The 288358-nt window shown below is 46.2% G+C and overlaps 2 pseudogenes; one reads left to right on the forward strand and one right to left on the reverse strand.

Annotated features, from left to right (window-relative positions):
- Positions 1–41558: 41558 nt before the first annotated feature.
- Positions 41559–42092, forward strand: LOC120840223 (annotated as a pseudogene).
- Positions 42093–42830: 738 nt separating this feature from the next.
- Positions 42831–219933, reverse strand: LOC120840224 (annotated as a pseudogene).
- Between the last annotated feature and the right edge of the window lie 68425 nt (positions 219934–288358).

The raw sequence follows: 288358 nt of genomic DNA on the forward strand, positions 1-288358 counted from the left end.
AGCAACAACGGAGGTCACGCCTTCGTCCCTGCCTCCTGGTCCCTCCCCTCAGGCAACGGAGCGAGTGTCTCGCTCCTCCTCCCCGGGGAGAACTTCTCCGTCTAGGAGGCAGCACGTGCCACGTGCAACCGACGATACCGGCGGGACTGCGAGCCGACCTAGCACGTCGACCGCTGCCCCATCAGGTCAATGCAGGGGCCGTGGGTTGCCCTTACGATCCGTAGACAACTCCAAGGCCTCCGGTAAGCCTGCCAAGAAGTCCCTAGAAGCAGAAAAAACTGTAGAGGCAGGCGACCTTTCTGCCCCAGAGCCAGAACCAGAGGATATGGAGTGGCAGACCCAGAAACCAAAATATAAAGGGAAAACACCAGTTTTCCCTCCTAAATGAAACATCACATACATCACCCCTTTTTTCTATCACTCCTCTGATAGTTAAATTTCTATAAAGAATGACGGCGATCATCCAATGGAATTGCCGAGGTCTACTGAGGAACTTCGATGATATTGAGTTCCTCCTGGAGCAACACCGCCCACAGGCTTTATGTTTACAAGAAACACATCTCAGTTCAAAGCATACTAACTTTCTTAGACGCTACCATATTTTTAGAAAAGACCGAGAGGATGCGTGTATTTCTGCAGGAGGAGTTGCAGTGGTTGTCCCAAAGCACCTTCCCATTTCCGAAATCGCTCTTAATACTGCGCTAGAGGCAGTAGCGGTGCGTCTCCTCCTTCACAAAGTAGTGACTGTTTGTTCCTTATACATTCCTCCTTCTTTTACTTTTTCGACAAACGATTTTAATGATCTTTTACTCCAACTCCCAGAGCCCTTTCTTTTACTTGGAGATTTTAATGCCCACAACTCTCTATGGGGTAGCGACCACGTTGACGCCCGTGGTCGAATGATTGAGTCAATTTTAATGTCGCATGCACTTTGCCTTTTTAACACTGGAGAACCGACCTATTTTAGCCCATCATCATTATCGTCCTCATGTATTGATCTTTCCATCGGTAGTGCATCCAGTTTTACTTCTTTTACGTGGGCAGCAGGCACTAACCCATATGGAAGCGATCACTTTCCTATTTTCTTAAAGAACACCGTTCCTCCAAAATGCATGCCAACGCGAACTGTCCGTTGGAAGTTTGAGAAAGCGAATTGGTCTCTTTTCACTGAAGCGACACAACTTGCATGCACGTCACTTGATGAACTTTCTGTCGACCAAGTTACAGAGTTGCTGAGTAATTTTATTCTTCAAGCTGCAGAGTTTGCTATTCCTAGGACTTCTACGCATCTCCCGCGGCGGCCCAAGCCGTGGTGGAATGAAGAGTGTACTGAGTCACGGAAAAAACAAAACAGAGCCTGGGGTATCTTTCGACGTTACCCCACGCAAAGCAACCTCCGCTGCTTTAAGCAAATGAAAGCTCGGGCAAGGTACATCCGACAACAATCAAAGCGTAAAAACTTCCAGGAGTATGCCTCTTCCATTAATAGTAGTGCAACAGCCAAAGAAGTCTGGGACAAAGTTCATCGCATGGAAGGGAGATATCATGCCTTCTCAGTCCCACTCCTCTCCTACAATGGCATCTGTCCGGAAAGTCTAAAGGAGCAAGCGGATCTTCTCGGTGAGCATTTTGCTCTTGTATCGAGCTCCGAACATTATTCATCTACATTTCTCGCATACAAAGCACGTACAGAATCACATGCTGCGAAGACTGCAGGTGCCGCCCATGAAGACTACAATCTACCTCTTACGATGCGTGAACTCGGAATGGTCCTTCACTTAACTAAGCCTTCGGCTGCAGGACCTGATGGCATACACTACCAGATGTTAACACACCTTCATCCTTCTACATTATTGCTTATTCTGTACCTTTTTAATCGCATATGGCACGAGGGCAAATTTCCCTCGGCATGGAAAGTAGCCACGGTTGTTCCTATTTTAAAACCTGGTAAGGATCCTTCCTCTGCATCAAGCTATCGCCCTATCGCCCATACTAGTTGTTTGAGCAAGACTTTTGAGCGTATTGTGAACAAAAGACTTATGCACTATTTAGAAAAAAAGAACATATTGGATAGGAATCAATGTGGGTTTCGTTCCTATCGTTCTACAGTTGACCATTTGGTTCGTCTTGAGACCGTAATTCGTGAAGCTTACGTGAACAGACAGTTGTGCGTGTCAGTGTTTTTTGATATGGAGAAGGCGTATGACACAGCATGGCGCCATGGAATCCTCCGTGATTTGCATGAAGTTGGGATACGAGGTAGGATGCTTGCTACCATCAATAGCTACCTTTCTAATCGAACCTTTTTGGTGAAGCTAGGAGCATCTTTCTCTAAAGAATTCGTCCAGGAGACTGGGGTCCCTCAAGGGGGAGTCCTCAGCGTCACTCTCTTTTTGGTAAAGATGAACTCAATAGCCCGTTCCCTACCTTCCTCTGTGCAATACTCACTCTATGTTGATGACCTTCAAATCTCTGTTTCATCGTGCAATCTTTCTATTTGTGAACGGAGGCTTCAAGTTGCCATCAACAATCTCCTAAAGTGGGCGGATGAACACGGCTTTAGTTTCTCTCCGGAAAAGACGGTTACTGTCTGTTACTCCCGTATACGGGGAGTCCCTGCGGTTCCTTCTCTATATATGCGACAGACCCCTATCCCGGTGAAAGTAGATCACAAGTTTCTGGGCCTCACTTTCGACCGTAAGCTTTCGTTTGTGCCTCATATAAAAAGTCTGAAGTTAAAATGCCAGAAATCACTGAACCTTCTTAAAGTCTTGTCCCACAAAACATGGGGCTCTGACCGTCTATGTCTTTTGCGAATCTATCGCTCGGTAATCCGCTCACGCCTGGACTATGGCAGCTTTGTGTACGGATCTGCTAGGCCATCAGCTCTTAAGGCACTTGATCCCATCCATCATCAGGGACTTCGCTTGGCAATAGGTGCCTTCAGAACGTCGCCTGTGCTCAGTCTCTACGCTGAGGGAAATGAGATGTCCCTTGACAGACGCCGATTCTTCTTAGGATTTATGTATTCATTAAGAATACGATCAGTCGCTCAGCATCCAGCCCGGGAGGCAGTGGAGGGCACGAAATATCAAAGGACATTCGAAAACAAGCCTAGCATTATCCCTCCATTCGCGATGAGAAATAGGAATGTGGCAGAGTCAGTTGGGATAGACAGTAAGCTTTCAGTTGCCGCAGTTCCAAAAACGGTGGCACCATGGGATTTCAGCTGCATACGTTGCGATTTGTCACTAACAAAGTTTAATAAAAAGGATACCCCATCCGAGGTCATGCGACAAGAATTTTACGAACTCCAGAAGCAGCATGATTCTCATTCACAGTATTACACAGACGGCACAAAAACGGAATCATTTGTTGGCTGTGCCATGATCGGCCCATCAGTAAGAAGTGCTCGTAGGCTAAATTCGTTCGCGACAGTTTTCACTGCTGAACTGTGCGGCCTTCTGCTTGCAATAGATCACATCATCCAAACACGTAACTCCCGGTCAGTTGTATATACAGATTCGTTGAGTGCGTTACGGGCTCTGATTTCACTTGAAACCCCAAAGAATGCACTCATTGTTTTATTACAAAGCAAAATAGTAGCAGCTACCAGGAAGGGATGTGATGTTCTATTCTGCTGGGTGCCGAGCCATGTCGGAATCCCAGGGAATGAAGAGGTAGATTGTGCTGCGGGCACTTGTGGCACTCGTACTGTGGACATTAGTGGTATCCCATTTAGAGATTACTGTGCCCTAGTCAAATGTCATCTTAAAGCTCAATGGCAAACAGAATGGAGCCTACAGGCGTCCAACAAGCTGCACATGGTTAAGCCTTTTCTTGGTGAATGGGAGAGTGCTAGGCACAGAGACTGGTTCTATGAGGTAGTCCTCTGTCGCCTACGCATTGGGCACACGCGGCTGACGCATGGACACCTTTTGCGTGGGGAGGACCCTACGGAATGTGAGCATTGCCAACAACCTTTAAGTGTTTTGCATATCCTTCTCGAATGCCCTGCGCATGATGATAAACGCCGCCATTACTTCTCCCAGCTCTACAAAGAGCATGTTCCTCTACACCTATGTGTGCCGCTTGGAAATGAGCCACTACTCCCACCCACCCAGGTTTTTAAGTTTTTAAAAAGTATTGATATTTTACACAAATTGTAGCATTATATATAATATAAGGTCCTAGTCCTATTTTATACATTTTTGAAATTACCAGCTACTAAAGCTCTTTTTTCTTCAAAACCCTCTTCTGCAATAGTATCATTTCTTGGCGCATCATAGCCTTAGTTGCTTTTGCGCCACAAAACCCCAATCTACTACTACTACTACTCCGCCCCCCATCCCACGCAGACCCGTCACCACCAGATGCTGCGGAGATCGCGATAAACATTGATGACGACGAGCAACTCTGAGAACAGTTCCTAACGCCGCAGGCTGCGGGGCGGGAGGGGGGGAAGTGTGTGGCAAGCGACATGCGGAGTGTGCAGTAGCGCGGCAGTGGCCGATACAAACCGTGGGCACGGGGCGCGAGCTCGAGCGTCTTGTGCGTGGCTCATGAGGGGCTCGCCAGTGGCGGACTCGAAGGGACCGGAACGAAGTAAAGGTGTGTTTTTGCTATGTCCTGACTTGCGTGTCTTTCTTGCGGGCGAGCAGTGGCACCGGACCCTACAACCGCTAACCGAAGAAATTCTCTTTCATGTGATTACATCGCGTGCCGATGAAACGATCTGCCCATGACACGTCGCTCGATGAACTGATTTGATTACCAATGAGTGACGACTGCCATTCGAATTTCGGGCAAATAATTCTGCCGGCTGCCGGGAGACTCGATCCTACCCAAGAATTACCCCGGTTCTTGTTTGTTTTCCAACATTCTGAATTGTATACCAGCTTATTAGTACGTCTTCGGATATTACAGAAAAAAACGATGGCAGGCGCAAAAACTCTGACAGCCCGGCTCACAGTCATATGGGAGACTGACAGGTGCTCGTCAGTGGCCACCATGCCTTGAAAGCTACCGGTTCCGAAGAACCGGAGCGCGCAGACAACTTGTGGTTCCACGGTCATGGTAGACGTGATTGTCCGCCGCCTCGACGACCGGGCGCCGAACGAAGCTCGTCGCAGAGTCAACGCACAACGGCTTTCGATAGCCGGTACTGTCGCCGAAAGTCGGCGTCGGGGAGTTGAAAGGCGTCCCCGGTGGTCATAGTAGCGACGCCGACGGTGGCGGAAGATAAGCTCGGCCGCAGCGGACGGCACCGCCATGTTACAAAGTTTAACTTTGCATCGATCCGAAGCGAAGATCTCGACCTCAAACCACGGCTCTTGCAAAGTTCGGAAACGTCACTTTGACGTCAGCGACAACTTCGACAAACGAGGTTTCTTTTTAACACGAACTTTGGAGGGATTTGGAGCGTCAGCCGGTCGCCTAGGGACAATCTGGAAAGCATTAATTTTAGCTTGGCGTAGGGATGTAAGGACAAACGGGCGCTACGTCATCGGCGAACCCGTTCAATCAGCGGGCACATCGCGCCACCCACGCGCTGCGCGCGCGCCTCGATGAACTTCGCTACGTTTTGCCTCTCTCAAAGAAATGAGCGTTAGAATGATTGACACCTTGCTCGGCGCGATGTCAGCGTCGCGACAGTCCAATTAGCGCGTTCCGCTAACTTTTGGCACAAAGTTGTGCTTGACGAGTTTAGCGACCCAGGCTAACAGTCTTACTGCACTGGCTAAATTGCTTATCTACAGTGGGTAACAATGTCGCCGTGTCCAGGAGGACTAACCTGTTGCTGTATAAACTAACGACAAATTTGACTTGTTGACATTGTTTGACTGGGTTAGTGCAATTTCTCTTGTGCTGCACGATAAAAAAATGTTCCTCTGGGGGTTAAATTTTCGGTGAAGTAAGAAGCAAAAAAGAAAAAAAGAGAATATTTCCCTCAAGTTTGGTTCGTAGAAGAAGAGGAGGAAAAAGAAAATAAGTTGTTAGTCCCACGGTGTGTATGGTCTTTTCTTTAAGTGTATGTTTATTCTAATTCAACTCGCCTTACCTGAAGCATCGTACCGGCGTGCAGTCGTGCATCACTACTGCGTGGTGCACGTTAAAGACCCCAGGCTAGCGGTTGTACTGCACTGGCTAAATTGCTCATCTACAGCGCGTGACTCGTCGCAACTTTAATGAATGACCAACTACCCGCTGTATAAATATCCCAAGAACCCCCCCCCCCCCCCCCACTGAATTAGTTGCTTTAAAATAAAGTATATATCTCTCTTTCCCTACCTGGAGTATGAGCCAACTAGCTCAACTTCGGCCTGTTACCTTTGCCTGGTTGGCTTCTCGCTCAGCCAAATCGCTTGTTAAGGAAGAGATCCCGGGCACGTCCGTTTCGATGGTGTCGGTTTATGGTTTCTCCCTCGTGCCGTTCATAATCTCGTGGTTCTGCGCTCCTCTACATCCTTTTCCTCTCGTTACCTGCTACCAGGTGCCATAATCTACAACAACTTCCCGCGCCGGCCTGGAGATGAGACCATGCATTCCCATACCGCGAGATGAGGAAGTTTAAGACGGTACAGAGCAGCGTAGAAAACACGAACTCATGAAAGGTTAATGGGGATACAAAAATACAAAAAAAAAGACAAGTTGAATAAACACCCTGCCGAATCCCCACACAGTTTGAGTGAAGTCATGGTAACGCAATGCATGTAGCAAACAAGGGGTTTGATGTTCGTTCTGTGCCAATTCTTAGTTTGATATGTTGCCTTCAAGGAGAAGACCTTGCATAGGGCGCCAAATTTCTTGTCCGCTTGCAAGGCGAACAGCGCACACTCTTGGTTTGCCGTTTCTTCCAGGAAATGTTGCTGTTATTCTTCCAAGTTCCCATAGGAGCGGTGGCGTGTCGTTATTGACGATAACAATGTCTCCCGGTTGAATACGCGGAGACGTCGTTGTCTGACTCGTATGTGCGGAGTGGAGAACTCATGGGTAATCGTTTCTCCAGCATTGCCTTGTTTGTTTCCAGCTGCTGAGAGCCGGTCCACGTACGACTGGTAGTGAGAGGACATCTGCCGCTTTTCTGCCGCAGTCTGCTCCATCGCATCTTTGAAGTTGTTGACTTTCTTCTTCATACCCAACTTCTCTTAGTGGAGCTCCTCCAACTGGCGGTGAAAATCCTCAGAGGCCTGGGCATCTTCGAGCTGCTGAGCATTAAGCTGCGCGAAGAACAGCTCCTTCTTGACGTCGCCAAGCTCCTGTTGCAGGGCTTCATTGTCCTTCGTCTTCTTGCCAAGCTTGTTGCTGAACTCAGAAAGTTCTTGCTTCAGTTCTTCGATTGATTTGCTTGATTTGTACTTTTCCGTCTTGAGCCTTTCGATTTCCCTGAAGTACTCTTGGAAACTCTTCTCCTGAACCTGGCTCTGGTTGCTGACCGAGTTCAGCTTTCGCTCGAAGTCTGTGTTTCTCTCTCTAGCCGCCTTCAGTCTTCCTTGCAGCTCTTCCGTCTCCAGGGCCTTCTGCTTGGCGGTTTGCTGGCTCTGAGAGAGCGCCGACTGAAGCTCCGCCTTCTCGGCCACCAGGATACCCATGGTATGGATGTGCACCTGGAGCTGGTCGTTGATGGCTTGAGAGTAGGTTCCTTGGACCATCCAGCCAAATATGGTTTCTACGGCGGTGAGGTCTTCATTCATGCGCTCGATCCGTCCCGTGACGACTTGCCAGTAGAAGCCTGAGCCTATGAGAACGCCGACGTCGTTGTCCACTCTGCCTTGAGCCCCAGCAGGGATGATATCGGCGGCTTGAAGTCCGCAGGAATGAAGTTGCCTCAGTAGATTGTCATCTAGCTGCTGGTGTAATACTGTACACAGGTCTGGGACCTCCAGTGCTGCAAGTGATATCTTCTGGTTGCTTTGATTGCTATGGAGGGTGACAACCACTCGTCGACAGGACCGTTTGGTGGCTGTGTTTCCAAATGTGTATATAGTAAGCTCCTCGTGGCCAACGACTTCACAGACCAGTTTTTCAAAAATGTCCTGCCGGATAAACGTGCGCTGACTCCCACTGTCCAGTAACAGCCTAAGTAGGAGGTGTCTCGCTGTCCCTAGGGCCCACGTTCTAGCAGTTTGCAGCAATACAGCAGAAGAGTGGAAATTGGTGGTTGGGGCGCTCACGACTGTTGCGCTACCATCATGAAGTCCTCCTGGGTCTGGGTTTTCTGACGCGGCGGATGTAAAACGTGATAGATCGCAGAGTATAGTCACGTGGTGACCTCTACAAGTTGCGCATGTAAAGTTCCTGCACGAACGGCAAACACGAGCGATGTGCTTTCGCTTGCCGCATTTGTAGCAGCAGCGTGCTCGCGCAAGCTTGGTTCTTTTTTCTTGTGTTGAAAGTCTAGCCTGGCAGTTTTGCAACGTGTGCTGTGTGGTACCACATAAAGGGCACGTCGCCGCTCTGTAGCCAATAGCCTCAGTCGAGAGGGCGAGTGCGGAAGGGCGGCTCGCCTGTACGGCACTAATAGAGTAACGTCTTCAGCCAAGCCCATCTTGTTATGAAGCGTTACCTATTCCCTTGTTGGGCTCGGCGGTGGGCGGTGCACCACAGTTTCCGAACACCATTCCCCTCTTATGGGTTCCAAGCTGAAACAACCTGATCGGCCTCCGAAAAGAGGCCGGACCGAAGCACTTTCAACATTTCTAAAACAGGACAACTCAGAAGACCACTTTACAAGATTTTTCGTCTTACACTCCGACGACACTTCTAAGCCGCTGTCAAAACTATCTCCATTCCTTGTCGCCAAAACTCTCCAAAACACGCTCGGGGCAAAATATGAAGCAAAGAAGCTTTTTTCCGGTGACCTTCTTGTTGAGATTCATGAAAGATATCAGGCAACTGCTTTGCTTAATCTGAAAATGATCCATGACCTCAAAGTCACTGCATCTGCACACCGTACGTTGAACACCATTCGCGGTGTGATATCAGAGGATGATATATTAACAAGTTCTGAAGAGGAAATCGTGGAGGGTCTAAGCACTCAAGGTGTCGTGGCCGCAAAACGAATTAAAATTCGTAAGGATGATGAGGAACGACCCACCAAACACGTGATACTAACACTCGAGAAAAACTCGCTGCCCCCTACTCTAAAGGCGGGTTACATCAACTGCAAAGTGCGGCCATATGTCCCGAACCCGCTGCGCTGCTTTCGCTGCCAGCGGTACGGTCATGGTTCACGAGCGTGCCGTGGTCGTGAGACCTGTGCCAGGTGCAGCGGAACTGACCATACCGCTGATGACTGCAACCTTGACTATAAATGTGCAAACTGTAACGCCGACCATCCTGCCTACTCTCGATCATGTAACTACTTTAAAAAGGAAAAAGAAATACTTGCTCTCAAGGTGAAAGAAAACATTTCCTACCAGGATGCAAAGCGCCGCCTCTCTGCTTTCCAGAGAGGCTCTTTTGCCGAGGCGGTGTCCAGCAGAGGACCTGCACCGTCTAAGGTATCGGTGGCGACCCAGGTGTCTTTTTTAGACCACGGGAAGCCGCTGCAGTCCTCTACGCCCAGGCTGAAGCTTGCGCTTCCTGGGCATTCTATCTCAGCTGCGAAGGCAGCAGATCCAACTAGTCGCACCAAGGACATAGGTGCCGCAGCAACAACGGAGGTCACGCCTTCGTCCCTGCCTCCTGGTCCCTCCCCTCAGGCAACGGAGCGAGTGTCTCGCTCCTCCTCCCCGGGGAGAACTTCTCCGTCTAGGAGGCAGCACGTGCCACGTGCAACCGACGATACCGGCGGGACTGCGAGCCGACCTAGCACGTCGACCGCTGCCCCATCAGGTCAATGCAGGGGCCGTGGGTTGCCCTTACGATCCGTAGACAACTCCAAGGCCTCCGGTAAGCCTGCCAAGAAGTCCCTAGAAGCAGAAAAAACTGTAGAGGCAGGCGACCTTTCTGCCCCAGAGCCAGAACCAGAGGATATGGAGTGGCAGACCCAGAAACCAAAATATAAAGGGAAAACACCAGTTTTCCCTCCTAAATGAAACATCACATACATCACCCCTTTTTTCTATCACTCCTCTGATAGTTAAATTTCTATAAAGAATGACGGCGATCATCCAATGGAATTGCCGAGGTCTACTGAGGAACTTCGATGATATTGAGTTCCTCCTTAAGCAACACCGCCCACAGGCTTTATGTTTACAAGAAACACATCTCAGTTCAAAGCATACTAACTTTCTTAGACGCTACCATATTTTTAGAAAAGACCGAGAGGATGCGTGTATTTCTGCAGGAGGAGTTGCAGTGGTTGTCCCAAAGCACCTTCCCATTTCCGAAATCGCTCTTAATACTGCGCTAGAGGCAGTAGCGGTGCGTCTCCTCCTTCACAAAGTAGTGACTGTTTGTTCCTTATACATTCCTCCTTCTTTTACTTTTTCGACAAACGATTTTAATGATATTTTACTCCAACTCCCAGAGCCCTTTCTTTTACTTGGAGATTTTAATGCCCACAACTCTCTATGGGGTAGCGACCACGTTGACGCCCGTGGTCGAATGATTGAGTCAATTTTAATGTCGCATGCACTTTGCCTTTTAACACTGGAGAACCGACCTATTTTAGCCCATCATCATTATCGTCCTCATGTATTGATCTTTCCATCGGTAGTGCATCCAGTTTTACTTCTTTTACGTGGGCAGCAGGCACTAACCCATATGGAAGCGATCACTTTCCTATTTTCTTAAAGAACACCGTTCCTCCAAAATGCATGCCAACGCGAACTGTCCGTTGGAAGTTTGAGAAAGCGAATTGGTCTCTTTTCACTGAAGCGACACAACTTGCATGCACGTCACTTGATGAACTTTCTGTCGACCAAGTTACAGAGTTGCTGAGTAATTTTATTCTTCAAGCTGCAGAGTTTGCTATTTCTAGGACTTCTACGCATCTCCCGCGGCGGCCCAAGCCGTGGTGGAATGAAGAGTGTACTGAGTCACGGAAAAAACAAAACAGAGCCTGGGGTATCTTTCGACGTTACCCCACGCAAAGCAACCTCCGCTGCTTTAAGCAAATGAAAGCTCGGGCAAGGTACATCCGACAACAATCAAAGCGTAAAAACTTCCAGGAGTATGCCTCTTCCATTAATAGTAGTGCAACAGCCAAAGAAGTCTGGGACAAAGTTCATCGCATGGAAGGGAGATATCATGCCTTCTCAGTCCCACTCCTCTCCTACAATGGCATCTGTCCGGAAAGTCTAAAGGAGCAAGCGGATCTTCTCGGTGAGCATTTTGCTCTTGTATCGAGCTCCGAACATTATTCATCTACATTTCTCGCATACAAAGCACGTACAGAATCACATGCTGTGAAGACTGCAGGTGCCGCCCATGAAGACTACAATCTACCTCTTACGATGCGTGAACTCGGAATGGTCCTTCACTTAACTAAGCCTTCGGCTGCAGGACCTGATGGCATACACTACCAGATGTTAACACACCTTCATCCTTCTACATTATTGCTTATTCTGTACCTTTTTAATCGCATATGGCACGAGGGCAAATTTCCCTCGGCATGGAAAGTAGCCACGGTTGTTCCTATTTTAAAACCTGGTAAGGATCCTTCCTCTGCATCAAGCTATCGCCCATACTAGTTGTTTGAGCAAGACTTTTGAGCGTATTGTGAACAAAAGACTTATGCACTATTTAGAAAAAAAGAACATATTGGATAGGAATCAATGTGGGTTTCGTTCCTATCGTTCTACAGTTGACCATTTGGTTCGTCTTGAGACCGTAATTCGTGAAGCTTACGTGAACAGACAGTTGTGCGTGTCAGTGTTTTTTGATATGGAGAAGGCGTATGACACAGCATGGCGCCATGGAATCCTCCGTGATTTGCATGAAGTTGGGATACGAGGTAGGATGCTTGCTACCATCAATAGCTACCTTTCTAATCGAACCTTTTTGGTGAAGCTAGGAGCATCTTTCTCTAAAGAATTCGTCCAGGAGACTGGGGTCCCTCAAGGGGGAGTCCTCAGCGTCACTCTCTTTTTGGTAAAGATGAACTCAATAGCCCGTTCCCTACCTTCCTCTGTGCAATACTCACTCTATGTTGATGACCTTCAAATCTCTGTTTCATCGTGCAATCTTTCTATTTGTGAACGGAGGCTTCAAGTTGCCATCAACAATCTCCTAAAGTGGGCGGATGAACACGGCTTTAGTTTCTCTCCGGAAAAGACGGTTACTGTCTGTTACTCCCGTATACGGGGAGTCCCTGCGGTTCCTTCTCTATATATGCGACAGACCCCTATCCCGGTGAAAGTAGATCACAAGTTTCTGGGCCTCACTTTCGACCGTAAGCTTTCGTTTGTGCCTCATATAAAAAGTCTGAAGTTAAAATGCCAGAAATCACTGAATCTCCTTAAAGTCTTGTCCCACAAAACATGGGGCTCTGACCGTCTATGTCTTTTGCGAATCTATCGCTCGGTAATCCGCTCACGCCTGGACTATGGCAGCTTTGTGTACGGATCTGCTAGGCCATCAGCTCTGAAGGCACTTGATCCCATCCATCATCAGGGACTTCGCTTGGCAATAGGTGCCTTCAGAACGTCGCCTGTGCTCAGTCTCTACGCTGAGGGAAATGAGATGTCCCTTGACAGACGCCGATTCTTCTTAGGATTTATGTATTCATTAAGAATACGATCAGTCGCTCAGCATCCAGCCCGGGAGGCAGTGGAGGGCACGAAATATCAAAGGACATTCGAAAACAAGCCTAGCATTATCCCTCCATTCGCGATGAGAAATAGGAATGTGGCAGAGTCAGTTGGGATAGACAGTAAGCTTTCAGTTGCCGCAGTTCCAAAAACGGTGGCACCATGGGATTTCAGCTGCATACGTTGCGATTTGTCACTAACAAAGTTTAATAAAAAGGATACCCCATCCGAGGTCATGCGACAAGAATTTTACGAACTCCAGAAGCAGCATGATTCTCATTCACAGTATTACACAGACGGCACAAAAACGGAATCATTTGTTGGCTGTGCCATGATCGGCCCATCAGTAAGAAGTGCTCGTAGGCTAAATTCGTTCGCGACAGTTTTCACTGCTGAACTGTGCGGCCTTCTGCTTGCAATAGATCACATCATCCAAACACGTAACTCCCGGTCAGTTGTATATACAGATTCGTTGAGTGCGTTACGGGCTCTGATTTCACTTGAAACCCCAAAGAATGCACTCATTGTTTTATTACAAAGCAAAATAGTAGCAGCTACCAGGAAGGGATGTGATGTTCTATTCGGCTGGGTGCCGAGCCATGTCGGAATCCCAGGGAATGAAGAGGTAGATTGTGCTGCGGGCACTTGTGGCACTCGTACTGTGGACATTAGTGGTATCCCATTTAGAGATTACTGTGCCCTAGTCAAATGTCATCTTAAAGCTCAATGGCAAACAGAATGGAGCCTACAGGTGTCCAACAAGCTGCACATGGTTAAGCCTTTTCTTGGTGAATGGGAGAGTGCTAGGCACAGAGACAGGTTCTATGAGGTAGTCCTCTGTCGCCTACGCATTGGGCACACGCGGTTGACGCATGGACACCTTTTGCGTGGGGAGGACCCTACGGAATGTGAGCATTGCCAACAACCTTTAAGTGTTTTGCATATCCTTTTCGAATGCCCTGCGCATGATGATAAACGCCGCCATTACTTCTCCCAGCTCTACAAAGAGCATGTTCCTCTACACCTATGTGTGCTGCTTGGAAATGAGCCACTACTCCCACCCACCCAGGTTTTTAAGTTTTTAAAAAGTATTGATATTTTACACAAATTGTAGCATTATATATAATATAAGGTCCTAGTCCTATTTTATACATTTTTGAAATTACCAGCTACTAAAGCTCTTTTTTCTTCAAAACCCTCTTCTGCAATAGTATCATTTCTTGGCGCATCATAGCCTTAGTTGCTTTTGCGCCACAAAACCCCAATCTACTACTACTACTACTCCGCCCCCCATCCCACGCAGACCCGTCACCACCAGATGCTGCGGAGATCGCGATAAACATTGATGACGACGAGCAACTCTGAGAACAGTTCCTAACGCCGCAGGCTGCGGGGCGGGAGGGGGGGAAGTGTGTGGCAAGCGACATGCGGAGTGTGCAGTAGCGCGGCAGTGGCCGATACAAACCGTGGGCACGGGGCGCGAGCTCGAGCGTCTTGTGCGTGGCTCACGAGGGGCTCGCCAGTGGCGGACTCGAAGGGCCCGGAACGAAGTAAAGGTGTGTTTTTGCTATGTCCTGACTTGCGTGTCTTTCTTGCGGGCGAGCAGTGGCACCGGACCCTACAACCTCTAACCGAAGAAAATCTCTTTCATGTGATTACATCGCGTGCCGATGAAACGATCTGCCCATGACACGTCGTTCGATGAACTGATTTGATTACCAATGAGTGACGACTGCCAGTCGAATTTCGGGCAAATAATTCTGCCGGCTGCCGGGAGACTCGATCCTACCCAAGAATTACCCCGGTTCTTATTTGTTTTCCAACATTCTGAATTGTATACCAGCTTATTAGTACGTCTTCGGATATTACAGAAAAAAACGATGGCAGGCGCAAAAACTCTGACAGCCCGGCTCACAGTCATATGGGAGACTGACAGGTGCTCGTCAGTCGCCACCATGCCTTGAAAGCTACCGGTTCCGAAGAACCGGAGCGCGCAGACAACTTGTGGTTCCACGGTCATGGTAGACGTGATTGTCTGCCGCCTCGACGACCGGGCGCCGAACGAAGGTTGTCGCAGAGTCAACGCACAACGGCTTTCGATAGCCGGTACTGTCGCCGAAAGTCGGCGTCGGGGAGTTGAAAGGCGTCCCCGGTGGTCATAGTAGCGACGCCGACGGTGGCGGAAGATAAGCTCGGCCGCAGCGGACGGCACCTCCATGTTACAAAGTTTAACTTTGCATCGATCCGAAGCGAAGATCTCGACCACAAACCACGGCTCTTGCAAAGTTCGGAAACGTCACTTTGACGTCAGTGACAACTTCGACAAACGAGGTTTCTTTTTAACACGAACTTTGGAGGGATTTGGAGCGTCAGCCGGTCGCCTAGGGACAATCTGGAAAGCATTAATTTTAGCTTGGCGTAGGGATGTAAGGACAAACGGGCGCTACGTCATCGGCGAACCCGTTCAATCAGCGGGCACATCGCGCCACCCACGCGCTGCGCGCGCGCCTCGATGAACTTCGCTACATTTTGCCTCTCTCAAAGAAATGAGCGTTAGAATGATTGACACCTTGCTCGGCGCGATGTCAGCGTCGCGACAGTCCAATTAGCGCGTTCCGCTAACTTTGGGCACAAAGTTGTGCTTGACGAGTTTAGCGACCCAGGCTAGCAGTCTTACTGCACTGGCTAAATTGCTTATCTACAGTGGGTAACAATGTCGCCGTGTCCAGGCAGACTAACCTGTTGCTGTATAAACTAACGACAAATTTGACTTGTTGACATTGTTTGACTGCGTTAGTGCAATTTCTCTTGTGCTGCACGAGAAAAAAAATGTTCCTCCGGGGGTTAAATTTTCGGTGAAGTAAGAAGCAAAAAAGAAAAAAAGAGAATATTTCCCTCAAGTTTGGTTCGTAGAAGAAGAGGAGGAAAAAGAAAATAAGTTGTTAGTCCCACGGTGTGTATGGTCTTTTCTTTAAGTGTATGTTTATTCTAATTCAACTCGCCTTACCTGAAGCATCGTACCGGCGTGCAGTCGTGCATCACTACTGCGTGGTGCACGTTAAAGACCCCAGGCTAGCGGTTGTACTGCACTGGCTAAATTGCTCATCTACAGCGCGTGACTCGTCGCAACTTTAATGAATGACCAACTACCCGCTGTATAAATATCCCAAGAACCCCCCCCCTCCCCCCACTGAATTAGTTGCTTTAAAATAAAGTATATATCTCTCTTTCCCTACCTGGAGTATGAGCCAACTAGCTCAACTTCGGCCTGTTACCTTTGCTTGGTTGGCTTTTCGCTCAGCCAAATCGCTTGTTAAGGAAAAGATCCCGGGCACGTCCGTTTCGATGGTGTCGGTTTATGGTTTCTCCCTCGTGCCGTTCATAATCTCGTGGTTCTGCGCTCCTCTACCTCCATTTCCTCTCGTTACCTACTACCAGGTGGCATAATCTACAACAACTTCCCGCGCCGGCCTGGAGATGAGACCATGCATTCCCATACCGCGAGATGAGGAAGTTTAAGACGGTACAGAGCAGCGTAGAAGACACGAACTCATGAAAGGTTAATGGGGATACAAAAATACAAAAAAAAAGAAAAGTTGAATAAACACCCTGCCGAATCCCCACACAGTTTGAGTGAAGTCATGGTAACGCAATGCATGTAGCAAACAAGGGGTTTGATGTTCGTTCTGTGCCAATTCTTAGTTTGATATGTTGCCTTCAAGGAGAAGACCTTGCATAGGGCGCCGAATTTATTGTCCGCTTGCAAGGCGAACAGCGCACACTCTTGGTTTGCCGTTTCTTCCAGGAAATGTTGCTGTTATTCTTCCAAGTTCCCATAGGAGCGGTGGCGTGTCGTTATTGACGATAACAATGTCTCCCGGTTGAATACGCGGAGACGTCGTTGTCTGACTCGTATGTGCGGAGTGGAGAACTCATGGGTAATCGTTTCTCCAGCATTGCCTTGTTTGTTTCCAGCTGCTGAGAGCCGGTCCACGTACGACTGGTAGTGAGAGGACATCTGCCGCTTTTCTGCCGCAGTCTGCTCCATCGCATCTTTGAAGTTGTTGACTTTCTTCTTCATACCCAACTTCTCTTAGTGAAGCTCCTCCAACTGGCGGTGCACATCCTCAGAGGCCTGGGCATCTTCGAGCTGCTGAGCATTAAGCTGCGCGAAGAACAGCTCCTTCTTGACGTCGCCAAGCTCCTGTTGCAGGGCTTCATTGTCCTTCGTCTTCTTGCCAAGCTTGTTGCTGAACTCAGAAAGTTCTTGCTTCAGTTCTTCGATTGATTTGCTTGATTTGTACTTTTCCGTCTTCAGCCTCTCGATTTCCCTGAAGTACTCTTGGAAACTCTTCTCCTGAACCTGGCTCTGGTTGCTGACCGAGTTCAGCTTTCGCTCGAAATCTGTGTTTCTCTCTCTAGCCGCCTTCAGTCTTCCTTGCAGCTCTTCCGTCTCCAGGGCCTTCTGCTTGGCGGTTTGCTGGCTCTGAGAGAGCGCCGACTGAAGCTCCGCCTTCTCGGCCACCAGGATACCCATGGTATGGATGTGCACCTGGAGCTGGTCGTTGATGGCTTGAGAGTAGGTTCCTTGGACCATCCAGCCAAATATGGTTTCTACGGCGGTGAGGTCTTCATTCATGCGCTCGATCCGTCCCGTGACGACTTGCCAGTAGAAGCCTGAGCCTATGAGAACGCCGACGTCGTTGTCCACTCTGCCTTGAGCCCCAGCAGGGATGATATCGGCGGCTTGAAGTCCGCTGGAATGAAGTTGCCTCAGTAGATTGTCATCTAGCTGCTGGTGTAATGCTGTACACAGGTCTGGGACCTCCAGTGCTGCAAGTGATATCTTCTGGTTGCTTTGATTGCTATGGAGGGTGACAACCACTCGTCGACAGGACCGTTTGGTGGCTGTGTTTCCAAATGTGTATATAGTAAGCTCCTCGTGGCCAACGACTTCACAGACCAGTTTTTCAAAAATGTCCTGCCGGATAAACGTGCGCTGACTCCCACTGTCCAGTAACAGCCTAAGTAGGAGGTGTCTCGCTGTCCCTAGGGCCCACGTTCTAGCAGCTTGCAGCAATACAGCAGAAGAGTGGAAATTGGTGGTTGGGGCGCTCACGACTGTTGCGCTACCATCATGAAGTCCTCCTGGGTCTGGGTTTTCTGACGCGGCGGATGTAAAACGTGATAGATCGCAGAGTATAGTCACGTGGTGACCTCTACAAGTTGCGCATGTAAAGTTCCTGCACGAACGGCAAACACGAGCGATGTGCTTTCGCTTGCCGCATTTGTAGCAGCAGCGTGCTCGCGCAAGCTTGGTTCTTTTTTCTTGTGTTGAAAGTCTAGCCTGGCAGTTTTGCAACGTGTGCTGTGTGGTACCACATAAAGGGCACGTCGCCGCTCGGTAGCCAATAGCCTCAGTCGAGAGGGCGAGTGCGGAAGGGCGGCTCGCCTGTACGGATTCTTGACGTGGTATCGGCGATGACCCATACCGGGGAGAGTGACTTGGGTGTTCCATTTGGACATCTTCTCGAATCTCCACTTGAGTCTGTAGAAATAACATGATGACGCGGACCTGCTCTTCCGGGCGCATGTAAGGTTTGTCGGCTGATGGTGTCAGTGCTGCTTCCCTTAACTTCTGTCGGTATAGTAGAGCCAGGTCAGCAGGAAGGCACCACATGAGAACACGATGTAGGACGACAGCGTAGTTGCTAGGTGGGACATCCAGCCCTTGAAGAGATGTTGTTCGGAAGCGTATCACATCATAGAGTTTACGAAGCTGTACTGCGTTGGTTGAACTGTTGACCGCAGGCAAGCTCAGAAGCCGATCAATGTGATCATCAATTAGAATGTCCCGTCGTCCAAATCGGTCTTGTAGCGTCTGTACCGCAAGGTCATAATTTTGTTCTGAGAGTCGGATTCCTTCCACGGCTCGCTTCGCGTCATCTGTGAGATACGTGAGAAGGTAATTGAACTTCTCGATTGGCGGGAGTTCGGAATTGGTGTGTATCGTACAATTGAAATGATCCCAAAACCCCTGCCAGTCGCGATGGCTCCCGGCAAAAGTCGGTACCTGCAGTTTCGATAGGGCGACCGTCTTGTGGCTCCTTGAGGTCAGAGTTGGAGGAAGACCGCCGGACTGGGTTCTGTCGAGAGGGACGTTGGGCGTGATATTCGTGGGTTGTGGCGCAGAGACTTGAGAGTCGAGGACCTGTCGGACGCGCGTGAGGCTATGACTGATGCGAAGACGATACTCCTCTGCTCCCTCAAGCTCGCCCTCAAGATCGTCATCTGAGGTGGACGTCTGGATGTCACGGTCAAGGCGGATTAGGTCGCTTTCTTTCTGAAGCAGGTAGTCCAGTTGTATTCGGAGGTCAAGCTCTGTCGTGTTCTCGTCTTGCAGAAGATTGTCTATTTGTGTCAGTGTTCGGGTGACGGCTGAGCGGACGATGCCGCGGGTTCTTCGGTTGCGGTCCATCTCGTTTCCCGGGTTTCGGCACCAGTGTTAAGGAAGAGATCCCGGGCACGTCCGTTTCGATGGTGTCGGTTTATGGTTTCTCCCTCGTGCCGTTCATAATCTCGTGGTTCTGCGCCCCTCTACCTCCTTTTCCTCTCGTTACCTGCTACCAGGTGGCGTAATCTACACCATCACTTATAAGGGGTGCACTCAAATGAAAACACAATAGTGTTGAATCGTGTAAGAGTATTTAGAATATTTATAGATCACGCCGCTGAACTGGCTTCGCTCGAAGAACTTCCTTTTTGTGAGCGCCTTCTCTGCTTGAGTCTGCTGGAAACACAGTCACTTTGATTCGAGTCAATCGATGATAGCGTTGGTGACATCACCAAGTACGCGACCCAGATAGCACTGGTGAACACCAATGTTTTCGTCGCTCCCGCCGGTTCCCTGGAAGCCGCCAGCGGCGTAGAAGCGGAGAGCTGCGAGGACTTGTTCGACCGTCAGCACACGGGGCCCTTCGCAGCGCCGCTGGAGCTTTCCGCGTAGCTGGTCTCACAGCCGCGAGTCGCCACTTTGGTCAGCCGGTATTCGCCCACAAACCTCGCATCGCTCGTCTCGAAAGCATACCGGTGATCTTTGAAGACTCGGTCCGCTGGCAAAACCAACAGTAGAGATGCATATGTTAGGGTCGCCATTTCTTACGATGCATAACGGTCTCCGGTTTCGTCTCGATCACTCAGTTAACTGCATCGTCAAAGTGCATCGTGACGACATTTTGACGTCACCGCCAACTGCATCATTTTACGAGCATAGCTCGAACTGCATAGGGAAAAACTACATTTCAACGTCATGTTACGTGACCCGAGAAAGTAGCCAATCAGTGCCCGATGGAGTTTTCTACATCATTTAGTTTGCCTTCCAGCATAGATAGACTATGGAGGAGACGTGCGCACATCAGTCTCGCGGAGCTCTTGCTCGATGATAGCAGTTTCTGTAACGTCGAACAGGTATCACGGTGCATACTAATCTTGGCGTGTGTACCGACGTAGGAGTCCAACAATCCGGCGCAGTCTGCGTTTGTAAGGCCTGGTCCAGGCGCTGCAAAATATTCAGCCAACCTTTTACCTCGAGAAATAAAGAGACACGCAAAATAATATCAAATGGAGCGAGCAGAATAAAATTTTATTTCTATTTAATTAAGTTGGAAACCATCCGCGTACATCCAATACTTCATTAGCCGAACTCCAAGGCAGTAAGCCCAGTCTGGCACGTGTTTTCCGACTTCGGCCCGTGGCTGCCAGATGACAGCCGACCTAGCAGCCAGGGAGCCTAAATCTCACGCTCGTTTGGTCATTTTGGCCCAAAAAGGACTGATAACAGCCGAACTAGCAGGAAGTGAAGCGCACTTCTTTGCCGAATGAGGGCCAAAATACACTGACTCTTGCTAAAGAAGGTCGAATGTGGCTGCACTTTAGTTTTTTTTGGTATTCCAAGGCCCAAAACTCCCAGACATTTGCCTAATTTTGGCTCAGAGCTCTCTTCTACCTGGAAGTGCATTACTTTCAAATGAAGTATGAGGGTTTTTTTCGTCCCAAACCAACGAAGCTCGTCTGGAATGCCTCATAAAAGGACTAAGGAATGTTATCTACCACATGAGGATCGTTTGAGGTGTAACCGAAATCTCGGTTACACTTTGCTCCTACGCAATAAACATCCGTCAGAATGAAGGCAACCCGGCAGGGATTCGAACCCGCACCTCGGCATCCGTACGCCGGTGTTTCGCCACGGAGCCACCAATGCGGCCTTATTTACGTTAGCACACCGAGCTATGCTAAATGGGACTCACACTATTTTTAGGTCAAGTACTTTAATTTTGATCGAATATTCCATTGAAAAGTTTGATTCTTTACGCATACCGAAGTAGGCTAACGAAGAAAATATTGTGAACATGAAGTTCAAGTGTTAAAGGTACCATGAAATGACCTTTTTACTTTTGCCAAATAACTTTTACATTAAACCTTGCATGTTCACTGAATACCGAACAGGCATCCGTTTTCGTTTGAATTTATTAACTTCTACACAAACAAATTAATGAAATATCGACTTTTTTTCTCTCTCCGACTGACCGCAAAACAAGCTGCTGCGTAGTTTTGACGGTCGTGACGTACTCTGGCTAAGGAACCGGAAGTTCTCCCGGCAGTAGGAGAAGGGGAGCGTTAGCGGCGGCGAGTTGGGGGTGTGCCGGTAGGTTTTACTACGCTGATGGCGCTAATGTCACGGACGTATTTTCGGAATCGGCGTCTCTCATCGCCGCGATCGCCATGGATACATCGCAGTTGAGCGAAATTCAATTAGATATGTTGCGTGTGTGGGTGACGCGGGCACGTTGTGACGCTGGTCGAAACAAGGAAGTCTGTGTGTGCTTGGATGCTCCGTGCTATACTCGTGAGCACCACACTCATCCACGAGCACACACACTTGGGGGTCTGCAGAGCCGCTCCGAGCTCTTCCCGCGTTCCGCCTTCCGCCGCACCCGCTGTCTCTTCCAACTTTGGCGTCGCGTCCACATACCGGTCCAGTCTCGGCATACACTGACTTGACTCGGCTCGTAACCAAGGTGAGGTCCTCACTTTCCCATTTCTTACCTTGTCAAAAGAAGAACAGCAAAAAAAGAAGAAACCGCCCGAGTTGGGGACAAAGCATTCCGCCGCACCCTCCTCGGGAGAGGACCTTTCCCGCGCTTCCCAATTAGCGGGGGCCGCGAAACAGCACAAGCCGATGGTCCCAGCTCTCCCGCTCAACCCTTGAAGCAAGGGGCGACCGACAACCGGATCCGCTCCTTCACGAAAACTCTCAAAACTTGAGAAAAATAGTCGAATTCTGTGACAACGTGGCTCATCGAGTGGCAAGCGGTGAACCTGCAACTGTTTCTTTTTAACCTCCGGACTGCAGAAACTGTCATTCGGGCACTTCAATACACTGCAGCCTTTCGGCATAGCCATCGAGCGATCGATCACAAACAACGTAAACACTACTCGAGCATCCCCCAACTCCCGGCTGCCCGGTATTCGACACAACTAAAATACTCCCCCTCGCGCTCCTTCCGACATGACCCACCCCCTCCCCTCCTATAAAATTATTTCTATCTCCCCCATCTACCCCCACTTTTCTCCCCACAGCCCCCAACCCCCGAGAGCCAGTGACAAACATGCCCGGTGCGCATCCACTATTGGCCCTCTCTTCCCCCCCACCCCCCTCTTCCCCATCTTCACAACGCTTAGTAGTAGTATGGTGCCTGGAACGCGTCTCCGACTGGTGTGTTTCGCGCCCTACGCTGCGCCTACATCAAAAGTGGTCCCCAAGTGGCAACAAATGAAGTCACAGAAGCCGGAGTGTCATGCTGTTGACTGTCGCAATCCTGGCGGTTGGCCGAAGAAATGCTGGCGAAAAGCGCGAGCGAACGTGAGTGTCGCTGTCGTCACGGCGTCTCAGGCGCCCCAACTTTCGACTGCTGTAGCTTCTGCAGACTGTCACAGCGGGGAGCGACCTGCAGCAGAACAGGCGTCTGCCACGGCCACCACAGCTGCTGAGACACCACCAGGGTCGCGACCGGCGACAGCATGACACTTCTATCAAATACGATATAGCTGCGCCACTACTGGAAACTCCTCCGAAAACACATAGGAGCGGCGGCGAACGTGACAGTGGCGCCTCTAGCGGACTCGGAGTCTACGGAAGCAGTCGACGCAATGGAAAAGTATAGGCTCCGCGACGTCCTCGAGCTTTACGAACCCCGTTTCGTCACCCTGACAGCAGAAACAATTTATTACGGTCAGTCTGCTTGCAAAGCGGAATCCACTGATCGCAACTGCAACGACAATCGAATAACAACGTGCGCATAAACAAAGATAGAGCAGTTTATTTAGCGGTCACAAACGCCTCTCAGGGGATCACACGCGTTTGAAACGCGTCTGGGAAGCGGAAGAAAGGCGTTTAGCTACTCGAACTACGTCATAATCATTAAAACATGCAAAGACGATAAGTTAATATTACCAGAGCAAGCGCACGAGCTGCTGGAGCGTAAAAACAAAACAAAAAGTAAGAATAAAAATGACCGTGCAAACACTTACGGAACTTTGCAGAAAAAATGGTGTCGCCATTCCCGATGAAAATAAGAAACGGGAAAGAGAAGCCAACAACGGTGAATAAAACAAAGAAGCTAGCAAAAAAACTATTTCAACGACGACGATCGTTGCGGCGCTTATAGAAAAAAAGAAAGAAAAATGGAAAGCAGCAAATGAATAGCTAATGATTGCCACCGGTCTTGAGTTCACGACAAACAAAGCGGAGGCAACAGACGAAACTAATGAAAAAAGAAGAAAGCGGCCCTTTTTTTCAGCTCCTTGTTGTACATTTCTTTATTTGCTTTCGCGGCGTAGGTACGAACTAAAAACAAAACAAGGGAAATAAATAACGTAGTGCAGCTCACACTGCCCGATAAAAAAGAGTCGCAGAAATGTTTTGGTCGCAGGCAGCAATCTTCTATATGTGCTAGCAGTGACTAACCTTTGTTTTGCTTTCGAATTTCTTTTTCCAGTGACTTTGGCGGGTTGTTCGTTCGGTCGCTTGACGAAGCAGTTTAAAAGTGCATTCAAGTACTTTTTGACGTAGGAAGCAGAAGAAAGATTTTCCACCACATCGCAGAAACTTGTGCTTGCAAAGGTAGGCAGCACATAGCATGCCTGCCTGCCATCTCTAAGTATGCTCTGGCGTATGCTCGAATGCGGCCGGTTGATCAACAAACGACGGCCGGAGTACACAAATAAAATTCGAATAAAAATGTATAACGAGCTTACACTTCTTAATATATTTAATAAATATCAAAAAGCACGTATGACGATTTTGGATTAGAAACTCAATCGAACGCGAAAATAGGAGGTTATCGCAGACGACAGTGGAAGAAAACAACAACAACAGCAAAGTTGCAGACGGCCCTCAAAATGCCCGGGCCTAGCGCAGACGAACCGGGGGTAGTAAGCGCCGAAACGAAGGAAAGAGAGTAAAAACTAAGACTAACAAAGCAAGGATACGCGATAGTTTACACGTCGGGCAAAAAAAAAAAAAAAGCAAAAAGAAAACAAAAATATACACAGCAACATATAAGCAGGAGGAAGAAATAACGCGGCAGAGTGGCGTCGCCTCAAAAATATAAAAGAAAGAAGACTCAAAAATGGAAAGAGTGGAGACGGTTCAACGGGTGTCGGCCTTTATCGTAGAAGTAAAGAAGCAGCGAAGCAGAAGATGTTGGTCGTCCCCGCGCTAACAATCGGAATTTGTGCACTGTAAATAACGTGACTGAAATCACCTTTTTTTCGCAGGGCTACGACGCTCTCCCCTTCTTTCCTTGCAAGCGCGAGAAGTCTGCTTTTGTTAATCTATAATCGCGTCAGATTTGCATATGCACAACGACTTCTTTCGCAGCATACTGACATCGCCGTAACGAATGTGGTTCGAAATTGGCTTCTGCTTCTTCATCCGGAGACGATCTTAACGGGATTAGCAATCTCGCCTGTTCGACGAAACGGTTATAAGCAAGACATTCATGAGAAATGGGAATTGCAACGACAAAACGAATTGACTGATAAGAACAATAAAGTTGAAACGAAGCTATGTTCTGTAATGTTTGTACATTTCCCTTTTTCACGAAACAGCGCGAAGGCATACATCCGTGTTTTGCTTGGCTTACATAAGTTGTGACGGAATGTTTTCTTCGGGAGAACTCCGAAATTGCACCCAGAAAGCTGTAACATCTTTCCCACGCGAAGGGAATGTCCTTCACTCATGAGCCGGCGCCCATTTTTTAACTTTTAAAGCAGGGAATGTCCGTCACAATTTTTTTTCGTTGGTCACCTCGCACGGAGATAGGCAAAACCAATGCATTTTGGAGAATTTGTCTGCTAGCGGAGACTCCGAGCTCGCCAGGGGCGCTCCAATCACTTTTCGCTCGTTTTCCGCGGGAGTTGCCGGTATTGGCTTCCACGGTATTTGCTTCTATGACGTCATCAGGCGGAAATTTAGGGACCACTTAGTATGATGCATCGCTGTGAGAAAGCAGAGAGCTTTCGAAGGAAAGAAGGTTCAAATGAGTCCGCTTTTCTTACGTTCTATAGCGGAGAATGCTTTTTGGCTTCCTATTTTTGTGTTTTTGTGTTTCTTTTCACACCTTTTACGACGTGCGGTGGATGAAATTCGATTTCAAAATCGTTTCATGGTCCCTTAAAGAATGGGTAGCATCAAGAGAAGATTTATTTTTTTGTGAGCCTTTCCACATGATGAGACAACGTTCGTGGTGTGTATAATGTGATTTCCATAGAACGAACACAGCAGCATACAGGTAAGCGTTAAAATAGTTGAATGCGTCTTAATTTCGACATGCGATCATTTTGGTGCACGCTCGCACTGTTTAAGACGCAAGAAAATCCAGTTTTGGTGACATTTATTTTCAAATATTGGCACCAAAATTTTCATATTTCACCTGGCCAACAAACAGAAAATATTTCTCATATCTCACCGCGGGTATGATATAATCTAGCACACCTGGGCTGCATCTGACATGCTGCGCCGAACACCGAACCCCGAACACCGAAATCTCAGCCATCTCCAGAATAACGTATTTCTTCGAAGGTGATTTCATAAAATAAATATTTCTTTGAATACAATAAAACACTTTCTGGTAATAACAATTATGTAAAAAAAATTGGGTTGTGTGTGTGTTTATACAGCCTAGAACTTGGTCTGCCTCACAGGGGCGACGAGTCTCCCAGCTGTAGATGAGAAATTTAGCCAGTGCGGTACAGCCGCTAGCCTGGGGTCTTTAACGTGCATCACGCAGTAGTGATACACGACCGCACCCCGGTACGATGCTCATCCAGATCGAAACGGGCAGGGGTGGGGCTCGAACCCAGGATCCCTGGGTTCTGCAGCGCGAGCTTTCGCTCCACGTGCTCCGAGCTGGTGTGCGCTAGACCACTCGGCCACCGATCCCTTTTTTTTCTTTTCTTTATTACATGGAAATTTGTTCAAAATTCAGGTTACATGGTTACAAGGTGAAATGATGATTATGTACACAGCGATGGATATGAGGTGAAAAGTTGAGAGGAATGTATGCGTAAGCCGCACTCCTATAGCACTATTTCACTCCCGGCACATCATGAACACAAACAAACACAACGTTTTTAAGCAGGCTACAATCTCGATCACTTCCAGATATTAAAAATCTGGAAGTCTCAAACACGCATCAAAAAGGTGAAACCATTCAGGCACTGGTGGGTGAGCTTCGTAAACACTTCTTACTTTCGAAATTTCTTCTAGAAAAATGGATTTTGTGGTGCGTGGTGTGTCGGCGTTCCTGTCAATCATCCGGCATCTCCATAGGCTGTGGAGGCCTATCAGCGTAAATAAATCATAGGGAATGCTTGTCTCGCTAGGTATGTGTAAAAACCGAATACTATGATCGGTAAAGTCTATTTCTTGTTTAAGAGTTCGCTGGAGGACATCCCAGAAGAAAACGGCATCTGTACAGTAGATGAAGCAGTGTTCTATTGTTTCCGGTCGGTGGCATAATCGACAGTCAATTGACCACGGCACAAAAAACCCACGTTCTTGGAGCCACGATTTTACTGGAAGCGTTGATGTGTGTAACTTAAAGAAAAATATTTTAGCACTTGGAGATATGCACATTCGCTTTACACGTTTTAAAACATCTTGTCCATCACAGTCACTAAATCGTGTCCTATACAGTGGAATGGGAAAGAGACTTTCAATCAAGACCTGTGATAGTCGTTTTCGTGGTACTTCAAACAAATATTCTAATGAGAAGCGGACTTTTAGAAACATAAAGGTATCGACTACTTCTTTCCAAAAGCCCCATAGTTTGCCTTGGGTAGTATTCGTTGTTGATATGACCAAAAAGGGCAAGTGATGTGCCAACTTTCTTTGAACAATGGCAAGCAGAAAAGGATGGGATAAATTCCAAAAAAAAATTGTCGCGAAACGAGTTGCCGGACGAATAAATGTGCGAGACCTAAGCCGCCAGCTTCTAACGGAAGGAATAAGTTATCGCTTTCATCCGTTCCCAAGATGAGCTCCAAATAAAGGTCGCAAAGGTTTTGTGGAAGGCTTGTACCTTTGAACGGCCACAATGTAATATCTGTAAGACATACATTAGTTTAGATATTAAAAAAATGTTGCACACTGCTGCTTTTGCGAAGATTGAAAGGTCTCGTGCCCTCCATGCTAATGATTTTTGCTTAATCTCGGTCACAACGGAATTCCAATATAGATTATTGGATCTTGTTTGATCTAGAGGAACGCCAAGATATTTGAAGGGACAGCAGTTCCACGACAGTCCAGCGAACTGTCCTGGCATGGTTGCCCACGCGCCTATCCAGAAGCCATTAGATTTTTCAGTGTTCAACCTCGCTCCCGTTAGGTCACAATACTTCTGTGTTATATCAAGGCCTTTTTCCACACTCTTCTTATTCGAACAGAACAGTGCCACGTCATCAGCATATGCTAGTAACTTTACCTCAGTGAAGCAAATAGTATAGCCTCGGATAATTTCATTGGTAATAATGCTAAGGCAGAGAGGTTCAAGGTATAAAGCAAAAAGAAGCGGTGACAGTGGACAACCTTGCCTTACTGAAGGTTTGATAAGAATGGATTCAGAAAGGGAATTGTTTACAATTAGTCTTGTGCTGCTGTTTTTGTAACAGAGCTGAATGCCCTCGAATAGCATGGTTCCTATGTTTACATGTGAAAGTATTTTGAATAAAAAAGAATGGCTTACTCTATCGAATGCTTTGGACAAATCAAGTTGAACAATAGCTACTTGATCTTGCTCATCGGATACAGAGTAAATCACAGATCTTGCTACGTGTATGTTCGTTTGAATGTTTCGTTCTCGTATACCACAAGTTTGGTGCTCTCCGATTAGATTATGTATTACGAGGTGTAAGCGTTCGTTTAAAACTTTGGCGAATATTTTATAGTCCACATTACAAAGTGATATAGGTCGATAAGCTTCAACCTTTTTTAGAGCTATTGTGTCTTCTGTTTTAGGAATTAGTACAGTATGACCGTAATAAAACGTTGGCGGTAGTGTTTGGTATTCGTAAGCGGCCTTTAGGACATCAAGTAGTAAGGGACTCAACAGATTAGAAAACTTTTTGTAGAATTCAGCACTTAGGCCATCAGGTCCAGGTGTCTTACTTGAAGGAAGTGCTTTTACGACATTTTGAATTTCCTGTAAGGTCAGAGGACCCTCGAATATTTCTTTTTCCTCATCTGATAAGGAAGGCAAGAGGTTTACAAGGTGTTCTGTATCTGAATTTCCTTCAATCGGAATGCCTTTCCCCAAAAGATTAGTGTAATAATCCACAAAGGCCTCTGAAATGTTTGCTGTAACTATCCTCGTACTGCCATCATGTTCGATTTCAACAATTTCCTTTGTTAAAGCATAGCTTCGCTCATCTTCCAAGGATCTCCGGCCGGGTGTCTCTCCAAGTAGAAATTTTTGTGAGCGCGATCGAATCACTGCTCCTCGATATTTGTCGGCATCGTATCGCTGGAGTTGTGTTTTAGTCATGTTTATTTCTTCTGTGTATTCACCAGGATTGTTACTCTCAAGTTCGTAAAGTGTTCATAGCGTATTTAGAAGATTGTTCAGTTCTCGCCTTTTTTCAAATGTGATAGTGCTGGCGCGTTCGATTGCCCAATTTTTAACCTCTTGTTTGAACATGTCCCATTTGCAAAATACGTGTACTGAGGGTATCTGCTGTACGTGCAAAAAAATTTCGGGGATATGATCGGCAAATATTTCGTCATCTAGAAGGGTTGTGTTCAGTTTCCATAGGCTCCATTCAGGACGCGATAAATGCCTTTTCTTTTCGCCAATGGTAATTGACACAAGACAGTGGTCTGAGAAAAAAACAGGTTTAACCGTGTAATCTGAAATAACCTTGTAGAGTTCTCCAGATACGTATATTCGATCGAGTCGTGCGTGAGAATAGCGTTGGAAATGTGTGTAATGTACTCCGCTTCCTTTGTGTTCTCCAATGTCTGCTAAGTTGTTTTCGGTAATGAAGGAATACAGTAATGCTGCACTAGAGTCAAATCTGGACGTAAATTGGGAACAATCTTTCATATTTAACACACAGTTGAAGTCGCCCAGTAGAAATAGTTTTCTATCGGTTCTAATATATGGTTCTATGAGTAAAAACAAGTCGTTACGTGCGTTCACAGCGTTGGGAGCGTACACACACATTATGCGCCATTCGTCAGTGCCATAAGTAAGATCGCATACAATGAAGCGCCCCTCTCGATCGGTGGTGAGAGCGTTAGCAGTCAGACCCGTTCTCCTTTTCAGTAGCAAAAAACACCCGGCCGATGTGCCCGTTGCATGGGTGACACAAACATCGAAATCATTTAGAAAAAGGTTTCAACGCGATTTCGGTTTATTCCTCGCCGGACAATTTTGTTTCTTGTACTGCCAATACATCTACTTGCTGTAGGGATATAAGCTGAAGGAGCTGGCACTGCTTTCGTTTAGATTTAAGACCTCTGACGTTTAACGTAGCTACATGGAGCTGAGGGGCGCTGAACATGCGATCGTTTATGGTTGAGCGTTATCGCTCAGTGTCTTGTCTTCGACAAGTTTAGGGCCAGAAGATGGCTTTAAATACGGCTTGTGCCGCGTTCCAGCCTGTCTTCTGCCAGACAGTTTTGATCTAGTTATGGTACCGTCGCTCAATGTCGCATTCGTAACTGCCTCGATTGCAAGAATATTCATCTGCATCGTCGATTCCTTGCGTTGAGTTACCTTTCTCCTCAACCTCGGTGGTTCCTTTGTTTTGTTGATCATCTGTAGAAGTCTGTCCGTATTCTGCGGCGTGGGAAGTTGTCAGTGCTCTTTCTGGGATTGTAGGGGGGCTGGCGGGTTGATCTGCACTCACATCAGGAGAGGGAAAGGTTCCTTCTGGGAGAGGGGATTCGGTCGGGGGTGGCTGAGATGTTGAACCTGGAGGCTCGGTCATCATGGGGATGTCCCCACTCGGTTCAACAACCTCGCTTGCATCCATCAGGTGTTCTGTGGTTGAGTCGTCTGCTGTTCTGATCCTAAGCCTGTCGGCGTAGGTGAGGACGCAGTCAGCAAGGCTGTGTCCGTACCTTTGGCACTTCGTGCACCTCGGAGTCCGGCAGTGGCGGCGGATGTGGCCCACGCGGTTGCATCACAGGCACAAAGGAGGTCGTCCGGGGATCAGTAGCAAGCTCTGGCACCCATAAATAGTCAGTAGGTGAGGAATCTTGCTCGCGTTTACGTCGTCTCGAAGTGTCAGTTGCACCTCTCTGTTGCGGGTATCCATATCTTCCATTCCCTCGCATTTCCACTTCTCTCGTACGATAGACCGCACGGTACCAAAGGGTTTCAGTGCTTCAACAACTCTCCGGTTTTCCATATGGGGGGGTAGCCACAGAAGCCTGAGTTTCACTTCTTTTGATTCTGGATCTACGACGAGGCATTTGCGCCCTTTCACCTTTAGCTCTTCGTAGGCGACGAGCTTGCTTTTCGCGAGGGAAGTCGCACATACGACCATCCAGACATGCGACATTTGATATTGTCCCATGGCGATGATGTCCTTTCGGTCAACTATGCCACTGAGAGCATCTCGAAAGTCCGGAGCTCGGTAGGGTCGAGCAGCGAGATCTCCATGCAGGAATACTGAATTAAGAACGAGGTTACCAGTAGGTAGACGTGGCATCAGCATTCGGTAGTCATCCATCGGGGAAACGGTAGCAGCAGCAGCAGTAGACGTAGTACCTCGGCCAGAGGCCGATTTGTTTTCTTGGGCGGAGAACATGAAAACGCAGCCGTTCGAAACGGCGTCTTCTTCTTTCTCCTCGGCCACCGATCTCCCTAACAATTATGTACTGATATTAATACACAGTGTATTGTTTGTATTATTCCATTTTTCATCCAGGGGTTGGGCGTCTTTATAGACTGGTATTAGCACTGTTTGACCGAGCGCGCTCAACGATAAATTCATTATTTTGCACAAAAACATTAACTTGAAACATTGAAACCTGGGTGTAAAATAAACTGTATTAAGGTGGCGATGCAAGCGAGTTGGTTCATGACTTCTGAAATTGGAAAACAGCGCGCAAAAAGACGAAGACGACGAGAGAAGAGCACAGGACAAGCGCTGCTGATATTCAGCGCTTGTCCTGTGCTCTTCTCTCGTCGTCTTCGTCTTTTTGCGCGCTGTTTTCCAATTTCAGAAGTAAAATAAACGTTATATTGGTTAAGAGCGTAATTTAAATCATCGTGATTTTGGCAACACTAAACTTACAATGATGTCGTGCATTTCCCCGTTAAAATTAGTAGATACATTTTCAAGCTAAAATTACCAGAAAAACGATTCCCGCGACGTCGCAAGGACACGTGACACAACTTTTTTGTTATATTTTACGCGAAGCGATTGAGCAGATCAAATCGTGAAAGCACGCACCTAAACCTCTGCGAAACCTACAAAATAAGATCTGTCACAAAAAAAAAAAAAAACGAGGTCGAACGAATATAATAATTTACTATATTTTTTATGTCGTGACTGAAATAAGCCACCGCTTTTTATCCTGATCTTACAGTCCAGCTGAATGAGGGTTGTCGCAGCTGCCGTAGTCGTCCCGTGTGTGCACAGCAGCCATCACTAAGAAAGGACGGTAAGAACGCTTGCACGGCCAAAGCTATCAACTGTCAGCGACATATTTCGAGCATTCGTTTGCAAACGCTTCAAAATTCAGGTACCGGTACTGCTGCTCGTGGTGGCCATTTAGAAAGCGAGAGGCACAACGTCATTGCATCAAGAAATAAGGTGGTGCATTCGACCCACCCTTGATTAAGTTCACGAAAGGCGTGACACCGTATTTGGTTTTGTTTATCCGCAAAAGATTAAGAAATATGCCTACTGCGTCACAATTATTGGCGACAAGGTACTACGGTTCCTGTTTGTGACGTCACGACCATGATTATGAATTACCAGCGACTATTTCGTTGGTGAGTATATTAAGCACTATGGAAGATTGTAGTTACCGCGTCCTTATAACAAAACCACCAACATCGTGAAAGTTGGCAGTCTGACATTCCTCTTATTTCCAGTAATGATGGTAAGAGTAGACATGCTCAAGAGGTCATAGTGAGCTTTTGCTTAATCGTAAAAGGTCGACCAGAGTGGCGCGTTTCGTCAAGCATATCACGATTACCCTTCTATGTAGTGACTAAGTCGGCAAGTTCAGCACGAGAACCTGTCTCCAACATTGGGACACCTGATAATACGTTTGCTTTCGCAGAGCACTTCCAGATAAATGGCTTAGGACTGGGGAGGTCAAACCTGCGCTTTTCGAGAGTCTAACGGCGAATACCACTGGTATTTTTGGAGCGCACCGGGATCAATACACCAGATTCTAGATTAAGTACGCGGTCCGAATGGAGTCGCTCCGCCTCCGGATCTCCATTTGAATATGACCGCTCCTCCTAGATTGGCGGATGCCTTGCCATGAATCATATCTCCCCGAAAATCCCCTTCCCGCGTTTCGCATCTCGAAGCATATTTTTTGCACTCATGGTGCTAACAACACGTGTTCAACGCAAGAGCGAAATTAATCATGATGTGAAAGATGCGTGTAAATAAGCGATGTGCGTCAGCTCAGTCCCCTTGCCTCTTCCTCGGAGTACTTGTGAACAGTGTCAAAGTACGTCTCAAGTTTCGGTTTCTTCTGCTCAGGTCCAAGAAGGCGGTTTAACTTATGCGGGGCATACACGCAATCCTCGTCATCACTGCTACTGGAGCCGCTGCTACTGGAGGAGCTGCTCGAGCAACTTGACGACGAACTGTAATTAAGCAGCAGCAAAGCGGGCGGCACTTCGCGAGTGGCCATTATGATTTCTTCTCAGGCGAGATGCCCGGCAGAAAAGGAAGTCACGTGCGCGCGCCGAGGGCCGGCCAGGCGGGCTTCGGTCGAATCCGCCGATGTCGCTGACCGACGTTTCTCGAATCCGGATTGAGATCTCGAGAGGGAGCTGACCTAGAACGGCGAGTGGAACACGTCCGCCTCACTACCGATCGCCAATGATATAGACGCACTCTAGAACAGTCAATCCCGTTTCACACCAGAATGACACGTCGAATTCGCCATAACTGTGACTCCAGGTTACTGTAAATGTCTTCCCTTCACCCCTTCCAAAAAAAAAAAATCCGGTAAATATTTTAATGAAAGCTATTGGCCCCGAGCGGGACCGATTGGAGCACCGCAATCGCTTGACCGTAACGTAGGACTATGGATCACGTGACGAAGCTAGGTATTCCGCCACGCTTTCCTTTGGTTGGTTTGATTCTTTAATTTAGCGCGTAGATGCAGTGAATCGTTCGCCCAGTATTGTTTTACCGTTCTTCGTGCTTGAAGGTTCGGCGTCAAGAACGCCTCAGCTGGCGGAGCGACGGTAGGGTCAGTTTCCACGTCTACCCCAAGTAGAAATAGCTGCGGGGTGACTGGCTTGTGAAGCTGAGAATGAGGAAATTAAACACGAAGAGGACAGTTTGCAGCAAGCACTTCTGAAAGGGTGTCCAAACAGGACACTACAAAACGCACGACTCCGACAAATCGTGAAAATTGAAGCGGACGCTTCTATTTTTACGATTTGTCGGAGTCGGAAAAATTTCCTCGATCACGACTTCTCTCCTCGCCTTCTCCACTTTTCTCTGACGTCACACGCCACCTGCGTCTGGCTCACCTTGCCAACGCCCTCGCGTACCGCCGTCGCCTCGGCTCGAAGGCCAAGGGGGTCCGACTTCGGGTGTATTTGGGACATTCCTGCGTCGAAGGGTGCGTTTCGCCCGATCAGATCTGCCCTCTTTGTCGAGATTCACTTTCGTCGTGATGGCGTCCGACGCGGTTCTGTATTGTGAGCGAAGGCCTTGAGCGATCGACCGGCAGCCACCAGAGCGTGTGAGTGGCTCTCCGGACCCACGTGATGAGCAGAGCAAGGCCGCCGTGGAGGAAGCGAGGGGGAGATTTGCCGGGGGGAAGTTCCCCCCGGGAGCTTTGACGGAGGGAATTTCCCTTCGACGGCCGGAAGCGGAGCGCAGCACGATTTGCCGGAGTCGTGAGTTTTGTAGCATCCTGTTTGGACAGGCCTTGAGAGGAAGACTGAGTATGCAGTTGGATGGCAGGTGTTTGGTAAGTGCTCGGAAGCTATCTTCGTCAACCTGTCCCCCCCCCCCCCCCCCCCCCCCCCGGTGTTCGTGCAAGATCGACGCTCGCTCGCATTTTGTTTGCACAGGTTAGCGAGATGCACAAAAAGTTACCGCAATGGACAATGTCGCAAATGGGTGTATCTTAACGTGAGTTTTTCACAAAACAAGACATATGAAAGCCGTGCTTTGTAAACACTATTTTTTTTGCTGCTGAGTTAGCCCTATGCTAGAACTCGACGAGGCTTATGTGTTTGTCACGATTGCTTTTCACAGGCTGGAAAAAACGAGACTCGACGCCGGAACCGTGCCGTCTCTGAATCTACCTGTACGGCCACTTGACAAGCCTCTAAAGCAGCGAGCAAGTTTAAATTGTTTGCTTGTTGTTTACGGTTTTAATGGCGCAAGAGCAACAATGGCCATACTGCGCCAAACAAGTTGGGTCAATAACAAGGGCGAGTTGAATTAAAGTATGGGGGATAGTTCTATAATTTGTTTAAAAATTCAATATTTTCAAGGAAATCAAAAAGACGTTTGAATGAGATCAGTGGCCGCTCACCAAGTGGCAAGGCAGGGTGAAATGGAATGTGATATTTGAAAAGATCAGGAAGAAAGAATTTGTGCTGCTGCCGAAGACCAGGACAAAGAAATAAAATATGAAGAACAGTCAAAGGTTCACCGCAGCGCTCACAGGATGAACGTTCTCCACCAGTAAGTAGGTAGCTATGTGTAAGATAGGTATGGCCAATTTTCAGGCGGCATAAGAGGACCTCGTGGAATCTATTTTTGTCAAAAGATGTTTCCCAAATACAAAGGTCTGGCTTGATGGTGTGAAGCTTAATGTTAACCTCTGCATCCCACTCGGACTGCCACGATCGCAAGACTGCAAGTCTTGTAGGCATTTTTAAGTCTTGGTGAGGGATACGTACATGTGACACCGGAAGATTTTGCGTAGAGGCGGCCAGTTTATCTGCAGCCTCGTTGCCAGCAATGCCGACGTGGCTAGGATACCAGCAAAACCTAATATCATGCCCATCCTGTAGGCCCTGCTGCACCTTAACATGCACAGTTAGGGTCAGCCGATTCTTTGTTGATAAAAGAGAACACACAGCCCTAACAACACTTTGGGAATATACAAAGATGATGGCTTTCTTTGTTTTACTCTGAACTATATAATCAAGCGCCATCATGACCCCGTATAGCTCGGCAGTAAAAATACTGGTAAGAGTGTTTAGACGAGCGACTTTGGAAAAACGAGAAGAGTATACAGCCGCACCAACAAACATTGACGACTTTGCGCCATCGGTTTAAAATGATTATAATCTTTGTACCTTTCTTACAATGCAAACAATTCCTGCTGTAAAATTAAAGGTGAGACTCTTTGCTTTCTGAATTTCGTGAAGCACCAGTCACAAAAATTGGTTTGACATTCCATGGGGCAGTACAGTGTGAACTATCCAAGAGGTTAAAATCATGAGTCAGATTGAGGGAGGAGCGAAGACTCTCGACACGAAGACTCAAAGGCCGCACAACACTTGGCTTATGGTTAAAGAGGCGAGAAAACCTCGAGTTTTGAAGACAACTATAAGTGGGGGAGCTGGGGTCCGACAAAATTTTGTAAGCATAGGTGAGGCTAAGCAGCTGTCGCCTTTTTTCAAGCGACATTTCATGACAGTCAACATACAAGATGAGCATAGGGGAGGTGCGAAAAGCACTAGATGCCAAACGTAGCCCACGGTGATGTACCGGATCGACCATTTTTAAAGCAGACAGTCTCGCAGAGGCATAGACAATTGAGCCATAATCAAGGTGGAATCGAATGAGAGAAGAATATAGACTAAGGAGACATTTCTTATCTGAGCCCCACGACTTGTGCGAAAGAACTTTGAGTGTGTTCGATGCCTGCAGAGTTTTTTGCTTGAGCTGTTTGAGATGCGAAACAAAGGTAAGTTTACGGTCAAAAGTAACTCCTAGAAATTTGTGCTCCATTTTAATAGTAAAGTTGTTTCCATTTAAAAAGGTGTAGGATATAGACAGAGGCCACGCCTTAAAGAAAAAGGAACACAAACAGTTTTCTCCGGAGAGAACCTAAAACCATTCTCTTCAGCCCATGTAGTCATTTTATTTATGGCCAGTTGTAGCTGCCGCTCACAGCTAGACATATAACATGACGCTACAGATATCTGAATGTCATTGACATATAGCGAGTAAGATACTGAAGGAGGAATGGCTTTACTAATAGAGTTAATTTTTATTGCAAAGAATGTGATACTTAGTACTCCACCCTGAGGAACACCGTTCTCTTGAATGAACCAGTCTGATAAAGTTGTTCCCAACCGAACTCGAGAAGTGCGTTTACACAAAAATCTCTTTATACACTGAAGCATTCTACCGCGTATTCCGTACATAAAAAGGTCGTGCAAGATGCCATACTTCCAAGTGGTGTCATAGGCCTTGTCCAGATCAAAGAAAACAGATACACAATGCTGCCAGTTGACGAATGCCTCGCGCACAAAGGTCTCCAGCCGCACTAACTGGTCTGTTGTAGAGCGTTCAGGCCAACAGCCACACTGATTGATATCCAAGATATTATGCTGCTGAGAAAATAAATAAGACGCCTGTTAATTAATCTTTCAAAGGTTTCCCTAGACAACTTGACAATGCTATTGGTCTGTAACTAGCAGGGAAGGAAGGGTTCTTGCCAGGTTTCAACAGCGGTATAACTTCAGCCCGCTTCCATTCAACAGGCAAGTAGGCATCACACCACAGGCCATTGAAGTACGTGAGAAGAGCACTGAGTGACTCCCTAGATAAGTGTCGGATCATGTCGTAGTGAATTCCATCAGGACCGGGCGCAGAATTCTTGCGGAAGTTCGAAGCCACTTCAAGCTCAACCATTGTAAATGGCTGATTGTATGGTGCAGACGCTCCCCCTGTGAAGCAGAGCCTCGTCTTTTCCATGCTTGCTTTACGCTTCAGGAATGCTGGAGACTAATGTGCGGAGCTTGAAACAGCAGCGAAGTGAGTGCCCAACACATTAGCCTGGTCCAACAATGAGGCTCCAGAAGAAGGAAAAAGGGAGATAAAAAAAGAAAGGTATTTACCCTCGACCTTGTGAAGTCGGTCCCACACTTCCTTTGCTGGAACATAGCTGCTGATGGACGACACGTAACCTCTCCAAGACTTTCCTTTAGCCTGCTTTCGAGTCCAACGGGCACAAGCTCTACGTCTCTTGACTTCAATCAAGTTCAAAAATGTCGGGTATCTACGAAAGATACCCCAAGCCTTATCTTGGTTATTCTTTGTGGTGGAACGATCCTCATTCCACCATGGTTACATTTCTTGGGGACCTTCGAGAAGTTTGAGGGATAGAGCAAAGTGCAGCACCAATTATAGGCTCTATGATGTAGGCTGTGGCATCTTCATGACTTAATGAAGAGAACATAGAAGGAACAAGCTTGGATTTTTGGCTAAAAAGAGCCCAGTCAGCTCTTTCTAGCTTCCATCGCGGAGTCCGTTTCATGAGACTGGGAATAGATTTCACGCTCTCCAAAGCAACCGTAAAGTTGTCGCTTCCAAAAGGATTATTTAAAATGCTCCATGTGAAACAAGACACCAAGGATGGAGATGAAATGGAAAGATTAATGGATGTAAATGAGTTGTGCGCTGCGCTAAAAAAAAGGTAGGCTCTCTGCTGTTCAAGAGACAGAGATTAGATGACAGTAAAAAACGTTCAATGACCCCACCACGCGAGTCCTGGCGTCTACCACCCACAAGGGATGGTGGACATTAAAATCTCCTAAAAGTAAAAAGAGGTGAGGGAGCTAAGTAACTAAATAATGAAGATCATGAGCATGCAGTGGAACATTTGGTGGAATATAGATGGAAACAACGGTGATAAAGCGGTCCAAGAGGAGGCGTACCGCTACGGCCTCAAGGGGTGTAGAAAGAGGAATCTGGGAAGAAGCAACTCCACTTCGGACGATCACCGCTACCCTACCAGATGAGTTTGATGTGAAACGATCCTTTCTAAAAACTTGATGACGACGTAAAACAGACACATGATCATTAATGTGTGTCTCTTGTAAAGGCAGGGCTATAGGACGGAGGTCACCCATAAAAAAGTTGATGTCGTCAATATTCCGTAGAAGGCCGCGGCAATTCCACTGCATAAAAACAATTTTTATCATTTTGTAAATATATTAAAATCTTAGATAAAAAAGGAGGGAAAAGAAAGAAACAAGTAGATTCAATCTCAAACAGGCAGCCACATCAGGCACATCATTTAAGTGCAATTACAGGTTTTTGCTTCTGTGCTTGGTCTTCGAAAGCCGTCACTCCATGTCATCCTGATCGGATGCAGGAGTGGACAACTCTGTGCACTGCTCCATCGCCTCTATTTCTAAAGGTGGGGCGCTGCCTGTAGACTTGGGAAGGCTGGAGGTACGAGGTGGCAAACCCTGACCCCGACCAGACCCAGCTGAAGAGGCGGACGAGGTACAGGGTGAGCTGTCACCTAGGGTGCACCCGTTCCTGCCCCTTGGGTCCCGGGAGAGCAGCACAAGGGTTGTGCCGCTCCTTGGTGAAGGGGGCCCTCTCCAGTGAGTTGGGGCGAGAGTGTCGCTCCTTTCCACCGGGGGAAAGCGTCGCGGTCAGGATGGGCATTGGCATTGCCTGCCTGTCCTGAGGCTTGGGGGCTGCTGATGTGCTCCCTCCAGAAGGTGGGGGAAGCTGCTGCCCCAGCGCGGGGGATGGGGCCAGAAGGGCCACTGCCAGGGCTTTAGGTCAGCCCTGGGTGGCCTTCGATTCCGTTCGCGGTGGAGGGCACCTGCGCACCGCGTCGGAGTATGTGCCTTTCGAAAGAAAGTAGAACCTTTGCTTTGCCTCTGGATAAGATAAGTTTCTTTTGCTATTAAGGTGAGGATTTCTTTTTCTTGTCGCCACGAGGGGCAAGAACGAGAGTACGCAGGGTGAGGACCCTAGCAGTTGGCACAGAAAGCTGCCGCTTCACAGATGTCCGCAAGATGGTCGTGGCTGCCCCACTTTGCACACGTCTTTTTCCCTCGACAGCTACGTGATCCGTGGCCAAAACGCCGGCAACAGAAGCACCGCTGTTGGTTGGGGACATAAGGGTGAATGCGGCAGTTAAGGTAACCTGCCTTGATGGTTTCTGGCAGCGTGTTTCTTTAAAAGTAAGGATTACGTGTTTGCAAGGAATTTCCTCACCCTTTTTACGCAATATGATGAGCTTAACGGCAACAACGCCAACACCTTGGAGTCTCTCGAGAAGTTCTTCCTCACTAGTGTGAAAGAAGTCGACCTCGGAGAGGACCCCACGGATGGTGTTGAGCGCGCGGTGAGCGCTAACCGACACGTTAACATCAAGAAAACTAGTCAGATTCAGGATTGCTTCACTTTGTTTCTTGGTTGTTACCTCCACTAGGTGGTCTCCGGAGTGCTGCTTTTTAGCCTTGTAGGAGAATCCGACAATGTTTTCTAGTACTTTCGCAACAACAAAAGGCGACAGCTTTGCAACAGGTTTTTGTTCATCAAATGAATGAACAAAACAAAACTTCGTAAATGTTTCTCCTTCAGAATCTTTGTCGATAGACTTGGGTTCAAGACAACGCGTTTTAAAGGCTTGCCCTGAACGGGGTTTGGAAGAGAGGGGCGCCATATGAAGGGCAAAAAGTTTCGGCGTCCGTAGCACACCACCCACCACGGAGTCCAACAAGGGGATAGGTAACATCTCATAACAGGTCTGGCTTGTCTGAGTATGTTACTCTATCAGTGCTACCAGGATGCTATAACCAAGGGTGGGTCAAGAAAGAGTTCTGTCGCCACCCAAGGTTAGCCCTTGCCGCCAAAGAAGGTGAAAGCGAAGAATAGGAGAAAGGAGGAAAGAGAAAGAAAAGAGGAGATAGTAGAATATAAGGCGACTGACTGAATCCTCCTGGTCAGGTCAAGCCCGCACTTCCCGTCTACTGGAAGTGGGGGCCGAAGTGGTGTATTGCCTCACCCGGGGGGCACCGAAGGGTCCAAACCTACCCCCGGCTCGGCTCAACCACCAGGATGCCCTTTTCCCCGGACACGGGAAAGCCACGTACAGCCAGACGTGGGCGGGCGAACCCGCATGGCTCGGGGTCCATGGAGACGCCACTCTCCAAACACCTGCTTTCACAGGTGCCCCCTGCGGGGAGCAAGTTTGAATGGATGCAAACGTTGAAGTGAGTGCTCGCGTTTGTAGGGCACATATTAAATCGTAATCATTGGATGCTGTGTTAAGCAGACACTAATCTTTTGCCTCCAGCATACATGTTTACCTTTTCAGCAGAGTGGCATCACAAATTAGAACATAACGATGTGTCTCAGATGAGTTGATCTGCAGTTCTGTAACACTAGAAGTTTTTCTCCTGATGGTTCGAACAGAAGATGATGACCTGCTTGCAGCAATCGCCTTATCAGAGCTGAACCCACCAAGCAGCTCCGAACAAGCCAGCAGCAACCAGAGCACACTTGAATCAGGCATGCTTGACGAGAGTGCAGATGCTGCGGACAGGGAAGGCGAAGAGGGTGAATATTGCCTGCCTACATTGTAGGAATTGTGTCAGCATAATTTCAGTCCACACCGAAGTTGTTTTGAACGTTTTATATCTTTTAGCTGAACTACTGAGCAGCCTGAGGAAAGAAATTGGTTGTCAAGCCGACACCCTGCAACTTGAAAGAGATCAAGTGTTGGGAATGGCGAAGGTCAGGGACGAGAAGGCCCTCACGTTACTTACCCGTGTACCCTGTTTCCAAATGTTTTAAAACCTTACTGACATCTATCGGGAGTCCCGAATGTTCGGCAAAGGCAAAGACTTCTACATCAGCAATGAGGATGCCGTGTTGCTTACTAAGATGAAGCTGTACCATAACATGACGTTCTAACTCCTTGGCGTCCTGTTTGGTAACCATCCCACGACTGCTTCGAACATATTAAAAGCGTCAGTGCCAATTCTGGATGTAGTACTGAGACATGCCATTTTCTGGCCGGAGACGGAAGCTGTTTTGCAGTCCCTGACCACGTTCTTCAACGAGTACAGAGACTGCCGCATGGTGCTTGATTGCACGAAGGTTCCTTTTCAAAAGCCAAAAAACATGGAGTCGCAGCTTCTGACATCCAGCCGTTTCAAAGGCACTCACACTGCAAAGGTGCTTGTGTGCTAGACACCAGGTGGCCTGATTATCTATGTTAGCCCGGCCGATTGCGATAGATCATCATACACTCACATCACGAAGGAAAGTGGGCATTTGGAAATATGCCTGCCTTTCATTGACAGTGTGATGGTTTACAAGGGGATTTTAATTGATGAGCTGTGTTGTGAACACAAGGTGAATCTGATTTGCCAACCATTCCTTTGTAAAAAGCAGCAGCTCAGCAAGCAGGGCGCCAAGAGCAACCAGAACATAGCAGCCACACGTGTCTATGTTGAACGTGCTATTCACCGCATGAAGTTGTTCAGAATCCTCCGCGACAATTTCAGTGCAGACCTGCTCCCGCAAATTGACGACATTGTCGCAATTATTGCAGGTCTTGTCAACCTCTCGAAGCCCCTGTTCAACGACAGGAGATATCTAAGCACTTAAGGGAACTTCAAACAGGGTAACATAACTTCTCGAACTGCATTTGAATGCGTCCTCTCTAGATTAAGGACTTTTAGTAAGCTTTTCTAGCGTCATGTGTTTTTGCACCATATGCTTTGGCATTCAGCATTCTTCTAAGCTACGTCAGCTCAGTTGTGCATTTAAGAATGTTTCAGATGAAATAAATACAAATATTGTGTCACCAACTAGTACAGGTAGTTTCTGCACTTCTTTATTCACCAGCTTCTAGGCAAGCAGTGCCCAGAACTGCAAAAACATCTAGGCCTTCTATCTTTCACGTGAAAATCAATTACTTTTTCAACCACAAAAATACAATTGCATTGCACTTGCCATTCAGTAGCCCACTACCACGAGCACTATTCTGAGAAACCCTTCAGGGTTGCAAAGAAATATCTCTTTTGCACCTCATAAACAGCAGCTTAAAAGAGTCAAAGGGCACAGTAAGCGCCATCCTGTTCTCGCCACCCCCTAAAATAAAAAGTCGCAAACTGCAATCTGTACTTGAATGTGTGTGTAGAAGGGGACCGTTGGCTTGTCTTTTGAGAATGCACTCGCAACCTGACGAGGCGGCTTTATCTCAAGGACACGTTTCTTTCCCTCGCAGCATTCACAGGTGAATGTAACTATTCACCCGGGCTACAGCCCATTAGTGGAAACAGGTCGCATACTAACACGCCTCTGTTTGTGACAACGCACGTCTGGCCCGTAGGATTCAAGTATCTAAAAATACTTCATGATGGAACCTGACGGTTCCCTCATGATTTCGCGCCGCATGTCAGCCGACTGAAATCTGCTCGTGCGAAGCGCTTAGTTCAGTAGAGGCCCCAGGTTGTGTGGCATGGGCTCCTTGTTCAGCTTATCTGGTTTCGTTCTGAAGGAATAGCAAAATGTGCTGTTGGCACACCTATGCTGTGCATCAACCAGACGTCAGAACGTAATTGTTGTCTCGTCCTCTCCTCGACTGTCGCACAAACATCCGCAGGGAAAGTTGCCCTCATCTCCTCTACAAAGTTATCGAGATTAGGGAAAGGTGTATTTGCGATCAGCCGCGTGACTGTTGGCAGTTTGGGGGCGGAAGGATCCTCGCTTGCGGCTGGGGCAGCTGCAATTTCTGCGAAAAGACAAGCAAACAAGAAATGAATGGCTTCATGCACCAAACACTCTGAACTATTATGGTTACAGCATTTTGGCCTCGTATTTCTGAAATATCAAATACTTTGAATCCGTCTAATATTTGTTTAGAGTCAATATACACTCACAATGTGTACAAAAATGTGAGAGAGACAAAGTTTAGCACCCCTAGCGAGTATCTTGTTGGGTGAAAGCCAATAATATGTATAAAAACTTACCAAAATGCCTGAATCCAAAATTTTGTTAGTTTGTTCTGACGTTCAAGAAACTATTGAACATGAAAGCGAATGTCCTAGGTCAACTGGGGCAGGCGGGCAGTGCACGTCGCTCAACCACACACGCTAATTTAAGCGTAGATTGTACTGGGAGACATTCCTGCTTCGTTTATACATTTTGTTTCTTCTAAGTCAGCTGTCATTGCACCAGAAAATAACGATTGCACTACTATTGGCCTGTCGGACCATCACAATAAGTTCAAAATTTTACATCTGTAGGCGTACTCTCCTGTCAGCAATGCCACTGTTGTCAGTCATGCAAGCACACTAAAGCATGTAAACACATTAAAATCAAGTTTCTCCTACTGTTAAACCTACTGTTTGCTGCAGTACCAATGCCTCAAAATCGAACAACAAGGCGGACGTCACCGACAAACTTCACACGCAAAGTTGATATTCATCATAGCTTTTTTTTATATAAACATCCTGTACAGCACGTACTAAAGGTGTGGCCAGTATGTGCTATAAAAAAAAATAAGTGATTCAACACTGAAGAGCGATTCGTAGCAATTTTAGAGATAAAATATCAATTTTATGTAAATTTGGAGTACCTAAATATGATTATTTGAATGCACAGGCTTCACTGCATCACACTGGTGTGTGCGAAGAAGCTGCAGGCATGGCAGTGCATGTACAAGGTTATTTTATTCAACCCAAAGATGTGGCTAACTAGAGACGTTTCACTACATTACCCAAACATCAAGGTGCATGCAGGGACTGCAGATACGCATGCTGTGTGTGCTACTGTCGGCAGCGGTAGATTAAAAATATAGATTAAATGATATAGTGCACCTGCATTTCTTGGTGCTTTATTCTAGCGATTATTAAGCTTTGCCGCTTTTCTAGAGAACTGGTGACCACCAGCGGCATGGCTCGCAACAATCATTGCATGCACCTCAATGCTTCGGTAATTTAGTGAAACGTCTTTGATGAGCGAAATCTCTTGCCACCTTGATACTTTGCAATTTAGCAAAGGGTTTATTAGAGATCAATCCCCAATTAAATTTTTAAGCAGAAGCAATTACGAAAAGCAAGACTGCCCATGTTTGAATGGCAGGCAGTTGGTGGCACAACTGTTATCTGTCCGCTCAGCTGCAGGTGAGGCTCCTATCAGTGACGAAAGGCACCCCGTAATTCCGAATCATTGGTTTCGGAGCAATTTCATGGAACATCTTGAATTGTTTTACCAAAATAGCACAGGATATGTCACATGGTACGAAATAGTGCGTGGAGTTAAATTACTGAAAGGGAAATGTTTATGAACTAATCAAAAGGGCGCATTGCCTCAAAGTGCCTCTGAGCAGCTAATCGATAATGCAGTCCCTCGAGTAGCCGTCCTAGGAGATCCCCTTGGGAAGTGGAACCCGATGCCCTTTCTCCTGTAAAAATAAAGAAAAGTTTCTTATCCTGCAAGAGATCATAGCACTTACTGTAACTGCTATCTAGGTTAATGAATGTTAATTATTCTGTTTTGTAGCTGCTTGGCTTGGTTGCGTAAACAAGTTTAGGGAACTGTGTTTAGAGAAAACGATAACCTCCAATGCTTAGCTCATCGTATTTTAGCTTTGGGTCTCTATAATTTTCACATCTAAGGGAGCACGGAAGTCGAAAAAAACCACCAATTTCGTTACTGAAAGACGTCTAGGACATTGCCCTTGTCTGAGTGACATGATCCTTCATAACAAGGACCCTTTGCAGAGCCGCAATTGAGGAAAATAACAAACAAAGACCGCCAAGGAGGAGGTGGTGATGTTTCACAAAAGGGGCTCCTGTGAACAAAATTTGTGAGACCTCCTTCTTATGTACTACAAACAAGTTCCTCTTGGGGCATTTCTTTACAATACACAGTGACCGCTTACTATCCCTGAGGGCACCAACACGTCAGCCATGTGTCATGTATTGTTGTTCAGTTAAAAACGGTTCTGATGCCAAAACACATATACAAACAGAATAACCTCGTGAGAAATTTAGGAACAAGAATATGATGTTTCGGGCATATTTCTCGGTACTAATTTGTGGTTTTGACAAGCACCACTGTTGCTTAAACAGTCTTGCAGATATTTTTCCTTGTTGCTGCGTGCCGCTGGCATAAGCCTTCGGTCTTTCTGGTGTCACCAGCATCCCTACTTGAATTGGAATAAATATTATTATTATCAATGCACCATACACTTTGGTGTGCCATCTCCAGCTATCATTTTTTTTTTCAGAAAATAAGATTGAGAGGAATGGAAGGCTGTTTAGGTGCACAGGTGAGCAAGAATAACCTCACAATTTGGCTGCGGTGCAATTTCGGCAAGTCAGGAACACCAAGCATTATACTAACAACTCGCAGAGAAATGTCATAAAAATGCTGGGTTCTCAGGCACAAAATACAACGGGCATGCGAAAGAGATATTGAATTGAATGACATGCCAATAGGTGATAAATAACACCGGGGAACTAAATGCTTAATGGGGCGAACTTTTGCCGAAAGCAAAAGGGGAAAACTGGCGTTGATAGCGGCATAAGGGTAAAGTCGAGCGGGACTGACTTTTCGGCGGTAGTGAATGGCGTCTTTCATACACTCGTGTTGGTAACAAACAATCTGCGCTAGAACAATCGACAAACTTCTAAATAATTCTGGAACCTTCTCGTAAAGGCGCGCACGACAAAATGACAACTGATGCTGAGGGTCGATCCCCGCCGACGGCATAGGAGCCCTGCACGCTGCCGAATAGGTTACATTCATGACAATGTGATCAATGCAGGTGCCATTCGACACGACTTTAACATTGCAAATAATGCGCATTTGGATATGCCTGGTCCGCAAGCAACTGTCATGAGCTACATCTGCTCTTCTATTTGTGGCATCACTGTCGTAAGCATTATAAAACTTATTTAGAAATACAAGGAAAGCAATCCAACCTCCGAACCTTTATTTGCTTTTTTAACTTGGCTTTGTATCTATGTACTAGGCCTTTTGTAAAAGTCCTGAAAGGTCACATGAGGTATCCAGCAGTGCATGCAGTTGGGCTAGGCGGGGAGCATACACGAATGAAAACATCACTAAGACGGAGGACAAGAGCAACATTTCTGTGTGCTTCTTCGTTCCTGTCCTCTGTGTTTTAGCGCTGTGTTCACCAAAGTTTGTACATGAGGCATGCAAAAAATTGATGAAGGATCATGTATACTCTTGGTGCTCTCATCCCTTGCAACACTGTTGGTCGTGTTCTATTTAAGAATCTCATGGAGGGGGGGGGGGGGGAGGCTGGAATAATGCAGGACTTGCGGCTTTTTACCCTGATAGGGACATTCCTGGGGTTTCGTGAACGGCCTTATAAAATATTTGGACGTAGATCTAAATCTCAGAGCTAATCTTTTCAAGGCACGGGAGGTCCGCGATCCTCCTTGGCGCATTCTTGTCCCTGACCGCTTTTTTCTGCCCTTTGCCGCACTTCTGTCGCAGATCCGTGAAGGACATCACATTGAACGTCTTTTTCGCGTTTATATGAAGCAGTATGACCATAAGATGCTTGCACTTGTAGTTCCAGCAAAATGGTGATTCAATATGTGACAAAAAATGTTAAAGCTTCAAAAATATTTTAAAAACCCACAAAGCTGTACAAGTTGCCACCTCCCAGTAAGTTGAGCTTGCACCAAGCTCAACTTGCACTAAGCGCAACTAACTGACTTGACAGAAAAATAAACAGAAGAAAAACATGATTTTACAGAGTTTGCGCCGTAATCTTGTTTTAAAAAGCCTGCTTTTCTAACCATTCTTAGCATCGAATACCATTATAACAACACCTTTAAATCACTGAAGGCCCGGTCCACTAACAGCACTTCAAAAAAAGCCCGTGCATCCCCTTTCCCGCACAATACTTGGAGAGCCAAATCACGGCAACTTACGAAGGCAGCTCGGCGAATGACGATGGCGAAACATATGTTTAGACCAAAAACGCAGTCTGAATTGTGACATAAAGCAATGCAAGCGTGACGTTTTGCATTGCTTAATGTCACAACTCAGACTGTGGTTTTTGGTCAAAACATATGTGTCGGCATCGTCATTCGCTGATCTGCTTTCGTAAGTTGCCGTGATCGGCTCTCCGAGTGTTGTGCGGGAAAGCGGATGCACGGGCTTTTTTTAGAGTGAATTATTATTAGTCAAAATGCCCTCTGCTAGTAAGATCAAGTCGACACTTATTCATATGCAGCAATACGGATCATTATTTAACTCTGAAGAGCGGATATCGCAGAATAGTCGTAATCCTTGTGCTCCAAACTTTTCCAAAACAAACAGTAGCTAAAATTACACGCTTCGAAAGCGCGACTAGCTGTTCGGGATGCGTACACACTGCAACGACGCCGCAGCTCCCACGAAGGAAATTTGAGAAGCCGTTAGGCGTGCTCATTGATATCACTACCCTCAGTGAGATACTCCGACTCGTGCTGCGTAGCCCTCGGTTGATTTAGAGCACCCCGGCCGGTAGGTACACGCTACGCCAGCAATTAAACCATGCATAATAACTCACCCAGCTTTTCAGGGGCATGATGTGTCGCCGACGTTTCTTCCCTTCAGCGTGACCCGTGTGGGTCAGAACTCAACGCTGAGGTTTGCAGGACGAACCCTATGAGTGTGCAGCAATCCCCTGCCAGCGTTTTGATACTGCAGGAAAACACGTGTCTCGTCTCCAGGACTCGTTCTCCCTCAAGCAGCAACCGTGACGTTTCGTAGGCATGTCGACGAACGCGTTGATGCTGGTGACAGGCAGCACAACTGAAAAGGGGCATGCAGTTGCAAGAAGGCGCGCGGTCGAATCGATAATTGAAGATATTCGCGTACCTTCAATGGTAGCCCGCGGTTCGTCAGCTTCATCCACGCGGCCGAAACAAGCGATAACCGATGCCTAAAACAATAACAAACTGCGCCGCCGTGCGCCTTCGTGTAGAAACCTCCAAACTCCAGAAAAATAAATATATATATATATATATATATATATATATATATATATATATATATATATATATATATATATATATATATATACGGAACAGCGCCTGAGAACAAAAGACGGCACACGAGAGAAATATGCTCAAAGAAATATTTGCCCTTAAAGGAGTTGGTCGAGGAGGTTGCCAAAAAAGTGAGCTTCATGAAACGTTTCGGGCCTGGTAGGCTCTTCGTCAGTCAAAGTAAGAACACTTCGTTCTCCTTTTCTTTCAATCAAAGAAAAAACGGCCGGAAAAAAGAAGTTAATTTGAAAAATGCTTACCGTTTAGCGGGTATCTACTCAACAAAATTCTCGCTTAAAAATGTATTATGTCACGATACCAATGCAGCAAATACTATGGAAATAATTAAATATAATATTATTACTGCCATTCTTATCATAAAACCAGTTTTTGGGACATGTGGTTGGACATAAGCCAGCTATACCTGGTGTCACTTGAAGCCAATGAGAGGCCCAAAGTTAAGCGTTTGCTCGTGACGCATTAAACGGTAAAGCAAAAAAAAAAAAACAGTGCGGCACCGATTAGAAGATCTCAATTAAATGTCCATAAAAAAAGACGGCAATGATCCTTTCGAACTGTTAAGGCATTTCAGTTCTAAAGTATTAAATTTATAAAAAAATTCAGATTCTTTTTTTTTTCGATCTCTGGTGGTCCGAAAGCCCCCCTGGAGTATAATAAAATTAAAATCAGAAAGTCCGTTATGTCCTGCGGAGTTTAAGTGACGAGAAACTGGTCCGGCAACGTGTTTACGTATATGACTTTTATGTAGATTCATGCGTTTTCTTATGCTTGTTTTAGTTTCTCCTATGTATTGAATTTGGCATTTCTTACATTGAATCAAATAAATAACATTTTCCGAATTACAGTCAAAGGTACCATTTATTTTCCAGTTAAAGTTATTTGCTGTGCTACGAATACAGTTAGCTATTATTATGTCCCAACATAAACTGCATTGGTTATGATTGCACTTGATGCAACCAATAGGGACCAGGCTACGTCCGATGGAGTTTCGGGACTGTTTAAAGAAATCTAATAAATTACGTGGTCTCTTAAACGCTATACCAGGGGGTCGAGGGATAACTGCCTTTAAAGCTGTGTCCATGTGAAAAATATTCATGTGTCGTCTGAGAATATTGTTTATGTTTGGAAGTTTCGACTGGTAAGGTAAGATTAGTCGTAATTCATGGTTATTTCTTTTCGGCCGCTCTACTAAACACGCGTTGGGAGAGATCGCTCGACTTTTTGATATAGAATTATTTATTAGCGGTAAGGGGTATCCAGGGTTAATGAAATCCTCTCCTAGTGCTCTAGCTTTTATATCAAAATCCTTACCCTATTGGAAAAACGTACAAGAAACAAACCTGCTGCTTGTACAGTTCTGGTATGACAACATCATAATTTCTTGTTATTATGGATGCAGCTAGTTTGGTTTGGCGTTCTGCATAACTGGAGATACCGGCACCGCTATGGCTCCGGGTCTGTCTATACTGGCAGCCAGTTTGCTTGCCGATATGATTCGGTGTGGCTGGTATGATTTTGCGTCCGATGATGTAGGCGACCGCCATCTTTACTACAAAAACGCTTATACCACAGGACCACCGGTATAACTAAATCATACATGCAGAAAGACGACCGCCATCTTCCAAAAAAAACGTCCATCGTTCACCACCGGTATCGTTACATACACCATGTATGTCGAAAAAGAACATAAGCCGCGTGTACATGAATGCGACTTAGTCGCATTGAATCCAGTTGCCGCATTCAATATACGGACATGTAAACGGCATAATGCGCAAAGCGCATCGCATTTTGGAACGGGGAGGATAATCGCAAGGCGCTCGCTGCGGGAGCGAGTGAACAGCTGAGAACATGGCGGCGGCCAACCTCGTCGGCGGCGCGGAGAGCGGTCCCGCAATTTTTTTTCCCGAGAACAAACGCAAGCTTTTGTTGCGATCACAAGTAAGCGGAATATAGCGGAGCTGCTCGGTGAGGGCGGCCCCGTCCAAACCTTTGCGAAGTACGACTTGCGCGTCCGAAGGGGTCACGAAGGCTTCAGTGCAAGCACGAATGACACCGAGAGCTCCGAGCACTGTAGAGCACTGCATGGTAGCGCAGAACGAGCAGCTCCTACTTCGGTGACGTTCCTGGCTGCGCAAGAGCCTCTCGGACTCGGGGTCCGGTTGGTCCGGTCGCGATCGGCGAGGTCTGGCGCGGCGAAATGCGGAGGCTGCCTCAAAGCGTGCGCACACACGTCGCCTCTCGTTCAAGGTGAACCGGCGGCCCGGCATGGAGTCCTAAACGCCTTGGTTTTGATGCTTCTTCCGTCTCGCAACTTCTTCCACAGCACCAAAGACGGCGGGCACGATTTTTACTTTCACTGAATGCGTCGAAAGGCCTCCACGTGCGATGCACCGGAAAACGTGGTGCGGCTGGTGCCGGAACGGAACTGCGTAACTTCGAGCTTTGAGTTAACGTGCACGGCAACAAACCGATCGTAACACCAAGCCGCGGATACCGCATCGCCGGTCGACAGCGACAAACGGCCCGTTGCTCGTACTCGGCAAACTCGGCGTCTTTTCGTGGCCCCTCGCGTCCTCGCAACCAGCCACAAACTCACCAGCCCGCAACCGTAGCGACCGTAGCCGGCGTTGGAGAAAAGCGAAACCGAAACGTAAGGCTTCCGCCCAGTGGCTTCGGTGCTTCCGCTGCCGCGGCTTTTCTAACTCCGCGGCTTCCACTTCCGGTCGTCGCGGAGATGGCGAACAATGGCGAAGATAGAGCGGTGTGGTTCGTTGGCTCGTTTACGGTTACGGGACAGATGTTTTGCGGTCAGTTTCTACTGCTTCTCTGGTTCTAAACTCGACGGCGCCTCTCATAGTTCAACCAGGTGTGGTCGGCTTGGGTCAGCGCGGTCGGCTCGCCTCGTCCGATCGCCGGACCGCCGGCGACTTCCGAGTTCTTTAGGCCTGGGATTCGAAGGCGTCAGTCTCCGTGAAACGGTAAGCGAATCTCGTCCCGTTTTCGTTCTACTTTTAAATTACGTTAGGTGCGCTACAGTGTAAGCATGCGTGCCAAGTGTTCGTGACAATTTTGAACTAGAATAATTGTGCTTCATTGCGGTTTGTTATGTACCGAAAATGTAAATCGAGCAATGAACGGGGAGCCATGCTTGAAAACGATGTATGTACGATGTTAACTTCTACCTGTGCGGCTTTAAAGAAAGTCAAGACTGGTTACGGTTGGGTGCGAGGCTGGTCCCAATGCAATGGTAAGCACTTAGAGCGCCTTTCTGAACGGCATGTAAGCAATATAGCGATCAACGAGACGAGCGACGGCGAGAAGCTACGAGTGCCGGTGCCGAGCGACGAAGATTTCTCGCTCTCGCTGCTTGCGCCGCTCGGTTCTTGGGCTTCTAGAAAACGTCGCTCATCGCCTTGGTCGCTCGCACCAATCGCTTTCATAACGTGTGTCTCGTCGCGCGGCTGACTAGCGTGTTTATTCGAATATAAGTCGACCTTTTTTTTTTGTTTTTTTTTTTCGGAAATTTTGATCAAAGAATTTTGACACCTATATTCGCGACCAAATTATTTTGCGACCCTACCTGAGGCATGAAGCGATCGAGTCACCGAGCCGGCGTTGCCGTAGAGCCGCGCCGCTTCTTGTTTAAAAAGGCTTTTGGTAACCGAAATGGCTCGCCGCCCGCGGTGGCCGGTGCCGCTATCGCGCGCACCCTCGGGCGTCGGATTTCGACATCGCGTATCTAGCGTTCCCCTTTCTGGGCAACGGGGAAGGAGAGGAACGCGATGCGCCATGCACTTTACCCTCCATCCTCGCAAACGCGCACAAAAAAAAAAAAAAACAAAAAAAAAACGACATCTTGTAAACCCTGAGATTTGAATTATTTTTTTTTTTATTCTCGGTGGATCCAATAAATAGGGCAACTCGAATGCTTGACAGTTACGTTGGGCGTAACTTTAATTTTTATTTCGGGTTCCGTCGGACGTAACGTTAGACACTCCGTTACACTTAAGGACACAACTGCCAACGCCACGGTCACTGTAAGCGAAAGAGACAGCGCCAAACGCGGATCGTCGGAGGCCGTGCTTCTTCAATAATTCGCTTTCACCGACACAACTGCCGACGCATGGTCACCGTGAGCGAAAGAGACAGCGCCGAAAGCGGCCGGTTCATCATATAAACCAACCATTTGTGTTTAATTAAAATAAATCACTGACCTAAAAAAAAATGCTGCTATCCTAGAGTTTATGCTATAGGAATGTAGCGCTTCAGATAAATTTGTTAATTTTTACTTTTAGTCCCTGCCCCCTCCAGATACAACATCTGGCCTAAAGCAGTGTTCCGGATCTCCTTCCAAGACCTCAGGCGGGTCGTCATTCAATCCATGAGTCGGCGGCGTCTCATGGGCGTGCTGCTGGTGCTTACTGGATGGTGCTACCGAGGGAAAAGTGGTCATGCTTGGGAAAGGCAAGTATGGCCGCCGTAAGTATACATATTGTCTTTACCTTTGCTCGAATCCACTTTTAAGAAATGCACAGTTCGCATGTGTGCATCTCTCAATGTTTCCACAGTCGGCTGTTTTTTTTTTTTTGAGTGCTTCAACTCTGTTAGCGCTAGTTTCTCTAGATCATGCAAATGGGATACAACACTAAACCACATATGCTCTCGCAACAAACAGTGCTGTGCAGAAGCACAGTGGAATTTACTCTAGCTTTATACTGCAGCACAAAATAGTTGACTCCAAGTATAGCTACTTTTGTGACTCCGTTTAACCAAAAGCTCTGCCAAAGCAAACTTGCCGCCTTATAAGTAGTGCAAATGAACCTCGCGTGCCTATAGCCTGGAGAAGGGCATTTTTTTTCATAGGTCAATTTTTTCTTAAACCAATACCTTCAGCCTCCTTGAAATGTTAACATCATGCGACACACGGAAGAACAGTAAACTCTTTAATGTTGGCGAACCTTTAATTTTCGCGGCCTTTAATTTTGCAAAATTCAGTGGCTGCGATTATGTCCTCTGTGACCTGTTCGAGAAGAAATAGGGGCCACGAAGATAAGGGGGTTTTACTGTACATCGGAGGAAAGAGGCAGTCACTTATGTTTGTATGCAGGAGTAAAACCAACAACAACAATCATGGTGTCGACACTTTGTAAGCCTATCTGTGTCTATTGAATGATATCAATTTTGTTTTAGTTCGTTAAACGTTGTTGCCTGCGCACTGTGGGACGTCGTCTTCAACACGAGCAGGGGTTTTCCCTGAAGCAGGCAGCATGGACGCGTGCCGCAGCACAACATAGTTCATTTGCAGGTGGTACCGCAGGTTGAAGGATGGTTGGCACAAAATGGGGGAATCACAATTCAATGTTCTGCCTCAGGCGTAGACAAGATTTGCTCATTCTAAATCATTTTGTCTAAAAATCGGAGATTTGCGATGAATGTACCCGCATGGTTGGAAGGGCCAGACAAGCCTTGTGAGCGCTTCGTTTTATAGCGTCTCAGTCCTGAACCCTCTCACACACCACATGTGTAGATGTTCCGATAGGTGGGAGCACTTATTTGGAAAATGGTGAATGGCAACTGTTATCTTTATCAGACTTCTGTATTATGGTCAAAGTTGGACTGCATATTTGCAATACTTTTTCTCACTTAAAAATATGTCATACTAAAATATGAAAAATAGCCGATGACAAAAAGAGAATGGCTGGGCGTCCTCCAGCACGTGCTTGTGCTTTTCACCCCACTTTGGACAGATGTGCTTGCTCCAGGCTCATGAGGCGCTGAAACGTCATCGAAGGTAGCAGACGGGCTGGTGGTGGAACAACGGAGACTTCTCCCTGCTTTTCTCATGCTGTCAGTGAGCGTGTACCTCTATATTCTAACTTAGCTTAATCTGCACAGAGCTGAGGAGAATAGGCTTGGCGAGTGCCCTTACTGCATATGCATTTGTACAGCTGAGGCACTTTCTGAATCAAGAACATTGTGTATCTTACCTTCAAAAACACATCATTTTGGGGGTGCAAAAGGAATTGTAAGGCATATCTTTGTTTCTATTGTCCTATTACGCATTGCAGGCACGTAGCCAGGGGGAGGCTTATGAGCCCCCCCCCCCCCCCCGATATCTTCCATTTTGCATGAGTCCTCCTCTCCCCCCTCCCCCACATACAGCATTCTGTTATGAGTGGGCCCCCCCTGAAACAAAATCCTGGCTACGTGCCTGACTCATCGACTCCAACTTAACGCAGAGTCGACCCACCCTGTTGATAAATTTAATGCCTGCCAGGTAATTTGTTTTGCATTCAGTTAGGTATCCCAAGTCATTAGTCGTTGAGATGCAGTCTCTCTGTAAGTCAGTCATGTTTAACATTCATAAAACTGCTTGTCAAATAATGGCACTGTCGAGGACATGTACTCGGCTCGAGCAATCGCTGTGCACAAGCTGGTCGTGTGGATACAGGCAGCAAACATCCCGGTTTAAACGTCCTTCCTCGCAATGTAGCTCAAGACTAGGTCAGGGCCCCACTCACAAACGTCTATACTTTGCATCTCTTTAAGCTGGACCACTTTTGACACTACAAGCCATTGGGGCAAAAACAATGGGACACATGATTATAAGCTCGACGTACCATGGCATCCAACTAGAAGGTCACATGGCTTGCAGCTTCTGCTGTGGTTAACTTTAAACTGAGATAGTTTGGAATAATGCTCTCGGTTTTTAGTGTTGCCCGGCACGGTTAACAATTTGGTGATATAGTGCTGCATTGAAAAATCTGCATTCGTGACTCTGTCACCTTATGAATGCATACTAGCTATTAAACTCTCCATTCTGCAGAGAAATGAAATGCACTCTGCTTCCAATTGCAGCTACTTTTGGAACTTCATGGTATGAAGCACCTTATGGCTGCAAGCTCTGACCGATCTTGTTCTCTGGTCTGCGCAGGCCCATTACAGGGAGTCACTCCGAGAGCCTCACCAAAGGTTCCTGCCCGCGGTCGTTCTAAATTTTTTTGTTGTAGGTATGCATCCTTTCTGTCTTTCCCTAATGTTCTCGGGCGTTTTCTTTTCATTGTCGCAGATTTGCCTCAAAATTGGTTCAGCACACAAATTGATGCTGTACAACTGTATCCCGCATATTTTGTTCAAGATAACTTTTCTTTGCGAAAGTTAGATTTTTTTTATGAAGGTTAGTCTTTTTTGTTTTTATTTACAAACTTATTTGAGTTTCCATGGGCAACACTAAAACGTTATGCCAAGGGCAAGGACAAGTTCACTGCTCTAACTTGTTCTCAACTGATTGCAAGAAATTTTGTTAATGTCGTGAAACCTCTTTCCAGCACTTGCTTTGCAGCATGAAAACAAATTATACATGGGACATACTCTTTTTTAGACTGCTTGCTCATTCTGCAGGTCTGCCTTCTATAGATTTCGTGCTACTGGAGAGCAGGCGAATTCGATTGTTGGTTTTGCCATTGCTTTGCTTTTTTTTTTAGCCATTGTCTTAATAGTTCTTGTAAATTTAAAAATTTTCCTAAAAAGCAAGTCGGCAAAATATCTAGTTTGACTAGTTAGCTGAAAATAATGATCTAGTACCCTTTAGTCAGTAAAATAGATAGTGTGTGCCGCTGTTAGTGTCAAGTAGAGATGCACGCTTTTTAGGCATTTTGCGCAGAGTGGTACCCATTTTTATTGGTTAGCCTCTTGGTGCGCCAACTAAGCTCTTTCTATCCAGTCACCTGCCCTTTGCTTTTATTTGGCAGGCTCTGGCAATAAAATATTATAGTGTTATTCCTCGGTGGCTTAAAAGCTAAAGAAAGAAGTTTCTCCATGTTTAAATGCAAACTTTTATAAAGGCAAAAATGAATTAAGCCAGTAGCAGACGACACATAGCTTCAACAGTGCTCCGCGCCAACAGCGTTGCGTCAAAATAGCGGTCGTCTCCTTTTTGCTGCCTTCTCTCCCCCTCCTTCGACGCTCTCCTCCCTTTCCTCCTCTCCGGCACCTTTGTCACCACACCCACTGGCTAAACTCTCCCACTATACGGCTCTGCATTGCAGTAGTAGTTTTTTTTTTATAGTCTTTAGAGTTAAATGTGAATATTTGACAGAAATCTCCCAGGTTGAGGTGAAAGAGGGTTAAATGAATGCATTTGATCATTTGCCTTAATTCGGTACCCATCATTTCAAGGCCTGTGTGGCCTTGTCCTGGGGTGTGTCTATGACTGTGGCTGTGAAGGAGCAGTTTCTTAATAGGTACAGGTACAAAGTATAAAAACAAAAGGATCTATGTGCTGATCACGAAAGAATATGCTGGCCATTCTAATGTAGCTCTGCCAAGTACTTGATTGTGATTTGTTTTTATTTCCAGCTGCTTGTTTGCCTCAAGATCTGGAGATCCTAGTGGCCACAAGCTTGGACTCAATCTTCTTCTGTGGTCCGGCCAGGACCATGGGGGAGGTAATCTCAGCAACAAGAGCATCACAGTATCTCCCTGCCTGTGACTTTCGATTAGCATCACGACAAGGGAGTCCTCATGCCACCAAGTGTTAGGTATGCTACTCGAAATAAGCATTCTTACCTATTCTTGAAGTGAAACAGCAAAAGCACTACTAAGCCTAAAATGCAAAAAAATATACAAATCTCGGGTTGGATGGAGTTCCAATTACAAAAAGGCGTCTGCAGACATGATTCACATGTGAACTTAAAGCCCACGGATGTAGGTTTGACGGAGTCACAGAAATAACTTCCCGCAGATGGCTTCGCTAGTACTATACCCAAACAAATTCTTAAAATAATCATTGTGTTACGTTGGTGCCATCAATCTTATGTACCTACCCCACCCAGCAGTCGGGAGATGTGAAATATAAAAAAATGGGAACTTGCACATTGTCAGCTCTGCAAAGATAATATATTGAACCGAGCATAGCACGTTCAACTTAAGAAAGCAATTCAGTGTAGGCCTAGATTTAAGGTTCACATATGTGTTATTGCCCTTCATAATGAAGTAAAAACTGCTTAAGTTGTGGCCCACTACAGGCTTTCTATTAGTGTTAAAAAGTGTTATGGCAGTTTAAACAGCTCGCTCCAAATATTTTCTTGAAATGCGTAGGTTTATGTAAATTATTATGTGGATGTTTGGAGACAGTCATGGTGAGACCAATCTTTAGTGCCAAGTGTTCCACTTATTCAGAGTTGGTTGAGTCTGTAAATATTGTAGGTCGCAAATTAAATTTTTATGGTATGCAATGGGCACAATCATCCGTAATGACTAGCTCTACCTAGGGGAACTTTATACGTTTACTACGGCAAGATGGTTTCGCAAAACTGAGTATTTAGTTTATTCAACTTCTGCACTAACCTTATCTCTAGAAACTTTTTATACTCTTTACGATGCTGAGTTAGGATTCTGGAAGTAGTTTTTCTAGAACTATGCTAGACATTTCCAGTTCATAATTTTTCTCGCAAAGCATTCGAGAGAGCCAAACCCTGTAATATATGGATGGAACTCGCAGAATGATGCGACTGGCAGTTTGAAACATTCGGCACTGTAACAGTAACAATGACATGTCACTTGCCTATGTAATGCTCATTGTCGCAGATCAAACTGCTTGTTCCGTCTGCACTTATTTTCAGTAGACTCATTCAGCGAACTCGCACCCGAGACTGCAGCGCTGGGTTCTGCGAAGTAATTTGCATGAATATAGATGCAACAGGTTTTTTTGAGTGTGCGTCTAACACGTATTCTTCATATTGAATCTGCTACTGTATTCATGACCATGTCCTTAATTGTATCCACATTCCAGCTTATTTTTATTTTGACATTTGAGATTTCTTCAGTACTTTTCTCAACATCTGTGCTTGTTGAGCCGTACTCAAGACCATACATCTTGTCTTTCACTATTACATTAATATATAAAACTGTTGACGCCGAGTGAGAATTCAAGGTACCGAATCTGTCGTGCGAGTTAAATAGGAACCAATAAAAAGCTCTTCAAAGGAAATTTTGTTAAAGGAGGCCCCAGGCAGCACCGAGTTCTGGGCCAAAACTTGGCTTGCGTCTGGCAGTTTAGGGCATTAAAAAGCCCGAAGAAGCCAAAGTAGTGCCAAACCTGACCTCCCTTGGCAACAGTCCGGGTATCTTGGCCCTAACTCGCCAAACAAGTGCCAAACTTAGGCTTCGCTGCCGGGTAGTTCGGTTATCATCTGGCATCTTCGGGCCTAAATCGCCTAACAAATGCCAGATTTAGGCTTACTGCCCGTTAGTTCGGCAGATCTTTGGCATTTTTGGGCCACAATCGCCAAACTAATGCCAAAGTTAGGCTTCACTTTTTGATAGTTCGGCTATCACCTGGCACATTCGGGCCAAAATCGCCACAGATGTGCCAGAGTTAGGCTTACTACCTCGTAGTTCGGCAGAGCTTTGGCATTTTCGGGCCAAAATCGCCAAACTAATGCCAATGTTAGGCTTCACTTTTTGACAGTTCGGCTGTCACCAGGCACATTCGGGCCAAAATCGCCACAGATGTGCCAGAGTTAGGCTCTTGTAGTTCGGCAGAGCTTTGGCGTTTTCGGGCCAAAATCGCCAAACTAATGCCAAAGTTAGGCTTCACTTTTTGACAGTTCGGCTGTCACCTAGCACATTCGGGCCAAAATCGTGACAAATGTGCTAGAGTTAGGCTTACTACCTTGTAGTTCGGTTGAGATCTGGCATCTTTGGGCCCAAGTCGCCAAGCGAGTGCCCAAGTTAGGCTTCGCTTCCCGATAGTTTGGCTGTGATCTGGCAGCTACGGGCCAAAGGTGCCAAACAAGTGCCAGAACTAGGCTTACTGCCTTGGAGTTCGGTTGATGAGGTATTTGATGTACGCGAGTGGTCTTCATCTTAATTAAATAGAAAGCAAGTTTTATTCGGCTGCCAACTTTATGTTATTTTGGTTGTCTCTTGATTTCTGCAGTCCAAAGGTTGGTTGAATGTGTTGACGCGGCTGGAGCAGGCTTTGCAAACGCAAATTGTGCCAGATGTTTTACTCGCGCGTAGGTACACAAGCCAATATCGGGACGTGCCGTGAGACTGGTTCGACATTATGGCGCGTTCACACCGGCGATGCGATCTAGTCGCGCCATAACTTTCATCGCAAAAGCGACCATCGCGGGCAAAAAGTGACGGGTTTTGAGCAGTCGCTTGCTGACCCGACGTTTTGCGATGCACTCTAGTCGCGGAGAGGCCGAGCCAACCAACGGCGTTCGGAGCGAGAGTTTTTGAGACGCGACTCGCCAACGAAGGCATTGGACTCGCTCATCGCGCACGCCAAATTGACCAACTAATTACTTTTTTTTTCTTTTTTTTTTTGCGATGCGATTTAGTTGGATCGCGCGACTGCTATCCCCGGTGTGAATCCGCCTTTACAGAAAGTGCTGAAATTGAGCTAACACTGCGCAAGACGGATGTGCGCACGTCTCAACAAGATATATCATTATTAAGGGGTGTCCAAACAGGACACTACAAAACGCACGACTCCTACAAATCGTGAAAATTGAAGCGGACGCGCCCGCTTCAAGCCCGCTTCAATTTTCACGATTTGTCGGAGTCGTGTCCTGTTCGGACACCCCATTAGGCGGCGCATTGCAAAAGCGAGCGTGGCTCTGTGCGTGTCTTGCATTGTGATTGAGCACTGTCAAATCCTAGCGATAACAAAGTGCGGAAACGACCGTGGCTCTATGGCGCGGTTCCCGCATCACATTTGGGGGATGAAAATGAAATCCCGGAAATTGTACTGTTTTAGCGTGTTGATACTTTTTAAACATTAAAAAGTGGAGACACAAAAGGGACGATAAAGACAGGACAATCTTGGAACTTTAAAGGCCGCTGTACAAACGGGACGTTCTGCAGAGAAGAACCTTCTCTCCCGAAGCTGGGGGACGGGGAGGGAAAGGTCAAGCGTTGGATGAAAAGAGGTTTAGAGAATGGGATTAGCCTCGGGGCGAGCTATTCGCTCGAGAGGGAGTAGGGACGGAACAAAGCTGCCGTGGTGGTTCCGGCTAAAAGGTGGAAGAAAGTTAAGCTTGTCAAACGGCGACCTCGGACCCGAGGACGGGCACGCCAGAGAATTTGAAAATAGCTGCTTGATTAGCCGGACGACCCAGTGCGGTCTATTGGTTCTAGAAGGTGACTCGGATGAAGAAAACTCGTTTTGGTCGAAAACTCTAAAAGCATTCTGGACGTGAACTCTTGCCACAAATAAAAATAACACATGCATGGAAAACTGCCAAGGCACCTAAGCTTTCGCCTATGATGTGGGAGTGCGTGAGCATTACAGGCAGAGTTATGTTGGCGCAACTTGCAATAAAGAAAGAAAAAAAAAAGTTATGTTGGCGCAACGGTTAGCGCGCTAGTTTCACGATCAAGAGGGCCTAGCTTCGAAACCGGGCAGGGGATGGTTTTTTTTCTCGTGTTACTTTTTTTTTGTTTTTTTTTTGTTTGGTCACGTGACAAGAAAAATCACATGAACAGAATTTTTTTTGGCCAAGTCACCAGAGATTTTTTTTCTAATTTCTCCTTTTCTTCAGTCTTTCTTTTTTTCTTTTTTTTTTCCTTTTTTTCGGTTTACGCTTCCTATCGCAAAACTCTTTCCACCTATTTCGCGTTACATTGGCGTTAGCCAAATCATTTTATTTATGGCAGGGAATTCTGCCGTACGTATCTTATGTTACTATTACCAACCCTGGATTTCGTCCGGCAACCAGTTTGGGAATGACGACGCCAAATTTGTGTTATAATTTCTTTGAGGTCTAAGGCCTCGTTATCCGTCGGTCTCTAAGATTGGCTCTTCAAGTATCTTTTGGGAAAGAGTTGACGACAGGCATTTTTAAGGAGCACGTGTGTCGACCAGAGTGAACATTGCTGAAGCGCCTCTAGTGTGATTTTGGCCGTAAATAACTGGAGGCCCCGGGCAAACCAACCCAATGGAGAAAAGTATCTACCTTTCTGGTTTCATAGAGAGCTATGAAAGTCAGAAAGGACGAATCCCAGCCGAGTCAAACTACCGGCTTGCAAACGCAATCGTGTTGATAATAGCGCAAAGGAGTTTGTATGACTCTCTCTGGCGGTGCGCAGAGGGTAAAGGCACGGAGGTAATATATGCTTTTGCCCAGTCACCTCGCGAACGGTTGGGTATTGGCTGCAGAGATCCATTTCGCGTTGTTTTATTACGGGATTATATGTTGATTTCTTTGTTCCTAGTTTCACAGACAGAACGAAATCGCTTTTCTCGTGTGGTGTCACGGCGGGAAGACAGAAATCAATCAGAGTACCGAAATTCGACGCTTGTGCTCGTTCTATAGCGCTTCTAAAAACCGTGCGATCACGGCTGTGTATCGTCAACATTGCATAAACAGCCGTTACTTGTACTCGTATTGCATCGTGAGGGAACGACTATGACTGGGTAAACAGAAATAGGGAGAATGGGTGCGTGTGATTTGTTGAAGTTCGAATCAACAAATCGAGCTTCAACGAATGCGATAGTATTGCATTCACTCAACCAGCTATATGAGTTTTCAGATCCTTCCAAGTATGCGATTCGTGTTCTGCCAGTAGTACCTCAGTTAGATTAAAAAACAAAATCCACGTTAAAAAAAAAATTACGGTGACTCGAGTTGCTTTCGCGCCGAATCATGTTTCACGTAAGCGTAATTTTGGGTTCGATGCATGACGAGGGGTCTTCAATCATAAAAATATTTTGATTACAATTATTTGCGGCGCTAAAAATTTTAAAGCCAAGCAGTGAAGACGATGGTGTTCTTATAAATATAATATATATTTTATTTTACACTGTTTGAATACGCTGCCGTCGTTATGTCCTTGAATTATTGGCTAGCTTGTTGCGGACAGGGAAGTCTTGCAGGACCATTATGATAGGACCTACACTAAACCTGCCGCGCTTCGAAAAATGTTAGCCCAATGCATAACAGCTTGTTCAAGACGGACGAAGCGTTACGCATCCGGCAAAGCGCATTAAATCGCTGCCCGCGACGTTTTTCTTTTTTTTTTGTACAGCGAGATAATTTTTAGTCAAGCAGCACGCCCCCTCTACGGCGGGTTATGCCGGATTAACGGAGGCGTCTCCTAATGCATTCTCCGTGTTGGCCCCTCGGAGGAGGGCGGTGAAGGGAGGAAAGGAGGGCAGGAGAGGAGGAAACGCAAAAAAAAGTGAAAGAGCGAGCTTTGTTTTCGGCTTCAACCTCAAAACCCGCCCGCTCCGTGGGAGTACCGGAAAGAGAAATCTTGGCGGAAGGAGAGGAAGCGAAGGAAGCGTACGCGGTCCCCCTGTCCTGCGGGACCAGGTACATCGGGCAAACGGGGCGATGCCTCAACGACCGACTCCGAGAACATCAAATGGACGCCGAAAGAGCTGCTTCGGAGTCCAAGCACCCGATCGTCATTCACGGGAGAAAATGTCCCGGTTGCGCTCCTAATTTATGTAATAACAAAAACGGCTTGACATAACAAAAATAATTTAATTAAACGTTGCGCCTCCAATGCGGGAGGCATCTTCAGTAGAGCACAGAGCGAGTGAGAGTCGCACAAAAAAGTTCGGCTATTTAGGCATAAAGTTTGTGTACACGTCCGGCAGGGGGCCACGGTTCTTGTTTACCAGCGATGAATCACTTCCGCATTTGTCATTCTGGATGAACCAAGATTCCAGTAGCTTCCTCGGTCCCCACCTTATATCTCTCGCCAAGGTCGATGCCTTGCCAAAGTCAGATTGGTGTCCTGACGTCCACGCGTGGTCGACGAGTTCGCACTTGAAGCGGGTGGCGTTCGTGGAATTGGCGACATCCCGTGCGTGTTCTTTTAGTCTTGTTATTCTTTTTCGTCCCGTCTCTCCAATGTAGGAAGCGTCACATTCCTTGCAGTGCACCTGGTAGATCACGCGCCTTTCTGCCTCTGGCGGGGTCGGATCTTTTGGCATGGAGATAACATTGACAATACACCGATACCACCAAGCGAACTGCGCAGGCGCGCGCATTCCGGAAGTATTGCCGCCGCCATGCTTCTTGTAGTAATCGCTCTCCGGCTTCCCGGCTGAAAAGGGCTCGTGTGGGCGTACATCATAGTTTGGGAAGCCCTGGTGTTAGCTTGGATTCTCCTGCATATCAGTACTTTATAAGATTGTGTTGTGTGTGATGTCTTAGTTTGTCATCAGGCGCAAACAAAGTTTCAGTCGTCTTATCGCTTTAGAATCGCTTTGTCGTCTACTTCGTCGTCGTCCGCTTCTTCGCCTTCGTGAACGCGCGTGAACCCACTGCGTTCACGCTGTGGCCTTACTGCAAAAGCGGCAAAAACCACGAGGCCCCTTCTTCCTCGAGCACTCCGGGTGCTCCTACGTCTCAATAAACTTGGAAGCAAGTGAATATCTACCTCAACGAGAAAGAGCACAAAATTCGAGGGACCATCGGCTCGGTGTAGCACCGCGGAACAGCGTCAAACGTGTCGGTGAAACACTGAGCTATGTTGTGCGCAGGCTTGGGCATAACTTTTATTCGACAATGAAGTAAGACGAGCTCAATAGACATTCTCGGAGAGCAATAGTTTTCTAAAACTCGTTCTATTCTGGTTGAGAGCCTTTGCGACAGGGTACATATGAACTGCGGGGGGAAGCGTGCACACAAAGAAACGATCTACAAAAAGAATCTGCCTGACGAGCCGTAACAACTCACATTTGTCAAAATGAAACGTAACGATGAGAGATGCCTGAAAACTTCGGGTAGAGATGAGCTCTTGTGTACAGTTTCTATTCAATTTTATTTGGTTTGCTCAAGCTCCGAACGGTAAGAGCTGACCGACGGGGAATGCTTTTTTCCGCTGTGTCGATTGGTGTTAATACAGAATGGATCAGTAACGACAGCAAAATCAGATTGTGGCATAATAGCCCACTAAAAAAATTAAGTCTGATATTGAAAAAGTCGTTTTATTTCAAGTTATATATATATATACATACCGAGAATCGCTGCTCTTTCTTCGGTGATTGTACTGATCTTTTGAAGCACAGTTGTGCTCAAAACATGTCGTATCAATAACAGTTGTAACCACCAAAATGCATCAACCAAACATTGTATTAAAAACGGTCGCCGCAAGGCAGTGTGGAAGTTCCGATATACCGCTACGAGGGATACGGCCCATTCGTCACATGTCGATTCGTCATAGGGCAACTGGTAACAGGCCCGTTCGTCACAGCGGAACATTGGTCATAGGGTGATTCGTCACGCTGGCAATTCGTCACACAATGACTTCAAGATTGTAAAAGTTTTTTTTTTTCTATCTTGTTTTCTTAGGAAAGTTACGAAAGGGGGCCACTTAATTAAATCCGTACAAGGCCAGTGAGGTTGACTACGGGAAACAAAAGCATGTCCCAATGAACCCAAGTTAAGGCAGCATGCGGCCTTTAGCCTGCTTGTTGTCTTATCGGGGTCACCTTTTTTACAAACGAACTTTGAGAACATGAAGTTCACAATAAAAAAAAGCCCACCGAACGCGATTATTTTTTTTTTGTGCTCTGTTTCAGGCCTTATTATGCCGGTGGCCCTCCGATTATAAAAATATCACTCTCGATTTCTAAATGGAGATAGTTACTACTAAAAGAGATGGCGATATGCTTCTTCACGAAGGACATTCCTACACTTGGATTAAGGTTTACGGAACTACGTTGTATTGGGCCTGCCGACGAAGAGGAGTTTGTAAAACTAAAATAGTCACCGATCACGCCAAGACTCGTGTAATCTTTTATTCAGGAGACCATACGCACGCATTTGAAAAAACCAAGATAAATGTGCTTGGGTTCGTCATCAGATGAAGGAAAAAGCTGGTATGTACCAAAATCTGTTCCTTGTCATATTCCCAAAACAAGGTCACTAATGTCCTTTATTCCAGTGGAAGGCCGCCTAGCACCACACAAATACTTCTGGCTGCGGTTGCCTGTGTCAGTGACGACACTGCTTTGCAGATTCCCGCACCGCCAACACTTCAGCGCACCATCCGCAAGCAAAGGCAGCGGGCGAATTTCGAGTACAGCGTATCATCTTGCAGAGCCGACATACGATCGAATGCCTACAGAGTTCAAAGTAAAGTGTATTGCAGCGCAAAATCACAGTGCGCGACATATTATGATAGTAATGACTGTTTTACCTGCATGCAGACCACAGCCTTTCTCCTCCACGATAGCGGAGAGGGCGACGGCGAAAGAATCCTGATCGTTGCTACCGAGCGCCACTTGAGCTGTCTGGCTCAGGCGACTACCTGGTTCGCGGACGGGACCTTGAAAGTGACCCCGGCACAGTTCTACTAACTGTACACGGAGCATGCCACAGTCAACAGAGTGGTAAAGCCAATGGTTTACGGCTTGCTGCCCAACGAATCTGAAGCTATCTACAAAAGGTGAGCATTCAAGAGCTCTGATAAACATATAAAACGAAACGCTCGGTGGTCCTATTATTGGATATGTGTTCGAACACTTCAAAATATGTTCGCTCGTTTTACGGTTTTTCGACGTCGTTCTGAGTCACATGGGGGGCCAACTGCCTTGAGGTGGCTTACACGGACTTCAAGATAGCGGCCATCAACGATACAGGGGTGTTTTTTTCACTGATCCCAGTCGGTGTATAGGAAGGTGTGCTCCAGTGGCCACCAGAGTCGCTACAATTCAGATTACGAGTTTGCTGTACTGGTATGCGGCATTCTATTTATATGTCTTATTGTTGTCTTCGGGTAAGCCAATTGGTTACTTTATTTCTTGTTGACTTTCAAATGGGAATGCATCCAGCAATGGCCTTCTTGCCAAACGCCGACATTCCCGAGGCCTTCAAGGAACTTCTCGAGGTTTTCCCCACCTACGCTTTACTCGTGGCGGACTACTTCGAGGACGTGTATATCGGGAGACCCCGTCGAAACGGCTTGTCGTCGGCCACCTCCCTCCTCTGGTTTGGTCAGTCAGAGAATCAAAACTAGCAGAAAGGCCAACAAGGATGAACAACAGCATCGAAGTGTGGCTCCGGGGACTGCACGTAAGAACTGACCTAATCCTCTGAGAACTTGGACGTTTTCTGTAGTACATTTTTGCATTTGTGGCTCAAAATTTCTTTACGGTGCCCACTCAAAAAGCTTTCTCCACAAGTGTGTGTGTGTGTGTTTTTTTTTTTCTTTTTATTCTTAACAGAGATGAAGCTGGCTCAAGCAGAGCGCGGCACGACATCTTCGAGGGTGTCCAAGAAGCACGACGATAGCAATCGGCGTCTTCAAATCATTGTGAGCCGCTACGATGGTCGCAATCGCCTAGAAACCCTGTGGTTTCTTGCTTGTAATATATCTTGTAATATCGCTTTTTAATAGCTTGTAATATCGCTTTTTAATTTTTTTTTATATTTCGCTCAATAAATTTGTTGTTTTCTAAGTACAACGATGACTTGTTTGGATATTCCCTCTCTTTAGTAAAATTAGATATACCGTACTAATCTTTATTGCATGCACAGCCAGGTGAATATATGTTGGGCAAATTCAAAATATCCGGTTCGCACAGTGACAAACGTTCCTAGGGACAAATTCCCCTATGACGAATGTTCCGCTGTGACGAACGGGCCTATTACCACTTGGCCTATGACGAACGCGCACATGACAAACGCCCTACTACGTCTCATGCCCTGAGTAAGCTTACACTCTTTAGTTATCGTGCAATGGGGTGAATATAAATTATGAATCAAATAACGAAACAAATCTAAAAACGCTTTTTCCTGCCGCTCTTCTACCGCTCTCTTTACCTGTTTTAGACACTCTTTTCGTGGGCTGCTTTCTTCCGGGAAGACATAAAATCCGATACCTTTTTGCCTGCTGCTGTTATTGTAACACCTTGACACAGAACAGGTGAAGACACCAATTAAAAACCGTGAGTAAACGGCCAACTAAAAGTTTCGTGCTAACCTGAAAATTCCCAAACGCCGGACGTACAACGCGCCTTGACGCGGCCAGAAAACTGGGGAGAACTACAGGTACCAGAATGCACCGCGGCAGCGGTGGCGTCGTGCAACTCCTTGTGAGATCGGTCTAGTATTGTTCTTTCGTACCCCCAACGGCCTAAGGGCGCGTCCCAATGCCTCCGGGATGCACACGACGTCACGTGTTCGTTCGGCTCGATCCGGGCGCCGACGGGACATTTGTTTCTTAACGCGATTGACAAACCAGTCGGGGTAGTTACGTTTTTTCAAAGCCTCCCGCACATGGCTAAGTTCTTGAATGCTAAGTGTTGACTTAGATGGGACAGTTTCTGAACGAGGAAGTAACGATCTTACAACTGAGCTTTTGTGTTGAGTAGGGTGATGAGAGTGGTAGTCAAGAAAGTTTTGTCTGTCACATGGTTTACGATATACGGATGTCTCCATCTTAAAAAAAGGTTCACTAGTTCTATGGACACGTACATCTAAACACGGCAAGGTACTATCGGTTCCATGTTCGCAGGTGAACTGAATTGAGGGGTGGACACTATTCAAATTGCGATGAAAATCAGTTACGTTCTCTCTGTTAAACATTACAAAAGTGTCATCGACATAACGACGGTAGAACTTCACGGGGAAATCAATGCCAGACATTACCTTTCCTCAACATATTCCGTGACGAGATTCGAGACGGTTACGGAAACTGAACTCCCCATAGGGCATCCGCTGACCTGATGATATATGTCCCCATTAAAACTAAGATTACACTGGTTGAGACAAAAACGCAAAAGGAGTATAACGTCTTCAACAAGGAGGGTTGTGCGAGTGGACAACGACTGGTCTGCCAACAACCGGTCACGGGCGACATCAACCGCCAGGGCGATGGGGACATTCGTAAATAATGAAATCACATCAAAGGATACCATAGCCTCGTGCGGTAGCAGGGTCTGACCGCGTATAAGTTCAACAAAGTCATGGGAATTCCGGACGCTAGACTCATTTTTTCTTGTAAGAGGGCTCAGAATCATAACCAGATATTTGGAAAGGCTGTAAGTGGATGAACTAATAAAAGATACAATCGGGCGTAGGGGGCAACCCGGTTTGTGAATTTTGGGGAGTCCATACATCTTGGGTGTCGCGGCGTCAAAGGAGAAGAGACGACGGTATAGGTCGTCACTGATGCGTCCTTTCTTTTTCAGCTCTCGAAGGTGGTCAACTAACTCTCTTTCGGACTTAGCAGCGGGATCTCTTGATAGCCTCACGAAATAGCGACTGTCGTTTATAACTTCATACATCTTCTTCATGTAGTCATCCCTATCAAGCACAACGGTTCTTTTTCCTTTGTCGGCCTTTAAAATCATGATGGAGCTGTCTGACTTCAACTCATTAAGAGCAATGCGTTCTTGTTGACCAACAAACAAATGTCCCATCGGCGCCTGGATCGAGCCGAACGAACACGTTACGTTAAGGGTTTCGGAGGCATTGGGACGCGGCCTTAGGCCGTTGGGGGTACGAACTGTATACAAACCCTACAGAACAATCGCCAATGTTATCTCCAAGCCAAAAGACCCGACCCCGCCAGAGGCAGAAAGGGTCGTGATCTACCAGGTACAGTTCAAGGAATGTGACGCTTCCTACATTGGAGCGACGGGACGAAAAAGAAAAACAAGACTATAAAGAACACGCACGGGATCGCCACCCGCTTCAAGTCCGAACTCGTCGACCACGCATGGACGTCAGGACACCAATTTGACATTGACAAGGCATCGACCTTGGAGGGGGATAAAAGGTGGGAACCGAGGAAGCTGCTGGAATCTTGGTTCATCCAGAACGACAAACGCGGAAGTGATTCATCGCTGGTAAACAAGAACCGTGGCCCCCTGCCGGACGTGTACACAAACTTTATGCCTAAATAACCGAACTTTTTTGTGTGACTCTCACTCGCTCTGCGCTCTACTGAAGATGCCTCCCGCATGGGAGGCGAAACGTTTAATTAAATTGTTATTTTTGTTATGTCAAGCCGTTTTTTTATTACATTTATCAGGTCTTCGCCCGGATTCTGGAGTATTTTTGCGCTCCTAATTTCACCGGCACGACAGCCATGGGAGGCCACTGCGAGCAAATGGGGAGAGAAATAATTGAGGCCTATCGGATGGTGACAAGCCCGGAAAACATAACCACCCCGTCCATTTCGCTCTCAAGCAACCGGACCTCACTTATTCCCTTCACCCCTAAGCTGACATTGTGGTGGAAGCTACGCGCTTGCCGGACCAATCAGCCGCCTCCCTTTCATCACCTGACTTCATTCTCTGCAGCCACATTTGCCACGCTCACGGGGCAAGTGTGGCTGGCCCAACGAGCACGTAGCTTCAACAGCGCTGTCAGCTTCGGAATGAACGGGGTGGGGAAAGCAACTTTTGTCTGAATTTTGAGCGACGGGCTAATCTTCTAGGGGGAGAATGGATGTGTCTGGGATTACACAAACGAGAGTGCGAGCAAGAGGGGACTCCCCCTTTTCGTCTTCTTTAACTGTTTGGTGGTATGCGCGATTTATGAGTTGAGGAGGAAAGCGAAACTGGAAAAAGTTGGAAAAGCGTTTCATGACCCCTTTAATGGAAGCCGAACGCTGACAGACTAGGCAAGGCGACAAGGTCACCGGCAGAAGCGGCCTTTCCTTTTATGCGTTGTTGATGCCCCTTCGACCTCGCCTTTTCCAAATCCTCCCCACCTGCTTTTGCGTCTTCGTGTGGCTGTCAACGAGCGCGACAGCCGCTTTAAGCAAATCAAACGGATGAAGCGAAACGCGTGACTCAGCGTGACCTCTCTACATAGGACGCGTAGGAAAAAAAAGTTTGGACGAAAATTTGTCACGTGACTTTCTCTGTCACGCTGATGGGATCTTTGGGGCTGTCGTTTTCGCCGGGCCACGTAGGTCCGGTTTTCGAACTGGGCTCTTCAGTGTTCAGTTGCTTTCGTGCGTTGCAGACGCGGCCGTGTTTTTTCGTCGTAAACGGTCGGAATACGTCCTTGCCAATTTTTCGGTAACAGTCATTTTTTGCACCGGAGTTCGTGGAATACTTGTGATGTGTTTGTTGGACACGCTTCGACAAAAACTGCTCTTCGCCGACGACGAGACGTCAGTTGAATGTGCGCAACCTTCTTCCTCGAATGTGTTTGTGGGGTGCCTGAGTTGGATTATGCATCTATCAAGGATTACATGATATCGCTCTTTTATTAGTAAGTGCACTGCAAGCATGATTATGATAGTCGCCCTGCTTTCCTTTCATTCTCCGCGGTTTTACGTGTGATGAGTTTTGCTTGGCATGAGGACAGTGTTAATTGTATTTTATAATTTGCTTTTCGTTTTACAGAGAAGTGTGACCTTTGTAAATATGTTGAGAATACACTGTGTGTAATGATAGTTGTTTAATAAACTTCTGGGAGCGATCGAAAAAATTTGTTTGTCCGTATAAGTGATTGGATATGCAACAAATGACATGCAACGTACACATACTTGCACGACGTTCGGCCAATACGAAGCAGACGCATCGTAGAGTTTTCGCACAATATTACGCGAACGCTAGGCCGGGGCGAAACAGCTGTACGGCAATACCCGCCGGGTATCAAACGGTGGTGCAAAACTGGACAGTTGAACGATACTGGAACTGACTTTCGGCCGGCACTGGCACGATACTGCAAAGTATTGCCGTGCTGCTTGGGAACGGAGGTGATGACATCTTACTATCGTGCTTCCAACGCTTATTTATTTTATTTCTCTTCTGGGACGCGTAAAAGAGCACTTCTGTGACACACCATAGATATTCGAAACTTGGGCTGGCCTCTCGGCTTTCTTTGCCACTTTTGGCACTTATTTGGCACTTCAGTGGGTAGCCAGAAAAGAGCCAAACTTCGGCATGCCCCGAATCGACAAATTAAGATTTACTGCGGCAGTTATGGCTCAAGTCTGGCACTTACTTTGGAACAACTGTGGCGGACCAGAGAAAAGCCAAACTCGGCGAGGCTGAAATACCAAAATTAGGCGTTGTTCCGGTTGTTATGGCTCAAGTATGGCACACTTCGGCACTCCTGTGGCGTATCAGAGAAACGACAAATTTTGGCGTGTCCGAAATACCCAAATTAGACGTTGCTCTGACAGTTTTGGCTGAATTATTGCATCAACTTTGGCGCTCCTCTGGCGGACCAGAGAAACGCCAAACCTTAGCACGTCCCAAATACCCAAATGAGGCGTTGCTCTGGCAGCTATGGCTGAAGTATGGCACCAACTTTGGCGCTCCTCTGGCGGACCAGAGAAGCGCCAAACCTTGGCACATCCCAAATACCGAAATTAGGAGTTACTCTGGCAGTTATGGCTGAAGTATGGCACCAACTTTGGCGCTCCTCTGGCGGACCAAAGAAACGCTAAACCTTGGCATGCCCCGAATTCTCAGTTTAGGTTTTACTATGGCAGTTATGGCTCAAATCTGGCACCAACTTTAGCGCTCCTCTGGCGGACCAGAGCAACGCCAAACTTTGGCATGTCCAAAATACCCAAATTGGGCCTTGCTTAGGCAGTTATAGCTCTAGTATTGCACTACTTCGGCAATCCTGTGGCGGACCCAAGAAAAGCCAAACTTTGGCACGTCCCAAATACCGAAATTAGGCGTTGCTCTGGCAGCTATGGCTGAAGTATGGCACCAATTTTGGCGCTCCTCTGGCGGACCAGAGAAACGCCAAACCTTGGCACGTCCCAAATACCGAAATTAGGCATTGCTCTGGCAGTTATGGCTGAAGTATGGCACCAACTTTGGCGCTCCTCTGGCAGACCAGAGAAATGCCAAACCTTGGCATGCCCCGAATTCCCAGATTAGGATTTACTATGGCAGTTATGGCTCAAGTATGGCACCAACTTTGGCACTCCTCTGGCGTACCGGAGAACAGCCAAACTTTGGCATGCCATAGGATCGCCCAACTAAGGCTATAGTTAGGCACCGTACTTTGGCACTGATGAATGCCATGGTGCAAAAACCTAACTGCGCCAAAGTTGGGCCCTTATGTTTGCCAGACCTTTGCCCAAGTTGGGCATTCCTCTGGCGTGCTACCTGGGGCTGTATAAGCATTAGAATAGCACATGCCATGCTAAAAAAAAATACAAATTCTTGTTAGGTATGCAAGGATGACACTGCTGTGCTGTTTCTGATGTGTCACAAAAAAATCAGTGCCATACAGTGTTCCTTATGGAAGTACAAACTGTCAAATTCAAAGCCCAGAAGTTTTATTCAAAAATGTTCCTCAATACAAATGTATTTAGAGATCTGAGCCACTGACTCATACATGACTATGTGGCGAACATTCATTTTCATGTGCATTACAGTTTACAAGGTATAGTCTGCATTGATTTATTGCATTCATGCTGAAACTGGGAGGGCTTCTCTGGGTATGAATAAAGCTATAAACATTTCTTGAAATCAAAACATTTGAGGACGGACAAAAGGAAGGATCTGAGAACGGTATCTTAGATTCTCTTTTCTTTTTCTTATCTCTAATTTTCACTTTATTTCACCTGATGCATTTAGTTTTTTTAGCGCAGCTCTTAGCACCCGTTTCCGCGTTTCGCGGCGTCGCTCTCGGCGTAACCACCCAACTAAACTTGGCAGGAAATTGAATTAATGTTGCGGTCATGTGACGTTAATATTTCCGCTAAGTCTAACTGAGAGACTGAATTTTTTATGGATGACATGACACGGTCATGCGACGTCATTTTCCCCGCTACTTTTATCGGGAAAACTGCATTTGTGTTAAGGTCATGTGACATCAATTTCCGCGTTAAATTTAGTGGAAAACTTAACCCGCTAAATTTAGTGGGCAAATTTTCCCGCTAAATTCAGGGAAATTTCTTGCTGAATGGGAGGGAGCAGAAGAGTAGGAGGGTTAGGGGGTGGGGGTCATACCCTCCCATCCTCCTCTTTAAGATCTGTGCTCTAATTTCACATTACAGAGAATTGTAAACGTCTCATATTTCATCTCATGTTTATTCAACTTTTATATTGCAGGTGCGCTTGCAGCACAAATCTGGGTTGTGCTTATCCTCTACGCACAAGTTAGGAACTCCTGAGTGGCAAGAGTGGGAGTTTGGTCTGACAGCTCAAGGGGCAGCATAGTTCAGTATTGAATTTTTAATTATCGTCCTTTGAGCAAAGTTAAGCTTTGCTGCATGCAGGTCTTCTAAAAATAAATACCTACAACCAAATTTACCACGTCACAACATTTTGCCTCTGCTCTTAGTGCTCCTGGTGAGCCTCGGATAAGAGCTTACTGGTGTGCAAACATCATGCTTGTTTGAAACCACTCACTGATGTAGAGACTCGCTGACATCCAGCATTCCAATGAAACGCTGGATGTCCACAAGTCTTTCTTGAACAATGCAAGCGGGAAAGGAACCATACAATCGTATCGTATTGGGGGACATTCTAGAGAGTGTTTTTTTGTATGTTTTACAGATATTTCTTAAAAATCCGTAAAATCTACATTTACGCGGTCTGTGCACGTGAGTTATATGGCCAGGGCGGCATAGTGTAAAAGGCTGATTTGTAATGATCAGTCGGCTTACTACAGAGATGTGCCAGTCTTCTTTCAGAAAACTATATGGAGGTTCATTCTAGCGTAGTTTTATCCCGCGAATCTGAATATCCCGTTCGTTTTCCACAAAGATATAACTAAACGTGAGAAAACACAAAAAAACATCCTACCAATAGTGACACCGTAAGAAGACCTTTCGGCCGCCAAGCGTGTCGCTTAAGGGCCGCGCGTCCAATCTCAAGTTTTCTAGGTATATTCTCCCGCATTGGCACCAGTCGTGACATATTTTTCTGCCCTTTTAAAAAATAGCACGTGCGTGCATAGCTTTGATAGGTGCTGAAGATGCGTGTGCAAAGATTTCGAAAGCTGCTTTTGTGACGTCGCTCTCCAGGGAAGTGCTTTCACAGCGCTTTAAGAACGACTCTATGCAGCCTCGATTCATAAAATTACCAAAGAATTTTGATATTTGAGATTCTGGAGGTCATATGAAGAAGATTTAAAAGTGTTTTCTCAAATACAAAACCGCTTCAGCCTCTCTCTAAGTATAGTATGTTCCTGAAATTTTTAATCAGTGAAAATAGACCCATGGTTCCAATTAGAAACTTGCTAAGCATCATCAAAACACACTAAATCAACTTTCTTTGTGAAGGTATAAAACAAGGGCAGCATTTTATGGCGTTCTAAAAAAATGGTCAATTTGGACGCGTTTCCAGACTTTGGTTTCTTACCAAAGCGCATCTTTGCACCTGCGGTCCTGCTGCCCGGTGGCCGCAGTGCGAAGCCGCCCCCTCGCCTCCCTCGTAGGATGGAGGGAAGCAAGGCGCACATGCCTTGCGTGTCTAAGGGGGAACAGGACCTTGGGCGCAGAGATGAGCCTCCAGGATTCGAAGACACGAGCGCGCCGACACTACTTGCGCCATCTATCGGCAGCGGTGGCGGGACGGCCCGTAACTCAATGGGACGAACTATATATTTTTTATTTCACGAAATTCTAAGCGTCGCATTATTTTGCTCTCAGCGACCTTTTTTAGTAGATACCCTTTTTGTTCATTGTGCTAAATTTAAGGGCTGTATGTCTATCATAAATAGAGCCAACTGGCAATCGGAAAAAAATGCATTATCCTTATGGGGGTACTGTGATTTACAGAGAAATATTTGAGTTCAAACTTGATTTACAAACTAACCACTCCGTATCGCGAGTTGCTCTCTACGGTTATATAAGCTCCAGTTCCCCAGCTACATCATGGTACTATTTTCTTTGCGATCCGATAATTCTACGAAGTGCCCTCGTCATTAAAAGAACAAAAGGCAGGGCTCTCCAAATGAATTCAGGGCCCTTTAGAGTAGTAAAAAGCTGTTTCTCGCGCATAATGACAAATTAAATAAATTAATCTTACCATGTATACTACATGATAAATGTGCATCATTCATTCCAAGCACATATTTACCAAACCCCGGGGTTTGAACCTGGAGTTTCTGAATAAAAAAAAATATAAATGAAATTTGAATTAGTTTTACGGTGGGGCAAGAACGTTTCTCCGGAAGGTAAAAGCATTTCTCTGTAAGGAAGATACGATATTACATCTAATTTCTCAAATCAAGGTAAAAAAATATATATTTACCAAGCAGCACTAACGCCACGCACACGAATAGAAAAATTATTACGCGGACTTCAACCACGCAGTTATAATAATGATGTGATTTTAAGTGCACTTGAGAATACATTTTTGACTTGCCGTTCTTGAACGAGTTATTTAAATATGATCTTAATATAATTAATTAAAATTCATCTTAATCCTTTGGGCATACTCAAGACAGAAAATGAGCAGCATGTTATGAGCTGCGCTGGGTATTTGTTTGAGATTTTTTAAAACCTTTCGTAGGTACAATATGTCCGATGATCACGTGGTTGGGGCACGTGATGTCACAGTGTCGCGTCATAACGTCACGTCACGTGACACAATGTAGAGTTATGTCATAGTATCTTGACATCTTGACATCGTGATTTTTAGTGTCACGCCCTGGTGTCAAGTCACGTGCATTGTGTAGTATTGCGTGACGTTGTCAGATGGTTAGTATCACGGGACGACGTTATGCTGATGAAGTAACGGGGTCACACCTCGCTTATAATGTCACGTGACGATCGTGCGCTAAATTTGGCGGGTGATTTAGCATTTCTGCAATGCATTCTGTAACTTTTACATAGCGGGACCTAATTAGCTATATTTTGTGGGCGTTTGACGGTTTTTAGAGGCGGTTCTCGTGACAACTTGTCACGCTTTCTGAGCACAGCGGGATTACACGTATGAAATTGACCGCCTAAAAGCGAAATCGCGCGAGCCGCGGGAGGGGTTGCCTTTGAATATGTTCTCGGCGAAAACGCTCCGCGCTCGTGACACGCGCAAGATGGTCGCTTTGCATGTCAGCTTCTTGGCAGTAGTGGCAATACAGATCTCTATTGTGTACTCCGTTTGCCCCTGGGGTATCCACACGAAGGAGAAATCCCCCACTTTCCCCGAGGATCGCGCATCACGTGAGACATACGTCATCCCTTTTTGACGCCTCGCGTCGCCGTTCTCCCGTTTTCCTCCGTGGCAAAGGCGCGGAGGCTTCGTGCTGTCAGCACGAAAGCTACCGGCGTGCGGTCGTGTATCACTACTGCGTGATGCACGTTAAAGACCCCAGGCTAGCGGCTGTACCGCACTGGCTAAATTTCTCATCTACAGCTGGGAGACTCGTCGCACCCGTGAGGCAGACCAAGTTCTAGGCTGTATAAACACACACACAACCCAATTATTATTCCACATGTGCACGCGGCAGAGCCGGGGACGGAGTTTCCCGGGTGGTTGACGTCACGACATCCGTCCGCGGAGTTCTCCTTCGTGTGGATACCCTAGAATCTCCGCCTTCAGCACGAGCTCGCTCGCTTCCACAGAGCTTTAGTTGCGCGTTGCGCGTTCACACTTGTGTTAGCAAGGGCAGTAAGCTCGCGCGGAAGGTGGAGTTTCTAGTCTCAGCTTAAACGGCGTATAGTAGGCTGGAATGCGGATCATGGGAACTTCGGTGGCGCCACAGGTGGACATTGATTGACCCCAGGTGATACACACAAGTCTAAGGGAGAAACACAAAGAAGGGGAATATTGAAGCTTGTACGCGGTGCTCGAAGGCAAGTATTTTATGATGTGCTGCGATCATTATATCAGGTGTTTGGAGATCGAATCGGTAGAATTCAAGTATTCGAACGCAGATTACAAAAAAAGCGCCAGAGCACCACCGATTGTGCCGGCGTCGCTTGCTTCAGTTGCTAAATAAATGACACGTTCAGCAAATGAACGGCACGCTCCGAGCTTTAAATCGTCAAAGAAGCCCTCACTGAAGTTTAAAGCAAAGGCTCGCCCCAGCAATAGTCTGTGCAAGCTCCCGAAACGATGCAAATGTCCTCAGCAAAGGCCAACTTACCGCTTGCTAGCCTCTGACGACGTCCAGATCATGAACGGCTCCACATTGTCTGTCGGCAACTCTTGTCTTATTGAACCGCATCACAGTTTACACCCAACAAAGCCGCAACCCTCTACCCTAAACCACAAATCAGTTATTAAAATATATTAGTATTGTATCGCTTTTGATAATTGCGACGAGAATATTAACTTTCATTCCCACATAACATAAAAGTCTCATCGTCGAGAACAGCTTACTAAGGTAAGAAGTAGAAGTTTTCCCCGTTTTTCCCGTAAAGTTTCATGCATTCCCTTGTGTGAAGCAATAGTTGACGGTGGTGCCGCTCGACCCCAGCAGTAAATAACGGTAGAAAAGGGGGCGTGGTCCGCAAATATTGGGAAAAGGTACCGCTTTCAGGAACCTAGGGTCCTACCCTGAGTGCACTCTAACTCCCCACAGATGATAGCAGGCTTCGTCAAATTTTAGAATCCCGGAGAGCATTTTCGCAATTGCTTTATTTCTTGAGTTACTTTAATCGGAACATGGTCTCTCACATCAGAAACGGTCAAAAAAGTGCGTAGTTAAAAAATATGGGAAAAGGCGCCGCTTACAGGCACCTAGGGTTCAACCCTCAGAGTACTCTAGCCCCACACATATGAGAGCAGACTTGGTCTAGTTTTAGAATCCAAGGGAGCATTTCGGGAATCGGATTACTTCGCGAGTTATTTTAATTAGAACATACTCTCTCCCTTCACAAACGGCGAAAAAGGGGGCGTGGTCCGAAAATTTGGGCAAAGGCGCCGCGCTCAGGCACCTAGGGTTCAACCCTCAGAGTACTCTAGCCCCACACATATGAGAGCAGACTTGGTCTAGTTTTAGAATCCAAGGGAGCATTTCGGGAATCGGATTACTTCGCGAGTTATTTTAATTAGAACATACTCTCTCCCTTCAAAAGACGGCGAAAAAGGGGGCGTGGTCCGAAAATTTGGGCAAAGGCGCCGCGCTCAGGCACCTAGGGTTCAACCCTCAGAGTACTCTAACTCCACACATATGAGAGCAGACTTGGTCTAGTTTTAGAATCCAAGGGAGCATTTCGGGAATCGGATTACTTCGCGAGTTATTTTAATTAGAACGTACTCTCTCCCTTCAAAAACGGCGAAAAAGGGGGCGTGGTCCGAAAATTTGGGCAAAGGCGCCGCGCTCAGGCACCTAGGGTTCAACCCTCAGAGTATTCTAGCCCCACACATATGAGAGCAGACATGGTCTAGTTTTAGAATCCAAGGGAGCATTTCGGGAATCGGATTACTTCGCGAGTTATTTTAATTAGAACGTACTCTCTCCCTTCAAAAACGGCGAAAAAGGGGGCGTGGTCCGAAAATTTGGGCAAAGGCGCCGCGCTCAGGCACCTAGGGTTCAACCCTCAGAGTACTCTAGCCCCACACATATGAGAGCAGATATGGTCTAGATTTAGAATCCAAGGGAGCATTTCGGGAATCGGATTACTTCGCGAGTTATTTTAATTAGAACATACTCTCTCCCTTCAAAAACGGCGAAAAAGGGGGCGTGGTCCGAAAATTTGGGCAAAGGCGCCGACATCAGGCACCTAGGGTTCAACCCTCAGAGTACTCTAGCCCCACACATAAGAGAGCAGACTTGGTCTAGTTTTAGAATCCAAGGGAGCATTTCGGGAATCGGATTACTTCGCGAGTTATTTTAATTAGAACATACTCTCTCCCTTCAAAAACGGCCAAAAAGGGGGCGTGGTCCGAAAATTTGGGCAAAGGCGCCGCGCTCAGGCACCTAGGGTTCAACCCTCAGAGTACTCTAGCCCCACACATATGAGAGCAGACTTGGTCTAGTTTTAGAATCCAAGGGAGCATTTCGGGAATCGGATTACTTCGCGAGTTATTTTAATTAGAACGTACTCTCTCCCTTCAAAAACGGCGAAAAAGGGGGCGTGGTCCGAAAATTTGGGCAAAGGCGCCGCGCTCAGGCACCTAGGGTTCAACCCTCAGAGTACTCTAGCCCCACACATATGAGAGCAGACATGGTCTAGTTTTAGAATCCAAGGGAGCATTTCGGGAAACGGATTACTTCGCGAGTTATTTTAATTAGAACGTACTCTCTCCCTTCAAAAACGGCGAAAAAGGGGCGTGGTCCGAAAATTTGGGCAAAGGCGCCGCGCTCAGGCACCTAGGGTTCAACCCTCAGAGTACTCTAGCCCCACACATATGAGAGCAGACATGGTCTAGTTTTAGAATCCAAGGGAGCATTTCGGGAATCGGATTACTTCGCGAGTTATTTTAATTAGAACATACTCTCTCCCTTCAAAAACGGCGAAAAAGGGGGCGTGGTCCGAAAATTTGGGCAAACGCGCCGCGCTCAGGCACCTAGGGTTCAACCCTCAGAGTACTCTAGCCCCACACATATGAGAGCAGACTTGGTCTAGTTTTAGAATCCAAGGGAGCATTTCGGGAATCGGATTACTTCGCGAGTTATTTTAATTAGAACATACTCTCTCCCTTCAAAAACGGCGAAAAAGGGGGCGTGGTCCGAAAATTTGGGCAAAGGCGCCGCGCTCAGGCACCTAGGGTTCAACCCTCAGAGTACTCTAGCCCCACACATATGAGAGCAGACTTGGTCTAGTTTTAGAATCCAAGGGAGCATTTCGGGAATCGGATTACTTCGCGAGTTATTTTAATTAGAACATACTCTCTCCCTTCAAAAACGGCGAAAAAGGGGGCGTGGTCCGAAAATTTGGGCAAAGGCGCCTCGCTCAGGCACCTAGGGTTCAACCCTCAGAGTACTCTAGCCCCACACATATGAGAGCAGACTTGGTCTAGTTTTAGAATCCAAGGGAGCATTTCGGGAATCGGATTACTTCGCGAGTTATTTTAATTAGAACATACTCTCTCCCTTCAAAAACGACGAAAAAGGGGGCGTGGTCCGAAAATTTGGGCAAAGGCGCCGCGCTCAGGCACCTAGGGTTCAACCCTCAGAGTACTCTAGCCCCACACATATGAGAGCAGACATGGTCTAGTTTTAGAATCCAAGGGAGCATTTCGGGAATCGGATTACTTCGCGAGTTATTTTAATTAGAACATACTCTCTCCCTTCAAAAACGGCGAAAAAGGGGGCGTGGTCCGAAAATTTGGGCAAAGGCGCCGCGCTCAGGCACCTAGGGTTCAACCCTCAGAGTACTCTAGCCCCACACATATGAGAGCAGACTTGGTCTAGTTTTAGAATCCAAGGGAGCATTTCGGGAATCGGATTACTTCGCGAGTTATTTTAATTAGAACATACTCTCTCCCTTCAAAAACGGCCAAAAAGGGGGCGTGGTCCGAAAATTTGGGCAAAGGCGCCGCGCTCAGGCACCTAGGGTTCAACCCTCAGAGTACTCTAGCCCCACACATATGAGAGCAGACTTGGTCTAGTTTTAGAATCCAAGGGAGCATTTCGGGAATCGGATTACTTCGCGAGTTATTTTAATTAGAACATACTCTCTCCCTTCAAAAACGGCCAAAAAGGGGGCGTGGTCCGAAAATTTGGGCAAAGGCGCCGCGCTCAGGCACCTAGGGTTCAACCCTCAGAGTACTCTAGCCCCACACATATGAGAGCAGACTTGGTCTAGTTTTAGAATCGAAGGGAGCATTTCGGGAATCGGATTACTTCGCGAGTTATTTTAATTAGAACATACTCTCTCCCTTCAAAAACGGCCAAAAAGGGGGCGTGGTCCGAAAATTTGGGCAAAGGCGCCGCGCTCAGGCACCTAAGGTTCAACCCTCAGAGTACTCTAGCCCCACACATATGAGAGCAGACTTGGTCTAGTTTTAGAATCCAAGGGAGCATTTCGGGAATCGGATTACTTCGCGAGTTATTTTAATTAGAACATACTCTCTCCCTTCAAAAACGGCGAAAAAGGGGGCGTGGTCCGAAAATTTGGGCAAAGGCGCCGCGCTCAGGCACCTAGGGTTCAACCCTCAGAGTACTCTAGCCCCACACATATGAGAGCAGACTTGGTCTAGTTTTAGAATCCAAGGGAGCATTTCGGGAATCGGATTACTTCGCGAGTTATTTTAATTAGAACATACTCTCTCCCTTCAAAAACGGCCAAAAAGGGGGCGTGGTCCGAAAATTTGGGCAAAGGCGCCGCGCTCAGGCACCTAGGGTTCAACCCTCGGAGTACTCTAGCCCCACACATATGAGAGCAGACTTGGTCTAGTTTTAGAATCCAAGGGAGCATTTCGGGAATCGGATTACTTCGCGAGTTATTTTAATTAGAACGTACTCTCTCCCTTCAAAAACGGCCAAAAAGGGGGCGTGGTCCGAAAATTTGGGCAAAGGCGCCGCGCTCAGGCACCTAGGGTTCAACCCTCAGAGTACTCTAGCCCCACACATAAGAGAGCAGACTTGGTCTAGTTTTAGAATCCAAGGGAGCATTTCGGGAATCGGATTACTTCGCGAGTTATTTTAATTAGAACATACTCTCTCCCTTCAAAAACGGCGAAAAAGGGGGCGTGGTCCGAAAATTTGGGCAAAGGCGCCGCGCTCAGGCACCTAGGGTTCAACCCTCAGAGTACTCTAACCCCACACATATGAGAGCAGACATGGTCTAGTTTTACAATCCAAGTGAGCATTTCGGGAATCGGATTACTTCGCGAGTTATTTTAATTAGAACGTACTCTCTCCCTTCAAAAACGGCCAAAAAGGGGGCGTGGTCCGAAAATTTGGGCAAAGGCGCCGCGCTCAGGCACCTAGGGTTCAACCCTCAGAGTACTCTAGCCCCACACATATGGGAGCAGACATGGTCTAGTTTTAGAATCCAAGGGAGCATTTCGGGAATCGGATTACTTCGCGAGTTATTTTAATTAGAACATACTCTCTCCCTTCAAAAACGACGAAAAAGGGGGCGTGGTCCGAAAATTTGGGCAAAGGCGCCGCGCTCAGGCACCTAGGGTTCAACCCTCAGAGTACTCTAGCCCCACACATATGAGAGCAGACTTGGTCTAGTTTTAGAATCCAAGGGAGCATTTCGGGAATCGGATTACTTCGCGAGTTATTTTAATTAGAACCTACTCTCTCCCTTCAAAAACAGCGAAAAAGGGGGCGTGGTCCGAAAATTTGGGCAAAGGCGCCGCGCTCAGGCACCTAGGGTTCAACCCTCAGAGTACTCTAGCCCCACACATATGAGAGCAGACTTGGTCTAGTTTTAGAATCCAAGGGAGCATTTCGGGAATCGGATTACTTCGCGAGTTATTTTAATTAGAACATACTCTCTCCCTTCAAAAACGGCGAAAAAGGGGGCGTGGTCCGAAAATTTGGGCAAAGGCGCCGCGCTCAGGCACCTAGGGTTCAACCCTCAGAGTACTCTAACTCCACACATATGAGAGCAGACTTGGTCTAGTTTTAGAATCCAAGGGAGCATTTCGGGAATCGGATTACTTCGCGAGTTATTTTAATTAGAACATACTCTCTCCCTTCAAAAACGGCGAAAAAGGGGGCGTGGTCCGAAAATTTGGGCAAAGGCGCCGCGCTCAGGCACCTAGGGTTCAACCCTCAGAGTACTCTAGCCCCACACATATGAGAGCAGACTTGGTCTAGTTTTAGAATCCAAGGGAGCATTTCGGGAATCGGATTACTTCGCGAGTTATTTTAATTAGAACATACTCTCTCCCTTCAAAAACGGCGAAAAAGGGGGCGTGGTCCGAACATTTGGGCAAAGGCGCCGCGCTCAGGCACCTAGGGTTCAACCATCAGAGTACTCTAACTCCACACATATGAGAGCAGACTTGGTCTAGTTTTAGAATCCAAGGGAGCATTTCGGGAATCGGATTACTTCGCGAGTTATTTTAATTAGAACATACTCTCTCCCTTCAAAAACGGCGAAAAAGGGGGCGTGGTCCGAAAAGTTGGGCAAAGGCGCCGCGCTCGGGCACCTAGGGTTCAACCCTCAGAGTACTCTAACTCCACACATATGAGAGCAGACTTGGTCTAGTTTTAGAATCCAAGGGAGCATTTCGGGAATCGGATTACTTCGCGAGTTATTTTAATTAGAACATACTCTCTCCCTTCAAAAAGGGCCAAAAAGGGGGCGTGGTCCGAAAATTTGGGCAAAGGCGCCGCGCTCAGGCACCTAGGGTTCAACCCTCAGAGTACTCTAGCCCCACACATATGAGAGCAGACATGGTCTAGTTTTAGAATCCAAGGGAGCATTTCGGGAATCGGATTACTTCGCGAGTTATTTTAATTAGAACATACTCTCTCCCTTCAAAAACGGCGAAAAAGGGGGCGTGGTCCGAAAATTTGGGCAAAGGCGCCGCGCTCAGGCACCTAGGGTTCAACCCTCAGAGTACTCTAGCCCCACACATATGAGAGCAGACTTGGTCTAGTTTTAGAATCCAAGGGAGCATTTCGGGAATCGGATTACTTCGCGAGTTATTTTAATTAGAACATACTCTCTCCCTTCAAAAACGGCCAAAAAGGGGGCGTGGTCCGAAAATTTGGGCAAAGGCGCCGCGCTCAGGCACCTAGGGTTCAACCCTCAGAGTACTCTAGCCCCACACATATGAGAGCAGACTTGGTCTAGTTTTAGAATCTAAGGGAGCATTTCGGGAATCGGATTACTTCGCGACTTATTTTAATTAGAACATACTCTCTCCCTTCAAAAACGGCCAAAAAGGGGCGTGGTCCGAAAATTTGGGCAAAGGCGCCGCGCTCAGGCACCTAGGGTTCAACCCTCAGAGTACTCTAGCCCCACACATATGAGAGCAGACTTGGTCTAGTTTTAGAATCGAAGGGAGCATTTCGGGAATCGGATTACTTCGCGAGTTATTTTAATTAGAACATACTCTCTCCCTTCAAAAACGGCCAAAAAGGGGGCGTGGTCCGAAAATTTGGGCAAAGGCGCCGCGCTCAGGCACCTAAGGTTCAACCCTCAGAGTACTCTAGCCCCACACATATGAGAGCAGACTTGGTCTAGTTTTAGACTCCAATGGAGCATTTCGGGAATCGGATTACTTCGCGAGTTATTTTAATTAGAACATACTCTCTCCCTTCAAAAACGGCGAAAAAGGGGGCGTGGTCCGAAAATTTGGGCAAAGGCGCCGCGCTCAGGCACCTAGGGTTCAACCCTCAGAGTACTCTAGCCCCACACATATGAGAGCAGACTTGGTCTAGTTTTAGAATCCAAGGGAGCATTTCGGGAATCGGATTACTTCGCGAGTTATTTTAATTAGAACATACTCTCTCCCTTCAAAAACGGCCAAAAAGGGGGCGTGGTCCGAAAATTTGGGCAAAGGCGCCGCGCTCAGGCACCTAGGGTTCAACCCTCAGAGTACTCTAGCCCCACACATATGAGAGCAGACTTGGTCTAGTTTTAGAATCCAAGGGAGCATTTCGGGAATCGGATTACTTCGCGAGTTATTTTAATTAGAACGTACTCTCTCCCTTCAAAAATGGCCAAAAAGGGGGCGTGGTCCGAAAATTTGGGCAAAGGCGCCGCGCTCAGGCACCTAGGGTTCAACCCTCAGAGTACTCTAGCCCCACACATATGAGAGCAGACTTGGTCTAGTTTTAGAATCCAAGGGAGCATTTCGGGAATCGGATTACTTCGCGAGTTATTTTAATTAGAACATACTCTCTCCCTTCAAAAACGGCGAAAAAGGGGGCGTGGTCCGAAAATTTGGGCAAAGGCGCCGCGCTCAGGCACCTAGGGTTCAACCCTCAGAGTACTCTAACCCCACACATATGAGAGCAGACATGGTCTAGTTTTACAATCCAAGGGAGCATTTCGGGAATCGGATTACTTCGCGAGTTATTTTAATTAGAACGTACTCTCTCCCTTCAAAAACGGCCAAAAAGGGGGCGTGGTCCGAAAATTTGGGCAAAGGCGCCGCGCTCAGGCACCTAGGGTTCAACCCTCAGAGTACTCTAGCCCCACACATATGGGAGCAGACATGGTCTAGTTTTAGAATCCAAGGGAGCATTTCGGGAATCGGATTACTTCGCGAGTTATTTTAATTAGAACATACTCTCTCCCTTCAAAAACGGCGAAAAAGGGGGCGTGGTCCGAAAATTTGGGCAAAGGCGCCGCGCTCAGGCACCTAGGGTTCAACCCTCAGAGTACTCTAACCCCACACATATGAGAGCAGACATGGTCTAGTTTTACAATCCAAGGGAGCATTTCGGGAATCGGATTACTTCGCGAGTTATTTTAATTAGAACGTACTCTCTCCCTTCAAAAACGGCCAAAAAGGGGGCGTGGTCCGAAAATTTGGGCAAAGGCGCCGCGCTCAGGCACCTAGGGTTCAACCCTCAGAGTACTCTAGCCCCACACATATGGGAGCAGACATGGTCTAGTTTTAGAATCCAAGGGAGCATTTCGGGAATCGGATTACTTCGCGAGTTATTTTAATTAGAACATACTCTCTCCCTTCAAAAACGACGAAAAAGGGGGCGTGGTCCGAAAATTTGGGCAAAGGCGCCGCGCTCAGGCACCTAGGGTTCAACCTTCAGAGTACTCTAGCCCCACACATATGAGAGCAGACTTGGTCTAGTTTTAGAATCCAAGGGAGCATTTCGGGAATCGGATTACTTCGCGAGTTATTTTAATTAGAACATACTCTCTCCCTTCAAAAACGGCGAAAAAGGGGGCGTGGTCCGAAAATTTGGGCAAAGGCGCCGCGCTCAGGCACCTAGGGTTCAACCCTCAGAGTACTCTAGCCCCACACATATGAGAGCAGACTTGGTCTAGTTTTAGAATCCAAGGGAGCATTTCGGGAATCGGATTACTTCGCGAGTTATTTTAATTAGAACATACTCTCTCCCTTCAAAAACGGCGAAAAAGGGGGCGTGGTCCGAAAATTTGGGCAAAGGCGCCGCGCTCAGGCACCTAGGGTTCAACCCTCAGAGTACTCTAACTCCACACATATGAGAGCAGACTTGGTCTAGTTTTAGAATCCAAGGGAGCATTTCGGGAATCGGATTACTTCGCGAGTTATTTTAATTAGAACATACTCTCTCCCTTCAAAAACGGCGAAAAAGGGGGCGTGGTCCGAAAATTTGGGCAAAGGCGCCGCGCTCAGGCACCTAGGGTTCAACCCTCAGAGTACTCTAACTCCACACATATGAGAGCAGACTTGGTCTAGTTTTAGAATCCAAGGGAGCATTTCGGGAATCGGATTACTTCGCGAGTTATTTTAATTAGAACATACTCTCTCCCTTCAAAAACGGCGAAAAAGGGGGCGTGGTCCGAAAATTTGGGCAAAGGCGCCGCGCTCAGGCACCTAGGGTTCAACCCTCAGAGTACTCTAGCCCCACACATATGAGAGCAGACATGGTCTAGTTTTAGAATCCAAGGGAGCATTTCGGGAATCGGATTACTTCGCGAGTTATTTTAATTAGAACATACTCTCTCCCTTCAAAAAAAGCCAAAAAGGGGGCGTGGTCCGAAAATTTGGGCAAAGGCGCCGCGCTCAGGCACCTAGGGTTCAACCCTCAGAGTACTCTAACCCCACAGATATCATAGCAGACTTGGTCTAGTTCTAGAATCCAGTGGAGCATTTCGGGAGTCGGATTACTTCACTAGTTATTATAATTAGAACATACTCTCTCCCATCAAAAACGTCCAAAAAGGGGGTCGTGGTCCGAAAATATGGGCAAAGGCGCCGCGCTGAGGCACCTAGGGTTCAAACCTCAGAGTACTCTAACTCCACACATATGATAGCAGACTTGGTCTAGTTTTAGAATCCAGTGAAGCATTTCGGGAATCGGATTACTTCGCGAGTTATTATAATTAGAACATACTCTCTCCCATCAAAAACGGCCAAAAAGGGGGCGTGGTCCGAAAATATGGGCAAAGGCGCCGCGCTGAGGCACCTAGGGTTCAAATTTCAGCGTACTCTAACCTCTCAAATATGATAGCAAACCTGGCGCCCAAAACGTTTGTCAAAGGGGCCGCGCTCTAGAACCAATATTGAACTGGGGCCCAAAGCCCTGAACGCTCTAGAACCAATATTGAACTGGAACCCAAATAAATGCAGAAGATTATTTTAAAAAAAGAAGATTTCGATGAACGGGGTAGTTTGCTAGTAATTTTATTGTGATAAAAGGGGGATTTAGAATAGCATTGCCTCCCTCGAGGTATTGCTGCCGTTAGCACGTACTGTGACTTTGAAGCGGGCCCTCCTGCACGCGCCAGAAACCGTACCGAGGCCAGTGGCCACTGTAGCCCGCAGTAACGCTCTGCTAAGATCTGCATATTCCTTATCACGATAAAAACAAATTAGAAAAAATTCATACTCCGGCTCTACTCACTATTTAACTTAAATCATAGCCTCTTATATCGGATGTTTCTGCAAATAATTTAGAAAGCTTGAAATCTTGTGAAGTTAGGAAGATAATAAACTCTTTTCGGGGGAACTAACTGAAGCCACAGCGGACATTAAAAATTGCATACAAAAAAACATACTAATTAGCAAACTAATTTTTTTCCCGATTGGCTATCTAATAAGTGAGATTAAAGGGGCGGTGCAGCGGTATTCATTTGAAATATTTTTCACTTTAGATTAGCTTACTGGCACTAGGGGGACTCAGTAATACCCGCACTCAACGCCATTGTCTAAGAAACTTCCTTGTTATGGTGTAACTTCAAGGGTAAAAGCGAGCGTATTCTTTCAATCTCTCCTTCGCAGAACTTGACGACGTAGCTGGGGGATCGCAGTATCCCCCAGAGACGGTAGTTGAATGCGGCTCATAGATGGGACCCGATCACTGCGTCAGCACTTGATTTGGGCTCTATAGTCGATAGCTCGACAAGCATTCGGGTTATGGTCCATGTCCAATCGCTGCAAAGGCGACAATAGGCGAACCATAGCAATGTCTGGAACTCAACACTTGTCTCCTGCTTTGTCGACTCCAGCGCGTGGCTATGATCAACATTGGCGGCATATAATCGGCTCCAGATCACGTGGCCGCTTGTTCTAGCTGGCAGTTGAGGGGGTCAACGCTGCTTGTTCTTCTTTATTTTTTCTGCGACGTTTATTACGTGCGGAGAAAAACGAGCGCATGTTTCATCGATCATAAACGTTAGGGATTCGTTCTATGTGGTATTCACGGAAAGTACAAAAAGTGTTGCACCGACACTTTGAACGTTTGTTTTCTATTATAGACTTTGTGAGAGTCATTGAAAATCCCTAGATCAGGAAATTTGAGGACGCGTGGGAGGCGCGGGAGTTCGCTAAAGTTAGCACACGTTCAGCTTGCTCAAGGTCGGCGATGCGAAATCACGAATGGCTTTAATATCGCTTATATCCTCGCAGACAAATATACGCACACACAGAAACGCACACGTGCATACACACGCAGGCACACACACACACTCACATGCATATTCAAAGACGGGATTGTTGATGGACATGCACACACGTAGATATCTGAGTGGAATCACGGAAAGACAAATAACCAAAACAAAACAAAATTAATCTTTTCACCATAAACTACAACATCCGTTAAATCCGCCCCCCCCCCCCCTCTCAGTGCAATAGTTTTGCACCCTCTCATAAACGTGACCTCGTCAATGCAGGATGGCAGGGATTCAACCCAATACATTTCTTGGTTACTACTCTCCCTTTGAGTTTTCTTCTTTTTTTTTTTTGCTATGTCTCTACCAATAAAGGTGTACTGACAGACTATATCTCTACACTTTTAATGTCGTAAATGTGGTCAAACCCTTTAGTAGATCGCGGTTTCAGGCCACACGATTTGTAGCGGGAGCTTGCGCTGTCACTTCGATGCATGCTCTGAAGCAGGCGCTGGGAACACGCGTACATACTCACAAACGCAGACGCACATACGCACGCACGCGGATGCCGGACGCCGGGCGCAGGTCCGTTCAAGAAAGAACGTAAGGAGTGTGTGTGTGTATGGGGGGAAGGGGGGGGGGGGCGGGTTACGAGGTCGCAGAGACTACATCAGTCGCTCACTGTTTCTGGGGCAAGCGGTCATGTTCGCCGCCGGCCTCGCCAAGGTCAGGCCTTGAGCTTTTTTGAGCTGAGCCACCTGGTCTCAAACGAAACTAATCCTAAACACAAGGGCACAAGGAGAAAAAAAACGTATTGTTAGGCAGCAGGGCGTGTACTCGAATAATGCACTTTGGACTCATCCCAAGCCGCGTATTTCGTTAACCCGTCATCACGTAAAATAATGAAAAAAGCAAATCTCAGACAAAATGGATTGAAAGCACTTCAGACTGACTGCATAAATTGGTTAACTTGTCGCGTTGGGATTTACTAGAGACGTGCTCGAAGCTGGTGTATTCAATAATTGAGAGTATGGATGCATGAAATCTCCGGAGTCAAAAGAGCAAAAAAATAGAAACTGGGTTTGTCTATGAACAATTTATCGCGAAGCCTTTTATCTCAAAATCACAAGACCATCGTTGTGGGCTATTCTGGCGTTTACTACGATTGAAAAATTTGTCAAGTGGAAAGAAAATATTATTGACTTACCTATTCTTCACTTCGTTTTGCTGAAACAAGCGCCACAATAAAACTTAATTTTGGTGCACCTGCAAAGTATAATGAAAACATAGTTTTTAAAATTTTTTTACTTACTCGGGTGATACAATCTTTCCACGATTTTACCGAAAGCCTCAACCAACTTAAGGCATCTCTGTAGTAAATCCCAGCGCGATAGGTTAAGAAACCTATTTATGCGGTCAGTTTAAAGTGAGTTCAATCATTTTCGCCCATGCTGAATATACACCAACACAGAAGCCGAAGTGTGCTATGCGCGAGGCTCTCAACGCAAATAAACATTGCTGTTTTATTTTTTCTTTCCGAACTCGAAAAATGTCATCAAATATGTTAGTGCGCACCTGCAGAGCCGTATATGTAGCTGTGCGCATCTGGGCACTACACTAACCGCTTATTCACCCTGGAAGCGGATCCGCGTTCGCAAAGCAGTTGCGAACGCGGTTGTATAAAGATCCAGTACAATTGCACGCGCACTCGATGACATCAAGTGAGCGTGCAATTGTACTGGATCTTTATACTAGAGTGCCTTCATACACACACGCGCTTTTGCTTGAGTGGTGACATCTCAGCCATTTTTCCTCCCAATCGTTTTTTTTTATGCATTTTGAAGTGCGCGCGAAGCGGTGTCGCTCAGCTCGAGCGCGTAGCTTTGGCTAATAGATAGATGCCATTTTACCGCCCAAGTCACGCACCGAGTGCGCGAGAGCGTTACGCGCTGGCACATTCAGGGCAACAATGGATGTCTTCACCCTGAGACAGACAGACATGTAGGCACCCTACTTTATACGACCGCGTTTGCAACCGCTTTGCGAACGCGGATCCGCTTCCAGTAGGAATGAGCGGTAAGCGATACAGTGTGACGCCCCACACAATACCCTTTCAGAGTAAAATTCGAAGATGCGCCGTGGCAGTGCCCTTCGCACTCTTTTTAAATTGTCGAGATCCAGAAAGCCACATCGCGTGGTTGTTCGAACGAGTTCGGGACCGCTTCAGTCCGGTTTCATAAATTAATACGCATTAAAATTGATATTGCTTTGCGTAGATTACGCTGGCAACCACCACTGTAATTTTACGTTGTACTAGACGCTTTATTTCGCCGTCAATATCTGGCGTTCGATCATGCGCTTTTATTCAAATTTTTACAAAAAAACTCGCTGCATCTTCAGTGCAGTGCTGCGTTTGTGGTTGTGCATAGCCACATGACCGCAGACTCAGAGTCAATCTTCACTAAATCATGGTTGAAAAGAATTGCCGAAGCACAATGAGACACGGGCCATGCTCTGTGATGAGTAAACGCAAGAACAAGCTACCGTTGAGGAGGCCAGCACGTGCAGTGCGTGTAACCATACTCCATCTCATGAGTTACGTGCAGCAGAGGCAAAAGCACAGACGCGAGGGCCTGGCTTTCAGATTTGCTTTCCTTTCACGAGCACTCGCGAAGAGAAAGCAGATCTGAAAGCCACGTGCCCGCGCCAATGCCTTTGCCTTTGCTGCACACAACTCCTGAGAGAGTATACTTTCGCAGCATGCTCCTTGATTCCTGGGGAATTGAGAAAAACGTGTGCACCACCTAGAAGACAAGGCTTACGCCCCCGTCTCATGGGTCATTGGTGATGGATCCAGGCAGCCCCATCTCCTTGCGTCAGAATGGTCGTTAGCGCGTCTTGCAGCGTTTCCAAGGAGCGCGACGCTATCACGCAGTGACGCCAAGACGGACGCGTGTGCCGCTTTGCGGTCGCTCTCGTCAAGCGTGTTTGCCGCACGCGGCGGGTCGGAATCAACGTTATTTGAATAACGTTAACTAACGATAACGATAGCTAGCTATGACCTCCAACGCACAGCTTTTATTGATTACGCCCATGCGCTTGATTGAGCAAATAGGCGCCTGGACGGCTCTACGACGACGCGAACCCAGGAGAAACTTCCTATCGTGAAGGCCGGACGCGCTTGCACGAATTACCGGAAAAACTGAGCTCGCAGCTCCATGACGTATCAAATGAAGACTAACTCGAAATTAACTATTACATTTTGCATGAGACAAGTTCGATTATATGCTAGTCCTAAGCAACGACCGGTAGTGTTCCCGTGTGATAACATAAAAAAAAAAAAAAAAACGAAAGGCAAATCTCGAATATGTTTACGCGACTACCGTGGGCCCCAATATATTGTTTTCATATAGCCGGTCGTAGCATTTCAATCTGGGTATCTGCCGTAGTAAAAGGTAGCTTAGAGCATGAAAACAGATATTTAACCTCGGAATTTCCAACCAGGCTCCAAAGGGCGCTTTAATTTCAAAGGCGTGTGCATCGCGCAATTATGACGTAGTCATCTTCGACACCAATTTTGTCAGGTTTACGTAAATGCCTAGCCGTGAGAAATTCGGTTACACATACAAATTTCAATTTATTTGATATTGAAGTTCGAAAAAAAATGTAATATTTCGAATTTTTTTCTAACTGCAAAGTCGAAAATTTTAAAAGGTTTGATTTCAAGTTCCAAGTCTGAATTTCACGGATGAAAATCGAATTCTGCACGAACTAAGTTTTCATGAATTCATCTAGAAAGTTAGCGAAATGTGTTCCAAATTTTACTAAAAACGTTGCCCAGATTATTATAAGCTTACATCAGCTCACTCGCGCCCTCCACGTTGTGTTATAAAATACTCATTCCTTCTCAGTGCTGTGGTACTGACGGTATTATCTGTATTGCTCGTTATTTGTGGAAACTTATGAAACAAGCGTTGAACTGGTTGAGCGGTTCATCGAAAAAACCCGACGCAGTCGGGTGAACGTACTTCCTACTTGCGAACTAATAGCAATCTGTTGAAACGTCGCCTAAATGCAACGCTGGCATAAGACAACTAAATATGCGGTACAACGCAGTCACATGAAGGCATCCAGGCTTCTCAAATATTTTCAGTTGCACTGGGCGTTTATTTTCGGCAGGATGACCCGTGGGATGGAGAAAACACTGAACACAGGCACAGCACCCTACACTAGTCAGGGTATAGGATGCAACCAGGCTCAATTAGGGATCCCCAGGACTAATACAACTGATCAGGTCACGATCGGTTGTTCTCGACCAAACCATAATGCCGCTCCCTGAATGGAAATATTGAACGCCCTAAAATGTAGCCGGTCACTAATGATAATGAAGTAAGCGCCGGTTCAGCGTTCACTGCAGCGCATCGGTGTCACTCTCCGCGCGCGTCTTCCCTTGACGCGAGGGAATCGAGGGACTCGCGTTCAAAAACAACTAATGCTACGAAGGACGCTCCCAGCGAAGCGCCCCGGTTGAATTTTGAGCATGCAGATAAAGGATCTGTTGGCCTACAGGTTACCTCGGGGCAACCTACGGAGTTGTGCGCGCGAGAGGCTGTGCGCGGAAGTCAAAAGAAGAAGGTGCGGGGTGCGAGGCCACTCTAAAGCGATGAATCGGCGCTTTACAAGCATTTCGTTAGTGGCACGATCAGTTAAGGGTAAGAATCTGAGTGCAATTTTAACTTCACTTCATACATTGACATCTCGCATTATTGATATTTGTTGCCTCGAACGTATACGTTCGAGGCAACAGTTCACCCCTATATATAGGGGTGAACTGGGTTGGAACTTTCTCGAACTTTTGTTTAAAAGTTCGAAGTTCGTTGAACTTTTGAATTTAGCAGGGTCGAAAGTTCGGAAATCGTCGAATTTCTGAGCGTAGTAAATTCGAAAATTGGAAGGTTGAAAACAATCGGAAACCTCAGCGCAAAAAAGCCTTTGCAATCCTTTCGAAGCTTCGCAAAAAGTTCACGGAATCTCTAGTTCTAATGTCGCATACATGATGTGCTCAGATTACCGCCGCCGAAGCAAAATGGCCGTTCAGCCCGTCATTAGCCCTCACAAGTCGTAACAAATATTTTCAAGCGAAGGCCTTAATGATACCACGTGGAAGAGTTTATTTACTCTGCGTATGAACTTGTAAACCGAACAGGAAATGCGCCTCCAATATAAGCGGTGAAAAATGCATATATTATTTGTTTTTCTCGTCATTTTGTTACCTAAAGTAAATGCCTACTGATATAATATTTAGTGTGCCATCATCCATGGCACGTCTTGTGTTTAGCTTGAGTTTCTTTTTGTTCCGATCGGCTCAGTGACGCTCATGCTCAGTGTCGTTCTCCTGAACTCAATATGGAGGGTTCGAACCGCGGGCGACCCATGGCCAAGCAGTTTTGTGAGCGTCACTCACAGCCTCGGTATCCTTGCAACTTATAAGGTCCTCATATCTTGTCTTTTTTGTTGTTGTTATTTCTTTATTATTTAAATAAATTATGTATTTCCGGGCGTTTATTTTGAAAACTCTGAATAAAACAATGTAATATTGTTACATCGTGATAAAAATCGGTGGTGGGAAGAAAAACAATGAATAAAAATAAAATATACTTGGCGCACTCATTATGAAATTAATAGTTTGTGCGCCTAAACACCGCTCCAAGAAGTTCACATCAAATCTATATGTATTGAAATGACTAAATACACGTCCTACGGCGAAAAGAAAATTGGCTTGCTCTTTATGTTTATACAGCCTTGATGGAGATGCGCATCAACGGGTAATCGGTCTCTTAGCTGTAGATGAGAAATTTAGCCAGTGCGGTACAGCCGCTAACCTGGGTTTTTTAACGTGCATCACGCAGTAGTGATCACACGAACGCGTGCCGGTACGAAACTCATCCAGATCGAAACGGGCGGGGGCGGCGGGGACTCGAACCCAGGAGGTTCCCAGGTCCTACGGCGAAAGAGTCTCAGATCGTTTTTACTACAGCGGTACAGAGCATCTGGGAAGGGTGCAGAAAAAAATGTGCATCCGCTCCAAACTGCTTGTAAGAGCAGAAAGCAGACTGGCTGCTTCGTTATCTATTTTTTTTTTTGTTGCCTTTTCTTCCTTCGGTTATAGTCAACTTCCTCCGATTGTGGACACACGTATTGTACAGTCAATAATAGATAATTCACAATAGGGAGTAAGCACAATAAAGCAAAAGATTATGTCAACGTAAGCTCTAAAGCTTAAAAGTCGACGTACTACCTGGGTTCTACTCTGTTGACCCTTACGCTGACAGTACGGTGGAAGCGACGGGCTTGTAGAATCAATCACCCGCCTTTCTTTCCTCACCTGACTCCCCTCTCTGTGCGTGAGTATAGACGAGAACGTGATCACGTGGCAAAGAGATGACGGTATGAGTGGTTTAACAAGCGCGTATCTTCCACCCCATTTTCAGCCTACGGGGTGAATAGGGTATCGGGAAAACAATCCGCTTAGCGTACACCGTCCGTCGGGCCAAGGCTGCGAAGAGAACCGACGAAGCGAATTTCACCCCCAGTGGTATTTCCGAAGAGAGGAAGAGAGGGTGCCCTCCTCGGGCGACGGGACCGCTTCTCAAGTGTCGAGGTGGGGTCGCCATCCCTGAAACCCGATGTCCTTGTGAACAGAAATTTGGCGTGGGATGGCTCTGTTGCAATATCCTTGGTGGTTTAACCCCCCTCCTTCGTTTCGCTCTCTGCTACTCTGAGTACATGATTATTTGCTTCGAAGGGCCATCCGCGTCCAGAAGCTCCTAAAGTATGAAGTCTCGGCAGGGAAGTCGTGGGCATAGCTAATGACACCATAAAAAACTTTGAAACTTGGGCTAGTTCAAATAATCTAAAAATAAGTGACAATAAACCAAAAGCTCTCTTCTTTCGCCCCAAAACTAAGTATTGTGACCTTCCATGCGATATTATTTCAAACTCCTCTCCTGTCGAACTAGTAAGTTCCTTTAAAACATTGGGGGTGTTATTTTCGAAGTACATGTCGTAGATCAAACACGTCGACATAGATCGTAGACCGAAAACGTCGAACGACACCGGCAAGTTTCTAAACTCGCCTGTGTCGTTGACACAAGGCGTGGTTAGACACTTGGTAGCACTCCATTTGATGTCGAACATGTAAAAACTTCCTGGGCCTACATATTCACATAGTTGTCTCGATATTATTTAAAGGGGAGGGAGAAAGAGGGGTGTATCTATGTGTGTGTGTGGGGAGGGGGGAGTGGGGAGGCGCCCTACCAAGTCTGAATTACCCGGCTTCCATATCAGGGGTGACAGTGGCAACGGCCATTGACGGTGGTGATAATGTGTGTGTACGTGTGAGGCGAGTCGAGAGCGTTTTTCTGGCCCCTCATCGCATTGTTTACTTCGAAATTTTGAAATTTTTAAAGGAGGAGAGGGGCGGGCTATCGAACCCGTCCCCTCTCCCTCTGTTCCAACGCCACCCCCAAGGTACATAACGTTTTTGTTGTTTTATTCAATGTCATATTCATATGTTACGTTCAGTCGTCACAATACAGGATTGTTGTTAGCTCTTTAGTCGAACTGGCCGTTACCCTTTTATAGGCTTCATTAGGCATATTAGCTGTTAGCTGTTTGCAAGCATAAGGAAGGGGTTTGCTTTGTTCCTGTCCCGTAGGAAAGTAGGTTGAGGACAATGTAACCCTAAAAGTCTTAAAAAAGCGTTGTGTCTTGTTTGTCTTTCTTTTTTTTACAGCAAACTGCTTTTCACCCTGGAAGAAAAACAATTAGGCAAACTCGTGTCTTAGTTTTGGATAACTGACCGCGTATCAGAAAGTTTTCTTCAACTTCAGCGGTCGCAACTGTAAAATTCAGATGTAAAACTTTCTTGTTATGTGCGAATGTTTTTTTTTTTTTTGCCCCCTTAGAAGCTAATTACGAGTTTTGATTGTTTACTTCCATCCAGAAGAATGAAATGTGAATAGAATAAATACTAAAATTTTGTGCTCATGAAACTACGTAGTGATCGTCAGGACATCACAATTTGTAGCGCGTGATAAAGGGGGCAAAGCTAGTTCTTTTAATGTTGAGACGTGAATCTGATAAGCTCATATAATATTCACAGCGAAGGCCTAGAAATCCGCTTTGAAATTGTAACGTTTACAAATTTCCTAACCTGAACATGAATAAAACAGCGTTAAGCGATTACTAAGTTATCCGATGAATCCACGTTCAGTAGAATCTTTAGTACCCCTCTAACACGAACGTTATTCATTGGCCTCTTTATGCAGTATAATAGCAGCGACGTTACTAGTGTTCTCTATACAAAACACATGCTTAGTTTGCAAAGCTTTCGGAGTCGAATATTTCAAGTGCGGCCCCTGAAAATCTGATTAAGAAGGTCTTGCGTTTTAGTTGCAAACCCAGGTTAGATGCGTAAGCATATACGCATATATTCGGAAACAACCATACTGCATCTTGATCTTCAGACCGATACACTCGAAAGTCAATGTTGCTATGATATTTTTGAAGTTTTGTGTTGCTAGGCACGTATTATTTGCCTTTAAATTAGGAAAATATAAGTTTGTCAGAGCTGACGGACCTATATCAAATAAATGTAATATTCTTTTTCAACATCAGCAAAAAAAAAAATCCCTACCAGAAACAGTAAGCGACTGGTTGCCTAGAACACCTCCTTTTTGAAGCGATGTGCTCCTGTGCCCGACGGCTGGACCGCACGACCAGCCGACCCAGTTGACCACCGCCCACCCCACCCGCAAACTTCTCTCTCACTTCGAGGGGAGAAGGAAGGGGAAGACGAAGGGTGCCTAGCGGCGATCATCGGCTCAGCGCGTCCGACCCCGCTTCCCGCTTCTTCGCTTGTAGTCCGCTCATCGCGCCATCTGGGAGTTCCTGGGGGAACTAAAGCAAATGTCTCCCAATCCTGGCCGGAGGGAAGCAAGGCGCACATGCCTTGCGTGTCTAAGGGGGAACAGGACCTTGGGCGCAGAGATGAGCTCTGATAAGAAACTGACACCTAGAAACTCGTCCAAATGAAGCGTTTTTACAGAACGCGTAAAAGGCTACCCCTCCATTATATCCTTCTAAAAAGAGTTGATATTGTGGTTTTCAATGACTCAGCAAGTTCTAATTGAAACCATATTTTCATTATCACTAATTAAAAAGTTAATTAACAAATTGTATTTAATTATCTGCGTGATCGTTATGATTAGGCCCCTATACTACAAACGCCTGGCCGTATAACTCGCCTGCACAAACCGCATTAATTTAACTTTCACAACCTTTCTAAACATATATGTTAAGCTTAAAACTATATCACCCTGTACAACAGTGAAAAGGCGAAACCAGCATGTTAAAGCCATATGGCTCTACCATCCTGGTATCGCCTTTTCGCTGGTATAGGTTGTCCCATATTACGTTACGAAATATTCAATTATTCTTCCCATGTAATTTCTAAACACGAAGAGATAGTTCTCAAGAAGGGATTAAAGTTTTGCCCCACTCCTCGCAACAATAGTGATGATTTGGACTTGCACAAAGGTTTAAATGAATTTGCACGGATACTGCACTGTAAAGTTTTTTTCAAAGGTGCTCCTTGTCAAGAGCCTTTATATAAACACAAATCATATTGGATTCCGCCGTTGCATAAACAAAATATTAATGTCATAAAATACATAGAGGCGGTCCAGAAAGATGTTTTATCAGCGTATAAAAAAGACAGACCACTTAATAATAATTTAACTTATAAGGATAGACAGTGCCTAAAACACCTCACGGATAACAGAGATATCATAATAGCCCAGGCTGACAAAGGGGGAGGTATATGCATAGGTAACACAGCCGACTATGTATCGGAAGCAAATAAACAACTGAACGACACTAAATTCTATAAAAAACTAGATTATAATCCAACACTTAAGTTTCGAGAGACAATTAAAACCAAGTAAAATACCTAGTAGATAATAAGAAAATAGAGAAAAACATTTCTACGTATCTCATTCAGGAAAATCCGGGACCAGGACAGTTCTATATGCTAATGAAAGTACATAAGCAAAATCACCCAGGTAGACCAATTATTTCGGGAATAGGTACTAATGCTTAGTAGAAGAGCGTGTTGGTTTAAGTCATGGATGAAGAAAGAATAAACAATTAAAACAGGGACAACACAACTACATCTTTCAACTAGCAACAGAAGAGTAAATTTTCAACAGCGAGCAGCCGACTATACCCAGTAGGAGTAGGGGAGAGAAGGGGAGAGAAGGAAAGATAAAACATGTCATTCCTTACGCACACAATTCGGCCCACCGGATAAACTCCATTGCCTCAAAGTTTGACACGAATGTTGTCTTCTCGTGCCGCATGCGTCTTAAAAAAACTCTGTCAACGGGTAAACAACAACCGGCTTCCGATTGGATGCACTGTCAAGCACGAAAAGAAATTCATTCCATGGAAAGAGAAGAGAGTTTACTCCATCCCCTTGAGCTGTGGCCATCAATACATAGGACAGACCGGCAGATGCACCAATCAAAGACTCCGCGAACATCACAACGAAGTTTCCAAGGCCTCTCCAGATTCTTATCATCCCATAGTCATTCATGCCCGTTCGTGTTCGAGTTGTCATCCCCTCTTTGATGGCACAAAAATCCTTGGGGGGCATGACAGCAGATTCGGCAGGGAAATCATAGAATCATTCGCCATGACCACAGCAAAAAACAACGTGTCAAACCCTTCCCTTCTGCTGACGAAAACTGAGGTTGAATTTTTAAAATCCGAGATAACCCTACCACCCTGACTTGCACTTCGCGTGTTTTATCTTTCCTTCTCTCCCCTTCTCTCCCCGACTCCTACTGGGTATAGTCGGCTGCTCGCTGTTGAAAATTTACTCGTCTGTTGCTAGTTGAAAGATGTAGTTGTGTTGTCCCTGTTTTAATTGTTTATTCTTTCTTCATCCATAGGTACTAATACAGAGAATATTTTCGCCTTTATTGACGAACAAATTAAACATACTGCAGCCGGTGCCCCATCCTACGTAAAAGACTCCTCTCATTTTCTCAATTTGATTAATGATACCGAAATCGATTTTAGGACTAATAGTACGTTGCTTGTCACAATGGACGTAGTGTCTCTTTACACTAATATACCGCATGATGAAGGTATTCAAGCAGTTCTTAATATTGTTAATGAGAACGACCTCACTGTTAGTAAAAGCGTCTTAAATATTTTTATGCACTTAGCTTTAGAGCTTATTAACTTTACATTTATGAATGAGCACTATTTACAAATACATGGCGCAGCAATGGGATCTCGCTTCTCTCCCTCCTAAGCAAATATATATATGATGACTTAAGAAGAGCGGCTAGCTAACTCCTTCCCGCATAAACCCCTTTTTATAAACGTTTCCTAGACGACATATTTATAATTTGGAATAATGGAGAAGATAAGCTCTTTGAATTTATTAATTTTGCAAACAATTTTAATCCACATATTAAATTTACGTATAAATACTCTGATACAGAAATAGAGTTTCTAGATATTAAGGTAAGACTTACTGAAAATGGTTTGAAAACAACTTTATATCGAAAACCTACAGATAGACGTCAATTTCTATATTATAAAAGCTGTCATCCAATACAAAACATAAAAGGTATACCATACAGTCAAATGCTACGCTTAAGACGCTTAGGTTCAGAAGATAAGGATTTTGATATAAAAGCTAGAGCACTAGGAGAGGATTTCATTAACCGTGGATGCCCCTTACCGCTAATAAATAATTCTATATAAAAAAGTCGAGCGATCTCTCGGAACGCGTGTTTAGTAGAGCGGCCGAAAAGAAATAACCATGAATTACGACTAATCTTACCTTACCAGTCAAAACTTCCAAACATAAACAATATTCTTAGATGACACATGAATATTTTACACATGGACACAGCTTTAAAGGCAGTTATCCCTCGACCCCCTGGTATAGCGTTTAAGAGACCACGTAATTTATTAGATTTCTTTAAACAGTCCCGAAACTCCATCGGACGTAGCCTGGTTCCTATTGGTTGCAACAAGTGCAATCATAACCAATGCAGTTTATGTGGGGACATAATTATAGCTAACTCTATTCGTAGCACAGCAAATAACTTTAACTGGAAAATGAATGGTACCTTTGACTGTAATTCAGAAAATGTTATTAATTTGATTCAATGTAAAAAATGCCAAATTTCATACATAGGAGAAACTAAAACAAGCATAAGAAAACGCATGAATCTACATAAAAGTCATATACGTAAACACGATGCCGGACCAGTTTCTCGTCACTTAAACTCCGCAGGACATAACGGACTTTCTGATTTTAATTTTATTATACTCCAGGGGGGCTTTCGGACCACCAGAGATCGAAAAAATAAAGAATCTGAATTTATTTATAAATTTAATACTTTAGAACCGAAGGGCCTTAACAGTTCGAAAGGATCATTCCCGTCTTTTTTTCATGGACATTTAAATGGAATCTTCTAATCGGTGCCGGACTGTTTTTTTTTTTTTTTTTTTTTCTCTCGCTTTATCGTTTAATGCGACACGAGCAAACGCTTAACTTTGGGCCTCTCATTGGCTTCACATGGCTTTCGGCGGGTTCCTGAAAACTTGGATTCTTTCATTCATTGGATTAAGTACGGTTCATTCATCTGCACATATTCGTTTATATCCTCCTCGGAGACCTCGTACGATGACGTGAAGTGCCCGTGTTGTATATTCAATAACGTGGCTCATGATTCTCGCAGATGATGATGATACCTTTTCTCTAAGAGCTCATAAACAAAGAATACTACATGTACACGGGGCGAGACAACCAGTGGGAGGATTTCTGGAGCACAAACGAGCATATACCACGTGACACTAAGCGTCGTACCGCGTTCCACGCGGCGGCGTGTGTTTCCAGAACACCTCCGATTGGACACATTTCGTTTCTTGTGCATTAATAAGACATGTAGGAAACGCCAGAAATCCAAGGTGGAGTGGTGTAGAGGTTAGCACACCCGACCGGACATTGGGAGGCCCAGAGTTCAAATCCTGGCTCCGCCGTTTTTTGGCTTTCGGCGGGTTCCTGAAAACTTGAATTCTTTAATTCATTGGTAAGTACGGTTCATTAATCTGCACATATTCGTTTATATACATATATAATTTTTTTTTTTTTTGAGGGGTGGGGGAGGGAGGGGGGGGGGGGGGGGCAAGTTGCGCCGTCCCGCGGCCCCTGCTAGCGTTCGGAGAGTTTGGCGTGTTTCTGCTCCAGCCGCTTGCGCGCTCACCGCTTTGCCTCTCCCGCAATCTGCTCCCCTGAAGTATTTTTACGGCAGAGGATTTAGGTTCTGACGCGCGTTACGACGAGGCATTAGGTTGTAGAAGCCCCCTACACGCTCGTATTATTCAAACTAGTTACCCTTACAAAAACGGGTCTCAACATTCTTTTTAATTTTTTTAGCCTTCTTATTGACTTTCCGCGATCCTACTGAATTCCTTTATAAACGCACTTTGTTTTGACTATTGTCAAAAAACTTTCAAAAGAAAAAAATATTGAATTTTTTTGTAGACTTATTTATAAAAAAATTAAAAAGAACTTGTAAAGAGGTTTTTCTATAGGATATTTTCTAAAAAAATTCAAAAGGAAAAACAATAGATTTTGTTTTGTAGACTTATTGATAAAAAAATTAAAAAGAACTTGTAAAGACGTTTTTCTGTAGATTATTTTCTAAAAAAATTCAAAAGGAAAAACAATACATTTTGTTCTGTAGACTTATTTTTAAAAAAATAAAAAGAAGCTGTAACAACGTTTTTTGTAGCTTATTTTCTAAAAAATAAAAAGAAAACCTATTGACATTATTTCTTCATAATATTTTATAAAAAGAGACATTTTTTTATTATTTTATTTGGTCTGCGGTCGTGTGCGAGGTCCGATATGACGGATGTTTTTTTTTTCTACTTTTTATTGAAAATGTGTTGACTTCTTGTTCACTTTGATTACTTTATTTCGACTGACCTCCTGTTGACATGGTCAACAAAAAGTTTGTTGATTTTGTTTTGAAACTTTTTTTATGATTTTCTATTGACTTTCTATTAACTCTACGTTGGATCTTTTTTCTGTTGACTTCCTGTTGAACGTGTTATCAGAAATACTGCAGACGTTCTATTTACTTCGTGTTTAAATTATTCAGTTGACTTTCTGTAGCCAGTGTCAAAAGAAAAGCTACAGACTTTCTGTTGACTTTTTATTGAACATAATACATCCTGACTCAATGTCAAAAGTCACTAAGTTTCTCAATAGTCTCTGACAAGTTGAGAACCATAGGGAGGAGCTTCCGTTCTCCTGCCTCCAGCGCGAGCCTTCTATCCTTGACAGCTCTTCGACGTCTCGCGCCCCTCGAGCTCGACTGCGCAGTGAAAGCACGACGGAAGGCATGGGGCGCGTGCTGGAGGGCAGGCGTTCGAAAAACACGCCCTGCCGTTCTCACTTTGTAAATGACAATCGTTGCATTATTGACCCTATTCAACTAGTAAGGAAGAGCAAAATAACTATATTAAAGTGGAGCAACCGCCTTGACTGGCTTCGTCCCGAGTGGTGCTATTCAGAGAAGCGATAAACATTTGTTCTGAGCCGTTTTTGTGGATGTTGTTTTAGCGACTACACGAAATTATTATTAGTTGTACCAATGCTTTTTAGTAAGAGATAGAGTTCACGAACTTCGAGACACTGTCTTTCCTTGGACAGACTTTCGAGAAGCAGACCGGAGACTTGGAACCTTAGTAAGTGCTGAGGTGGTCACCGGCCAAATGGTTACCTTCAATATGTACGCTATATAAGGCTCTGGTGCTGTCAACAGGACTGTGTTTCTGGTGTTGAGCGCTTGATGGTGTTTGTGTTTGGTTACATTACTTATTTGTGGGATGTGTATGTATCAAAAAGACACTATTTCCTAACGAAATTGAAAAATATATTAAAAAATTTAGTGTTTTTTTAAACGTTAATTTGCGGTTTTGTCAAAAGAAATTCAACAAAATTTGTGTAAGGAGGAATTCAAAAGAATGTATGTAAGAAGGAATTCTAAAAAATTTAAGTGGCCAATTTTAACTAGGAGTTAAATAAGTTGTCAAAACGAAGTCTAAAAAAAATCAGAAAAGTTTAAAAAGAAATTCAATAGGACTCCAGAAAATTTTCAACAAAAATTCAAAAGAATTTAACTACAGATTTTTGTAAGGGTAACTACTGTAAATGACTAAAGTTTCGCAAGGGCCTAATTTTCGCGAACTTCGCGAATCGCCTACGATTCGCGAAAAATACGTCCCGCGAACAACTCGGGCAATATGTGAACGCTACGGAAGCTACGCTCGATTCGCGAAAATTAGAATCCGCGAATAATTTCAAATTTTCAGCTTTGGCCCGATTTGCGAGAATTTGAGCCCGGAAGAATTAAGTTGTTAACAGTATATGTAAACGAGGACGGGAAACTAAATTAGGGAAACTGCACGCGTAGAGCGGCAGCCGTTCACGTAAACCCAGAGCTTACGTCACTTCGAACAAACCGCCAGGCGGCGCCACTCCATCTTCTCAGGGCCAATAAAGAAACAAAACTACGGCACGCGTTTTATCAACTTTGCGTCATCAAGCGTTAGCGACTTTGTTGGCGCGATCAAGCAATCGCTGCTTTTGTTTTGTTTTCCTCTCGGAATTAAAACGCCATGAAAACTGCTACTGTGGAGGAAGTTTCTCTTCGGGGTATTGACCCAAGCAGTAAAATTTGGTTTTCGAGAATACCCTTTCTAATCAGAGTGCGAAAAATCGCCGATGTCGCGTTCGCGCCAAGAGTGTCGTGCAGTGCACATCGGAGCAGCCAGGTAAACGGGACATCAGGGTCAATCATAGATCGTGTAACTATGCGTGCCCCTTAGCATGATGAAATGTTATGCTTACCGGTTTTCCTCAAAGTCAAGGTCAAGGTGACGCTTATACCATAGAGAATGAAGGCTACGATAAAGGCTATGGGCTCAGTTTCGGAATACCCCCTTTATTTTAATGATGCTGATTTTAAACGGTCACGTTTCATGACTCCACGTTTCCGTCCTGTGAGAATAAATTAAAATAGTCCACCTACTCTCGGGTGATTTCAGATAAGATCGATTAAAGGGTCGATCTTATCTTACCAAAGTCTATATTTTTTTTTAAATCAACTTATATTTTTATATGCTATTGTCTAGTATCTGGTATAAACAAATCCAAACTTAGTTTTGACCAGAAAAAAAAAATATTTGGGTTCAGGAAAAATCGTAAGGCATGAAGAGGTGGACAGTTGCATTAACGCGCACTGATGGAGGGCGCACGTTTGAAAGTCAATACCTAAAACAATAAAATTAGGAAAATTCTAATACTTCTTTAAAAACAGACTATGGGTACAGCTTGCGTGTAACGTGAAGTAGTAATATTTATTTAAATTATATTTATTTTTCTCTAAAATTTGCCAAACTTGCCAGCTCGAGTGATAAATGGCAATATTTGGAGGCCTGTATTTCATGACAAATTTTAAATCACGATCTAATACTTTTCAGATAGTATTTTACTTATATGTGGCTGTTATTTATAAAAAACTATAATATGTATCTTAGTGATACGATAGTCGTGATATATTTAAGGAAACTATGGGGAAAATCAAACAACAAAATGTTTCGACGCTAAAAAATAAACGCCTTTGATTTTTTTTTTAGATTTGGGTACCCTTTTATACTTTTATTCCGGCACTCATTTCTATCAAACACATGTTGCATTATTTGTTTGAGAAAAAAGACATAACTCCCGAAAGTATGGTCTTTTTTCAAAGGCTATAGACTTAGCAGTGCGCAATACGAGAACTCACTTTGAGTTTCAGTTTCAAGAAAGTGACACACAACTTTTATACATTTTTTTCAGATGAGGCCATTGATAACTATAGCAATCGTTCACGCAGTAAAAGTGAGGAGAAACTACTGTGTACAAAGAGCTATCATATTACGAACTAGTGATTCGAGAAAAGATGCTGCAGCCATTGGCCACTGGGAACTTTGTTTACTTTATTTTCCTGCGACCCATTAAATGCTCCTCTCTCTTCCCCTCTATCTTTATCTCTCTCACTTATATATATTTCTGACATATATCTACAATAAAACATATTCAAGCATTCCCTTTCTGCGTTATAGCGTTCTGTGGCTAGCAACAATCATTTCCTCGCGCAGATCACGATTATGACGCAATAGTTGACGCAAGTAGCAGACGACACTCGTTGCTAGTTTTGGCGAAACAGCCGATAAAATATTTTTTCGCATTTCCCCGGTCGCTGTCAAGGATGAGGGGTTTCGCTTCAACCAGCAAAATATGACCGCCGGTGCCTGTTTACTGAGCAGTCGTGCCTGTCCCCATCCCACTCGCTGGCTTCGCGAGTGATAATATGAGGCACAAAGAGGCACACCGACAGACAGCAGAATCCCCAAATACCAGAGCCCCGCGTAAATACCATAGAGTGTAAACACTGTCGCTATGTTAACCTAGGAAACGTTAAAGGGGGGTGCAACGATTTCCGGACTTTGGTCAAACATTTGTGAAAGTTGCCTTCTGAAACTTCTGAAGTAAAGATCAGAAAACCGATTTCGCCTGCGTGTTTCAGTTGTTGCGTAAAAAAAAGATAACTATTGGCATTTCGGGCACCCCTCAACTCACTCCCAGTCTCCAGGGTCACACCTGGCCCCCTCCTAGTGACGTAATTCGGATGGCGTGTAGGTTCCCGTGTGCTCTCTCGGAGGACTCTTCCTCTCCCTCTCTCTGCTGACATTAACGGGCGTTATATTGCAACTTAGAGGTGAGCAAGGTCACGTATTCTTCTAGCCGTAGTTCCTTCGGCTACCACTTGCGGCTGCAGGTGTGGGAAAAAGCTCCGCTTTTGCATTGTGATTATGCAGTAGAATCGCGACATTTTTAATGAAGGAGATGATTTCTCTATCCTCTGGGACACGATAAACAACGCAAAAATTACGAGATGCAAATTCTTTTAATCATAAAATTGTTGCAACCCCCCCTTTAACATGGCGACAGTGTTTACGTTCTAGGTAAGGAAAAGCATGGCGTGTGGCCGGATCCTTACACGAGGTGCAAGGTGAGCCCTGAGATCGTGACTGCTCCCCTAAAGTACTCCACGAAAGTCACGCTACAATGTTCGCATCAAAATCTGAACCAGAAGGACGTGATCTCTGTCATGCTCGACGGGGAGAAAATGTTTGTGCCAAAGCGATTCTTGACACGCTCAATCCGAGAGGTCTTTCGTGTATACAAAGACAAGCTTCTTGATTCCGGCGTTGGGCTAACAAGATTTTATTTCTTGCGCCCTGAATGGGTCAAATGTATTCCACACCAGGAAGTGTGCGTTGGTGTGCGCTGCGCAGGTTTCTACCGTTGTATTGCCGCTCTAGAGAACGTTACAGGCTCAACATTTAACACTGGTAAAATTAACTTAGTATTTCTGTGCGACCCACTAACAGGTCTGTGCCTTTAAGGAGACCGTGATCACTGCTCGAAAGGCCAGTCTCTTACACTCAAGGAGCTTGATATCCCAGAGGATGAAAAGATTGCGCTTACAACAAGGAAGTCCGGCGACCTTGTAGAAAAAACATGGGATCCTGAGACTTTTCTAAAAGTCGTTTGAGTAGCGGTTGAAAATGTGATATTTCACAACCATATCCGACAAACGCAAGATAAAGCGATCTACGATGAAAAGCAGTGCATGCAACGTGGGAGCATTGTCATTCATTTCGTCTTTGCTGAAAACCGAACTATCGTGCTTCCTGAAAATGTTCAAGCATACCACTGGACAAAAAAAGAAGTTACGATAGTTACGTGCGTAGTGACGACAAGAAAATCTACAAACCGCTTTCCTATCATCAGTGAGGACCTGTGTGACGACGACGCTCACATGTGCTTGACTCCAGAAAAAGTGAAAGAGTGGGTTGAAGACAACGTTGCGATATACTCGCACATTATGTACGTAAGTTGCGGGTCCGCCAGTCATTTTAAATATCGCTACCAGCTTCACCAGTTTGCAGAGAACGATTTCCCACAAGCCCAGGGGTTCTTTTCAGCATCTGGACAAAGGAAAATGCATGCGACGGAGTTGGCGGACTCGTGCAGCACCAGGCAACGCTGAACATTGAGAGAACGTTCAATAAACGCAATTCAGATGGCCAGCACAATGGTGAGCGTTCTATCCAAGATACTAAAAGGGGTGCATCTTGTATATCGGGAAGGAAAATGAGGTTGTACTGTAACGTGAACAAAGAAAATAAGAGTGGCTGACGGTGCGCGCTTTCCCTGGCATTCAGTTTTGGCACGCGTGGCGGCTGTGGAAGTCATCAACAGAAGGGACCTGTAACATGCATATATGTAGCACGGACAGTCGGATCTGGTTAGAAGAAACTTTATTAAACGGGTACAGCGAGAAAAGCATTAGCGTAAAGTGCCGAATTTGATTCCCCAACAACTGCTCATTTTGAATGTAGGGACATCTTATTTATCACAGTTTTCTTAGCGGGATATTTAACCTACTGTTTTACTTGGTGATTTCTTATAATCTTTATCTGATCACCCTACGAGAATAACGAAGCGTTATCCTTGCGCATGATAAAATACCTTGGCGTGCCACCGAAGGTATCGAAGCTCTAACAGTCCGGCGCGGTGGCACCCCTCACCTCAAATGGTTTGTCCCCGGAAATACATTGGTAACCTAAACAATTTTAGTATTTCATCTTTATTTTTAGGTGTGGAAGTAAAGTTATTTCTTTATTCTAAACATAAAATATACCGGAATTTAAAACCTTTGCACTGCATCATCTTTTCTCGAATCACTATTCTCTAATATGATACCCCTTTGTACGCTGTCTGAAAAATGCTGTATATAGTTTCTCCTCACTTTAACTGTGTGACCGATTGCTCTATTTGCCAATAAACTCATCTAAATAAACATATATGAAAGATGTGTGTTAGTTTTCTGCAACTCCCTGTTGGAAAATCTCGATGCTGGAAAGAAGATGGAAAAAGCCTCATACAGGCGTAACCGTAATATGGGACATCTTATACCAGCAAAAACCGGCTCCACTTTATAGGATTAAGGCGGAACGACACAAGCGGACGGAACCATACAAGCGTGTGGTATCATGTGAAATCCTATATCAGTAGAGTGTATCACGTCGGAACCATGGGGGCGGACGGAACCATACAAGCATAACGTAATATGGGACATCCTATACCAGTGAAAAGGTTATACCAGTGGGGTGGAGCCATATGGCTCGACCATGCTGGTATCGCCTTTTCACTGTTACACAGGGCGATTTTTTAAGCGTTTCATAGTTGTTCAAAAAGGTCGTGAAAGCTACATTAATGCGGTTTGTGCAGGCGAGTTATACGTCCAGGGGTACGTAGTATAGGGGCCTAATCGTAACAATCAGTCGGATAATTAAATGCAATTATTTAATTACTTTTAATTAGGGAAACTGAACATAGGTTTCAATTAGAAATTCGCTGAGTCATTGAAAACTCCTCAATAAACTCTTTTCAGAATGATATAATGCAGGGGTAGCATTTTACGCGTTCTGTAAAAACGCTTTTGGATGAGTTTCTAGGTTGCGGTTTCTTATCGGAGCGCATCTCTGCGCCCACGGTCCTGTTCCCCATGGGTTTAGACGTGCAACACACATGCGTCTGGCTTCCCTCCATCCTACGAAGGAGGCGAGTGGAGGGAGGCTTTGCACTGCGGCCATCGGGCAGCAAGATCGCGGCCGCAAAGATGAGCCCTGATAAGAAACTGAAATCTGAAAATTGGTTCAAATTGCGATTTTTTTTTTTTCAGAACGCCATAAAATGTTTTTTTTTTTATATATATTTTTACGAAAAGAGTTGACGTAGTGTTTTCGATGATGCTTAGCAAGTTTCTAATTGAAACCTTGGGCATTTTTTTACAAATTAAAATTTTAAGAAACATATTATACTTAAAGGGAAGCTGAAGCAGTTTTGTATTTGAGAGAACACCGTTAAATCTTCTTCATTTGACCACCAAAATCACAAATATCAAAATTCTTTTGTAATTTAGTGAATCGAGGCTGCATAGAATCATTTTCAAAGTAGCACTGAAGGCACGCTTTCCCGGAGAGTGACGTCACGAAAGGAGCATTCAAAATCTCCGCTCACGCATCTTCAGCGCCTATCAAAGCGATGCCCGCGCACGCTATTTTTAAAAAGGGCACAAAAAGACGCCACGACTGATGTCAGCGTGGGAGAATATACATAGAAAGCTTGCGATTGCACGCGCGGCCCTCAAGCAAGACACGCTTGGCGGCCGAAAAAACCTTTTATAATGTAACTACTGGTCAGATGTTTTTTTTTCTTTTGTGTGTGTGTGTGTTTTTACGTCTAGTTATATCTTGGGGAAAAAAAACGTGATATTCAGATTCGCGCGATAAAACTACGCTAGAATCAACCTCCATCTAGTTTTCTGAAAGAAGCCTGGCACTTCTCTTTATTAAACAGGCTCATCGTAACAATTAGCCGTATATACTAGGCCGCCTGGCCATATAGCTCACGTGCGGACCGCGTAAGTGTAGCTTTTACTGCTTTTTTAAGTCTGTAAAGCATACCAAAAAACATCCTGTAGAATGCGCCCTAATAAAATACGATTGTATGGTTCCTTCCCCGCTAGCATCGGTCAAAAAAGACTTGCAGACATCCAGCGTTCCATGGAACGCTGGATGTCTACGAGTCACTACATCAGTGAGTGGTTTCAAACAAGCAAAGAAGCAGTAGGGGAAAACAAAAGAAAGCGAAAGAAATTCGCCAATTAGATAACCGCGTTTGCTTTTGGCGGCCATGCTTTGTAGTTACTCGATATTAATAAGCAGTCTGACGTCATATGGATAGACCCTATAGCTTTGGTGGCAGTTTGAAGAGTTGGAACAACACAGTAAATTTAGACGTCACTAGGCAAGGGAGCTCAGGCTGTCGACTTGCAAGGATCTACAGGTCCATGGCTATATCATACAGGCTGCGTCAAGAAACGCCGGCTAAATCGTTGCTCAGAAACTACATGTTGCACATAAAAAGCTAATTTTGTTTAATAGGAAAATTTACAAAGTGAGACGTTCAAATAATTATGGTGTCAAAAATTTTGAATAATTAACTTTCTCTAATTACTAAATTTAAAAGTATGGTCAGGTCAGGGTAAAGACATTGCTAAACTGCGTCAAATATTGTAAAACAGATAGTTTGGCTTTTTTTTGAAAAAAGTGTTTAAAACAATACATTTCTTAAATTCAGTTAGCCTAATAAAAGCTTATAAACTCATTCACACACACACAAAAAAAAAACCGTTTCGGTCGACGTCGACGGTTGCGTGAGCAGACTAGAGTGCACGCACAAGGGCAGACTTACCGCCGAATTCAGAAACCTCACAAGAACTACACTCAAACTGAAGGGCCCCTCCACTTCCTCGAGGAAGGCTCGAGGGCCCCCGCTGGACAATCGCGAGGACGGATCCGCCGTCGCGATTGGCCAGCGCCGGCTCTCGCGCCTTCCTCGAGGAAGTGGAGGGGCCCTTAAGTTTGAGTGCAGTTTGAGTGAGGTTTCTGAATTCGGCGGTTAGTGTATTCTAGATGTTAGGTTTATCATCAATTCTAGCATGTTACTTGTGTGGCCGTCCTCCCTTGCTCAACGCGATTGTCGACGCCGGCCCACACGCGCGACTATATACCTCGGACGGCAACCTGATGAGTGCGCCGTATACGCCGTGCTCTACCGGCGGACTTTTCGGCAAGAGAAAAGTACCCCCCTATAAACTATTTACACCTTGTCGCTGTAAAATGCTGGTGGCCACCGTCGAGGCATAGCCGGCTAGCTTTGTTTGCATCACCTTATTTTTGGCAAACCGTAAGGGCTCATTCACACTGGAAGCGGATCCGCGTTCGCAAAGCGGTTGCGAACGCGGTTGTATAAGGATTCAGTACAATTGCACGCGCACACGATGACATCAAATGCGCGTGCAATTGCACTGGATCTTTATACAACCGCTTTCGCAACCGCTTCGCGAACGCGGATCCGCTTCCAGTGTGAATGGGGGGTAAGGGCTGAGGCTGTGACCCGATAACTTTAAAAATTGTCACCCACCACGAGTGATTGTGCACAGCCGAGCCGGCGTCAAACACGAAGAGTCCGCGCTTGTAGCCGTTATGGTAAGGTCATGCTAAGGTGAAACGAAGTAAACCTGTTTTCCGCTTTTCACCGGCGACGCTAGCCGGTATTCGAATAAAATGAAAAGAGGCGATTCCAAACGTGCTTCGTAGCATACAAAAATATTGTCTATAGATACCTCTATCATCCAGGACAGGGTCCCATTTGTCCTCTGTTGGCGAGAACAAAAGTTACTAGTTAGGAACACTTTCAGCAATTGACTCTAATCCTTTATTAGCCTGTGAGCTACATAATTACCCGGTAGGTTATGCTGAAGAGGACTGTGCCCCCAGTAACGGCACCAGCTAAGTTGGCTCAGTAGTGGTGGTCGTGCTGGTCGTGCCGCCAGATCAGCGGGTTGTGTGAACCCATCGGATTCACATGTTTCCTCATGGTTACACCACCCGCGTCGAATTCCCTTCGTATCCTTCGACGTAAGCATCCTGAAGAGCTAACTCACTGTACCACGGCTTCGGCGCATTCTCTAACATTGGCTTACATCACCATGATTAGAAAACAAATGTCACCCGCAGATGCTTCCGATTAGATTCGTACTTCGTACGTTCGAGATTCATCCTCCTTGCACACCGAGAAATGATCGTTATGCACATGGGCGCCCGCTGTGCCCGCTGGCTGCGCTTGTGGGGAACGCTGGGCGGCCTCAACTGCCGCCATCCAGCGGAGAGCAGAGTGCTTTCTTTCTACTGTTATGCGCATAGCCGGCCTGTGTTTGCCGGCCCTGCACAAACGGGCTCCCAAAAATACAGGGCCAGCCGCCTACGGAGCCACCTATATAGCCGTTCGTACCATCAAAGAGGGGAAGGGCCAACTGCAGCCGTGACGTTGTACACGGCTATTTCGACGGGGCCGGATCAGTTCATGGCTAAGTCCTGAAAACTTTGAACGTCACGCCTATGGCCGTGACGTTTGACGACTTCAGATTAAAAGTGTATATAAGGCTTGAGCAATGGTGGTTGTTCGTGTCCACCCAACTGTACCGAACTTCAGCCAGGGACTCTGAATAGGCCTGGAGGCACGTCTCGCACCTTGTTACGAGATCTTCTAAGTCTCAATCAACCTTGGCGATGGAGAGTGTCGCTGGACAACTCGAGGCTGGCAGCAGCCTGCTGAGTTCCTTCCGGACGACGTCCCCGATACTTCCGCGGATGCCCGGGGTAACAGGGGAGGTTTTCGCGCCAAACGGGGTGGATGCAGGGACGCCTGGATGTCGTTGGTAGTAGGAAGCACGCGCTTGGAGGCGCGCTTGATGTTGGTTGCCTCCGTAACGTAGGCTTCGACGGTGGTTGGCGGGTTGGGAACGACGCCTCCGAAGCTGTCGTTATTTACACCTCGCTTCAGAACCCGCAGCTTCTCTTTATTGGTGGCTTGAGGCTCGGCGCGAGCGACCAGGTACAGAACACTTTTAACGAAACTGGCGATTCTCTCGTTTGAGCCCCGGCTCCTCACTCGAAGAAGGTTATCGGCCCTCTCCCTTCGATATCATAGAACATAGAACATAGAACATAGTTTTATTTGAAGAAAATACATTCTTTGAAAGTACAATAGCGAGCCGGTGAAAGCCTCAAAGGCTTGTGGACCTGGCTCAGCAGGTGGCGATACAAAAGAAAGACACATTGTAGTAAGGTACGTTCTAAAAAAAGTGGAAAAAGTTATCTGACTTTCGAAATTAACACGTTCTCGGAATTACCAGGTACACTTCTAGGGCTATAAAAAAAAAAAAAAAAACAATTTTGATAACCATAAAAAAAAAAAAGAAAAACAACAACAACAAGAAAGCTTAACCTCACAGCTCTAAATTCCGTAACGCATTCCTGAGCTTTTGCCTCGTAGTTATAGATTGAAAGGATTCCGGTAGGCTGTTAAATATTTGCGGAACGTAATACACTCTAGTGCGCTCACCATACTTCGTTCTGATCCGCAGCATTTGGAAACGGAGCGATGGCCTCGTAGGTTGCTGCGCAATGTAGGCTGTAATAAAACTAGAATTCCAGAAATGGCGAAGCACAACAGTTTCCCTAAAAAGACCCCCGAAAGATGGCAGACAGAGCTCTTGAAATATACACGAATATATACATCAGTTCGTTAAAGTCCGTTGTAGGTGGTCCACGAGGTCAAGGCAGTTTAATGATTTTCAAACCAGTGCCTGGCCCTCCCTTCGAGCTTGAAGTAAAGACTCTGTAGGCGCTGTTTTTCCGTCCATCGGTTGTGCTGGGCCATTCGCTGGCACTGCTGTAGCCATTCCTCAACGTCTTCATAGGGCTCACCGTGGAAGTACGCAGGCGCATGGGCAGCGACGGGTAGGACAACAATGGGCGGAGTGATCATCGACACGGTCTTCTTCGGTTCCTTCGAGAGGGGCCCGAAATCCGGAAATTGGTCTTTTGTACGGCGGCGTGGTCGACGTCGTCGTCTTCTGCGAGTGGTAGCATTCCGGGGCTGAGCATCTCACTTGGCCGGGAATCGGGATGCCTTCGGAGAGCCACGCTTCACGGGCATAAAAAGGGATTCCCGGCACCTCCACCAAACTGTTACGAATGAAAATGAAAATAGCTAACCGAGTAAACTTGGAAGTCATCTTAGTTCCTATCAAACTTCGCAGCTTGTGCAAGAAAGTAAATACTCCACCAATTACAACTGTCGGCTGCAAAAAGAAGCATAGGAACACCTTTGTCCTTTGTAAAGAGAAGGTGGTGTACTCCTTTCCCCTCTCTTGTGAAAAAACTCTACATAGGTCAGACCGGAAGCTGTCTTAATGATCGCCTTCGTGAGCATAAGAGCACATTCACCAACAAAAACTCTGGTCATTTAGGCATTCACTGTCGAGACTGTGGCTTCTCAGTGCTGCTGAGTAACTGCGCCGTGCTTGGCAGGCACCACAACCAGCTCACAAGAGAAATTATTGAGGCAGAGAACATTGCAAAACATGACGGCAGATGTGTTAGTATTCCGTCCTTAAACTTGTCACAAGAAAAATCAGACTACCTAGTGTTACATTAATTTCAATTTAGTTCGTTTTAAATTTAGCTTCATATCGAAAGAATATAGAAAAAACCAATTATTCTCCCTGGCCCTAACTGCCCTAACCCAGTGGTTTCAAACTCATTTGAGTATGGGGACCGAATAGACCACACCGGAAAGATTTGAGGGCCGACGGAAGACGGACGGGGGTGGGGGGGGGGGGGGGGGGGGGTGAGTATCAGAAGATGTAATGAGAAGAGACCTCGTGCCTTATGCATTTTGTAAGCTCTTAGTTTTGCAAGTGGCATCTTTAAATTTGATTTGTTTATTTGACTAATTTGGGCCATGTCGTGATGTGATAACAAGAATTAAAATGACACCGCCCCACCAACGTCATGGCTCCTTTAATGGAACAAGAGAGCAAGTAATCGGTCGTTCCCAGCTCAACATGTCTTAAAAATAGTTATTTTGACAGTTTTTAAATTTGTCACAATTTTTATTATAACACTCTGAGAAATGCTCGACTTTTAATTGTGATAATTTTTTGAAAGCGAGAAGCCCAAGCTCATAGCTTTATCTTTGGCAGTATCGCCTGCTAACCGAGAGTTTGCGCAGTCGACATGCATCCTTCAATAACTCGCGCTGGCAGACTATAGCGGAATTTTCGTACATTGCAAAAACTAGGAAGCAAGAAATAAAGTGAAACAAAGGGCGAAAGAACACATAAAAGTATAAAATATGTGAATTTGTTAAAGGAGTACAGCTACTTTTCGAGCAAAAATGAATCGACGAGATGAGATCACTATGACGCATGTCATTTCAAGCACTCGAGACATGAAAACCGGGACTCGCAGCCGATTGCCTGCGGGCCGCTTCCAAGCGAGTCGCGGGCCGCATGCTGTTCGCGGGCCGCCTGTTTGAGACCCCTGCCCTAGCCTATACTACAAATAGAAGAAGAGGAAAAAGTGCAAATATAACGAGAGTTGTCAGTCAGCGCTCCGCACGGTGTAAGATAATGCTCTTCAGTTGAGGACACCGCGCTCCTCGAGCAGTGCAGATAAAGTTCCCTTTTCAGTCTCTCTCTCACTATGGTTTCAAGCGGCGTCGGCAGATGACCCGTCGACCCGTGGGTACGGCGAAGGCGGCTTGCGCCGCCTCATGCTCCACACGCGCAGAGCTCCCGCGAGGTTGTCGCTCGTGCAGAAAGACCACGGTGAACCGGGGGGTCATGGCAACGAGATTCTTTTCGCTCTCACACAGTTTCGCCGTTTGGCCGCCGGCGACACTGTCAGCCACGGGCACGGTGACCGCGGAATATGCAGCCTTTCGGATGGCCGTCAAACGAACGTTATTTGATTCCTCGCACCGCGCGTTCAGCCCCGCCGTGTCCTCACCTAAAGAGTGTATCTTACACCGTGGCGCTGCGTAGGTGTCCCTTTCTTTTGTGTGTATGTTGACTTGAGTGACCGTTTTCCGGGTGCGCTGTTCCCCCTGTACATCATGATAAATTATGAATTAGGCGAAAAAAAGGAGAAAAAAAAATTAACCACTCGCAAAGAGAAAAAGAAAAAGAGGAGCATAAACAGTTTCTAGTCTAGCAGTGTGAATGGTGTATTTTTTGTGTGGTTTTATTGTTCAGCTGGCCCCTTGTAAAAGTGACCCAACTCAGCTTAGGTCATGGAATGAACGACATCTTTCATCGCTCTTCTCCCAAGGAAGCTCAGCTTAGGCCCGAGCCAAGTACGGTAACCATTCGGCCACGTACGCACTCGCTTTGCGACGCGCGTGGCAATATAACTCAATGGTGCTTCTGCCGAATTCTGCTTTATACCTTTTTTTGACGACTGATTTTCTGGCTGTTCTCATACACTGAGGAACTCAATCTTCACCTGGACTTACCCTGCATCGTGCAAACGCATCCTGGAACGATTTTGTGATGTTTCTAAGCCACGCAGTCAGATTTTGTTTACCGAATTTTAGACTTCATTTTTGGTATTTCTAAGCCTAAACTTCAAATGGAACAATTTCTAATTGTGGATAAATCCACAATTGCTTATGTTTTTTTTGTTTTATAATTGTTTGTTACCTAGGTTTAGTCATACAAGCCCTCGAAGGCTTTGACCAACCTGCATTGTCTCGTTGATATGCTCCTCCATCACAAATAAATAATAAAATATGAAATATTTTTAGTTTTACATATTTTAGTATATTTATTTTGCTCATGTTAATCAGCACGTGTAATTAAAAGCGTCTAAGGTTGGCCTTTTGCGTCATGCTGAACGCGCTGTCGCGCACAAGGGAAAAAGAAAACAAAGAACCCGCGACGTTCACTCATTCTGAACATCGGTTCCGGCGTAAGGAACATATGTGCAACACTTCCACTCCTCTTTTTCGGGTATGGTTGGTTCTTATTTAACCGTTTATGAACTTGTTCTTCTTAAATCTGTTCTTATTGTTCCGCATGTGCTGATGTGCTCTAGAAAGAAGAGGATCTATCTGAAGGTAGTCCCTCTACAGGTTTAGGCTTAGTGCCTGATCCGTCCCATCGATCTCGGTAACCAGACCATTTCTCTTTGATTGTGGAACAGTCCTGCGTGCCAAGCTCATCGATGGGTGAGTTAGTTTCCAAACGAATGTACTATGCGCTAAAAAACAAAAGTTTTATCTTCTATTTTAAGCACAAACTGCATATTGCGGAACGCGGAAGAACAAATGTGGTGCTATACATGGGTTTGCATTGATATCACTTCGACGGCGTTCTGTGCCTTCATGTGCGCTTTGCTTATAGTGATGACAGCCAGTCATTTTGTTCCGAAATTTTTTTTTTCTTTTTTTTTTTCTTTTTTTTTTTGTATAGTGCGTCAAATCGCGCTCTTTACGTTGACTTTGCTGCAGCGACATTTTTTTTCGGTGATTTCTTTGCATTTTCCCTCTTCGCCGTGCTATCGGACATAAGCTTCTACAAAGAATGTCGTCCCCTTAAACAGAAGGACATCGACGCACAATATTGCTGCCATGGCTGAGCGTTTCTCGGGCTGCATGCATTTCACACGTTCAAAATTGTTTCTCTCGGTGGGAACACGTAGGAACGAAAAAAAAAAAAGTGACCACCATCAGAGGGTGGTGCAGTCATGTGCAAACTAGAGTTCCTGGAATAGCGGCGAGATGTTTCGGTGGCGCCCTCCTATGTTTACCTTTCGTGGTGTCATTACCTTGTGAACAGCAAGTTCGATGGTGTTTGCAATGAGCATGGTGGAAGCCGGAAATCATAGCGCTCTCAAAGCAACACTACCAACACCGTCAAAATTGAAGTTGTTACATTCCTCTTATTTCCTTCGATGAGACATCTTTGCTGACGTCATAGTCAGCATTCGGTCAAATGTGGTGGGCCGACCACAGCGACGCTTTTGATCGCTTACGTCGCTAATAGACCTTTTGCTATATTACCCAAGCATCAAGGAGAATGCAGGGATTGGTGTTCCACGCGCCGCACGTGCTGGCCTCAGCAGTAGTAAGTTTTCTAAAACAAAAACCTAAAACAAATTTTATCTTGCACGCGCGTTCGTCAACGCTTTATTTTGGTTATTTACTTCGAATCTTTTCTACGGGGAAGGCGTGCACGTGTGGCGCGTGGAACACCAATCCTTGCATTCTCCTTGATGCACGGATAATATAGCAAATGGTCTGTAGGTTCAAACGGGAGCCAGAGTTGCGCGTTCATTCCCGTAGCGCCGTCTTTCCTGCGCAGCATGTTAATCTGCTGCTCACGTGACTGAATTTTGCGAAAAGCGGCGCCGCGCGTTCGAGGCGCGCGACGTGCTCAAAAGCTGGGAAACGTACGGCGGGGCGCGTGCAACGTCTACTTTCCTGCACGGCACTTGATCCGGCTCCTCACGTGATCGCGTCTCGGCGAATAGCAGCGCGGCGGCACGTGGAAAACACGTGCAACTCTGGCTCCTGTAGGGAGCCTATGGAAAAACTATAGCGCAAATTATGTACAGGGTGTCAAAAAGAATGCCAACAGAAGTATTTTTTGTTGAGCTCAAAAATTAGCTACGCATCGCCGACCGCTCATTTTCCGCCATTATATTATTAAATATTAATTTTCACTCATTCTCAATGGGAAAAAAGGGTGGCCGACAGGGCGCTCGAATGCATGTAGCTCTATGTGCCACTCACCGGAAACGGGCGAAAATAATCCGCATTTTATATAAAAACTGTCAAAAATCACATAACTCTTTATTAAAGCAATTGTTAGTGCTGAAACTTTGACGTCTTATTTATACTTCTTGTGCTATATTTGGGTGGTTAATGAGCGTTCGGCGGTGTAAAGTTTGTTTTTATTTGAAAAAAAAAATATATATATATATAATCTGTTTTTTGCCCTTGCTGGGGACGGCTTGACGAGTCAGCGTATTAGCTAGTGATTCTTGGCGTCTTTTTCAACTAGGCTCGTTCAATTTACCTAGTCGTGTTACACCGTTCAGAAAAAGGGAGGGCAGCGCACTTCCAATTTGTGTATCGAGATAAGATCGGAAATGCACCTTCCTACAATTTTTTGGACCGGTGCAGGAGGCACATGTAAGACGAACCTGCATAGTCTTTAAAACATACTCTGTTAATCCTTAAAGGGGCCATAAAACAAATTTTGGGCCGTGATAAATGATTTTAAATGCGAACATTACTAATCGCATATAATTTAGTTGGCAAAAAAAGAAAAAGTAGAAAGTCAACAGTCAGCTTTTCGGTCCGAACTTTTTAAAACATAGCGGACTATTTGTACCTTCTTTACTTTGAAAGCTCTCCGCCTTTTCACTATGATACATAAGCGGTTCTTAAAGCGCGTCAGCGGTGACAACCTGACGTCAGCCGAGCCCAGCTCACGCGTTGGACACAAGAACTGCGTACCTCGGACGTATGCGCTCGTCAACAATCCATTCGTTGACAAATATTTCGACTCGCGTTCGTGGCCAATGAGTGCCCTGACGTAACTTATCGTCGCTGGGGAATGACAAGTTCTATGGTGTGCATAAAAAGCAGGGTGGAAGCGAGGAGTCATCGCACCGGTCCCAAAATATGTCACGACGGCGTGATTTCACAATTCGCATTGTAGTTGAGGATTAAATCTACGGAGGAAGAAGTAGGAAAATCGTTTCATGACGCCTTTAAGCGGAGACTGTAGCTAATGAAACAAACACGAGAACTCGAGGTCGCTGCTTTGAAACGTTCTTCCGAGGAACGAGCGCTCGCGCTACAAAATTATGCACGTCTCGAAGCCGGGTGGCAGGAGCGCGGGCAACCTCGTGCTTCTTGCTTTGGCTAGAGTCTCAACATAAAAGTCATTAAAAAAATTTAGAAGAGTTGTTGGGACACGCGTGTAAAAACGCAATGTTTACGCGAAACACAAAAATTAGAGCAATATTCATGGCGCGACATTTATATCAAATTCTACGCGCAAACCCATGACGTCAGGGAATGGTCATACACTCTATTCAACTTAGCGAGATCGTCGTGCACTCCCTCCATCTCAACATGATGGCCAAGCCGGTCCACGGCTCTTTACGCGACCGAAATTCTGAGAGAGAAAACAAGTAAAAAAGGAGGCGACTACCGACAAAATCGCGTCTCGCGCCGTCAATATTGCTGTAGAAAAATCGTTATTCGCTTAAATTTTATTTTAGACACGCATGTCCCAGGTAGACCGTTTAAAAAAAAAATGTCGGTGTTTCTCTTATAAGGGGTAAACGGAGTACAACAGGGATCGGTGTACCGAGTAAGTTAGCGAACCTCAGCTCAAACCTCGCGCTGCAGAACCCGTCGAAAAGGAGTAAGATACTTACACCTGCTATATTTTATTTGAACGAGCGTCGTAACCGCATGCGGTCGTGTATGACAAGTCCGTGGTGCACGTTATAGATCCTAGGCTAGCAGGAGTAGAGGAGTGGCTAAATTTAGTATCTGCACCCAAACACAAGACGCCCGTTAAAGGGGCCATGAAGTAATGTCGGGTTTGAATGTGCATGACTTTGTAGAGGCCTACTGGTCCTTGACTGGTCCAAGTATACTCGCACAGACCACCACTGATTCAGAAGCTTCCTTGTCGCGATGAAATTGCCAGGACGGAAGGGGATTGTTTATTTCAGTCTTGCGTTCGCGAAGCTTGATGACGTAATTGTGGGATAAAAACCACCCGCCTGACGACAATCGAGCGCGGCTCATGAATTGGACACGAGAACTGCGTGAACACTCGACTTCGGCTCGTGACAGTTGATGCCTGGGAGTAGTGTGCCTCAATGTCCTTCTGTTTAGGGTGATGCCACCCTTTGTAGTACCCGATGCCGACAGCTCGCGCTCACAGGAAAAATACAAAGAAATCGCCGGAAACAAAATGTCGCCGTAGCACAGTCAGCGCCATGAGCGCGTGCAGGGGCACGCTCTTTCACGTGGTTCAGAGCAAAAAATAAAAATAAGCGTTCGAAACGAAATGGCCAGATGTCATCACCCCAAGCAAAGCGCACATGAAGGCACCCTACCTGGGAGGAAATTCAGGTATTGCGTCGTGTCCAACCATCGTGGTGATGAGGAGAGTGGAACTCGGACAATACCGGTAGCTTAGCACGTATTTTCAACATTGCCTGGCTCAGCTCGTTGGTATGATTAGCTTTGGCGGTATGGGATGGGCACCACTCCACGTGCCAGCTTGTTCTAACTCAGAGTTGTCTTACTTATATGTTTGCGTCTGAAGGCCGACTTACTCAGAGTGAAGCTTCACAGCGAAATTCGCTCTGCATACATTTATTACAGAGCCGCGCCTCGTGTTAGCTGGCACGAAACTCCGCGCGACCCCCAGGTGCCAATCATCGCCGAGGCCAACACAATATAGACGCTTTACAGCAGCTGTGCATGGGCGCCGCCATAACTGACCTTCAGTTTTTGTTCCCTCTTATTCCGTTCGCTTCACTTCGTCATTACCACAGCAGGACAGGTTATTGCCATTTTAGATGCTACTGTGTTCTTGTGCCCAGCATAGGCCCTTGTGAAGACCTGTCAACGCCCGCTTCAGTGGCTCGGCATCTTGGTAAGACGAGAGAAGGCCGGCTATGGCGGCTCAATCTGGCGTGTGTGTAAAGCGTCTATATCAAGGCGTCCGTTGTGTGAGCTACTGCCTGGCATGCAACAGACGCAACCACAAACGCACAACTCAACAAGCATATACCAACTATATTTGAAGGGTTGAACTTGGTTCGAAATTAAGTATCATCTGGAGATCAGAGCCAAGCATACGTTTGAACTGGCTCGTGTGGCAGCAAACAGGCATTGCTTGCCTAGATGGGTGGTGAACAGTTCGTGACCGGGCCCGGACCGAGCGCTCGAGCTGCAATATCCAGCTGGGTCGCTAAACTCGCCACACGCAAAGTAGGGGCCGAAGTTTGCGGAGCGTGCTGACTGGACTTTCGTCATGATGGTGTCACGCAGGACGAGATGTCAATTATTTAAACTGTCTCGCTGCCCAAATTCCAGCCAGGATGTGAAACACAAAGTCGTAGCGAGCTTCATCAGAACGCGCGCGAACAACACCGTGGGGCCGGGCGATTAAATGGCTGCACTGATGACGTCGCTCCGCGTATCCCTACATCCCTACGCCGCGTTAGAATGAATAGTACGTAGATTGTATCTAGACGGGCTGTAAATACTCTGAACTTTCTCGTCGGAAGATCGTTGTTTGTGCAAGTCATTGGTGACGACAAAGTTACGTTTCACAACTTTGGAAAGCAGTTACTTGAGGCCGAAATCTTTGCTTCGGAATCGAGGCGGAGAATGAACTTTGTGATATTCTGGAGCCGTGCGGGGTGTACGCAGCATTAGAGTTCATCTTCTGTCACTGTCAAGAACGCTGCCAGGGTTACCCACAGGCGGTGTGCTTATAGACGTCCATAAAGTCTGAGAGATGAGGAGGCTACGGGGGATGGCAAGAAAATGACGGGGAAATTGAAATAAAGAAGGTATGACACACAACACGCGCACACACACAGACACACACACAAGCACCCAAACATGCACGCACGCACGCACGGAAACACAAACACACACACACACGCGCGCGCACGCACAAAAACAAACACAAACACACACACACACGTACGCACGCGTGCAGGCACACAAACGCACGCGCGCGCACACACACACAGGCACACACACACACGCGCGCGCACACACGCACGCACGCACGCACGCTCGCACGCACGCACACCAGCAAACACAAGCAAACACAAACACAAACTCACACACCCAAATAGGAGTCGGCAAGGGCCGTAGACATTCTTCCGGAGATAAGGAGAGAGAAAGAGAGAAGGAGAGAATGTGATGGCAGGGAAGAAGAGGGATATCCCTTCAATAAAATGCTTAGATGGGCCAGTTGGTATATCATGGGAAATAAGCGCCAAAAGAACAGGGACAAAGAGTAGAATAACGACACAGGGCTCACTCTCAACTAAATTTAAAAATTCAGTTGAGAGTGCGCCCTGTTGTTCTACTCTTTGTCCCTGTTCTTTTGGCGCTTATTTCCCATGACATCCCTAAATTCAGTTGAGAGTGCGCCTTGTGTCGTTGTTATTCTACTCTTTGTCCCTGTTCTTTTGACGCTTATTTCCCATGATATCCCTTCCCCCGAATTTTCGAACCGTAGCTCTCAGGCGCCCATTTCGTACCTGTGTGGCGTCGCCGTCGGCGTAACCGTGCGTGTGGCATTATAGGACGTTTCCCCGCTAAACTTAGAGGCAGGGAATTGGCGTCACGTGACCCGGAGGAGGATAGAGTACAGAGGGGGTGAAGGGGCAGACCCTCCCTCCTCCTCCTCAAGAGTTGCTCTCTAATTCGACATTACAGAGAACTGTAAACGAATTGTTTTGTTATAACTGTCCGAAACGCTACAGTCAGAGTCTGGGGCAGTACCCCCCCTTACACCTTTATGCCCCTGGGGAGGGGGGGGGGGGGGAAGTGACCCTCTCGGACCTCTCCCCGCAATCCTGTTGTGACGACCCTGCTAGAGGCGTTTCAACTGAGCAATGGCGAGGGAGAGCACAGCGTGCAATTTTCAAAATAATGGTTCTAGATATTCTGGAATTAAAACGGTTCGCGTTGCATGAACACACAGCGGCCATGACAGACTTCCAAGCGAGAGGCTTGTGCCGAGGCTCGTTGTATGCAAGCGCGTTCAGTGACGTCCTTTTGTAATGCACACTTTTGACGTCAGGGTCAGGATTATCAGTTGTCAACGACAAACTTGATGGTGCCTGTTCAAGTCGACGGTGACAAGTTTGGTTGTGTACGAGGAAAGATTGGTGTCGTCGATTTCTCAAAACATCATGGTCAATAAGGACAACCTGGTATTACTATTATTTCCGTTGATGAACGCAGAATTCATCCCAGTTTGTCTAATCTTTGAAAGTCTACCATAAAATAATTTTATCCCGCCGATGGGGGAGACAACTGCACAAAAGCGAAATCCGTCCGAAAGTGGACAATGCTACTTGGCTGGTTGTGACCTAGTTACGCCGGGCTACACTCTGATCAAAGGTCGATATAGATAAAAGGAACGAAAAGGACGCTTTTAGTAAATTCTGCTTTATCGGCTGAATATGAACGATATCAGGCTATTAACTTCGACGGTGTTGATTTTAGAATGCAGTTACCCAGGCGTCCATCATATAAACAATTAAACATAGCTTTCCAGCTGAATATCTTCGTCGTGACGTCACGCGTATGAACCACGGCTGTCTCGGCGCGCTGTCTCGTGCTGCTCTTGTTCGGCGCCCAGGGAGTGGTAGGGATATTTCGCCCCTTCATTGAAAAATGTCATAAAGATACAAACATCTGCGGGTTTGTGAGCAGAGAAAACTTCCCGGCAATTTTCCGGCTACTCCTGCCACTATGTCATAACACAAACAAATATTTTGTGTTTGACAAGTTTGGCGACCCTGGAAGCGACTTATTTCTTACGGATAGTGTGTCTGCTACACGCAGGCGACAAGTCAGGCCCTCAGTGCGCGGGCGTGTCATCTGCTGCCGCAAACAGTGCCGCACACGATGTCTTCGCCCCCAGACAGACACATATTGAGGCATTCTTTGTCCAGAAATAAATAAGCACCATTTATCAGCAAAATGATACAAATATACCCCGGGCGAATCGCTCTTAATTTTTTCGAGCGACAATAATAGAATTTTTTAATACGCGATAATCGAAAGTCCGCTCAAGGGCAGTACTCTAAACGTAATAAAAAATTACACTGAGCATACCTTTATCAAAGTGCAGTACCTTTTTGTGCATTGTACAAAACACTTAGGTATCTTGAAATGACAAGGAGTTGCTTAGAATGTAAGGGCTTGTCCTACAGTGAACTGAATGCAAGTGCGCAGACGAGCTGGTGTAGAATGATCATAACAAACATCACTAGACTGCAGGTAACAAAACGGCAGAAACATTGAATGGTCCCAAAATCGACTACGAACTGCGGTTAGAACTAAAATAGTTCAATGTTAACTACGTATTGCCTTTAGAAATGCAGATTGTGCGTGCTTTGCTGTAGATATTGTAATAAATATTGCCGTTGGATAAAACTATTAGAGTATTCAAACCAGTCTAGGAAGGATTCCGATGGTTCCGATAAATACAAATTGGAACTATTCACCCCCGTTTTTAAGCAGAGTTTCGAGTTTTCTTCAACATTGTTTTCTCTTAACATGTTGTTATTTTATTAATTTATTGAGGAGGAAAGGGGTTTGTTTTTCACCAAGCATTGGGTGTTTTTGGTGCCAATTCTTCGCGTTCGGACAATAAATGGGCGTTTATCGGTTGTCTGGAGAAAAACACATGAGAAAATATGTAAGTCCTCAACCTGCAAAGAATATGTGCGTGACTCGAATCCTTGGAAATTGTCGTGGTCTGAAAATAATAAATAAATTAAATAAAGAATCAGGTTCGGAAGGAAGCAGTAGCCTTTCGGCCATAAGAGTGGTGCCTTCGCTGGAGGATAACGCAAAATAAAGATGTGATGAAAGTTCGCGTGGTGAGGACCTTGTATATGACTTATTAGTTCATATTTTTGGCTTGGTTCTTGTCCTACTTTTGAGAAACCGGCGTGTGTGTTTAGTTTTCCCGATTGATTTTTAATTAGAAAAATCCACACACGCATATATATATAACGAAGAAAGCTCTAATTTTGAAATTTGGCAAGGCCTCCTTGATCCCCCTCCCCCCATGACCGTAACTTGCTTATTACGTTCAAACAATATCGAAAAAAACTATCGAAAAAAATTAGAAATGCAAAAACAGACCGTTTTACCACATTTTGTTCCAAGTGCGCCAATAAGGCAGAGGCAACCTGGAAAAAATTGAGCCCCGTATTAAATCGCTTTTGTGAACCAAAACCAATCACGAAAATTTGACTGAACAAAAAACAATTCACTGTAAGCTGCTTAGCTTATGAAATTAATAACTTTCTGTCAACCCCGACAGAGGCTATTTTGACAGTGATGCTTTAAATTATATGAAAAGAACAAATGACAAGTCTTTTTTACTAAGCACGTTTATAGAACTGGGGTAATATCTCTATTTCTAGGACTAAATAAGAGTGGAAGCTGCGTCGCAGATCGTATCATAATTAAGTAGGTCAATTATTATTTTTTTTTTTTGGTTTGGTATCGCCATGGCGAGCTTACATTTTTAACGTTTGCCTACTAGAGGGCGTCATTCCTAAAGAATGCAAATCGCAAGTGTCGCCATCTTGTATAAAAAGGGAACAAAAACGATATGGGAACTATCGGCCTGTATCAATATTTTTTTTTTTTAAGGGATTGGGAAATTAATTTTTTTTCAGAATGTATAATTTCTGCGATAAGCATTATACGTTGAATGACGCGCAATTCGGTTTCAAGGAACATCAATCAACGTAACTCGCCCTTTTTGAACAGAAGTATTTCATATTAAATTGTTTCGCAGGCGAAAAGTATCGCTTGCAATTTTTCTAAATTTTCCAAAAAAAATGATTTTTTTTAATTATGAGGTGCTATTAAAGAACGTGGAGATTTATGGTTTGCGGGCAAAAACTTTAGTGCTCTTAACATCGGATCTACGTAATCGAAAGCAGTATGTAGAACTGGAAGGTTACTCCTCTCATATAAAACCGATGTTATCAGGTGTACCGCAGGGCAGTGTCCGAGGTTCGTTTTTGCTTAGCATATACTTAAACGACATGGTACACAATGACAACGTCGAAAAGTTCTGTATTTTTGCGGATAATACTACATTGTTGTTTTTTCCTAAAAAAAATTGCCGCATTGAACAGAATTCTGAGGAAATGCAACCATTTTAAAATTGGAAGGATCAACTTTGAGTAACGCACTAAAATTAAATACAAGCAAAACTAAAGTCGTCCTAGACCAGAAACCAAAGCATATATACACACGTTTATGAAAATATAAATCTGTTCAATTCAAGAATAAAATTAATCATCTCCTTCAAAACGCTTGACGTAATATTTATAGAACGAATGACTTGAAAAGAACATAGAAACTACATCCTGTCGAAACTATCGAGTACCGTAGGTTTGATCTATATTCATCGACAGATTTTACCTACTAAAGTTAAACTTCTGGTACACAACCCATTATTCTTTCCGCATATTGACTTCTGTCATCTATTATGAGGAAACAGGAGTCTTCAAAATTTGCAGAAGATTTGCTTACTGCAGAAGGAAATGCCAAGAAATATAGATAACGTTCCGTGTGATCGCCCTTCTTCATCACTTTCTCAAAAACAAGGCATAAATAACAAACATAACATGTATGCCTTTTGTTTAGACATAATAGATAAACAGAAAGCAATACAAAAATGCGAATCTTGTTACTCAGCGTGTTTGTGTAAAGAACAATCTCATAAACCACACGTAGCATTCACATGGGGAGCATTTGTGCGTGTAAGACGAGTTACTAGTAGGAAATGATGGCACACCAAATTCTAAGTTTGCTCAATTTGTGTAGTAATTGCTATATACAACTAGAATCTACATGACAAAATTGGAGCATTTATTTTCTAAAACGAGTATGACTGAATGAGTATTGAAGTGTTATGATTGTGGAGCGTTTTTAGTCAGTCTCATGAAAAATAAGATAGAACACACTTGTTGGTATGATTTATTCTCGGTGTTTTTGCGCGACGTGCTTGAGTGTCTGCCCTTTGTTTTTTTACATCTTTTAATTTCTGGAGGAGGAAACAAGTAAAGCTGATTTCTCCAGCTTTTTCCCCCACCCTCCCACATCGGTAGAAGGAAAATAAAGACCTTTTTATTGTTATTATTGCTGCATAGAATTAGGGTGCCTCAATGACCTTCTGTTTAGAGTGATGCCACCCTTTGTAGTACTCGATGCCGACAGCACGCGCTCACGGGGAAAATACAAAGAAATCAATGAAAACAAAATGTCGCCATAGCACAGTCAGCGCCACAGACGCGTGCAGGGACACGCTCTTTCACGCGCTTCTGAACAAAGAATAAATGTAAAAGTGGGAACAAAATGGCCAGATGTCTCCACCCTAACCAAAGCGCACATGAAGGCACCCTACGTAGAATAAAGCCTGCCAAGCATGGAACGCGCCGTGGTTGAGACTCAACTTCACGCTCCCTTTCGCTCGTGCGTAGGATTCGGGGGTCTTCCTAGCGTTCAATAGACCGACCTCACTCAATTTTCGGCGTGTGCATGACGCCGCCTTAACTTGGTTTCACAGGAAGCAGACGGCCGTGCTTCGAGGGGTCGTGCTGTCTCGTGCTCTACACACGCAGATCTCCAGCGAGCTCTGCGTGTGTAGAGCTCGCTGGAGAAATACGAAAGTTTCCTCAATGCATTGCGGCCACGGTGGCGTAGTCAGACTGGCTGGGGAGATTGGTCTATCAACGGTTTCTGTTACCTGCCGTTCTAAGTCAGGTGGGTTTCGTATCTGGTATGCGGGACGAAAAACATAGTGAAACATTTCAACCTGGATTACGCGAGAAAATATAGGCGAGGCAAAACAAGAATCTGTGACAATTATGCGTTTGTCGTAAACACCTTCTTGTGGCGCGGAGAGATAAAAACAATGTTTTTGCGCATACCAGAAATGACGACACTAAAGATGGCTGCGCCCTTGTGGAAAAGGTTATTAATTCAGATGCTATATTTAACGGGCTTACCTTCCTCTAAGTTTACCACCACGGGATCCTTAACGGCAGCAGACAGACGCAATTCGCCATGTCAACGAAATGACGTCTCAGATGCCAAACATCTGATCACCGAAATATAAACTGTTTGTGGTATACAGGAATTGTTTGTACGACCATGCTTAGTTTTTTGTTTTTTCTTTTTTCTCCCTTACTGCGCACTGGTGGTCGGAGAGAAAATATGAATAAAAAATCCGCGTTTAGCCTCCTCAATTCAAAGCCAGAATACCAGAAAAACCTAGAACGTGATCCGGTACACAATATTTTCCACCACTATTTATAGTAGCCGCGGGCTCGGTTTGGCAATGCCAGTGGCAAACGCTGAGCTTCAAATATTTTTAGTTTGGCTGCTGTTCCTTTCATAGCAATTTCACTGAACTAGGGCAGAAGAATTTGCCGAGGAATTGATTGTAGCGAGTCGAGGCAAAGTCGATTCTTCACTCAGAAGTAAGAAACAACCCATGACGCACGTTGGATCGAATTCCTCAAGGGTAGTCCCCAGGTTTACGCCGCCAGCTTACTGCCACCGACTTGTTCATCGAGCTTTGGAAACGGGGGCAAATGAAGTATTTCGCTTTGATTCTTTTGCGACTAGGAAAAGCTTCTGTGTTCAGTGTTGGGGGTTGCGAGTAAACTTCTATCACAATTGTATTAAAAAGGTGCCTGGAGCGCGTTTCCGACTCCTGCATTCGCCGTCTCCTAACAAGAAGTACATTAATCTTCGCCAGATGACACCATAAAAGTGTCGTGTTTTTGCAGGTAGTAATGCTGGACTTGTGAGGAGAAGCGGTTGTGGACGTGGCAGACGCCAGTTTTGATGCGGGTCGCTACAGGCTTAAAAGTCCAGAGAAGCGTTAAAAGACAGAAGCTCTACCTCCCCGAAAACTACAACACTCGCGTTCGTTCCTACTTTTTGTCAGGAGTCCTAGAACCAACCGCAAAGATAACTACGTCAGACAGCATGACACGCTGGCTCTGTGACGTCATTTGTTGCCACTGAGGAACCACATTGTATGGGCGGAATCAGAGCCTTTTATACTGGGAGAGTTCGGCGGATGGGAGGGGCTTACGGCCCGCTAGGTTTAGCGGATTCAGTGGGTTCCGCTCCCGCCATGATGTGCCTCCCGGGAAGCGGGTCCCCACTGACGTGCGATGTATACGCGTGTAGGTTTTGCCGTTCGCGCTTTTGTTGCCGTGAGGACAAAGCCAGAAAACAACCATTTTGTGATTCGGTGTTTTATTCATGTTAAAATTAGCAAACAAACCGCCCATTTACGAACGGCACTCAATTAAAAGTGGGGAATCGCTGAAAAACGCCCGACGTCCGACACAGCTCAGCGGCATAGTGCGCATTTTTCAGTGGGTAAGTTCGATTGTCTGGATCGCTCCCGACTGTGGATCGCTCCCGCTTGTCTGGACCGCTCCCGACCACAAGGTTTGTGCACCATTGTGCGGAATACGGCGGACCGATCGTGATTTTCCGTCGTGCTTCTTCACCTGCCGGTCTTTTGTTTGTTTTTATTACATTGTTTGGTTTGCTGTGAAAAAGCAGCGTCGGCATCGCGTTGTGCCTGAGCTTTTTGGTGTCGACAACCGCTTTCGAATCCACTGCCTACGAAGTACACCTAAAAAAAAAAAAAAGGCATGACAAGTAAGTATTTACTACGCGTATTAAAAAAAAATAAATAAAGGTATCGCTCGCGAAACAAAAGCGTTTGAGAGACGGCGAAGCGGAGCTACGAGGCCGCTTCTAAAAACTCGAGCATAGAGAAAGCTACGAGAGCGAGATGAATGCTTTGAACGTGCCGACGGAGTGCGTGCGTTCGTACAGTGCACGCGTCGTTCAGCGCGACGTGTACGCGCTTGCAGCGAATACAGTATACACAGTTCAAATTTGGCAATGCTGGGCCGCTCGCAGCTGTGAGGTCCTGCGCGGTAGGAAACGGCTTCGTGATCAACGGACACTTTCACCTGACGCTGCTGCGTCAAGTCGCTGCACAGTTTTTGTCAAAATAAAACGTGTTTAACTCACAAAATAAATTAATTATAATATTACCTCGCACCATCGAGAACTCGAAGTTGGCTTCCACTTAACGCTCCTTGTTTTGGCCTCCTGGATCTTGTGCCTTGCACGGTTTTCTTTTCCTTGCGGGAACCGGTACATCCTGAACCCTTTCTTCGCGCTGTTCGAGCACCCAACGGCGCTACAGCACCCCATTACGTTTTCTTCTAGCGTCTCGCGGAGCTCAAAACGATCATTTTCACCGTTGTCTCTCGCTCCACCCTAGTGAGACGGCTGCCGGCTCGAGACGACAAGGCATGTCATGGCGGACGACGAGACTCGGAATGCGATGCGCACAGTTGCCAGGCTGTTCGATCAGTGCTGCCAGACTGGCGGCTGGATCAATAGTCCGCCGAACTCTCCCAGTATAAAAGGCTCTGGGCGGAATGAGACGCTTTACCCACAAGGGAAATCCGCGTTCCAGGCACAGTTGTATTAGTAGGCGTGTGTAAAATTGAAAGGATCCCAACTCAAAAATGTTGTGTGGCGCATTTAAGAAAATGATGTATTGGACTCTGATTATGAACATCAATTTTTACTAATCTTGTTCGACTTTTTTTTTTTTTTTAACACCACCAACTGAAGAATCGACGGCAATGTCAAGTAAGTAAGCTCCAGTCAATTCTTTCGATATTTTAGTCACAAATAAATTCGAAATTTAGTGAAGAAATCTTAAGTTACTCCACTGAGCTCTCCGTGTGGTACAGCAAAATATTTATGGCGAATTCGCGTGGTCATTTCCCGGCAAAATATTTTGCCATATCTCCGCCAAGGGCGTTCGCGTGGTCAAAGGCTGGCTAGTGCGCGTCGTTCGGGTGGCACTTCTCAGGCGTGTGCTGGCAATTTCCCGGCACAATTTTTGCCCGAGCTCCAAGAGGTCGGGCAGCTTGTCTGCCAGACTGTATCCGGTATCGTCATATCCGAATCGGGAAAGGGAACCAAACGAAACAATGGTCGCCGAGAGCGTGTTCTAGTAGAAAACGAAGCCACTGAGACAGACACCCCTCTGTGGTCCGAGAAACACAGCAAAAACAACGGAGATAAAGATAAAATATTTTAAAGGAAGCTTCCGTAAGATCAGTTTCCTATGGGACACAGCGTGTTATTACACCGCTGTAAAAAATGTGTTGATAGTGCTGCAGCTCGACACTTGAACGCGCATTACTATTTTAGAGGGCTGGGTCAAATCAAAATGCTGATGATTCCAGCAAAAAGGTAATAACAAGAAAATGAAATATAAAATGGCGACGCTGGTGAGCCTTCTAGGATCCTTATAAGATGGCAACAGTTCCTCGAGAATCTAAACAAAATATATTACAATTTGTTTACCCAGATCTCAGAGTCCGAATATATGTTGCTGATGCCTAGAGCGTGCCTATTGTATCATAAAAAATCGTGGAAGAAGTTAACGAAGTTCACGAGCGACCCAGGCAGACGAAAACGCCAGTTGCAGGCGCTTTGTGTTCGGGTGGAGAGGGTCACGTGGTGCGCCGCTGGCGCGGTTTTCGTTGCCTGTGCCGCCGGCGTGAGCTCGCCGGCGATTGACCACCCGAATTCGCCATTAGTGTGTATGTTGAATGTAGTTTTACCCGCCGAATGTTGGAATTTCAAAGAACAACATTCCCTACTTTATCGGTCTTTGACCCTGGTGACAATGTGTTTCTTGATAAGCAAGTAATTTTTTCTTAGTTATGTCACATTAAGGCAGTTTCAGGAACGCTGTTTAGAGCAGCATGGGGTGTTCGAAAACCAGAATAATGTAGAATAATGTCCCAGAAACATTTCTTTTGAGGCTTTGTTCTTTTTTAACATGTAGCAAGAGAGAATTAACGTGGTGTCATTTGTTCTCAAGGGTATTGTGAGCCTACTCAAAACCATTGTGAAAATAATAATATGTTTATAAGAATCTAATAACATCTGCCTTCTTTTGACGTCTGAGACACAGAAAGTAAGAAATAGCTTTTATGTTACGTGCTGAATAGAACATTGTCACGATCCTCCGAGTAGACGAGGGCGTTTTGGAGACTGAGGTAACGCACAAAAGTAGAAGGAAAAAATCAAATTAATTAGCCACACCAAAGAAATATGAACGTAAAGGATATAAAAAAATGATGAAATTAAAAAAGGGAGGTTTCCAGGAGCACAATCAGCTTGGTGCCCTCTCAAGGTCTAATCGGGGCCCGAAGTTGAATCACAGTTTCTGAGTAATGATGGATTCGAAGCCGACCCCTTTTCGCTTGTGTCGGAGCCACGGTTTCCAGGGTGAAATTCTTGAGCCTGGCAAGCATGCCATAGACGAACGGCAACCGACCGACCTTCAGGCTTGATGGTGTTGTCTTTCCTGGGGCGAGGCTAGGGTTTCTGAGGAGTGCGCTAGGGATGGTGGTCAGAGCTCGGATGCCGCTCCGGTTGAGGGTGTTGCCCTTCCTGGGACGGGGCCAGGATCTGTCAGGAGCGTAGCCTGAGCTGGCGGGCGCTGTCGGATGTCACTGCCTGGACCGAGGTCAGGGTTTTTCAGGAACGTAACCTGAGCTGCCGGGAGCGCTGTCCGCCACAGTCGTTACTTTGTTCCTGTTTGGGACACACATACCTCGTGCCGTCCACTTGTCTTCAGCTCGCCCTTCTCCTTTTCTTCTTCTTAACCCTACTGAAAAACAAATTATATAAATTTATTTCTGATATGTTTATTGGATACCTTTTTCATATCAGAACTTATTATTTCATATCAGTTCCATATGCCGCATATCATTACACTAGGCTAGGTGGCGCTAGATACCGCCCAATTCATGTGCTACAAAAATAGTTTTATTTACTCACGCCACCATGTAGATAAATTACTACTTTACGCATACCACTAGAATCAGCTGTACATATAGGGAGCATTCACTGGCGGCCATAGCTGTGTGCGCGACTGCCGAGCCCGTGTTGACGGCGGGCTTCCACAGTTCTTTCGCCACGTGCATTCCGCACCACCAAGATCGCCGGTCTTAGCAGCCTATAAACTTGAGCTCGTTCCGAGCATGCGCTCTAAACATCGCCCTCAAATATGGCGTCCAGTGAATACTCGCTATACGTTGATCGCATACACATACACGGCAAAACAATTATGAATAAATACAATACAGCACACCAAATAACTACTACTGAGCTCTGCGTTTACGTCTTTTATACAGGTCGTTTTGTAAGTACGGAGCATTTCGGTGACCACCTAAGCAATAAATAATATCATCAGCATGTTGGATTTTTTTTTAGCAATGTCGTATCTCTGAGAGTATGTTGAAAGGCTCAGGTGATGAATCTCTTAATAAAAAGTAAACGCTCATGCCGTAATTATTTGAAAGCCAGTAAATCAAGCCGCTCCACTGCGGTTCCAAGCCATGTGTTCGCTTTCCCGCGCGGCACGTCGAATACTGAAAAAGAAATATATGAATTTATTTCTGATATGTTTATTGGACACATTCACATCAATTGGCATATGTTGGATATCAGTTCTTATACGTTGCATATCAGTTTTTGGGTATTTCATATCAGTTTCATATATTGCATACCAGTTTCTGGGTATTTATTATCAGTTTCATATGTCGCATATTCGTTTTTGGGTATTTCATATCAGTTTCATACACTGAGTATCAGTTTCTGGATATTTCATATGAGTTTCCTATGTCGCATATCAGTTTTTGGATACTTGATATCAGCTCTAGAACCTAACAAACACATAGGTAACTGAATATTATTTTAGAGCGCAGCTCTTAAGCGCCTGTTTCCGGCTTGAGCGGCGTCGGCGTCGTGTAACCGCGAGCCCCCCCCCCCTCCCCCCCCCCCCCCCAAGGACCTCGGGAGGAGCTCGGGAGGACCTCAGGAGGACCTCGGGTTCCTTCGGGAGTACCTCGGGTATTTTCGGTGACCTATGGGAGGGGGGGTCACGTGACCCCCCCCTCCCCGAAGTCACCGAAAATACCCGCCACCCCCCCCCCCCCGACGTCACGTGACCCCCCCTCTCAGTACCCTTCCCTCCTAATCCTCAAGAGCTGCGCTCTACTTCGGCGTTACAGGGCTTCTTTGGTGAAAGCAACATCTGGCAACAATTACCCAAATTTAAATAATACTTAAGCCCTGACCTGTTATGGAACCCTCCCACAACTTCAAATCCCTTCAGCGCATCAAACCCCTCCGCACTATGAACCAACTCAGCCCGTCAGACCCTTAAGTCTTTAGTCCTCTCGACGTCCAAATGACTGAACCATAGACAGAAGTTTAGTTTAAAACGTCTCTTCTAAATTTAATTGAGATATTATATTTTGCATGCATGTTGTATATCAAAAAGACAATTGGAACGAATGTTTTATCAAACCCGGGTGCAAGCAGCTGTTGACAAAAGCGATCAAAACAAACATAGATAACCGAGTTCATGGTCACAAAAGATATCTTTCTAGGGACTCAAAATGGCGCTGGGTAAAATATTGAGTTGTAGGGTAAATCAACCAATAAAACCGGAGAGGTGCGCCATACCGAAACACGCACACTGTCAAAAGCACGTCTAGCGAAAACCACGAACACGCAACCAACATCCACCGCCATTAAGGAATCCTGAACACAGTCGCAGCATTGTCCCCGGCGTCTCTTCTGCTCGCTGGATGCCTCGGAAGCCGGACGGTCAAAGAGGTGCAAGAAACATGGCACTGAAAGTCCTTTTTGATCTGCCCAACCAAGTGCTTTTAGAGATAGGTCCCACGCATGAGACGGGAAACCGATACTGAGTGTTCGTTTGCTCTTGGGAATTTAGTTTGCGCTCGTTGACAGAGAGAAAATATGGCGAGCAGCTTCCGATGACGGCTGCATTTCAAATGACTAAAAACAGCTTATGTAGTTACAAACAGCCAAATGTCCTCCTCTCATTTTGCCACAAAACCTCTCCTCCTCGTCAGTGAGGACGTGGTGAAGAAAAACAGCGCAAGTAGGAAATGCCCGAAACTAGGACAGCTGAAGTGATGAGCGGCGAACTTGTTTCTAGAACGGCATTTGTCATGTGCGCCCGCTTCTCCTTTGGTGGTGCCGCGCGCCAGAGCCATGACGGAAAGGGAAAGTGGAACGCTTATTGAATTCCTAATACCGATTGCGTCGGCCCGGAGCAAGAGGGCCAAGCGCCTTTCCCAACGGATATTTTTTTGAAGAGTCCAGGGATCCCTACATCAGAACCGTTAAAATGATACTGATGGGTGCTTGGTTTAACGGAGAGGATTGAGAAAGACTCCACAGGCCACTCAAAATATCATCGCTGCTCCCAAGGCGGGTTTTTAAACCTATACGGGATCCTTAAAGGCTACGTCAGCCCAATAAAAAAAAATCCCGAACTTTTCAAACACGCCAAATTTTTTGGACGGGTGCGACAAAACATTTCACAAATCCTGGTTGGCCCCATAGACGGATTTTTAACAGGGACGTCGCTAGACAATAAAATAAGTTTAGAGTGGATTTGTTATTTTGGAGCGTCTATTTAAATGAGAAGTGCAAAAAAAGGACCTGCTTAAGGTCACATTATAGTCGGTACACTCTATTTGCTGGAAGCCCTTATGATTCCCTGGAATGGCTTTCTTTCGAACGCAACGACCATTTTCTTCGCTTTTTTTTTGGATGGCCATCCCAGTCTATGGGAGCGTGTTCGAAAAACGCGTGCCGGCTCACTGTACATAATAGATTATTTGAATTCAAAATAATATTCCTCGCAATAAAAAAGACAGAGAACTACGACACACTTTCATTAAAAATCAACCGTATACAGCCCTGACTTTACCAATCGGCAGACATTGAACATTAACTGCATTTACCTATATAATCAACTTTCAAAATTCGGCTTTGAAAGTGCCATGCCAACAAGAGTGGTCGCAAGGTTGAAACAGCAACCAGAGTTCCTCCCTCTCCGAGCCAAAAACCTTTATGCAGTTAGTGCCGAAGAAAAAAAATCCTTCACGTATGCTTTTTATTTCTGTTTACACAATACAACTTCCTTGAGTCACAGAGCTTAGTTACGCTTATGCAGAGGTGCGACCAGGAGCCAGCGACGTATATGCAAATTGTACGAAACGTTCCATCCAATTATAAGAACAGCTCGGCCGCTGCAAATGAAGAATTGATGCTTCGCTATCTTCCGGACTTGTTTGTAAGGGTACGTAAGCTTGGCAACGTACAAAAACGGTGCTGAGTGAATCAATTATTTAATAGAATCGCCGACGCTGACTTGCCGCCAAGTTTGAAATGTTCTAACTTGGCGCGGTAATTATTAGGATAACAGGAGTTCAGCAAACACTTTAGGACATCCTTTACTCACGGCCGTTATGAGTGACCCTGTTTTGTTTTTAGGGCTGACACCTTGAATGATCATTGCAACGCGATAGATGGGTTTGCAAAGAGAAGTCTGTGTTTCTGTGTTCCTCACAGTTTTAGAGAAAGTCGATTGTCATCTCTGCACTGAAAGATCATGCACGAGAGACATGTTGTTCGCCCCCGATGTGGGCTTCGCTCAGCGTAAGCAAACCAATAAGGCGGAATAGACTATTTTTGAAATTCAGTCTGTCCATCTCGATAAGTATCATATCCTACGTATAGAGTGTCGCGTTGTCAAAGGCCACGACGAAGATAAAAAAATTGAATTTATGTAGTAAAATTAGAAAGAGGGTATTTACCTACGGGGCGGGCCGTCTTACTTAATCCTTTCAAGAACAGCGCTAATGCGAAAATCTGAGTAGCGAGGCGCGTGACGCAAATCACGATGCGCGATCATCAGGTAGATCCAAAATTCGGGTGACTACTCGCCGGCACGCTTAAGCAACCAGAACAGTGCTGCTGAATTTTCATCAGCAAAGAAAACATCGTCCCGATGATTCAAGATAAGGTTACGGGAAAATTCAAAAGAAACCATCTACGTTCAAGTTTCCTATTACGTGGGTGGCTTGAGGTGGGCGATATGAATCACTTCCCGGTGAAGAAGGGGCAGCGCTGATGGCTGGGTTTCTTATGTCATAAGCTCGCAAGGACATCGTTAGCAAATTGGTGTACACAAAGAAGCTTGATCGCCTGGTTGGTACTGTGTGCCATTTCGCCGAAGTGTATAGTGTCGAGCGTCATGTTGTTGCTGTACTTTTATTTGTGTCCTTGCTGGTTGGCGGGCCTCTTCCAGGCGTTTGAGCAACTTGTCCACCGCTTTTGAGAGGTCGTCGTCTTGAACGTATGGCAATATGGCGTCTAGTGCAGTTGTTGCTTCCCTACCGTATAAAAGGCTGAATGGCGTCATTTCTGTTGTATTTTGCTTTGTGGTGTTGTACGCGAACATTACGTGTGGTATGATGACATCCCACGTTTAATGTTGCACATCCAGGTTCATCGACGACACGTCTGCTAGAGTATTGTTAAGTCGTTCCATCAAGCCGTTGGTTTGAGGGTGACGTACCGTGGTTCTGCGCTAGCTCGTTTGACTGAAGTCTAAGAATGGTTTGCATAAGCTGAGGCCATGTATGCTACTCCCCAAACTGCGATGACGGCTTCAAGAGCACCATATCGCAGGAACGTTTATGTAAGAAGAATCTTGCAACCTCAATTGAAGTGACGTTGGACAGGGCCTGCGGTCAGCGAAGGGGCTGTGGTGGTCGGTAGCCACGATAATCCACAAGCGGTCGGAAGCAGACGTAGGGAAAGAGCCGAGCAAATGCATTTCCACTTGTTTAAGGGAAGGGACATACGCGTTTTAAGAGTACCGCATGCCTCCAGGGCGGCAATTTTCTACGTTGGTATTCCCTACGTGTGCGTATGTAGTGGGTCACATTTGTAGCGAGGTGTGGCCAACAGTAGAGCCCTTTAATTCTTCTTAGGGTACGCCTCATTCTTAAATATTTATATGTTCGTTCGCCTAGTGCTGCTTCAAGGATTTCGTCGCGGAGTGCTCACGGGACCATCAGAAGATACTTTGTCTTGTTAGGGTCAACACAGTTTTTTTACGAGCCCGTCGTATCAAAGACGAAATCCGCTTAAATGTTTTTCGGAAAAGGGATGATTCTGCTTTCAAAGTAATCGTTGGGGTGGATTTGATCGGGACCATTTCTCTGTTGTTGAGCAAATATTTTAGCATTTATCGCACCCATTAAGTCATCTTCCTCGACCGTGTTCTCTGGGGGTGGGTTGCAAGGTGCACGCAAAACGCAGCCGGCGTCTGCGTGCTTGCGTCCTGACGTCAGCGTAATTGTGAAGTCGAATTCCTGTAGTTTCAAGCTCCCGAGTGTGAACCATCCAATTTTTTAGAGCGCAGCTCTTAGGCGCCCGTTTCCGGCTTGATCGGCGTCGCCGTCGGCGTAACCAAGGTCACCCCAAGGTCACGTGACCGCCAGGTCATGTGACCCCCCAAGGTCACCCCCAGGTCACGTGACCCCTTCCAAGGTCTTCAAGGTCACGTGACCCCCTAAGGAAACGTGACCCCCAAGGTTACCACAAGGTCACGTGACCACCAGGTCACGTGAACTTGTGGGTTCATGGGGGTCACGTGACCACCAGGTCACGTGACCCCCATGAACCCCCAAGGTCACGTGAGCCCCAAAGTCACGTGGCCCCCCTCCCCAAGGTCACGTGACACCCCCTCCCCCCCGAAGGTCACGTAAAGCTCCCCCCCCCCCCCGAGGTCACGTGACCCCCTCCCCCGAGGTTAGGTGACCCCCCCGGAGCATATTAAAGAATGAGGGGAGGAGGAAGAGAAGGAGGAGGAGGAGGAAGAGGAGGTGTCTACCCTCCCCTCGGTACCCTTCCCTCCTCCTCCTCAAGAGCTGTGCTCCTTTTCGGCGTTACAAGGAGTTGTAAACGGTTTTCACTTTTTTTATTTTAAAAACAACCACAATGCATGATGATCTGTGATTCCCTTGAACGCCTTGCCCACTGGTATGGCCGAAATTTGGAAATGACCCATACAACGGATAGGCATTTCTTTGGTCAGGAAGTAGTTATTTTTCCTCGGACATTCTAAATGACTTGCGTACGCGATAACGTGCTCAAGTTTGTTCTGTTGGTGAACAAAGGCGCCGGTGACTTGTTTAACGCCTTCATCGTAGTAGAACAGCAGCGGGAGCGACTGCAAGCGCTGTGGAAGCTCCCTGAATGCATCCATTTGCTTTTAATGCCAGTTGAATGGGATGTCATCATACGTGAAGCGCGTGAGGGGCTCGGCAAGTTTAAAAGCGCATTTTACAAACCGTCAATAATAAGCACAAGCTCCGAGAAAACTACGAACGGCTGTCTTGTCGGCTGGCTGTGAAAAGCGAGCAATGGTTGCAGTTTTTGTTTTCTAAGATAGACGATATGTCTCACAACTTTCATAGTTTTGTAGGCAAAGCGATCCTATTCAGTTTTAACCGTTATTTCTGAAGAGCTCATTGCTTCGAGTACAATTATGAGTATTTTATGGGATCATCGACATTCTAGCAAAATCAGGATAACATCGTAAAGAGAAAAAAAGACAGGTATATTCTTTTATGTCTGCCAGCGCATTGCCTAAAACCCTTTGGAACGTTGGTGCCGTTGAGCAGAGGCCGAAAAGCATAAACTTAAACTCGTACAAGTGGTCCGGGGTAATAAATGCTTATTTCTCCGGATCTATCTCTTCCACCTCGATCCCGTAATATCCGGCCTAAAGGACTAGTGAGGTGAAATATCTGGCTTGACAAACTAGATCTGGCCTGTCATTTATGTGGCGCTGCGGACACACCTTTTTTGCAATTTTGTTCACCCGGCTATAGTCGAGGCAGAACATTATTGTGCGTTGTTGTTTGTTGAAAAGAACTGCAGGTGACCTCCAAGGACCGTTTGATGGTTGTATGATATGATCAGCGAGCAGCTTTTTGACTTGCCTAATTGTGTCGTGTAGATTGAATGAGAGTCTGTAAGAAAGTTGTCAAATGTAGTGCGTATCGTCGTATGTTATTATTTGATGTTCGACGTCAACGACAGCGATAATTTCGACGACAACGAGAAGGACTCACATAAGCGTTGAAGCAGCTTCTTGCAGTTGGTCCTGTTTTTCCAGAAATTGCACCAGGTTTACGTCGAATTTCGGAGCAACCTCTTTCGTGACGCAAATAGTTGAGGGTGCATCATATATAGTCAGCACTTCTCTCACCTCGGCGGTGTCCTCTAGAAAAACAAGTGAAGTGCCCCGGCTGAGTTGTTGGTAATACAACGAGACGTTCTTCAGCAGGATATTTGTTTGACCCTGTTCAAGACGAACGATTTGTCTTGCCACTAAGATTCCTCGATGAAGCAGCAAATGTTGGTTGTTTTTTCTTGTAATCAGTTGGTGAGTCAGCTGTGACACACACCATGACGATTGGACAAGGGAGTGGGTTAACGTGCTCGCCGAGTAGCCTGACTGACTTTGACTTGACGTTGGTTGGGATTCTGTGTTCTGTAGAAGATTAGACAGACTTTCATTTATCGCATCGCGCGAGCACTGGTGCAATACTAAGAACATGGTAAATGCATACAATGGAGGGTTGTACCTCTTGCTCACCAACGTCCGGAGAAAGTTAAAAGATGACCTCCTCGTGTACGAATGTGCGGGCCATCTCGAAGTGTCGTAACTTCCTTTATGGCGAAAGCAAACCGTCTACTTATAATGGAATAGCCAGCACCCGTGTCGACGAGGGCGGTTATGCGGTGGACGTCAATAAATACCTTCAGATCGGCAGTGGTCAACTCGGCGTAGGACGTGGTGTCGAGGCGTTGAATCGTGGGTGCGTCGGAGCCGATTGGGAGGATGTTCGCGACTCCGCTCCGCAGCAACCTACAGCAACCCTGTCTGCAAAGGTTGCTCGCCTCAGTTGACTCTGGCAGGGCTTGGTGGCCTGATCCTCGTCACTTCTGTGTAGGAACGACGTTGTAAAGCAGGTTGGCCATAATACGAGAAATGTGAGAAGGGCCAAGTTCCTTGGCCTATATTTCTTGATATATTGTTCTATATCTTGTGGTCGCTCTTCGAACTGGCGATGTCAAGCGTCTTTAAAAAAAAAAAAAAAAAGAGCACGAAGTCCATGTTCGGGGCAAACACTGAAGCGGTGCTATGGCTTGCTTCTCCGCTGGAAGAGCACAGATGGAGCCGATTGGGCATGCGCCAGACATTGCTCTTTGGCATACCAGAGCGCCGAGGAGTAGGTTGGGGGAGAGGTGAGGTGCTCTGGGCCACGGAATAGTGAGATGATAGCTCTTACTAATGCGGGCACCGGGAAAGCGCAAGTTTATAACCAGCGGCAGCGTACCTCACAGTTTGATGTCGTTGTGTACGATGCGAGATATTGATTGAGCTCAACGCTTGATGCAACTTTTCTGGTATGGCTTCGGATAACGAAGAAACTTGAGTTGCTACGTCGTTTGAAGGAGATTGCGAACCTCCTTACGCAGGACTGTACGAAAAATCTCCCGTAGCTTTTCGTCATCAACTCCGCGGGATTCAAGGGAGGCAGCAAATACAGCTAGTACTGGTCCTTCGTACTGCTTGGATTTTACGCCGAGACTTTTTTTTTTTTATATTTGTGGGATCTGCGATGAAATCTGCAGCTGTTTCTGGAGAATTTCGTATCAGTCCGGCGAGGAGTTTCTCCTTCGCACCCCTAATGTGGAAGCGGAATTTTTTGTCTTCGGCCATGACGGGGTGCTGGTGAAGCAGTTCAAGCAAAAGCTCGGCTCGCTCCTTTCGAAGTGGCGCAGAATAAAGCGTAAAGGAAGCTAGTTGTTAACGCCTCCCATGTTACTAGTAGACGATCCCGGTTTTCAAACCATGCCTTTGCTTAATATTGCAATGCCAAGAACACATGCTTGAGTTTAACCTTGAGGGAACGTATGTTTGTATTTTTGGTCATCACAGTTCGTGTGTTCCACTTCTCAAAAAAAATCTTTTTTATATTTGGCAGACTTTGGATGCAACCCCTTTATCGGTACACCGGAGTGAGGCGGATGGGTCTTGGTAGGAGACGGTTGTTCTTTCGGCTTTGCATGGGAGTCCTGGGCATACAATGCCCCGCCCTTTCACCTCTCCGAAAGGCGAGGCGCGAGGCTCAAGTCGCGAGGAGCGAGCCTCACGAATAACCAAACTCCTGGTGATAGTTCGCCGACACGTTTGAGCAACCAGAGGAGCGCTGCGGCAATGTCATCTGTGCCTGCTAATGGCTGCGTGAGGATTACTAATGAAGAAACAAGTTGAGATACAGACACAGATAAAAAGCCTGAACATTCCAAACTTCAATGCAGTGTATATTGTTGGCAAATATCGGCGTCAGAACACTTGCCAGATTCTTTGCGCTGCGCATTTAGGGGCGTCAACTTAATCCTTGAATGCTAGGTTTGATTCGGCCCGGACTACGCATAACAACAATATGTTAGAAAACTATGAACAGATTGAAGTATGTAAGCGGATCGTACAATGTAATGGTTTCTTGGCACCGTTGGAATTTAAATCAATAGAGAAAAAAACGCACTGCTCAGTAATGAATAGGGTAACTTACGTAGGTGTGCCGTTGAGAAATAGATGCGCAAATCTTAACCACCACTAGCATACCAAAACTTACACAATATTTGAGCCACGAGATGTCTCTGAAATACTGAAATACCCTAATATCTTGTTTAATGTGTGAGACACATTAATTTGCCCTGTTTTTTTTTTGTTTTTTTTTTTTCGATGCGTTATTTTGATGCGTTATCTGGGAGAAACGAGAAGTGGTGGCTGTGTGCTGCTCTGGTTCTCGGGAGTGCCTGCCATGCGAATTATAGAGTTTAGCTAAGTGTTCTGCAGCGATACGTCTAGGAGGCGGGATAGTAGTCTCACGCGCGAACAAACCACTGTTAACCTAGATATAACCAACCAATCGTCGTTGAACAGGAAGTGTCAAGCGGTTGATGTGCACGCGACACAAGATTTCGTGTTGCGCGACGCTTGACTTTCTCCGGAAACTAAAAAAGGTGTGCTTGCTGAAGACTCCAGATGGATGCACAGCACTCAACGCGTAAGAGCACAGGAGCAGTATATAGGGAACGAAAGGCCTTCAGACCACAGAAGCTAGATACCCTTCTCTCAAACCCGAGATTTCGACGTCCCTACTCCACAATGCTAGAGATGTGCAGGGCAAAATCAAAGGTGGTTTTGAGAGTGACACTCTGTATCCGCAGAATCTTCGGACACCGACATAGATGTGCCCTCTACAAAAAGTGATCTTAAAATGACTCTTAGGATTTCTTCGGCGTGTCCACATCTTGCATCCAATAGGACGCAAATGTTATTTTAAGCATCCCTAAAAGGGTTGTTTGTGAAAAACATATAAAGGTTGTATTTAAGCTGATTTTTTTATAAACGAGAATTTTTCGTTGCCCATTTGCCCTTTCAGTGGGGGCTACAGTTCTTGAGGCGATACCGTTCTTCACGAGCTGAATGTGTTCTTGAGTGCCGAAGAACCTTTTAAGGGGTATTTTGTTTAGCATGGGGGCCCACTTTTTTTTTTCATGCTTAAGAGCATAGCGGCACTTTTACTGTGGCTTAGTCGTGGGTGGTTTGCAGTGGACCAGTCTGCAATCTGTGAAATGACCTTGAAGAGAGGAGCTGTGAAGAATGTTTAAGTGGGTAAAAATTGGTATTTCTTTCGTGCATTGTATAAGTAGGGTGTCCCCTGTCTTCGTCATGTCATTCACATAGACCGAAAAGAGAGAGAGTGGACCCCAGCACAATGCCATGTGGCACCCCCCCCCCCCCCCAGGAACTTACCATGTCCTGATACAAAGACATGTGAAACACCACTCTGTGTGAGCGACCAATTAGGAGACGAGATATTTAACGAAGCATGAAGTCACGTACAGCAGCCCCGGCGAGCCTCCGGAAAAAGTGATAGTGCTGTGGGACGAACGCAATGCTTTTGTCGAGTTGGATGATGTTCGTGTTTTTTTCCAGGCCCCCCTTGTCACATGTGTGTAAAAGCGCTTTTACAAAAATAAACAGATTCTGATTCTGATAATGCGTAGCCACTGAGGGCACCAAATATGTAATGCGTGACAATAACCAAGGCAGTCTGTCAAATAGACCAATTGCTAAGTTACCAAAGCATCAATGAAAATGCACGGATTGGCGTTGCACGCGCCACACCACGGCCGGACTGGAAGCGCGCGCTCTCTTTCTCTTCTTACGGCCTTAGCAATCGCCCGGGAGTCAATGGCATTTTTTCTCCGTATGTAGTTCACTTGCTTGCTGCCAGGCGCGCAACCACCTCACCCCACTTCACCCCACTCGGACAGTCCCTTCGAGCTGCTTTGCGCTGGTGTTCGAGCTTCGTAGGTTGTTTTGGCAACGGCTGCTCAGAATACTTCTGATTAACCATGCAAAGACGGTAACGGACAGAAACGAAAAATCAGCTGGATACGTGCACAAGCCCTCGAGGAAGCACTTTAGTCTGTACAGTTTTAGAGCAGCTGACCGACTTCATGTGCCGCCTATGAAATGATGATGCAGACCACGGCAATAGATAGATTGGGCCTGCTTACATTTCACGAGAGTGTACAAATTATTTATCATTTAAAGTTCGTCCACGTAGAAGGGGTTCGTCTCCTCCTGTTCTTGAGTTGTATCAGAAGTTCTGGATGTAAAGACGAGTATGGTTTTTCTGCAATTACATCCGCTGTCTCTAATTACTACTTTTTGCTCCCGAATATCGCGGAGATGTGCGTCATATATTCACTGTTTTGGGCTCATCAGAAGCGCATTAGATAGTGGCTGAGGGTCTAAACGTAAGGATCAGGTGTCAAAGGCTATAAAAATCTCGGCCGCAAGTTACGACAACGCTGAGATACACTGTCAGACGGGCTCTGTGCAAGCGGCAAAGGGTAGCCCAGGGGTGAGGTGACAGCCCCCCAGCCCCCCCCCCCCCCCCAAATTGCGGCGGGAGGCGGCGATTGCATATTGCAATGGCCGTAAGAAGAGGAAGAGAGCGCGCGCTTCCAGTCCGGCCGTGGCCACACGCGCACGCCTTCTTCGTATAAAAGACTCAAATTAAATCATAAAAATAAAGCATTGACGAACGCGCGTGCAAGAATCAATTTATTTTATGCATTTGCTTCACAAAAGTTACTACTGCTGAGGCCAGAGCGTGCGGCGCGTGGAACACCACTCCCTGCATTATTCTTGATGCTTGTGTACTTTAGCATTAGGTCTATTCATCAATGCCCGCGTTCGTGCTGCGATAAGTAGTGTTTTGCTGACAGTAATTTATTCTAAGAGGGTCCGATTCAAAAGCGGCTCGACAGTTCTCCAAAAGACCAATGCGACAGAGACTGGCGGATACAAGAACTCCTTCACTGGCCTTGCTTTTCCTTTGTGGATGAGCTTGACCTGGGGCGGTTTGCTCATCTCGCGCCCGCGGCCGCGGGTGCGGCCAAGAGGAATTTTTTTTGTCACGTGACCATCTCTATGGGGGACAAGAAGCACCTAGCGTCTCTGCTAAAGGCTGAGAAATTCGTTTCACTTCGAGTACAAAAGTTTATTTTCGCTCGTAGAAACTGACCGCAGAGGATTTCAACTGGAATCCAATTAACCGCCCCTTTATACCTTACGAGCGGCAGGTAACGTTACAGCTAGGGAAGGTAAATTTAAACCAAAATAAAGACAAAATCACACTTCGTGATTGATCCTATCAGATTGTAGCGTCGGCTGCGTTTTGACTTGAGCCGAACCAAAGCAGAGGTCAGCATTTTGGGTGAGTGTTTTATGATAATATCGCAGGGTAATAAACGTGCACCATTTTTAGCACTTTAATATCCAGACACATGAAAAGTTGTAACGCGAAAAAAGCAATTTATCACGCACACAACCCAACCACTGTAAATTTGAGGTTACTTCAATTTAGAGTGAATACCCGCTCTGTGGAATTATTTAACTATCGTTTCCAAGACCGCCCCTTTAATATGGCACAAAATCAGTCTTGGCACATAAACTCCGCCAACTGTGCATAGTGTAATGAAGAAAACGCGCTGACAATATTGATTTTAACCAAAACAAAATGTCTTCGTTGTTTTTGTGATTTTTAATTTTTTTTTTTGACTATGGAAGGGGTTATTAGACCAGTATGGATCTGTATAGCACTTGTAACCCAGGCGAAACATACTGAGTAGCTGTGCTGCAAAAGCAGAAGCGGCATCTCATATTTCCCGAAAGAGAGCTACAGCGCATGCTCAGAACGTAATCCACAGCCTAGCAGGCAAAGATGGCTCCTCAGAGAAGACGAATTTCGGAAAGGGGGAAGGTCAATGGTCAGTTGACCGCTCCGCTGACAGTGTCGTGGATGCTATGCGCACGCCGGACCAATCAACGGCCTCACGTTCATCCCTTGACCTCGCTTTTTTTCAGTCCATTATCACGTGGTGCAACAGGCGTAGGACTTCTCCAACGAGTCCTTAGCTTCCACTTCACTTTAAACTTGGGGGCGAAATCAGTATAAGTGGGAAAAGAGATTGTTAAAAAATATATATACTTATACTCCTCATTGCAGAGATTTTTTTTTTATTAGGACTGGAATATAATAAGGTCTCTGACTCGCTTGGCGGTTTTATAGTTATTTCACTGTGATTCCTCTCAACGTATGATAGACTATAATCTCAGCTAAAGGCAGCCACGCCAAATCTTAGGCGAGTAAGAAAACCAATTGGTACTGCTCCGATATGTCCATTAGAACGACGCATTGATACGAACGGCAGGGTAACATACCGCGCAGTCTCTACCTAAATGGTGACTGAAAATTGCGGCTCGTATCTTTGACTATTCGAACTCCAGCGCGCCGCTCGCCCTCCCACGGACGAACGGAGAACCAGAGGAGCGGTGACGGCAGCGGCGACGGCGGCGCGGAAACGGTGGCAGGGACTGTCGGCCTTCATGCGTGAAGCCGTTTTAACGAAGATAGTGAGCGCGTTAAAAAAGGAATTATTGTGCTCCGCCTTGCAACAGCATTGCACGAAGGACCGGGATGTCTAATTCCATTAGGGACTTTTCATGTATCGCATACGCTGCGGATTTCTGGTCTTGTGCATGGCCGCCAGCTCAATCTGTGCTCAGCGTGACGAAAAACGCTCCCGCTAATAATGAAGAACTCTATAGTACGGTCTATGGAAAGTCTATTCTGTGCCAGAAGTAGGAGGAAACTCGTCCGGCAATGGTATGTCGAGCAATACAAATCGGGAATGGATTCGCGTTTTAAGGCCGTTACAAGGAACATGACCATTTATTCCAAGCACTTTTAAAAGATAGGATATAGGTACTTGCTTTCAGGTAATTACAAAGCAAATAAGGAAGCACCCGAAGCATTTTAAGCGCGACTGTATTAGCCAGCCGTTCATGACGAGAGCTTAGAAGGCACAGTTTTGGCCAGAAGGACCACAATGTTGCAAATAACACGGTACAAAAAATGTACGGTATGTAAAAAAATATTTATTTTTGATAGAGCAAGAAATAAAACCCCTAAACACGCCGATTATGTTAATAGGCAATTTTTGCATGGCGTACGAAACCTCTAAACTTCAGTGGGACGTACAGCGCACTAACGTTCAACCGGCGCTACCAACTTGCACGAGCGGCTTGATAGCCAAGTTTTTGTTTGAAAATGTCTTTAATAATAATAAAATGAAAGAAACATCAGGGCCAGGTCAGCTGGGCTTAAGCCGTCGGTGCTGTCCTGGGGTGGGGCCCGGGGGATGGGGATTAAATGTAGTGAGTCAGGTGAGCCTCCTTAATGAACCGAAGGAGGGAGTCGAATAGTTCTTTTCGATGCTTGGGTGAGCCAGATGGTCTGGTCCATTTCGCGAAGTTCTTGGGTCTTTGATCCTCGGGAATGGTCTGTAAAATTTCTTTTTTTTTTCTCAAAAATGTTTATGCAGTCCCAGAAAAAACTAAATTTCCTGAGGCCACGACCCTGCAGTGTCGGCAGAGACTTTCGTCCATGTCGTCTGTGGGGTCTGAGTTTTCTTCGTGGCCCCGCAGGGAGCACCTGTGAAAGCAGGTGTTTGGAGAGTGGCGTCTCCACGGACCCCGAGCCATGCGGGTTCGCCCGCCCACGTCTGGCTGTGCGTCGCTTTCCCGTGTCCGGGGAAAAGGACATCCTGGTGGTTGAGCCGAGCCCGGGGTAGGCTTGGACCCTTCGGGGCCCCCCGGGTGAGGCAATACACCACTTCGGCCCCCGCTTCCCGTAGACGGGTGTCTTGGCTTGGCCCGACCAGGATGATTCAGTCAGTCGCCACTTCTACTATCCCCTCTCTTCTTTTACCTTTTTCTTCTCCTTCTTTTCACTCTTCTCATTTCTCTTCTTTCCTTTTTATTTCCTTTGGCGGCAAGGGCTAACCTTGGGTGGCGACAGACTCCTTGTCCAAAACCACACTTATTTATAGTACCTGGGCAGTGCTAATAGTTTAACGGTTCCAGCAAAGCCCTTTTTGTTATGGTCCGTTAACTATTCCCTTGTTGGGCTCCGTGGTGGGTGGCACACCACAGGTTCTGAACACTTTCCGCCTCTTATGGCTCCCTCTCTCTCTCTAAACCCGGTTCAGGCAGGCATCCAAACGGCACTGTCCCGAACAAGTCATCACCAAAGCACCAGAAACAGAACACTTGGTAAAGTTTTTTGTACTTCACTCTGCAGACAATCAACGCCTTGCCGCCAAGCTGTCTCCGTTCATTGTTGCCAAGGTTCTTGAGCACTTGATCGGACACTCATACCAAGCACAAAAGCTGCATTCTGGGGACCTTCTTGTTGAGGTCACTACACAAGCGCAGTGTGGCCATTCAGAAGATGAAGAGCATCGTCGAGACCTCAGTCACGGTAACGCCGCACAGGACGTTGAACACTGTGCGTGGTGTTATCTCTGAAGAGGACCTCCTAGATGTAAGTGAAGATGATATCCTTGAAGGTATAAAAAACTCGGGTGTCACCGCAGTAAAGCGGATTATACTTCGCCGCGAGGGTCAGGAGATCCCCTCAAAACATCTTATTCTTTCTTTTGAACGGCATTGTCTCCCAGCGACAGTAAAGGCAGGCTATCTGAACTGCCGTGTCCGTCCTTATGTACCGAACCCCCAATGGTGTTTCAGGTGCCAACGGTTCGGGCATGGGTCCAGGAGCTGCCGTGGAAGTGAGATCTGCGCCAAGTGTGGCAGCAACGAACATGTCGCAGACGTCTGTGAAAACTCTGTGTGCTGCTCCAACTGCAATGGCACCTATGCAGCGTACTCCCGTGCCTGTCCCTTGTGGAAGCAGGAGAAGGAGATCCTGAGTTTAAAGGCTAAAGAGAACGTCACATACCTTGAGGCCAAGAAACGCTGGTCATTCCTTGCATAAGGCTCGTATGCCGACGTGGCGCGCCGGGGTCCTGCGCCGCGTATGGAGTCGAGGGCAACCCAGGTCTTGCTCGAAGACCTGGCTGCCGCCCTGAGGACCCCAAACCCTACCCAGGGGCAGCAGGCTCCCTCGCTTCGCGGAGAGAGTTCGCGGGCTGCTCCCACATCCCAAGACAGGCCAGCGCCTGCTGCACCTGTACAGTCTGCACGCTCTCCTACCAGAGAGAAAAAGCGAGGCCCTCGGCCTCACACCCTGGAGAGACCGCCTGCAACCAAGGAGCTGCATGGGCCTCATGCAGCTTCTGTAACGCAGAAGGAGGTGGAGCAGATGGACGGGATTGAATCCCTCCCCAGTACATCTGCCACCCTCCCGTCAGGTTCTGGTCGTGGCCGCAGGTTAGGATCTCGCAGCTCCGACCCTCCCAAGCCGGCAGGCAAGCCTGCTTGCGGAGCTCAGGAGAGCGGTGCTCCTGCCCTATCCACCTCCCCATCTACCCCTGAGTCTGACCAGGAGGAGATGGAGTGGCAGAATCCGAAAACCAAGCAAAAAACTTAAAAAACCTGTGATCTCTTCGAAGTGATGACATATTTGTTTTTCACTGTTCACCTGTGTGCGCATAATTTCATATCTTAATAATGGTTTCAGTGCTAATACAGTGGAACTGTCGAGGGCTCCTACGCAACCTGGATGATGTGGAGTTTTCGCTGGAGGAACACAAGCCACGTGTGCTTTGCTTACAGGAGACTCATTTAAACTCCAACTATACCAACTTCCTCAGACGATACCAGGTGTTCCGAAAGGACCGCCCGTGCTCTGTCAGTTTTTCTGGAGGAGTTGCGATGGTTCTCCCGAGAGGAATGCCCTGTGTACAGGTCCCACTGTCTCCCTCACTGGAAGCAGTGGCTGTACGGTTCATACTTCACAAAGCTCTGACAGTGTGCTCTTTATATCTACTACCATCCTTTACTTTGAAATCCTCAGATCTTAATTCGTTTTTAGACCAGCTTCCTGAGCCATTCCTTTTGATGGGCGATTTTAATTGTCACAACCCTCTATGGGGGAGTACACGTCGTAACATCCGCGGAAAAATTATTGAGTCCGTCTTATTCTCGCGAACGATTTGTCTTTTTAGCACTAATGAGCCTACCTTTTTTAGCTTTCAACACCTTTCTTCATCATGCATTGATCTCTCTATTGGGACTGCCACACTTTTCCCTAACTTCTCATGGCATATGCATCCTAACCCGTATGGTAGCGACCATTTCCCCATTATCTTAAAGTGCACTGCTCCTTCATCCTCTCTCATGACACATTCGCCACGCTGGAAAGTAGACCAGGCAAACTGGGCCATGTCTGAAAGTTTATCTGAGATTAACCCTGAAAATTTAGTTGGCTTGGATGTGAATGATGCCTGCAAATGCCTTACTGCCTCTATTATTGAGGCAGCTCATAAAGCTATTCCGCAGTCTTCTACACGTCTTCCTGCTAAGCGAAACCTTGGTGGACCAAGGAGTGCAGTGAGACTCGAAAAAAACAAAATTGTTCATGGGATGTGCTACGCCGGTACCCGACACCTCCAAATGTTTTAGCCTTCAAACAGGCTCGGGAGAAGGCTCGATATGTCCGTCGTCAATCAAAAAAGACGACATGGAAGAAATAGACCTCCTCTGTTAATAGTCACACCAGTGTAAAAGTTGTCTGGGAAAAAGTGCACAAGATTAATGGGGATTATCAAGTCTTCTCCATACCGCTTTTTGTTCTGCCAGGTGGTGTACTGCCTAGTCTTGAGCAGCAGGCCAGTATTTTAGGGGAGCACTTTGCATCTGTATCAGGTTCATCGCATTACTCGGCAGCATTTTTAAAGCATAAAAGTGTTATAGAGAAGAAGAGAATAATTTGCTCTAGAGGACTACGAGAACCCTATAATAGACCATTTACTTTTCGAGAGTTACAGGCAGCATTAAATAAAAGTAAAAATACGTCCCCGGGACCAGATTGAATTCACTACTCTATGCTCAAGCATTGGCATTCCAACACCCTGCAGGTGGTTTTAAATTTTTTTAACCAGATCTTGAGAGAAGGTGTCTTCCCAGATTCTTGGAAAAGAGCTGAGGTGATCCTGCTCCTCAAGCAAGGAAAAGATCCATCATTGCCTTCAAGTTAGCGGTCCATAGCCCTCACAAGTTCCTTGTTCAAAACCTTTGAACGGATGGTAAACTCAAGATTGGTCCATTTTCTAGAGGAATATAACCTCCTCGACAAGTTTCAGTGCGGTTTCCGTGCCCACAGATCAACGGTTGATTACCTCGTCCGACTTGAGAAAACTATCCGTGAGGCTTTTTTCAATAGACAGCATTGTGTTTCTGTCTTTTTTGATATAGAGAAGGCTTACGACACAACATGGAGGTATGGAATTTTGAACGATCTTGTCTCGTACGGAATTCGTTGCCGAATGCTCTCATTCATCAAAAGCTTTATGGAAGACAGATACTTTCATGTCAAGCTTGGCACAATCTTCTCCCATAGTTTTGTCCAAGAGAATGGAGTTCCACAAGGTGGTGTTATTAGCGTAACACTATTTTTAATAAAAATGAACTCTATTGCAAAGTCTATCCCACAATCACTTTCCTATTCTCTTTACGTGGATGACTTGCAGATCTCTTGCTGTTCGTGTGACACTTCGGTCTGCGAGAGACAACTTCAGCTGGTAGTTAATAGTCTGATGAGGTGGGCTGATGCCAATGGGTTTAGTTTTTCACCAGAGAAGTCAGTATGTGTCAACTTTTCATTACGTAGGGGCCTGATCCTAGACCCTAGTCTTACCCTAAAAGGGCAGGCAATTCCTGTTCGTAATAAACACACGTTTCTAGGGGTGATATTTGATAAAAAGCTGAATTTCCGTAGTCATGTACTTTACCTGAAATAGAAATGCTCAAGGTCAATGAACCTCCTAAAGGTGCTTTCACACAAGTCTTGGGGTAGCGATCGGGAATGCCTCCTTCGTCTCTATCGCTGCTTGGTTCTTTCAAAATTGGATTATGGATGTGTAGTGTATGGATCCGCACGTCAATCTACCCTTCAGGTGTTGGACCCGATCCACCATCAAGGTCGGAGGCTTTCCACTGGTGCTTTCCGGACGTCCCCTATTCCTAGCCTATGTGCTGAGAGTAATGAATATTCACTTGAAATAAGACAGTTTTATTTACGCTTCCACTATGCATTAAGAATTCGCTCTGTCCCTTCTCATCCGATCCAGAAAGCAATTCAGGATTCTTGCTATGAAACTACATTCCAGAACAAGCCATCTGTCGTACCCCCTTTTACGCAGAGAATTAAAACATATTCACAGGCTTACAACCTTGACAGTTTCAGCCTAGTTGCCCAACTTCCACTGGCAGTGGCTCCTCGGGAGTGCGTAGCACCCATAATCAATTTTACTCTGATCAAATATAATAAGCGGCAAACTCCTGTTGCTGCCCTGCAGCAGGAGTTTTCCCAGGTTGCTTATACGTACAGTGACTGTAAGAGTTTCTTCACACATGGTACTAAGAGTGACTCTGCTGTTGGTTGCGCTGTTATAAGCGAGACATGGAAGGTTGTTAGGCATCTTGATGCCAGAGCCTCAATATTTACTGCAGAATTATATGCTTTAATTTTAGCTGTTGAAGTCCTTATAGAAAACGCTATCCAGCATTCTGTTATCTACTCTGACTCTCTCAGCGCTTTAAAGGCACTTGCTTCTTTGGAAGTATCAAAGAATACCTTCATTACTAGGCTCCAGAACATTGTGCACACTGCAGCAAAATCAAATTTACACATCAATTTCTGTTGGGTGCCTAGTCACGTCGGTATTTAGAGAAATGAGGATGCTGATAGAGCTGCCAGTACGTGCATTGAGAGGCAAGTGGATATCAAGGACATTCCGTACACTGATTGCAAACACAGTCTTAAAAGAGCAATCCAGAAAAAGTGGCAGTTAGAATGGGACACGGAAATACACAACAAGCTTCAATGTGTGAAACCTACCCTGCGGGAATGGGCAAGTTTCCGACACAGGGAGCGCTTCCTTGAGATTGTTCTCTGTCGTCTGAGACTGGGACACACCCATCTCACGCATGGGTACCTCCTACTGGCAGAGGCAGCTCCGAAATGTGAACACTAACGAGTCGTTGAGTGTCTTGCATATTCTTATCGTATGTCCTAAGTACCATCACGAACGCACCACTTTTTTTTCTACCTTTTTCCGGAATCGCGTCCCGTTTCACCCGGCATTATTACTGGGTGACAACCTCTTGTGCCGCACCGTCAAGTTTTTAAGTTTTTAGGTAGCATTGGCACCCTACATCGACTATGAAGTTTAGTTTGTTTTCTTTTCTATTAAGTTTGCCTGAAGATTAGTGGTGGCAGAGAGCCGGCGATCTTGTATCGTCAGCACATTTTTCATACTTCCCTGCGTGAATGAAATTCCTTTGGAGTGCCTCTGGTTAGTGGAGCATTGGTTAAAATTTCTGGAGGCCTTAATAGGCCTGTTTCTTGTGAGGTTTTAATCAGTCATTTCCCATAGTTTTAAGATGGAACTATCTACTATAGGTCTTTTCAGTATTACCTTTAACTTACCTTGTGTTTTTCACACTATGGCCTTAGTTGCCGCTGTGCCATTAAACACCTAAGTTTCTTCTTCTTCTTTCTTCGTGGTACCTTTTCAGTCTTTGCTTGTTCCAAGCATACATTGCAGTACGTTTAGGTACCATGGCGGTTCCCGTGCGTAGTCGCCTGATGCAGACCCTGTCCCATCGGGAGTAGGGTCCATCTGGTTGTTGAGTCCTGTTTTCTAAGTGCATGGAGCCTCTCTCGGCGCTCTGTCTGCTCATCGTCCTTGAGAGCTGTAGGGTCTTGTCTTTCCGAGGAGCACATGAGGCCACCATAGCCGGGATCAAAGGAAGGAGAAGAGAGCATGACCGGTGCTGCGGCATGTGCTGCCTCGTTCCCACGAATGTTTTGATGGCCTGGAGATCCACCTCACACTAAGCATTGTTTGTCGGTTCATGACGCGTGCTTTGATGAATGGCCTTTACAGTCTTGTTGGAAGTGGATTTGTTCCTGCACTCCTCGTATGCGGCCTTGGAGTCCGAGTAGACGAGCCATTCTTGTTGAAGGTCCGAGTTTTCAACTGCCATAAAAATAGCCTTGAGTTCTGCACCTCGAAAAGCAATGGACTCGTTTAGCTTTAAGAGGGCCAAGTCCCCCTTGCTGTTAACTGTCGCCAAAGCTACGGCGTCTTTGGAGACGGCCGCATCCGAGTAATAAACAGACTTTCCCGATTCTACTTCGGCTTTCGCGTGTTTGAGATGGCCCCTTGCCATAGTACCTCTTGTATTTTCTTGTTCTTTGCCCATATTTTGAGGGACGGGCTTTGTCTCTGTCATGAAATGTCTTCCCATGGCGGGATGCAGTTTCGTAGAGGTGGGTGGCGTATTTGACATCCTAGCTTGTCAAGAATCTTTCTCCCACCCAATCCGCCGCTGTTTGACAAAATGGTTTGACTATAAACCACCTCGGTGGCTCTTATGTTGCAATGATATTAAAACAATACACAAAACATTAAAACATCTCAGTGTCTCTGAGTCAACGCGCTGGTTCATGAATCCATATTTTTGCCCGCAATCTTACAGATTGCGGGCAGCAACTAACAGCACGGCAACGCTCCTGGCGCGCACTGAAAACCGTGCTTCAAAGGCGCAGTGCGAGCTTGCGGTTGTGATGCTACACCTAATGGTAGCCTGCGGTAACAAACTTTCTATTAATAACCATAGAGCAGTTTGATTGCGTGTTGCAATACACTAAAATCGAGACGGTGAGGCTGTGACGCGGAGACACCAATACTGTGAACGCTGCTCTTCCGAAGCTTGACGGTCACCGTTCGCGGCTCTCTTTTTATAGCACTAATAGGCGAATCGCAAACATATCTTCATCACCTTCAAAAATACTCTGCCGTAGACAGTAACGCGGCCGGTGCCTAAACGCGCTCGCTCACCCCAAAACTTCGCAATTTGAGGCTTCTGGAATTTTCGAATAACATCATGCTCGTTTTTCTAACGTGCATCAGCATCTCCGCCACCTGTAATATGATCCCTCCCTGACCGCTTCGCATTTGTAGACAAATAAATCATTTTAGCGCGCTGAACAGCGTCAGCGAGCAGGCGCACGGGATATCCTGGAGAATCTATCCCCGTCTCTCCCGCCATCTTGAAACTACCGACCCGCCACATCTAGGGCGTTGAAGTTGCGAATAGATCTTTTTTAGAGAAGATCGAACAACCATGTCCGGTGACCATATTTTTAATTTTGATGAAAACAATATTTTGCTGGCTTCACGCCCAGAACAATAAAACCAATCCTTTTCCTGAAAAAAAAAAAAGTATTTCCGAAAAAAAAAAAAAGAACTTTTAATCACATTCTTTGTCACCTGCGCGCTTTGCGTATCGCGCGATGTTGCCATTTCGGGCGGCTTCCTCAGAAAAAACTTCTATCTACCCGTCTAGAAATATTTACTGACAAATTATTCACGTGAAGGACTGACACAAAGTATTAATCACCTAGTGTTTGGGCAGGTAATTTCAGAAACAATATCCCAAACACCGCACATTGCTCAATAATGCACTGGACTAGAGATGTTTTTTCTCAGTATTCATAAAAGCTAAGGTCTTCAACATTTGCCTGTGTGTCGCTTTGTATATAGTTAATCTTTGCATGATATATTGTTGTCCTGATTAGAGGGATATATTTACGAGAATTGCTCAAACAGGGGCATTTAACTAAATATGCATTGTTTTGAAAAGCATTGAAAAAACAATGGCCATCTTCGATATACATTAACTCTCCAAAATTAACGTTTATAATATGCTCTAAGCGAGTCTGCAAAGCATAACGCAATATTTCTGTGACTTCCAAGTTATAAAGCGAGAAATATGGCAAAATTGACTCAGGCGCTTTTCCTGAATGGGGCGTGCACATACCCATTCTTCAGAATTTCATTATTTTTCCAAAGCGTAAAAATGCTACGAGGTGGTCAGGAAAAAAAAAAAGAAATCGATAGCACAGAGGTGGACAAAAGTTTTGAAGGGAATATTGCCCATATATTTTTGAACAACAGACCTAAAATGCCGAGGGGCTGGAGCGATCAAGAGGCGCCACCCTTTCACGCGCTTCGTGGTGCCTGCATCAACACGCGGCGCGTAGCGCCTCCCTGTACGCAACGTAAAGGAAGCAACCGGAGCGACTTTGCAAACGGAGCAGCCTACAACCTTGGCGGTAACATAATGTAGGAGGTAGGGCGTCGGAGACCACGCGCCGCCTGTAAGCGCCAATAAATCCGCCGCCACAAAAAAATCGAAAAAAATCGAAAAAAGCTTTTCCCCCTTTTTTTTCCCGCCACAAAAAAAACAAACAAAAAAACAAGAACAAAAAAACAAGATGTTGCAAAAATGAAAAAAAAAAATGCTATTGACTGAGATTGTCTGTTTATCGCGCGGGGAGTCTGCTGCACAAATCAACACGCGAGATGGCACGGGATTTCCAGCTAAAAAGGGCACGGCAATCCGTCCGCCACTGCGGGCGGGCTTGGGCCATGAAACAGAAGCCGCGAAGAAACGGCACACAAAAGAGAGGAGATAACTATGACCTTGAGAGCTGTGAGCTAGAAATAAGACCTACTTCACTTTCGCAAGGGGGCCCACTACCTGAGCTTCGAGTGGTTTCACCGTGAGCAGCTCCTGCGACGGCTCAGGTGCGTGTTCTCTGTTTCGATGGCTGAAAGTTACAGTTCGATGCACGACTGTTGCCTTTCGTGTACCTCAAGAGGCACACGAAAAAAATTGTTTACCAAAGGAACGTTCGAAATGTGATGGATCTGGACATTGTTTCGTTGAAAAAGCATCTTTCTGAAGGAAGTGTTTTTTGTCCGAGAAACGAACTTTTTGTGCCGGAACTGTTTCAGCCCTTTCAAGGAAATGACTGCGGAATCGTCGAAAGCAACGAGGCTTGAGGAAACCTTCCTTTCCGAACAAGCAGCCATCGAAGAGCTTAACACGTACGCACAATCTTCAGGAGTTCAATTTTTGAAACCACATTCTGCCATGAAAAGGCACTGTAGGCGGTCTTACGCTAAGCGAAAGCAGAAAGAAGTTGAACGCGCTTTGAGGAAGCTGCTGAGATCGGGCGTCACTCCCGCGTATGGCGTGGGAGACAAGCCAGCAACCTCAGCACAAAGCTACAGCACCTGCTCAGAGTGATGTAGCAACCATAGGTCTGCCTTTGACGCTTCGGACTCATGCCATGTGCATGAGTCCGAAGTCCTGACTTTTAACGCTTCTGCCGGAGTCGCTTTCAACGAAATGAATTCAATATGTTATTCCTTCAACGACCCGCTATTTGCTCCGCAAATGAAGACATTACAAAATAAAAATTGGGAGTGTGGGCAATTCCTGACCCTTACAAAAGAAGGAGAGTAAGCGAGGTGAAACTGCAGGTAGCGATGGTCTACTACACCAAAAATGAGCTGAATTGTACACAGCAGAGTCTGAACAGAAAGGACGTCGTTGGCGTCATGGTGGACGGAACGACAAAGTACATTGCGAGACGTGTGAGGACGCGGTCGTTTCGCGAGGCTTATCGTATGTATAAGACAGCCCACCCAGACACAGCCATCGGCCTTATAAGATTCTATTCTTTGAAGCCGGAATGGGTTGTGCACATCCGCTCGCATGAAGTTTCTGCGTGCGTTAACTGCGCCAACAGGAAGCTCGCTGTGTGCGACCTGGAAGCAAATTACATTCGTCGTAAGGACGGCCGAAGACCTCCGTGACATTTCTCTGTGCAGTCCATTTTTTGCAAAGTGTTCACTTGAAAAGTGCTGGGCATGCCCCTCGGTTCGGTGTTTTGAGGCGCCTAGCTTTGCAATTCCAGATGAGGAGGTGATTTACGCAGTCTGAGAGAAAAGCGACCTAATAAAGAAGGAAGTGAACCCGAATACGTTTCTGGAGCAATTTCAAGAATGTGTCAGGAAGTGGGCATTACACGATTATACCAGGCGCCTCCAGGTGAAGGCGACAAGCGATGAAAATAATTCTCTGCGGAAATCTAGCATTGTTCTCCACTTCGATTTCGCGGAGAACTGGACAGTTGTGCTGTCTGGGGAAATCCAGTGGTACCACTGGAGAAAGGGTCAAGTCTCCATATTCACCTGCGTTTTCACGAGAAGAAAAGGAACCTGCAGCTGTGCCGTCATAAGTGACGACAAGTGACGACTCAGCCCACGCATGCTGCGGTTTTAGCAAGGTACACAAGTGGCTTGAGGACAAATTCCAGTGTAGCTCATGTGACCCACGTTAGTGATGGTGCAGCAAGCCACTTTAAGAACAAAAACCAACTAAAGGAGCTGCAAATGCACGTCAACGGAGTTGCTTTTTTTGTAACTGGACATGGCAAGAGTGGCGCTAATGAAATCGGTGGTTTTGGCAACCACCAGGAAACATTGTACCACCTCGGCGTCAAAGATGGTTTCCCATTGAACACTAAACTGCCGAACGTGGAACTCATTCACCTCACAAAATCTGACTTCAAAGCGTTCAGAGACATGAAAGCAAAGGAGAGGAACTCTCCGTTGTGCGTGGAATTCAGTCCCGTCAGTTGTAGCAGTGTACGCGGTCTGACACTTTGCAACCACAGCTGTTTTAGCAAGAACACTAGATTCAACAAACATATATCTTTTAAAATAAAGTCTCCTATACTGCGAAAAGCAAATCAAAGTCGCCAGCTTAGGGTGCCACTCAGAAGAAACGAACAGTGATGGCTACAGGCAAAAGAGAACAAAAAATGTTCCTCCTCAGAGTACCATGTGAGCACCGTGACTGAATCAGATCAGCGGCCGGCGGAAATAATGCACGCGACAATCGCCGAATCTGCCCTACATGATCTTGATTCATTAAACTCATTTCAACTGTAAAACTTCAAACGTGTGTTCTTTTTTATCAGTAGTTAAACATGGCCGTCAGCAGCTCCGCCTCCCAACTGATTGATTGATTGATTTGGTGTTTATGGCGCAAAAGCACTAAGGCCATAGCGCGCCAAAAACGAGGCTGTTGCTGGAAAATGTTTAAAGAGAAAAAAGAGGCTTTAGTAGCCAGTGATTAGATAAAAGATGGTAATGGGGTACCAAAAGGTAAAAAGGTGATTGGCATGATCTATAGGGTAAGAAAGCTACATTCGGTGAAGAAGGTCGATACTATCTAATAATTTGAAAACATTGCTGTGTGTCACAAGAGAATCATCACTTAAGAGCAGAGCTGTGTGTAGTGGGACTTGTTCTTGATACGAAAAATACAAAAGCCGTTCTTCATGATAAGCAGGACATTCAACTAGAATATGAAGAATGCTTAAGGCATTGTCACACTGCCCACAAGTGGGGGCATCTTCCCCACGCAGGAGGTAGCCTTGAGTCAGATGAGTGTGACCAATCCTGAGACGGCAAAGGTCAACCTCAAGAAAACGTTCCTGGTGGCGTGCACTCTGCCATCCGCTCAAAAAAGGTTTGATCATGTACAACTTGTGGCGGATTTCTTGGTCCCATTCAGCCTACCATTTGCACTTAACGTGACGCCTGAGAAGGCCTTTGTATTTTGCATAAGGAATGCTGTGGAGGTCAACTGTTCGCTTTACGCAAGTACTTGCTGCGCGATCTGCTGCCTCATTGCCCGGAATGCCCACGTGGCTGAGAATCCAGGAAAATACAATTTCGTATCCCTGTCTTGAGGCAGCAACAACCTTATTTCGCAGTTCAAGTAGGAGGAAGTGCTTGAGGGGTGTTAGTGAAGACAGTGCATGCAATGCACTGAGGGAGTCCGTGTATACGATGGAGCGAGAGGGCTTTTTATCAAGTATGAAGCCTATGGTAAGAAGCAGACTATAGAGCTCTGCTGTAAAAATAGAAGCAGACGAGTTTATTTGCCTAACAAGTTGAACTGTCGGGCCAATCATGGAACACCCAACAGCAGATTCCGTCTTTGTACCACCTGTGTAGAAGCTTACATATTCGGAATACTGACTTTGCAGAGCTAAAATTCCTGAAAAAACACACCATTAGGAGTATCAGCTTCCGTGTATCGCGTGAGTGAAAGGTCACACTTAATGACAGGGTGCTCCCAAGGTGCTCCCGCAACAGTAGACTGCACTACCGGAGGCCTCCAATCGAGTCCCATGTTCTCGCTGGCACTTTGCAATCTCAAAGAGAAGGGAGGCACAATTGTGGCTTTGTTTTGAAACGCCCTTTCAGAGCGCATGTCTTACACAGCCATTCGTGCAGGTTGATCAGAGATGGACCTGACTCTCAGGGAATACATAAAGCCCAGTGAAACTCTTCCGTTCTCAAGAGATAGCTCGTTGGCCTCTGCATACAGACTTGGCACAGGAAACATGCGAAAGGCACCCGTCGCCAATCGCAACCCGAGATGATTGATAGGGTCGAGCATTTGTAGAATAAAAGGCCTAGCTGAACCATAAACAATACTGCCAAAGTCCAGTCGTGATCGCAATATCGAGCGATACATCCTCAAAAGGCACGTCCGGTCAGAACCCCAGGATCGGTAGGACAGGACTTTACGAATATTAAGTGATTTGTGAGCTTTTAATCTTAGATTCTTAATATGGGCACCAAGGGTTAATTTGCTGTCAAATGTAAGACCCAGAAACTTGTGCTCAGGCTTCACAGAAACTGTGGCATTGTTTAGTGCAAGAACAGGTTCTGGAAGTAGTCCTCGTTTTCTAGAAAAGCACACATAAACTGTTTTATTTGAGGAAAACGTAAATCCATTTTGATTGGCCCAGGTTGATAGCTTATTGATGGTCAGCTGAATACTTCACTCACACAGTGACAGATTGCAAGACGACACAGAGATCTGAAGGTCGTCTACATAGAGTGAATATTGCACCGATGGGGGATAGCCAATGCAAGGGAGTTCATTTTGATAGTAAACAAAGTGACACTAAGAACGCCTCTCTGAGGAACGCCATTTTCCTGGACAAACGCGTTAGATAAAGCTGTTCCTATCATGAACACGAAAGGTGCGCCTGCTGAGGTAGCTCTCAATGGTACGAAGCATTCGACCACGGATACCCATATCATACAAGACCCTCAGTGTACCAAAACGCCAGGCTGTATCGTAGGCATTTTCGAGGTCGAAATATACAAATAGGCAATGTTGTCGATGAAAAAAGGCCTCACGCACGGCTGTCTCCAGCCGTACTAAATGGTCAAGAGTGGACCGAGACCAACGATAGCCGCATTGGTTCACATCTAGATGTTTGTTTAGTTCAAGGAAATACATCAATATTCTATTAATTATTCGTTCAAGAGTCTTTCCAAAGCAGCTAGTCAATGCGATAGGCTTATAACGAGCCGCACAGGATGGCTCCTTACCGGGCTTGAGTATGGGTATGATTGTTGCCGTTCTCCAGTCCAATGGAAAGTAGCCCTCAAACCAAATACGATTAAAAAGGTATAAAACAATATCAAGTGTGGAAGGATGGAGATGTTGAAGCATATAGTAATGAATACCATCTAGACCAGGAGCCGACGACTTAGAATTTTGGAGCACTATGTTCAGTTCGTGTAAGGTAAATGGGGCATTATAAGCTTCGCGTTCACCACCGTATGTTTTCAGTACCATACTTTGAGCTTTCTTTTTATGTTGCAGAAAAGCAAGCGAGTAATGCTGTGAGCTGGAAATGAATTCAAAATGCTCGCCAAGGATGTTGCCCTGCTCTTCAAGATTGCTTGGGCATTTCCTATTTCTGGAAAGAAGTGGAATAGTGAAAGCATGATATGAGCCATTTACTTTATGAATCATGTCCCATAATTTCTTGGATGAGGTACTACTATTGAAAGAGGACGCATATTTTTGCCAGCTCTCGCGTTTCGCTTTGCGACAAATGTACCTAGCACGAGCTTTCATTTTTCGGAAAGATATCAGGTTATCCCGAGTTGGATAACGTCTTAGAACACTCCAAGCTTTGTTTTGCTGTTTGCGACTCTCTTTACAGTCTTCATTCCACCATGGCTTCGGTCGTCTAGGGAGCTGTCCAGATGACCGAGGGATGGAGAGTGACGCTGCAGTGAGAATATGGGATGTTAAAGGATGGTTGAGCTCATCAATCAAAAGCTGCTTAAAAAGGCTCCAGTCTGCTTTTTTAAACTTCCAGCGTAGGTGAAGACTGCGGAGTGTCGTTACATTTTAAAATAATGAGAAAGTGGTCACTTCCATGGGGATTCTGATCAACGGTCCATAAAAAATCGGGTAGAAGATTTGCACTGCCAATAGAAAGACAGATGCATGTATATGAGAAGGATGAAGGACTGAAATATGTAGGATGGCCAGTATTAAAAATGCATAGTGACTGTGAAAATAATATGGATTCGATTATCTTTCCTTGTGTATCTGTATATGGACTTCCCCAGAGGGTACTATGTGCGTCAAAATCACCGAGTAAAACAAAGGGCTCTGGAAGCTGGCTTAAAACAGAGTCGAGATCTTGTCGCTTCAGAGACAGAGAAGGTGGAAAATACACTGAATATACGGTTATGGCTTTATGCAACAAGAGCCGAACAGCAATAGCTTCGAGTGGCGTCTCAAGCGGAACCTCTGCACACGGAATATGTTTCGGAAGCACCACCGCAACGCCGCCACAAGAAATGGACGTGCTAGAGCGGTCTTTACGAAACACACTGTAGCGTCTCAGAAAGTTAGTGTGAGATGTATTCAAGTGTGTTTCCTGCAAGCATAAGGCAGATGCCTTATACTCTTCTAAAAGGAACTCAACATCTGCAAGGTTAGTGAATAAGCCACGGCAGTTAAACTGAAGAATTACAGAGCCCATCTTAAAGGACAAAAGATTTCATAAATGAATTAAAGCAATTCTACATGTGCTACAGACTGAGGAGGAACGACCGGCTTTTTTTCCTTTTTGTTTTGATTTAGCAGTTTGCCATTCTATGTCCTCCTGATCCGAGGAAGGAGCTGAAGAGTCGGCAATGTCAACAGCTCCCACTGCATCCTGAACCTTGGACGCAGGTTTGCCAGTTCCGACGTGGTCGGAGACCTGGACCACGAGTTTCCGGCCACGGCCAGACGCCGCCGAAAAAGTCTTCGACGTACCAGGCCGGGACCCTCCCACATTTACGCGTTCAACGTTTTTTGACATTGATGGAGCAGCAGGTGGGCCCTGCTGCTCCGTAACAAGGCGGGCCGCCTCCGAGGGATTGGAATGACGGCCTCGCTCTCCACCTTGAGAAGAGCCACTGGCACGAGGCTGCCGGTCAGCCGGAGGTCGTGCCAGAATCGACGGGGGAGTCTGTACGCTCCCAGCGTTGCCTGGGGCACCCTGCTTCCCTGCAGATTGTTTCGGGGTCTGAGAGAGGTCCTGCCAAGTCCTCCTGCACCACGGACTCCGTACGTGGTGCAGGGCCCCTGCGCACCGCGTCGGAGTAGGTACCTTTGGAAATTAAGGAAAACCTTTGTTTTGCTTCAGGGTACGATAAGTTCTTTGGCTCGTAAGGTAAGGATCTCCTTTTCTTGTCGCCACAGCGGGCAGGACCGAGAGTAAGCAGGGTGAGGGCCCTTGCAGTTCGCGCAGGCAACTGCATCTTCGCAGACGTCAGCCACATGGTCGTGGCTCCCACACATTGCACACGTCTCCATCCCCCGACAGCTGCGCGACCCGTGACCAAAACGCTGGCAACGGCAGCGTCGCTGTGGTTTCGGGACGTACGGTCTAACACGACAATTCAAGTAGTCAGCTTTGAAGAGTGCAGAAAGCGTGTGAAGTTCAAACGCCAGGAAAAGGTGATTAGTTTTCACCTCTGCACCGTCACGCCTCGTCGTAATGCGTTTGACCGCCACTACTCTAGATGCCCGCAGGCCTTCCAAGATCTCATCTTCACTATTGGAAAGAAGATCATCTTCTGAAATCACCCCTCGAATGGTGTTGAGGGTTCTATGTGTGCTCACTGTTACCTGTATGTCACCTAGGGATGTCAATATTAGAAACGTAATGCTCTGGGACTTTTTGGCAACTTCTACAAGCAGATCACCAGAATGAAGCTTCTTTGCCTTGTAATCAGCACCAATGTGACTGTCTAGTACCTTCGCTACAAGAAACGGTGACATCTTAGAGAGAGGTTTGTCAGGGACCTCGGAGTAGATCACCATAAATCTTTAAAAAGTTTCATCTTTATTTTTTACTACGACTGTTCGTTCGGGATGATACCTCTCAGGGGCACGTCCAGAACTGGGGGTTTTGGTTTGAGGGTTTTCCATAAGAGGCGAAGTTTGTTCATAACCTGTGGTGTGCCGGCCACCACGGAGCCCAACAAGGGAATAGATAACGCACCATAACAAAAAGTGCTTTGCTGGAGACGTTATGCTATTAGCACTGCCCAGGAACTATAACCGAGTGTGGTTCTGGACAAGGGGTCTGTCGCCACCCAAGGTTAGCCCTTGCCGCCAAAGAAGTTGAGGAAGGAAAGAAGAGAAATAAGAAGTGTGAAAAGAAGGAAAAGATAAGTGTGAAAGAAGGTAGGGGATAGTAGAAGATGTGGCGACTAGACTGAATCACCCTGGCTGGGCCTTACCAGGACTCCCGTCTATGAGAAGCGGGGGCCGAAATGGTGTATTGCCTCGCCCGGGGGGCCCCGAAGGGTACAAACCTACTCCGAGCTTGGCTCAACCACCAGAATGCCCTTTTCCTCAGACACGGGAAAGCCACGCACAGCCAGACGTGGGCGGTCGAACCCGCATGGCTCGGGGTCCGTGGAGACGCTACTCTCCAGACACCTGCTTTCACAGGTGCCCCCTGCGGAGTAAGGCCTCCCAGCGAAGGGTAGACTCCGAAAGTCACTGATCCGAGAAATCTGTATTTAAATTTTTGACTTGTGCTTCAAATTCATCTGAAATATTTTGTATGAATTCTTATTTTTCACAAACACCTGTCCTCGTGCTTTCTGTTCACACAGAAACCACAATGACAGGCGCCAATAGATCCACATCGGCGGATCTAATGGCGCTCACAGGCGGCGCAGGTTCAGATTATGCCGCGCCCTACCTCCTACATCATGTTACCACCACGGTTGTACTGATGTGTTTGCAAAATCGCTCCAGTCGCTTCCTTTACGTCGCGCAGACGGAGACGCTACACGCCGGCTGTTGAAAGAGGCACCGCGAAACATGTTATAGGGTGGCGCCCTCGATCGATCCGACCCATGGGCATTTTTGGTGCGGTTGTACAAAAATGTACTAGGAATTTTCCCTTCGCAACTACCGTCCACCCCTGTACTATGAATTTGCCTTTTCCTGACCACCCGTAGCCTTTTTACGCTTTTTAATACTAATGAAATTGTAAAAAACTCCTGTGCCCACGCCCCATTTATGGCAACCGCGTTAGCGTCAATTTGGATATATTTCTCTCTTTACCACTTCAAAGCAACAGAATTATTGCATTATGTTTTTGCAGACTCTGTTAGTACATATTATATGTCGTATAAAGAAGACGAAGACTGGCGGCATGTGAGACTTTGAGCTGGCTGGGCCACGCGCGAGTGTCCGTGGTGCGCGTGACTGGGAGTACGATTAAGGTTCGATAAAAGACTCTCGGGTATAGACAATTGCAAGCATGGCGCCACAAGTGGTGCCCCATGCGTGCAAGCGCGTGCAACGCGCGGGTGAACGTAGCTTTGGCAAGCTCGTAATCGCACGGGCGTGCCTGCTCGAGCAGAGACATGGCGGCGGCCAGTCGCCCAGCTTGCAATCGTCTATATGTTTGCGGCTCCGGGCTTTGACCTTTCTCTCGCCTCGGAACACGACATGGTGGTAGCGGTGGGATCCTGAACGATCCTTCATCGTCTATCGGGACCTGAGAAGCCGCACCAAACTCTGCAGTTCGACCGGATGGCCAGCAAAGAAGATTCGAGCCGCTGCTAGATCTACGCCACGACTAGCAACGCAGACGGTTCGGGGGCTTCAATCTCCCAGGCCAGCGGAAGTCCTTCCTTCCTTCAACACTTTCGCGGTCGAGCTACCGGAGAAGCTGGATTTCAGGAATCCGAGCGACTGGAAGCGATGGATCACCCGGTGGGACCGCTACCGGATCAGCTCGGGGCTTCATCTCCGGGACGCTTCGACTCAGGTGAACACCTTCATCTACGCGATGGGCAGAGAGGCGGAGGATGTCCTTTCTTCGCTCAAGATAACACAATATGAGCTGAACGACTACGACGTAGTCAAGGCTAAGTTCCACGCGCACTTCATTCCGCGGGTGAACGTCATCTTCGAGAAAGCGAAGTTCAATTCTAGAAAGCAAGAGCTCGACGAGCCTGTGGAGGTCTTTATCACAACATTGCACAAATTGGCGGATGTTTGTGACTACGGCCCTTCACGGGACCGGCTCATACGGGATCGCATTGTCGTCGGACTCCTGGACTGGAAACTAAGCGCGAAACTCCAGCTCGATGCTAAACTTACACTGCAGCACGCGACTACGGCAGCTCGATCATCAGAGACGGTGAAGCGCCAACAGACTGAGATACGCAGCACAAAGACAGACGGCGACGTTCTTGAAGAACTCAGAAGACAGCCGAAAACAAAAAGCGAAAACAAGGACTTTCGACATCCGAACACGTTGCCTCTCCAAGCCCCGTCTAACCATTCGCCATGGACGTGCCGATAGCGTGGCAGTTCACGGAAACACGCCAAGCCTCAATGTGTCGGAAAAGATAAGAAGTGCAACGCCTGCAAGAAGCTAGGCCACTTTGAGAGCGTCTGTTTTACAAGACACACTTGAGAAAATCTCCGATCACGAGAGCACAGACAAAGGACTAAACAAAGTCTTCCTCGGCGAGCTGGTACGCTCAAGCAACGGGGAAGCCTGGTACATTACAGCTAAAGTAAAGAACTAGGACATCACATTCAAGGTGGACACGGGGGCGGACATCACAGCTGTCCCTCCCAATATGTGCGACGCGACAACGTTGGCAACATTGCAGACAGCAGGGACGGATCTTGAAGAACTCAGAAGACAGCCGAACACAAAAAGCCAGAACAAGGACTTTCGACGTCCGAACACGTTGCCTTTCCGAGCCCTGTCCAATAATTTGTCATGGACGTGCCGATGGTGTGGCAGTTCACGGAAACAACCCCAAGTCTCAATATGTCGCAAACGACAAGAAGTGCAACGCCTGCAACTTGCGTTGCAGTTTGTACTCCACCGCCTCAACGACTCCGGAGTGACCCTTAACACCTCAAAGTGCGAGTTCTTCAGGAAGAGCGTCAGGTGTCTGGGCCACCTTCTAGACAGCAGGGGCATTGCGGCAGACCCCAAGAAAACGGAAGCGATCGCCCAGATGTCGGCACCTGGAAGCTTGGCAGAGCTGCGATCATTCTCGGGGATGGTCAACCACCTTGGGAAATTTCTTCCCGACATAGCTGAGACAACTAAGCCACTTCGAGAACTGTTACACGAGGATGCTAGCTGGCTCTGGAGCGAGCCTCATGTAGAAGCATTGCTTAACATCAAAGATCTCCTATGCAAGACTCCTGTGCTCACGTTCTATAAACCGGATGCGCAACTTACATTGTCGGCGGATGCGTCTTCGTTTGGACTGAAGGCGGTTCTGCTGCAAGAGAAAAACAGCAAAAGACGCCCAGCGGCATACGAATCGAGAGCCATGACACAAACGGAGCAGAGATACGCTCAAGTTGAAAAGGAGGCCTTGGCCATCGTATGGGCCTTTGAACATTTCCGGACCTACTTGGTAAGAAAGGGATTCCACATCGACACAGACCACAAACCTGGTGCCATTCTTCACAACGAAACGTCTTGACGAAATGACACCACGGCTACAGCGTCTGAGGATGCGCATCTTTGAGTATGACTTTGCGATATCCCACGTACCGGGCAAAGAGATGTTCACCGCGGATGTCTTGTGCAGGAAACTCCTACCGACCACAGGCCACTCTACGGACTCAAGGAACACCGTTGAGATCAGTGAAACGTTGGTTCGCGAATATGAAATGCTATCAGTGGAGCTGCTTCCAGCCTCTAACTCATTTTTGTCCAGACTGAAGGCAGAGGTCTCGAAAGACCGAATCATATCAATGGTTCTGGAATACTGCGAAAACCAATGGCCGGCAACGAACAAACTTCCTCCGAACTTAAGCAAATTCGCGAGTGTCGCCTCAGACCTTTCGGTTGTGCAGGGATTACTAATGCGTAACGACCGGCTGGTGATCCAGACTAGTCTGCAAGGAAAAATCTTGGAGCGATTGCACTGCGGCCATCAGGGTGTTGTTCGGTACCGGGAAGGAGCCAGAGACTCGGTCTGGTGGCCTGGCATAAGCTCGAAAATACATGACTATGTGAGTCGCTGTCCTACCTGTCACCAATATAGACGACCACATACCGAACCCCATCTGCAGACTCCACTAACGATCGTCCCTGGCAGGAAATCGGAACGGACCTTTTCCAGTTCAGGGGAAAGACGCATATAGTCATCGTCGACTACTACTCGAAGTTCTTCGGGCTTAAAATACCTCGAGCAACCACAGAGGGCATTATCAAGGTTTTCAACCAGAACTTCGCAAGACACGGTTGCCCGGAAGTCATCCGCTCCGACAACGGTCCCCAGTTTGGCTCAATCGAGTTCCGGCGATTCGCCAGAGAGTGGGGAGTCGAACTGGTTATTTCAAGCCCGTATTATCCCCAGAGTAACGGAGAAGCGGAGAGAGCGGTGCAGGCTGCGAAGAACGTGCTGAAGGAAACCTCGAGTTCAGCACAAGCTCTTCTGGCCCACCAAACCACTCCTGGGCCCGAAGGGCTTTCCCCTGCCGAACATTTGATGGGCCGGAAGTTACGCTCCACTCTTCCAACGGCGCCCAGTACCCTCAGACCTCTCAGGCAACACTCCAGGAGGTATCGGCAACGATACAGGAAACGTAAGACAAGAGAGGCGTCTAACTGTAATAGGCGCCACCGTACAAGAAATGGCAGGGAGCTAGACCCACACGCCGCAGTGTGGATTTACGTGGGAGCGGCCTCGCAAGGAGTTGTGCGGGACCAAGCCGGACCACCTCGGTCTCATGGTACGTTTACACCTGAGAAGAAATCCGCTGCCGCGGGAGCGGATCCGCTCTCGGCGGCGGCGGCGACAAGCGGGTTGCGTTTACATCTATTTCCTTCGAGCAGTGGCGGCGGCGCCAGCTGCGCCAGCGGTTCCCGTAACATCTCGTCAAATATGACGAGAAGGCGCCAGAGTTCCCGTCTCGGCTCTCTCTCCTGGGCATTGCTACTCCCGGAAGTACGCGTGCTCATGACGTAGGCAGCGTCGCGCTGCGCAAGAATGTCACTTCCGGTCAGCGAAACGCCTCGTCCGGCGGCAGAAATAGGTCCTGGACCTAGACGGCTCACCGCCGCGTTTTCCGCCCAGCGTTTCGGCCCAGCGGCAAAAGCTGGACGGATTCGCTAGGGGATCCGCAAGTGTAAATGTACCATTACCTTGTAGAAACCGACCAAAAAACGATACGACGCACACGGCACCATCTCCAGTCCGCGATTGCAGACAGCGACAGCCAGCCGGCCAGTTAGCGGAAGAACGATCCTCAAGCAACCATAACACGCAGTGGGAGAACTTCACGACCACCGGAACGCTATGGACAATGAGGCTGAAAGGGAAAGGTGTCGTATAAAGAAGACGAAGTCTGGCGGCATGTGAGACTGTGAGCTGGCTGGGCCACGCGCGAGGGTCTGAGATGCGCGTGACTGGCAGACACGCTTAAAGGGAAACTGCAAAGAAAAAAATTTTTTTTTAAACAGCCTAATTGGGACAAGCATGTCACAAAACAAATATTCCGCGAAAAAAATGATTTTTTTAATCAATATTTACGCCACAGGACGTAATTTAATAGAGTCAGAACCTCTCCACATTTGAAACTCCCGCTCTTTCGACCCCCGCGGAAGAGGAGCACGCCCCGCCCCTCTCTTCCCTTGCGTTGCGGAGTTGAACGACGCAGCGTCTCGACTTCCGGCAAGATGTGGCAACTACGCCAGGCCGCGGTATTGTTTTGGTTTGACGCGGTTTGCGAGCACATGTAGCGAAGACGTGACCCGAGAAGTGCCCCTGTGATGTTCCCGGAAGACGGAAAGTATCGTTCGTAATCGTCGTGCGCGCTTTGAAAGCGAAGGGAGTCACAGAATCCACGAGTGCGCAACCACAAGCCAAGGTTCACGACAGCGCTGCGTTGGTTTCGGCGATCTCGTTCTGTTTGGTGCAACACGGCGATGCGACAGAGCTGAAACGTTCGTGGTGTGTGTAATGCGGTGCTATGTGTGTTATGCGGGGTTGACGTACACCGGGTCTAGTCCCGTTGTCGTCAGCTGATCCAGCAAGACTGGCCCGGGAGGACGCAGCGAGCGTTTTTAAAAGTAAATCTTCCTTCATTCTGTTTCAAAATGTGGAAGATTGCGGACGCATACCGTGAGTAAAAAGCTGCGGGCGTTTTCAAATAAATTACGTCGTTTCAATTGAACAATAGACGCCGAATTGTTCTCCTAAATCTGCCGTTTTTATGCTTCCTGTTGTTGGACTGCGTTTGCACAGCGACGTGTTGCGCTCGTCGTGCGGTGTGAATAAATTTGGGCAAGATTTCGTACCTCTCTACAGATGCATGAACTGAGACCACTTTTTACGTAGTGAACATGGTGTTTTTTTATTTTGTGTGTCTAGTTGTGGACGTTAGGTGTACCCGGTGCTAATCTCGATGGCCTCCAGAGCGATATGACGAGAACGTAACTGGACACGTATGTCGCTACGCGAACGCCCGATTGCCTCCAGCCAAATAGCATTCCTTTCGGGGCGACATGGCTACTGGAAGGCTCACTGTCGGGATCACGCATCTGACATCTCCGAAAAGTCAGCATTTGCACGCGCAAACAAGCAAAACAAACACAAAAAAGCACGCTAAGCAAGCAAAGAGGAAAACGAAAGAACCGCGCTATGAAAGCCAAAACCCCGCGTCGCTTCCTATCACTATCACCTGCGACAGCTGCTAAACACACTACTTCACTTCAAGAAGTCTCACTCAAGCACGTGGGTCAGCACGAAGCACTGATCACTTCGGCGAAACGATTAGTCGAGGTAGGCGAGACAGGCGGGGGCAGAGACTTCGGCGGCCATGAAATAATGTCGAAGCTTTTGTTTGTATGAATCCAAACGGAAGTGCCCGTCTTGTAAACCTTTTTCAAAGAATAATAACTCTCATCACATGGGTTATTCTTTAAACGTAAAAATATGCCGCTCAAAAGGAAATTGCAACATATAACAAAGGTTTAGCAACCAAGATCTAAGCTGTCAATCAAACTCTTAGCCAATGAGAACCTATTCGGATTGACGTCACGTAATCATAACTTCGTGGCGCGCGATTTAAAACGGACGAAATAGCCGCGAACTAAAATGAGTCTCACGCAATAAATATTGCTGTCAAAAATGTTTTTTTCTCGCGGAAAAATTGTTTTTTGACATGCTTGTCCCAATTAGGCTATTTAAAAAAAAACTTTTTTTTCTTTGCAGTTACCCTTTAAGGTTTGATAAAGAGATCACGGGTATTGGTTTGCAGCTCCAGGCTTTGACCTTTCTCTTGCCTCGGAACACAACATTTTAAACGTTAATTTCGGAGAGTTTAAAAAATATTGAAGATGGAATTTGTTTTAATGATTTTCAAAGTAATGCATGTTTAGTTAAATGCCCCTGTGTAGGTAATTCTTGTAAATATATCCTGCTAACCAGGATAACAATATTTCTTGTAAAGATTAACAATATACAAGGCAACGTGCAGGCAAGGTTTGAAGACTTTAACCTTTATAGATACAGAGGGAAAAAAATCTTTAATTCTGAGCGTTATTGCGGAATGTGCCGTATTCGTGACTTTGTTTCGTAGAATGAAGACCCTGATACTCGGTTATTACTACTTTCTGTCAATCCCTCAAATGCTTAATTTGTCCGTAAATATGTATAGACCCATAGCCAGAACAGTTTTTTCGGGGAAGCCGCTCAAAATGTCTTCATCGCGCAATGCGCAAAACGCGCACGTGACTGAGAGGGTGCTTACAAGTTTTTTTCGCAGCCTTTTCTTTTTTTTTAAGGATTGATTTTATTTTTCTGGGCATGAAGCCAGAAAAATATATTTATTTCATCGAACTTAAAAATTGTCACCTCGATCTATCGGAAAACGCCCTACAGTTCAACGCAAGGCGATAAGCGGTTTAGACAATTCCCTTAAGTTAGGGCACACTTCAATATAGCAAACGATACTGCTTGTGGTTATTTAACACATATGGGTATTTTAGTTTGAACTTTTCTACTAAATTAAAAGTCACATTGTGGTAAATATCTTATATTTCTGGAGAATAGCTACTACTACTCTCACCCTAAAAGGTACTTGTAATACTAATATTGCTAATAGAAATAATAATAATAATTAATAATAAAAATACGCGTAGCAATAGTTTTTATTATAAAACTTATTTATATTTTGTCCCCACAAAAGTTTGTTAGTCCGCAATGGTATAGTAGACCCCCCCCCCCCCAACGTCGCCTCTATGTTTAAATTGATTTCCTATTTTTTAAGCACCGCAATAAAACCCACACCTTGTAAACGTAGTGTTCGGATCGATGATAAACTCGGCGTAAAAGCGGCTAGAGAGATACTCTCATGAATGATAAATTACGAAGCGCAGATTGACTGGACAATCTGAACTTTTAAAAAGGAACTTCCCGAATTTTCTTTTCATATTTTTTGATTTCACTGGAACTTTGCAGATCACATCAAAAACCCTTTCTCATCTAATGAACAAAATGCTTTATAAAATAAAAAATTTTCCCTGAAGTTATATAATCTTATGTCCGCAGCGAAGTTTCCAGGAGATGACTCTCTACAAGCGAATACCTACTTTTCCCTATCCGTATACGTCAACAGTGGCCAGGCGGAGAAGCGACTCGGGCAGCCGCGAAGCGGCTTTCTGGGAACCAGCGATGAAGATGATTTTTTCATAGCTCCAAGGTTGAACGTTCCCTTGCAACGGGTAGCAATATGTGCTCCACGGTAGAGTGCCGGAAAACAACGCGAAGAAAATCGTTTTGGCTGCCCTTGTTTTCGTGAAAGAGAAAAATGCGCCCCCGGAAGCAGTGGATCCCGGCAACGTAAATGTGTCTTTGCGCGAGGTGTTTTCCGAGAAAACTAGTGTCACATAAAACATTCTCACTTATGCTCGGAATATTTTACAGCCGCGTGCTGCGTGTTGAACAGCCTTCTTCAGCTGGACCTGAAGTCACTGTAAAGTTGGAACCGCTTCATGAGCGGCAATTGCAGACGGAAGCTGGCGGTGACCATTACGACATCCGTCCAGAGAGAAGCGCTAATAATATTAAGAAAAAATGGTGCGCTTTCTAAAACTGTACTTGACATCGGGCGCAGCCACATTTGTTGTTGACTGCTTCAGTAATCTTCTTTTTTGTATACAAACATTAAATACGTCTTGAACGTCGATTCTAGTTTGGGCTAGTCTTGGTGTTCCACTCACGCGGCAGATCAATTAAACAGAGGAGGTGATACGGCGAAACAAAGTTCAATTTTCAGTTTAGATATGAATTTCGATACAATGCTATCCGTGTCTTGTATGCAAAGGTTCAGGGAAGAGGGGTTGAACTCCATTAATTAACGATAAAGCCCTGGTTTGTGAAAAGGTTGTAGGGTTCTCGTCCGATTCCCCAGGCCCCTGTCTCCGGATGAACGTGACACAGCAAACGCATAGCTCTCGGCAGAAGGGGTTTATTCCACTCACATTCTGCTGGGGGTTTCGGGATCGGGAGAAGTGATCGAGGAGGCCTGGAAGAGGTGCGCCGCCACTGTATGCTGCATGCCGATCGTCCCTGCGGTGCTAGTCCACACCGCATCCCGTGGACGTCGCCGTCGAGGGTCAAATCTGGGGTCTACGTCCGGACCATGTCACCGGGCCGTCGCCCGAGCGGGCGGCGCGGTCACCACCAGCGCGAACGTCCGTCGTGCCCCGTTTTCCGCGCAAGAGTCCCCTTTGCCAATTTCCCGTCGTCCGTCGTCCCAACCTCCCCCGCTCCCGCCGTCGCCGCGCACCAGACCGGCGGGGGCCTCTTGTCTCCCATCGTGGGCGGTCTCTCGCTCGAGCTCCCCGTCTGGCTCTGCCGTAGCACGTGCAGGGCCTTGGGCGCCGACGCTGTCCGGGAGGGAGGGTCCTGGATGTCCACCGCCAACGCCGCCAACGTCTTCCAGATGGGTCCCGAGGCAGGAGGTTCTCGGGCACCAAGCTTCAAAGGCGCCGCCCTCGCCAAGGCGGCATCCGAAAACGAGTCCTCAGGCGCCGGCGTCCGGTTGTCGACGAGAGGGGGGCTGACAAGACCCCACACCATCCCCCCCTCAAACCAAGGCCCGGGGGTCATGAAGGTCAGTAGTGGAGGTTGCGGAGATGACCCAAATACCGCACGGGAGCTCAGCTGAGTGTCGCCGATAATGGCGATCACCCTTGATGATCGCGGCCTGGGTGTCAAACGAGGCAAGCCCGCGGGGACAGCTCATTCGCCGGGAAGCTCGAATAGGCAGTGCACAGTCCAGAAGCGGGCCCAGAGCACCACCGCTCACAGCGCGCACGGGCACTAAGTCGCACACAATACACCAAAATTGAAAGTCCCTTCCACCCCAGTGTTCGAGACAGAAAAACGAACGCCAACAAATCGCGGCACTGAATATCGTACGGCGTGACGAAGCCAAATCTTCAGCTCAGTGTGCATGCCACAAGATACAAACGAAGCTCTTCGTTCTAAAACTATTAAGCATACACTCATCAAGGTCGTCACGCTACATGTTCAAAAGATGTACCCAAAAATTAAACGTATCATCAACTCAGGAAGCATGCAACAACACCAAACTATTGTCGAAATGTATAGTCATTAAACAGCCATTGTTCTTATACAAAACAACCCAATCGCTCTCTACTAAAATGTTACATAATCTACGGGAGCGCTAGAGAATCTCTTCTCTGACAACAGAATTCACTTTCTACACAGCTAAATCACTTGTGATGAAAACACAAAATATCAACACAAAAGATAACCGCCTGCACGTCACAAGCAGCTACAAATCCTGCACCATTCGCGAGGTGCGATACACAATAACCATACGAACAAAACCTGCCGCTGACAATACCAATTAACATTACGCATATTCACGTGGACATCGTTCGCGACTCTTACGCCACAAGCAAGCCACTACTACGCTACGCGGCATGCCATCATCGGGTTGGATAGCCACCACCCCAAGAGGCCCGTGCCCCGCGGTACCGGCCATTGAGGCCAGCACAAGGGGGCAACATTTTGATATGCCGGATGGTGCGTCCAGCAAGTCTATTGGACGTCCTTCTTACAAGGCTTTGTCCGCAACGTCTGGCCGTGTACCAGAGGTTGCCGCGTCACTGTTCGGGGATAATCGCCAAACAAGAGCGATGAGCGTGCAACGGGGGTACACACCGAAGTGCAGTGGAGTGACCACTATGGAGTCCTGCCCTGCACAAGCTCGAAAGTTGAGATCAACGCATTGACGCACATTCAAATTCTTCCCCGGCCAAGCCACAACACCGCATGACTGAAAAGTCTTCTTGCGACTGTCAAGGTCGGCCAGGATCGAGCAATGGAGGTACCTCATCTACGCGTCTCGCAACTCTTCTATTCTCAATCCAAGCAACGAGTCCTTGGATGAACGCAGCAGGGTAGGCACAAAGCCCGCCCCAGACCAAGTCAAAGCACCGCATAACTCAAAAGTCTTCTTGCGACTGAAAAGACTGGCCAGGTTCGAACAATGTGAGCACCCCGCAGGCGCCTTTTCTTTTCCGCGCTACAAGCGCGACACCAAAGTGTCATATAATCTAAACGGCCGATCTTGGAAATGGACGAGTTAATAAACTATGTTTGCTTCGCATAAACCGTTTCCGCAGCGTCGAAGTGTTTACCGCAATTACCGCTGGCTTCCAACACCCGCTGGTCATTCATGCAAAAGCTGCAGTTTGTACAGCGACGGGCTGACCTAGCGCACAACAGTTATAAGCCGCCGACGGCCATGCCGCTGCCATCATTTCTAGGCTTCCCGGGCACCCGCCGACGTGAACCGTACGTTTTTCCGGCCTCCCGCGCAGCTGTACAGGATAAAACTATCAATAACTCGTCTCATTATCGCAAAACCGCCACCTCCTCCGTGAGGCTCTCCACTACACGAGAACGGCTCCTTCCCCACCTAACCGTCTTTCCCTCTTTTACTCTAACCCGTTATCCCTCCGCACGCCCTCACGTCCCAACGTGTTTCAAACACGGCGGAGAACCGGTACCATGCCCAGCGGCAACGCAGGGCACGCACTTTTCCGCCCCCTCTCCGGGCATGGGGACAACAACTCGAGAGTAATCTCCACCCGAAGCGCAAACTCCGATATGGCGGTGTGAGGGTCCGGCAAAAGCTGCACGCAATTAAGCGGGATCACCCCCACGACTCTACGGCCAGGGACGAACGGAACGTGACAATCGCGTCAACCTGGACCCCACGGAGCATTACACACAGCCACTGATAGGGTGGGCACGGAAACTCGGTGGCTCTCGGAATTCCGATGCATTCACACCAGGCATCGCGTATCCGGCAACACTTGGGAGGATTAGTCCCAAGGTATCACCTCTGGCCGCAAGGTACTGCATCAGTGCGGTCGTAGCCGCAAGAGCACATATTGTACCCAAACGCTGTGGACGCACGGTACTCAAAACCGCGCCGACAGCTCAAAACAAGGCCAGCTGGGAGCGAGCGTGCAGTAAAACTTGAACGCTAGGCTCTCCTCGGACAAAATGCAGTTCGGGAATAATTTCTCGATGTAGTCCGTGCAACCGCCGTCCGCAATGCAAGTAGTATTGAGATACTCCCACAGCGAACACTCTCTGACGCGAGCAGTCGAAAACAGTCAATCCAAGGCACTGCAACGACACGCGAACAAAGGCAGCTGCGCGCGTCCCATCGCCCAATAAATGAGCTGACATCTCACCCATGGGACGTGGACGGCCGGAGGCGTAGTTGGGGCGACAGAACACCCGACACTGCAGGCCTCAAAGAAGGCGGGAATATCCACGCACCCTGAACACTTGCTCGGCATCAAGAAGCTGAAGGATAGACCTGCCAGCATCCGACGGCACAGCTAAACAGTAGATTAAGGCGCTCCTCGCCACAGGAGATAAACTCCTGGTTGATTGGGACAAAGGATTGTCAGCAAAGACAACGTCTAGGTCCGCGCTTCCTCATCAAGCAAACGATCATGTTTGATCTCGTGCGGCGTTGCTACAACGAGGATCGCCCCCAAAAGGAGTGCGGAAGCAATGCCCCCATCCAACCGGAAACAGGCCAGGAATCGGAACTCTAGCCTGAATTCAAATCAGGCCCCACGTTGGGCGCCAATTATGTAGGGTTCTCGTCCGATTCCCCAGGCCCCTGTCTCCGGATGAACGTGACACAGCAAACGCATAGCTCTCGGCAGAAGGGGTTTATTCCACTCACATTCTGCTGGGGGTTTCGGGATCGGGAGAAGTGATCGAGGAGGCCTGGAAGAGGTGCGCCGCCACTGTATGCTGCATGCCGATCGTCCCTGCGGTGCTAGTCCACACCGCATCCCGTGGACGTCGCCGTCGAGGGTCAAATCTGGGGTCTACGTCCGGACCATGTCACCGGGCCGTCGCCCGAGCGGGCGGCGCGGTCACCACCAGCGCGAACGTCCGTCGTGCCCCGTTTTCCGCGCAAGAGTCCCCTTTGCCAATTTCCCGTCGTCCGTCGTCCCAACCTCCCCCGCTCCCGCCGTCGCCGCGCACCAGACCGGCGGGGGCCTCTTGTCTCCCATCGTGGGCGGTCTCTCGCTCGAGCGATTAAGTCTGGCTCTGCCGTAGCACGTGCAGGGCCTTGGGCGCCGACGCTGTCCGGGAGGGAGGGTCCTGGATGTCCACCGCCAACGCCGCCAACGTCTTCCAGATGGGTCCCGAGGCAGGAGGTTCTCGGGCACCAAGCTTCAAAGGCGCCGCCCTCGCCAAGGCGGCATCCGAAAACGAGTCCTCAGGCGCCGGCGTCCGGTTGTCGACGAGAGGGGGGCTGACAAGACCCCACAAGGTCGACATGCAATTTTCTGTCACCAAATTTGTAATGAAAACGACATTATTTATTTTTTATTGAGGAGAAATATTATGTAAGGATGAAAGGAGTTTACAACTTTGAAAATGTTAAGGTCGTTGAGGAGAGAGATGCAAATTTGCAGCTGATGGATGCTATGCAAACCCGACAGCTAATAAAAAAAAAACTATAAAGAAATGCACTCTCCCTCATAAGCACTTGCGGATCAAAGTTTAAGGAGCGTGTTGCATTGAAGTCCAACACAAAAAAAAATTGTAATGATCAATTGCACCTTTTTTGTTAACTTATTTTGCATTAAAGAAGTTATGGTACATTTTTGAATTTACACACACTTGAATTTTCAAGGAAATATTCTTTATTCGTGTATGAACAGTGAATGTTTGTTTTATACGCCTTTCACTGCACCTTGTTGTCTTGCTTGGTGTTTGCGGAGTTCTTTTCATTTTTTTTTATTTCAACACGATATTCATGAACAGTAACCTGCCATATTGCCTACATGAATGCAGTTCGTTCCATTCTTTAGTCAACTGCAAGCAAGGCGACTGGCCACCGCCATGCCATGTCTCTGCTCTTGCGGAAAAACCCATGCAAGTGCAAGCTTGCCAAAGCTACGTTCACGAACAAGCTGGTTCTCTGACGCATGGGGCAGCAGTCGGGCGGTCAATGTTTACGAGAATCAGAGTCCACATGTGTTAGGTCACAGCTGAGCACGCGCGTGTCCATCACTTTAGAAGGCGAGCAAAGTACGCGCCACGCGCACGAATGCTGAAAATGACAACGGCCAGAAGCGCTTATCTGGAATGGTCTATTGGGCCGGAGATCGAACTTTAGGGCGTCACCCTCAGACGCTTTCGGGGCCGTCGATTTCCCGGTGGTCGTCTTCGGAGTTATCATGTTCACATTGTGAGCATGCATTTTGTTAGCCAAAATGCATGCTCATGCATGCCTTTACCGAAATGTCACGCACAAAAATATAAACATTATTGGCAAAACTTAAAATGATCTTTCAATGCGGCGAACCGGTGTTGAGAAACATAAAGTAACAAAGACGGCGTCGAAGGACGACTGATTCAAGTAGCCAAGGGAAGCGCCTTTTGTAAGCGCGTGGGAATATAGATGTTTCCGCGGTAGAGCGAACATAAAAATTATGGAGTGATCTGGAACATTCCAGTCATGCAAACCAAAGAAAGATAAATAGGACAAGCGCTGGCGGGGATCAAACCCCATCCACGGGCGTGGGAGTCGAGAACGCTGCTAACTCAGCTTTCGCCACGCGGCAATACGTCACGAGACATCAGGTTACGTCACGTGATGCCCCTTTCCCCGTTATATTTAGCATAAAAGAATCGGATAGACGGACCGACGGACAAAATATGAGAGTTGGGGATTAGCGTTAAACATTATTACATTCTTGGTGACATGTCTGAAAATCATTGATTTTGTTGAGTGACGTGGGATTTAATGTTGTTTTATTTTCTCAGATGTAGACCAAAGTGGAATGTCATCATTGGAATCCAGCATCGGAACTACTGGTAAGTATGAATACTTATACAAAATCTCTGAAATATTTCAGAACTGTTTTCTAGTTTTCAAATGAGTTAAAAAACATCGATTATTCTTTCTTACAGGCAGCGCGTAAGTTGCGCATCTCTTGTCCTCTTTCGGAATCACTTTTAGCACTGACGTTCCTATCATATGAACTTTAGAGATTCGGCGTATTTACCCATTTTCATGTGTTCCCCCAGGTTTCCCTTCAAATTTAATCAATGTATAGGGGTTTCCATATTAATATAGTTTGTATTGGCAAGATATAACTTTACTGCTATTCAACAGGCGAGCCTCCATTTCATTATAGGTAACACCTGCAATCATCAGCTCATATTGCATTATGTTGCCGATTTCAAGTTAACGTCATGGTTCATATAAATATTGGGCTATGATTCGAGGCTTACTTCATAACACTTATAAAAGTATGAACCAAAAATAATTATTTTGATGAATTATACGGGGGGGAGTCTAACTGCAAGTGAGATATTTATTGGTGTAAAAAAAGAGGAGAGGTAATTAGAAAGGTTTAGCACAAACGCTAGCGTTATGTCTTCAAGACCCGGGGATCTCTTTGTAAAATCGAACGCCGATACGGTTCCCATCTAGTCAGATTGCACGATATACAAAGGTGAGAACAGCCAACACGACGGACGCTGCGCCGCGGTCGGCCAGATAAAGTCACTTTGGCGAGCTCCCGAGTAGCGTCCGCCCACAGCACCTCCGCCTTCCAGAACATGGAGTTATTATAATGTACCCTGGAAGTTCAATTGATGCTAGCGTTTGTTATTTCCGCTTTCAAAGTGCAGCAGACAGCAACCAGTCTAGTTTTGCTACAGTGTACTAGAATACTCGGTAGTTTTGTTGTCTATTGCGCATTCCTATGGGAAGAGGAGGGTGCATATTGTCTGTTTACCGGAGTGTAAGAGAAATTACCTAAAGCTACTATTGCCACGCGCCTCGCCGAGCGCGCGCGCGCTCGGCGACAGGTTTAATTCCTCGGAGCGGACGCTCCTTCTTTTTACTCTTTCAACTTAGCGATCTTGGAAATTCGAGAACCTCATCGTCTGATCGAGGTTCAAATATTTTACTCGCGGAATGTTGTACGCCGGATGTTCCAGAAACCCACTCGGGTAGAAAAGGTGATCCGCGTAGGGGTCCAGGGTGAGTTTAGCTCTTGCCCTCGATCGTGCTACGCCGCCCACCTTCGGCGCTTGCTACGCTACATCTTTGCATTTCTTGAGAGCGCATCTCTTAGGCGCTCGTCTCCGGTTTGGTCGGCGTCGGCGTCGGCGCAACCGCGCGCGTTGCTTTACGGGATGTTTCCTTTCCCCACTAAATTTATCGGGGAATTTTTCCCGCTACATTTCGCGGATAATTTTTCGTGCTTAGTGGGAAATGTTCCAGCTACAGTTAGTGGGAAACGCTCGTGGTAAAGTTAACGGGAAAAGTTTACGGCTAAAGTGTGTGTGGGAAAAGTGATGCCACGTGACCTCAACACCAATTCAGTTCCCCCGCTAAATTTAGCGGGAAAAATGATGTCATATCTTCGCGTCATTTCGCCCATGAGTAAATCCAGTGGCAGGAGGAAAGGAGGAGGAAAGAAGGAGGTGAGGGTACGGAGGAGGAGGAGGGACATACCATCCCCTCTGTACCTTCCCCTGTTCCTCCTTAAGAGCTGCGCTCTAGCTTCGAATTACACAGATTTGTAAAAGTCTTATATTTTCGTTTGGGCTGAAGTTCGCCCGCCTTAAACGCTTAGTTTCCTACTCTACTGACCGTCTCTCTGCCAGTCGTTTGTGAGAATATAGCCTTAGCGAATATTAGCTTACTGTATTTACGTTATAAAGACAGTATCTGGATATAACATTTTATGCCGCAGCAGTGAGCGACGTTTAATTTCCCAACCTTCCGACCCCAGTGCTATTTTCCTCAGCAAGTGCGTAAAAACAAGCCTCCAATCTATACAAAAATAACAGTTGAAAAGAACGTAAATGTTGTTCAAAGAGCGCCACCATGCCGATGGCACTAATATTGCTAATTTGCAAGATTTATACACGACTAAAATGGTTCTCACTTACGAGTGGCCAAAAATTAGTCGCCATATCCATTTTCTTTTTTTTATTATGCTGAATGTATCGGGCGATTAGAGGTTTTTGGCTTTATCTCATTCTAAATGTTTTCAAGGGTGCATGTATGAGTTGAACGCTATAGCAACCTTTCCCTTTGTACGTATGCCCGAGCAGCGGAGTGAATATAACGAATGTTAAGTACTGAAAATCGCACTGACTACTTGACTAACCGAATTTTGATCGACTGCATCCAGAGGTAGGGACTGCTTCAGTGTTTGTGAATAGTACTTGACGTCTTTTGATTTTTGAGATTGCGTCTATCGCTTTGGCACGTGATACCTACAGAAAAGCGCTGATGCCGTGTTTCCGATAACGGGGTCGGACAGTGCAAATAATTTCATGCACGAAACCATGGTTTCTCAGTTTTATTGACACACATTTGCAAGCAAAAACTCTGTTTTTGAATAATACTTTCATTTACGTCGCTGAGAAATGTTCCGAGCCATTAAAAATGTGCTCATTATTTGTAATAATTGCTCTTCTACTCTATTGATAAAACCAGCGAGATAAATCAAGCTGCACAAGCTGAATCGGTTGGTTTTTAAGGTGGTTCGAGCTGGTCAAGCTGGTCTTGCTGGGAGCGCGCACGCCAAAGTCGGCTAAAGCTGGTCGAACTGGCATTGCTGGGAGCGCACGCGCCAAGGTCAGGTTGGGCTGGGACGAGGCCACGTCATGTTCGTTGTCCTCTCGTTTTTGGTATTCACTGGCGGCCATATCCGTGTGCGCTGCTGCTGAGCGCGTACTGACGGCGAGCTTCCGCAGTCCTTTTGGAGCGTGCATTTAGCACCATCAAGGTTGCCGGTCTTAGCAGGCTATTAATGGGAGCTCGTTCTGAGCATGCGCTCTAAACATCGCCCAAATATGGCGTGCAGTGAATACCTCCCATACGACCGGGCGCTTCAGACGCGCTGCGAGCTTCCTTTGAGTGCTAGAAAAAAGAACGAGTGGTAGGAGCAAAGAATTTAAGACACATTTGGCTATCTTGGGCAGATTCTAGAAAACAGAGCTGTGTGCGCGCTGTTTGGAGACTACTTGAACGGCTATGCAAGCGAAGCGGGATTTGAGGAGACAGGGAGCAGCAGTCCGTTCAGCACGGGAAGAAGTCGGACGTCCGACTGAGGTTTAGTTTCATTCCTTCGAACATGTGTGTACTCGTGAACGACGGTGGTACTGAGGAGTATATCCAATGCCATCCAAGCCACACGGATTTTCTTGCTTCTGCCGATTACGCAAGAGGCCGCTTCGCCCCATTACGGGCGAGGCCCAGCTTCGGTTATCTCATACGCGTAGTATTTTTCATTGTTATTGCCTGTTTTTAGTGTGAGTCTGGTATTTTTCGTGTTCAGAGATAAACAGTCTAGTTTTATTAGCATTGTTTGTTTTGCACCGATAACCACTGTCTGGGCGTCGGCTAGTACTTTGTCAGGGCAGAAGATGTGTAGCACCGAAAGCTCATGCGAGCAGGCCGCGAGTACGAAAAGAATAAATCGGATTCCGAGCTGCATTTTCTGAAGAGATTGGCTTCTTTATCCTGTGTATCAATTTAAATTGGTTAAGCTGGTGGGGTAAGTCCACCAGCTTAACCAGCAGGACCAGTTCGCCCAACATGACCAGCATCCACACAGCATTTACCCAGCCTTCACCCAGCACGACCCAGCTTGACCAGCACGGCAAGCTGAGCATGCTGAAGAAATAACCCAGCATGAAGCTGGGATGCTGGGACCAGCTTGTGCTTGTTTTTTCTGTAGGGTAATCAAGACCTGGCAAGAAATGCACTCGTTTTTTTCATAGCGTTGAGTTACCGGAAGCGAATTTCAGACTGCTGTAATCTGCTTCTATTTGCTTCAGCACACTAGCACCAGTAAGGCCCCTGCTATATTACATAATAAGTCTATGTCCAAACAAACGTTGCAAGATGAAAATCAGTCAACAAGCTAGCTAGAGCGCCTTGCACCTTTTTGTGGCGCGTCGCTTGCTCAAGCTCGCTACACTTTTAGTCTGGCCTATGGATACAAGCATTCGTTCCGGAGCAACTTATCAAAGTTTTAGGAAACCATTTTTCTACATTTCATACGGTAGGATGAACCCTCTGGCACGCGCAATGTATGCGGCTTCACAGAAGACTCGCATATATTCTGTTCGTACAGGAGGACCCATCCTACCATATGGGATTTACAAAAGCGACTCTCTTAAACTTTCTTTCGGCCGCACATTGCTTACGGTGGAAAGTTATTTTATTGTGGTCTTTATGGTGAACTTAGAAAGCTTGTGCAAATTATTGCACAAATAGATCATCCTACGAAAGTGGTCCTCCTCCGCTGTTAGTTGGAGCGATGTCACTTGCGATTCAAGGATCACCGTTCCAGTATGGGCTCGTGTGTAGGCAACGGCGGTGGACCGTTTTTGAACGGGGCTTTTCCGTGAGCATGTAACAATGATAGATCTCTGAACGTCGGCTCAGACGGCATAAGTGAAATAAATAAACACAGACGGCAAAGAACTCCTGTGCTTTCATCGCACCAGGGCGCACGCTCTTTTGGCTCGGAGCGTCTATTCTTGCTTTGGCGGACGCTGGCTTAAACACCACGTCACAGAATCTCTACGCTTAAACGCGTTTATAAAGCGTATAAACCATGTTTATGTTTACAAACATGGACCGCTGCTTACGTCAAAAGCGACTTTTAGTCGCTCCGTCTTCGCAAGCCTGTCGAGCTTGCTTATGTGAACAGTGCTAAAAAGCATAAGCATAACTGCTACATGGACAACAATGATGAAGATTTAGTGAAATCCTCTGGTTGTACAATTTACGTATTGGAATAATCCAGTTGGTTTACAAGTATATTCAACAACATTAACCATATCTTGCGTATTTTGGATTGTTTGACGTTCACCTGTAAAATTGGTGGTTAAATATTTCAATGTGCTTCAAAAAGCGGTGCTAATGGGCTTTGGTAATTCAATTCGTGAACCGGTAGTTTCTGGGACCTCATAGACTAGACCACAGCCTGGTGCCTTTCGCATAGTAAAAGGTCTATAGCCGCCCTGACGGCAGGAAACAAGGGTCACCGATGAAGATGTATACAAGCCGCACGTGTAGCGCAGCCTTGAACTTATTTATAACAATAATAATAATAATAATAATAACAATCCTTTATTTGTATCATGCCCCAGAACAACGTATTGGTTACAGCGTGGTGGCACATAAGAAGTTCGAAAATGGGGGAAAAAACACATGAAACTGTTAACAATCTCAAACGACATATGCTCTCAAAAATAAAACATTTCATATATCAAAAACCAAAAATATGCACATCAAGTAGTCGTTTGAACGCAGCAAAATTTAAAAATATGTCTACATGAGTCGAAAATTCATTTAAACAAATTTGCATTCGAGCCAAAAGGGACTGTCTCGTTTGAATATATGTATAAAACACACTTGAGCTTTTAACGACACGGGCCGGCACATGAGAGTTTAAAGACGACACAAGACTGCTCTCTCTATTGCCATGAACCACATTGTATATGACGTGTCTCATGACTAGAACGGCCTTAAAAGCTAGAATGTCTTTCAAAGAAAAACGTGGGAGACCGTACCCGGGACATTCTGTTATTGGTCACACACCAAGGAGGTATCTGGTAGCGCCGCTAGTAATCAAGGCGAAGAGACGACTTTATCTGGCAGCTGCGACGTCCAGGAAGTCCTCAGCTACACATTCCCAATTTTCGTTGCATGGGCACTGCCGTCTTAAAAACGTGTTACGCGACCAGCGCCATGGGATAATGCGTTGCACTGGCATTTTTGATCTTCCTTTAAGCGCGATGTCTTATGGCTTGGTTTGCGAAGTTTTGTTCGATGCTTCCCTTTACTATATAATTCTACGTCAATATAAGGTGCATTATATCTACACTTGATATTATAACACGTTCTAAGCATTAATACCTTCGGCGTACATGATACGTGAGTGGGCCTTGAGAAGGCAAAGTAATCGGCCTTAACACTGGTGCACATTTATAATCTAGATAAATCTAATGGAGAATTTTCTTGTTTGACTGGAGCGGTTTTAGAGCGATTTTTTTGCATCTTCTTTGATATCAACTGTGATGGCATATACCTCGCTAAAAGCAATATGATGAAGGGGCACTCTTAGATCCTTCGAAATACACCAAGAGATCTCTATATATGACAGTAATAGGTTTGAGAAACAAATAATGTATGACAACACAGATATTTTTAGTTACTGATCATGTACATTAAGAACAATATACATTCACAATAGAGCATTTTTAATCTTAATACGCGACAGACAGACACAAGCTCGAAAGCCCTCGTGCCATTATAGCAAATTGAACAACGCTACTTTTTGTTACATAGTAATTTGTTTGGCGGGTATGAAGATTTGATTGATTAGTTTATTTGTGAATTTATATTAACTTGAAATTCTTTCGGTGTCAAGTCTGAAGTCACTCAAGTGATATAAATATATTTTTAATACTTAATTTATTTCGCTTTTATAAACAAACCTGAAAATGTTCTTCGGGTAAAACTCCTGTCCCAGACAAGTTGTAAGCTTCGGAAATACGGAAGATGAGACACCAAAAAAAATACCTGTCTGCTTAGCAATCACCCCAGAACAGCGTCGTCGATGTTAGATTTATTTTCAGAAGTCGTTGACGCCACTAACAAAAAAGAATCAAGGTGTTAAAAAAATAATTTCAACACAAATATATGAAGCGGTGCCTGGCATTTAACTTGAGCTCAGTCTGCCGCTGGACATTTCTCTCGAAACTTGTGATTTCATCTCGTTAATTTTACTGAAAACAGATATCACATATAATATACGGGTATGTCAACTATCGCATATCTTCAATACGTCTTAAGAAAATGGGCCTTTAACAAATAGGTTACTTCATAATGTTAATATATAAACATTATATTAAAAATATCTTAGCAGAACCGACAGTTGAAAACATTATCTTCTCGGCGTAGGATCAATCAACGCAACATCTATAAAATCCGTCATTTCTTAAATAAAAAAACAAGCAGGTACATTATTTTTTTAACATTTTATGCGTCATCACAGAAGTGCTTTGCAGTCGGTAATGTTAAATAATCTGTGTCAGACATCGAGCAGAGGCTTGCGAGCTCATCTGTTCTGCACGATATTTACCACGTGCTTAAATTGATTAAGTGATTTTCTAACCCTTTTCCAATGTACCCATGCATTCGTCTTAATTGGTTCATTTTGAAAGAAATTGTCGTCAGAAGGTACGTCGTATTAAAGTCAGCGGGCCAGTCGTTTTACGGCCAAACTTTGCTGAACGACGAACATGGCCATATAAAGATGTTAGTAAAACTTTCACAAGTTTAGTCTGAATATCTTATCTTGTTTTTTTAAAGCGGCCCTGCGCAAGTTATTATTTGGTTTATAAAAGAAGGGAGGACACTTCCTAATAAAAAAAGTGAAAGCCGTTTACAACTCCCTGTAACGCCGAAGTGGAGCGCAGCTCTTGAGGAGGAGGAGGGAAGGGTACTGAGGGGAGGGTAGACCCCTCCTCCTCCTCCTCCTTCTCCCCTCATTCTTTAATATGCTCCGGGGGGGTCACGTGACCTCGGGGGAGGGGGGGGAGGGGGTCACGTGACTTCGGGGAGGGGGTCACGTGACCTCGGGGAGGCGTGACCTGGGGGGTCACGTGACCTTGAGGTGACCATGGGGGTCACGTGACCTTGGGGTGTCACGTGGGGGTCACGTGACCTTGAGGTGACCTTGGGGGGGGTCACGTGACCTTAGGGAGGCGACCACGGGACCTCGGGGGTCACGTGACCTTCAGGGGGTCACCTTGGGGGTCGCGTGACCTTGAAGTGACCTTGGGAGGGGTCACGTGACCTGGAGGGGTCGAAACACATCCACGCCAAAAAAAGAAAACAATCGATCGAAAAGAAACCGTTTCAATCTCCGTTTCTAACGCACCGACGTCACAGCGCCGTTCAACGTGCGAAAGCTTTTTCTTCGGGATTTTCTACAAACGGTGTTCATCGAGTTTCGTTTTGGACACGTGACCCCAAGGTCACGTGACCTGGAGGGGTCACGTGACCTTGGGGTGACCTTGGGGGTCACGTGACCTTGGGATGATTTTGGTTACGCCGACGGGGACGGCGCTCAAGCCGGAAACGGGCGCCTAAGAGCTGCGCTCCAAAAAGCACCTTCGAATTGTTCATGAAACGTTTTGAATCGTTATGGTCCCCCTTTGTCAATTGTGGAAAGAAGCACATCCATTGCAGGGGCGACAACTGAGCTCGGCTGCATTCCAAAGCGGCGCGGCGCCTGATTGTCTCTGAAACCGCGCCAGCTGTGCGACTCTCGTAGTGGCACAAAGCGCTGACATCAGCAAGCATCCTTTCCGCCTTCTTTCCTCGTCGCCATGGAAAGACATTAGCTGCTTTCGATTTACAGTGGTCCCATTTTTTAATAATATCGAGCGAGCGTCGACCGCCGGGACGGCCAGCGCTGTGCCGCGGAGAAATGCGGCGACACGGGAGAGATTAGGCGCGTGCGCACAAAGTACTTTCCGTTGCGAGCGTCGCCTGCTGCGCTATTCTGTTTACCGCACACTGCCCCTGTTTATTATCTGCTGGATAGCTAACCGTCTTTAAGCAAAGATCTGAACAGCGCTTGCTTTTTTTTATAGTGCTGAGGCGTGGCATAGTTCGGGCGTCATCTCGAGTTTATTTTACTATTTTTTTCATGTCATGTTTGCGTTTACTTTTGTGAACACAATCAAAAATGAAAAAATCGGTGACGCGACAAGCTGAATGCAACGATGCATTAAATTATATCCCACAGACAATCCTACGTGCCATCAAAACCAATCCAGTGCTTTCACCCTGCCAAGTGACATCGTGCTTCCCCGTGCAGTTGTACTTAACGGGACGCCCACGGGACGCACTTTTAGTGATGGATTGGCCAAGATGGCTCTTGGCATCGGCTGCGGTAGAACACCAAGTAAAACGGAGTATAGACAGGGTTTCCGCTTGGTGTTTTGTATTATCAACTGCGTTGTTGCTTTCGTCATCTAGCCTATGTAGACGGGTAGTGACACTTTTCCTTAACCAGCGGACGCGCGCACGTATTTATGTCTCCTCGAGTGCGTACGGGATATAGCAACAACGGTCGGGGTTTCTCACAACACGGGAACCTGTTGTGAGAAGGTCAATGGGCGGCATGATGCACACGGATATAGCAACAACGGTCGGGGTTATACAGGCTACCGTCAATAGGATTGCGACCGCATTCCAAGAGGAGGGGCGTATCGGAGATGCACTTCGACATTGCAAGCGCCCTGCCCTCCCTTGCCACGGATCAGGGGCTACGTGCAATCAACGGAATAGCCTGGCAGACGACGCTCCCTCCAAAAAGGGCTTTGCGCGCACGCGCTTATTCTCTCCCTTATCACCGCACGCCTCCGCAGCACGGCATTGGCCGTCGCGGCGGTCAGCGCTCGCTTGATAATATTAAAAATATGGGCCACAGTTCCTGCTACACACGTGCAAAAAAGTGTAGGGCGGTGTACTTCCGGTCGCGTCTCAATACACATACCGGAAGTAAACTGCCCTGCATATTTCTGCACCGGTGCAATCGACCGCATCTATGAATTTGCGTATACAATACCTCCTCACTACCTCAATCTCCTCTAGACGTCATGCATGGCACTGACAAACTTAAAGGGATTGTCCGGTCAAAACCGGAAGTACTTAAGTTTTCGCGCGCGTTACGTCGAGGGAGCCTTCATGTAGACAAACAACATTTTTATTTTGATATATGACCTCCCGTTATTAACTAAACCTTTCATGAGCGTATGTACGAAACTGCACCCCGAATTTCGCCAGTGTCAATGGCCGACATCCGTAGCTGCTGCTTGACGTCACAAAACGCAAAGGTTTGTCGGATGGTCGGGTTAACAAGCGTTGGTCGATGAATGTCTTGTATTTTGTTTCGAATTATATAGTCTCTTACGTCAGTGGTTCTCAAATGGGGGTCCGCGAAGGCCTTCTAGGGGTCCGCGAAGCTCTGCCTCATCAATCAAACCCGGCAACATTTTTTTTTTTTTTTCAGGTTGAAAAGAAATGCTTATTTTCGGGCGAGTTTTTTCGTGTGAACGTCAATAAAAGAGGTCTACTTCACACTATAGCCCTTAGTTATATCCCTTGATTAAATTATTATTATATTTAACCTATACCTTTCCTCTCACCACGAACGGCATCCTCCATTATCTCCGCCGATTTAGAAGGGGTCCGCTAAACATCGATGGTTGAGAACCATTGTCCTAGGCTGTACCCTACTGAAATACGGTTGTTTATTTTGCAGTTCCCAAGCGTGTGCCAAAAAAGTCACGCCTTTTAGCAGGACATTACTCGAAAACAGCCATAAGCTTCGAGCAAACGTATGCCGTTTCGCGCAAACACAACTGCGACGGCCACCGATCCAATTAGGAGCGCTTGCAAAGCAAAGGATGCAGATTTCGCCTCTGAAGCGGCAACTGTAGGTACACGAAGCGGTATGTGGGTACACATATCGGCGGATCCACTGGATCGGTGATGAGGCTGCGGGTCTTTCCCTCAGAGGCAATGACCGCGGGTCGAAGACAACCGGCGAATCGTTCAAATGCATGCCGTCACTTGACTTGGACGAGCTTGGTGAATCGTAGCCACGCTCTATTAGCATATGCGTGTCAAACAGAATTTGGCTGCACGCGTGCTAAATACAACTTCTCGACAACTTCTGGTATCGTTTCCAGATGGTCTAGCTGTTGGTTTCGGTTTCGCTGCATAGACAAATTGATTGATCCGATTTGGGCGAGGAGTGGATAGACGTAGTTTAATATCGTTGGCACAGCATCACACGTCAGGTTACGAGCCTTCTGTCCGCTTAGAGCTCAGCTCGTAGCTCTCTTCTGTGAGATGATTGCTGCATAAGCGGGATCTCGATCTTGTCGGGAACCCAGTCTCTACGCACGGCGACGATCCATTCTGCTCGTCACTGCACGTCTCGCGGAGAAGTGTGGAACGTCATATCTTGGCTCGCATTTGCCGCCTGGTGGTTGTGGCACCGAACCGCGCAACAAAAATCTCACCCAACCACGAAACAAGTCGAGCAGAACAACAAGAACGAAACACGCTGAGGCGTTCACTCGCGGGTAAACAACGAGACAGAAATTCTCGCTTTGTGTTTTGTGACGTCAGAGCTCCCATGTTGCCACCGAAAACAGCGTTTACGCTAGAGTGCGATTGGAGCAGTATAAATTCAATTACTCATGCAGAGGGGCATTTAAAATTCAGATATTGCGCGCCCGATGCGTCTCGAAGCAAGAACAAAGATATTCAATTGTTTTCTCAAATACAAAATTTGACCGGACAATCCCTTTAAGCACGGAATGTGACCGGCGGGTCTTCGGGAAAACGAGCGTTCCACTGATAATGCATTAGACTACGTAACACAAGAACACAAGCGCAAGCACTCCGAAACAGACACTAACCAAATTGATGCCAACTTAATGCGGCAAGTGCGTCAGCATCGTCTATTCGCCGGTTTGTTAACAAAGGAGATAGAAACGTGTACATTTAGCGCACACCGTGATGCTTGTATTTGCTTCACATATCAAACTACGTGAGATGGCGACAGTTTGGTGTCTGAAGATGAGGCAAACGCACAAAGCGTGCGGCCATCAACTTTCCAGAAGTGCATCTGAAAAAAATTAAATCCCTTCACTCATCTAACTACAGCCTCCGGTGCACTGATAATGCCTGCCCAATGGCCGGTCCCAACAATTTCCACACAGGTGCGTCGCTTCCCCACAGAAGACAAGAAGCGTGAACGACGTGAACAACGTGATAAAACCTCTCTCGTTCGTTTTGTGCTCTTTCGGGAATTTTGAGTGGTAGATGAGGGTCGCAATTAATTAGTTAACGTGTTTCTTTTTGAGCGCAGCTCTTGGGCTCCTGTTTCCGGGTTGAGCGGCATCGGCGTTGTCGTAACACAGCGCGCGTTGCATTATGGGACGCCACATTTTCTCCTTTAAATTTAGCAGGGAAACAGAATTCGTGTTGAGGCCATGCGACTACAGTTTTACCACTAAATTTAGCGGTGAAACTTAACCCGTTTTATTTAGGGGGAAATTGACGTAACGGGACCTCAACACCAATTCAGTGTCCCCGCTAAATTTAGCGAGGAAAATGACGTCACGACTTCGTATCACGTCACCCATGAACAAATTCAACGGCAGGAGGAAAAGATGAGGCAAGGAGGGTGGGAGAGAGGAGGTGGAGGAGTAAAGAGGAGGAGGGTAGGAGGATGAGGGGCATACCAAATACTTTGGCATACCCTCCTCTCCGTAACCTACCCATCCTCCTCCTTATGAGCTGCGCTCTAGTTTCGCATTACAGAGATTTGTAAACTTCTCTTATTATTTTTTTTTTTACCACCATTTTTTTCTACTCTTAAGCAGAATCGCAGAAGAAGGTGCCGAGGTTGTCATTTCCCGAAACCCCAGGGAATGCCAGGCATCATGAGAACAATGAATCTCATTTTGAGGAAAGACTGCTTCCGAAATTCTACCAGAATTCTGTTACTTGTAATTAAGCAGTAGGCACCTTTTCGCGACGGACATTAAGGAAGGCCTGTAAAGAGAAGTCTTCCTTAACGTCCGCGTGAATGAAGCCTCAGCGTCCCATTGAGGCTTCACTCCAAGCTCAGCCTGCTTCGGGTATCCCTGTCGTCAAACCTAGATTAGCCCCGATACCCTTGCACGGCCTCTTTCGGTACTGCTTGACTCGAAGACCTACCAGCTCTCTCTCTCTCTGACGGGTGCTTGATGACAGGCACCAGACGTCCTTACGAATTGTGAGCCCCGAAAGGGCAAACACCTTTCACAGTGCTCAGGGGATTGCATAGAGTTTGTAACCCCTACTCTTCGGCCGGGTTTACAACGTCTGCCCTGCGCCTGCTCTTGGCCTCAATATAATGAATTTTCAGCGGTAGCTATTGCGACAATGTGAGTGTTTACTGGTTGATTATTGATATTCGGTTGTTCCTACCGTCCACTACATTCATGAACTTATGGAGACTATATATTTTGCTGCTCATTCGCTACAAAGTATCCGTTCCGAAAGTGTTGGAATAACGTAGTAGAAGTGCGCAGCAAACAATCGCTTTCTTTATCGTATGGAGAAGGGGCGCCCCTGGCGATGATTATGGGAAACACGCTCAACGGCGCGAAGACATTGGGCAGCCAGAAAATGGGCAGGCATTGTCAGTATAAAAGAGGGTATAATCTCACAGCAGCTAAAGCATAGCCTCCTCTATACGGAGGCTATGGCTAAAGTTACCGACTAGATGAGAACGGCGGGGCGTCTGTACCGGAAGCCAGGCCTCCAGCACGCCTTTCTGGCATTCTGCACAGCTTTAGCAGTGCGTGCACGCCCGAGGCACTCAGGACGCTAAAACGTGTTGCTCGGGCAAGGGACAAGGCGAGAGATCCACCCCCCCCTGTCGTTTTTTTTTTTCGTTTTTTTTCATTACAGTGAATATAGCAAAGAACAATTATAAAAAACAAAAATCTGATAAAAGATATAAACACGTTAACAAACTTCTATAACCCGAAATTAGAGTAGCTTTTGAAAAGGAGAGGGGGGGGGGGGGTACGGAGGTGCAGTATGCTTCTCCTTCGTACCCTCACCTCCTCTCCTTCTCCCATCCTCCTCCCCTCCTGCTCTGGTCCTAGAGCTTCCCTTAGTCGCCCTGTTTCCTCCTCCGTAGCTCCTCCTCCCCTCTTCCACCTCCTCTTCCTCTTCCTACTTTTCTGCTCCTCCTCTTCTCCCCTCCTCCTGCTCCTCTTCCATCCTCCCCGTCCTCCTTTCCTCCTCCTGCTCCGTACCTTCCCCTCCTTATCCTCCGTAGGTGACGTCAATGCTTCCGCTAAATCTGGCGGAGGTGCTGTATTTGTTCATAGGTGACCTGAGACCAAGACATGTGACGGAATTTTCACCCCTAAATTTAGCGGGGAAACTGATTTAGTGTGAGGCAAAGTGATGTCTATTTTTCTTTTAAATTTAGGGGGAAACGGAACTCCTGCTGAGTTCACGTGACGTACATTCTTTCGCTAAATCTAGCGCAGAAACTGAATTTGTGCATAGGTGATGTGAAACCAATTTCTGTGACGTCATTTTCCCGCTAATTTTAGCGGGGAATTGAATGGGTATTGAGGTCACGTGAGGTCAGTTTTCTCGCTAAATATATCTTGGTCACAGCGACGCCGACGTCGAAGGAGACGCCGCTCAACCCTGAAACGGACGCTTAAGAGCTGCGCTCTAAAATAAAATTTTACTTCGGCACTTAGCATGCGTCTAAACTCGTACAAAATCGGAATTTAGCGTGAGATTTTCAGCTGATTTCAAGGAGCTTCTTGGCCCAATAAACTTTGAATTGCCCCGCCTCCAGCTCATGATACAGTTGGGAGCACTGAAATGCCTCTCAGCTGTTTTCACTCTGTCAGTTAGGATAGACCATTACACCAAAATGATTCTGGCAGGTGTTATCTCAAAATGTCATATGCAAAGCAAGCCGTCCGAGAAAATGAACACGGATGTGATGTGTCGTACGGTAGAACCCGTTGAACTAATCGTAAACTAAACACAAATAATGTCCCACTTGTATTGTCTTCGTCCTAGTAAATATGGTGGAAGGTCAAACAATTTATCGTTGCCTTACACCTTGAAGTTTCCACGTTTTTCGATAAGTTTCCGACTCCCGTTTTCGATTCGGAATGATCCAAACCATTCGAGCTATTCTGAAGGAACCGTCAAGAGCAACGCTAAGTCGTTGTTTCAAAATCGCAAGGTTCAGTTTGGGTGAAGAAGCATATTAGACGACATTCAAAAGTGTCTGCAATCGAATACCGTCCGCGATAATTATTTTTAATCCGCCAACATCCTTGTGAGCAGAGCATGTAGTGCAGACTAAGAATATGTGAGCGTTTGGCGTGAGCTCAGATTAGCTTGGATAGAAGATATTATGTCGCGTGAGCTTAAGGCAAGGTCCAGCATATATCACGTGCTTCGTGCGCAGGAAATGACAACCGCCAAGGTTGATTCGTTCACTTACTTGTTTTGCGCATAAAACGGTAATATTTATCGTAATGTATAGCCCACATTTTCACGGTTGCTTGTTTATCCATTTGTTTTCAGAGAACCTGTATCTTCAGGGTGAGTAACAAAACAGCTACCTGAACTTAACTTTAAGTTGACAAGCGTTTTTTAATAATAAAGCAACTTACACGTTAGGATAGTTTTCTTCCTCCCATTCCTATTTTATCATACACTGCGGTCTCTCAGATATTGCAAGGTTTATCTTGGTTACAATGTGCGCAGAGAGCTTAAGAAGCATGGGGCGTGTGGCTAATTATTTTCCCAACTATTTCTTTCTGATAGGCTCTTGTGTGTCCTTAGCAGCTTATGCCGCTATTGTATTTAGTGAGAAGCAGTTTTAAAATTGGGACTCCCGCTCCGTGCCTTGTGCACTCAGTTAACACGTACTGCAGAAGTTCTTTGGTTCTATGCAATTTCACTATTTCTTTGCATTGCACCTAATGAAAGATGTCGGACTCACTCCGATGAATCAGCTAGAATAAAATTCACCTCTAATGGTGTCTTAAGAAAACTCCCCCGCCCAACTTAGCTTCCAGTTGTTATTACTTAATTACGATTTGTTGATAATAAAATAAATTGGCTGAGAAATATATCCCCGAAACAATATGATGTGTAAAATGCGGCACTTATTGACCGATTGTTTAAACTTTTTTTATAAAGCATTATAGAGTCAATCATTTAAAAAAAAAAAAAATATGTTTATGAACTTCGCCGTTAAATTTATTAAAGGGTAACTGCAAAGAATTTTTTTTTTTTTAACAGCCTAATTGGGGCAAGCATGTCAAGAAACAATTTTTCCGCGAGAAAGGAATCTTTTACAGCAATATGTATTGCGTGAGAGGCATTTTAGTTTGCGGCTATTTCGCCCGTTTTGAATCGCGCGCCACGAAGTTGGGATTCTGTGACGTTGAATCCCAATCGGCAGCTATACTTCTCATTGGCTAAGAGTTTGATTGACAGCTTAGATTTTGGTTGTTAAACCTTTGTTAAATGGTGCAATTTCCTTTTGAGCCGCATATTTTTACGTTTAAAGAATAACCCATGTGAATAGAGTTATTATTCTTTACAAAAGGTTTACAAGACGGGCACTTCCGTTCGGATTCACACCAAAACAAACAAAAGCTTCGCCATTCTTTCATGGCCGCCGAAGTCTCCGCTACCGCCTGTCTCGCCTACCTCGACTAATCGTTTCGCCGAAGTGATCAGTGTTTCGTGTTGACCCAGGTGCTTGAGTGAGACTTCTTGAAGTGAAGTAGTGTGTGTTTAGCAGCTGTCGCAGGTGTTAGTGATAGGAAGCGATGCAGGGTTTTGGCTTTCATAGCGCGGTTCTTTCGTTTTCCTCTTTGCTTGCTTAGCATGTTTTTTTTTTCTTGCACCTGTGCGTGCAAACTCTGTATTTTCGGAGATGTCGGATGAGTTATCCCGACAGCGAACCTTCCAGCAGCCATGTCGCCCCGAAAGGAATGCTATTTGGCTGGAGGCAATCGAGCGTTCGCGTAGCGACAAACGTGTCCATTTACGTTCTTGTCATATCGCTCCGGAGGCCGACGAGATTCGCACCGGGTGCGCCGGGTGCATCGAACGTCCGCGACCAGACACAGCTGTTACGTAAAAAACCTGGCACAGCCAGGCGATTACATAATAGCTGTCCAGAGAAGCCCTCGGACGTCTCAATTCTGCATTAGCCGACAGATTTTTTTTCTCGGCTTTCGAACCATCTTTCGTAAATTGTTTGAATGAATATGTACTGTTATCGTAAATCTTGGGTTGTGATCGCGGCTTTGTAGATTATCGTATTCGTTTCGCTGGAGAGACGCAAACGACGGGCATAGCAAAATCGGTTGCATATTCCGCATATCTTGCAAAAGCACTTCCCCAGTTACATTGCGAAAAGCGCGAAGCACGGAGTCCGCACCGTCCCGACTTCCCAGTCTTTTGCCTGCTTTAGAGCAGTTTGTACCTGCTAGTAGGTATACTAGGGACAGTGCCAGAGAGCAAAGAGACAAAGTTCGGAAAGCTTGCTCGGCCTCCCCAATTTCTGAACTTTCAAGTGATTGTACCATAATAAATGCACAACGCCTCTCCCCCCCCCCCCTCAAAAAAAATAATAATAAAAAATAGCACTATGTTCATTGCGTAAAAAATTGTCTAAGTTCATGCATCTGTGGGCAGGTAGGAAATCTTGCACAAATTTATTCGCACCGCACGATGAGCGCAACACGTCGCTGTGCAAACGCAGTCCAACACGAAGTATAAAAACGGCAGATTTAGGACAACAATTCGAAGTTCATTGTTCGATTAAAACGACGTAATTTTGTTGAAAACGCCCGCCGCTTTTTACTCATGGTATGCGTCGGGAATTTTCCACATTTTGAAACGGAACGAAGGGAGATTTACTTTTAAAAACGCTCGCCGCGTCCTCCTGGACCAGTTTGACTGGATCACCTGACGACGCCGGGACTGAACCCGTTTAACCTCAACTCCCCAACAGCCAATTCGCGCTCGTTGTTGGGTGTCTACTTCGAAGCACTGCACAACACACACCACGAACGTTTCAGTTCTTTGTCGCATCGCCGTGTTGCACCAAACAGAACGAGATCGCCGAAGTTAACGCAGCGCTGTCGTGAACGTTGGCATGTGGTTGCACACTCGTGGAACCTGTGACTCCCTTCGCTTTCAAAGCACACACGACGATTACGATTGATACTTTCCGTCTTCCGGGAACATCACAGGGGCACTTCTCCAATCATGTCTTCGCTATGTGCTCGCAAACCCCGCAGCTTTCCGTGTACCGTCAAACCAAAAGAATACCAGCGCCATGTTTAGCGTGCGTTGTTGCCAGGTCTTACCGGAAGTCGAGACGCTGCGTTGTTCAACTCAGCAGCCAAGTCAACAAAAAAGAGCAAATCGAAGAGTGAGGGGCGGGGCGTAGTTCTCCTCCGCGGGGGTCGAAAGAGCGGGAGTTTCAAATGTGGAGATATTGACTCCGACTAAATTACGCCTTTAGACGTAAATATTGCTAAATATTCTTTTTTTTGCGGAACAATTGTTTTGTGACATGCTTGTCCCAATTAGGCTGTTTAAAAACACTTTTTTTTTGCTGTTACCCTTTAAGAAACGTTACCTGGTACGGAAGTCACGTGAGGCAAATTTGTTTCGCTAAATTTATACAAAAATAAACTTGGTTTCTTATAGGTCTCGCGACGTCGTGTCATGTCACACTAAATTCATTGCCAAATAGAGCGCTGAAATTGAGTTGGCCTTTAGGTCTCGTAACACAAATGCACAAATGGGAATAGAACGGAAACCGTATTTTGATTAGGAGCTGAGTTAAAATCATTTTTTTTTTGCACACACACACACACATATATATATATATAAATATAACTGTCGTTTTTGTTTTAAATAAAAAATTCTCCGTCGCCAAGTCGAGAGCTAACACGGCCAAACGCAATCACTAGACGTTTAGGCATCTAGTGCCTCGCATTTCAGAATGCGAATTGATACTATTTTAAAATTAGCTGTAACTCCACTTAATTGGGAGGTGTTCTTGAACGTTTTTGTCCTCTGATAAACCACTACTAGAAAAAAAATACCTGCATTAAGAGTTGTAAATAACACCCGAAGAGAATGTCTAAACACTCACCAAAATAAAGCAACTCACCAGCGACAATGCACCGATACTAAATTTGCCTGAACGCCCTTGCAGTCACAAGTTTCTCCGATAGTTGCGGATATAATCACGAAACCTAAGAGTGAGGATCCAGGACGAAGTACGTGACTAACTGGCTTATTTTGTAATTCATTTTCAATAAATCACTGAAATGGGCTTTTAATATTTCTACGCTTTTGTTCGCCGCAAAAGTGCAATTAAGCGGTAGTGCGCTTTTGAAAAAATATCAAAGGAAGCATTAGCGTGCATGCCTACAAGCAGTATAAATTTGGTGCAAGGGGTAACGTGATGTTCAAATATTCAATAATAAATATTAATTACTTTTTCGAAAAGCCAGATAGAAATTTTTGCATAAGAACTTGCAAAACGATGTGCCAGCGATGCACTATTATATAAAAACAGATTAGCTTAAAGGAGATGACAGAGTGTTGAAGTTCGAGCTAGAGTGAAAGGTTTAACCACAGTGTTAAGTGATGCAGTGATTATATTTCGTTTAAAATTAGAATATCTAGAATTGCCAACTGGTAATACAACATACTTTCCTTTCTTCTAGAAACAAAAATAAGACTATTGCAGCTATTTTCTGCCTCCTCTTTTTCATTATATCTGCCGTGATTATCTACCATTTCTTGTTAGCAGGTAAGTGCGCTAAGAATATGTCTTTTGTAAAGGCCTAGAACGTGTCACTTGTTCGCGTGAAAACGACCTTTTGGGCTCGAGTCGTTTTGATAATTGAATTTATGCATTCTGATACAGTTTGAATGCCTCGTTCAAATGTGCTCCAAGGTCACTAAATAAAATAAAATTGAGAGTACCAATACCTCCAGCCATATGGGTGCTTGAACGAATGATTTCGAGGTATCCTAAATATAATTTGAAATCGCCGAGAAATATTCCCGTCCTTCGAAACGGCAGTTACCGAACCTTCCTCCCTCAGGAAGCTTCGCCGAAATGGTTTTGTTCTGCCCCGCTGATCCTTTGTATTGTAACAATCACCAGATCGGGCGCTCTGTGACAACATGGCGACGCCCAAACGCAGAGAGCGGGAAACGGATGAGTGACTCTATGCTCAGCGTGCTCTGTGATGTTCCTGTTAGCAGTCTTATATACTGCGGTTCTACCCTTTTGTTTTAGATTATGGTACGCATGCGAGCCATTGAAAAACAAATCCCTCATTCAGCTTGACTCTGTTCGCCGGAAGCGGCGATTTGACACCCGCTCAATTTCCAGCGTTAGGATGCTCGTACAAGTATGTGAACGGGCGGCCGGCGACCCTCGTCTCGGAATGCACTGCAGTGATTTCTGCGGGGAGTCCCATACATATTCATGTTGCGGTTTTGCATTAGCGTCCCGAAACCTGCCTTGTTGTGAAGGTAACGTGTCAGGATTGTGTAGTGCTGCCAAACAAACACAAGAGAATAACTTTGAATTATCTCACAATCATATGCAATTCAAAGAAAAACATCAGCCCGAGAACCTGGATTTAGAATGTGCATCCTATTTAGGAGTTCTCGTTCAAAGCGAAGCATCTGCTGAGCTAGGCTAACGTACCTTTTCCTTTGGGTTCACTGTAAACATTTCCGAGATGGTGGCGGGTTCGAATCCCGACCGAGGTGCCCACAATATGACGGAGGCTTATTTCGGAGAAGGCGCCGTGTAACCGAGCATTCGGTTCCACGTCAAAAGATCCCCAAATGGTCGAAATTAATCCTCAGTTTTCCGCTGGGGCGTGCCAGATGACCGTGGTAGGTTTGGCACGTAAAACCCCCAAATCTGATTTCCGAGATGGAGCATAAGAAAGGCACCATGCACATAACTTACAAACGATACCCCGCTTTGAGGGGACTTGAACTATTTTTCTACTTTCGCTAAATACTACTTGGAATCACTCCCTAACGTTAATAATCAAATGCACTTGCCTTATTGTTTCTCTTTAGGCGATGAGAGTAAGCAAAGGCATTAAAAAAATATGAGCATCATTCATCGCCTCAACTCGGAGCGGGAACGAGTGGCCAAATTGTCTGGTGCCTACACTCTGCCGCCAACTTATATCATAGCCACGCGTTGGCGTTGCTAATAAAAAAATTGTGCGCCGAGCTCCAAGCATTCTCGGAGTTCGGCTGTTCTCATCACATCAATGTTTGGACACGAGCCATTACCCGAATTTCAGCCGAGGCATCGATTGCTACCAGCCGAAGTCGAGTGCTTACGCACTTCTCGTGTCCGATACATGATCCGCGGTCAATTGTCATCAGGCGAGTGGCTTCGAGTCAGCAATTGCGTTATCATGCTTAGGGAAGGCAAGACGGGTATAAATATTCTACATTCATCCTTGCAATTTGGCTGGGTACAAGAAGTTTTTGAATCAGTCGGGCTGTCTGTGCGAGTATACTTGGGCCAGACAAGAACAACTACGCCTCTGCGCAGTCATGAGAATTCCAACCCGACATCGTTTCATGCCCTCCAAAAGACGGCTTCACACAGCCCCGTTTTCCTACGTTAAAAACGTCTACGTACAAGTCAAAGGGACATGGGCGCTTCATAATAAGCGTGTCAACCGATTCAACGAGATATTCGTGCACACGACATTCCAGACGAGAATGTATTGGTGGCTTATACGCAAAATAAAGAAAAAATGCAATAAAAGTGTGTTGTGGGACCCAGCTTCTAAAGACGCAGCCTTCGGAAAAAAAATGCACACTGTAGTATTAGGCTGCCTTAATTTTTTTTCTTTTTATTCTGACGTCAATTTAGCATTACCCAATGCCGACGGCACGCGCACCGAGGAGAAAAAAAATACATAGAAACAAATTCGGCCGGTGCACAGTCGGTGACTAGAGCTTATGCCGGAGACGACTTTCAAACTTTTCAAAGCAAGAGAAAAAAAAGAAAAGCTTTCCCAGCACGAGGGCAATTAGCATACACTGCGGCCGTGTGGGTTTGTTTTAAAGTTCTTCGTAGTTTGTTTTGCTTTGTGTACGCCCTAAGTTGAAGCTGCCAGCACGAGCACATTGTTGCCCGGAAAAATGATGGCAAGAAAGGGAAGAATGGTGGGCGCCTTATGAGCGCAATCACTGAGACGGGCGTGAGACGCGATGGATAATTTTGGAGAACGTTGAATCACCGCCTGCTCTCTGCAGAGCCCCTAGCGGTACCCCAAATGTTCATTGAGGAATTCGGGTACATGCCCCATTTAACGGGTAAAACGTGCGCAATTGATGTAGGTGAAAAAACAATACAGTCACACATGTTTTGATATAAACGTCATGTGCTAGCCGTTTGACTTTCAATATGCCGAAACAAATCTCCAAAGGTAAAGAAACGATGTGACCTTTCAACATAAGCTCTACTCCCAGCTCGTATGCTATAAATGTAAACGGAAAACAATGTGTCGGCCTCACCGTTGAGTAACATAGCTTCAGTACGTGCCGTTCTCTTTTGCCTGCCTCCTCTTCAAAGAAAGGGATAAAAATGGCCGTCTCTTTTTATAGAAATAACAGAACTATATCGCAGGGCAAGCTATTGCTACGCAGGGCTGGCAGGCGATAACTCCTCCGCTCCGCATAGCGCCATCTATCGTGTTCATCTCAATACTGTCCGGACTCTTGCTCGTGGCCGTCACACTTCGAATTCTAGCAGCCATACTTGAGCTACGCTTGCACTGAACAGGAGCGGATGCTTGGAAGGAATTCTGACAGCCCGAATCTCGCTCTTGTGGCTTTTGCTACGCTCGAACCTCGACCGAAGTACAAGCGATTTGAGTACAGCAAGTGATTATATTGACACAACCCACGAGGGCGCTATTTTCAAAACAAAACGTGGTTCGTCATTCCATTTCCGAATAGTCAAAAACATAATTAGACTGTGTTTGTATATTATTGAATTACTAGGTTAGTTGCGCAACAGAGGCGTTTAAAAAGGATTTAGTAAGATTCAAATTATAATTCAATATCAACACAATAGATAACAGTAGAAAAGTGCGACTGACCTTGCACACTTAGTTTTGTCTTAAGTCCAGACTTTACGAGTGAATGGCATCAATCAAGGAGCATCAAAAGTGCAAGTCACTACGTATTTTTTTGTTTAAGAATGGTTCTGCGATGATGGGGCAAGTAAAGAAACATGACGAACACCAGTATGCCGCGATTTCGACGATGTCTGATTGTTCAAATCGGCTTGTAGCGTCCACTGCGTATAAACTTAGCATGAAACAAAGTCTAACACTTTAAAATATATCTTATGCTGATTTTGCTTGTCCCGATACCAATATAAAAGTGATCGGAAGACACACCAGATATTAACAGACAAAATCTAAACACTTTAAAACAAATCGTACATCAACCCTAGATATTCAATGAACATCAAAACAAACTAGTTCGTTACAAGTAAATCTTTAAACAAAACGCTCTCTCGGACAGTAAATGACACACAGTGTTTATTTTGTTTTTAAAATATGTTTCCAACAATTCCATGAGAGAAAGAGAGAGAGACTAATAGGGCATGTACAAGTGACGCATGCAGTCAGGAAGATATAATATCATAGTCTAATTGTCACAATCAGGCGTACAACTAAAGTTTGTTAATTACCATTTTACATCATAAAAATAAGTGAAGCCTTGCCCGTATAACAGTTTTATCATCCCCATCTGGTCCGCATCCGCAGACTTTGCATTCGCATCCGAGACGCATCCGCACAATTCGGAAACGCACCCAACCCTCGCTCCGCATATCATTTTATATCATTAAATACAACGTTAATGAAACTTAAAAAGCGTATGGATTGTATTTTATAGACCACCCGCTTATCTTTTACCAAAGAGCTCCTTGTGTCAAAATAAGGTGAAAGTCATTTTGGCGTATTTTATGTTATCGTATTTATAAAATAAGCGATGGTCATTCCAGAGACATTTCGCATTGCTGTCCGATCATCTTAGGTGTCCTTGGCACTGACACACTCACCAGAAGTTGCGCTCAAACGAAAGAAAATTTTAATTTTTTTTTCTGCTTTTTACAACCCACTTCAAGCAGAAGCATGCTTTACAAACATTTAAATTCAGAAAGGAGAACCTAATACTCTTTGTTATTTTATTTAGGCCAAGCACTAAAAACCTTTGATAGGAAAGGCGCTCACTCACGGCAGGAAAATACTCGTGTATCTGTGGTAAGGCGCAACTGGAACACAACTGGGAAAATTTTATAATATTGAATAATGGAAACACCTTCTATCGCTTTCAGTTTTAAACACAAACAATGAACTGCATGTTCGTACACATATACTTTAAAACAACTGAGAGCCAACCGTGAAAACAGATAGAAAGCGCACGCACACGCAACACTTCAGTTGTCGACGTTGCAGTGTAAAAGGAACAGAATATTATTACCATAGTCGGATTCAGACTCGTTCACCTTTCTAAAATTAATAACCGTTCATAGGAAGTCTATCTTTGTTGTGGCCCTTGATGGTGGTCTGGCATGCATGAACTGCGCTACAAGAATGAGGTGCCGAAACTCGTGCTGGCCCAAATTTCACAATTCCAGATGATTGAATTTAATCTCCTCGATCTACTTGCAGGCGACGAAGTCACGTGTGGACTTCAACAACCTTTTTGATTAAACGTTTTGCGATTTTTTCGCCCAATGCACGTTACCGATCTTTTCCTGCCACACAAAAACACGCTTTCAGTGGACTACTTATTCTCCTGCATTTTTTTACTTTTTTTAGGGCAGTTTTGACGAGATAGAAATTAGAACGTTACAAAGCGACCTTCGTTAACACGCAAAATTTTAGCGGCGTAACGAACAATTTTCTCCCCGATTGAAAACGTTTATCTAGGAGAGTAGTTTGCCACCGGAACACATTTGATGATGCGCTTTTAGTATCACACATTTATTCACTTCATACTGCGCGGTCGGCCACGTCTATGGGCCGCCTTGGCAAAAATATAGATCAGAACCCGCAAATATCTACATCTTATTCTCAATCCGGCGAATATGAGTGATTTTTATCCGTATCCGCCAAAAAACTGCCGATATCTCCAGATAATTCGCATATACGCAGGGTTCTTAAAATAAGAGTTTCCATTACTAACTTACAGAACGTCGTCAAAAAGTTACAAAATCGAAAATTGTAGAACACCTTGGAGCGTGATGGAAGCACGGTTGTGCCCGACAGTTACCATCAGTGTTAGAGGCTCAAGAATGGCTGTGCTGAGAAGTGGATAATTAGACGCAAAAAGCCGTGCTTTCAGGTCATAATTTGATGCAGGCTCGAAAACCACAGAAATAAAGCACGGCCATAGTTTCTGTCTACAACTGACCTATCTATACCCTAGTTACACTAGCGCATTTTACGGTCAATAAGCAAAATATAGTTGGCGTCAGCCAACTGCCCTTGAGCTCAACTAAGTTGTCCGTTGCTAAACAGTTCATAGGCTTAACAACCGTAGTGAAGATGCGCGTCTAGGAACACAATTGAACCCAAAGCTAAACCAAAAGTGCTGACTCATTATCTTAATAAGTACCGCGAACGACTTATATGCAAACATTTACTTCATTTGAACACCTAAAACAAAAAGAATTGAACTTCCTTTTTTATTTTAAAGTAAAGAAACGCTAATCAGAACGCTTTACACGACTTCAAGGAAGGGACATAACGACAAATATTATTGGCACCAACATCACAACAGCCGCCTTCGCCGAGCTTTGGCTTTAGCGACGTTCCGTGATCGTTCTAGTGGCAGCTCTTACCCCGATGCATACCTCTTCCAACGATGTTTGCTGCAACGATACTTTCTAGATACCTCCCTCAATTGTCCGCAAGAGTAAGTGCATCGTTTGCTCTGGCCATGGCTGACAAAATGGCGGACGCCGCCATATTTAGCCCTATTCGTTAACTGAGGGAAGTAAGCGCAGTTGAACTCAACGATCGTTAGCGGCTCAATGACAGTTTTCGCCGCAGTGAAACTCCGGCCTATCGCGATTAAGTCAACTTTCGTAGGCTTAATGACACCTAAAAGAGCTAGTGTAATTAGAGTATTAGTGCGTATTGATGTCGGAATGGGTGTTTCTAATTAAAACCGTATATTTATTTTAACCAAATAAAACTGAACCAGCTTTAACTAATTCTTTACCAATTGTAATGCCATGCCCGTATAGTTTGTCAACCAGGACCTGTAAATAATCTGTACAAATAGCACTAGTTCATCGTTTATGCATTTTACTTTTAATATGTTTTGAGATTAACAAATTTCCCTGTACATCCTATAATTGTAGGGTACTCTTTGGTACATTTTCTACAATAATAATATGGTTAGATCAGTAGTTTCATAATACTATTTTAATCTACGCGTAATCATAAGCCGGAATCGTGATTATTAACATCCGATTTCTCCCTGAAAATTGTGAAACAATTGAAGAATATCCCTGTTTTCAGATATTAGACGTTTTCGGAAAAAAATGTGTCATGCTCTTTAATATCGCTTTATAGGACTATACGCAGGGCAAGAATAAAGCTTTCAAATCTCAAAAAAAATTAAAAAAGTACGGCTAATGGTAGTTACCACAAAAACTACACCTTATTAAACGATGACGCTCTTTTATTTCTACAGGGTAAGAAAGTCTATGCCTTTAAAAGGGTGACGGAATATTTTTTTGCTTTGAGTATTTACCGCTTGGGGTATTTTTCTTTCATGATAAATGAGACACACGCTAATTAGTGTATGTAAGCAATGACAGTCAAAAGCATTATATTTTTTGCTTTGAGTATTTACCGTTTGGGGTATTTTTCTTTCATGATAAATGAGACACACGTTAATTAGTGTATGCAAGCCATGACAGTCAAAAGCATTATCGAGGAAAAGCCTGCATTGTACTACCCCTCAACTCGCAGCTAAAACGAACGTCCACGTCATCTGGAACCACTTCTATGCCACCAGTGGTTTTCAAAGCCACGCGCGGCAGGTTAGCTAAGCAGAGGGCACGTACTGAGAGAGAGGCGCCTCTTCAAATTAGCAGTGGCGACGGCAAAAATATTAAAAAAAGGGTTTATCATTTGGGTGCTTGCACGCAGCGTATCACAGTTAAAGATACAATGCCAGTTAACAAGAAATATCTTTGAGCCTTAGGCACATACTGTGTTTTCAAATAGCATATTGTTATGACAAGCTATATAGTATTTTTAATATTTGATACCTAATCTCAGGTGAATTACTGTTCTGAAACGGCTAGGAAAACATATCACATAGTTAGTTTTTGTTAATGTCTGATGGCTCATTAGGAACACATCAAGATCTAGCCAGAAATTCAATATTCGTTTTGTAAGGAAACGGACGGCATTGCAACTTAGTATTAATAAACCAAATTGCGAACCATTACATATTAATCAGCTTCGTTGTTAAACCGATTCCACAGAATCGAATCCAACGAGTTGCGGGCGTAACGAGAAGTTTTCACAATCGGATAAATAAATCGTGCATTTCTATACATATATTTGTTGAGCTTTCAATAAGGTATGTAACTCAACAAAATCCACGTAGCTAGCAATAATTTGATAGTGCATTATTGTACACTCTAAACGCACTAACGAGAAGCCTTGCATACTACTTAAAAACATGTGTTCGGGAAGACTTACCGATATTTAATATAGGTATACGTTATTAATATGATTTGTTTACCGTCACATTATAGTCCTAATGCAGTTCAATTATGTGTGCTAGTTTTGCATTTTCTAGTATAGTTTCAGTACCGCATTCTTCGTACCGTATGTACATATAGGTACATATTCAGGAAAGTATTTTTGATTCGAAAATGCACAGTTCGTGTCGAATAATAAGTATACAATATTTCGCTATCTTAAAAAGTATGAAAAAATGTATTCATATATGTAACTACATATAGCCTTGTGTGCCTAAATCTGAAAAAGCACGTCATATAAGGGATAACATATAGCCATATAAAGCAATTTTTCACACCAGATATGCATAATCTTCCTAACCATTTATGGCGTTCCCTTCTCACGTATTTGCTCCTTTATATGGCAAAATACCGCTTTTTAATATTTCATATGAATATATATTGCCATACATGAAATATATCTAGCCTATATATGACATTTTTGCAGGGGTATACCCATCAGCTTCCTTTTCTTGAGTAATAACCCGTTTATTATCGAATCGGGTAGAGTAATTTTGTATAGAATGATATTTATTTCCAAGGACAGAAGGTAGGCAAGATAATGGAGTGTTGTTCACCTTAGTGATATGAAGGCTATGAATGACGCAGTGCTATTTCGTTGAAATTACTCTTCGCACATCTACATATTTTGTTTCACCTTAAGACCAGACGCAGTCAATGCTACGAGCTAATGAGACCAAACAGGCAGTGTAAAAAATGCATCATCATGGTGTTAGTCTTGTTTTAGTGTATCATGTTTTCATGTGTTTAATCATCGCTGATCCAATCATAGGAAGAAAATAGCTAGTTACATCTGGGTTTGAACCGGTTTCATTCGTTCCATGGGCTCGTTGCATCGGGTGCGTCTGGACTTAAGCTGGAACGAAATATTAACGGGGTGTTTAAATTGTGTTTTTATTTAATATATTATACGCCTAGTGAATTATTTACGTTTACAAGCAATATGTGTGTTATCTTCTTATTTTGGAGATGGTCACCGGAGACTGAGGGCGTTTGAATTGTCGGGAATAAAAAGTGGTGGAGCATTTAAGTACCATGACTTCTCTCTCCAGCGTCGTTCTTTGTGTTTTATTTGTAATGTCTTCGTGTGACATCTGCATGTTTTGCCCCTCGCTTATATCTGGCCACAAATTGTTCAATCATTGCCCTGCCGTGCAGCTTGTGTCATTTAAGAAGCGCGCGTTCTTTATTGATTTACCAAGGACAATGCATTGTGAAAATATTCGCACTTTTTATTACAAAATGCGTTTCTTCGCTAATTCTTTCTGAAAACTATGACACTAAACCGTCATGTCCAAGCTTTACGGTAGGTTCCGAGGGGCCATCAATAAGTCACTAATACACTACTACACCTGACGGGAATCGGACTTAAGATTTAGCAATATCCAGCCAGATACCGCAACGACCGCGCTAGGCAGAGCTGGTGTGTTTTTGCATATATAAATCTTGAGTGAAAAAATCAAACATTTACGCTGGCCTGATTATCCAGACAAAGACTGGTGGAGGGGGAATGTGTTGAGCTAACATAACCGTGAAGTGTGTGGATCCACTAGCCCCATATCAACCGGCTCCACTTCCATCATAAAAGAGACAGCATGAAAAACAGACGAACTTCATGAGGTATGCTAGTTTAACAGGCTCTGTTTCGCCGTCTTTTTCAGTGTAATCCGCATAGTGAAATGGTTAAGTTATATACAGTAACAGTGCCTCTGACGGTTGCTTTAACAGATTCTGAAATGGATGAGCCAACAAAATCCCCAGGTGACAAAGGAGACCAGAGCGACTCAAAATCCGATGGTGTTGGCCCATCGGCAAATCGCCCCGCTCACCCTGGGACCGATAATAATTTAAAGGGAACATCTGTGATGCCATCAAGCAGTACCTTTGAAGCAAGCAGTATCTTTAAAACAAGTGCAGTTACAAAAATATTAACACTTGTGATGACGCACATCTCCAGCAGTGTCACTGCAATTGGAACTTCAACGTTTAGTACACTTCGATCATCTACTATCATGGAAACCACGTTTAGTACACGCACATCTACAGTCATGGAAACCACGACACGAAGCACATCTAGAATCATGGAAACCACGACACGGAGCACATCTACAATCATGGAAACCACGACACGAAGCACCTCAACAACAACACGTGAGTAAATAGGCACGGCGACTTCATTTTGATTCTCGTATTGCTGGGAATGGCTTCCGCGTTTATTTCTTCGCAGGTAGATAGAGAAGTTTTAAGAGCGGCCGAGTAAGAGATGTTGAGCAAGGTGGCACTCAACCTCCTTTCTGAATATTATAAAAAGAGGGTGTTTGATTAGGCTTTACAGATTTGTTTAAAAATTTTAAAACCTACACTTTTGCGGTTTGTGTAGGTGAGTTATACGGCCAGGGGGTATGGTAGTATTCGTAACTATAAGTAGGGTAATTAAGTAAAATTCCCTAATTAACTTTTCAATTCGTAAAAAGAGCAATATGGTTTCAATAACAAAGTTGGTGAAAGTCGTTCAAAACCCCTAAATCAATAATTTTTTTGAAAAACTTTGAGCACGTGGGAATCGGAGCAGTGCGCTAAAGTTACCTCTCCTGGACCAGGTACAAGGCCGTGCTTCTCATGAGCGACGGAAAAATAGCGTGGGCGCCTTACCTTAACCGCTAGCCTTGTACTTGCATCGCAACAACGGCTTCGACGAGTACATATCCGCTGTACAGATGGATATAATGCGAGATTACCACCGGTGCAGAAGGAGACGGGACAACCTAACTATATCTTAAAGAACCTCTTTGAAATCATTAAGCACTAGAAAATACATCACAATAAAACCGACAGACAAAAAAGGAGCGATTGTAATTCTTAGTACTGACGACTATTTTCTGGAAGGATACCTCCAACTAATCAATTCGAAATTTTATGACCGCCTTTCAAGCTACCCTACGAAACGCCGCACTCATATTGTGACGTCAGAGATCAAACGACGTTTAAACAGAGGCAAGATAACTATTAATGAATATAATATAATGGAGCCAAAACAACCATCCCCCGATTGCCTTTTGATGCTTCCGAAAATTTACAAAACTGGTAAACCAGGGCGCCCAATCATATCCGGGATAGGAATTATGACGGAAACTATATCGGGCTATGTAGACGACCTAATTCGGCACATACCTATTTCTCTTGATTCGCAAGTGAAGGACAATACCCACCTCCTAAGGTGCATATTAAATTTACATATACCGAAAGGATCATACCTTGTAATCCTGAACGTGTCTTCATTGTACACCAGCATTCCACACGAAGACGGAATAGCTCTTTTTATATACGTACGAGTCCCACAGAAAATCAGGGAGTCCAGATGGTCATGTCATTGCGACCCTAATGCGACTTGTTTTATAACTTTATGTATTTTAATATAATAAATATTTTAAAGATTTAAACGGTACTGCAGTGGGCGCCAAGACGACACCCAGCTATGAAACATTATTTATGCGGATGTTGGAGACAATTTGTTTCCGCGATTACAGACTAAAATCACTACTGTACGGAAGAATCATAAATAATATTTATCTTATCAGGACGCACGACGAAGCGGACCTGCAGGAACTCATAGTTAATTACGACGCTTTCCACCCGCACATCCTTTTCACTCACACTTACTCTCAAACCGTCATTACGTTCTTGGACGTCACCCTACAATAGACTTGGATGGGAAATTAACAAAGAAGCTTTATAGCCAGCCAGAGATCGGCAACACTACCTCCACTAAGAGAGCGACCACCGACGTCACTGTAAGAACAGCATACCTTATTGCCAGGCCCATCGTTTCAAAAGCATCTGTTCAAACAGAGATAAGTTTGACGCGAGTGCTCAAAACCTTAAGAACGTTTCGACACCTCAAAAATATCCACCACGTGTAATTCATAATGCGATTCATAAAGCGAGAACGTTGAATCGCAGCGACCTCTTGGAAAACAGTCCCCAGCAGAGCGACACACAAGGCACAAATCAATGTCTCACCTATAGCATTAACCATCCTAATGTAGATAACATTTTAAGACGACAATACAACATGCTCGAGCAAAGTGACCGCCTAAAACGCGCATATCTATCCAAACCAGGGGCCCTAAACTCGTCGAACACAAAGTTGGAGTCGGAAGTTCGCGAAGCGCGCCGATTGGACGCTGGCGACAAAAGCGCCAAGTCATCTTCAGGCCGACACAACGAATGCAGCCCTTTAAAACTCCGCAGTGTTTAATTTGCAAACAAATTCACCAAACAAACACAACCAAAAGCACGCATTCCCAGTCCTAAATGAGAAGTAAACGGGAGCTGACATGCAACTCTTAAAACGTAGTGTACTTGCTAGAGTGTAGAGTATGCAAAATTAAAAACGTTGTACAGACTGTTACAGCGTTTAGACTACGCTTCAACAACCACAGAGCTCTTTCTAAAGTTATTTCAAGCCTCCCTCTTTCAAAACACCTCCGTCTCCAGGATAAATATTTCAATGAATTATCTGTGACATTATTATAAACTGGATTTAGATCAAACTGGGAGTGCGAAAACCGATTAAATGTCAGATTCAATACAGATTCAATACAACAAAAAACAGAATAAATGAGTGTCCAGGAAGACTTGCATCAATAACAGCATTATACTACCCTACTTTTTGTAGTGGTATTGTAGTTTCGACTGGAATTGAACCGCGTGAACATTGTATTACGGCTCCTATATTTTATATATGCTACTTTCTGAAGATCCGTGCTGTTCCCGTGCTGTTCCCCTTTGTACGCGTCATTACCTTGCTGCGTTCTGAGATATTACTCATAAGTACGGTCTCTAAGATTATTTTGGGTTACTTAAATATGTTAAGAAATATGATTGGAGGATTATTTTACAAAATTTGGATGTTGATTTAATGGCGGACGGTCTTAGATCAGTATTCAATAAAGCCATAGATACGTTTATTCCTAGGCACCTTCAACGTTCCGAGAAGTATCGAAAATGGTTATCTAAGGATCTACCATATTATTTAAGGTTAAAATTGCATTACCATAGATTGTATAAGAATACGAAACGGGACTTCTGGTATGAAAAATAGAGCATATTCCGTGAACTAACAAAGAAGCTCATCGTTCATGACCAGTGTATGTACCGTAACCAAGTGGAGCTGAGCTTAAACAAACGACCGGAAGAATTCTGGCGCTTTGTTAAAAAGCATACCAGGAAGGAGTCGGGCAATATAACGCTGCGCAATGGATCTGGTATTCATATGTCCCTAAAGTGTGTTTGCGAGCCGTTTTCGCATCATTTTAGTTCATGTTTCTCTATTGGCAGCACCAGTTCGCCTGTGACATGTAGGTCTGATGACTATTTGCCTCTTACGAGAATTACAGTCAGTGAGGTGCTTTCGGCTATTGGAAAACTAAGCTCTAAACTAACGACCGGCTGCGATGGTATTAACAATCTTATTGTGAAGGGCTGCAGCGAAATATTCGCTCCTGTTCTTGAGAAGTTGTTTAACTTGTCGTTGGAAACAGGTGTATTTCCAGAAAACTGGAAATGTTCAAATATTGTCCCAATTTTAAAATCTGGTAATTCTAGTGACGTCAGAAATTATCGCCCAGTATCTGTTTTAAATGCATTTTCAAATGTATTTAAGAAGGTGATGTACAACCGCCTATATATTTAATTTAAACGAAAAGTAGTTTCTCTACAGCATGTGTTTGTAGCCGGACGATCCGTTGAAACAAATTTATGCACATTCCTTAATTATTCTATGCCAATTGTGCAGAGTCGGGGTCAGGTAGATGCAGTATATTTGGGTATGTCCAAAGCCTTCGACAAGGTCAACAATGCATTGTTATTGAAGAAACTTGGAAATTATGGGCTTGGTCCTGAATATATTACCTGGCTCAGAAGTTATCTACATGAAGGACAGAACTGTGTTAGGGTTTCTGGCTACCTGTTACAACCTTTCATGATTATTTTGGGAGTACCTCAGTGCTCGAAGCTTGGTTTGATGTTTATTATTTTTATAAATGATTTACTGTCCTTCATGAAACACTCGCAGGTGCTCATGTTTGCAGACGACATTAAGCTGCTTCGGCAGGTCAATATTATCACTGACTGTGCTTTGCTGCAAGATGTCTATTCAGTAAAAAGATACTGTATTCTGAAGAATTTCGTTTTAAACCCCCGCGAAACCCAAGTGATGTCTTTGTCCAGAAATCGTAGCACATTATCTTATATGTACTGTATGGAAAATGAAACTATAAGTCGGACAACAATAGTTAAAGATCTAGGGGTGTTTGTAGATGATCAACTTTCTTTTAATTCTAACTAAACTCCATCGTTAGCCAGAGTTGTTGGGAATAATGGCCCGCCTAACTAGACCATTTAACATTCATCATTGTCTGTTGCGACCCTTCGGTAGTCATATACGCTTTAGACTTGAATTTGCATCCGTTATTTGGAACTCTATATCTTGTACAGCGAGTGAAAAAATTGAACATATACAAAAGCGATTTGTACGGATTGTCTATGACAGATATTTTGGTCGTAAATGTTATTTTTAATATAATTTAATTTTATCCAAACTAAAATTTTTCACTCTGAATAACAGGAGATCTGTCCGATATGATAAGTTTTTGCACAGGTTGGTCCATGAGTCCATAAGCAGTCCTGCACTTCTTGCTTCTTTACACTTCCGCATTCCCGTCAGTGTAAACTCGAGAAATCTCAGTTTTTTACCCAGATATTCACACCAACTTCTCACCGATATCGCGAATTTAACATGTTTTAGACACGAAGTTTTGCAATGTTGATATTCTCTGTACAAAACTGCCTCCTTATTGTACAGGGTTGCACTAAAATCGCCTAAACTGTTTGCATCTGTATTAATTTAAACCATATGTATAAGTTTTAAAACATGTGTATAATTTGAAGCATGGATCGTTGTGATGACTCTGTATTGTATGCTTCGTGCTTTACCGTGAAGACCTTTGAGCTGTTGGTAAGCAAGCGAAAATAAACATCGAATATAATTGAATTGAATCTGTTAACCCCATTTAACGAATACCCCCCGCCCTTTCCCCTACCCTTTGGACTGTTTTGTTCTTTTTAACAATCGGAAAATGGGGCAAACATGTTCTTTTGGTGTTTTTGCGATGTTTTTTTTTATATATTTGACAGCGCTAAGAATATATATATATATATATATATATATATATATATATATATATATATATATATACATATCGTATAGGGATGGTAGTGGTGGGTCGAAGCCGTCGGTATATAACTAACACGAACGAAAAAGAAAACCCTTTGTGAAAACAGCAACAACGGACGGTTTTATATATATATTGAAGCGGGTTCCGCTTGCCAGCCGTTTATTAGCCGCACAAGACGTCCGGATTCTTTGTTGGATTGCTTTGAACTGCTTGCCCGAGTGCTCATCTCGCGTGACCTCCGGCCTCGCTCTTGTCTTCATCGCTACATTATCCCCCCTTCCATTTTTTTCCTCTCCTTTCAGTGAGAATTAACGGAGGTCTTCGTACGATGATAGGCGGTCACGGTAAACCACGAGCAGCCGTGGTCGATCATTGCGACGTATGAGATATACCACGTCGTTGAGCCGTTTCACGATCCTAACGGTTCTTGCCAATGGCACGGAAGCTTCGGGGACACTCCTTTTTTAGCGCTGGGGTTGTACAGCCCTACCCTATCACCTGCTTAGAATGGGCGTGTTGCGACATGTGCGTCGTACTGAGTTTTCATACCAGCGAGAACACTTGCCAAACGTTGTCGGGCGAATGCATGCATCCGTTCTAGGTTCGCTCTCATGTCGCTTACGTAAGACACATGGTCTTTGGCCGGTTCTGATGCTCGTGGGATGGCAATTTCACAGATCATACGAAGATCGCGGCCAAATAGCATCGTGGCGGGCGTGTAGCTGGTGAACTCATGAGCAGCTATACGGTATGCGTAGAAAAACAGAGGCAGGATGGTATCCCAGTGGTCTTGGCGATAATTTACAAACATCGAGAGAGGTTGTAATGTGGTGCGGTTCATTCTCTCCACCAGGCCGTTCGACTGCGGGTGGATAGGCGTCGTTCTCGTTTTTGCTATATTAAAGGTCTCGCAAACCTCTTGAAATACTCGCGATTCAAAGCTTCTTCCTTGGTCTGAGTGGATGCTCAGTGGGGCTCCGTACCTGGTAATCCAATGCTTCATGAGAGCGTCGGCGATCTCGGAGGCGGTCTGACATTGAATAGGAATTACTTCAGGCCAATTGGTGAAATAGTCTACAATTACAAGCAGGAATCTGTTTCGAGACTTATGCAGAGGCAACGGTCCCAGTACGTCGATGTCGATCCGCTTCCAAGGGTGCCCCCGTAACATTTTCTTGTAGTGTTGACTTGTTTTATGTGGGGTCCTTTACGCGATTCACACATGTCGCACTGCACGACACCACTGCTTTACGTCACTGTGGCATTGCAGCCAGTAGAACCGTTGACGAATCTTTTTGATCGTGCGGTTCACTCCAAAGTGACCTCCTTCTGGCGTACTGTGCAGTTGTTGAAACACCTGGGAGCAGGGCTTGCGTGGCAACAGCAGCTACCAGACAACAGAACCGCCAGCAGCGGACTCCCAGCGTCGGTAGAGAAGGTTGTCGCGCAGAAACTGAGAGCCCCATTGAACCAAGTAACTCTTGATGGCAGAAGACAAACCGGACACTTCTTTAGATTGGGGTCTGTAGTTCTCCTTCCATTGGACCAGGGGGTCGAAATCTGGATCGTCAAGTTGAGCGGCGCGAAGGTTTTCCAGTGTCCGCGATTCGCTATTGCAAGGCACGTTCTGCAGTGAGTTGATTGACTTGAAGTGCGTTTTGCAATGCTTGCACTTCTCATTGCACGGGCGTCGTGAAAGACTGTCGGCATTGGTGTGAAGCGCGCCAGCACGATTTTTGAATCTCGAAGTCTTGTCGGTGAAGACGCTGCAGCCATCGGGCGACCTGTCCGTCAGGGGTCTTGAAACTCAGCATTGAGGTCAGCGATGCGTGGTCGGTGCGAAACTCAAGAATGGAACGAATTACCAAATGATGTTGTCGTCAACACAACTGTTGCTAATTTTGTATCTGCTCTTGAAGCTATAATAATTGAGTTTTCATTTAAAAATCTGCATCTTGTTTACATGTTTCTACTCACTCCTGCCATGGCTCTTTGAGTGGAGTCAGTAGTATTCCTAAATAATAATAATAATGTCATGGGTCCGAGGCAAAGGGAGAAAGTCATTCTTAGTGACATCATTAAGTCGTCTGTAGTCTACGCAGAATCGTGTTGACCTGTCCTTTTTTCACTAATGTAACTGGTGAAGACCAAGGGGAACATGCCGGCTCAATCACGGCCTGCTGTAGCATCGTCGTCATCATATCGCTGACACATAACCTCTGAGGTTATGTGTCGCTGACACATAACCTCTGTGCGAGAGGAAAGCGCCGAGGAGGATGCCGTACAGGAGCAGCATGTCCTGTCACAATTCGGTGTGTTGCTGCTGACGTCAGCCCCAAATCTGTATTGCCTGTGCTGAAAAGGTTTGAAAATCATTCAAGTAGCTGTCGAAGCTGATAAGCGTCTGTCTTGTTCGGTCATACAGTTTCCCTCTTGTAGATTGGCAACAAGTGCGCAGCTAAGTTGGTAGACAATATGTGGAAGCGGAGTCACGGGAACGTGGGATTTATTAGCATCCCGCTGTCACAAAGCACCGTTGCCGTGGGAGCACCCAAGAGAAATCATTCAGTTACCAAATGCAGTAGCCCAGCGTTGAAGTTGAGCACACACTTGTGGGCCTTCAGAAAATCGACGCCGAGAATGCAGTTGTCATCGACTTCCGCGACGACAAAAGGCAGCCTCACTTGAAGGTTTCACACGCTAAAAGGCGCGGTTGTGCCAGCCCAGTTTATTTACCATCTTCCCTGTCGCGGTTTGCAGAGCTTATTTTTGGGGGTTTGGTGAGACGAGTAGGTTCGTTTTCATTAGAACTTCAGGGCGGATGACAGATGTTGTTGTCCCCGTATCAACGAGTGCGCGCATGGGCACACCTTCGACGATACCCTGGAGCTAGAGAGATGTCATGGATGAGGCCAAGGAACGAGTTGATGTTATTCTCCTTTGCGTTGGCATCGTTGAAGTCCCGATAGCAATACGAGGGTCGTTCTTAGGACATTGTGCCCGCGTGTGACCTGGCTCGTAGCAATTTCAGCACACGAGAGCTGGAGTCGCCTGAATTCTCATAGTTGATGTCTGAGGTTGCATCAAGGGTCGCGGTGACGTGGATTGAGAGGACTGTTGAGCAGCCTCTACCTCCAAGGCACTAGTGTGTGCGGCCTACAGAGTCTGGAGACGAGCCAAGCAAACGGCGTCTTGCACGTCGACAAACGAGATAGCATAGATAAATGCCATGGTGGCAAATGCTTGAATTATGTCCTCTGGGTAGCCGGGGTAGGCAAGATGCGCGAGACGTTCAATGCCATCGGCGATTTGAGAGATCGTTTTAGCCATTGACGGTCGGCGATTGCGGAGCTACGCATGATGGAGGTACCAGAGCCGCCCGTCCCGAAAACGTTCCTCCAATGCTGCCACCAAGGCCTGGTAGGATTAGCGAGGTTCAAATTGCAGGTGACGCAGTATACTCAACGCTGATTCGGCCAGACGAGCTGCCAATGTTTGACCCTTTTGAGCCTCAGCCCTATTGTTCGCCTCAGCGATGATGATGAATTATATTTTGTAAGGTCCCGAAGGAGTGGTACTGTCGTATGTTGATGGTTTTAGCCTCATACTTAGGAGTCCGACGAGGGCCTGGGCTGGAACGATACCGCTATGAGGTTCCTCGAGTGCGGGGAACCGGGCTTTTAAGCGCTCCAGCCGGTACGTAAGGAAGGTGGTCATTTCTGAAGCATTGACGTTGAGCTGGTGTTATCTACCGGCACCGCCGGCAGGTGGACTAAGCAGCCGATGCTGCGACCCTCGTGACAATCGCATGCTAGCGAGAGCTCGGGCACTTCTTCCTGGGCCGAGAACCGCGATGGACGCACCGTCCACACTGGAAAGTTGACAGTAAAAATTGTATTTATCAATTTGCGACGAGTGAGAGTAACGAACCTGCGACTTTTGAGAAGATGCCCAAGCAGCACAGAGTTGGCCAGTCATCGGCCAATGGCTGGCAGTGGTCCTTGGCCAAGTGGCCAGACAGTGGCCAGAGACTGGCCGGTGACTGGCCTTTATCTGGCCATTGGCCAATGGCGACTGGCCATCAGCCATCGGCCAAGAATTGGCCAATGAAGGGCCACTCTCTGGCCACTGGCCAAAAGACCATCGGCAGACATTGGCCATTGCTTGGCCAAACTCCGTGCCGCTTAGGTGGCGACTCACGGTACCATGGAAGCGTTCTCGGGAAAGGGCTAGTGATCTTGTGCGGAGCGGCTCGTCTACTACTTCGAGGCCAACGGCATCAGAGATGGCACCAAGAAGATGGCCGTTCTGCTAACTATGTGTGGTCCCTCCACATTTGAAACGGTTAAGGCATCAGTGGCTCCCAAATCTACAAGTGAGTTGACTTTCGAGATCGTGAATTCCCTCCAAGCACACTTCGATCCCCGGCCGGCAGAGCTGTTCAGCCGTTGCAAGTTCCAACGGCGAGATCAACATCCCGAAGAGCCAGTGACCGCTTACGTCGCTGCTCTTAAGAAACTTGCAGCAGACTGAAATTTTGAGAACGTTACAGTGACTCCGACGACTAGCACAGATAGCCCTCCCGCCTCTGCGGCAGCTGCTGTGGCAGCCGACGGCACGGTCAGCACGCTCACAACAGCGGTTCCCAGCAACGCGACTATGGACATAACGTTGCGCGATCGTTTTGTTTGCGGTCTTCAAAATGAAAATATCCAGCAGCAGTTATTTGCGGAGCAAGACCTTACGTTTCTCAAGCTGTACGAGCCGAGAGCGCCAAGAACCACCAGCGAAAAATAAAAGCAGATTTTCAAGAAATAAACAAAGCGGAAAAAACGCGTCCGGAACATCATCGCCGGGAGAAGACGACGCCATCATCCACGGCCTCCTATCGCTGCGAAGAACTCCACAATCCTAGTTCTTGCAAGTTCCGGACATCACAGTGCCGGTCCTGCAAAAAGACATCGCGAAAGCTTGCTTAAAAAGAAATAAAAATGCCAAAAAAACTCCGCACAGTCGCTCGACCGACAGTAAAATCATCGCCCCTTTATGAAACCGTCAGGAAAGCTGTATAACCTGTACGCCGTAACACCGCGGCGGGAGCCGTCAGAGAAGGTTATGAAAAGCCTGGAAGTTCAGGGTGTCCCTCTCAGATCTGAAGTGCACTCGGGAGCGGCGTTTTCTTTAATCAGCGAACAAACGTTCCGAGCAGCGTGGCCAAGGAACCCTCCGGAATTTACAGACGATACCATCGCTCTGGTACCGGGTCTGGGGAAGGCATCAAATTTCTGGGAACAATATACGTCATGGTCCAGTTTAAGAAACTGAAAGTGAACTTGCCTCTTCTTGTGATAAAGCACCCCGGATGTAACCTTCTAGGGCAGAATTGGTTTTGCAGTCCTGGGAATTGGCCTCAGCGGCGTGCACCAGGTGGTGTTGGACAGCAGCCTGACAGCCACCATTGAAAGGTACGGGTCAGTTTTTGACGGGAACCTGAACGGCTACAACGGACCAGCGGTAAGCCTAGAACTGGAAGACAACGCGTCACCCAAGTCTCTACGAGCTCGCACTGTGCCATTTGCGCTCAAGTTAGCGGTGAAAGCCGAGCTACAACCTGTCACTGAACAAGGAATCCTTGAACAGACTCAGCAATCGAATTGAGCAACACCCGTTGTAGTAGTAAGAAAGAAAAACGGCAGCATCAGAGTGTCTGGTGACTACTCCAGCGCCGTCAACGCTGTGACGCTCAAGGCGTCATATCCACTGCCCACTGTGACAGAGGTGCTCGCCAAGCTGCGGGGAGGAAGAATTTTCTCCACCATCAACCTGGCTCAAGCATACCAGCAGTTGCGAGTCACCGAGAACACAGCTGACGTTCTTACCACGAACACGAAAAAAGGACTTTATTGTGTCAAGCGACTTCCTTTCGGCATCTGGGCAGCACCAGCCATTTTCCAGATATGCATGAAGACAACACTTGCAGGGATATCCGGTGTCAGCGTGTATCTGGACGACATCATTGTCAGCTGTACCAGAGCCGCGGAACACGCCCAGCGCCTGAACCTTGATCTTTCAAGACTCCAAGAAGCTCGCCCGCGAGCAAACCGGGACAAGTGCCTATTTGGTGTCCCTGAGGTGGCATACCTGGATCACACGATCGATGCGGTTGGTGTTCACCCAACCAACGACAAGATCAAGGTGTTCAGGGAGTTGTCAGAACCAAAGTCAAAAACCACGCTGTAGTCGTTCGTCGGAATGCTCCCATTCTACGACAGGTTCTTAGAAAACTGAGGTACTGTAGCCTGCGATCTGTACAAACTACTAGCCAAGAACGTCTCCTGGCACTGGTAAAAGCGCCACGCTCCTGATTTCCGGAAGTTGAAAGAGTTTGTACTTTACAAGGCAACGTTTGCTCACTACGATGAGTGAAAACCACTGCTTCTGTCCTGTGATGCGTCACCATATGGCGTCGGCGCAATTTTGCGCAGGTCGACCACGAGGGCAGGGAAGCTCCAATAGCATTCGCGTCAAGAACTCTATGGGATACCGAGAAAAATTACTCACAGCTTGATCGAGAAGGATTAGCTGTAGTAATTGTAGCGATGCACTTTCATCAATACATCGCCGGACGATGTGTCGATATTATCACCGATCACCAACCTCTGCTGGGTATCTTGGGACCGCTAAAGCCAATATCACAAATTTTGTCACCCCGAATGCGTCGATGGTGCGTCAAACTGTCGGCGTACGATTACAAACTCGTACACAAGCCTGGAAAACGACACCAGAACTCTGATGTTCCAAGCCGTCTGCCCCTACCTCACAGTGACGACGAGCCTTGCTGACCGGGAGACGTACTGATGATTGAAGTCTTGAGAAGTTCTCCGCTGACAGGAAAGAAGATAGCAGCCATGAGTTGCGCGGATCCGATTCTGTTCTGCGTCTACGAGGCTGTGCAGCAAGGCAAGCTTCATCAGCTCACGGAGAAGGACTTTACCGCGTACAGAAAAAAAAGACGCACATATGCCCACTCAAAAAGGATCTGCGAAATGGGGATCCCGGGTGGTCATACCAGCCTTGGCACGTCCTGAAGCCATGAACTTAGTGTATGCTGGACACAAGAGAATTGTGGCCATGAACTCATGTGCACGCAGCTATGTGTGGTAGCCTGGCATCGACCGCGACATAGAGGAAGCTGTTAGCAGCTGCCCTATCTGCCAAGAGTCCAGGAAGATACCAAGGAAGGCACTACTTCCTACGCGGAATCACGCGTAACTTCCTTCGGACACCCTGCATTTGGACTTTGCAAGCGCTCTGGAAGAAAACATAATCCCTGTCGTCGTAGATCCCTACACGGAATGGCTAGAAGTGCGAAGCATCACGAATGCCAGATCTGCAGCGGTCCTCAAACAACTCCAAGATATGTTCGCAACTTTTGGACTGCTTCGCAAGATTGTTTCCGACAACGGAAGCGTCTTCGTGTCGAAGGAGATAACGGACTTTTATGACAAGGATGGCGTGAAGTTTGTGACCAGCGCTCCGTACCATCCGGCGACAAATGGCCAAGCCGAGCGCATGGTTTACGAACTTAGGCAATGTTTGACAAGAAAGAAAACGGGATCGCTGTCACTGAGAATTGCTAGATTCTTGTACAAACAACACAACTCAGTTTGCAGCTCGACAAAAAAAATACCAGAATTCTTGATGTTCAACAGTGAGCTTACCACCGCCATCGGTAGACTCCTTCCTCATCCAGAAAGTAGTCACAAGAAAGGAGCTACGAAAAAGACACCACCGTCAAGGGTGTTCCATGAGGGACAGGCAGTCTATGTCCTAAAGTTCAAAGGAACCCCAAAATGGATCCAAGAAAAGTTGACCAAGCGACTTGGAAGTCGCTCCTGGCTGGTGGAGACGGTAACTGGACCGGCGCGCCGTCACGTGGATAAAATAAGGCGTCGATTCACGACATCGACTCCATCGCCTGAGTGGTCTGTTCCTGCTCCTGCTTCGGAGTCTCAACATGATCACCCTAGCGAGAGGACGTCATTTCAAGATAATTCTGAGACGACCCCAAAACACACGACAGACGCCGGAAACGGAAGAAGGGAGCAACCGCCAAGAAATAGGCACCCTCCAGAACACTATGGGAGCTACTTCTGAGAGGGAAGAAGTGTTATGTTCCGACGCCGCCGGCAGGTGGACTAAGCAGCCGATGCCGCGAGCCTCGTGACAACCGCGTGCTAGCGAGAGCTCGGGCACTTGTTCCTGGATCGAGAACCGCGATGGACGCACCGTCCACACTGTAAAGCTGACAGTAAAGCTTATATTTATCAGCTTTGCAGAAGGTGGCTCTCCCGGGCGGCGAAGGAGACTTCGAGTCGCTCCAGGTGGTTCGTGATTAATACCTTAAGTCGAGAAGCTTGCGGGTCCGTCAGGGCCGTATTTCCGGCGGTAGCATTGGTGGTGTGCTCCCGTTAAGGGTCGGAAGCGGGTTCCATGATGCGGGGAAGGCGTTGATCAGAGCAAAATCCCACTTCTGACACCAAATAAAGCGGGTTCCGCTTGCCAGCCGTTTATTAGCCGGACAAAACGTCCGGTTTCTTTGCTGGCTTGCTTCGAACAGCTTGCCCCAGCGCTCAAATCCCGACCTCCTGCCTCGTTCCTCTCTTCATTTCAACATTATTTATATATATTCAACGTGCATGGTGGCGTAGGGCCGAAGGCGTGGGTATAACTAAAAAGAAAAGAAAATCCTTGATGAAAACAGCAACAACGGATGGATTATTATATATATATATATATTATATATATATTGTGCACGAAGAGGGGAGAAGATGATTATTTAATTTATTGCATTAAAGTTAGGGAAAGGGAAAGAGAGCTGGCGAAAAATTGGGCCAGGAGCGGGATTGAACCCGCAACCTTCGCCTGTCCGGGTCAACGCCTTAACCTCAACCGGGGCCACTCCTTAACCGAACGAACATATCCAGATGAATGAACCGTACTTAATCAAATGAATCAAAGAATCAAAGTTTTCAGGAACCCGCCGAAGGCCAAAATAACGGCGGAGCCAGGATTTGAAATTTGGGACTCCCAATGTCCGTTCGGGTGTTTTGGCCTTCGGCGGGTTCCTGAAAACTTTGATTCCTTGATTCATTGGATTAAGTATGGTTCATTCATCTGCATATATTTGTTTATATCCTCCTCGGAGACCACGTACCATGGTGTGAAGTGCTCGTGTTGTGTATTATTATATATATATATATATATATATATATATATATTTATATATCTTTAGGGGCTAAGTAGGCTGTAGGCGTATTTTTATAAAATTAGAAGCCACCGAGGGTCAAACAAATTTGGAAGGTTTAATTCAACATGTATAAGTTATACAGAAACCGCGACGTTTTGAAGGGGGACCCTTCTTCCTCAAGCGGAACTTTCCCGCTTGAGGAAGTCCTGCTCACCCGAAAAAAGGACCGAGACAAAACTCAGAAAACGCACCTCTACTGTCCGGTGGCAGCGACGCACTCCCCGTGGCCCGGGCCTCGATCATGCCTCGCGCGCACGTTGCTCGCCGGACGCGGAGCGCGAGTTCTTTCGCGCGGTGATAAGCCACGAAGCCCACAAACTTCCCGCCCCCCCCCCCCCCCCCCCTTTCTGTGTTGTCTGGCTCCGTGGCTGTCTTCTCTGGTTGTTGGGGGTAGAGGAGGAGGGGGTTGTGACGATGCAGGCGCGGCTGGATGCGGTTCTTAGAGGCCTCCTCAGGATTCGTGATCGGTTACAAAGCCCACAATATATATATATATATATATATATATATATATATATATATATGTGTGTGTGTGTGTGTGTGTGTTTGTCAGCGTAACGTGACGGCGAAGAGGCGACAGCGCTCGGTCTTAGGCTACCCTTTTTTCGATGTCTGCGTTCTCCTGGCACGCGCTCCCAGAGCTCGCTTCTTATTCGCCGTGGTGATACCAGCGATCATCACACTATTCCCCTTCACGAGGAAGGTGCCGTCCCGGCACTAGGTTTCTCACGCTAGGGGTACAAATTGCGATACCGCGCGGGTCGACTCAATGTTTCTCGTGGCCGAAGGACGTATCGCTCCTCTGGCTCTGCCTGCTGTGGCACGTCTACAGGCAAGTCCGTTGGAGTGACGTCATCAGGGGGCAAAAGAACGACTGGGAATTGATCGTCGTCCAGGAGTTCGGCACTGTTCGCTGGTGGCGTATTGTGCTGGCCTCCGTCAGTGTCCTGGTCACCGCTTTCTTCTACTTGGTCGTCAACGTGAAGCTCGTTGTCGAGGATGTATAACAGCGGTGGGTTCTCAAGAGCGTCGGCCAGGTTCGGATCCTCAGCTGCTTGTACCGGTGGTACACTTTCGACCGCATCGACGAACAGATCATCACCTTCAATGTCTATTACGTCTGGGTAGTTTGGGACTGCTGAGCGAGCAGGAGTCGGGTCATTATCTTCGTTTTCTGTGATGATTATATCGGGGAAGTCTTTGAGTGCTGGTGCAGGTAAAGGCAGGTCGTTATCCGTGACGTGTGATAACGTCCTGGCCAGCAACAAGACTGGCTCCTTCCCATCGGCTACCCGCTTCAAACGGTTTTGGTCTACAACCCGCCGCTTCCTTTTTCCTGTTTCTTCCTGGATTCTGTACACGTTGTTAGGTAGCTTTTTGAGGACTACATATGGACGCAACCATGGCAAATTTAACTTCAAGGACTGTCCTCGCGGCACAGCGGGAGAATGTAGAAGAACTTTGTTGCCAGGTTCGTAGGCTTCTTCACTGGTCGTGCTGTCGTAGTGGCGCTTCTGTGCATCCTTTGCTTTCATGTCGTTTACGATTGCGTGGTCGAGAGCCTTTTGTGATGTTGTCAGTAGGCGCGATGCGTGTTGTTCATAACCGACGTGCACGTCCATACTAACATGGCGTCGACGTGCGGTTATGAACATTTTAGGTTACTTGTCTGAGCATAGTGGTCGAGTCAGCTCCTCACCTGTCAACATAAAAGGAAAGGGGGTGGGGGGTTAGCCCGTCAAACGAGTGATGACAGAGAAAGCGAAAGAGGTAACGCGTAAAAGTGGTGTGATCATATATTGTTTTGTTAAAGCCATAGCCACCGCTTCTCTCGCTCTCTATGCCCTTCCCTCCCTGGCCTCCTCGAAGATAGGTATGAAAGTGAGAAGCGACTAACGATCGATAATCCGTTACCCCCACTTTTTCTCTGACTCGTCGAGGTTTCCGTCATGGCGTGTCCGTCGTCTCGGTGACCATCTCTTTAAGAGATTTTCGAAATTCAGGGCATTAAGAAGAACGGTAACCTAGAGTTTCGGTGCATACGTTGCTTGGCGAAAATACACGCATTGCCATCAGCAAGAACAACCAATTCTAATCTACGGAAACACGTCAACGTCAGATTGAACACTTGCATTGTGCATTGGCTTACACTGTAACGTTAGAAGCAATTTTTCTTTTCTTGTGTATGACAGGCGAAAAACCCGAGTCGAAAGGGAGCTTTCGTAGATCGTTTCTTTAGCCCCAAACATCGTAGCGGAGGTAGACGTTACTACTGAGCATGCGCACCGCTAGCTTTCTCTGCACGATCCCAGGGATCATTTCCGGAGGCCTGAAGCTAGCAGAATTTTGGCTGTGGGTGCAGCTTTCTGTGCCTTGTCAGTTTACAGGCGAACGTTATGCAGCTACACCCTTTCGCTTAAATACAATATTTTATTTTCACAAGGACTATCATAATACGGGCGTATGAGAACTGAAAAGTAGTGTTGACTAACACATTTATAAACAATATAAAAATAGTTTTTTTTTGTTTTCTGGATAAGTGTGCGAAAAAAGTAACCTGAAAGTAATTTGTAACGTAATGATTGAAGTAAGCCGTTATTTTTCAGCGAAAGTAATTTGTAACTGTAATATATATTACATTTCGAGCACGGTAATTGTAATGTAGTTCATTACATATTTTATGTAAAAAGCATAAGTCTTCTGAACTGGAATGTCTTGCGGTCGTTTGAGCAATCAGGGAGTTCCGCCCGTATTTGTACGCGAGGCCGTTCCGCGTAGTCACAGGCCATCACTCGCTATGTTGGCTTGCGAACCTCAAGGACCCTTAAGAGCGCCTCACTCGATGGAGTCTCCGACTACAAGAGTTCAACATGACTGTAGTCAACAAGTCAGGCAGCAAGCACTGAGACGCCGACTGCCTGTCCAGAACCCCTGTTGAAACATCTACCAGCAGCAGCGACGACGATGACGAAGAGTCGTTCCTAGAAGCAGTGAACACCGACGACACAACACGACGGTAACGAGACGATCTTGAGCTGCGCGCATTAATCGAGCACTCGGAAGGGCGCGGGAGTAACGTGCCATCTGTTTTCTCGCGAGCCCAGCCAACCTTCGCCATTCGACAAGGTGTACTCTACAAGGAGAACTTCGGGTGCAACAACTCGCGTTGGCTGCTGGTTATCCCAACCGCTCTTCGAGAGGAGCTCTTTCAAGCATGTCACGACGATCCGACGTCGATACACCTTAGTTACAGCCGGACACTGGCCCGTTGTAATGATTTGGGAAAGGAAAAGGAAGAAAGAGATTTGAAGAAAAAGAAGAGCGGTATCGCGGGTGCGAGGAGGCATTCGAAGTTTAACCAAGTGCCGCGACGGTCGGCTGCTCGAACGATGCGCTACCCGGCTCCGTCCCGGCGTCAGTGTGGTCAACGTAACCGGCTTCGTCCCGGCTTCAGAACGGTGATCATCAGAGCAAACAGCTCCGTCCGGGATCAAGGCATTCGGACTCGAGATAACCAACCCCCTCTCGACATCGCGGCGCGCACTACTTCGCCAACGATCAACAAGCGAACATTCAAGGGCACCAGCGACCCGAGCTACGACCCCAAAGGTGACTATACTGCCTACCGATCGTGCTTGTACGGCCGAACGGTTTCTTTTCTTTAGCTTTTCTAACATTGCTTCTTTTTTTTCTTTTTTCTTTCCTGATTTGAATATATTTTTTACTCGTGAATTTGTGTCAGTCTCCCGAGCCTTCACTTCCTCTCACCATCCAGGACGAATCTGACACCCGTATTCGGGAAAAGTATGAGTGCCCCAAGCTTCCCAAAGCTGTCCATCTGTACACCCGACTGCCGCGCGCAGGGCTGAGAAAGCAACGCTCGATCACGAACCTCTAGAAAGTTCTCGTTTATTCTTCTTCCAGACGTAACCTCTATCGTTTATCTCTGCTTTTGTTGTTCCACAAAGTGCGTGTTCATTCTCGCCCCGAGCGCGCTACGCTCGAACCTTCTCCGCCGAATCTTCGAGATAGTGACTCACCTTGGATAAGAGGCCGCCCGCGACCTTGTCGATTCAGTCTCGCCTCAGCGTTCGACTCTGCTGTTACCCTGACTTCGACTCCCGCGACGCTCTGTTAATATATTTTGTACCGTTTTATTTTTGGCACAAGTTCGCCACATTAAACGCTTATTTCTTCTTGTTTATTTATTATTTTTTTATTACCACCCGTGACATTTTGGTGGAGGTGCGGGGTACCGCATGCCCGTGCAGCGTTCCCCTCCAAGGGCCCGCAGTGAAAGTCCGATTCCCGGCTTGGTGAGAAGACCACTCACCGCGGAACCTGAAACTCGGACCAGCCGCTGCATTAAGGGAGATGATCCTGAGTACGGTCTGCTGCCGGACAAGCCGAGGCCCAAGAAGACGGCGATGGCCAACCAGTCGGAGATCCCGGCCGCTTCTGCCGTCGTATACTTGCCCGTCGCACCCCGGACTCCGTCGCCTTTCACCGGGGAGATCCGCGAGGACGTTGAAGATTGGCTGCAACGTTACGAAAGAGTGACCCGCCATAACCGATGAACACCGGAGCAGTGCCTTCAGAACGTCTACTTTGCACTGGAATGCACAGCACGCACCTTGTTTGAGAACCACGAAGCGTCCATTGCGTCGTGGGAAGAATTCCAGGCCGAGCTGCGACGGACCTTTGCCAACCAGCACCGATGGCAGCGTGCCGAAGAACTCCTGCGAGCGAGAACCCAAGGGCTGAACGAGGGCGTCACAAGTTTCGTCGAGGACGTTCTCCGCCTCATGAATCGCACCGACCCAAACGCTCCTGAAGAGAAGCTGCGGTTCCTGATGCGGGGAGTGAAAGAGACCATCTTCGGAGACCTTGAGCGGAACCCGCCTATCACCGTCCGAGACTTCATCACCGAGGCAACTAACATCGAACGTGCCCTTCAAGCACGCGCCTCCCACTATCAGAGACTTCCTGGCTTCGCTACCCCCTCGCCGTACAGCAGCAACACCCCGGACATACGCGAGATCATCCGGGACGTCGTCCGGGAGGAAATCAAGAAGCTCCTGCCTGCTACCCACCAGCCTGCTTCGGTGTCAATAGGCGAAGTTGTCCGCGAGGAGGTCCAGCGGGCATTCCAACCTGAGGCTCCTGCCGGCGTACCAGCGCCCGAGGAGCCCTCTTTGACCTACGCCGCGGTAGCTCGGAGACCGGCGCCAGCTGCCCAGCAGTATTCGACGCCACCGCGACGTGTACTACAAGAGCCACAAACCTTCCGACGTGTGGAGGGGCAACCCCAGTTCTTCCGCACTGAACAACCAACGCCAAGGAAGACAGATGTGTGGCGCACCGCCGATGGACAACCGCTGTGTTTTCACTGCGGCGAGGCCGATCACGTGTACCGCCGATGCCCATACCGACGATTCGGGCTGCGTGGATTACACCCAAACGACCCGCGCCCCCGGTATGGTGAACGCCCTCGGGAGATCGACGAGCACCTGCGACGACCTCAGTCCCCCGAGCCTGTGTCCCTCGAAGAGTTCCGATCGCCTTCGCCACGACGTCCAGCTTCGCCGATGCACCGAACCCGGCGTGAAAGCCTGTCGTCCCTCGCTCCTCGCCGGGGAAACTAGGCGCGGCAACCCCTGGAGGTGGAGTTGCCGAAGACGACCGACGTAAAGATCCTCCAAGAACGACGGAGCGCTCCCACTCTCCCAACGCTACGCATCAATACGACGCTCCTGCTTCGGCGTCCAACAACCTAAACGTTGTTATCGACGGTCTCGACTCATCGGCACTCGTGGACGCCGGAGCAGACTACTCAGTCTTGAGTGGGAGGCTCGCCCGCCGCCTTCGAAAAGTCATGACGCCGTGGGATGGACCACAAATAAGAAGCGCCGGAGGACACTTGATTACACCAGTCGGGAGATGCACCGGTCGCGTCGAGATTCACGGCGAAACATGCCCTGTGAAGTTCGTCGTTCTGCAAGACTGCTCGAGGGACGTCATTCTTGGAATGGACTTCCTGAGTGGATACGGCGCCATCATCGACCTTGCGGAGAACAAGCTGATGCTTCGGAAGCCTGTCCCATCGGTGGAAAATCCCAATCCGACGTTAGCTGCAGTACGAGTCCTCGCCAGCCACGTAAACCTGCCGCCGCTATCGAGTGTCTTTGTGTCCGTCGGGATCGAAGGAGCCACCTGTGGTGTAGCACTGCTGGAAGGAAGCGTTCAACTTCTCCTCGGACGAGGGATTGGCATTGCAAGAGGCGTAACCGAGCTCTAGGACGGGCGTACCGTAGCCCTTGTCACCAACTTCCGGCAAGAGTCGCAGCGCCTTACAAAGGGTACAGCTGTGGGCTACGTCGAGGAAATTCAAGACTCAGCCGCGATCGCCGTGATCTCAGAAGACGCCTCTCCGACGGAGAACAAGACAATCACGTCCTCAGAGCTCGACATCGACCCGTCCCTCCCAGCCCCACAACGACGACAACTTCGTGACCTTCTCGCCGAGTTCAGTGAGTGCTTCTCCGCGTCGTCAAAGGTGCGCCAAACGACGGTTGCGAAACATCGGATAATTACTGATAACGACGCACTCCCTGTGCATCGGCCGCCGTACAGGGTCTCCGTGAAAGAAAAGGAAGCCATCCAGTAGCAGGTACAAGAAATGCTCGACGACGACATTGTCCAGCCCTCAAGCAGTCCGTGGGCTTCACCGGTGGTCCTGATGAAAAAGAAAGACGGGAATCTTCGGTTCTGCGTGGACTATCGCCGACTGAACGCTGTAACCAAAAAGGACGTCTACCCGCTGCCACGCATCGACGACACCCTGGATCGGCTGCGTCACGAACGATACTTTTCGTCGATGAACTTGAAGAGCGGGTACTGGCAGATTGAGGTGGACGAACGAGATCGTGAGAAGACAGCCTTCGTCACGCCGGATGGACTGTATGAGTTTAAAGTAATGCCGTTCGGGCTGTGCACAGCGCCGGCAACCTTCCAGCGCGTTATGAACACCGTCCTTGCCGGCTTGAAATGGCAAAGCTGTCTCGTCTACCTCGATGGTGTTGTGGTGGTCGCAAGCGAATTCGACTAGCACCTGAGACGACTGCGAGCCGTGCTACAGGCCTTCAAGGCTGCTGGGCTGACCCTCAAGCCTTCCAAGTGTCGGTTCGCCTATGGTGAGCTGAAATCCTTGGGCCACGTCGTGAGTGCTCAGGGTGTAAGCCCTGATCCCGCAAAGACGTCCGCTGTCGCCGAGTTCCCGAAGCCCTCAGACAAGAAGACCGTTAAAACATTACTTGGGCTGTGCGGCTATTACAGACGTTTCGTTCGTGACTTTCCGCAAATTTCTGCACCGCTGACGCATCTGACGAAAGACGACGTGCAGTTCCAGTGGGGAGAGGAGCAGGAGCAAGCATTCGGCGAACTCAAGCCAAGGCTCCAGTCGCCCCCTATCCTCGGACATTTTGACCAGTCGGCGGAGACTGAAATCCACACGGACGCCAGCAATACCGGTCTTGGTGCGGTACTCGTTCAGCGACAAGAAGGGGCAGAGAGAGTAATCGCTAACACAAGCCGGGCGCTGTCTAAGGCAGAAAAAAATTATTCAACGACCGACAAAGAATCTCTTGCTGTCGTCTAAGCGATAACCAAGTTCCGCCCGTACTTGTATGGGATCCCGTTTCGCGTGGTCACAGACCACCACACCCTCTGCTGGCTCACAAACCTCAAGGATCCGTCCGGACGCCTCGCCTGCTGGAGCTTTCGACTGCAGGATTTCGACGTAAGCATTGTGCATAAGTCCGGCCGCAAGCATAATGACGCTGACTGTTTGTCTAGGGCTCCAGTCGAACCTCTAATTTCCGGCGCCGACGACGATGACGACTCCCGTTTTCTAGGCGCAGTTAACGCTACCGACATGAGGGCACTGCAACGCGACGACGCGGAACTTAGCTCCGTGATGGACCACCTCGAAGGTCGAGGAGGCTCTGTCCCACGGGTCTTTTCTCGGGACCTACCGAGCTTTGTCCTGCGGCGAGGCGTGCTCTTCAGGAAGAATTTCAAAACCAGCGAAACTCCCTAGCTAATGGTTGTCCCCACCACCCTCCGAGAAAAAATGTTTCAAGCGTGCCACGACGACCCAACGGCCGGACATCTCGGCTACTGCAGGACCTTTGCCCGGATTCGTGACAAGTACTACTGGCCAAAGCTTCCGAAGACCGTCCATCTCTGCACACGATCGTGCCATGAGTGCCAGCGACGCAAGATACCGCCGTCAAAGCCAGCAGGTTTCCTCTAGCCGATTACCCCGCTAACCAAGCCCTTCCAGCAAATTGGAATGGATATTCTGGGTCCTTTTCCACCGTCGACAATGGGGAACCGCTGGATAATCGTCGCCACCGATTATCTTACTCATTACGCCGAGACGAAAGCCCTTCCGTCGGGGACTGCGGTCGAAGTCGCCAAGTTCTTCATCGAGTCCATCGTCCTCCGGCATGGCGCCCCCGAAGTACTGATCACAGACCGAGGGTTATCGTTCATGGCACAGTTGACCCAATAGATCCTTCGTCTAAGCCACACAGAACACCATCGAAGAACGGAATACCATCCGCAGACCAACGGGTTGACGGAGCGGCTCAACAAAAAAATCGCCGACATGGTCTCTGTGTACGTCGACGTGGAGCACAAGACCTGCGACGAAGTACTGCCCTACACCACGTTCGCCTACAACACAGCAATGCAAGAGACCACAGTAGTGACGCCCTTCCAGCTGGTGTATGGCCGGGCGGTGACGACTATGCTAGACTATGTTGCCGCACGAGTCAGTCGACGACGGGAGTGATGACGCCCAGGTGGTTGCTCAACGGGTAGAAGAGGTCCGCCAGCTAGCCAGACTATTAATTCAAGACCAGCAACATGTCGACGCCGGCCGCTACAATCTTCGCCGGCGTGACGCCCACTTTCAACCCGGAGACCGGGTATGGGTCTGGACACCAATACTGCACCGCGGTCTCAGCGAGAAGCTTCTCAAGCGCTACTTTGGACCCTACAAGATTCTTCGCCGTCTCGGGGACTTAAACTACAAGGTTCTTCCCGACGGAACTAGACCCTCAAGACGACGCCAACCACGACCCGAAGTAGTCCACGTCGTGCGCCTCAAGCCGTATTACGAATGATAGAACTTTGAACTCTCGTCAAACCGTGAACTGTGACTCACGATTCTGCTAACCTTTTGTTGTGGCTTTGTGTTTTATGTTGCATCGGAACGATGCATTATTAAAGCGGAGGGGGGGGGGGGATAATGCCGCGCGCAGGGCGGAGAAAGCAACGCTCGATCACGAACCTCTAGAAAGTTCTCCTTTATTCTTGTTCCAGACGTAACTTCTATCGTTTATCTCTGCTTTTCTTGTTCTAGAAAGTTTGTGTTCATTCGCGCCCCGAGCGCGCTAGGCTCGAACCCTCTCCGCCGAATCTTCGAGATAGTGACTCACCTTAGATAAGAGGCCGCCCGCGACCTTGTCAAGTCGGTCTCGCCTCAGCGTTCGATCGTGCTGCTTCGCACCTTCGACGCCCGCGACGCTCTGTTATCTTTCTTTCTCCTTTTATTTTTGGCACAAGTTCGCCACATTAAACCCTTATTTCTTTCTGTTTATTTATTGTTTTTTTGATTACCACCCGTGACACGATCATGCCACAAGTGCCAGCGACGCAAGAAACCGCCGACGAAGCCGGCAAGTTTTCTGCAGCCAATTCCTTCGCCAACTGCACCGTTCAAGCGCATTGGAGTGAATATATTTAGTTTTTCTCTGCCGTCAACCCTGAAGAACCGTTTCATAATCGTCGTCAAAGATTATTGACCGCAGTACGCAGAAACTACAGCTCTTCCTTTAGGAACTGCGGTTGAAGTCGCCAAGTTTTTTTATTGAGTCCATCGTACTGTGGCATGGAACTCCCGAAGTTATGATTACAGAGCGCCGATCATTTTTCATGGCACAGCTGGCTCAAGAAATCCTTCGGCTCAGTCACACCAGCCACCGTCGTACCTCTGCGTACCACCCGCAGACCAACGGGCTGACGGACCGACTCAACAAGGCAATTGCCGACATGATCTCTTTATACGTCGATGTGGAGCACAAGACCTGAGACGAGGTGTTGCCTACGTTATGTTCTTCTACAACACAGCGGTTGAAAAGACCAATGGATCTACACCTTTCTAGTTGGTTCATCGTCGAAGGGTAACGACCATGGTAGACGCGTTCATGAGCCCGCCGATGATGAGAACGACGACGCCCAGTTGGTTGCTCAACGGTCCGAAGAAGTCCGCCAGCTCGCCCGACTCGTGATTGAGGACCAGCAACGCGTCTACGCTGGCCACCACAACCTTCGTCGCAGGGACGTAAACTTCCAGCCTGGAGAAAGGGTGTGGGTGTGGACGATCCATCCGTCACCGCGGCCTCAGTGACAAATTGCTGAACCGGAACTGTGGACTATACAAGGTACTTCGTCGCCTCGGGGAGCTGAACCAAGGAGTGATGCCCGAGGAAACCAGAACACCATCACGCCGCCTACCGGAACCTGAAGTCGCCCCCGCCATGCGCCTAGAGCCGTACTATGCGCGATAAGACAGTGAACTGTTATCCCAAGCAACGCTTGATAGGACTGTGATTTGCCAGCCTCCGTATTTTCCGAATATCTTGTTTTCCTTGATCAGGTTTTTCCCTTTCCCGTGGCATCGAGGCGATGTTCTTTTTAAAGAGTGGGGAGTAATGCCACGCGCGTCGGCGAGAAAGCCCGTGAGTAGCCCAGTGGTTACTGCGCATGCCTTTCGCGCGGAGGTCCAGGGTACGATTCCTGGGAGTGACCTGTATTATATTTAGCCTTCCAGCTTAATGTTTTGGTAAATTCGAGAGCCCTGTGTCTTGTTCGAGGTCCGAATGCTCTAGCCGCCGAACCTTCTATGCAGATTTTTTTTAAAAAAAGCGCCAACGCGTGTACATAAGGGGCTCCTCGTGGCGAACTGGAAGCTGAGTCTCCCCAGCGTTCGATCCTGCGGTTACGCCGACTGCGACGCCCGCCACGCTCAGTTGTTATCTTCTGTTCGCTTCCTGTTTTGTGCAAAAGTTCGCCCCATTAAACCTATCAGTCTCCGCTGTTATTCTTCGTTCTTTCACCTCGTCATCTGTGACAATATCATGATTGTCCCTCTATCTGTTTTGAGATTGCACCAGTCTAACGAATGTCCCCTTCGCTTAAGCCTGAAAACTGTCGAAGTAGCGATTGTCCTGCTTAGTTCTGGCCCGTCTCTTTTTTGAGCTATTATATGTTTAACTAAGATAATTATCTAGCCCAACAACCTACCCTTCTAAAGTATTATTCAGGATAAACATACTTTGAACGGTAAGGAATTACTCAATGAAATTTTGGGCCTGAAAATAATTTATTACATTACTAGATCATTAGCCAAGAAATTAAATCTTTTACAATATTCATAACCGCGAAGACGAATTTAATCGCAGTAACTTCATGGGAGTAATGCTGGAAGAGGTTGCCCTCACCCTAGCTGTCGTTTCTCTCGCAGCCCCTTTAAGATTGCCTAGGACATAGGCTAGGCACTCCTTTGACCCCCCCCCCCCCTCGCCCCCCCCCCTTCACACACACAGACCTGAAATACCCTGCCGCCTGAGTTTTGCCTGAGCTTCAGCAGTTTGGTTATTTTTTTATCGATCCGGTGGATCGTTCGTTGGCTCTCAGCGTCCGCTGAAACAGCGGTGTGTAACACGGCTGTGGACGCCGCGCGATTTGGATGCCTCATGCTGTCCCTACTAGAGGCCCACGTGTTGGTGAACCTGGGTTGCGCGGTCGCCTGCAATGCAAAATTGAACCCATTATTTACAGGCAAGTGTGGGCTCTAGAGTAGTATATAATTTATTCAATCGCTTCGCTTGCGGCACTATTGTTTGCAGCGGCAGCTGTTAGTGCCCCTTTTGCCGCAATTCAACGGCGTTCGTACAAAACGCCACGTGATAGGGAGAGAGAGGTAACACCGCCGCCTTCTCAAATCCTCTGCAGCGCCGTCGTCACTAATAGAACGAGTTCATCTATAAAAATACGCCTTATTGCTCTCACTCTCTCATTTCTCTAAGAGCATGTCTTCAAACTAGATTACTGAAAGCAAGGTTACTACGCTAAAACATATCGACTAAAAGCTAATCGTCTAAGACACATCTTTTAAGTACGAGGGTGGTCCGATAAGTACTTAGCCTAGAAAAGAAACACAAAAAGTTTTGGAAAAGCGGCGATTTATTTTTCATATATTCTCCTTTTAGTTCGATACACTTGACCCAGCGATGCTCCAATTTTTTTAACCCATCTGAAAAATAGGTGTTCTCGAGGTCTGCAAAGTATTCTTCCGTGGCGGCGATGATCTCCTCATTCAGCTCAAATTTCTTCCCGGCGAGTAACTTTTTCAAGTTTGGAAACAAAAAGAAATCGCACGGGGCCAAATCTGGAGAATACGGTGGATGGGGCAGCAGTTCGTAGCCCAATTCGACCAATTTGGCCGTGGCGAGGGCGGAGGTGTGAGCCGGCGCGTTGTCATGGTGGAAGGGCACTTTTTTCTTCGCCAAATGGGGCCGTTTTTCCTGCAATTCGGTGTCGAATATGCCCAATAATTCGGCATAGTACAACCCTGTGACCGTTTTCCTTCTCCAGGTAGTTCATGTAGATCACACTTTGTGAATCCCAAAAACAATGGCCATCACCTTTCCGGTCGATAGGACAGTCTTCGCCTTCTTTGGAGCACGTTCGCCGGGTGAAGTCCACTGTTGCGACTATTTTTTGGACTCTGGTGTGTAGCAGTGAATCCATGTTTCGTCGACGGTCACGAAACGACGCCGAAACGTCTTCGGATTGCGCTTAAACAGCGTCAAACACTGCTCTGAAGTTGTCTCACGGTTGCGCTTGTTGTCCGGAGTGAGCAAACGCGGCACCCATCTCGCCGACAACTTTCTCATGCCCAAACGTTCATGCAGGATATGACCCTCGCGGTTTTTTTAAAATGTCTACTGTCTCAGCTATCTCACGCACCTTCAATCGGCGGTCTGCCAATATGAGATTGTGGATTATTGTGACATTATCCTCCAAGGTAGCCGTTTTCAAGACACCTGGGCGTGATTTTTATTTATTTTATTATTTATTGTACCCTCAGGGCCCGAGGGCATTACAGAGGGGAGTGGGTTACAAAGTAAAATCACTAAAAAACAAAATGACAACCTAAGAATAGAAACACGAACATAAGAAATTTTAACTTAGAAAAGTGGTTAAACAACGCTTAAACATGATGGCATCTGTTACAGACACAACTGACGATGGAAGGTGGTTCCACGTGATTGTTGTTTTGGGGATGAATGAATTATAAAAAGTAGTGGTTTTACAAACAGGTAGACCGATTTTGTGTTGGTGATCGACGCGTGGCGAGACATATGAGGGAGGGGTTAGTAATTTTTGATGCAAGGAAGAATTGTGATGATAAATTTTATGAAACAGACAAAGACGGGATAACTCACGACGTGAAGAAAGGTTAGGTAGGTTTAAAAACGTTTTCATGGATGTTACGCTTGCACTACCGTGATAGTTAGTAAGAATGAAGCGAACAGATATATTTTGAATAGCTTCGACTGCTGTTGTAAGTCACTACCGGGATCCCATATAGGGGAGGCGTATTCCGATTTTGAGCGGACAAGGGTTTTGTATAGTAGTAGCTTGAGAGATACAGGGACAGATGGAAAATTACGTTTGAGAAAGCCAAGCATGCGGTTAGCATTGTTAGTTATATAGCGAATATGAGGCTCCCAAGACAGGTTCGATGAAATATGGATCCCCAAGTACTTATACGATGATACACCTTCCAACAAAACACTGTTTAGATAGTAGAAAGTAGAGTGCGAGTTAAGACGAGAAACAGTCATTACTTTACATTAGTTAGTGTTGAGCTGCATGTTCCATTTGTTACACCAATTAGAAACACAATCAAGGTCAGACTGAAGGATAGCAACATCAGAGGTGTTAGTTATTTCTCGGTAAAGAACACAATCATCTGCAAATAAGCTCATAGAGGACGAAACGCAGGAAGGTAAGTCGTTGATAAAAATAAGAAAGAGCAGGGGAAATAACACTGAGACTTGAGGTACGCCTGACGTCACGGGAGCTGGACTTGAAGAGGTATTATTCACAGACACAAATTGAGATCGGTTATTAAGGAAAGCGCGAATCCATGAAAGTACATCCTGATCAATGTTAAGTTTGCTAAGCTTATGGAGTAGTAGATTATGTGACACCTTATCGAAAGCTTTGGCGAAATCAAGGAAAATACAATCCACCTGGGAACCATGATCAAGAATAAGGTGAAGGTCATGAGTGAAGGTGAGTAGCTGAGTTTCACACGAAAATGATTTACGGAAGCCATGTTGTGCAGGAGCAAAGAATGAATTGGATTCTAGGTGTTGAACGAGATGAGAAAAAATAATATGCTCAAGAATTTTACACGGAATGCTTGATATGGAAATGGGACGGTAATTGAGAGGAGAATGATGATCACCGGTGTTATGCACGGGCACCACCTTACCCACCTTCCAATCGTCAGGTAAACAACCTAGAGTAAGTGATTGCTCAAATAATTTAGACAGTATTATAGAAGAATACTCTTTTGTTCTTAGCAAAAATTTAGAATTAATTCCGTCAACTCCCGCGGAGCAGGATATTTTTAGCTGTTCAATTATCTTTATAATTCCACTTGTCTGAACTAAGATGGGATACATGGGCAGAAAAGCGCGTTGTTGAAGTTGAGGTAACGTTGAAGAAATACAGTTTGAAAATGATTCAACAAAAGTAGAATTGAAAACATTTGCACAGTCATCGGTGGAAACAGGTTCACCTGATAAAGTAAACAGAGAAAGTGTGGTGTTTTTATTGCCGTTAATCGCCTTCCAAAACTGTTTGACGTTGTTGGTTAGTAGTGATGGCAGGGTGATAGAAAAATAAACTGACTTTGCATCCGCGATTGCACTTTTATAAGCATTGGCAGCCTCATGATACTCGAGCTATTTAACCTCCGAATTTGTTAACTTTGCTGCACGAAATTTGCGCTTCTTTTTATTGGAAAGTCTTTTTAGAGTGTTATTGAACCAAGGGGAATTCAAAACAATTGGGATGTTACGTAGCGGTATATGTTTATTGGTTAGGAGCTCAACCTGCGTCTTTAACAATGTCCAATTTAATTCTAAAGAACGGTCAGAAAAGTGGTCTAAGTAATCGTTAAGAAAAAGGCCAAGGGCACCGTTAATAGAGTCATAGTCACCTCTACTATAGTCTCGTATTTTTTTAAGAGTTTGCTGTGCTGTTTTGGCTGGCACATCAAGTGAAAAATGTAGTAGCGAATGGTCTCTGAGAGCCGGCATGAAAGTAACAGAAGAAATAAGTTTAGGTGAAGTTGACAAAATGAGATCTAATACGTTTGCAGTTGTAGCAGTGATTCGAGTAGGAAGAGACACCAGCTGCAAAAAACTGAAGTCATCACATAACTTTATAAAATCTTCCGCATCTGATGAGAAAGGGTTAGAGAAAATATGCGGGTGAGACCATTTTATTTGAGGATAATTGAAATCACCAAGGAGGATTATAGGAGATGAAGGAAAGCGCACTAATATTGAGTTCAAAACATCATGAAGATTCGAAACAAAAGAAGGATTAGCTGATGGCGGACGATAACACACGGCTAAGATAACTTTTTGGAAGTTCAAACACAAGCAACAACAAACTATTTCTAAATCACTATTCAAACGCACACAGAAAGAGTCAATGTGATCGGCAACTGCCAATAAAACGCCACCTCCATTTCGTGCACCCCTATCACAACGGTAGACATTAAAACGCTTATCACAACTAAATAATTCACAATTCCGAACATTCGATGACAGCCACGTTTCGGTTAAAGCTACTACGTCAGCGCTACAAGAATCAATAACTGAACACAATTCATCACGATGACGTAAAATACTCCTTATATTGCTAAAAAGTGCAGACACATTTTTGGAAAAAGGAGTAGCACCCACGCCCCTTGCCACATGTTATGGTGAAGAAGACGTTTGATGTGTGTTACGAAGCATATTAACGTTATCTCCTTCGCGCCTATCAGATGAGGGCGTTTGATGCAAGTTAAGGGGAGGCCTGTTGACGTTATCACCTTCACTCCTATCAGGACCAGCACCGAGATCAAACACTTCGTCAGACACTGAGTTATACATATAACACCTCTTGTTAATAAACAGTTTATTGTGGCGTAGTTGAAACACATTTTTAGAGGCTTTTCCAAACTCAGTTAGTTTTTTCCTAGCTTGGCGGGTTGCTGGCAAGAAATCTTCACAGATGTAAATGTCACTGCCTTTCAACTTAAAACGCGACGAAAATACATAATTCTTGACTTTATTGGAGGAGAATTTCACTATTGTTGGGCGACAGCGATTGGCACTAAAAGCACCGATGCGGTGTGAGCGCTCAATGCAGTCTGGGGGCACCTGTAACTCAAGAGAGCCAGGAGCAAGCTCGAGAACTTTTCTTTCAGTAACGGACCAAGTTTCGGACGGAGAATCCGCCAAACCATAAATAATTAGATTATCTCTACGTGATCGATCTTCCAGGTCGTTAAAACGGTCATTCAAAGCGGCGTTGTCAAAATTTAATTTTTCAGCGAGACATTTCACTGTGTTGAAATCTTGGTCAACTAATTCAAGCGCAGATACTTTATTCTCGACAAGCGTAAGTTGATTACCGATGTCGTTAATTTTTCTTTTGATTGAACTCTGACTTTCTCTTATTTCTTTCACACTGTCCTGTAAACTGTTTTGCCCAACTTCAGATTTCAAAGATCGTTCATTCATATCCCTCACCAGCTGCATCAAATCCGCGAATTGTTTCGCTTGAACGTCGCTCATGGGGCCGGGATTAAGTTCAATGTCGCCCGAAAGGGCTAGTAACGATTTTACCACATCATAACACTCAATGACTGTAACACAAATAACACTTGGGCATGGAAACAGCAGAAGAACGACGTTATTCGTTCGTCTAGTATGTAACGACGGAGAGGAACCCACCTGTACAATGAAGCAGAACGGATTAGAAGACTGCATCCTCAGGCTGTTTCCATGCCCACTGACAGAACTGGCGACGTTCCACGGTTTTGAAGCCTCGTTGATTAGTGTCGATGTCGATGGGGTAGCTTCCTTGTGCCGGGTAAAGGCATACTGCGGCCAGTACGCGAGTACGCCAAAACGTACGTCGGATTTATCTTGAAAAACTGGAAATCCTTCCGTGGCCAGCGTTGTTGTGACGATGACTTGAGAGAACGGTGATGCCCAGACAGGCGCTGAACACAGGCAAAGCAGGATCTGTACAATGAAGCAGAACGGATTAGAAGACTGCATCCTCAGGCTGTTTCCATGCCCACTCATCTTCAAAAACTCATCTTCTTCAAAAACTGACGTGCGACCATGTTTAAACTTGTTAAACCAATTTCTGACGGTCGCCATCGAAGGAGAAGAGTCACTGTACACAGCATCCAAGCACTCTTTGATTTCACGGCACGATTTTCCTTCCAAAAACAAGAATCGAATCACCGACCGATATTGCTCTTTTTACATTTTTCTAAAATTCACGGACACACCCGCTTCCACATGCGGTTAAAACAAAACTGTGAGTCCGATTTGGTTGAAATTTCGATAGTAGCTTTCTACGAGAATGTACTACACGATAGTACATTTTTCTTGCGATAGTGGCGCCATTGGGCGGTGAGGCTAAGTACTTATCTGACCGCCCTCGTATGCAACAGCAGCCGTTGATAGACGCAGCACAATTTGAGTGATCGTTTGCAATTTATTATATTGGGGTGTGACTTCAGCATTGGTGGATAACTACCACTTCGAAGAGGTGTCACAGAATCCCGGCAATCGAGGGGCCACCAGAAGCTTTCGTAACCAGTTTCGTGGTGTAAACCAGAGGGCAGAACGATGATCCGCGCGGAGCTGTCAAATGTTGTTATCAAATGTCACTATGCGAATGGACGTTATTCTGCCGGCGTTTAGAGCTGCGCTACACGGGTTTTTGCGACCTCTTCAATGATCACTCTTGAGATACCAGCATGGGCTGCAAACCATAGCAAACTGCGAACATAACATTCTGCGTAGAACTTAAAAATTTTAAACACGTTTTGAAATGATTCGCTAGATTTATAGCGAAAAGGCAATCGGTCAGGCGATGTGTTTTGAATTACACATGAAATTTTAAGAGTGGCAGAATGCTACTGAAAGAAAAAAAAGAGGTCAAGATATACCTTCCTCCAGTACACTCAGCAGAAATGATGACGAGATTTGGGCTCGTGTTCATGTGGATTGTCACGGAACCATGTGTTTGTTATTGAGTTGTTGGGCCATACCCAGAGAGGGGATTGGGCAAGGATGAGTGCGACATCAATGTAAACATAGAAATATTTTGTATATTATCACTTTGTATAAATATATTGCCTTAATACAGAGATACCGCAAAAACCTAAAAGACCATTTTCAAAACCCTACCAAACAACATTGATGTTTGCCTCTTCTTCAAAACAAACCGTGGATTTGGTTCCGAGTTCCGGCGAACGCAAAAACAGCGCTTCCGTCCAACACATGTTTTGATTACATTCCCATGCAGCAATGGCGGGCCCGGATACTTGACGCAGCAGCTGCTAGATGGCGCGCACTTTTGAAATATATTTTCTTATGGATGCTACAATGTAATCGTGGTTACAGCTGAACCATTCAGGCACCCTTAGAAGTTCCTCCTCATCTCTTTGATAAAAGTCAAACTGAAGAGTCCCGGGAATCAAGACCGTGCACGAGATCGAGCAATATTCGCCGAATGTGCTTGCACTTTTGACAAATTTGACTTGTAAATAGGTTAAAAAAGGTGACAAAACTCTGGGACTGCAGTATCACTGCGCAAGAATATCAATTTGAGAAATATAACAGATAAATATAGGTGTGATTTGTGAATGTCTTGTGAACGAGTGACGAATTTGTCATAACGGCGTTCGTTCTCGGTATAGCGACAAAAAGATGGCTGTGGTTTACGCGCTATACGAAACTGCTAATGAGTGCAGCTGTCTGATTAGAAAAGGGCCAAAACCTGGGCGTAGCTTTATTGTTCGCTATATTGCTGTCTATTTTTCCGATAATTGTTTTCGCCTACCTTCAGAAATATGTTTGTATTTGCAATACGCGCATCCGCCAATTCCACATTATTCAAATTTTTTAAGACCAGAGAAAATATGTACAGTACATTTATATGTAAAATTGATGACCGGATAAGCGTCCATCTCGAATGTTTTCGCGAATATCTCTAAATTTTGAGTGGGCGCTTGCCCGGTATTTTACGCTATATATATATAGCCGCTCCACGGAACAGCCGCGCATGCTCATTCTTGAGCCATGCCGTACCATATACGCATAGTCTAGAACAGCCGTTAGTAGCGTAGTTCAATATTACTAAAGAACTTGATAGGGATAATTATATACGACTTCTGGGCAAACTTTAAGACTATATGGTCTAAACACCTTGCACTGTTGTCTCTCCAATAATTATTTTGCCCAGTAAGCGAACTTTGTTAAAGTAGCGGGTCGGTTTTCTGTCCTTTATCTGTGTACTTACGGTGTTCCTGAGGGTATCAACTTTGGCCCTTAGTTTTTGTACATGTCATTTTTTTTATTAAGTATGTGCCATTTCCATTTTTCCCGGATGATATTTATAGCAGCGTAGACGACGAAAAAAACAAGAGTCATAGGAGCGTGATGGGCTCATGTGAATTGGGAGATTTGATTGACGGCGTGTATGAAGAACGGTCTTCGCAATGCGTTTCTCGGTCCCAAAATAAAGTACCCTTGTCTTGCCATTTCGGGTACGTGCGCACTGCTCAACAAATTGGCGACAAGGGTTTCTGGAGAATACGTGAAAAACGTCTCACGATGATGAATGCATCAGGCGAGACATAGCAGCGAGCAACATCGAACGTCTTCCCGTTCATGGTACCATGAACCATTCGACCCGGAAAGAGACTAATAAGACGTATACCAAATAAGGTTCCAAGGATCTCTGGGTGTCGCTGGAACGACGGATGATGCCACAAAAAGAAAGTTTCTGATTGAATCACCGGGTAAGAGACGTTCAAGCTGCTGCACTCTCTGGTTTAACCGAGGCAGGTCAGTGACATTAAATAAGCGGAAGTGACAAAACAATGGACTTTCATTTTCCGCCGAAGCGTTTCAAGAAATTTGAAGGAACAAAGTTGTTTTCAACGCGTCAGGATGAACTTGATTTACCAACCAAATCCGTAGCACGCCTACTTTAAGTCATCTGCAAATGTGAGTGTGAGAACAAAGTAGATGCTCGCGCTTGTTCGTTGCTCACTGCTTTTATCATTCGGCTTTGAAACTAACGCTTGAGATTGCGTCTCGTCCAAGAGAAAGAGTTATCGATCGACATTTAACTGTGAGCGTCGGGGAGCTTTCGTTGAGCGGAAGAAGAGTCTCTTCAATTGTGAAGAGCCAATAAATCACCCCTCGCAGTGAGCCAGGTGAGTGATCTACAGAGGTCTGCTAGACAATATTTTCTTTGCGTAAATACAAACCACGTCAAAACCAAGTATAGTTTCAAGTCTTAAGACTGCAGAACTTGTGAAACCAGAGGGCGTATTGCGAAGATGTGCTGGAACGGTCAGTCTGGCAAATCCAAATCAATAAGTAAAGGAACGGGGCAAGTAATTACCAGGGTTTGGACCATTTTCGATCGAGATGGCAAGTTTCTGGGATGTCAAATTGAAGGCAAGCGAGAGGAACTTTAAGTAGACAGGGGATCAGAAGTGACCTTTCCTGACATTCACAGTTGGCGTCACCTCGAAAAACAGGAGCTGAACGAAACTCCGTAAAAACTGGAAAGTTTCTGCAAGTACGTTAAAGGGTTCAAGGGCCAATGTGAACTTCAGGTTGAATACGAACGCAAGAAGTAGAGTTTCAAGGCGATATTTACTAGCTTAAGCCAAGTGAACTTTTTTGGGAGTTCCTGGATGAGAGCTCTGATTTTGGATTTCAACAACTTGTTTGTTGCACTAGTGAAGACAGAACAGAACCTCAAGACGCCGCTGACTAGTTACTCAGTACTATTCAAACTTGGTCGGTGCACAGATATCAAGACTCAACTTCACTTCCAAGGGAATGCCAGCCCGAGATTATTGCGGTCAAGATCACTACAGTTTGCATTCAGCGAAGCAGCAGAGTCTGACTTGAAGAGACCAGTATACAACGGCGTAGTGACTCCAATGAAAACAACGCAGTGGGCCACTCCGATTGCGTTGTCCAAAATACCATTGGATCCGTGAGGGTATGCGGAGATTTCAACGTGTCTGCCGATCCTCATTTGAACTTCGCGAAGTACTTCTTCAGGCAACCCAAGAAACTTTTCTCGCCACTCAACGGATAAGCGGAAGTTATTGAAACTTGATCCGTCAGAGGCATATCTGCACATAGAGCTGGAAGTGGATAGACCGAGGTATCTTCTCATTAACACTCACAAGGCATTGTTTGAGTTTAAGCGAATTGCTTTCGGCATATCCTCAGCACCTTTTATCTTCCAGCAAACCATAGAAGAAGTAACTGCTGGCCTGGGAAGCGTGGCTTTCTAAATAGATGATATAACCATCACCCGAGAAAATAAACTAATGCACATAAAAAGAAAACTAAAAAAATTGAGGTTTTTTTTTTGTTTTTACGGTTGAAAGAATATGGGGTCATGCTAAAAAAAGAAAGTGTGGCGATCATGTGTTCACAAGTGGAGCATATGGGTAAGAATCTGTCAGTGGAATAAAAACATATCTCGCAAAGGAAGGTTGGAGCCATACTGAACATGCGGGCACTCTCTAACCTACACTACGAATGGGCATTCTTTGGCATTGTTTAGTATTACTTAAAATATTTGCCCGGGTTAGCCGACCTTGACGCACCGCTGCTTAATCAACTCAAAAATAATATTCCTTTTAAACGGGGTTTGCCTTGGGCGGAAGCGTTCGAAGACAGAATAATGCATATAATGTCCATGGAGACTCTTGTTCCCTTCAATCCAAGCGAGACAATACACCCAGATTGACCGAGAAGCTCTCGCCATAATATTTCGCGTAAAGAAGTTTCATCAATATTTATAGGGAAAAGGGATTGTCTTATATACAGGTGACAAGTTATTAGCGGTGATATATGAATGAGTAGAAGGAATCCCCATGACGGCCGCCAACAGACTTCAATGATGTTCCTTCATCCTACAAGGGTACTCATATTACATTAAATGTAGCCCAACAGCTCAGTTTGGAAACAAAGATCGCTCGTCACGACTACCTCAAAAACCTAAAGCGAAATTCGACACCGAACTTCAACCTAAAGTCGCGGATGTTGTGAGCTTCATTTCTTCAGACATTGTGGCGATTGTTCAAGAATTTATTACCAAGCTCTGCTCTGCTAAAAACAAGACACTGTCGAAAGTCTACCGCTACGGTATGGAAGGTTAGCCATCGATTGAACGCGATGTAGAAACGAAACCATTCACATCGAGACAGTCGGAACTCACTGTGGCAAATGACATCCTAGTATGAGGCATGCGCACAGTCATCGGTTTTAGGTTTCGAAGAAGTCTTCTGGATTTAGACACATTGGACAATCAAAAATAAAGATGTGTGCCCGTTCCCACGTGTGGTGGCCAAACACATACGAAGACGTTGAAGCGAAAACTCAAACTTTAGTATCTTAGAAAGGAGGAGACCTCCTGCGTACCGGAAAGCCCAATCTTGAGGCGACGCAGGAGAGTGGACGGAACACGGGACTTGGCGTCCTATCTGCCCGCGAATATTGTTACAAAGATCGAGGAGAGAGAGAGTGTAAATCGCCCGGGGACCTAACCTACCAAAGACGCAAAGCTTCTGCCCCAAAGTTCCGAAGCTAGAACGCCGGGTGGTTCCACTGAATTCAGTCGGCAACGACGCCACATTGCCGCTGTCGGGAACGAGATACCGACGGCTGCCAGAGACGTAGAAAGACACGTCCACACAATACAGAAGCTAGTAAAACACTCAATGTTCATTGACTAGGTCTTGTCGATGACGTCAACCATAGTCACGCGGCGCCAGCCATTGAACTGATGAAAAAGGAAGATAATAAAAATATACAAACACAGTAGATAGCAGCAAGTGCTGCCACCTGTCAACTGTATACATCACTACATTCTCACTCCCTTATTTTGTTTTTCAAAAGACAACCAACATTTTTTTTTATTATGCTAAGACGTGCAAACGCCAACAAATGGAAAGAAATATTTTTTTTTAATGATCTATACAATACTTTGGTCTCCAATCCAAACAAATTTTGGGAAATTATTAACCCTTCGGCAAAAAAAGCATACCGAGTTATCGTAGATTCGAACGAAATGCAACTCGGTAAAAATGTAGTGTGTGTGTGATAGCTTCATCATGTGCTTCCAGTAGTGTTTTTACCTGCAAAACTTTCACCGTGCCTGTAGTGCCTCCATAGCATGCCTCCAGGGGAATGGGGGCTATAAATATTTCTCAAGAAGGAATTTTAAACTTAATACAAAACTTTCCGATCAGCTCCTCTCCCCCCAGGTCATGAAAATATCAACAACAAAACTCGAAGAATGACTGAGCATGACTCAGCTATTTACCAACGCACAGTGTTTAGTCAATCCCTCACCCCGGGTAGCCTTCGCACTGACTGGAGACACGCTGACGTAATTCCCATTCTTAAGGGCGGAACTTCAGAAGAACTAAGCAACTATTAGCCTGTTTCTTTAAGGAGTGTGTGTTGTAAATGTTTGAAGCGTAATATTTTTACAAACATCATGAAAATTTTGGATGCCAATCACGTTTTATTTTATAATGAACACAGATTGCATAAGAACAGATTTTGCTCAACGGAGCTTTTCCCGAGTTCGTGACTGATATTCATAATAACCTCGGTACCCTTGAACAAACATGCGCTCTGTTTATAGACTTCTCAAAAGCTTTTGGTAGGGTTCGACCACTGCAGACTTATAGCCAAGATAAAACACTTAAACCTTAATATCGTTTTCATAAATTGTGTAAACAATTTTCTTACCATAAGAACGCCATTTGTCAAACTCGGTGAGGCATACTCTCTCTCATTGCCAGTCAATTCAGGAGCACCCCAGGGAACTGTACTGGGTCCTATACAATCTTGTGCGCAGCAACGACGAGGACAAAAGCAGAGAACAGGACACAACAAGGCGCACTGCTTTTTCCATCCACGAAAATGCTATCAGTTATCATCTTCGAAGCAGTGTTCGTTTGTTTGCCGACGATGTTGTCATTTATCGTGCTATTACTGGCGAAGCTGATTGCAGCGCGTTACAAGAAGTCCTGTATCTGATTTAAAAGTTTTCTGCTGAATGGCTCGTCTATTAAATATCTCAAAACTAAACATGCGTCATTTTCTAAATCCCATAATCCAGTCGATTATTCTTCGAAACGCAACCTTAATTCAGTAGAGAATGTATCGTCTTTCAAATATCTTCGTGTGCATTTAAGTTATAATTTCATAAAAAAAAATCATGTTGAAAATATAGTTTCAAACGCAAGTAAAACTTTGGGATCCTTAAGACGCCATCTGTATCAAACCTCACCACATGTCAAACAGCTATCGTACTGCATTCTCGTCAGGTCTACACTTGAATACGCTTCTACCATCTGGAATCCTCGTCAGACGTATCTTTCCAACACGCTAGAATCGATTCCAAAGAGCTCGACTCGCTTCATTCTTCACTACTTATCACCCACGAGCATTAGAGCAGTCAAGGCCTCAATCTCATTACCTCCTCTTAAGAACAGGCGCGCTGTTCACCGATTATTATTTTTTTTTTCGTAACATAGTCAACAACCCCTGGTGACGGCAAATTCCTCTCGTAAGCCAATCACATTTCGCTTCGTGGTGACCACTGCCTCACACTTGAGTTGCCCTTTGCTAGAGTTAATTACCTTAAAAAGTCGCCTCTCATGTTGCGCATAAGTGGCTGGAATGCATTACGCAGTTCTTTGTAACATTCATGCATCATGCTTTATTTATAAGAGCGCTTGCTCATCATGCTTTTTCTAATTATTATGTTGCCAATTATTCTTTATTATGAAACTTCTGTACTGTTGTCTTCTACAATTTTACATTATTTTGTTTCTGAATGTGCTATAAATTACCCCCTTGTGTAAGCCCCTTGTGACCTTTGAGGTATAACAAATGAAATAAAATAAAATGAACGGAATAATGGAAGGAGAAAAAACAACGTCAGAGCGCTTCAGTCATCTAAGAGATAACTAGGGCTCCGTGTTTTCGGAGTTTATTTTTCCTGGAAATCGGAGGGTGTTTTTCGGAGTTTATTTTGTAACAAAAATTCGGTGTTTATCGGAGTTTTTTTTTTTCGTAAATCCCCAATTTCCCAAAATTCGGAGATTAAGTTCGCAGTGTTTCTTATCAAAAATAATAATAACCGGATGCAAACGTATGCCAGGTAAAATATAAAACGCGCTTGTATCAATTAAGATTTCTTCAGTTGAATTTGGCGTTGGTGCCAATGGCAATATTAATTTGCCCCACGACAAAAGTCGCACACAAGTGTGGCTTCGATAAACGTCGATACCTTAAAATCAATAAACTGCCGGAGGTAGCCGCAAGGAAGCTCGTAGTCATCCCATCAAACTATACCACTGCCGCGCGAGGTAGAGCGGTTAAGAATGTAATAGAGTAGTTTCAACTGCCCCTTTTCCCTATTTTATGTAGTCTCTATGGTCCATAGCTTTCACTGTTACCCCCAGAAACATACCCTTCCCTTCCTTTAAATCCCAAACCCCATGGCCTAAACTGGAAACCAAAAGAGTGGCTTTTGTCGTGACACGAATGGTACGATGACCGGTTTCCCTCAACCAAACTTGACGAGACGAGCCGTAAGACCCCCTTTTGACAACGGTCCGAGACTTCAAAGATAATTATGGTGTCATTTCCCCGGGACCATTGATCCTCCGCTGCTCAAAATGTAAAAAAAAAAGAAAATATTTTTTCTTTGTTTGTTGGGCGGGGGGGGGGGGGGGGGGGCATGGACACATAACAATGCCGAGTTTATCGGATAAATCCGAATTGACAAAACTTTTACCGGCGGGTGTTTTCGGAGTTTTTCAGAGTTTTTTGGATTCATCCGAAAACACGGAGCCCTAGAGATAACACGTTAGAAATATATATAAAAAAAAATATTACTATCATCAAACGTTATCAAAACAGCTCTAAAGTTCCCTAGGTGACGTTCAGGATAGGACCAGTTCATAATTACCCCACTTTTTCCTCTCGATATGAAAAAAAATAATCAAACATGGTTAAAATTGCGCACAAATAGAAAGGAACAGAGAAGACGGAAGAGAGAAGAGACAGGCGCAAACTCACAACTCGATGTATTGAAGGACGAAAAAAGAACAGCCCTCGGTATCAGCTCGAGCCGAGGCCACACTCGCACGGGGGCACCCGAGCACGCGGCAGACACACACCATCAACCACACTCAAACGACTGTAGAAAGGCTATTTCCTTGTCGGTTAAAGCCACAGAAGGATAGCTGACACAACGCTCGCCTAAGCGGAGTATACTAAAAGCTTCAAAAATTTCCCGAGTGTGTTTTTCGGTGAATCTGCCAATTATCGAGGTCTTTTGTAAAGAAGGTATACACTTACACGCTTGACAATGCAGAGGTAGATGACCCCCCACTGTTGAATTTAGAGAAAGATTGTGCTCCCTTAACCGGTCATTAATACACCGTCCGGTCTGTCCTACGTACGATCTACCACAGGAAAGGGGAATGCCGTAAACCGCTCTGGTTGAACAGGGCGCGTAAGGGCGGACGTGTTTTGTGCGGCACCTGTGTTTTGTAATATTTTCTATTTATGCTCGAACTTTAAAAAAAAAAATGGGTCAAATTTCTTCTAAAGTTCGAGCGAAAATAGAAAATATTTGCATTTTGTATTGCATTTTGTAGTACGCTCGATAGGATTCTGTTTTACAAGCTCCCTAGTTTTCCATAATTTGTGTATGTTTTGCTACTGCATTTCCGGCCAAGTTGCATCGAGGCAATGTTCTTTTAAAGGGAGGAATAATGCCACGCTCGTCGTCAAGCGGGCGTGTGCGTGGCCGAATGGTTACCATGCTTGGCTGTCGAACGGAGGTTCAAGTTTTGATTCCAGGGAGCCGAATATTTTTTTTTTTTTCATTTATATTTCCTACTTAGCAGTCTCGTAAGTTCGAAAAACTTTTCGTCTGATCGAGTTACGAATGTTCTACGCAGCGAACGTTGTGCGCCGAATGTTCCAGAAACCCACGCGGGTACATGAGGTTTTCCGCGTGATGAGCCGGAGTCAGTCTCTCCTCAGCGTTCGACCCTGGTGTTTCGCCGACATCAATTCCTACGACGTTTATCTTGCTCTATTCCGTTTTAGGCACAAGTTGGCTCAATCAGTCGTTTAGTTTATCTAGCTATTCTCCGCCTCATCCTTTTTACATTCGTGACAAATGATGAGGTGGCGAACGTGGGGATGGATTAGCGATTTTGACGCACTTGTTTAGATATATGTATACATTTAAATGGTAAAATATATATTTAAATGGCAAAAGATAGACCTTAAATGGTAAAGAGAAATTAAGTCTCTCGACTACAAGCTGTTGCAATGGCAAATCGTCAAACTTTGGCCAGCTATGAGTGCACTTGTTTTAAAACTGAAGCGGCTTGACTTTTTTCTTTTTTTTTTAGAATTCATTCACCATTCCGAATTCGGGCAACTGCGCCTCAACCCAGAACTTTTGTTTTTAAATTAGCAGAGTTCTCAGATTCGGAACATATTTACAAGCTTCAACTTTTCACTACAAGCTGCGGCATTGGTATTTCCTTTATATTGAGGCATCTTTGGGAAAACGTATTTTGAAGTGGACATAGTTGGACTGTTTTCAGGTACTTGTTTATCAAGAATTTGCTATTGTCAAATCTTAGGGTTAGCTTTCTTCGAGGACATCGATATCAACTCAGATATTCTAACACACTCTTCTCTCATTTTTCTTTTTGTATGCAGTGCGGCTGGGATACTTAACTTAATGTAAATACGTAATACGTGCCAAATATTACAAATGGCATGCGAATGTTAAGTTCAAAAGAAAAATCATACTCTCATAAATTTTTGATTCCCAACACAGTTCTCAATTTATTTCTATGAAAATCACTTTCTCATTCGCATCACATTATTAGTGAGGACAAATATTTTGATTATTTTACTTTTATATTATCGTAATATAGAAGAATAGTTAAAATTTTAGTAAATTGATGCGAATATCAGAATACCTGAATTTGAAGAGAAAAATTCTAAAAGAGAACGAATCCACCTGAATTGACAAAGTGATCGCAAAAACCAAAAAAAAATATTTGCTTAAGAAAAACAACGTATTTAGCACATTATTCATAATTGTAGTTACTGCTGTCATAAGGTAAATCATATATTTTGTCGTGTTTTTAATTGTTAGTTTGAACTTCGCTGTTCCATAGTTATTTGTGTAGAGTCTTCTGGAATATATTTTCTAGAGATGTATTACATGTCTTACACACTACACAATTTGCCATAAACTTTCGGAGAAATTCTGTTTAATTCATAGATTCATATTGGCTTTTTAGACCCAAGAATAAACTGCAGACCTGGAATAACTTGGATTCTATACGTAGTAGCAATACTTCTAAAAGTTTGTTCGACTCAGAAACCTACAGTTTGCACGTCATATTTATGACATTGTGGCATAACAATAGTTGTGTCCCATAGAATGTAAATGTAGTAGGGCAAATTGTGCAAAGCGTAACGTGTTTGTCGTGTGGCGATATTTGTATATCAAATCCACGGTTTTCTATGGAAGCGCTGCCGTAACCCGCGAGGAGTTGGCTCACGCAAGAGATGTAGTGCATCTCTGGGCATGCTTTTGCGAAATGTTGTCCTTCAGCTACTGCAATATATTAGTACTAGCGCATAATTAAGAAGGGAATGTGGATGTATTAAATGATATTTATAGTTTAGTTCCAGTAATTTATATGAAAAGAAACCTGGTGTTTTGCTAGTGAATAGTTTTTTCAATTTAGTTGTGAACTAAGTGATGAATATATATATAACAGTTTTGTTTCATCTCTGCAGGAACTTTAATGATGAAGAAACCAATACTATGCGTATATGGTATTACATCATCAAATTCAACCCAGCCTACAAATCCCGGAGTTTGTGACTACACCTTCCTTGACTCACTATACAGCCCTGAACAGTACGTAACGTTTTTAGACCATGCGGCAGAAGGTATGCAATGGTTCAAATGGCTGTTGGAACAGCAGGCGAGCACCAAGACTGAATTTGGACTTTTCATACACTACTCGTAAGTACCGAAACGTTTGTTGTCTAATTGATGGAAACAAATAACAACGTCCGAACCTTCATAAAGCATGACGCTGTATGTTCTGCACACGATTAAAATTAGGTATTCTGAACCACTACTGCGAGGCACGCAAATCAGTTTACATACTTATAGAGCACAAAGCACATAGGCCATTATAATGAACCCATTCCGCTCGCTGCCATAATTCTGTAGTGTTCTTTGGAATATGTTTCGAGAATGGGCAATACATTCCCTGTGATGAACATCAGACGCCCGCCTACGTGACTATCGATTAGCCCATCATTTCACCCAATCCTTTCTGTAATCTTTGTTATTTTTGCGCTTTTTGAATCTAAGATGGACCAACCTGCCCAACTACAATTGCTTTTCTATATGCTTCCACAGTCGAGTAACGCAGCATCTTTTGCCTGTGTTGTACACGCTGGAACGTTTGATTGAATAGACCGATCTTATTACGTGTACCGTGCATGCGTGACGCTGCCGCAAGATTAGTTCGTAGGAGACAGGCGACAGTTCCCGAGTGAGCTCGAGCCCCCTCGTGCTCTGAGCGCGCAGAGCCTCAGTTGGGTGGTCGCGTGTGCAAAGAGATTCCAAATTGTTAGTTAACGACAAACTACTGGGAGTTCCCAAGAAAATAATACCATATTTTTCGGCTCGGCTACATAAATTATCCGTCGCGGAATGCTCAAACTCCGCGAGAATGTGACGGTAGCGGTTGGGATAGAACATGAACGTTTAACATGACACTACCTGAATAAAATATAATTGAAGAAAAAATCAATATTTTCATCGACCCACATCCACATAAGCCCACTATTTTTAAAACCAGAAGGGACACTGTGAGCGCCTCTAACGTCGACTTCAATAATAATAATAAAAAAACTGTCACCGAAAAAGGAAATACGGTCATCTATCTTTCTAACTATTGTTTTCCACTGATATATATCCCACAAGCATTTACAATTTGAGTTCGTGTATTAGCGATATTAGGCCTACGGTAAACGTCGGCTCCTGAACAATATTTTTTTTAATACATCTTTGTCCAAATGATATAATGTTCTCAAACTTTCGGGTTCTATCCCAACCACTAGCGTCCGATTTTCACAGAGTTTGAGCTTCGTGATATGCATATTTTATTCTCCCTGGCCGAAACAAAAACCCGCTTTTTACTTCTTGGGACCTCGCAGTATTTTTCTTTGGTTTCTGTATGGATTTGAATCTAACTTCCCTCATAATTTTTCAACTGCCACGCAGCAGACGAAGATACTAGGTTTCAACAAAACAACCTTAAGAGGACAGTGAAGGCAATTTCGGACATCTTTTTGGCGATTGAACTGGGTTCCAGGCACGTCTGAGGCCACGTTGCCTGAATTTCAGCCGAAACCGGCGCTTGTGTGCCGCGCAAATCAATTAAATAGTCGCGGTAATAATCGCACCGGGATCGACTGGGGCGACGCCCCGAGAGTTGCGGGAGTAGCCAGGAGAAGCGGAGCTCACGTGACCGATGCACCGCCAAGAAGCGCGGCGTCACAAGAGACGCGTCAGCGATTGGTCGAAACGAGAGACGTGCCCTCGGTCACGTTTTGGTTCGCGATTTTTAGAAATATTGTTTTAATTTCCGCTTGGATAACCATGAGAAGTATAAATCGAACCGGAAAGGATTACTAAACCGTAAATAAAGCAGCGTATTTTTTTTTTCCTTTGCTACGCTGAACGCGAAACGGCCAACGAGCAACTCTGGGCACTTCGACATGCGGGCCGCTGGTTACCGGCTGGGCGGTCTCCGTTGGGTGATGGCGGAGGCCGCAGCACACGTACTCCCGTTCCGTTTGTGTTGGGTCACTAAACGGAAGCTCGAACTCGCTCGCGAGAGCGGCATTTCTGTCCATGTTGACAGATTCGACAAAACGACCGCGCCACCGCGCTGCTATAACCCACCGCGGTAACCAGAGTCTCGATCTCCTAAATACCTCCGATACCGACTATTCACACTTGACGTCACTCCCTACGTCACCTCCGTTTTCGGAGGCCCAAAAACGAGAGTAGAGATTGTTCAGTTTCGGTTTCTTTACTTCTTTCGTAGGCACATAAATACGCGTCATAAATGTCTACAAAAAATTGGGCGGCATGCTATGTTACCAAGAAGCATAAAAACACCATTTAAAAAATTAAATAAAAACGTCTTCATTGTCCCTTATTTCTATCATTTGTTTCGCAAATTAGGATCAACGCTGCCAAGTCAAAAACAAGAAGAGCAGAAGCGAAGCCTGATTGGGGAATTTTCTTGGGAACTCATATCGAAAAAAGCCAGGCGATCACTAAGCTACTGGGCACTAAATCCTAACTATTGCATATGTTAGTCACGTTAGGGAGAAACACACAAATTCGGGTCAAATAAGTGAACATTAAAGTCTGACTTAGCTTTTCTGGGGCTTTCAAGGACGTAAATTGTTAGACGAAAAAATTGCCCAAAGAGCAATGTATATTAAGTGAATGACCTCCGTTCTCCGAAACGTACAGGCATGGTTTGAGTACCACGAAACTAATATTACAATTGATAAAAGAAACACAAAAAAACACCCAAAAACCCAAAACCAGTGCCCTGTTTTTTTATCGTTTACTTTCTGCGTATTTGCACTGTTTTCTAATATGTGTACAATGCTCATACATGCACAACTACAAACGTTTATTTAAATACCAAAATGGATTACCGAAGTATCTACCCTTTCAAAATGGTCCATAATGCCGAATCCAAGATAGACTACGTTTCGGTGGTGCGCCAGAGCGGAAATTATTAAAATCGCCCGATAAAGAGCTGTTTCTCGATTGGAGCCTACACAGCGCAGCAGTCCCTATGTGGGAAACAGTTAAACCAGTAAACCAGGATTAAGACAGAACAATATGCTCGCGAAGATGTGTGGATTGTACACTTCATTGCACTCTATAGAGCTACTCATCAAGCTTAAAGGCGCCCTGTAACGACGTTTTCACTGGTTTTGATTTTGCATTGAAGCTGAGTGCACTGAACGCGGTAACGTAGTGAAACGTTTCTTTTTTCGAAATTCGCTTTATTTTAAAAGTTATAGGCAAATTGCAATTAGAAAAACAAGCAAAAATTAACCCCCTTAACGGCGTCCCTGGTCCTAGCTAGGGAGGCTAACTGTAGACGCAAAGCGACTGGCCAATCTCCTGCGGCTTACGTTGATGGCCACTTCACCTGCAGTCCCATGGGCGTCAACGATTCGTTGCTTGCTTCAGCATTTCACCGCGCTTTCCGGCAAGAATTTACCGGGTCTATTAGATTGGGAGCCCCAAATCCCCGAAGGTGTGCCGAGCTGGGAATAGTACCGTACGAGGGCACTTCTCGTAAGCGCCCGGAGCGCGCTGGCGAATCATTTTGGCCCCAACTCGATGACGTTCATGTTACGGGCAAGTTCATGGTGGGTCTCCTGAGGCGCGAGACCACAGAAGAAAACTTCTACTTCCGTATCTTCGAAAATGCGCCGCCGGCGTCGCGCGTATAATCTGCTAAACTCCGCCGTGACACTTGCGCCGGCCTGCGCCGTCCCTTCCACCAATTGGTGGCGGGTATGTCGAGGGCTCATGTTGCGTTATTTCTTGTTTCCGTAATTCCTAAACTGCAATTAGTATTTTTTTTTCCATCTAAAATACTCAACAAAAGCTAATTTCATAAATAGTTTAAATGTATCGCGCCACATATATTTCGTATTTTTACAAAAAAAAAGGTTTTTAGCGGCTCTGACTAGTCGTGTCGTAGGAGCCAATGTTACTAGAACCACTCAGTTGCGAAACAGCCATAGAGCCTGCTTTAAAGAACTAACTCCGACCCGTATTCGAGACCCAAGCTAATGCCGATCGCAACGCCGCCATTGCTCCCGCAGCGTCTGTTGGGGAGAAAATGACGCTGCACGCGCTGCGGTTCACACGGCTGACCGAAGTTGTTTTGTTTTGTTCTTTTACCTTAAACCGCTGATCTATCAAGATCGGCCGCGTCGAAAAATAAGGCAAAAAGACGACGACGACGAATAAACGCTCAGTCTTGTGACAACCAGCTAGGCTGACATGACTCCTTCATTTTGACTTCCGAATTTACTTCATTGGCGACGAGGCTGAACCCAATGTCTGAAACCGGTCAACCCACCTCGACCAAGCACACCATAACCTTCTCTGTTCCCCAGTTCAACGAGGGATCAGATAAGTGGACCACCTATTTGACACGCTTGGAAGCGTTCTTCGAGGGGAATGCAGTGACCGACGCGGTGCAGAAACGAGCGTTGCTCGGGTCCGCCTTAAGTTCGAAGACAATTGAAGTCTTGCAAGCGTCCAGTTCGTCGACAGCGGTCAATTGGCTTACATATACCGAAGTCGTGGAGCGCTAATGAACGTACTACGCACCGAAACTGAACGAAATCGCTGAGAGCTTCAAGTTTTTTAAAAGAGATCAGAAGCCAGACGAGTCCGTCCCGGAATACTTCGTCGCGATTCGCCGTCTAGCCGAGACCTGGAACTTCGGGGACATTCACGAACGCCTTCTCCGTGATCGCATCGTCTACGGAATCGCCAACGAAGATGTAAGGAAGTTGCTGCTCACGAAAAGAGACTTAACGCTACAAGTGGCCGAGGACATAGTGCTCGCCGCGGAATCCGCTACCGTAAACATCGCAGCCATGAAGCCGACGCCGGAGTCGGATATCAACGCGGTTACACAAGGCCCACATCGCCGATCGCCACTTCCTCTAAGCTCCCGGAGGCGTACGACGCTAGCCTGCTCACGCTGCGGAAGCTCCACGCACGACGCGGAATCGTGTAAATTTAAGAGAGCCTCGTGTCATCACTGTGGTCGGGTTGGGCACATTGCCAGGTGCTGCCGAGACCTTACTACTCCCAGGAAAGGGGGCCGTGGATTCAAAGCCAACCACGAACCTGGAATGAACGCCGTCGAATGCAGCGACAGCTTATCAGGCGAGGAAGAAAGCTTGTTTATGCTCCAATGTTCTCACGCTAGGTCAGACAATTTGGTTGGTTAGGTAGAACCAGTAATGCGAAAGTTTGTTTGGGCCGGCGTGCCACTCAAGATGCTCGTGGACACAGGGTCTCCCGTGAGCGCAATTCCCCAAGACGTCTACCACAAGTACCGAAACTCGTGGCCGAAACTTCAGAAAACGTCTGTTCGTTTGTCGTGTTTCCTTGGAACATTGCCCGTGTTAGGCGAGCTGAACATGCGCGTGAAGTACCAGGACAAGACTACAGAGTGTAGTCTTATCGTGCTTGGCTGTTCAGGTCCTTCTTTGTGTGGCCGGGACCTGATTACTGACATGAATGCTCGAGGAGTTCCTGTCCTCAGTCTTTCAGGCGCCAGGACGCCTACTCCCACTCCTGTCGCCGGACCCGGAGCACCAATGGACGATCGGAACCTTCAAAAGCTACTCGAGGAGTTCGCGGATTTGTTTGAGCCAGGACTTGGAACAGTGGGAGGCCCGCCGGTGAGTCTGCTCGTACGCCCAGACGCACAACCCAGGTTCGCGAGAGCAAGGCCTGTACCTTACGCGCTACGCGATAAGGAATCCAATGAGTTGGATCCCTTAGTGGCCGAGGGCGTGTTATCTGCCGTGCCCTATTCTGCTTGGGCTGCCCCGATAGTGGCGGTCGTTAAAAAGGGTGGTGACATCAGAATCGGTGGGGATTTCAAGCTCACGGTAAATGCGGCATGCCATACCGAACAGTACCCATTTCCTGTTATCGAAGATATATTTGCATCTTTTTGTGGTGGTGAGGTCCTCAGCACGTTGGATTTGAAAAATGCGTATCACCAGCTTTGCGTTGACGAAGACGTAAGACAGTTGGCCGTGATCAACACGCACAAGGGGTTGTTTTGCTACAATAGATTGCCATTCGGCATCGCATCCGCACCGGCCGTCTTCCAGCGCAGAATCGAGTCCATTCTGAAAGATCTCCATGGAGTACAAGTTTACCTCGACGACGTTCTGGTAGCCGAGAAACATGGCGAATCAACGCTGCGGCAAGTGCTACAAAGGCTGCGGGAGCACGGGGTCAGGTTGAACAGGGACAAATGTAAGTTCCGTCAGAAAGAGGTCAATTACCTGGGTCACAAAATAGATGCAGCAGGTCTTCATCCCAAGGAAGAGAACATGGAAGCAATCATGCAAGCCCCTAGACAGCAGAACGTTTCGGAACTGAGGTCATACCTCGGTCTCATAACGTATTACAGCAAGTTCCTGCCGAACATGTCGACCCTGTTGGCTCCGCTTTATGCACTGCTATTGAAAGGCCAAAAGTGGCAGTGGTCTAGCGCCGCCGACAAGGCTTTCAAAGGTAGCAAAGCAGCTTTAAAAAACGCAAATTTTCTGGCTGACTTTGACCCCAGCAAGCCTCTTAGAGTGGAGTGTGACGCCTCGCCTTATGGCATTGGGGCGGTATTGTCCATTAAGGTTGGAAGCGAGTATCGACCGATCGGGTTTCGTTCAGGTATGCTATCCGTAGCCGAGCGGAATTACGCTCATCTCGAAAGGGAAGCTTTAGCTCTGGTTTTTGGAGTAACGAAGTTCCGGCAGTACTTGCTGGGCCGCCATTTCACGTTGGTCACCGATCACAAGCCGTTGATTGGCCTTTTTCGTCCAGATCGGCAAATCCCATCGATGGCCGCCGCTCGCATACAGCGTTGGTCGTTGTTACTGCGGGCTTGTTCATTCGATCAGGTGTACCGAAAAGGAACTGAGAACCTGAATGCAGATGCTCTCAGCCGGCTCCCGTGCTCAGGGGAAGGTGAATCATCAACCGAGGAGCTGTCGGAGTACGTCCTGCTGATGGAGCAGCTCGATGAAAACTTCGTTTCAACGGCAGACTTGCAGCGGCTGACGGCTGAAGACAATGACTTAAGGCAGGTCCAAAAGTGGGTTCGAAGTGGGTCCTGGCCTCAGAAGAATCATAACAGAAAAATGACACTAAAGCCATTCCTGGAAAGGCGGAGCGAACTAAGCACCTCGCACGGCTTGGTATATTGGGGATCTCGAGTCGTAATACCGCAGAGGGCTCGGAAGACTGTACTTGCTCTCCTACATGAAAGCCACCGCCCCGCATCAGCCATGAAGGCGTAAGCTCGGTCCAATATATGGTACCCCGGAATTGACCAAGACTTGGAGCGTATGGTCACTCAGTGCCCGAAATGTGCCCAAGTTTCTCCAGCCCCACCGGCCAGAGATCCTGTGCCATGGCCGGAGACGAACGAGAAATGGTCGAGAGTGCACGTGGACTTCGCCGGCCCAATGCACGGGTTATTGTTGTTAGTTCTCGTTGACTCTCATAGAAAGTGGATTGAAGCAGTTCCACTCAAGTGCACGTCAGGGGAAGCAACCACGTCCGCGTTACGCTCTATCTTCAGCCGATTCGGAATACCACGGACTGTGGTCTCCGATAATGGGCCCCAGTTCGTAAGCGCCGATTTCCAACGATTTTGCGAGCGAAACAATATCCGACACATTTTCTCGCCTTTCTATTTCCCCCAATCAAACGGACTCGCGGAGCGAGCCATCCGCACTGTAAAAGAAGGGCTCCAACGGCTGAGCAGGGGCAGTATGGTGACACGGCTAGCGCGATTTCTGCATGAGTATCGTCGTACACCCGGCAAAGACGGTTGTTCACCATCTCAGCGTTTACTCGGCTACAATATACGTTTACGTCTCGACGCCGCCTTGCCTCCATTACCCACTCCTTGCAGTCAATCGGAAGCTAGTCCCTTTTGCCCAGGTCAGCCAGTGTGGTTCCGAAACCACGGTCCTGGCGAGAAGTGGAGCCCTGAAATCGTAAAGGCAACAACTTGTTCTCGCCTGGTGCAAGTTCAGTCCCCAGGCGATGGCAAGGACCACCGGCGCCACGCCGACCAGCTTCGCCGTCGTGATCCCGGTGACGCAGCTACTGAGCCTCCCGCGCCAGCACCCGCTTTCGAGACTGTCCCACCTGAGGCGGCTTCCGCGCCAGATCCCGCTCCCGAGACCGTCCCATCTGAGGCGGTACCAACATCCGTGTCTCCAACTCCGCGACGATCAACGCGAAGTCGTCGCTCGCCATCACGTCTCTTCTACAAGGGGAAAGGAGTGTTGGGGAGCGAATGACGCTACACGCGCTGCGGTTCACGCGGCTGACCGAAGTTGTTTTGTTTTCTTCTTTTACTTTAAAGCGCCGATGTATCAAGATCGGCTGCGCCGAAAAATAAGGCAAAACGACGACGACGACGAATAAACGCTCAGTCTTGTGACAACCAGCTAGGCTGACATGACTCCTTCATTTTGACTTCCGAATTTACTTCAGCGTCCAGTCAGAGATCTGCACGGTTGCAGGTCCAGTCGGGCAAGGGCCGGTGGCGCCATCTCGCAGGGCCATCTCACGGTAGCTATGTAAAGCATCTTTAATGTTTCAACTCGTCGCTAAAGGGTGGCGCTGTTATGGTATTTAGCTCTGTCTCGGTGGACGCCAGTCTCCCTGGTTTCAAGAGTGAGTTTCCCAACTGAATGTTTTAGTAGCGTTGGTATGGAACTGACGGAGACCGACGACGTCAAAACGTGTCATATGCTGGGCGCGTTCGGCACCACATCCCCGTCCCCGTAAGAGATGAAAGTTTCCGCATCGTCCGGTTAAAATATGAAGCTCTGATATTTAGTGACTCTCTGTCTGACCGCTTGGTCGCCCGGACCTCAAGAGATTTGGAAACAGCAAAAAGGATAGAGGCTAAAATAGAATTGCAGGGCCCCTTAATGAAGAAGACAATCCAAATTATATTTAGAATATTTTTGCCCGCACCGTTTGATTTAGAACAAAATTTTCATGCATTTACTTAATAGGCTATGAATAATTTGGCACTTTTTTGTTCGAATGAGAATTCACAGGCTCTTGAAAATTAATTCCATTGGGTCAAGAGCGGCAGAAAGCAGTTATGCAAGCGCGAGGCGATATGCGGCATCCAAATTTGAGTTAAGCGCAACACAGCAAATTAAAAAGGAAGTCAGCAAAATGAATAATACCACTTAGGATAAACATGCACTAGTTGCAACCAAAAATACTGCAAAAAAAAAAAAAATCAAGAGGCGAAAACAAAATATAGCCACTCTCAAGGGCCGATTTTGCCGAGTTCAAAATTCACTGAAATATAATTTTTTTAGGTGTATTTCGTTAACAAAGCCACGCTCACACGTTGAATAATGTAACCTATTGACGACAGCTACTTTCGGTGGCGCCACCTCGGGGGCACACTTCAGTGTCTTAGCAAGGGAGACTGGTGCCGACGACCCACCAAGGAGTCAGTATGAGTGGTTATCTGTTCGATTCTGGGTAAAGTGACACCGCCTAATTTATTCTTAAAACAGCTTATGGCGCGTCTTTTTTTTTTTTTTTTTACTAATAACAGTACCTTCTGGCTCCTGTAAAAATAACGACCTTTAATACGTTCAAAATGAAGCCTGGAGCTTGACATGACAGCTCGTGCGGTGCTCATCACGGCGTCTCGGACGTTTTTCTTCTGTTGTATGCTGTCATGTTAGTTGCGTACCTGCGCCCAGTCGTGCTGCGTGGTACAACAAACGTTTTGGCTACTATAGAGCTTGCCGGTACCAATGTTTCAGTCAGGATATGGTAGCTTGTGGCCAGTATTCGCAGAACATCTTGCAAGTCATGTATAAGTAATCGTTTTTATTTTAGTGACGTCTTTGAGATCGCTCGTTTGTCAAAGGCGATTGCAATATCGCTACTTCTGATGGAACAAACACCTCTTAAAATCATGGCGACGATTCAGGGACAAGGCGGCCATGTTCCAGATATTTGCCCCACATGGTGTGTCACCTTAAAGACAGACAAACAGGCAGAAACGAGGAAGTTTAATTTCTTTAGAAAACATGATTGCGCTTTGAAGACGGGGACATAGGAAGGACAGACATTACACAGCGCTCTCTGGTGTCTGTCCTTCCAATGTCCCCGTCTTCAGAGCGAAATCATGTTTTCTAATGTACCATACCAACTTGCCCAACAATCAGCACTTGTCAAGCTTAATCTTCTCTATTTTCTCCCTGCCGTTTTTCCCGCAACAGGAAATAAGAAAGGAGCCCCTTGTTTTTACATCGTCGTTTAGTACTACAAAAGTTCAGTCTAGCGACCAGTTAGTAAAAGGGAGTTTCTGTTGGTCATTTCTGCCGTCCTACAGCGCTCTTCGCAACCCGCTACGAGACCCAGGTTTCTTCAGTCATGGGTAGCCTAAGAAGGCAATTCAGTCACGTTTCTCTTTTGCCAACGGCTGGAACGCGTACTTTGTCACATCGAGGGTCCTGTGAACACATTCCTCTTCCAGATCAAACAAAACATTTCGAGAAATCAGAAGGAGAACCCGAGTTACAACAGCAGAAGCCTCGGCGCCCGGCTACCTCTGCAAGCGACGGAACAAGCGAGAATTGAGTGTCCTCTTATGACGTAGTGGCACGTCCTGCGTGATTATTCAATGGTGTACCGCTGCGGAGATCTCTTGTATTTTCTTCGCTTTGTTTCGCGTTTAGTGAACATTTTGCAACAAACAGTTGCTATATTTCGACTTAGCAGGCACACACACGTCAGAATTAACCATTAACTAATTTCTTTTTAAAGCTCTTCGGCTTCATCTTAAAGGCATATTTCAAGTCTGCGTAAGAATTAAGTTGATCTCCTACTGTTTTTCCCTGTGTTTATATAACAGTTTTGATGTCTACATTTTCCTTTTAGCTGCTTATTAAGGCTTCCAAAGATAGTCTTTATATTTATCGGAATAGCTTCCGCCAGAAGGCGTTGCTGCATAAATACTCGCTAAGCACCATGGCAACTTCACGGCTGATCCGCTTCTTGTTGTCAAATAAACAGTATACAAAATTATTCAACTTCCCTCCAGCGGTCTGAGGGGTATGCTTCACTTCTGAAGAGACGGTGTCGAGGATCACAATTTCATGTAGAAGTCCGATTAATACTTTACTAATACGTTTTTCTCTTTTTTAGATTTTAACCAAGATACACATCACATGGTTTAATGATGCCTCAATCGCTTCGACTTCCAGCCTTATGTTTTTTTTTTTGTTTTTTTTTTAAATTCTGTTTTCGTCATCTAATTGCCAAACTTTCGTGATTTGTTTAGACAATCATGCCTCTTTACTAGATTTGCAGAAAGGTTCTCCTTATGCTGTTCTATGTCTTCACATTGATTTCGAAAGTTCTCTGCTTCGTGAGTCAACGCCGAGAGTAGACTTTTAGCTCTTCCTTTAAGCGTATATTTTCTCCAAGCAAGCTTTGTAGTGTGTAAATGAACATTTATGTTGCCAACAAAAGCTCTTATTAAGCTATTCTCCACAGTGATGTTCAGAACGTTTTCTCAAGATAGTCTTAATTGGAGCGCCCGGTGTTTGTTCTCGAAATTCCACTCAACGGGACTGCATATCGTTGTATGTTTCATGTAGACAATCTCATGTGAGGCCACATGACACCTGATCCTCATAGGTTTCTTCCACTTGTTTGCACATACCTAAATCCTTGTAGTGTTCATGTTTTATAACCATTACTCTAGACGAGGTTAGCTTTGCTGCATTCCCATTTATTGTAGCTTTGACAGTGTTGCTCACGTCAGATGAATTCTAACTGACAGAAGCCTCCTTTGGTAACAAGGTATATGTCTGCACAAATTTCAGTAAAAATTTGTTTGCAAATGCTCTGGACGCCACCTGCCGCCTCAACACACCCTAAAAGGGTCACACAAGTGGTGTTTGTAGACGCTTGCTCTTGATGGTAGATTGTTAATTGGGCGTCAGTGAATACAATTGACTTGCCCTAGATGAAAAAACGTCCTAGCTAAGTCACTGCAATAAATATGCACGGGAACTATTTGCTCAGGGGGGGGGGGGGGGGGGATTTTCGGATACCTACCTTCCCAGCAAATTTTCACTAATGAAAACGGTGGACTATATGAAGTTTCGTAAAATTACTATTCTTTCACGGTTGAGGCCATACTGACATGCCGTACCCTTCCCCGCCGTCTTTTTTGGTTGAGTGATGACAGCATCTCGGCATTTTCGATTCGGCTATACTGGCGAGTTGTCTCGATTTCGTAACCAACACAAAACCGACGTTGAAAAAAGAAAAAAAATATTGAGGAAAGTTGAATTTTCCCACATTTAGCGGAGTAAAGAAGAGTGTTGTCTTTACTCTGCAGCCAACAGTAGCGCCCTTTCCACTGTTTCACCAGCTCCCTCCACTCTCGCGGAGTGGTTCTTCTCCCGACACTAGCGGGCTTTCATAATGAAGCTTTCATACACAGAAGGAATAAAACTCTCACGCAGCGCTATGTGAGAGTACGATTCATTATGTGTGTGAAAACTTGTGTGACACTTTTTTAGTTCGCTGCAACGTCGACCAACATGAACAATTAACTCGCACAGTTTTAATTTTGAACAGTTAAAGTGAAATCCCGTTTTCAATAACAAGCTTTTTCTATAGGAGGATGCCCATGGTAAGCCTATTTCGTATGTATAAATTCTGATAAGCATCAGTCCACGTGAAACATATTGAAACGCGGAATAAACTCCGAGATGCCTACATTTTCAAATAAATATTAAAATATAAATAAACACTTTAATTCGCGGTATCTCATTTGCTTACGTACGTGATCACTAGCGCCACCTGCAGGAAAAGCGTTTTCAAGCGTTTTCAAGCGTTTTACTTGATGCGTGGCCAAGGATTTCGTAACTTTGCGGACGTGCAGACTGGTGCGCCATCTGGGTGCGCTGGCTGGTGCGGACCGCATTTCATATGTGATGGCGGTGTCGGGTGAGTCAGAGGAATCATTCCAATTTTAAATGAATAACAGAAATCAGTTTCGCATACTCTGGCCCTACGTTTTGACGTAGGTGCAGCTAGAGCAGACTTACCTTTTCTTGAACTTAGAAACACAAATTTCATTTCATATATTTACCTTGAGGACCCGTGTCCCGGTATTACACAAGGGAGGGTAAGTTAAAAGACACACTTTTTTGTGTCCAGCCAGGAAGTATGCCTTTCTCGTGTCGGAGGTTCATGTGTCGTGTTTCATTTGACAAAGCAAAGGCTTAGCACATGTCGCTTTTACAAATAATTTTTTGCTTGAAGCTTCTGAAACAAGTTCTCTTTCGCGAATGAAAAGCATCACCAGGCTGCAATTACGTAGGATTTCAAACAGATTTTTGTTATTTATTTGAACTTGGGACGATCAATTTAACTCAAGCGCCCGTTCATTCTTTTTAGTATGCAAAGAACGCGGAGTCTGGGCGAATGCAAAACTTAACAGGCGTGTTCGACGCCGCTGCAAAGTACGCAAATTAATTTGAGCGATTTTTTTAAATTATTATTATTTTTTTTTTAAGCGCCGAATGATGGCGATTTGTTCATTTGTTCTGGAAGAAACACCAGCCTTTGGACTCTGATGGGATCTGGTTTGTTGTGTTTTCTAAGTAACACATTCAGTGCAAGAGTTTCTTGTTTTTTATCGTTTTTGCAAGCTACGAGACATGGTGCGGATTTACGGACCTTGCTTGCGGTTGCGGCGTACCGTTGTCATGGACGTCTCAATAGAGCCCGATGATCGCGTCGCGCCAAGAAGCGCAGTATTCTTTTAAACAAGAGCAGCCAACGGGTCCGGCCCTTAGGTCCAAGCACAGATACTTAATGGGCAAAGTTATGTCACGGGCATTTTGATAGTTGCCTAAGAGTCTAAACCAAGCACGAGGTAAGAAAAAAAACAACATATTTACAGGTGATGTAGGTAAAATTGGCCGTAGCGGGCGCTTAAGGGTCCGATGAAAAATAAGCTCCAACCAAGAAACAATGAACGGCTGTAGTTGCCTGTGGTTTCTTGGCACCCTGAATCTTCCAATGGCAATAAATGACGCCCGAAACCACTCCCCGACAATTTCGTAGAATCCTGGGGCCAGTGAATTCAGTGAAGCGCCTCGGAATTCTTAAATGATGCTCGTCCCATGTTTACTCTGGTCGGATCGGAACAAGAAAAGAAAGGGAACGTCAAGGAAATTCTTTCCCTGGCAGTTCCGTCGAGTACCCCTGCCATGAAAATGCGGTGAGACGCAAGGCTGGCAGTTCACCGAATGCAGGGGGGCTCCCGGTCGAGTCTACTACGCTCACGCACAATCCTGGCCCCTGCTAGCCCAAGCAAGAGTGCTGCCTGGTCTGTGTGCCACGTTTTCAAGCCATTATAAATTGTCATCCCACAAATATCCTTACATAAGACAATAGCAAGACACCTGAAGGATGTTTGAAACACTTTGAGAAGGATGAATTCAACGACTAACGCATAACAGAAGGCGAAAGTATGCCAAGTTAAAAAAAAAAATCGGAGGCGGCGGCGACGTCGAACTTCTAGTCTACGACGACGTCGCGTTCAAGTATGCAGTAGTGATCACGGCGGTCGTGGCATTATGAACCCGTGACCACCAAGAGCAAGGAACTGCAACGCTGTGCATCCGCGGAAAAAGCCGAAGTAAAGGCCGTACTCGAAGACCTCATGGACGCGGCAGCGTGATCAAGCAATGCATTTCACAAATTGCGCGTCTTCACGGACTCCCTAGAAGCCGTGTAGCGCATAAACTGGAACAACGCGACCCGAACCCGTTCTTCATAAACGTAGAGTGGATTCCTGGTCGCGCGGGCATACAGGGTAATGAGAGGGCGCACCGGGGGGGGGGGGGGGGGGGGGCGATCGAGGCACTTAACCGCACTGACCTTGAACACCAGGACCTGGTCGCGGCCCCCTCTGTGCAACCACCACTGTCAGCTTTCAACTCGTACGACCCCGAGGGTACTGCCCTCAACATTAAACTGTGAATAAAAATGAAATTATGTAGAAGCTAAATAAAAATAAAATTAAGTAGAGCTCCACGAAGTGAACATTCCTTTGGGTTTCTTTTGGCAGCGTGAGACGGTCAAGCGGCAAAGTCTCAGAACCATAGCCGCCACTACGCCGGCCCCCACCAAGCGATGTGAGCGGGCGGCCCACAAGAGGAAGAACATCGTTTTTGGCGCTTTGGCTACAATTGACATGGCTACATCCTGTTATCAAAAAGGTCCAACGAGAAGAAAAAGCCTCCCCCAAGGGCTGCATCTACTGCACGAATCGAGACGTAGAGTGCGACGAGCATCACCTGGTAGGGAACTGCCCAAACTTTATTGAGGAGAGAACGAAAGCCCTGGACGCTCTAGAACAACAACTCCACGCAACCTCCTTCGAAGCGTGGTGTCGACCTGAGGGAGAATGAGCGAGCGCTTTGCGGTCCTGTCCGGCCTGCTCAGTGAGTTGAGCGAGACCGGGCTGGACATGCACATATAAGGCGGTCGTTCCTCCACGGAGGGTGCATAGGGGTACCGGAGTTACGTAAATCGCCGATGTCCCGCCTAATCATCTATCTCTAAACTTGCCCATAAGTTGACTCCTTCACTTTCAGTGTCAATAAATGTATTTTCGCTCACTCAGTTTGAAGCACGTGAACTATTCGTTAACCGATGTCACGAGCCGCGGAACCTGCTCTGCCGTCTGATCATGCTCTTTCAACTACTATGTCACAAACGATGACGACGATTGCTCAAAAACGCCTCCTGAAGTTCGCGCTTGCCGCCAACAGCGTAATGGATCCGCGAACCACGAGTTATTAAAACACACAATTACCTTTAATATACCATAAAAACTTTTATCCAACCAGATTCTACAAAACATTTAATTCGGTTCTTTCTTTGAAAAGTGCTACCAATTCTACATGAAGTGAACTTAAAGCTGATTCAACGAATTGATTATAAACGAAATAGTGTCTCATTCTTTTTTTATATGCAGAATGGTTACCCGATTCTAGCGCGACCACGTTTGATGTGCAAGTGCCAACTCTTTATATCGCCAGTAAACCTATGAAACCGAAAGTGGATCAACAAGCTAGTATAATATTAAAATGTGTCAATAATTTGTTTTTCAATTATGGCCAACAGTTGCATTAGTTTTTTTTCGCGTGATATTATTTCTCCCTCAGTAGTCGTAGTCAGGGGTGACGTCTAATTGATAGAAAAGCCTTAGTGTTCAATTATTATGCATTACTAAGAATGGACAAAATATGCTACATATTGGACAAGAGTGGTACGCCAACGTTCGGTTGGACCCCGTGTTCATACTGATATCAGGAGAGTTTCTGCCAAGCGCTGAGGCATGTCATGTACGACCTCTGTTTCAAAAAGGCCGCTTTAATCACACAGAAAAGTTAAGCAGTACGGTATACTTTTTTGTTAAGGTGTCTTCTTGGAGGTCAAGTTTTTCCATCTGGATCTCCGCTTCTTAATTGACGCAATCCTCCGTGAGGTTCAGGCAACATCTCGCAGGCAACCAAACCATACTGATAAACTTCCAACCTTTACAAAATGTATACATAGTATCAACTGAGTTTCAATATTCTATGTGACTGCATTAGAAACTCAATTGAGACTTGTGGGGGATCTTTTTGGAGGTCGTCCTACTAATAGTCACCGCCCCATCGGTATGCGCTCCGCCCGTCACCCAGGGGGTGACACACAGCAACGAGAAGACAGCGAATGGGTTTACTGTACTTCCCGGTTACCCGTCGTCGAGAACCGGCAGTCCAGGCACGCCAACCGTTGTTGTCGCCCGCCGATCAGAGCTCACAGTCGGAGTCCACGTCCAGGCCTGCGGATCCCCTTCCCACGCAAGCCCTGCGTAAGCTGGGTGTCGGGCTATAACTGCCCGAATCTAGCTGCGGAACCACCCCTGGATCGTCGTGGCCTAGGCTAGATGGCCAGGGTTCGCCGTTTCCACAGGTCCGGACTGCGAACCTCGCTGGTGGACCGCTCCGGGGTTCGCCATGGGCCAGGTCAGGCAGCCCGGCTCCGTCGTTCCTGCGCAGCTCCAGCCTCGATCAGCACGCACTGTCTTCGCGCCAGCTCGTGACTTGTCCGTCGACCGCCTCTCACGTGCCCTCTGCCTCGTCTTTCACCCTCGGCTCCCACACTCCCCCCCCCCCCCCCCCCATCAAGGCCCGGATTTCGGGGGACTTCATGGGTTTCAGGGAGCCGCTGGGCTTCATGGACGGCTGCCGCTGCTGTTGCTAGAGCGGCCACATTGCAGCGTCCAAAAGCGGCGTAGGTGGTGGTGGCTACCGAAGCCGGCAGACAATGCCGAACTGTCCGTCACTCGCTGTCCCACTCACCGCGATGCAGCAGGGGGCCTGCTCTAAGCTGGTCTGGCCAACGCGGACGGACCTGCCCTGTTCCGCTTAGAGGTCGCAGCGGGATTAGAACTGCCCGCCTAAACCGTTCGTGAGGCCGAACAACTGTCAGCCACCTTGAGCACTTGAAAAAACGAATGGGTCCGTCTTCCCTCCCGGTGGGCTTCCTGAATTACGCCGTCTATTGCCGTCTTTCAAAGAAGCTATTCTGCGCAGAACAAAGTGCTAAAACAACAAACAACAAAAAAGGACTCTGCCGCAGACTGCGGTAGTAGCCATAGCTTCCACCGCCAGATGGCTTGCCGACGGGTTCGTGTACCATGCGGCTAACTCAGCGAGTTCGCATTCCAGAGCTCGCTCCTGGGTCGTCAGGAACCGGAGATATCGTGTGTCCTACCGCAACCTCATGTTAATTGTCTTCACCATCGCGAAGACGGTAGTATCTTTTCAAGTCATCGACGTAAACCGGGCAAGGGGCAAGACTCCTCGTTTGTATCTCGCCGAGTAAGCCTTGAAGTAAAACAAGACGCTCATGTCTTCACACCTCGGGAGCCCTCATCACCTCGGAGCAAGCGATGTGGCAAAACCAGTAGCTGCGTTTCTCGACGCGTGAGTTTCCTTCAGAACAGGTAACGATGGTGTAAACCTAGTCCATCTTTTGCGCAAGCGAAGGGATCCAAAGCTTGTGGCGGGCGGGATGACCATATATCATACCCGCGTTCCGCAACGGCTACGTATACCATGTGCTACTCGATGTAACCGTCAGCCTCCCGTTCGGTCAGCGTGTATACGAGCTCTAGGGACTGATCTGTCCAAGGTTTAACCGGGCCTGCTCGCTCAGCGAGCAGGCCCGATTAAACCGTTCACGGCTTAAAGCAAGCTGGACAGCTACAAGCCACCTAAATATCTACAGCGTCATTCCCGGCCAGGTCGTGACGCGACCGGCCAGAGTGAAGCCGAAAAATTACCCTATGAATCGCCTCTGCCCTTCGTGGATTGTTGGGGTGCTGCGAAGCAACCAGCCGTCTTGGCCCAGCATTTACAAATCATAGTGCTCAATAACTCGCCTGCTAGCGTTCCGGGTGTCAACCGTAATTTCCGCCAGTTTACCCGACATCCGCTGACAATGTCACCCGCCAATGTTTCTGGTGTCGGCTGCCATTCCCGCAGTCTTTCCGACACCAACTGACAAAAACCATCTGCACCCCGGGCCTCGACAAGCGCTTACTTGCCTACCGCATCATCCCAAGCCTGAGTCCTAAATCTACAAGGAGTCCTGGCTGCTTTCCCTTCTGCCAGCCGTTATCCTGCCTCCCAGCGAACATGCCCTGCCTCTCCTCTGCCTCCAAAGACGACTTTCTTGCATGTTAACTGCGCTACTCGTCTTCACCCCGGTTGCATCAACTCCTGCCAACCACTATTCTAAGGTACCCGAGAAAGCGCGTCCGCTACCTCGTTCTTTGAGCCCTTTACGTACTCGATTCGAGGAGACACCTGCTGAGCCCTGCTGTGAGACAAGTCGCCAAAATTCCAACAAACTTTGTCTCAACGGGCATCGTTAGCTTAAAGGCCCGTTCACACTCTTGCAACCGAGTGCGACCGAGAGAGACCAAACCGGTTTTTAAGCCTCTTGCGATCTCTGAGGACCAGCTCCGCTCAGTGCATCCGGTCCCAAGAAGTCTTTCTCGGTCGTACTCGGTTGCAAGAGTGTGAACGCGCCTTTAGTGAGCAACCCGCTCAACGAATGCGTGGGATTCCCTGGGAACGACTAGAAGGAGAGGCATACCGAAAGGGCCCTACGTTGGATGCGCCATTTTAATGGGGGGGGGGGGGGGGGTTCTTTTCGGAGATCGCTCGACTAATCGCCGCCCGATCGGTATGCGCTTTGCTCGTCTACAAGGGAGCTACAGAACACAACGAGAAGACAGCGAATGGGTCCACTGTACTTCCCAGTTGTCCGTCGTCGAGAGCCAGCAGTCCAGACACGCCGACCCTTGTTGTCGCCGTCGATCAGAGCTCACAGTTGGAGTCCGTGTCCAGGCCTGCGGATCGCCCTTCCCCAGCCAGCGCTGCGTAGGCTGGCTGTCCCGGACTATCACTGCCCGATTCTCACTGCGGAACCACCCCTGGATCGTCGCGGCCTAGGCTAGATGGCCAGGGATCGCCGTTTCTACCGGTCCGGACTTCGAACCTCGCAGGTAGACCGCTCCGGGGTTCGCCATGTGCCTGGCCAGGCAGCCAGGCTTCGTCGTTCTGCCCAGCTCCAGCCTCGCGCCAGCTCGTGACTTCTCCGCCGACAGCCTGTCACGTGCCCTCTGCCTCGTCTTTCACCATCGGCTCCCACAAGCTCATTGATGATTTCTGTAATTGAATTTCACCCTATAGACCTGCCCAAGTAACGTCCCCTAGGAGGTGCCATTTAAAGTGTTCGTGCGTATATCGAGCGATTTGTTCGCCTTTTGAAGCGAAGAACATGCCCACGATGGACTGAAGATTTAGCCCGGTGAGCTGAGGATTTCCAAAAATATTTGAATGGTGTGTACTCCATTTCACGCATATTCGCAAGAAAAATAGTGGCACAGGCACAGCTCACCAGAATTCGTTTGAGTGTACGAAAGCTGCTGCATAGGAGACATTCTCCACAGTCACGCGCTCGCACCCATGCTTTTGTCTGTACTGCAGATGTTTCCGAGATTCTAGAGATAAGAGACAAACACGTGAACATGAGTGATGCATATATGTTCGTCTCTTTATTTTGGTTGCTACATTGTAACGACTATACAAGAGCCGTAGTATAGTCACTCCACCCCTCAATTGGCATTAATGATAGTAACACAACAAAAAGGATATCAGGTTGTTACCAGCAATGCGCTTGCAAAATGAGACCCCATGTTCAGAGTCATAATTTGCTAACGATGCCGTGAGGCCGAGAATCTATCTCTTGTGCGATAGCAGCGCAACGAGTCGTTGTTTTTTCGTTCAGGCAATGGCTCGTTTGTGCTAACTTTGTAGTACCGATATAACACTGTTCACGATATTTATCTGAACATGCGAAACCTTATATTTTTTGATAGATGTGATAACCTCCCAGGCAGCACAAAATGAACGGCCGGGCAATGGCTGAAGCATTTTGGCCAGTCACATTTCCTCCGGCCTAAGGCTGGTCAAACTACTATGCCCGAACATGGCTGTGGGCCTTGGCCAAAGACTTGAGGGGACTGGCTGTTGGAGGCTGGCCGATGACCTGTAGCAGGACACAAGCCGAAGGCTAGCAAATAAAGACCGGCCAAAGACTTTGGTATGGACAGAGGCCAAAGGTTAGCATCCGTGCACTGGCCAATGCCATGTAGCCGAAAGCAAGCCGAAGTTGCGCAACAGGACATTGGCCAATCACCTGCGATTGAAAGCTGGCCGGAGTTTAGCAAATGAAGGCCGGCCGAAGACTTGTGTCAGGACACAGGCTGAAGGTTAGCATCTGGGCACTGGCCAATGCCGTGTGGCCGAAAGCAAGCCGAAGTTTAGCAGCAGGGCATCGGCCGGTGTCCTGTGATCAGAGGCAGGCCGGAGTTAAGCAACTGGGCATTAGCCGTACATTAGATGTCAGGTGCTAGGCGAAGAAGTTTGACCGGGCACAGGCCGATGACATGCAGCTGGACACAGGCCGATCCCTCGCAACTAATCATAAGCCGTACCTTTGCGATTGGGTGCTGGCCCTACAGCCGAGGTCGCACATTAGTGAGCGACTTGCAGTTAGGTGTTAGCCTTGCAATTAACTCATGGACGCACTGCAGAACAAGAGCCTGTGCCTGACATTTTGCCTGCACACTTTGCAGTAGCTGTGGATGCTGTATCAGTTAAGATCAACCACTTGAGATCAAATGTCGGGATGCACAAACTCACTGAGAACTGGTTTGTATTGTTAAAACAAAAAAGGCTGAGGATTTTCTGGGACTATTTTTATTTAACCTTTTCCATTTCTTCATCCTGCTTCTTGCTTCGCCCACCATCACGGTCGACAAATGACCACAGCCATCTCTTTGCGATATCTTGAACCGTCGCCTCGCTCAAGTCCGTATACTTCGCCTTGCTGGCAGCTGAGAAAATAAAAAGCATTGAGTTTAGACATAAAATTACAGTCAACAACGTTTATTGAACTCGCAAAAACTCTCTACCAGTCTGACATACTCAGTAATTCGATATAGACCGACACCATGTTTACTAACAAGCCCGCGTTTGCCCACACCAGGCGTGGGCACTGCGCACGCGCAGCAACAGAATTCGAGTGAACTGAGGCTTCTGCGCATGCGCAGTGCCGTCGACAGCAGCACCGCAGCTGCGTGACGTCAGGGAGGCGTGTGTGTCTATAAAAGTTCTAATGATTTTGACAACAAACAAGAACGCCACATTTAGGAAAGTTGTTTGCTCTCAAAGGAGCGTCTGTATGTCATGAGGGACGCGTCACGCGGATAGTCAGTGGCCGTTTCTTCATTTTTTAAGGTCTCACCCGCTCACCCTCTCCCCACACCCTTTACAGAAGAGAATTTTTTCTTCTCTTCCGGGTGGTCGACACAGCCTCTTGAAAGAGAAAAGCCAGCTTGCTCTACAAGCTGGCTTTTTTATTTCAAGCGGCCTCATTGCCAGCAGGCGCACTGGGGGAAAGTCAGCTCTGCAAGCTGGCTTTCCCTCAAGGGCTTGTCTGCATTGAGTGAAAGCCAGCTTGCAGAGCAAAACAGCGCTCTTGGTAGTTCAATCTACACATGGGTAGCACGCGACGTCATTCAAAAAGCGCTACGATGACCACCAGGGAGGAGGGCAAGAAGAAGCTCGCCTCTTATCAGGGCCCCCTTTTGTGCCTCCCAAATCCGGTTCTACTCTACCACACACCAATTAGTCTTAGCTTCTCACTTGTGGGAATAAGATGCAGAAAATTGGTTACTAAGTAGTTGCCAGGTCATTACTCACTCAGAAATTCTAGTTTTGCAGGCACCTCCTCTCTTCTTCCCCCCCCCCTAAAGCATTTTGACCTGCTTCAAATATACTGACACATAGGCCAGCACCAAGCAGACAGACCACGAGTGCTGCATCAGCGTTCGGCTGGGGCTCGTGTTCTCAATGATCAGACCAAGAACTACAGATGAAGCAAACATTTTCCAAACCTGAGGTCTGAAGAATTCAAAGATGTTAAACCTTTCTAACTTTGGCACTAACAAATATAACACTGAACCTGTCATGTCAAAAAGTTTGACTATTTTAGTCATTATTTCTCTACAGATTTGTCGAACTTCGAACCCGTGAAGTCCAAAAGTTTGACGAAGCTTAAACTTTTGATCTGAGGAACTTCTAACGAAACAGGATTCAATCGGTACCTACATGTTCTGAACACATAGCAACTGCTTCAACGCTTGAACCACGCTTGAACTGTGCAGATAACAATTGCTGTCGCAGGAGACTGACTCACAGCTCAAAGAGGTAAGCTAAGTGGCCGAGTGCCGACCTGCCCAGCAAATGCAGCAAGCTATCTGGTGGTAGCAACAGCTGTACCCATCTCTGTTTTCCACAAGCTTTGTTTAAACTCAGTTAAACAGAGCTCACACATCAAAAAATTAAGAAATCACTCGAAACTGAAACTGGGACCCTCGTGCGATTTGAAGACTTCTAACTTTACAAACCTATACTTAGAACAAAACTCTTAATCTTCGAATAATTCTAACTTAAACCAAGAAATTTCAAATCTTCAAATATTTTTAGTATCAAAATTGCAAAAAAGAAAGAGGAAACTGTTGAACTCTACTTTTATCAACATCGAAAGCAACTTTGTAAATTCAAACCATGGCAATGTTCGAAAGTTGTTCACTTTGCAACCCTTTCTAACTCTACCAAGGACCCTGCCGAATGCAGATGCGGCACTCCTGTTCAATTTGTGCACTGCAGTGGCCTACCTATGCACTGTCAAATTTGAAGCATGCAGGCCTTGAGATTTCAGATGTTGTCTAGACCCCCTGGTGGCAATCAGTTCATCAAAGAATGTCTCACCGACAAATTGCTTTGTGATGAAGACTGTCTGTTTCAGCAACACATCTTGCCACATTTCATAGATAGCTTCCTTTTCATGACAGCCTTGAAATTGATTTTTGTTAACATGAATATCGCCAGACCTCTTTAGGATCGAAGCTCGGCCAACAGCGCCCCATATCCGCCCTTTTGATTGCTAGCATAGCTTTCTAAAAAGGCTCACTGCAAGTTCAAGCCCAAGAATAGATTTATTTTCCCCCTGCAAAGCAAGGCGTGACTGCACAAAGTGCAACATGTTTGGAATTGTAGCTTGCTATCACGGTGCCAATCAAACATCGCAACAGTTAAGGTTGCGTAATGAGTGTTGATAAAATGTGCACTGATGAAAAAGTTGTTTATCAAACATGCATAGATAAAACGATAGCACCATGGGCATCCTGCTGAAATTGCAAGGCATTAATATGAGGTTACTAATGTTGCTTCCTCCAAGAAAAGTTTGAACTAGTAGCTAGCCACGGCTAGCATTCCGCATCGACTGCTATCTGTGGACTGGATGCCGTGAAATTACAAAATTACCTATCTTTGGTGGTGCATGCAGAGTTGCAGAAATTATTAAAAAGCAAGCAACGACATCACACTTCAGCCAATCCCGATCCTCTGTTTACGTGCTCTTTAACAAGCCAAGATGTCATAAATGTTCTCACCCCTTCGGAGAAGTTCCCTGCATCCAGGTTGTGGTAGACGCGGCTCTCTTCAGCCCTGTAGGGAGCAGAAAAAAAAGACGGCCTCAAGTAAGCAGGAGTGCACAAGAGATAAAACCAAGAGCAAAATTGAATGTGTTCTGAAAGTGGGACCAGCTATATTAGCTTGAGATAGTTCATAATGAGCCCGAACTAACCTGATACATGATAAGCTGGCAGGACTGAACCTGAAGTAGAAGACATTCAAACACGAAAAAAGAGAGATGCTTAGACCGAATCAGAAAGAGTGAAACTGTTTTGTAGATACAGAAAACAATGCTACAAAAACTATAGGTATGTAAGCAGTGTTTTTTACAGTGTAGCCTTTGCAATGGCTCCCTGAAACAAAGGTAGGACTTATGAACTCTTACCCACATTTCTGACACTTCTCTGACAATCCATTAAAAGGAATGCAGGACTGACGCTCAATTCATGCAGACTGCTTTTGTAATATCCTACCGCAAGAATGCACAACTCTGATGACAAAAATGTTTGGATTGAGGCCACATCTGTGGCCTCAGGCCTAGAGCCTAGAATAGGCCATATTGCTTAACCCAAAGCTACAGCCTATCTAAGCACCATGTTCCCAAATGTTCTTGTGTTAGAGGTATGGTGAACAACTAAGGCACTTTTTTTATTTCTTATTTCAGAGTGCCATTATCCGAGCTATCTAGAACAGCGAACAAAAAGCTCAATCGCATGGTCCTCTGAAATAAAAGCTTTCATAAATTTGTTTTTAGAGCCTTTTCAAAAGTTTGTACCAACACCCGGCCACCATTGCTTGCTCACATACTCTGAGCATGTAATGGACACGGCAGTTGCGTCAGCGTTCGGCGTGAACTTAGGTCATATTGCAAATGAGCGCTCTGTCAGAGTTCGTTGAGGACTCGGATCCAATCACAGGCTTCGTGATTGGATTTGAGTCCTCGCCGTGTCGATTGTACCACGTAAGTGAAAATAGATTATGTATATAATATTTGAAAGTATGAAAGATTGAGCCCAACAAAGTCAGAAATCAAAGACCACCAACAATGCATTATAGAACACTGACATTTCTTGGGGACCCCATGGTCAATACCTGTTCACTTCATGGCTGAGAGAACTACCCTGGGCGCAGGCTGGGGACATTTTGTCTGGAAGCTTCGTTGGACAGCTAGTGCACTAGTACCCAGTTACACGGGCGCCCTCAGCTGCCATTGAGTCTAACGACAGTCGAGTCCATCGCGATAAGCCAAAGTTACACGGCAGCGCCAACCGTCATTGAGCCGCTAATGACAGTTGAGTTCGACTGAGCTCCCCCACCTCAGTTCAACCGAACGAACTTTCCCAACGGAGGTAAATTGGCACCTGTTCGCGGGACCGCTGCCAGCAACCATTGTTCGTGAGGCACTTACTGTTTCGAAATGCAGGGGGAGGCGTCTAGAAAGAATCGTAGCAGCAAAATTCTCGGGAAGGAATAAATTTAGGCGTCCGAGCTGCCAATAATAGCATCCCGGCTAGCCGGCAAGATTCCAAACGAGCAAAAATGGCGGAGGAACCTGCTGCATAAATAGACAAATAGTAGTGGGGCACCCATCATAGCGGGCAGTAGCTTGCACCACCTAGCCTAAAATATGTGCAACCTAGCCCTGAATCTGCTTTGGTACTCGTGTAAATGCCGCTAAAAAGCAACAAGGTATCAAACATATAGTATGATCTACTTAAAATAAATAAAACGTGTGCCTCCGAGTAAATTACTATAAAAATTAGACTGATCACACGCCACAAGAACCAGTTTCGTGCTAGCTTTAACTGGGTTCTAGAGAGTTGAGTTGAGTTCAGTCAAAGTTGAGGCTGATAAATGTCGTAGACTCAACGATAGTTGAAAGTGTAGGTGTAACTAGGGTAACTAGGGGACTGGCTTGCAAGGTTTCAAGGACAAGCAATTCTAACTGATGTGGTACAGTCTGCAGCAAAAAGAAATACCCACTCAGAGCGCATGGCCGAGGCGGTGGCCGAAAGGGGCGCAGTACATGATTCGGACAGTTCCATGTTGCTCAGAGGGGAGGCTCGCTCAAGGCTGAACCACTGTTGGTTGTTTCGGGCACTGCACAAAATTTTCCATCCAGAATTAAATGTTGCTAACTGACAGCTCTCAGCTGTCTGTATACATCTTTCGTGCTTTCATTCTTTCAATTTTAACTACTGAATTTTACAGTGTGCGTGCACTAACCAGACTGACCTACACTCAGTGATAAATCAAGATCAAAGAGCAAGGAAAACGAAGGTGGGAAAGGAGAAAACAGATGGGGTGTTGAAGGTGAGAGGACAAAAACCTCTTCTACCTTCAGTCTGCTTTCTCCTATCCAGCCTTCGTTTCCCTTGCCCTTTGTTACTGACCTGTTACTGACTATAACTATTTAGCAATTTTACAATTGCATAAGGAGCTAAAGTTATTCATGCAAGTTTTGATTCACATTGAATAATAATTTATAATGAACAGCCTTATACCGGGACACACTCTTTCTCTTGAGGCATCGTCCGAAGAGTCGCTGTCCATATGGCCAGCAGGCCTCCTTGCCCTTTCCTGTCTTGGGGCTACATCCGGTCCGTCAGTCCAAATTGGGTGCTCAGGCAGCTGCGACCAGATGGTCTGAAGCGTGCTGCAGTGTGGCTGAATGAGAAACAATCATCTCAATTATACGCTCAATTAAAAAAAAATCCCCAACCTAATGTAGGAGTGAAGAATCTTCACTGGGTGATTCGACCAAGTCAGTGTAATCTGTTCTTTCTCTAAAATTGCATTGAGGACCTGCTGCTTTTGCTTGTAAGGTGACCAGTAGGAGACGACTTGCTCTAGCTTCCTCACCAGCCAACACTCCAAGACGACGTATGCGCTCCCTTCATCTAAAGTGCATGACGTGGTAGCTATAGAGAAAAAGTGTGGAATATGCATTCTACCAGAATATTAGAACCTATTTTAGACAGCTTGGGCAATGTTGGGGGCCCCGCCAGCAACCACTAACAAACCACTGCCAGATTTGTTTATTTTTGGATGGAGAAATCCGCTAAACAAATTTTTAAAAAAAGGTACTTACAAATGCAGGTTTCTGATACAAGCATAATGCACTAAACTCACAAAAAACTGTAGCAAAGATCCAAAATAAATACATCTAGCAAAACAGGCACGTCTAACTTTCAGCGAGACGCAAAACGTCTGCACTTGACCCGCAGTGCGTAACATCTTTTCGCCGCCCGATTTGAAAAAGGAGCTCACTGTCACTCACGAGACGCGACCACAGACTGAACAGTGAATACGCTACACTTAGGAGCGAAGCAAGAGGTCTGTTTAGGGCATAGGTTCATGATGATGTTGTTCAATTGATGTCGTGATGCTTCTGCTATCTATTTCAAGCCAAAATAAGAAGTCTTTAGCCACTTCACTGTCAGCCCCTGTTAATGTTGGCACAGCAAGGCTGGGGTGCAAAGACCAGGCACCTAGCCAGGGGGGGGGGGGGGGGGGGGACCATGGGGCCCCCCCGCAATCTTCCATTTTCCTGGGACCTCCTCCCCCCCCCCCCTTACAGCATTTTGTCATGGGTGGGCGCGCTCCTCCTCTCCTGCTCCTCCTCCTCCCTTTCCTCTCCCCTCCCCTCCCCTCCCCCCCCCCCCCAAAAAAAAAATCCTGGCTACGTGCCAAGCAAAGGCCCCTGTCGAAACTTCACTGCCCAACTACTCAGCTGCTTTGTTGTAACGCAAATGAACTTCTGCACGAGAAACACCAATCGAAAGTTAGACATGATGATTGAAAACCTGAGACTGTGGTTAAAAAATGGAAGAGATGCTCTCTGTCACTTTGTCTTTCTACTATGGTGCCTGGAACGCGTCTCCGACTGGTGTGTTTACCGTGTCCAAAAAAGTGGTCCCTCGATTTCCGCCTGATGACGTCATAAAAGTGTCATGCTGTCGCTGGTCGCGAACCTGGTGGCGTCCCAATAGTTGTGGTGTATGTGGCGACGCCTGTTCTGCTGCAGGTCGCTCTCCACTGTGACAGTCCACGGAAGCTACAGCAGCTGCCAGTTGGGACGCCGTGACGACAGCGACACTCGCGTTCGCTTGTGCTTTTCGCCAGCATTTCTATGGCCAACCGCCAGGATCGCGACAGTCAACAGCACGACACTCCGGCTTCTGTGATGTCATCTGTTGCCACTTCGGGACCACTTTTGATGTATGGGCGGGATAGGACGCTAAACACACCAGTCGTAGACGCGATCCAGGCACCATACTTTCTACATCACGTTTTTCCGTTTTCCAACCACAGACTCAGGTTTTCAATCGTCATGTATAACTTACACCAGCTCGCCTGCACTTTAACCATTTTTTCATTGAAAGTTAGAAATGAACGAACTTCTGGGCAAGATCGAAACAATCGAAAGCTAACATTTTTGTAACGAGCAGCTGCAGACTGCCGCCGAAAAGCGGCGCGAGTGCAGTGCTGGGGAGTGGGTTAAGACACGCCTCCGTTATTCACTCAAATGGCGTTGTTCGCTAAAACGTCATTCACGCATATGATATAATCAATTACCAGTAAAAAATCAATTATAAAAAAAATACATTATCAGTAAAATATTAATTATTAAAAAAATCAATTATCGGTTTAAATAAAAAATAAAATATATTTATTTTCAGCGATAATTGTCAAAAATAAAATGTGTAAATATCGCAAAAAGCTATCAATTACCACTAAAAAATCAATTATAAAAAAGAGCACTATCACTAAAACAAGTATAAAAAAATCAATTATCGGTGGAAACAAATAATAAAATATATATTCATTTTCAGCGATAATTGTCTAAAAGAAAATGTGCAAATATCGCAAAAAGCTTGACAAAAAAAAAATAAATAAATAAAATATACCCATTGGGGATCGAACCCGGAACTTCTGCGTGAGAGGCGGACACTCTACCACTGAGCTACTGCCGGCTCGGATATTTCTACTCTTACAATTCGTGTTATACAAGAAACAACATTCCAGTTCGGCGTTCGCGACAGTTTTTCTTCGTAGGTTTGTCATGACGGTTGCCGGCAAAATCCCCACTTCCCATTACCAATCATACAATCAGCAGAATCTAAAAAGTGCACAAGAGCCGCTAACATGCCGCTGACATGCCGCCGACCGCCTGATTTTGCATTGACAAGCCAGTGGCCCGAGCTTCCCCGACCTTGCGAACCAAGCGGGCTGCGACGACAGCGTCATCACGCTCGCACGTACGGACGGGGCCGCCTTTCCGAAGCACCGCTAATGCAGAGCTTGTCAACTGAGCCGTTACTACTAACCCTATGCCCATTGTGTTCCAATCACTTTGCAAAACAAAATGAGTAAAGCTATACGCACTCCGGAGTGCGCTTCGGACGGAAATGGCTATACGCACTCCGCTTTTCTCGTATAAAAAGAGTGGACACAACGAGTTTCCTAAGCGGTGCCATGGCATAGGGGTTAGGGTGTCCGCCTCATACGCACGTAGACGCGGGTTCGATCCGTGGTGGGCCAACTTTTTTTTTTTTTTTTTTTTTTTCCTCGAACATTTTGTTTTGTCGAGACATTTGGCGATATTTACGACATTTCCTTTTTTGCGATGAACAATAAAAAGAAAATTAAAATAAAATCGAATGTTGTCGAGAAACTTCGCAGAACTAAATGGTATCGGACTCCCTTTCCGGAGGTGCGATCGGGGACAGCGGGGCTTGAATTGCCGGCTGGACGCCGCGAAGCGGCGTGTACTGGTTACGCTTTGTAATTAGCAGCCGATACTGTCGCCGCGAAGCGGCGTGAACGCAGGCGGGGGGCTGTGTTAACGAGCGCCCCAGTGATTCACGCGCCGTTCGAAAAGGGTGGCCCGAGCGGCATGATCTGTCGGAGGAGTGCGTATAGCCATTTCCGCGCGAAGCGCACTCCGGAGTGCGTATAGCTTTACTCAAACAAAATACCGAGTAGAAAATGGACTTACTCCTTGATCAGCGTATTCATGGCCTCTTGTCTCTGGACGCCGCCGCGTGCTATCTTGGGTGGCTTGAAATGTGCACAAACCGATAACAAAGCTTCTCAAATCGTCGAACCTTGAACGCCTTGAACCGCTTGAAGTTGAACTAGGCCTGATGAGTCCACCATCAGCCAGCTGCACCAGCCATTGCACCGGCATCAGCGCGACACGATCGGGTGGATGGGTGAATAATAAAATTATAAGTTCTCTTTTTGCATGGATGGATGGATGGATGGATGAATACGGCTGAGCCCTTTGGATCGGGCGGTAGCTTACGCCACCTAGCCATTTTGTTTTACCATTTAAGCTTAGAATATTTAAATGTGAAATCTATATTCACTCCGCAGTGCAAAGAAAGTGAGGCTATGAAACCCCCTTGCCATCAGTGATTAAGAAAATACCTAGTTTTCTCTCGATTTCTGCCACCATTCACTTAATCTTTGCTTGGTAATCTCTACAGTCTTGAAATCCACTCTCCCTTCGCTGTCTCTAAAACCCAATGACTTTATTAAATCTATGTCGTCTTCGGTAGGCATAGGGTGAAGCCCTTTACAGTAGAGTATCAAGTGCTCAGCCGTCTCGTCCTCCTCTCCACAAGCAGTGCACACTGTATCAATTTCCTGGTACTTCACTCTGTATGTTCTGGTTCGCAGAACACCCGTTCTTGCCTCAAACAGCAATGAGCTTCCCCTAGAATTGTCATAAATGCTTTCTTTGGCAATAACTCTTTTGTTTAATCTATAGCTTTCCAGAGCAGTCTTTGTCTGCATTCCCTCTAGCCACCGATCTCTTTCTGTGGCCTTAACTTTCTTCTTAACTGAGACTTGCTCTTCCGTATCTTCGCTATAGCCCAAAAACCTTCCTCTTAATTTCCTAGTGCGCTGTCTCCACTTTGTGTCTACACTCCTCATGTATAAATAGCTGAAAACCTTTCGTGCCCATTGCTCCCCATCCATTAGCCTCAACCTATCCTCAAATTCTACCTTGCTCACCGCTTCCCTGCTCTCAAATGATGCCCATCCCATGTCTCCTTGTATTCCCTGGTTTGGCGTTTTGCAATGCGCCCCCAAAGCCAGTCTACCTACTCCGCGCTGTTTTATTTCTAGTTTCGCATGCACTTCGGATTTCATGCATAGCACTGCATTTCCAAAAGTCAAGCCAGGCACCATGACCCCTTTCCAAATCTCTCTCACCACCTCATACCTGTTGTAATTCCAAAGTGCTCTATTTTTCATTACAGCTGCATTTCTGTTGCCCTTACCTATTATATACTTTTCATGGTCTCTGAGATATTCTGCACCATCACATATCCATACTCCTAGATACTTGTATTTACTAGCTCTCTCAACTGTAATATTCTGTATCTTCAGCCTCTCAACTTCATCCTCGTTAAAAATCATGACTGCCGATTTTTCGCTACTGAATTCTAAACCTAATTCCTCTCCTTCCCTACCACAGATGCTCATTAATTCCTGCAACTCTGTCCTGTTGTTAGCCATTAGTACAATATCGTCCGCATACATCAATCCCGGTAAGGATTGCTGAATTTTTTGGCCTAGCTTACTGTAAGAAAGGTTGAACCCAAGCCCACTCTTCTCTAGTCTATCCTCCAATCCTCTCAGATACAACATAAACAGCAAAGGCGATAACGGGCACCCCTGCCTAAGGCCTCGTCTTATCTCTATTTTCCCTGTCGCCTTTCCTTCCCATGTTATAATCACCTTGTTATCTTTGTAAATGTTCCTTAATAGTGCTGTTAGTCCTTCATCTAGGTTTAAGTTCTCCATTATGTCCCACAGGTTTCTTTGGTTCACATTGTCATAGGCACCCTTGATATCCAGAAATGCCAGCCAGAGCTGTCTGTTTTCTTTTTGCGCTATTTCTATACACTGTGTTAGAGAAAATAGGTTGTCCTCCAACCTTCTTTGTTTTCGAAACCCGTTCTGTAACTCGCCCAGTATGCCCTCGCAATCTACCCATTCCTCCAGTCTGTTCTTTATAATCTGCATTACCAACCTGTAAATAACCGGTGTCACGGTTATAGGACGATAATTCCTAATATCAGACTTATCTCCCTTTCCCTTATATATCATACTCATCCTACTAAGCCTCCATTCATCTGGAATATTTCCTTTTGTTATCATGGTACTCACTACCTCCCTTAGTTTTGCCTTAGATTTAGGACCCAAATTCTTCACCAGCTTGATAGGGATACCATCTGTGCCTGTCGACGTGCCACTAGGGACTCTTCGTTCCGCCTTTTCCCATTCTCTTTGTCCAAAATCCGCGATGTCACAAACTGGACTGCTACTTCCTTCGGTTCTCCTATCTTCCACATGTACCCGTTCCCGAAATTTCTCCTCCATCACTGCTCCTATATATTGTATCGCATCATCTCCCTCTAATTGATCTCCCTGATGCGAGAGTATAAACCTCTGTCTAGCTTGCGTTGTTTCACCGAGTGAGTTCAAGTGCTCCCAAAACTTCTTGGCAGCATTTCTATCTTTCTTACTTACATTACTCATCCATTCCTCACCCTTTCTCTGAATTTTCGCATTGATCAAACTGGATGCCTCTCGGCGACATGTTACAAAATTGTCCCATTTTCTTTTTACTTCCGTTTCGGACTCCCCACTACGCTTGGAATACCTGTGTTCTCTAGAGGCTTCCCGACGTTTTTGTATCGCTTGCTTCACTTCTTTGTCCCACCAACTTTTTGGTCTATGTCCTTGCTTCCCCTTTCGTTTACTCTTAACTTTG

This window comes from Ixodes scapularis, unplaced genomic scaffold (genome assembly GCF_016920785.2).
Source record: "Ixodes scapularis isolate PalLabHiFi unplaced genomic scaffold, ASM1692078v2 PGA_scaffold7__128_contigs__length_106722199, whole genome shotgun sequence".
In the NCBI taxonomy this organism is placed as follows: domain Eukaryota; kingdom Metazoa; phylum Arthropoda; class Arachnida; order Ixodida; family Ixodidae; genus Ixodes; species Ixodes scapularis.